Raw genomic sequence first — 282,374 nt, 5'->3', positions numbered from 1 at the left:
TATTGACAGATAAACAGAAATAGAGAGAATTTCTAACCAAGAGACCAGATTTTCAGGAAATTCTAAAGGGTGTGCTAGAGCCTGAAAAGAAAAGACAGGAGAGAGAGGTCTGGAAGAAAGTCTAGAAATGAAGATTATATCAATAATAGTAACCAAAAGTGGCAAGAGAGTGGTGAAAATAAAATGTGACAGATAAAACTCAAATAGTCAGGAATAAACTTTACCAACGATGTAAAGCACTTGTATTCAGAAAATTGCAACTCAATGTTTAAAAAAATCAAAAAGGCCTAAATAACTGGAAGAACATTCCATGCTCATGGATTGGAAGACTAACTATCATTAAGATGCCAATTCTATTCAAACTGATACTCAGACTCAATGCTATCCTGATAAAAATTCCACCAGCATTTTATATAAATTGAAAACATGCTTATCAAATTTATTTGGAAGGGTAAGCAGTCCTGAATAGCCAGAAGCATTTTAAAAAGGAAAAGTGAACCCTCATCTCCAGACTTTAAATCATATTACCTAGCTACAGTGGTAAAAACAGCATGGTACTGGCATAAAGACAGACACATAGACCAATGGAACCAAACTGATGGTTCAGAAACAGACCCTCACAGGTATGGTCAAGTGATTTTGGACAAGCCTGTCAAACCCACACAGCTCAGGCAGAACAGCCCATTCAACAAATAGTGCTGAAAGAACTGGATATCCATTTCCAAAAGAAGGAAAGAGGACCCTTATCTCACACCTTTTCCAAAAATTAACTCAAAATGGGTCAAAAACCTAAAAATAAAAGCAAGAACCATAAAACTTCTAAGAAATTGTATGAAAATACCTTCAAGACCTAATGGTAGGTGGTGGATTCTTAAAGGAGATAAGAGGACGACTGAAATGGACTACTAATGTTTAATATAGGTAAAAGTTTTACTTAGCTTTACCGTAAAAGTATGGAAATGTATAGAGGGGATTGGTAATAAATAATGAGTAACAGCTAGTTTGTAAATGGGGATGTGGCTGAAAATTGTAGTCCAGGGATGTAAACGCCAACTGACAGAGTGCTAGAGAATTATCTAGGAACTGAATAGCACAGTAAACCAAGTGGTGAATGAGAATTGTGTTTGATGGTACAGATGCAACAGTGTCCTTTGTGAGCTAGAGCAAATGTACATACATCACTACTGCAGGGTGTTGGAAATGTGGAGAAGCATGGGAAAAATACAGCTGGAATGACCTATGGACCATGGTTAGCAATAATAATATAATATTATTGCATCTATGTCAAAGAATACTGTGTTGATAATGGGGCAATATAAAAATTGTGTGCCAAATGTGTACAGTATGGACATGGTAACAGTCGGATGATATTATATCTTATCTGTAACAAACGTTCTACCACAGTGTGCTGTGTTGATAGAGGGATATTGCTTAGGAATTCTGTACATGTGCATGATTGTTTTATAAGTTTACAACTTCTGTCATAAAAAATATATATAAAGAATAATAATAGGGTGGGCTGGGGAAAAATAGAGCAAATTTAAGATAAGAACTATTATTAGTAGTAATATTTTGACAATATTCTTTCATAATTTGTAACAAACATCTCCTGACAAATCAAGGTGTTGATGCATGGGACCCCTGTATGATGTTATTCATGTTTGCTTTGTAAGTTCATAACTTTTACTGTATACTTATTGCTTATGTATGTTCATATATAATAGACATAAAGATAACAATAGGGTGGGTTGGAGGAAAAATACTTTGGTTAGTAGTAATATTTTGACAATGCCCTTTAATCATTGTTAAAAAGGTTTAACAACAGTGCAAGGTATTGGTGTTAGGGTGAGTTATGAGAGTCCTGCATGTTTGTTTTGTAAGTTCACAACTATTACTATATACTTATTGTTTATGTACATTTATGTATGAGTGATATGCTTCAATAAATTTTTTCAAATGGACAAAGGGGAACAGATGTAGCTCAGTAGTTGATTGCCTGATTCCCATGTATGAGAAGATCCCGGGTTCAATCCCTGGTATCTACTAAAAAAAGTTCTCATAAAAATAGGCAAAATAAAAATATACTTAAAAAATAATAATAGGGTGGGTTGGAGGGGAAATGCACCGAATGTAAGATATGCACTATAGTTAATAGTAATATTTTGACAATATTCTTTCATAATTTGTAACAATGTTTCATAACAATGCAAGGTGTTAGTGGTGGGGTAATGCATGGGACCCCTGTATGATATTATGTATGTTTGTTTTATAAGTTCACTTTTACTATACACTTATTGTTTATGTATGAATGACATACTTCAATAAAATTTTTTAATAAAATGGGCAAAAGTGTTGAATAGATATTTGTCCAAATAAGAAATAGAAATGGAAAAAAAAACACGAAAAAATGTTCAACATCATTAGGGATTAGGAAAATGCAAATCAAAGCTACAAAGAGATATCATTTCACACCTGTCAGAATGGTCACTATTAAAAAGACAGAACTACAAGTGTTGGAGTGGATGTAAAGAAAAAAGAACTCTTATTCACTGTTGGTGGGAGTGTAGATTGGTACAGCCACTGTGCAGGACTGTCTGGCAGCCCTAAAGAAGTTGGATATAGATTTGCCACATGACCCTGCAATACCATGCCTGGGTATATACCTAGAAGAACTGAGAGACAGCTGCACAATATTGTTCATAGCAGCATTATTCATGGTTGCCAAAATTTGGAAACAGTCCAGGTGTCCATCAACCAATGAATGGATAAATAAGCTGTGGTGGACACACAATGGAATATTATGCAGCTATAAAAAGTCATAAAGCATATGACAACACAGATGAACCTGGAGGACATTATGTTGAGTGAAGCAAGCCAGATACAAAAGGACAAATACTGTGTGATGTGCTACTATGAATTGAATATATTGTGCAATCTCATGGAGTTAATAACTTTATATGGGTCACAAGAAAATAGAAATCACAATAGAGAATGGAAAGCTGAGGGTTAACTTGTGCAGAATTGATAAAAAGAATGTGTATTAATCTTTGGAAATAAATAGAAAAGGTGAAAGCACAACATAATATTTGTCACTAGTAGTACTATTATATGAGTATGACAGTGGTTTAAAGGGAAAGTCCAAGGCCATGTATATTACTGAAAGGAAAGCTAAAAATGTAACATGGGACTGTATAGTATAGTAAAACCACATGTGAAATATTAATATAGGTAAAATTGCATATATAAGACCATTTTTCTTTGAGACTGAACTAATGTTTTTTAATACAAGATGTGAATATCAGTCCAAAAAATTATACTAAGTGAAAGAAACCAGAAACAAAATACTACATATTGTATGATCCCATTTATATAAAATGTAAATATAAATCAGTGTATAAAGATGAAATTAGATTAGTGGTTATACGGGGCTGAATAAGGACAGTGGGATTAAGAGGTGACTGCTAAGGGGTGTGGAGTTTTTCTTTTTGGAGTAACAAATTGTTCTAAACATTTTTGTGGTGATGAATGCACAACATTGTGATTATACTAAAAGCCATAGATTATACACTTTAGATAGATTATATAGTTTGTGAATATATCTCAATAAAACTTATTAAAATTAAATAAATTAATGTGCAAAAATAGCCAGAAATAGCACCTATGTATGGCACAGGAAGTGTGGAGAGATTGTGAGGTGAAGAATTTTCTTGTTTGTCTGCTTTTTGTTTATTATTATTATCAAAATAATGAAAATGCTTATTGAAGTGACGAATGCACAACTATGTGATTACACCAAATACTATTGATTATACACTTCGGATGAATTGTATGCTTTATTAATGTATCAATAAAATTGATTTGTTAAAAAAAGGCTATTGCATACTTAATAGACTACAGTATAGCATAAACATAACTTTTATATGCACTGGGAAACCAAAAGAATTGTGTGATTTGTTTTATTGCAATATCTACTTTATTGTGATGTTCTGGAACTGAATCTGCACTATCTCTGAAGTATGCTTATATGGCATTTAATTTGTATCTTGCTTTAGGAAGAATTGGCATTAGAACAGTATTGTCTTCCAACCTAAACACAGGATGTCTTTCCATTTATTTAGGGTTTCTTTAATTTCTTTCAAAACTATTTTGTAGTTTCAGTGTAAAATTCTTTCACCTCCTTGGTTAAATTACTCCTAGATATTTTATTTTTTTAGATGCTATTGTAAATGGAATTGTTTCCTTGATTTTTCAGATTGTTCATTACTCATATTTAGTAAGCCAACTGACTTCTGATTGTCTTTCTTATATCGTGCAACTTGCTACTGAATTTATTAGTTCTCATAGTTTTCTTGTGGATTCTTTGTGATTTTCTTTATATAGGATCATATCATCTGTGAATAGGGATAATTTGACTTCTTTCCCATTTAGACACCCTTATTTTTCTCTTGCCTCATTGCACTGGCTAGAAATTCCAGTACAATGTTGAATAACAGTGGTGACAGCAGGCATCCTTGTCTTGTTCATGATCTTAGAGGGAAAGCATTCAGTCTTTCACCATTGGACTGTGATGTTTGCTGTAGATTTTCCAAAAATGCCCTTTATTGTGTTGCGAAAGATATCTTCTATTCCTAGTTTTCTGAGTGTTTTTTTATTATGAAAAAAATGTTGCATTTTGTCAAATACCTTTTCTGCATTAATTGAGATGATCATGTGTTTTTTTTCCCCTTCATTTTAGGTTGTATTTATTGATTTTCTTATGTTGAACCATCCCTGAATTCCTGGAATAAATCTCACTTGGTCATGGTGTATAATCCTTTAAAAAAACATTTGGGGGAAACGGAATTGGCCCAGTGGTTAAGGCGTTTGTCTACCACATGGGAGGTCTGCAGTTCAAACCCCGGGCCTCCTTGACCCTTGTGGAGCTGGCCCATGCGCAGTGTTGATGCGTGCAAGGAGTGCTGCGCCATGCAGGGGCGCCCCCAGCGTAGGGGAGCCCCACGCGCAAGGAGTGCGCCCGTAAGGAGAGCCGCCCAGTGCGAAAGAAAGTGCAGCCTGCCCAGGAACGGCGCCGCCCACACTTCCCGTGCCGCTGACGACAACAGAAGCGAACAAAGAAACAAGATGCAGCAAATAGACACAGAACAGACAACCAGGGGAGGGGGGGAATTAAATAAATAAATAAATCTTTAAAAAAATAAAAAAATAAAAAATAAATAAAAAAACATTTGGACTTGGTTTGCCAGGATTTTATCGACTTTTGCATCTATACTGATGGTGACTTGGAGCTGTACCCCAAAAAACACGTTCTTAAACCTAATCCAGTCCTGAAGGTGTGAACCCTAAGTAGGACCTTGACAAGGTGACTTCAGTTAAAGTGTGGCCCCCTCTGTCAGGATGGGTCTTCATCCTTTTACTGGAGTCCTTTATAAGCAGAATGAAATTCAGAGAGAAGCAAGAAGCTGAAACTCAATGGAACCCAGAAAAGAATGGAAAGGCCAGGAGAGGCCACCATATACATTACCATGTCACAGAGAAGCCAAGGACGAGGGTTGCTGGCAGCCAGCCCCAGCGTGCCAGTCTTTGGGAAGAAAGCTTTGCCTTGATGATGCCTGGGATTATATTTTCTCTGAGTCTCAAAACTATGATCTGATAAATTCCCAGTATTAAGCCAAATCATTGCATGGTATTTGCTTGAGCAGCCAAGGCATAAGGAAACAATATTCATAAGGTATATTGGTCTGTAATTTTTTTTCTTGTGCTGTCTTTATCGAGCTTTGCTATCCGGGTTCCTGGCTTCATATAATGAGCTAGGAAGTTATCTCTCTTCTTTTATTTTTTATTAAATCTTTAATGTATGGTAGAATTCAGCGGTGAAACCAACCAGTCCTGGACTTTTCTTGCCGGGAGGCTTTTGTTGATTTAATCTCTTTACTTTTTTTTTTAAGATTTATTTATTTATTTATGCCCCCCTCGCCTTGAGGCTTGTTTTTATTGTCTGTTCTCTGTGTCCACTCACTGAGCGTTTTTTCTGTGTCTGCTTGTCTCCCTTCATTGCATCATCTTGCTGTGTCAGCTTTCCCTGGTGCAGGCGCAGGCCACAGCTCTCCACAGTGCGGGTCAGCTCTCTGCGGCGCACGGGCCAGCCTGCCTTCACAAGGAGGCCCCGGGACATGAACCCAGAGCCTCCCATATGTTAGACGGGAGCCCAACTGATTGAGCCACAGCTGCTTCCCAATCCCTTTACTTTTTAATGTCTGTTGAGATTTTCTATTTCCTTGTGCATCAAATTTGGTTATATTTGTATGTTTCTAAAAATTTGTAAACTTCATCTATATTTTCTAACTTATTGGCATGATTTTTCTTAGTACCCTCATAATTCTTTTGTCTTAGGTCAGTAGTAATGTCCCCAGTTTCATTTCTTATTTTAATTATTTTTGTCCTCTTTTTGTCAGCCTGACCAGAGGTTTGTCCATTTCATTGATCTATTTTTTCCCTTTTTTTTTTTAGGAGGTAGCGGGATTGAACCTAGGACTACTTGAGCTACGTCTGCTCCCTGATCTTTTTTTTTTTTTTCTGGGGTCCTGGAGGCCAGAGATTGAACCCAGGACCTCATATTTGGGAAGCTGTCCTCAACTGCTGAGCCACACTGGCTTCCCTGACTTGGTTTAATTGTTTTGCTCATTGTTTGTTTTTGGATTTTTGGGGAGACACCAGGAACCAAACCTGGGACCTCCCACAGGCGCCAAACTGCTTGAGCCACATCTGCTCCCCTGGTCTATTTCCATTGTTGTTGTTCACTCACCCACTTTTACTGAGTGCCTTCCATGTGTCAGGCACTGTTCTAGTTCCCAGGGGTGCCGCATTAAAAAAGGCAGAGTCTCTGTTCTTAAGTGCCTAAACGTATCAACTGTATCTGGAAATCGTTGCCCTGCAGGCCTCTGTTCTCCAAGGTGCCGGATGGCTTCCGAGGCCTCCGGCAGGACTGTCGTTCCCGGCACTCCCTGCACCCTGTTCCCTGGATTCCACCTCTTACTCATTCTTGATTTGCTTCCTGAGGCCCCCTGATCTTTTTTTTTTTTTTAACTTTTGGTTTTGTTGGCTCAATCATTTCTTATGCTCTATATCATTTATCTCTAATCTTTTTTTAAGACTTATTTTATTTATTTCTCTCCCCTTCCCCCCTGCCCTGCCCCAGTTGTCTGTTCTCTGTGTCCATTCGCTGTGTGTTCTTCTGTGTCCGCTTGTATTCTTGTCAGCCATACCGGGAATCTGTGTCTATTCTTGTTGCATCATCTTGTTGTGTCAGCTCTCCATGTGTGCCGCGCCATTCCTGGGCAGGCTGCACTTTCTTTCACACTGGGCGGCTCTCCTTACAGGGCGCACTCCTTGCACATGGGGCTCCCCTACAGGGGGGACACCCCTGCGTGGCAGGACACTCCTTGTGCGCATCAGCACTGTGCATGGACCAGCTCCACATGGGTCAAGGAGGCCCGGGGTTTGAACTGTGGACCTCCCATGTGGTAGATGGACGCCCTATCTGTTGGGCCAAGTCTGCTTCCCTACTCTAGTCTTTACTCTTTCCTTCCTTCTACTAACTTTGGGTTTAGTTTGCTCTTCTTGTTTCAGTTTATTTAGGTGTAAAGTTCAGTTATTGATTTGTTATCTTTTTTAATTCAGGCATGTAGACCTATAAATTTCCCTCTGAGTACCAATTTGGCTGCATCCCATAAGCTTTGGTATATTGTGTTTTTGTTTTCATTCCACACAAGATATTTCCTGATTTCCCTTGTGATTTCTTCTTTGACCCATTGATTGTTTAATAGTGTGTTTTTAAATTTCCACATATAGTTTTTTTTTCATTTTTCTTATTATAATTGATTTCTAGCTTTATTCCACAGTGACTGAGAAGATACTTTATATGGTTTCAATCTTTAAGATCTGATTTGTGGCCTAACACATGGTCTATCCTGAAAATCTTCCATGTGCACTTGAGAAGAATGTGTATTCTGCTGTTTTGGGGTGAGAGTTCTACTGGTTAATTGTATTGCTTAAGTCCTTCTTTCCTTATTGATCTGCTTAGATGTTCTATCAAATATTGAAAGTGGTGTATTGACATCTCCAACTATTACTGTAGAACTATCTGTTTCTCCCTTCAATTCTGTCAGTGCTTGCTTCATATAGTTTGGGGCTCTGCTGTGATGTGCATATATGTTTATAATCAACGTATCATCTTGCTGGATTAAACTTTTTATCAATATATAATATACTTGAAATCTTTTTTTGACATAAGGTCTATTTTGTCTGACAGTAATATAGTTACTCTGGCTTGCTTTTGATTGGCTTGCATGAAAGATACTTTTCCACCCTTTTACTTTCAACATCGTTGTGTATTATACCTAAAGAGAGCCTGTCCTACACTGCATACAGATGGGCATGCTTTTCACCCTGTCTGTTGATGTTTGCCTTTTAATAGGGCAGTTAAATCCATTGACAAGGCAATAACTGAGAAGAAAGAATTTTATTCTACTATTTAGTTGTTTTCTGTATGTCTTGTATATTTTTTCTCAATTATTCTATTACTTCCTTTTTATATATTTAATTCCTTTTTTGTAGTGTACCATTTTCATTCCCTTTTTCTTACCTTTTCTCTATATTTTTTAGATATAAATATAAAGCCTCTTCAAGAATCTCCTGCCACTTTTGCCTGAGGGATATTGGAACAATCATGGCCCTCACGACCACCCCCTCCTCCGAGAGCTGAAGTAGCTGATCAAACACAGAGTTTGATGACACAATAAAAAGAGACATAGATTCCCAGTGCTGCTGACAAGAATATAAGTGGACACAGAACACACAGCGAATGGACACAGAGAGCAGACAACGGGGGGAGGGGGGGATAAATAAATAAATCTTAAAAAAAAAAAAAAGGCAGTGATCAGCAATCAGATCACACTCCCCTAGATTTTGTAAGAGCAGGTCCTATGGCCCAGCCTGGCCCAGCACACTACGCGGGAAACCAGGGCAGGGAATGGCAGCCCCTGCACAGGGGTGGAGTTCACTGGTATTGGCCACAGTTTGCCAGCCTCCTCCTGCTCCTCCCTGGATGCTGCACAGTGTTCCTTCCACTCGACCCCAGAGTTCCTAAGTAATTGATTCAGACAGTCCCTGCCAGAGCATGGTAGCCTTGGAGGGGCCAGTTCCTGGAGCTTCCTAGTCCATCATCCCACAGTTCTCTCCTGAATGACATTTTTAATGGTATATTTTTAAACCCTTTCTAATCTCTTGCATGGTATTGTAGAAACTGCTAGTTACCTGCTTAATACCTTCTTTTCTCTTCTTCCTGATTTACAATACTCCAGTTTTGTCCAGTAAGCAATGATCCAAGCTGAAAAATATTCCCCACCTTGAGTGGAGGCCGTGTTCTAACCAATGAGACGAAACGGAAGTTACTAGTAGGGCTCCAAGGAAGGTCCTTTATTAGGGAGCGTATTTGACTGGTGTGTGTCCTTCGCTCTTTTCTTCTACTCATCTCCTTTTTCTGGAACATGCAGGAGGCTGGAGGTGGAGCATCCCTTGGGGATGGCTGAAAAGGGGATGGAGCCAGATGCCAGCTCTGAGCTCTGGATGTTGATTTCTGGATTTCTTTACTTGGGGGGTGGGGGTGGGGACAGGTATCTAAGGAATTGGTGGTGGTGGTTGTTGGCAAGGGGTTGTTACTCACTGCCAAGTGTAACCTAACTGATATAAATAGAAAATTCTTGCAAACTATTCTACTTGTTAGGTTAATTTTGCAATTCATGTTTTCCTAGGAAATCATCCATTTTTTCCAGGTTTTCAAATTTATTGTTACAGAGTTACACAGTGAAATCTCTCAAATTATTTTACTCTCTCCTACATTACTATCTTGTTTTCTCATTCTTAATTTTTAATACTTTTGCTTTTTTTCTTTCTTGACAAGTTCACTGGAGCATGTGTCTACTCCTGTCTTTTTTTATTGTTGTCAAAGCTATTGTATTTTTTTTATCCTTTCATAGCTAGCTTGTTCGTGCTTCTTTCTTTTAGTTTGATTTTTTCCATAATGTTGGTAGGATAAAAATATTTTCAATTTTTCATTAACAATGAAGTCATTTAAGGTTGTAGATTTTCCTCTGAACACAGCTTTTTTTTTCTTTTTTTTAAATTATTTATTACATTATTACATTAAAAAAAAATATATGAGGTCCCATTCAACCCCACTGCCCCCGCCCCCCACTTCCCCCACAGCAACACTCTCTCCCATCATCATGACACATCCATTGCACCTGGTAAGTTCATCTCTGAGCATCACTGCACCCCATAGTCAATGGTCCACATCATAGCCCAGACTCCCTCACGTTCCATCCAGTGGGCCCTGGGGGGATCTACAGTGTCCCGTAATTGTCCGTGAAGCACTATCCAGGACAACTCCACGTCCCGAAAACGCCTCCACATCTCATCTCTTCCTCCCGTTCCCCACACCCAGCAGCCCCCATGGCTACCGTTCCCACACCCATTCCACATTTTCTCTGTGGACATTGGATTGGTTGTGTCCATTGCACACCTATGTCAAGTGAGGGCTTAGATTCCACATGGGTACTGGATGCACTCTTCCTGCTTCTAGTTGTAGACACTCTAGGCTCCATGTTGTGGTGGTTGACCTTCTTCAACTCCATGTTAGCTGAGTGGAGTAAGTCCAATAAATCAAAGTGTAGGAGCTGAAGTCTGTTGAGGCTCTGGGCCTGGGTGTCATATTATCAGTCCAGAGATTCAAATCCCCTACCTATATCTTAAACCCAGCACCAACTACAATTCCAATAAAGTAGCATGCAAGTCTTGTGAAAAGAGATCCCCTCTGAGTCCAATTCCATCATGCAGAAACACCAGCTCCAAAGAAGGGCCATCTGTCATGGCAGTGAACCCCTTCTGCCATGACCATAGAACCCGTGGGTCTCTTTATCCCTCAAAAGAACCAATACCTGGGGTTGTATCTACCTTATCTGTCTCTTAGACTCTGTTCAGTTGTACATAGGGGTATTCCTTCTGACAACCTCCAGACTCTTTTTTAGAGACTCACAGCCTTATAATCTCATTTCTCCTTTCCATTTCCCCCTTACATTAGGTCAAACCGCTTCCCGAAGTCATGTTATTATATGTAGACAGGTATATTCTGCTGTTCCGCATTGAATCTTTAATTCAAGGTCATTTTCTAGTTGCTTCTTCAGCTGGTATGTGGTAGTGATCCCTCGGTGCCAGGGAGGCTCATCCCCGGGTGTCGTGTCCCACGCTGGGGGGAATGCATCACATCTACACGCTGAGTTTGGCTGTGAGAGTGGCCACATTTGAGTAACATGAAGGCTGTCAGGAGGAAACCCCCAGGCACAATGCTACTCTAGGCCTTCTTCTTATTGCAGGTGTACAGGCTCAAAAGTGTAGCCATTAGTATCAAGAGCCCACTGTTGGGCCCTCCTTGCTTCCTGGTTCTTGCCGTTGCACCTGGAGGATTGCCGCTGCTCTCCCAGGGCCCACAACAGTGACCCCCCGGCCAGGAGCCCAGTACCCCCCCAGCTGTTGTTTTTAATTGTTTCCACTATGAGTATATATAGACATTACCATATACCCTGGGCATATGCCCTGTATAACTCCCTGTCAACCATATATATCTTGTCAATAACATCCCATATCAGTATTCCTCCGCTGCCATTGTTGAACCACTCTGTGATCCAAAACTTCCCGTAAAGTGAATCCCAACATGATGTCAGCTTCAGAAGAGTCTTAGATCACCAAAATTCATATATACAATATACAGTATTTCCCCAGATCCACCATAAAACCTTTTCCCTTCCACAGCAATACTCTTTTAACTTATTCATATCATATTTCCTGAAACTGATGTACAGATTCCGAAACTATAGTTTTCGAACAAGGTGACATTTGTGCTTACTATGTGGTCCATACTTTAGGTTGTACAGTTTTCTAAATTTTTTAGTTATCCTATGTTTTGTCTTATGGTTTTCATTATTAGTCTGTCGTCCCCTATATGTTTTTGGTGTAATATTAGCTGTTTTATATTCATCCTCGTGTACTCTCACATAACTCCTCTTTTGTCCCCTTATTTACCTTTGTTCCATCCATTGCACATCCATTTTCCCCTCCCCTTAGGGCCCACAACGCCTGCCAATCTAATGCCCTGGGAGCCGTCCTTTCTCACAAGAGATACAGTTCTCTCTATTCGACGGCATTAGTCTTCCCCAGGATATAGGTCCACCCCACCCAATGGTAGAACCCACCTTGGCAAAATGAGCCTTCAGCTATTCTCTCTGGAGTCCGTCCCGCATCAGACCATACCCCCTGAGCGTCCTAACCAGGTAACCCTCCTACTTATACTTTGGTACGTTTTACTCAACATTTAGTTCTCAACGAACTTCTGACACGCTCCCATGTTCGTATGTTGCCCCTCCCTCCCACCTATTTCTTGGACCATATTACCCCTCTTCCCATCCCCAGCCCCCCTCAAACCCAGAAAACCCCACCCGAAGGTAACTCCTTGCCCCCATTTTGTCCCTTCTTTGTGCTCATACTTACCACCAGCTCATCACAGATTCCACCCCTGCAGACATTAACTCACATCCTTCCTCCACCCCCCGATTTCCTGTAAGCCACTTTTCCAGACTCTAGCTCTCTGAGGCAGTTAACTTATTTCATATCATTGAGGTCATATAGTATTTGTCCTTCAATGCCTGGGTTGCTTCACTCAACATAAGATTCTCAAGGTTCATCCATGTTATCACGTGCGATTGTAGTGTATTGGTTCTTACAGCTGAGTAGTATTCCATTGTGTGTATATACCACATTTTATTGATCCACTCATCTGTTGATGGACATTTGGATTGATTCCAACTTTTGGCGATAGTGAACAATGCTGCTATGAACATTGGTGTACATATATCGGTTTGTGTCCTTGTTTTCAGATCTGATGGGTATATACCCAGCAGTGGTATTGCTGGGTCATATGGCAAATCTATGGATAATTTTTTGAGAAACCGCCAAACTGTCCTCCAGAATGGTTGGATCCTTCTGCATTCCCACCAGCAATGGATGAGTGTTCCCCTTTCTTCACATCCTCTCCAGCATTTGTATTCTACTGTTTTTTTTCATGGCTGCCAATCTTATGGGAGTAAGATGGTATCTCATTGTAGTTTTGATTTGCATTTCCCTGATAGCTAGAGATTTGGAGCATTTTTTCATGTGCTTTTTAGTCATTTGTATTTCTTCTTTGGAGAAGTGTCTGTTTAAATCTTTTTCCCATTTTTTAAATGGGTTGTTTATCTTTTTGTTTTCGAGATATATGAGTTCTTTATATATGCAAGTTATAAGTCTCTTATCAGATATATGGTTGCCAAATATTTTCTCCCATTGTGTGGGTTCCCTTTTTACTTTCTTGACAAACTCCTTTGAGGTGCAGAAGGCTTTAATTTTGAGGAAGTCCCATTTATCTATTTGTTCTTTTGCTGCTCGTGCTTTTGGTGTGATATTCATGAAGCCATTTCCTATTACAAGGTCCTGTAGATGTTTCCCTACACTGCTTTCTAAGGTCTTTATGGTCTTGGCTCTTATATTTAGGTCTTTGATCCATCTTGAGTTGATCTTTGTTTAAGGTGTGAGATGGTAATCCTCTTTCATTCTTCTACATATGGCAATACAGTTCTCCAGGCACCATTTGTTGAATAGGCCATTCTCTCCCAGTTGAGAGGGTTTGGTGGCTTTATCGAATATTATATGGCTATATACATGAGGTTCTATATCTGAACTTTCAATTCGATTCCATTGGTCTGTGTGTCTCTCCTTATGCCAGTAACATGCTGTTTTCACTACTGTAGCTTTGTAGTATGTTTTGAAGTCAGGAAGTGTGATTCCTCCTATTTCGTTTTTCTTTTTCAATATGTCTTTGGCTATTCGGGGCCTCTTTTTATTCCAAATAAATTTCATAGTTAGTTTTTCTAGTTCCTTAAAGAAGGCTGTGTTGATTTTTATTGGGATTGCATTGAATGTGTAGATCAGTTTTGGTAGGATAGACATCTTAATAATATTCAGTCTTCCTATCCATGAACAGGGAATATTCTTCCATTTATTTAGGTCTTCTTTGATTTCCTTGAACAATCTTGTATAGTTCTCGATGTATAAGTTTTTTACCTCTTTAGTTAAATTTATTCCTAAGTAATAAAATGTTGACAAGACAGCAACAAAAATCTACAAACCAAACCAGCAATCAGGAAAACATGGCTGAATCCAATCAACAAACTAAAAATCAGGAAGGGGGCCAGGACTTCGCACAAGCAATGAAAGATCTCAGAACATTTATCACCGACAAATTTGATGAAGTAATGAAAGAGGTTAACAGTGTGAAGACAACACTTGGAGGGGAAATTGCAGACATGCGCAAAAAAATAACAGATATGATGGAAATGAACACCACAATTCAAGAAATCAAAAATACACTTGCAGCAAATATCAGCAGACTAGAAGAGGCAGAGCAGAGAATTAGTGATGTGGAAGACAGTGCATTGGAAATCAAACAGATAGTAGAAGTGGTCAATAAAAAGGTAGAAAAAATCCAGATAGGACTTAGGGACCTGAATGATAACGCAAAACGCTCAAACATACGTATTATAGGCATTCCAGAAGGAGAAGAGAAGGGAAAGTGGTCAGAAGGAGTGTTGCAGGAAATAATGAATGAAAAATTCCCAAATATACTGAAAGAGTCAGATGTACATATCCAAGAAGCACAGCACACTCCACTAGTCATAAACCCCAACAGGCCCACCCCAAGACATATACTTGTCAAATTATCCAATGCTCAAGACAAAGAAAAAATTCTAAAAGCAGCAAGAGAAAAGAAAACCATCACATACAAGGGAAACTCCATAAGATTAAGTCCTGATTTCTCATCTGAAACGATGGAGGCAAGAAGGCAGTGGTATGATATAGTCAAGGTACTAAAGGAAAAAAATGTCCAACCAAGAATACTCTATCCAGCTAAACTAGCATTCAAAAATGATGGAGAGTTCAAAATATTCACAGATAAACAGAAACTGAAAGAGTATATCAACAAGAAACCTCCCCTTCAAGAAATTCTTAAGGGAGTTCTGCAGGAAGAAAGGAAAAAACAGGACAGTCAGAGATGGAGGAGAGTGTAAAAGCAACAAGAAAGACAAAAATAGAAGGGGAAAATAAAATAATACAAACAAAATATAACAAACACAAATCCAACCAAAATATGGCTACCATAAATAACTCTCTAAATGTAATAACACTGAATGTCAACGGATTAAACTCACCTATCAAAAGATTCAGACTGGGACACTGGATAAGGAAATACGACCCATCTATATGCTGCCTACAAGAGACACATCTTAGACCCAGAGACTCATGGAGGTTGAAAGTGAATGGCTGGAAAACAATCATACAAGCAAACAACAACCAAAAAAAGGCAGGAGTAGTATATTAATATCAGACAAAATAGACTTTAAATGCGAAACAATTGTGAGAGACAAAGAAGGATACTATATTTTAGTGAAAGGGACAATCTGTCAAGAAGATCGAACAATCATAAATATTTATGCTCCTAACAAGGGCGCCTCTAAATATGTGAGGCAAATGCTGGAAAAACTAAGTGAAAGAATAGATGCATCTACAATTATAGTGGGGGATTTTAATACACCACTATCAACTCTGGACAGAACATCTCAAAAGAGAATCACTAAAGAAATAAAACATTTGAACAGTATATTAGAAGAGCTGGATCTAATAGACATATATAGATCATTACACCCAAACACAGCAGGATATACATTTTTCTCAAGCGCACATGGAACATTCTCCAAGATTGACCATATGCTAGGCCACAAAGAAAGGCTTAATGAATTCAGAAAGATCGAAACCATACAAAACAATATCTCTGACCACAGTGGAATCAAGCTGGAAATTTGCAAGGGACAGAGACCCAGACTTCACACGACAATTTGGAAATTAAACAGCACACTCTTAGAAAAACAGTGGGTCAAAGAGGAAATCTCAAAAGAAATCAATGACTACCTTGAAACAAATGATAATGATAACACAACACACCAAAATTTATGGGATGCAGCAAAAGCGGTACTGAGAGGGAAATTTATAGCCATAAATTCATATATCAAAAAAGAAGAAAGAGCAAAAATTGGAGAACTAACTGCACTTTTGACGGAATTAGAAAAACAACAACAAAGTAACCCAACAGGAAGAAGAAGGAAGGAAATAACAAAGATAAGAGCAGAACTAAATGAAATAGAAAATAAGAAAGCACTTGAAAAAATAAACAAGACCAAGAGCTGTTTTTTTGAGAAGATCAACAAAATTGACAAACCTTTAGCGAGACTAACAAAGAAAAAAAGAGAAAAGATGCAAATACACAAAATAAGAAATGAGAAAGGTGATATCACCACTGACCCCACAGAAATAAAAACTATCATAAGAGGATACTTTGAAAAACTATATTCCAACAAAAATGACAATTTAGAGGAAATGGACAAATTCCTAGAAATACATAAGCAGCACATACTGACGAAAGAAGAAAATTAATGATCTTAACAAACCAATCACAAGCAAAGAGATAGAATCAGTCATTAAAAATCTCCCAACTAAGAAGAGCCCAGGGCCAGACGGCTTCACAGGTGAATTCTACAAAACATTCCAGAAAGAACTAACACCAATCCTGTTGAAACTATTCCAAAAAATCGAAACAGAAGGAACACTGCCTAATTCCTTCTATGATGCCAACATTACCCTAGTACCAAAGCCAAACAAAGACACCACAAGAAAGGAAAATTACAGACCAATTTCTCTAATGAACCTAGACGCAAAAATACTTAACAAAATACTTGCTAATCGTATTCAACAACACATTAAACGAATTATACACCATGACCAAGTGGGATTTATCCCAGGCATGCAAGGATGGTTCAACATAAGAAAATCAATCAATGTAATACACCATATAAACAGATTGAGAGAAAAAAACCACATGATTATATCTATAGATGCAGAAAAGGCATTTGACAAAATACAGCACCCCTTCCTGATAAAAACACTCCAAAAGATCGGAATACAAGGAAACTTTTTGAACATGATAAAGAGTATATATGAAAAACCTAAAGCCAACATTGTTTACAATGGCGAAGTCCTGAAATCCTTCCCTCTAAAATCAGGAACAAGACAAGGATGCCCATTGTCTCCGCTCCTATTTAACATTGTCTTGGAAGTACTGGCTCGAGCACTGAGACAAGAACCAGATATAAAAGGCATTCAAATTGGAAGGGAAGAGAAGTCAAAATTTCATTATTTGCAGATGACATGATCCTATATATAGAAAACACTGAGAGATCTACAACAAAGCTCCTAGAACTCATAAATGAGTTTAGCAAAGTCGCAGGTTATAAGATTAATGCGCAAAAATCAGTAGCATTTCTGTACACCAATAATGAGCAAGATCAGGAGGAAATCAAGAAACAAATACCATTCACAATAGTAAACACAGCTTAACTGTACCCTGTAAGCATGAAGGTATCCACCTTTGCAATGTTTTATAGTTTGTAACTTGATTTGAGTTTCTCTTTGACTCCGTTTTTTAAAGAGAATTTGTTAGTTTCTAAGTATTAAGGGTTTTTATTACATTGTTTTAGAATTATATTGGATTGTGATAAAAATCACATCCTTTCATATCTCTCTATTCAACTTGTATGATTTGTGTGGATGTGTGGCTCAGTACCTGATTATTTTCTGCAAATATTCCATGGGCTTAAGCAGATGCAAAGTTCCTTCTCTACATACATCAATTAAGTTTAACTTGCTGATTATATTGACATAATTCAATTCCTTTTCGCCCATACTTGTTTTTTTCTCACTACAGATCTGTCCAGTTCAGGAACGGACGCGCTGACGCGCAGGGAAGGGCGAGGCCTGCGGCTGGCGGGGGTGCGGGGCAGGGCCAAGCCGGGGTGGGGGCTGTCCGGCCGGTTGCCAGGGGGCCGGACGGGGACACAATGGGTCTGGGAGCTGGCGGGGCGGGGGCGGGAGCCCAGCTTGGGGCCACTGCCCTCGGAGGCCCAGGACAGGTCAGTGCTTCAACCTCAAGGCCTTCCCTCCCCCGCGCGGGGTCCCCACGCCGACGCCCTCGCCAGACGCCCCCTGGTCTCCCAGCGGAGCCCCTGAAGCCGGGGTCCACACTGCGCGCGCACGTCCGTCCCTACGGGGCTCGAGAGGGGAGTAGGGGATGGCGTGGGAGCTCCGTCCCCGCCCCAGCCCCCCGCGGCCGGGAAGCTGCTGCTGTTTGTTTCCCGGCGCCCGGGATACCGGGTGGGCCCCGCCCCCGGGCCGGGCTGAGCGCGAGGCGCGCTCCCCGCGAATTCCGGTGGAGGGGCAGGGGCCGCCACCACTCTGTCCCCAGGTGCCGCCGGCCGCACGCCCGCCCCCCGCGCTATGGGCTCGGACGTCTGGGTCGGCCCCTGGCGGCCTCACCGGCCCCGAGGGCCCATCGCGGCGCTCTACAGAGGCCCGGGGCCCAAGTACCAGCTGCCACCGAACACCGGTACCGGCAAGGGAGGCGGGCCGGGAGGGGAGGGGCGGGTCCGGCCCAGGCGGGGCCCGTGTCCAGGAATGGGGGTCTCTGCGGGGGTAGGGGGGCGGTCAGTGCCAGGGGCGGGGGTCCGTACCCGTGGGCGGTCAGGTTCGGCCGGTGACGCGGGGACGCTACCGCAGGCTACATCCTCCACGACCCGTCGCGGCCCCGCGCCCCGGCCTACACCTTCGGCGCGCGCCTCCCCACGCAGCAGCTGTCGTGCAGCCCCGGACCCGGCCTGCTGGTGCCCGCGGGAATGACAGAGCGCGGCCCCGACGGCGCCCCCGCCTACTCCATCTACGGCCGCCCCCGCGGCGCGGCGCGCTTCCTCACGCCAGGACCTGGTCAGGCCCCCGGGACCCCCGCTTACCCAACACCAGGCCCCTCCAGGGAGGCTCGCCCTGGAGCCCCTCGACCCGAACCTCGAGCCCCGCCCCAGGGATCCTAACACCCCAGGTTCAGGGTCCCTGACCTGGAATCTCAAATTCCAGACTCGGAGCCCCCGACGTGCTTTGACAGCTCGTAACTCGAATCCCCCTAGTGCCAGAGGCCGGGTCGCCGCGAGGCCCACACCCTCGGTCCGCCCCCAGGCAGGTACTTCCCAGAGCGAGCAGGGCAGGTGGCGTACCCCAGCGCGCCTCGGCACACCATAGCTGCCCGAAACTGGGGCGTCCAAGCAGAACAGCAAACTCCAGGTGAGGCGGACCGCGCCCCCTCCCCGCCCCCACCCCGGCGGAGTCCTCACTCGCACTGGTGTCCACAAGAAGCCACCCCTAGACCCCCAAACCCACCCCAGAACCCGGCCCCTTGCCCGCTCCCCCCAGGCCCCGGGGCCTACACGGTGCCCTCGCTCTTGGGCTCCCACGTCATCGGCAAAGTCTCGGCTCCGACCTACTCCATCTACGGCCGCAGCGCAGTGGGCAGCTTCTTCGAGGACCTCAGCAAGGTGGGGAGGGGCCGCGGGGCTCAGCACAGCGAGGGTCAGGGGAGTGGACGCGAAGGGGGTGGGGTGGAGGTCGGACCAGCGCCCGTCTGCCCTCCCGCAGACCCCGGGCCCCTGCGCCTACCACGCGGTCAGTCCGGGGGTCTACAAGTCCCGGGCCCCGCAGTTCACGATGCTGGCGCGGACTTCGCTCCCCCAAGACAACACACCGAAGCCCGGGCCCGCGGCCTACGACGTGGACCAGGTGGTCTGGGCTCCAGGGCCAAGGGGCGGGGGCGGTGAGGAGGGACCGAGGACCTGGGGTTCGAGGCCTGGGGACGGGGTTCCCGGGCTGGGTCAGAAGCCCGCGAGATCAGCAGCGTCTCCCGGGCCCGCAGCACCGGAAGCCTCGCGGCTGGAGCTTCGGGATCCGGCACTCGGAGTTCGTGGCCCCGGTGACCCACGCGGAGAACTGACCCGCCTGGCGGGCGCGGCCGCGAGCTTCACTAAAGCGTCCTGCGCAGCTGCGTGTCCGCCTCTCTTTGTGTCCGCCTCTCTTTGTGTGCGCACGGCGCGCGATCCAGAGCGGAGCCGGGAGGGGCGGGCCACCGCGCGTCGGGGCGGGGCTGGGGCGGGTACCCCGGAGACCCGAATGGGGCCAGGACAGGGCGGCCCCCTCCGAAAACCCCGCCCCCGCCCCCTTCCGGGTCCGAGCTGCAAGAGCTGCGGCAGCGCTGACGCAGCGCTGGCCGGACCGACGGGCGCGCGGACACCTGGCCCAGACAGGCGACGCAGGCCCAGCGCCATGGCGGCCCCAGGGGCCCCGGACCCCCCTCCAGAGCCGAGAGGGCTCCCGGAGCTGATCCGCCTGAAGCGCGATGGAGGCCGCCTGGAGGAGGCGGGCATCAGGGCCTTCGTGCGCGCCGTCGTGGACAGGAGCGCGCAGGGCGCACAGATCGGTGCGTGGGGCGGGGGCTGGGCGCACGGCCTGGACACAGACGCCGGCCCCGAGGTAAACCCCAGAGGCTGCCCTCCCCCGGGGCCCTTGCGCTGCCCACAGCCCGCTCCCTCACCCAGGGGCCATGCTGATGGCCATCCGACTGCGGGGTATGGACACCGAGGAGACGGCGGCGCTGACCCGGGCCCTGGCCGAGTCCGGGCAGCAGCTCGAGTGGCCAGAGGCTTGGCAGGGGCAGCTCGTGGACAAACACTCCACAGGGGGCGTGGGGGACAAGGTCAGCCTGGTCCTGGCACCTGCCCTGGCCGCCTGTGGCTGCAAGGTTAGAGACCACCTCCTCTGCCGACCAGAACCTGATCCCAGAAAGCCCCAGCCCCGCACCTGGCTGCCCTCCCCCGGGCCAGGCGAGGTTGCTCCTGGACCCAAACTCTCACCTAGCCCCCAGGGCAGGCCCTGGGCCCCTCCCCCTCAGTCAGGGCCAAGCTCCCACAGACCCTCCTCCCTGGTACCCCAGGCTTGGCCCCCAGGACATGTACCAGCCTCCTCCCCCACTGGCCGCCCCACCCAGCAGCTGCTGTTCACTCCACCACCAGAGGGTTCCAAAACTGCCTCATAAATACTTTCTAAGTCCAGCTGAGGTCCTCTCCAGGGATGTGCGGGGGAGGGGACCTGTGTGGGTGTCCCAGCGTCTCTGCCCACCAGGTGCCCATGATTAGTGGACGTGGTCTGGGGCATACAGGGGGCACCTTGGACAAGCTGGAGTCCATCCCTGGATTCACTGTCACCCAGAGTCCAGAGCAGGTACGGGGGAGCCGCTGACTGGTCACTCATCAGGGTAATTGATGGAGCCACTGGCCAGGATGACTGAGGATCACTGATTAATCAGAGTCGATAACGAGGACAGTGGCCAAGGTTTTCATGGGCCACTGATGGTCACTGGACTTTGGTAGGGTCATCAATGGGCCTTTAATTTGGGTCATTATGGAGAATTGGTCAAATCACTGATGAGCCAGTAACCCATCATTAATGGGCCTTCCATTGGTCAGGATCACTGAGGGCTTGAAAGTCAGGGTAACTGACAAACGACTGGTCTGATTTATTCACGGGTCACTGATGGTCACTGGTCAAGGTTGCTGATGAATGCTGATCAGGGCCCATGGTGGGATCACTGATCCACAATCACCAGGGCTGGAAGTCCTGATGTTCAGCTGGGGGTGGGGGCCCTGACCAGATAAGAAGGCTGCTGGAGCAAGTGGGCTGCTGTATCGTGGGCCAAAGTGAGAAGCTGGTTCCTGCGGACGGAATCCTGTACGCTGCCAGAGATGTGACCGCCACCGTGGACAGCCTTCCCCTCATCACAGGTGACCTGACCTACAAGGTCAGCCAACCGCATACCAGACTTAGAGTGCCCTTGTCACATGTGATCTGACCCCAGAAGGAGCTTCCCCAAATACAGATGACATACCCCCACCGGGCGTCAGTGCCTGCACATCCTAAGTGACCACCAGCCTCCACAATGCACAGGCCCCAATCTGAGCCCCTGAGAGCCTGTGACCCCATGACAGACCCCTGACCCCAAAGTCAGCATCCCCTGCACACTGGGGGCTCTGACCTGCCTCCCAGGAGGCCCCAGCCCCATGCCCCCTCCCAGCCTCCATCCTCAGTAAGAAGGCCGTCGAGGGGCTCTCAGCTCTGGTGGTGGACGTGAAGTATGGAGAGGCGGCGATCCTCCCCAGCCAGGCGCAGGCGCGGGAGCTGGCAACGGCACTGGTGAGCACGCAGGCTGGCGGGGGCCCGTGGTGCGGCCCCTCTGTGCGAGGGCGCTCCTCCAACCTCCACCCCACCCTCCAGACCTCTGCTCCAGGAGGCGAGTCACCCACAAGGTCCTTCCCTCCGGCCCCCACGTCTCTCTGTGCGGTGGGGAGCCTGTCTGGCTGGGCCAGCCCCTTCCTTTTAAGCACCCCCCAGAAAGATCTTGCCGGGCAAGGCTGACCCCGCCTTGGGCCTCATAAACCCTCCCATGACCCCCTCGGGTCCCGGGTCAAGTCCGAGGTGCACCCCACCCCACGGCCACGGTCAGCCGCTCTGCTGCCTCAGACCTACCCCACCTTCCCTGACCCCTGAGACCTGGGAGAACTACCTCATGGGCGCAGCAGCGGCTGCAGGACACCACTTCCCTGCTAGCTGACTGAATCCGGACGCAGGAGGACCCGCGGGGCGCCTGGCTGGGTCCACACTGATCCGTGTCTCCGCAGGTGGAGACCGGGGCGGGCCTCGGGCTTCGGGTCGCGGCTGCCTTGACCGCCATGGACACACCCCTGGGCCGCAGCGTGGGCCACGCCCTGGAGGTGGAGGAGGCGCTGCTCTGCCTGGACGGCGCGGGCCCCGCGGACCTGCGGGACTTGGTCACCAAGCTCGGTGAGGGGACGCGGGAAAGGGAAGGATCGGGGGCACAGCGCCTCCCCCCCACCCCCGGGAGCCCCGGCGCCCACCGCCCCTAAGCCTTGCCCCCACTAGGGGGCGCCCTGCTCTGGCTCAACCGGCAGGCGCGGGCACAGGCCGAGGGCGCCGCCCGGGTGGCCGCGGCGCTGGACGACGGCTCCGCCCGCGGCCGCTTCGAGCGGATGCTCGCGACGCAGGGCGTAGACCCGGGCCTGGCGCGAGCCCTGTGCTCCGGGACCCCCGCGCGGCGCCGGGAGCTGCTGCCCCGCGCCCGGGAGCGGGAGGAGCTGCGCGCGCCCGCCGACGGTAAGCTCCGGAGGGTTCTCCGGCCCCGCGCCCCGCGGCCCCGCGCCCCGCGGCCCCGCGCCCCCGCGCCCCCGCGCCCCGCGCCCCCGCGCCCCGCGGGCCGCCTCTCCCCGCCCCGCGCCCCCGCGCCCCCGCGCCCCCGCGCCCCCGCGCCCCCGCGCCCCCGCGCCCCCGCGCCCCCGCGCCCCCGCGCCCCCGCGCCCCCGCGCCCCGCGGGCCGCCTCTCCCCGCCCCGCGCCTCTCCCCGCAGGCACCGTGGAGCTCGTCCGGGCGCTGCCGCTGGCGCTGGTGCTGCGCGAGCTGGGGGCCGGGCGCAGCCGCGCGGGGGAGGAGATCCGGCCGGGCGTGGGCGCCGAGCTGCTGGTGGGCGCGGGCCAGAGGCTGCGCCGCGGTGAGCGCCCCGGCGCGGACCCTGCGCCTCCTCCCTCTCCCCACCCCGGGCTCCGCGCCCGCCGCCCCGCCCCGGCGCTGACCCCGCACCCCCGCAGGCGCGCCCTGGCTCCGCGTGCACCTGGACGGCCCCGCGCTCAGCGGCGCTCAGCGCCGCGTCCTGCAGGGGGCGCTCGTGCTCTCCGACCGCGCGCCCTTCGCGGCCCCCTCGCCCTTCGCCGAGCTCGTCCTGCCGCCTGCCCGCGGACCGATGGACACGCAGAAATAAAGCCTGAGGGCTGGAAACTGTGTCCGTGCTGTTGCGCTGGGGACTTAATGGCGGAGCGCCGGGGACGGCGAGCGGCTGGGGTAACCCGCCCCGTCGGGACAACCTCGCCTTGCGCACGCGCACACCGAGTCCGACCCGCGCCCCGCCCTCTCGCCTGTACGCATGCGCGGCATCGCTGGCGCATGCGCCTCGGCTGCGAGCGTGGCGGCGGCGGGAAGACGGGCTCCGGCGTCGGAGGCTCCAGAAGGCTGGTCGGTTCCGCGGTGGGTCGAACGGGCAAGGGCGGGGGAGTTGGGGAGCGGCGCGGGGACGCCCCACGTTCTGGCCGGCCCGCGTCGCCCGCCTCTTGGAGCCCTCAGGGGCCGCCGCGACCCTGCCGGTCGGGAGGAACAGGAGGGGTCGGGTCGCAGAACGGGCCCCTCCTCATCGCGGGCGGAGACGCCCACAGGGCCAGGCGCGCGGGCGGACCGGGGCACGGGGGCGGGCGGAGGCGCGGGCAGGGCCGACCCTCCGGGGGCCCCGACTAGGCGTGCGGGCCTGGAGCCGCCCGCCGCCCCGCGCGCTGACCGCCGCGCTGATTCCAGGCGCGGTCCATGCTGCTGTCGGCGCGGGCGCCCTCGGCCTGGCGGGGGCTCTCGCGGCTCAGGACCCTGGCCCCCCCTGGAACTCGGCTGTCCTCGGGCCGCGCAGGAGCGGCTGGGCAAGGCCCCGCACTGCGGACCCGGCTGCTCGTCACAGCCCTGTTCGGGGTGGGGCTAGGTGGGGCCTGGCTGGCCCTGCGGGCCGAGAAGGAGCGACGACGACAGCAGCGGCGAATAGAAGCCTTGCGCCAGGCGGCGGTGGGCCAGGGCGACTTCAGCCTGCTGGACCATCGGGGCCAGGCCCGCTGCAAGGCCGACTTCCGGGGCCAGTGGGTGCTGATGTACTTTGGTTTCACTCACTGTCCTGACATCTGCCCGGACGAGCTGGAGAAGCTGGTGCAGGTGGTGCAGCAGCTAGAGGCCGAGCCAGGCCTTCCCCCCGTGCAGCCTGTGTTTGTCACCTTGGACCCTGAGCGGGACGATGTGGTGGCCATGGCCCGCTACGTGCAGGAATTCCACCCCCGGCTGCTGGGTCTGACGGGCTCAGCGGAGCAGGTGGCCCAAGCCAGCCGCAGCTACCGTGTGTACTACAGCGCCGGCCCCAAGGACGAGGACCAGGACTACATCGTGGACCACTCCGTCGCCATCTATCTGCTCAACCCCGACGGGCTCTTCACTGACTACTACGGCCCCAGCAAGTCGGCTGAGCACATTGCAAGCAGCGTGCGGAGCCACATGGCCGCCTTCCACAGCGTCCTGTGCTGAGCACAGACGGGCTGTGGCCTGCACATGCCATTAAACGGGGCACTGGAAGCGTGTGTGATCTGAGGTGCAGCGACTGCCACAGGCACCGGGCTGGGGAGGGAGCAGGACCCCTCCCACAGAGCAGGTTCAGGCGTCCAAAGGAGGGTAGGCTGGCAGGGCCGCTTTATTAGGTGGGACGAGCAGGCGTGCTGCTTCGCAGCATGTGTGGGGGAAGGGGCGCCTGGGTCTCTGCCGCCATCTGGTCAGGGCTGGGCCATGGATGGGGCGGCGTAGGTCTGGAAACGTGCATGGGCTCGCTGACGCGTGAGCAGTCTGAGGGACATGGTATCCACGGCCACCTCCAGCCCTGGCTGCTGGGCAATCTCCACTGTGTAGTCATTGGCCTGAAGGGGGAGACTGTCAGCCAGCGCCCTGTGCCCCCCTCCCCACCATGTCCCCAGGCCACTCACCAGCTGCAGGGAGGCCAGCATGGAGCGGCACACCTCAAAGGCAGGCTGGCCAGCCACCAGCCTGGCGAAGGGACACCACTCGTTAAGCTGGCTGAACCGTGAGACCAGCTGGTCCCCGTAGCTGTGGATGTCAAAGGGCACGTGCTGCTCCTGTACCAGGAGGAAGGGTCAGGCTGGCCACCTGGGGTGGGGCCTGGGGGGCCCAGGTGGGCGGCCAGTGGCTCGAGTGTGGCGTGCCAGTGGGGAAGGACCCAGGGCTCCCACCAAGCATCTAGGAGCTGGGTGCCGCCTGCCTCACCTGCTCCTGGAGCAGCGGCTGAATGGTGTCCTCCCAGTCTCGAATGCGCTGGCTCAGCTCTGTCTCCTGGACGAACTTCTGGGAGGTGGCTATGAAGAGCTCCTAGGGGCAGAGCCAGCAGGGGCTGCCGCCTTCCGGACAGAGGCCCAGGACACCCCCACCCCCCCACCAGGGCTTACCACATTTCTGCGAACAAGCTCCTCGTAGCTCAGGGACATTGGCCCGGCCTCTGCATCTAGGAAAGGGGCTGCCCTGAGCTGCTATGGCTGACACAAGGGCTCCCTTGCCCTGCCACCCACCCGGACCCAGGCCTACCCAGGCCAGCTGCTTCCTGGGCTTCTGCCCTCTCAGGCTCCAAGTACTCCTCAGGCTCCAGAAAATCATCTGCAGAGAGAAGGGAGAGGCTGTGTTGGTGGCCAGCAGTACCCAGCTCCCCTGTGGCCTCCTGAGCAGGTGCCCACCTGCAGCCCCCAGGTGCTCCAGGGAATCTTCCAGGTGCTCCTCTCCTGCAGGCCACAGCTCCTCCTCAGCCCTCGGCAGCCACTGCTCAGCCACCTGTGCAGCGGAAGCATGGGGAGGCGTGCCCCACTTCCCCCAGGGGCTCTCCCAGGGACTCCCCGGGGTTGGGGCAGTACTCACTTCCCTCCTCTGCAGCTTCCGGAGTGTCTCCAGCTGCTCCTTCACGTGCTTCCAGTACAGCACCTCCATGTCTGTGGACAGAGCCGTAGAAGGGGCTTCCTGCTGCTGCTAGCCCTCCCAAGCCCCCAGGGCAGAGCTGGCCTAATGACATCTTCAGAACCCCCACCTGCCAGACCCCCATCTCACCTGCGAAGGATGGGCCCTTTCGCCGTGGCCGCCTGCCCTCACCATCTGCAGAGCAACATGGTCAGCAGGTGCCCGTCCCCAGCAGGGCCCCCCAGCAGGGCTCCCGGGGTGCTGGCAGCCCTGCCCCACACTCACAGGCAGCCAGGCACCACTGGTGGAAGTCCTGCAGCTTGGCACCACCCTTCCTCTTGCGCTTCTGTCCTGGAGTTTCCTCCACACAGTGGGGCACAGAGTAGGGCCGGCCTGGAAGAGCAGCCTGTCCTGGGTCTGATCACAGGGCCTGGGCCACGCGAGACCTCCATGCACACCCCCCAGGAGGGAGTGGGGGACATTCTCCACCAGGAGCCCACCCCACCACCTGTGCCACAGCAAACGCAGCACGTCCCGCTGGTCACCTTTCTTGAAGGGCTTGGTGTCCAGGGAGTCAAACGGGTCCAGGCTCTGCCAGGGGTCCAGGGTCTCCTGAACACAGAGGGGATGCTGGGGGTGGGTGCCCCCTTCCTGCAAGCAAAGCCCAGGGCACCACAGCTGCAGAACTGGGCGAAGAATGTTCTTTGCCCCCAAAAAAGACCAAGTGCAAAGGATCAGGTGCTCGGGCTAGAAAGGGGATACAGCAACAGCACGGCCGGGGCCCCTCACCTTCGGCTGGGACGTGGGCTCGGGGGCTCCCTCTCGCTCTCGCAGCATGTACCTCCTGGGCTGGGCAGCACTCTGCCAGGAAACACACAGGTTCCCTGTTGCCCACCCCACAAGACCCATGCCCCCAGCTGCGCAGCTCTTTAAAACACGGGAGGCGGCCAGGGCGAGCACCACTGCGTGTCCACTCGCCAGCAGAACACAGCCGCAAGCTCGGCTGCAAGGAGCACAGAGCTTGCGCGCTTGGCCCTGGCGGCAGAGGCCCCCAGTCCAGTGCCTCTGGCCACAGAAGAGTCAGCCCTGGAGACCAGCGGCCATCCCTTGTGGGTGGCAGACGTTCTGGCTCAAATAGGGTGCAGCACACAGCGGCAGGGTCAGCGGCCAGAGGCCGAGGCTGGGCCGGAGGAGATGCCCACCCACGAGCACCACACCTGGGGTCCCTGCCAAGCACGAGCCTGCCCGGATCCGGGATGTGGGACGTGGGGGTACACACCCACGGTGTCAGCAGCACCCCTGCCCCGTCCTGACCCCACAGGCCTCAGCGCGCCTCACCTGCTGCAGGGTCCCAGGCAACTTGGGCTCCCCAGGGGACTCAGGGGCCACAGGCTCAGGGAGTTCCGCTGCCTCCTCCTCGTCACCCCTGCCTCCGAACGCCAGGTCTTCTGCAGGGTGGATCGTGCGTGGCGAGAGACATCAGCCCTGGGGCAGGGCCCAAAGGCTAGACACCAAGCCCCGTGCTCTCCCTGCCTGGCTCACTGGTCAGGCCCAGAACCCGGAGCAGCCCAGGCTCTCCTTGCAGGCCTGTGGGGCGCTTGGTTCGGTCTCCTGCTTCATGAATGCGCCTCTTTAAGTGGGGTGGGGGCTGGGCCTGAAGCCCAGAGGACCTCCGAGACCAGGCAGCTCGGGCCAGGGCACCTGCTGCCAGGGGAGCGGGGTGGGCACGGAGGAGCCCAGCCTCAAGGCCTGCGGCTGCACCCACCCCTGCACCCCACAGATTGTGAGGTGTTCAGGGACCTGTGCCGGCGGAGCTGGGGCAGCTCCCTTCTGACCCGTCCCGTCAGGCGCTCTCACCTGGCTCCTGGGGGCAGCTGAGCACAGCAGCAGGACTCCAGCAGGCAGAGGTGTCCATTGGCTGCTCCTCAGGCCGCTCAGTGTCTGAAGACAGACAGGCGTGACCAGGTCAGCCCAGGCCCCTCCTCGGGGCCCACCCTAGGTCTGCAGAGCTTGCCCAGACCGGGCGGGGGGCAGGCCAGGAGCAGCGCTGACCTCGCCAGCTGACAGCCACAGTCAGAAGACACTGGGCAGCCGAGCAGGGACAGGGCCTCAAAGACCCTGCCCGTCCTCCCACCAGGCCACGCCCAGCCCTCACCCTTCTGGCTCTTGGTCTCGGTGGGGGGCTCGGTGGGGGGCTTGCCCACAGGCTCCAGCATGAAGGCCCCTCGTGGGTGGGGCGTGCACGTGTTCATCCTGAAATCCTTCCTGCTGGCCAGGACCTCCCCCTGACGGCTGTGCCGGCAAAACACACCTGTTACAGGGACCCTGGCAGGCAGCAGCCCCCACCAGGGCCCCCGGTGCAGCCGCCATACCTGTAGAGGGGGGTGCTGCTCTTCTCCAGCTCGTCTGGGGCCACCAGGGCCATGGGCATGAGGGGAACAACAGGCACCTCCTGGGAGTCCACGAGGCCAGGGTGAGCTCTGGGCAGTGCGGGTTGGAGCCCACGCGGGGCATCTCCTCCCCACCAGCCTCCCACGGCCAGGGAAGCTCCCGACCCCCCCAGGAAGGCGCTGCTCACACTGGGCGCCTGGTCATTCTTCAGGTCCACGTTAGCCCGAGAGTCGGGAAAGTCCTCCAGCGACAAGAACTGCAGGACATGGTGAACTCAGCCTGGGCCCAGGGCTGAGAGCCCTGCCCAGGCGGGGGCAGGGGCAGGGGCACGGGCACGTGGCTGGCCAGCTCACCTCGTCCTCAGGCTCCCGGGGCACCCCGGAGCTGGTGTCCCCTTGGGCCCCATCTTCCTGCACGGAGGAGAGCTGCTTGGCCCGCCTGAGGGAGGGGCCAGTGTGAGGGCTTTGAGGGGGCCTCCAGGAGGGCCGCCGCCCCGGCCCCTGCCTGCCGTACTCACTTCTTGCCAGAGATGAAGTCGAGAGCCTGGTAGACCAGCGAGTACAGGTACTCCACCTGCTGACCAGAAGCACAGGTGAGGGCACAGCCCGAGTCCCCAGGGCCTCCGGAACGAGGGATGTCACCTGCCAAAGCTCCTGCGCCAGTCCTGCCAGCTCTGCCACTGACAGCAGCTCCGCTGTCGTGTCTCACCCACTTCACAGAGCCTAAGGCTGCCCCGGCCCCGCCCCGGCCAGCAAGCAGAGCCTTCTGATGTCTTCACCGGGAAGCAGAGCAGGCCTGTCTTGGCTTGCCCAGAGCCCTGCCTGGCTCTCCCTCTTACGTCCACCCCAAGCCAAGGGCTTATTCTGGCTACTCCTTGGCTCTTTCTCTCCCACCTGGTACCCCACACCAGGCCTTCCCCACTGTCGGCCCCATGGCCGCCACACCTACATTGCCCAAGGTTTTGAGCTGGGGCTCTCGTGGCAGAGCCTTTCCTGCCACCCACAGGAACACAAGTTCCCAAGAAGTCAGGGTGGGGGAGTCTTTGAGAAGCCAGCACCCAAACCCACCCCGTGAGTGGCAGGGTGCAGGGCACACTCATGGGACACAGTGACCAAACTGCCCTCTCAAGGCAACCTGACACCACTTTGAACCCAAGCTTATTTTTTGGCACTAAAGGTACAAGGAACGGGGTGGGGGGAGCACACCCAGAGGCGCTGGTGAGGCCCAGTCAGAGGTAGACAAGCCCCGGGAGGAGCACAGACCACAGCCCCACGTGGACACAGAGAGGATGCAGCCAGCCTGGCCCACCTTCTTGCTGTACACACAGGCAGACCCCTGAATCAGCAGGGCGGCAGCGGTAAAGTTCATCGTGGTTTTGCCTTCATCGAAGGAAATGCAGATCTGGTCCAGCTGCAAGACACAGAAGGGGGGCACTGAGTCCCCCTCCTGCAGCCACTGTGCGCCCCCAGCCAGCAGCCCCTGCCTCCTCCCTGAGCTGCCACGGCGGGGCCCACGGGGCAGCCCCAGCCCTCTGCTGACCGGCAGTGCTGGTTCCTTTGGGCTCCCTGCTTGGCCTCTTTTCAGGGAGGGGCACGTCTCCGTGGATCTCCCCCACTTCTGTAGTCTCTGGGACCCAGCGTGGTGGACGAGGGAGGCCCCAGAGCTACCTGTGGGACAGCGCTCCCCCAGGTGCTCCCCTTCCAGTGGGAAGGGGGGCACGGTCCAGCCGCATAGGAGAGACTGGGTGAGCCCCCAGCGTGTGCGTCCCAGGCTCTGCCCTCGCCCCCTTCTCACCACGCCACCTCCCGTGGGGGCCCACCCACACCCGCCACCACATGCCCTCCATGCCCACCTTCACCTCTGGACAGTTCTCTTCCCTAAGCACAAGGGCCTCTTTCACAATGACCCACGAGGTGTCTCAACCAAGACATACAATGCCGCTGATGTCACATGTCACGCTGATGTCACCTCGACTATAAAATTGGTTCCTTCTCCTGTACTCCCCTCGGCAAATGGCACGCTGAAGCCCACCCCAAGGACTTCCCCAGGCTTCCGCCCTTGCTTTGCCCTCTGCCTGCCTTCCCCAAGCTAACCCCTTGGGCCCCACTGAGGATCTGACCCCAGGGGAACCCCTGCAGTTGCCAACACAGTGCCTGGACCTCCGGGGTAGGTCATCTCTGCACACTGGGACTGTGTACGCCTCTCCTCACGGCACTGCCAGCTGCTTTAGAGTAATTCCAGCCCTGAGGTTAGTGCCTGACACTGAGGTCAACAAATACTTGAAGAACAAATGCAGTGACGGCATCAGAGCTGAACCGGAAGACGAGTATTTTAGAAAGGATGACCACCTGTGTAAAGGCACGTAGCTGAGAAAGGATACAGATGTCAGGAAAAGAAGTATCACTCACACCCAGTCAAGGCGTGGGTATGTGGGATGAGGCCAGCTGTCAGGTACCATGGCTGCAGAGGCGCCTCTGGAAGGACGTGGTCAAAGGGGACACAGCAGTGCCATCAGAAGCCCAGAGAAGTCTGCAGAGCCCATCCAGGATGTGGAGGGCTACCTGAGAGAAGGCTGCCCAAGGGGTAGGCTAGACCACCAAGAGCCCTGTGGGCTGGCCAGAAGAGCCCACCCACTCTCGGGGCACTCTGGCCTCTGACATCACCCAAGTGTCCCTCCTGCTCTCACCTCCCCCAGGTCAGCCCCTTGCCCCTTGCCCGCCAGCCAGTGTATCTCCTGGCTTGGGCCCCATGGCTCTGCTCCAGGCCTCCCCTGCTCTGCCCACCTCTGACCCTCCAACACCAGCTCCTTCTGCCTGGGACACTCTTAGCACACCATGACAAGGAATTTCCTATTCATCCCAAGCAAAGCAAATCCCAGCAAAACTCTTCAGACCACCCCAAGATTTTTTTTAGGAACTTCCAGTTTATGATTACTAAAAGGCACTGTGTAACCTCAGAACCGGGGTCTGCCCTGCCACCTACTAGCGAAGCCTTCAGGCATGCCAGTTACTGCCATGCACATCACCTTCCTCATCTATGAACGGGCTTGTCTTCGTGTGTAAAGGATGCAGGACCATGGTCAGCACAAGCAAGCGCCCAACACAAGGCATTTACTAACAGGCCATCCGCCCAAGAGCCTGAAGCCCTATCAGAGCAGAGACTGTTGTGTGTCTTGCTCCCTATTTAGTCTCTTAGGTTTTAACACAGTTTTCTTGACACACAGTAGACATTCAACAATTCTGAATAAGTAAAAGGACATATAACAGAAACAAGATAGCAACGTGATAAGATTAGGAAAAAAACGTTCTGGCAGATGTAGAAGATGAAAGGAAGAGAAAGGCAGTAAGCTCAGAACTTGGGGGTAAGGGATGCATGGAGGGCTTGGAAATACAACATAGGAAGCGGATTAGCCGGGTGTCACCAAGGACCCTGCTCGGTGTGGAACCAGAATCCACAGTACCCTACACCTGCACGTTGCTGCATCTTATCAGCAGACCATTTGTCAGAGCAGAGTAGATGGAACAAATACGTATTTTGCACTGGCCCCCTGTCAGGGCAGAGGAAGGTAAGCACGGATCTTGTCGCTACCCTCACAGAATTTACATTCTAGGGTGCAACAGACCATAAGCAAGTGAGCTAAAAAGCAGATTATGACAAATACTCTAAAATATACAAGGTACTATGCCATAAAGAACTACTTTAGATAGGCTGGCCAGCTGACATTTAAGCTAAGGCCTATAAGACAAAAAAGGAATTAGTCATAAAAAGAACTGAGGAAGGGAATCAGATGTGGTTCAAGCAATTAGGCTCCCATCTACCAGGAAGTCCAGGGTTTGATTCCTGGGGCCCTCCTGGTGCAAGCAAGCTAGCCCAAGCAGAGAGCTGGCCCATGCAGGAGTGCTGGCCTGCACAGAGAGGTGGCACAACAAGATGACAAAACAAAAAGAGACACAGAGGAGAGACAATAAGAGACACCGCAGACCAGAGAGCCGAGGTGGCGCAAGAGACTGAGCACTTCTCTCCACTCCAGAAGGTCCCAGGATCAGTTCCCATTGCAGCCTAAAGAGAAGACAAGCAAACACAGAAGAACACACAGCAAATGGACACAGAAAGCAGACCGCGATCGCAAAACAATGAGGGGCAGGGGGATAAATAAATATTTAAAAAAAAAACAAAACTGGGAAAGAACGTTCCTCAGTGGGAGCACAAAGTATAAAGACTCAGCTAGGAAGCTTGGGGTTTTGCAGGTTAACTGGTGGGAAAAACAAGGCAGAGAATAACCTGACATGAAGTTAAAAAGGTGAGCAGGGCCAGATCCAGAGGTCCCTGGAAGGCAGTGACAATTCTGTATTTTACTCTGAATGCAGTGGAAAGCCACAGATATGATGTGGCTTGATTTTAAGTTTCAGTTACACTTGCTGCTGGGTGGACAATGAATTGGAGGGAGCCACAAACAGCAAATGGAAGGCCAGGTAGAAATCTTTTCCATGAATCAGAGATGACAGTGGTCTGCAGCAGTGAACAGATAAAGCAGATGAATTCTAGCAATAACCCAGTAGTATAACTAACAAAATTCATGGATGAATTGGGTGTATAGTACAAGGCTTCACTAGAATAGCTCATAGCTTTAACTGTTCATAGCTAATTGAATGATAGTACCGTTTACTGAGATCAAAGCGACGGGTTTAAACAGAAAAAAAAAGTATTCCACTTTAAATACCTTAAATCTCAGATGCTTATGTGGCAACCAAGATGAATGTCAAGTGGGTAGTTGAATGCACAAAAATAGACTGAAAAACTATCTGATGGATTATATAAATGTGGGGGTTATTATACACACGTTATCTAAAATCATGGAGATAAATGAGATTGTTTGGGGGGAGTGTTGCAGACAGCCTAGGCCTCTGCCCTGAGAAACTCAAACTTAAGAGATCAGATAGGAGAGGAAAAGTAGACAGTGAGGTAAGAAAAAAAAATAGCTGTATCAGGGAAGCCAAGAAAAGACAGTTTCAAAAACGAGGGAGTGGTCGACTCCAACAAATGCAGCTGGGTTGACAAGATGACACTTTGTGTCTCTTGGATTTGCAGAGAGACTGCAGCTCTCTGCTGACAGAGACAGAGTAGTTTAAGCACAGGGGGCATAGGATGGCTAAGGAGTGCCAGGGAAGTGGTCTAGCCTGGCTGTCAAATATGGACACGGAAGGAACAGGGCAGTGGCTTGAAAGTGGATTGAAAACACACACACACAAAAACAAAAACATTTTACACCATGATCCAGATCTCTTACGCACACAAATATACACGCAGTAACAAAAGCGAAAATGGATCCCAAGGTTTTCTATATTTCTGTATTTCATTACAGAAAAATGCTGATCACATTCCACTAAATGGATTTTACAGCTCACTGATGGGTAGCGACCCGCAATGACGACTCGAGGCTAATTTAACAAGGAGAAATCTGGGGAGGCCGTAATGCAGCTGGGGAAGAGAGCCCCCGCTCCGGCGCCCCGGCGCCCCGGCCACGGCCCCACCCACGCGGCCCGCTCCACTCCGCTGCCGCCCTCACCTCCTCCAGATACTCGCCCAGTTGAGCCGCCACGTCCACCTCCCAATTCTTGGTGAGGTCGCGGATGGGCTGCAGGAGGTGGGCGAAGCGCGCCTCCACGTCCTCCATGTCCGGGGGGCGCCGGGCTCGCAGCAAGGGCGGCCCGGGGACCGCAGGGCCGGCTTCCGAGGAGGGCCGGTGTCCTCAGCCCGCCACTGGTTCTGGCGCCATTTTGCTGTTCCCGCCCAGGAAAGTACGCAGCGTGCGGCGCCGCGCGCATATCGATGACGTAAGAATCGAGCCGGCGAGGGGCGCCCTCCCATGCCGCGGGGCGGTGCTCACTAGAAGAATCACGGCGCGCTGGGGCGGGGCCTGCCGCGCTGGGGCGGAGCCCGGCGGGATCGGGGCGGGGCTGGCGCGCTGGGGCGGGGCCTGCCGCGCTGGGGCGGGGCCTGGCGGGATCTGGGCGGGGCCCGGCGGGATCGGGGCGGGGCTGGCGCGCTGGGGCGGGGCCTGCCGCGCTGGGGCGGGGCCCGGCGGGATCGGGGCGGGGCTGGCGCGCTGGGGCGGGGCTGGCGCGCTGGGGCGGGGCCTGGCGGGATCTGGGCGGGGCCCGGCGGGATCGGGGCGGGGCTGGCGCGCTGGGGCGGGGCCTGCCGCGCTGGGGCGGGGCCCGGCGGGATCGGGGCGGGGCCGGCGCGTGGGGCGGGGCTGGCGCGCGGGCGGGCCCTTCTCCAGCCCGCCGCGTAGAGGACATGGCGGGCTCCCGGCTCCCGCGGCAGCTCTTCCTCCAGGGCGTGGCCGCCGTGTTCATGTTCGCCTTCGCTTCCCTCTATATGCAGATCCCGGGTGAGGCGGCCGAGGACGGGAGGCCCCCGGCCCACGCTCGGACTCCTGTGTCCCTCGTCCCCCCATCCTCCACTCCCGCGGTCCGGGCCTCGATGCGTGGGGTGGGAGGCGGCGGCTAGTATCCGGAGGGCCGCGGCGGCCCGGGGGGTAGGGGTGTGCAGTGGTCCGTTTCCCGTAGGGGTAGCGTTCTGACCTGGGTCGGAGGGGCGGGTAGGGAGCAGAACCCTGACTGAGGAGGAAGAGAAGACCCCGCCCCGCCCCGGTGGAGCAGGTGGGAGAGGGAGGGCACCGACCTGGAGGGGGGTAGGCTAGCCTTGACCTCTGTGGGGGCGGGGTTTGCAGGCTCAGCCCTGGGCAGGGTCCGCAGACCCGAAGTGGGTGTGTGGAGGGGGTGGGGGGCCTACCTGCCAGGGCAGCGTCCGGGACCCTGGCTTGCCGTCCCACAGGCCTGTATGGCACTGACGGTATCCTACCTGCACGGAGGACGCTGCGGCCACAGGGCAAGACGCGCCTGCAGCAGCTGTGGGAGGTGCCGACGCTGCTGTGGGAGGCGCCGCGCCTGGGGCTGGACACGGCGCAGGGCCTGGAGCTGCTGAGCCTGCTGGGTGCGCTGCTGGGCCTGGGCGCGCTGCTGCTGCGCCCCCTGCGCCACCTTCTCGTCTACCTGCTGCTCTGGGTCGCCTACCTGTCAGTCTGCCAGGCAAGTGGGGCTGCCTCCCCCCTCCTGCCCCTGGCCCTGTTGGGACCCTGGTACCCACTTGCCCCAGTGCCCCCTTTCACCTTTGCCTTCCCAGCTCCCAACATACCCCTCCTGCTCCTGACAGCCCCTCTCCCTCTCCCTGCAGGTGGGCCAGGTGTTCCTTTATTTCCAGTGGTGAGTGGCTCAGGGCCCCGGAGCTGCAGGAGGCGGGGCGGGTGGCCCCTTGGAAGGCTGCGGCCAGACGGGGAGGGCCCTCCTACCACCACCTCTCCCCGCAGGGACTCCCTGCTGCTGGAGACTGGCTTCCTGGCCGTGCTGGTGGCCCCGCTGAGGCTGAGGCAGCCCCCCCACCGCAAGCAGGGCCCCCTGGGTGGGCTGGCTGGAGCCTGGCCCCACGAAGGCCTCCCCTTCTGGCTCGTGCGCTGGCTGCTGTTCCGCCTCATGTTCGCCTCGGGCGTGGTAAAGCTGACCAGCCGCTGCCCCACGTGGTGGGGGCTCACCGGTGAGGGTCCCGGCCTGGACCTGGGGCAGTCTGGGCTCCCCGCCCGGCCTGAACGCCCACCCATCCCCTCCCGCAGCCCTCACCTACCACTACGAGACGCAGTGCCTGCCCACGCCCGCCGCCTGGCTGGCCCACCACCTGCCCGTCTGGCTGCACAGGCTCAGCACAGTGGCCACTTTCCTCATTGAGATCGCAGTGCCGCCCCTGTTCTTTGCCCCCATCCGCCGCGTGCGCCTGGCAGCCTTCTACTCCCAGGTGGGGGCCTCGGCCACCAGGGCGTGGGGCACGGGCACGGGGCAGGTCCACAGGGCCTGTGGCAGGGCCTGCCAGGTGCGGCTGCAGCCACAGCCCCAGGAGAGCACACCGGGAGGCGGGAGCTGTCAGAGGCCCAGCAGGAGCAGAGGGGCCGCGGGGCGGCGAGGAGGGGGTGGGCTCCCAAGGTGCAGCTGGGGGTGTGTGCAGTGGAGACCGAAGGCGGGGGTGGGCTGGGGGTAGGAGGCCTGCCTCTGGAGGGCCCTGGAGCCGAGTGCAGACGCCACCCAGGTCTTGCTGCAAGTGCTGATTGCCGTCACCGGCAACTACAACTTCTTCAACCTGCTGACGCTGGTGCTCGCCACTGCCCTCCTGGACGACCAGCACCTGGCCGCTGAGCCCAGCCGGGGCCGCCGCAGGAAGGCGCCAGCCCGTGAGTGTCGGCCTGCCCAGTGTCTCCTGCCCTCCAGCCCCCTCCCCCCCGAATGGCCTCTGCTCCAGCCCCCCCGTGCAGCTGACCTCCTGACCTCAGACTTACATCTGTGGCCTCCACCCCCACCCCCAGTCAGCAGACTGTCGTGCCCCACAGCCTGGCCCCAGGCCCTGCTGGCCGTGCTGTCCCTGCTGCTGGAGCTGGCCATCTACGGGCTGCTCGCCTACGGCACCGCCCACTACTTTGGCTTGGAGGTTGACTGGGCGCAGCGTTCCATCCACTCCAGAACCAGTGAGTGGGGGCCTGGGCAGGGGGACTGGAGGGCAGGCCCTGGGACCACTCTCACACGGCTCCTCCCGCAGCCTTCACCTTCCACCAGTTCTCCCAGTGGCTGAAGACGGTGACCCTGCCCACCATGTGGCTGGGCGTGGCCTCCCTCGCCTGGGAGCTGCTGGCTGCCTTCTGGAGGTACCCAGGCCGGGGGGCGGGGGGACTGGGGCTGTGGGCCCGCCGGGCCTGACCGTCCTCTGGTTCCCCCAGGTGGACCCAGGTGCAAGGGTGCCTGCGGAAGCTCTGGGCTGCGGTCCAGCTGTCCGTCCTTGGCACTGCCACGGTGGCCATGTTCACCATCAGCCTGGTGGGTAGCCCTGGGGAGCGGGCGGGGGTGCTGGGGGGCCCCGCTGAGCTCTGCCCCCCGCCTGCAGGTGCCGTACTCCTACATGGAGCCGGGGACTCACGGGCGCCTCTGGGCAGGTGCCCATCGCCTCTTTGGCACCGTGGAGCACCTGCAGCTGGCCAGCTCCTACGGCCTCTTCCGCCGTATGACCGGCCTGGGCGGGCGGCCCGAGGTGGTGCTGGAGGGCAGCTACGACGGGCACCGCTGGATGGTGAGCCCTCCCCGGCCCTGCCCCAGCACCTCGCAGGCTCCGTGGCGGCCAGCACGGCCGAGCTGACCGCGCCCACCGCGGCGCCTGTGTGGCAGGAGATCGAGTTCATGTACAAGCCAGGGAACGTGAGCCGGCCGCCGCCGGTCGTGGCTCCCCACCAGCCGCGCCTCGACTGGCAGATGTGGTTCGCGGCGCTGGGGCCACATACGCACAGCCCCTGGTTCACGAGCCTGGTCCTCCGCCTGCTGCAGGGAAAGGAGCCAGGTGAGGACGGCCGGGGCGGGGCCTGGCGTGGGCGGGCACCCGGGGAGGGGCTGGGCCATCCTGAAGTCCCCTGCCCCACAGTGATCCGCCTCCTGCAGAGCAACCCCGCCAGGTACCCCTTCCATAAGCAGCCGCCCACCTACATCCGGGCCCAGCGCTACAAGTACTGGTTCTCGCAGCCTGGGGAGCAGGGGTAAGGCTGGGACGTGGGGTGGGGTGCTGGGGCCGGGGCCGGGGCAGTCGGCTGACCGCCACCCTGCTGCAGCCGCTGGTGGCGCCGCCAGTGGGTAGAGGAGTTCTTCCCACCCGTGTCCCTGGGGGACCCGAAGCTGGAGACGCTGCTGCAACAGTTTGGGCTTGAGGTAGGAGAGGTCGGCTGGGCTGGGGGAGGTGGCAGGGGTGACCCCCATGGAACTTCCTCGCTCATGCCCCCATAGGACAAGAGCCCACCCCGGCCACGTGGCTCCGGTGGCCTGCTGCCCCAGGCCTTGCTCTGGGCGCGGACACAGCTGGCCCCCCTGGAGGCGCCCACCCTCCTCTGGGGACTCGTGGTGGCTGCCGGCGCTGCCAGGGCCATGCAGGCCCTTTTGGCGCCCCTGGCTTCCCCGCCTGCCAGGGAAGAGAAGCTCAGGCCAGCCCCCAAGAAGGGCGAGCCAGCCACCCCAGCCCCCGACGGCTGCAGCAGCAGCGCCCAGGCGCCCCGGCGGAAGAAGTAGCTGCATTCCACCGGCCCCTGCGCAGCTCACGCACCCCTCCGGGGGCGGGCCCAGCCACCAGTGCCTTCACCCGCAGTCTCGCTGGGAACCTCGTCCCTCCGCCCCACCACAGCTCCCCCAAGGTCGCCTGGACTTGGTGAAGGCTCAGGACACAAGCTGGTGGTCCAGCGCTGGAGGTCCCCGCTGGCCAGCCCTGCCCAGCCCCTCTCTGCAGGGTGGCCCCGGCCGCCGTCTGGACCTGTGAATCAATAAAGTCACTTTCTGCTTTGCCACGAGTGCCCGGGTCTCCTTCTGGATGGACGCAGGCTCTGGGGCTGCCCGGCCGGCCACTGGACTGGACTCCTGAGAGCCCTCCCCACCCAGCCTCCGCCTTCCCAAGGGGCACGCCTGGGGCTGTGAGTCTGGCTGCACAATACCCAGAGCCCTCGAGGAAACTCGCCAGGAGCCGGCCCCTTCCTTCCCTGCTGCTCCTGCCTCCTTCTCTCGAGAAAGAGCTCAGTGTCCACAAAGAAATCAAGGGTCAGTGCTGGGTCCCAGCAGGCAAAGGACAAAGGGCGAAGGTGCAGGTGGGGGCAAGCAGGGGCTGGGCACTGGGGGAAGCGTGAGTCCAGGTCAGCAGGTAAAGACCACGGTGGGATGGGGATGGCCCCAGGGGGGGCTGTGCCAGTTTCTGGGAGAGGGCTCGGCGGGCAGGTGAGCAGGGGCACAGTTTGGGACTCCATGGCCAAGCACCCCTTCCCCACGGGAGCTGGCGCTACAGGCCCCCGCCCCTGGCACTCCCCACAAAAACACATAGTTGAGTGGGCCTGGGGCGTGAGTTTTCTGACAGCTTCAAGTCACTCTGGCTGCAGAAAGTCCAGCTGCAAGTGCTTTCGGTTGAGAGTATCAGTAATGCGCTTGAAATTTTTAAAACCAGTGCTTTTCTTTAGGCTGTTAAACTCAGCTAATGAATCTCTCCCTTCTAACTTTTTTCATTCACATGCCATACAGTTCATTATTTAAATCTAACATCTAATGGTTTTTAATATATTCAGAGTTGTGCAACCATCAGCATAATCAGTTGTAAAACATTTTCATCCCCACATCAAAAAGAAATCCCGATGTACCACACTAATGAAAGAAGTTGTTAATGTGGGAAAAGCGGGAGGTATGGGGAGTGGGGCATTGGGAATCCCCTATATTTTTTATTTAACAGTTTATGTAATCTATGTATCTTTTAAAAATAAAAAATCCTGGGCCCTCTAACTATCACCTTCCAATCTTCACACCCCCGGCACCAGAAAACCACTGAGACACATTTTGGGTCTATGGGTTTGCCTGTCCTGGACATTTCAGGAAAATGGAATCACGTAGGGGATTGTAGGAAGATGGAGGAAAGCGCCGGGAATCAGTGCCTCCATGAGAACAACTGTTACCCAAGCAGAATCTGTCTGACTCCACTATTTTGCAACTCTTGAATGAAAGTTTCAGACTTTCACCTTTAAGTATGATGTTAGCTGGAGGTTTCTATACATGCCCTTTATCATGTTGAGGAAGTTTCCTTCTATTCCTATTTTTAAGTGTTTTATCAAGAAGGGGCGCTAGAATTTTATCAAATGCCTTTTCTGCACCAGTTGAGATGATCGTGAGTTTTGTTTTTTAAAAAAAATTTTTTAGGAGGTACCAGGGATTGAACCCAGGACCACTGAGCTACATCTACTACTCAATGAGAGTTGGGTTTTTTGTTTGTTTGTTTTTGTTTTTAGGAGGTACCAGGGATCAAACCTAGGACCTCGTACATGAGAAGCGGGCACGCAACCACTTGAGCTACATCCACTCCCATTGTGTGGTTTTTCCTTCATTCTGTTGATGTGGTATAATTCACTAACTGATTTTCTTATGTTGAACCAACCTTCCACACCAGGGATAAGTCCCACTTGATCATGGTGTATAATTTTTTCATATGCTATTGCATTCAGTTTGCTAGTATAGGCATAACTCATTTTGTTGTACTTTGCTTTACTGAACTTTGCATATATTGCATTTTTTACAAATTGAAGTTTCGTGCAACCCTACATCAAGCATCTGTTGGGGCCATTTTTCCAACAGCATATGCTCACGCTGTGTCTCTGTGTCACATTTCGGCAATTCTCACAATATTTCAAACTTTTTCGTTATTGTATCTGTTATGGTGATCCGTGATCAGTCTTCTTTGATGTAGCTAGTGTAATTGCTTTTGGGCATCATGAACTGTTCCCATGTAAGACGGCAAATTTAACCAATAAATGCTGCGTGTGTTCTGACTGCTCCACCAGCCGGCTGTTCCCATCCTCGCACTCCCTTGGATCTCCCTATTTGAAGACATAATATTAAACTTAGGCCAATTAATAACAACACAATGGCCTCTTTTTTGTTTTTTTTAGGAGGTACTGGGGATTGAACCCCGGACTTTGTACATGGGAAGCAAGTGCTCAACCAATGAGCTGCATCCACACGGGTTTTTTCATTTGTTTTTGTTTTTAAGAGGTACCAGGAATTGAACTAGGACCTTGTGCATGGGAAGCAGGTGTTCATCTGCTCCCCTCTACAATGGCCTCTAAGTGTTCAAGTGAAAGGAAGAATCACGTGTCTCTCACTTTAAATCAAAAACTAGAAATGAGCAGCTTAGTGAGGAAAGATAAGTTCGAAAGTAGAGATAAGCTGAAAGCAAGGCCTCTTGGTCAAACGCTGAGCCAAGCTGGGAACACAGAGGAGACGTTCTTGAAGGAAACTAAACGTGCTGCTCCAGTATGCACACAGAAGGTAAGAAAGCAGAACAGCCTTATTGCTGGTGTGGAGAAAGTTCTAGTGGTCTGGAGAGACGGTCAACCAGCCACAAGCCAAGGGAGAACGAGGTCATGAAGAACTTCTCTTCAATTCGATGAAGGCTGAGAGGGGTGAGGAAGCTGCAGAAGGAAACGCCTGCAGCTCGCAGAGGTGAGTTCAAGAGGTTTAAGGAAAGGTGTCATCTCCATAACATGAAAGTGAGGTGAAGCAGCAAGTGCTGATGTAGAAGCTGCAGCAAGTCATCCAGAAGATCTGGCTGAGAGACTGACGAAGGTGGCTAACTCAGCAACACGTTCTCAATGTAGATGAAATGGCCTTCTACTGGAAGATGCCATCTGGGACTTTCATGGCTAGAGAGGAGAAGTCAGTATCTGGCTTCAAAGTTCAAAGGACAGGCTGGTGGTCCTGTTACGGGATAATGCAGCTCCCCTGTTAGGGGAGTCTTTAAGTGGAAGTCAGTGCTCACTTACCATTCAGAAAACCCTAGGTCACAAGACTTGCATGCTACTTTATTGGAATTGTAGTTGGTGCTGGGTTTAAGATATATGTAGGGGATTTGAATCTCTGGACTGATAATATGACACCCAGGCCCAAAGCCTCAACAGACTTCAGCTCCTACACTTTGACTTATTGGACTTACTCCACTCAGCTAACATGGAGTTGAAGAAGGTCAACCACCACAACATGGAGCCTAGAGTGTCTACAACTAGAAGCGGGAAGAGTGCATCCAGTACCCATGTGGAATCTAAGCCCTCACTTGACATAGGTGTGCAATGGACACAACCAATCCAATGTCCACAGAGAAAATGTGGAATGGGTGTGGGAACGGTAGCCATGGGGGCTGCTGGGTGTGGGGAACGGGAGGAAGAGATGAGATGTGGAGGCATTTTCGGGACATGGAGTTGTCCTGGATAGTGCTTCACGGACAATTACGGGACACTGTAGATCCCCCCAGGGCCCACTGGATGGAACGTGAGAGAGTCTGGGCTATGATGTGGACCATTGACTATGGGGTGCAGTGATGCTCAGAGATGAACTTACCAGGTGCAATGGATGTATCACGATGATGGGAGAGAGGCTGTTGGAGAAGTTCTGGGCACCCCTCCCAGTCCCCCCTACAAGTCTCTGACCCTGTTTTGTCTGGGAAAGACCAGACTGGGAAAGTCCTCCCTGGGGTGACCCTCCTCCCAGAATTTCTTCTTCAGGCAAAAGAAGAGGGAGACAAAGAAGCATGAGAAACTATAGAGCTGGAGAGTCTAGGACAAAGGGCACTGACTTCAAACACCCAGCAGAGGGAGGTCTGTCTCCTGGGAAAAAGAGGGGACAACCAAACTCCTGCAAAAAAGGGAACTCCACACAACTAACACGAAAAAGCCCAGGACATGTCAGAGGCCAAGGGGGACAGGAAACTCCCTGCACATGGCAATTGCCTTGGACAGAACTTCCCGGTAGAAAGTCAGAAGCTCAAGAAAATCTATCTTATCATCAGCTGTTAAAAAACCAGGAAACAGATATCTCAGGGAGTAACCCAGAGTTATCATTTTTAAATACTTAGAATACAGTGTGCAACAAAAGAGTGCAAGACAGACAAAGAGAAAGGATTAAAATAGAATTCCAAGAAAGATGATAAGAATATGGGCATACTAAACAAAACCTTTCTAAAATGATCTTACAAATGCTTAAAGAGATGAAGAAAAGTACAGAGTAGAACTACAGGATATCAGGAAAACAATGAATGAAAAATATGAAAGTCTAAGGAAAGAGATGGTAATTTTAAAAAAGGACCACACAGAACTCCTGGAGTTGAAGACCACGGTAATTGAAATGAAAAATGGCCAGGAGAATTTCAAGAGCAGAATAGAGCTGGCAGAAGAAAGAATCAGTGAATTTGAAGACAAGACACTTTAAATGAGTCAGGGGCTGAGGGCCAAAAGAAAAAAGAAATATTAAAAGTGAAAATAGCCTAACGCAGCTATACCAATATGCATATTATGCAAGTCCCAAAAGGAGAAGAAAGAGAGAAAGGGGCAGAAGGATGAATCAAAGAAATAATGGCAGGGCTTTCCAAATTTAGCAAAAGACATAAATATGCATATCCAAAAAGCTCAGAGAGCACCAAGAAGATAAACGTGAAGAAAAATATGCTCTGTCACATATTGATTACACTATCAAGGGCAAAAGACAAGAAGAGAGTTCCAAAAACTGCAAGAGAAAAGCAACGTGTTGCATACAAGGGAATACCAATAAGACTGAGTGCCAATTTCTCATTAGAAATCATGGTGGCAAGAAGGCAGTGGATTGAAATACTTAAAGTGCTGAAGGAAAACAACTGCCAGCCAAGAATTTTATATCCAGTGAGACTCTCAAAACTGAAGGCAAGATTAAAAAATTAACAAACAAAAGCTGAGGGAGTTCATCACCACTTGATCTGCCCAACGAGCAATGCTAAAAGGGAGTTCTTCACACTGAAAGTAAAGGACACTAGACAGTGGTTCAAAGCATCATAAAGAAATAAAGACCTCCTGGCCGGGGGGTCACTGTTGTGGGCCCTGGGAGAGCAGCGGCAATCCTCCAGGTGCAACGGCAAGAACCAGGAAGGAAGGAGGGCCCAACAGTGGGCTCGTGATACTAATGGTTACACTTTTGAGCCTATACACCTGCAATAAGAACAAGGCCTAGAGTAGCATTGTGCCTGGGGGTTTCCTCCTGACAGCCTGCATGTTACTCAAATGTGGCCACTCTCACAGCCAAACTCAGCGTGTAGATGCGATGCATTCCCCCCAGCGTGGGACATGACACCCGGGGATGAGCCTCCCTGGCACCGAGAGATCACTACCACATACCAGCTGAAGAAGCAACTAGAAAATGACCTTGAATTAAAGATTCAATGCGGAACAGCAGAATATACCTGTCTACATATAATGACATGACTTCGGGAAGCTGTTTGACCTAATGTAAGGGGGAAATGGAAAGGAGAAATGAGATTATAAGGCTGTGAGTCTCTAAAAAAGAGTCTGGAGGTTGTCAGAAGGAATACCCCTATGTACAACTAACTAAACAGAGTCTAAGAGACAGATAAGGTAGATACAACCCCAGGTATTGGTTCTTTTGAGGGATAAAGAGACCCACGGGTTCTATGGTCATGGCAGAAGGGGTTCACTGCCATGACAGATAGCCCTTCTTTGGACCTGGTGTTTCTGCGTGATGGAATTGGACTCAGAGGGGATCTCTTTTCACAAGACTTGCATGCTACTTTATTGGAATTGTAGTCGGTGCTGGGTTTAAGATATATGTAGGAGATTTGAATCTCTGGACTGATAATATGACACCCAGGCCCAGAGCCTCAACAGACTTCAGCTCCTACACTTTGATTTATTGGACTTACTCCACTCAGCTAACATGGAGTTGAAGAAGGTCAACCACCACAACATGGAGCCTAGAGTGTCTACAACTGGAAGCGGGAGGAGTGCATCCAGTACCCATATGGAATCTAAGCCCTCACTTGACATAGATGTGCAATGGACACAACCAATCCAATGTCCACAGAGAAAATGTGGAATGGGTGTGGGAACGGTAGCCATGGTGGCTGCTGGGTGTGGGGAACGGGAGGAAGAGATGAGATGTGGAGGCATTTTTGGGACGTGGAGTTGTCCTGGATAGTGCTTCACGGACAATTACGGGACATTATAGATCCCCCCAGGGCCCACTGGATGGAACGTGAGAGAGTCTGGGCTATGATGTGGACCATTGACTATGGGGTGCAGTGATGCTCAGAGATGAACTTACCAGGTGCAATGGATGTGTCATGATGATGGGAGAGAGTGTTGCTGTGGGGGGAGTGGGGGGCGGGGGCGGTGGGGTTGAATGGGACCTCATATATTTTTTTTAATGTAATTAAAAAAAATAATAAATAAACATTAAAAAAAAAAAAAAGAAAACCCTAGGTCCCTTAGGAAGGATGCTAAATCCTCTCTCCTGTGCTCTATGTGCTGTGCCTGAACAGCACATCTGCTTACAACATGGTTGACTGAGTATTTAAAGCCCACTGTTGAGACCCACTGCTCAGAAAAAAAGGTTCCTTTTAAAGTATGACTGCTCATTGACAATGTACCTGGTCACCCAAGAGCTCTGATGGAGATGTACAAGATGAACGTCATTTTCGTGCCTGATAACACAAAATCCATTCTGCAGCCCATGGTTCAAGGATTCATTTACACTTTCAAGTCTTCTTATTTAAGAAAGACATTTTGTAAGGCTATAGCTGCCATAGATAGTGATTCTCTGATGGATCTGGTCAATGTAAATTGAAAACCTTCTGAAAAGAATTCACCATTCTAGATGCCATTAAGAACATTTGTGATTTGTGGGAGGAAGTAAAAGTATCAGCATCAACAGGAATTTGGGAGAAGCTGATTCTGCAGATATGGTGGAAATCGCAAGAAAACTGGAATCTCAAGATACAGCATGAGCAGATGAGGAGTTGCTTCTTATGGGTGAACAAAGAATGTAAAATGAAATCTATTCCTGGTGAAGATGCTGTGGACATTGTTGAAACAACAACAAAGAGTTTAGAATATTACATAAACTTAGCTGATAAAGCAACAGCAGGGTTTGAGGGAATTGACTAATTTTGAAAGAAGTTCTGTGGGTAAAACGCTATCGAACAGTATTGTATGCTACAGGGAAATTGTTCATGAAAGGAAGAGTCAGGCAATGCAGCAAATTTCACTGTTGTCTTATTTTAAGAAATTGCCACAGCCACCCCAACCTTCAGCCACCACCCCCCTAATTAGTCAGCACTATCAACTTCAAGGCAAGACCTTCCACCAGCAAAAAGATGATAACTCACTGATGATGGTTAGCAGATGATGGTTAGCATTTTTTAGCAAAAAAAGTATTTTTTAATTAAGGTATTACACTGTTTTTTAGTCATAATGCTATTACATACTAAGTAGACTCAGTGTAGGGTTAACAAAACTTTTATATGCACTGGGAAAGAAAAAAAAAGTGTGTGATTCACTTTCTTGCCATCTTTGCTTTATTGCCGCCGTCTGGACCCAAACCCACAACATCCTGAGGTATACTTGTATACAAAACATAATATTTCTTATTTTAACCACTTTGAGTAGACAACTTAGTGCTGTTAATTAACTCAGTGTTGTGCTCCCATCACCACCATTCATTACTAAAACTTTTCCATCATCCCAAGCAGAAACTCTGTACCTATTAAGCAATAATTTCCCCAACATTTCTCTTGGATGTTCCTATACGATGCACAAACTTGGTCTGATTCCAGCTTGAAATCCTAGTCCAAATCTAGACCTCAATTACACATTTCAGAAGGGAGATGCAGGCTGCGTGCTAAAAGGCCTGTTGTGTGAAATCTCACAAGGCACAGACTCCGGCACGTGCGGCTTCCGTCTCAGCACCGTTTCACAGCCTAACCCCGCCCCATCTGCTAAGAAGACCATCACTGGGGACGCGGCGCCCAGGGCTCTTCTTCCCTGCAGGAAGAGGCTCCTTCCCACCACATCCATCTTAGGCCGTTGCACTCCATCCCAGGACCTGCAATGCCAGTGAAATCTGGTGTCATGGCGGGGACAGTGGAGCCAGTCCCGCCCCCAAATGACCTCGGCCGGCCGGCAGGTGTGTCTGAATCAACTGTTTGAACCTGGGGTCTAGGGGAGCCCTGGGCAGGAGGGGCCACTCTGAGGATGGGCGATCTGCAGGAATCTACACATCCTCCTTCGAAGATGCCTGGGAACCAACTCTTTAATTTGGAAATTGGTTAATTTAAAAAAAAGGGAAAGCCTCAAGTCTTTAGCCTGCCTCTCCTGTGCAAGCTGCTTTTTATTGGAAAGTTTCAGCAAATAGGCGAAGAAGGTCAACGCCGTTCTGCCACCCTAAACAGTTAAGGCCGACACTATTGTGAGCACCAGACACAGCTGACAACGCAGAAACTTGATAAAGGGGACAGCGGCACCTCCAACTTCCCTTCCCCAACCTGAATCAGAGCAAGACTCTAAACAAATTTACCAATTAGCAGGACATACATGTGCACCATGGGAACACAATCAGCAGGTTCCCGAGTAAAGAAACTCTGGGCCAAATGAACCACTTTCTTAAAATAAGTAAATCAAATAAGCAGCGGGGAGAAGAGTTTTGGGAGGGCAGCCATGGGCTGAGAGAAAGGTGGACAGAGCTGTGTTTCAGGGTGTCACACGGAAGGGGTGAACGGCGTAGGCCAGCTGGAGCTGCGCTGGGGTTCGGAGGACGCTGCAGGTGTTTGCTTTATTTATTTATTTATTTTCTCTCCCCTCCCCCCCCCACCCCAGTTGTCTGTTCTCTATGTCTATTTGCTGTGTCTTCTTTGTCCGCTTCTGTTGTTGTCAGCGGCACAGGAATCTGTGTTTTTTTTTTTCATTGCGTCATCTTGTTGTGTCAGCTTTCCTTGTGTGCGGCGACATTCCTGGGCAGGCTGCACTTTCTTTTGCGCTGGGTGGCTCTCCTTACGGGGCGCACTCCTTGCGCGTGGGGCTCCCCTATGCGGGGGACACCCCTGCATGGCAGGGCACTCTTTGCGTGCATCAGCACTGCGCATGGGCCAGCTGCACATGGGTCAAGGAGGCCCAGGGTTTGAACCTCGGACCTCCCATGTGGTAAACGGACACCTTCTACAGATGTGTGGTTTTTAAGGACACAGAGCCATAGGGCTCTGTGACTGTCTGGAGGTATGGGGGCAGCAAAAGGGAAGAGCCAGTGACCGCACTGCTGGCCCTGGGGCAGATGGGCACCTGGAGGAGAGGCTGCAGTGCCCCTGCCTGGCCACCCCTACTGCCCGTGCGGCTCCACCCCAGGCAGGGCCAGACACGGGACACCTGCTCAAGGCCTTTATTGCCACAAGGGGGAACACTGACGGTGGGGGAGTGTGGGGGTCCCCCAGAAATCCCTACAGTGGCCGCCTGCCCAGGGCCTGGGCTGGGTCGGGGGGCATCACCAACTCAGGACTCCAGGGCAGTACTTGTCGATGAGGCCCTGGTAGTAGCCCCGCAATGCGCCCACGTCCGGCAGGTCTGGGCACTTGGTGTAGAGGTCAAACTTGCTGCCGGGCGGGGAGGCAGCCGTGAGCCACAAGAGGAGACCCCAGCCCTTCCTCCGCCCCGACCCCCGCAGGCACACACTTGAACTCCTGCACCCAGGGCAGCATGGCCAGGTCCTGCTCGCTGCACAGCTGCCGGTAGTCACCGCCCGTGTGCCACGGGTAGAAGGAGTGGAACTGGACTATGTAGAAGGCCTGGGGGGACACCATGCCAGCACCCTGCCCTCTGGGGGGGACGCCGTGCCAGCACCCTTCCTTCCAGGGAAGACGCCGTGCCACCACCCTCCCCACAGGGGGGGGATGCCACACCAGCACCCTGCTCCCCAGGGGCAACGCTGACCAGCACCCTCCCCACGGGGCAGGGGAGCAACCCATGCCCAGCACCTCCCCACTAGGTGGCTAGCTGGGCTGGGCTGGGCTCCCACTCTTGCTCCCACCTACCTCGGGAGGGAGGGAGAACTTGTTGAACTTCATCATCTGGTACATGTACTCTGAGAGCAAGAGGGTCACATCGCTGGCCCCCGAGGCCGCTCCCCACCCCCAGGCCCACCCCCACTGGGTCCCGGCCTCACCATCATGACCCCAGGACATCAGGACGTTCTCGAGTCCACAGTGGGGCTGGTACATGCCCAGCTCTGTGCTGAGGAGAGAGAACAAGAGTGGGGGGCACTCAGGAGCATCGTGGGGGGCAGCTGGGAGGACACTCAGGAGCACTGTGGGGGGCAGCTGGGGCCCTCAGGAGCATCGTGGGAGGGGGCCAGCTGGGCAGGGGCACCTGTATCGAGGATCCTGGAGATCGGGGTTGTCCTGGAAAGTCGAGTCACGGAAGACCACAGACGCCTGGGGCCGGCAGCCAACGGGGAAGGTGTCTCCAACGACAGCCCACTGGGGGACAGGCAGCCACAGGGCTACACACCTGAGCGTGGCCGAGGCCGCCCAGGGCCCTCCCAGCCGCCCCGCGGCCCTCACCTGGGGCTCGCCTGCCAGAGCCAGGACCTTGCCCAGGTCGTGCAGCAGCCCCACAAGGTGGAACCAGTCTGCGGGGTAGAGACAAGGGGGACTGGGTGCTCGGCCAAGGTGGCCGTCCAGCAGAAGGACACGCGGCCGGGGCCTCCCGGAGCCCAGCAGGCAGAGGGCAGCGGGTGCGGGGAGAGAGCCAGGGGGTGGGGGGCTGCCGCAGCCTTGGGGGCAGCAGCGTCACCCCGGGTCAGGGAGGCGCACCCTTATCGGGGTGAGCTCTGCGGATGCCCTCTGCAACCTGGAAGGCGTGGAAGGAGTTGGGGAAGTCCACGTCGGGGTCCGACTCGTCCACCAGCCCGTCCAGCATGCTCACGGCCTCTAGGACAGTCATCCTCTTGTAGGAGAAGCCCCCAAACTGCGCGCGCTGGGCCAGGAAGGCAGCGGTCAGCCCACCGCGGGCGGCCAGCCTGGCCCACAGGAGCAGGGCAGTGCAGGGGGGGTGGGACTGTACCTTCCTCCTGACAAAGTCCACGGTCTGGTGTGTGTGCATGAGCTTGTAGGTGGCAAAGACGCGGTCCAGGAGCGGGCCAGACTGCAAGTCCAGTGGGTCAGCCTCGGCCGCGCACCTGCCCCCCATACTCTCCCTGGGTCTACGCCTGGAGGAGCCCCCACCTCTCCTCTCCCCTTCCCGGTGGTGCCCCCCGAGGGTGTGTCCCCCCCGCCCCCCGGGGACGGCTGGGGCAGGGTCCTCACGGTGAAGTTCCGGAAGCTGCTCTTATCTTTGGCTGTCTCTGGGTTCCACATCTGGTCGGTAAATGAGGGAAGGGTCTGGGCCCTGGTGGGAAGGAGGGGACTTGACCCATTTCATCCCCGTGCCTGCTCTGTGGGGGCATGCCAGCACCCCCAGGGAGCCTGAGACCCAGAGGTGAGGCAGCCCCAGCCCCAGCCTCGGAGGTGGGCTTGGCCAGCCCAGGGCACCCCCTCTCCTTGTCGTCCTTACCTGCAAAGCAGTGTTGCCACACCTGCTTCCAGGTGACATGTGGGTCTCGGAGATGCTGGTCACCCACTACTCAGGGGGCAGGAGGGGCAGCCCACAGGGACCCCCAGGGCCGGCACTGCCGACCCTTCGCCCAGCTGGTTGAGGCAGGCAGTAGGGAGTCCTGTGACAGGCACCTGAGTGGGACCAGCCGAAGACACCAGGTGGGGGCAGGGCGGCAGGGGCTGGGGACACTCACCGCCACCAACTTTGTCCTGAGAGGAGCGGGCTTCAGGAGGGTGAGAGCCCCCAGGCTGGGACTCCTATATATCCTGCAACTGTGGGGAGTTTTATAGGGGGGTAGGCTTAGCTGGTGTGGCCTGATAGGGTTCTTGCTAAGCAGGTGTATACAGAAGCAGAAGATTGCGGTTATCATGCAGCAGCAGAGGTTTTGGTTACTCCGGGGGAAGTTTATTTACTGCCTCTTTTTATCGGCTGTCAGCCACGCAGCTGGCTAGGTGGGCCGGGGTGTGTGGGGGAAAGGGGGGACCAGGGTGAGAGTTATACAGCCCCCAGCCTCTGCCCTTGGTAATGAATGACCACCTGCCCGGCTGCCTGGCCTCCGCGGGTTAATGTGTCAGCGCAGGAGTGGCCCCCAGTGGCCCCCACCCTCCCAAGCAACTGACCTGCCTAGAGTTGTCCCCGGGCCATGCCTGAGCCCACACTTCCTTGGCCCACCAGCTTTAGGCCCCTCCATGTGGGCCCTGCCTGGAGAGGAGGTGCGGCCCCCGGCCCCCACCATCACCTCAGGCACCTGTGGGTGCACGGAGGGGAACCTGCCTGGGATTCCGGGTGGGGGCTCCTGAGGAGAGGGGCCCCATCGCAAGCTGGGGCGCAGATGGCGCCAACACACGCAAGATGTGCACACGCTACCTCTGGGTCGGGTTCAGGCACTGACGCCGCGCGGGGACCAAACAGGACAGGACAGCCCTCAGGGCCTGGGTGAGCAGCTCTGCAGTGCAGACAGACAGACAGCTGCAGCCCCCTGCTGGTGTGTCTACAGAAGAACAGAAGGGAGGCACGCGGGGTCCCGCACGCTGGAGAGCATGGAGCATGGCTCACCATCGCCAAAAGGTGGATGCAACCCAGGTGTCCACCCACAGGTGGCCAGGTCCATCCACACATGGATCACAATCAGCAGCAACTGGGAAGCGGACTTGGTCCAATGGATAAGGTGTCCGCCTACCACACGGGAGGTCCAGGGTTCAAAACCAGGACCTCCTGACTCGTGGAGTGAGCTGGCCCACGCACTGCGCTGATGCACGCAAGGAGTGCTGTGCCACGCAGGGGTGTCCCCAGCGTAGGGAAGCCCCACTCTCAAGGAGTGCGCCCCTCTAGGTGAGTGACCAGTGTGAAAAAAGTGCAGCCTGCCCAGGAGTGGTGCTGCATACACAGAGAGCTGATGCAGAAAGATGATGCAACAAAAAGACACAGATTCCCAGTTCCACTAACAATGCAGGTGGACACAGAAGAACACACAGTGGATGGACACAGAGAGCAGACAATGGTGGACGGGGTAAGGGAATATGTGGGGAGCCGCCCGGAGCTCCGTGCATCTGCGGTCTCCAGCAACATGGCGGTTTTCATAAGCACGCCTACTCCACCCCTGTGCTTCCGCCTCCTTCTCCCCCTTTCCCCAGGTTCCCGGGCAAAAAGTGTCGCGCCTGCGCAACAAGATGTTGAAGCCATGAGCAGCATTGAAGACTCGCAACCTATAGCAAGTGGTGTAACAGCATTTTATTGCCTTGTATGGAAGAGCCGCTTCGTCAGCCTATCACCCCCGCTAATACCCTCCCCTTAGTATATATTCTGATGCTCTACCCTCAATAAACGGAGACTTGATCAGAATCCTGTCTTGTCTCCGTTTCTCTCGCCTCTTGTCCCCCAATTCCCACTCCCTCTTTCAGGTGCTGGTTGGTTTGACCTGCGGGCCGGGTCAATTGGCGCCCGAACACAGGGACCTGAAAACGAGGGATCCAGTGAGGAACGCCGACAGACAGTCCGGCCGGACCAAGTATAATGCCCAGAAATCAAAAAGGAGAATCAGAGAGTAATAAGAGGACGCCGTGAGGGAACCTGCCTCCCGGTTGCGAAGCCTCGGTAAGTGATCGGCGAATATGGGACAAGCAATGAGTGAGCACGCACTTTTTATTACAAGCCTCGGAGAGGCATTAAAGGTGAGAGGAATAAAGGTTAAATTTAAGGAGCTAATAGAATTCTTTAGATTTTTGAGAGAAGTCTGTCCGTGGCTTCCTCAGGAAGGGACCATAAATGAAAGGTGGTGGAGTAGAGTTGGGGACACTCTCTAAACCCCCTCCCTGGCAAAAAGTCCTGCTAAATACCCCCCCATTCAGACTCGGTGTCTATTAAAATAGATAGCGATGATGAGAGTGCCCCTTCCCCTTGCAAAAATAATATCTCTAAGGGAAGAGCTGGCCCTAATCAGAGGAGGAGAGTTATTAGTAATCCAAACCCTAACGCCCAGTGTACAGATTCCGATAACTCCAACCCTGAGGCTGAAGAACGCTCTGTTGGTTTCCGCCCACCCCCATATGCACCCCCCGCTTCTGCCCCCACTAGCCTGGACCCCAATGCAGATCTAAAGTTATGGCTCTCTCTTTTAAAAGAGAGAAAGGATTTACAATCTCAATGCGCAACTCTGCAGCATCAGCTCAACTTAACCCCTCCTCTGAAAAATTCCCTAACTGCCAACTTCCGCAAACCACCCCCTTTTCATTCCCTGTTATCGAGAGGCCTGGGAGCCCTAATGAGGCTGGTGAGGGGAGCGAGGTTGCTGTTGAACCTGAGCCTGAGCGCATCTATAACCCTTTCCCTTTCAAAACCTTGAAGGAGCTTAAGTCCGCGGTCACCACCTGTGGCCCTACTGCTCCATACACCCTCTCTCTGTTAGAACACATTGCTGATGGGTGGCTCACCCCCCATGACTGGCACACCCTTGCCCGCTCCGCCCTCAGTGCAGGAGATTATCTCCTCTGGAAGTCAGAATATTGTGAGTTTTGCAAGGAAACCACACAGCGGAATCTCAGAACTGAGAATGGGTGGACCGAGTGATGTGGGCTATGGGTGGCAGGCTCTTTGTCTCTTCAGAGGTAACCTAAACTATCTGTGACTTGTGGGTGTGGGATGGTGAAAGGTTGCAGTCCTGCCCTTGGTGAGCAGGAGACAGTTTAACAATGCAAGGTCTATAAACTTTAAATATTCAGGGGAAATGCAAAGCAAATATGCTAAAAGCTTATCGAATGCCTCAGGTCCATGCTAAAAGCTTACTAAGATGTGAAAATATATGCTAATTCAAGCCTATTGAGAACTGAAACAAAAGAACCATTTGGCCTTTCCTCTCTGTATAAAAGGGACTAAAAAATCTTGTTCGGGGCTTGGGATTCAAACAGAAAGTTCCCGAGTCCGGCCGTCAATAAACCATTTTTCCTTCTCAAAATCATTCCTGAGTCCTGGCCTCTCTATACTCAAGTAATTGAACTTCTCTCAAATTCTACAACACGAGGACATGCTTCTCGGTGCAGGAGATTTTAAGCAGAACTCAAATCAGTTGCACTATGGTGCCGGACTTTTCAAACAAGTCCATGCTGCAGCCCTTAAGGCCTGGAAAAGACTGCCTACCAAGGGACAATCCCTTACCTCCTTTACTTCTATCTGTCAGGGCCCCGAGGAACTATTCTCCGACTTTGTAGGTAGACTTTGCACCGCGCTGAGAGAATGTTTGGTAATGCAAATACTGATGCTGACTATGTAAAACAACTTGCCTTTGAAAATGCTAATGCAGCCTGCCAAGCGGCTATCTGGCCCTATAGAAAAAGGGAAAATCTCTCTGGCTACATTAAGCTTTCCTCAGACATAGGCCCCACAAAGCAGCAGGGCCTGGCTATAGCTGCCGCCATAAGGGAGACCACCTCTGAACAGGCCCAAGCCTTCACCGCGGCCTTGAGAGAAGTGCTTCCATCCCCGGTGTCCCGTGCACCTAGGGCCTGTTTCTCTTGCAGCAACCCTGGCCATCTAGCCAGAGATTGTCGTTGCGGCCCCCCTGCTAGCCAAAAGCCACGCCCCCTTCCCAACTCCTGCCCCGTTGCCACAGGGGCAGACACTGGGCTAATGAATGCAAATCAAGAACCGATTCTTCAGGTCGCCCACTCCCTCCTTATCAGGGAAACGGGAGGAGGGGCCAGCCCCAGGCTCCAACAAACAATCAGACTTATGGGGCAATCAGCTTTGTTCCCGCCAGTGGCAATCTATTCCGACCTCTGTAGAGCCACCTCAGGGAGCGCAGGATTGGACCTCCGCGCCTCCTCCCACACAGTACTAACACCGCCTATGGGAATTCAAGCCCTGCCTACAGCGTGTTTGGCCCACTACCAAAAGGCACTTTTGGCCTCATCATTGGGTGAGGCAGCTCCCTTATTAGTGGCCTCCACATTTCCCCTGGAGTTGTGGATAGTGATTTCACCGGAGAAATAAAAATTATGGCTTCTGCTCCAAAAGGCATTATTTCCTTCCCTGCTGGACAGCGGGTCGCTCAACTACTAATACTCCCCCTAATACCCACCAACAACACTGCCATTGATAGTGACCGCAGGGATAGAGCATTCGGCTCCTCTGATGCATACTGGGTACACCCCACCACCACCCACAAACCTACTATGTCTCTTTGGCTTGACAGTAAACAGTTCAAAGGCCTAATAGATACAGGAGCAGACGTTACCATCTTAAAAAAGGCTGATTGGCCATCCACCTGGCCCCTCTCTCCCTCCTTAACCAACTTACAAGGCATTGGGCAAACCCAAAACCCCAAAAGAAGTTCCAAGCTCTTGACTTGGAAAGATAGGGAGGGAAATCAAGGAACTATACAGCCCTATGTCCTCCAAGGGCTCCCTGTCAATCTGTGGGGACGAGACTTACTTGCCCAAATGGGGCTCTGTATGGGTAGCCCCAACAATATAGTCACAGCTCAAATGCTTTCTCAGGGATTTAAGCCAGGAAAAGGCTTAGGAAAGCTTGAGACAGGCATTACTCAACCGCCACAGGACACACCCACAAAAAAGGCCTGGGAAATTTAGCTTAGGGGTCATTGATCTTCCTGTACCCCATGCAGACCAAATCACCTGGCTTTCAGATGAACCTGTATGGGTCGATCAATGGCCTTTATCCTCAGACAAGCTACAGGCCGCCCAGCGGTTAGTGCAGGAACAGCTAGTGGCAGGACATATTACAGAAAGTGATTCTCCCTGGAATACTCCTATTTTTGTCATTAAAAAGAAATCTGGAAAATGGCAATTATTGCAAGACTTAAGAGCAGTAAATAAAACAATGATACCTATGGGAGCCTTGCAGCCTGGTCTTCCAACCCCTGTAGCCATCCCCTTTGGATATTATAAAATTATCATAGATCTAAAAGATTGTTTCTTTACTATCCCATTACACCCGGCTGATCAAAAATGCTTTGCATTTAGCCTTCCCTCTGTGAATTTCAAAGAACCTATGAGGAGGTATCACTGGAAGGTTTTACCCCAAGGCATGACAAACAGCCCTACCTTATGTCAAAAATTTGTGGCTGCCGCCATAAGAGAAGTAAGGGCAATGTGGAAAGACCTTTATGTTATTCACTACATGGATGACATTTTAATGGCTGGTATTGTTAAAGGATGCCCTTCCTGTGTAACCCTTTTACCTACACCTCATTTAGGAGTGAATCCTCGAGGTCTCATATCCAATGCCCTCTGGCAAATGGACATAACTCATATTCCTGAATTTGGTAATCTAAAATATGTGCATGTTACTGTTGATACCTTTAGCGGCTTTATTTTCGCCACCCCACAAACAGGGGAAGCAGGAAAAAACGTTATTGCACATGTGTTAACTGCCATGTCAGTATTAGGAATCCCACAACAAATAAAAACAGATAATGGCCCCGGTTATACCAGTCACATGTTTGCCACCTTCTGCCAATATCTGGGCATAAAACACATCACAGGCATTCCATTTAACCCCCAAGGCCAAGGTATAGTTGAAAGAGTGCATCTGTCTCTAAAAAACATCATAGAAAAAATAAAAAAGGGGGAGTGGTACCCCATTAAAGGATCCCCCAAAAATCTATTATCCCATTCTCTCTTTATTCTAAATTTTTTAAGCTTAGATCAAAAAGGACATTCTGCGGCTGACCGCTTCTGGCACCCTAATACCAGCACAAACTATGCCACCGTCCTATGGAAAGACCCAATGGATAATACCTGGCATGGACCCGATCCCGTCCTAATATGGGGCAGAGGATCAGTTTGCATCTATTCCAAAGAACTAGATGCAGCCAGGTGGCTGCCGGAACAATTGGTAAAACAAATAGATAATAACAACCTATCCAGGGTAGAGAACTCTCCCTGAGATGAACTCTGCTTTCTTGCAGGACAGCAACCAACGCTAAAACCCATGCGGCTGTACAGCCCCCCTGGAATCCTTCTGTGACGCCGGCACTCCGAGTCTTTAGTACAACCTAAGAGAGTATCCGCCAACGCTGCATACCACATCCGCCAGCGCCAGCTGCTTGCGACTGAAGAGCCCATCCTTGCTACAGCTCCCTCATGTTTCTCTCTCCCCCTCTTGCTTTCACCTCCCCAAACCTCCATTATGAAACCGCAGTAAGAGAACGCGGTGCGTACCGCACCTTCCTCTGGCCTCCACACATTATAACCAAAATGGGAGCACCCTGACTGCTGGCAGCGGTTCTCAAATACATATGAACCCTGTCAGGTTCTGAGGTGATGAACTGGATAGCCAATGACGGGCAACTGGGCGTGATCGGTTCCAAGGCAGAGCCACCTAAGACAGAGACACAGCCTTTTGCCGCTGTTGCATTCTCCATGACGGGTAAGGCAATCCGCCTAACCGTTTGCAAGCCCCGACCTAAGACAGGCACAGTTCCCCCCGAACTCAGGGTGCTTCATAAAATATAATAAAGAAGGGGGACCTGTGGGGAGCCGCCCGGAGCTCCGTGCATCTGCGGTCTCCAGCAACATGGCGGTTTTCATAAGCACGCCTACTCCACCCCTGTGCTTCCGCCTCCTTCTCCCCCTTTCCCCAGGTTCCTGGGCAAAAAGTGTCGTGCCTGCGCAACAAGATGTTGAAGCCATGACCGGCATTGAAGACTCGCAACCTATAGCAAGTGGTGTAACAGCATTTTATTGCCTTGTATGGAAGAGCCGCTTCATCAGCCTATCACCCCCTGCTAATACCCTCCCCTTAGTATATATTCTGATGCTCTACCCTCAATAAACGGAGACTTGATCAGAATCCTGTCTTGTCTCCGTTTCTCTCGCCTCTTGTCCCCCAATTCCCACTCCCTCTTTCAGGTGCCGGTTCGTTTGACCTGTGGGCCGGGTCGGGGAGAGAGATAAATAAATAAATCTTAGAAAAAAAAAAAAGAGAGAGAGACGCAATGAGGAAACAATGATAGATGCAACAAAGTAGGGAGTAGAAATCGGTCAGGGGATTGGGCGCCTCCCTCCCACATGTGAGGTCCTGGGTTTGGTTCCCGATGCCTTCCGAAAAAAAAGAGAAGACCAGCACACAATAAAGCCTTTATGTCAAGTTATATTTACTGGGAAACGGACTTGGCCCAGTGGTTATGATGTGGGCTATGGGTGGAAGGCTCTTTGTCTCTTCAGAGATAACTAAGTTGTTTGACTTGTGGGTGTGGAACGGTGGGGGGCTGCAGTCCTGCCCTTGGGGACTAGCAGCAGCTCCAGTCCCAGAAAATGTTTAACAATGCGGGGGCTATAAACTTTAAGTATTTAAGAGAAATGCAAAAACCAAATGTGCTAAAGGCTTATCTAGAATGTCTGGAGTCCATGCTAAAAGCTTACCTAAGATGTAGAAGATATATGCTAATTGAAGCCTATTGAGAACTGAAACAAAAGGACCATTTGGCCTTTCCTCTCTGTATAAAAGACGTTTGAAAATCTTGTTCAGGGCTCGAGATTCAAACTGAAAGCTCCCGAGTCCGGCCGGCCGTCAATAAACCATTTTTCCTTCTCAAAATCATTCCTGAGTCCTGGCCTCTCTATACTCAAATAATTAAACTTCTCTTAAATTCCACAACATTTTTGGTGACTCTGGTGGGATAATAAATGAAGGCCAGAGACGGTAGCATTTTGCTGCCCCTTCCAAATCCCCGAAGAAGCCGGGAGGACTCGGGTGAACCCCAAATCTGGGCGCCCCTGGATTAAATTTAATCCAGAAAAGATGTGGGCTCCACCAGAATCTTCCCGACAAAAATCGAGGGCAATGGAAGGTCTGAAGAGAAAGATTCTGGGAACAAAAAAGAACTCCGAACATGGAAGAAGGTAAGACTCCCCGGGTGAGCACAGTCTGGAAGGCCCTAGTTTAATTGCTAGGAAGGGGAGGCTGATCACCTCCCGAGAGAACCCTAGTAGCCCCAGAAGGCTGGGGGGAAGCCGTTCTCTCTAGGCTTGGGAAAAGGAGGAAAACCGGGGAAAAGCCCTGGTGTTTTGGGTTTGTCTAACTGCATGTTAGAATCTAGTACAGGTCTTATATCCACTAAAGGAGTGGAGTCTCGATTTTAATAGGAAGGGTATTTATAGGTTCAAGTCCTAATATCCTGGAAATTGGTCTAGATTAAGGAAAACAAAACTTGGTTACAAGAAAATAGATCGGCTTTTCTGGTGGAGCTTGGTCTAGATGTAAAGTTTAAATAGTGGAAAAGTCTAGCTGAAATCTTTTGTTATGGTGCTAATTTGTGAATGAATTCGCTTTATACCAAATGTTAAGTGTTCTGAGGTTTGTGATGGCTGTGGGGGCAGCCGTGGTGAAAATAAATATATAAACTTGTGAGTCAGATTAGTGACCTTTGTGCTTCTGTCTGTGTCAGCTCAATGTTAGTGTTGGAGTTGTGTCCTTACATAAAGTAGAATTACAGCTGAGCTAGAGCCCTCCCTTGCCATTGGCAAGGGGGTGAAATGATTCTGGGGCAAAAGCTGAGGAGTCTAGATGTTTGTGCATGTTCTGCTGTCTTGTCTCTGGTCTGGCCCTTTGCCGGGGCTTGGATGCCATCTGTGTCCGCGCCAAGCACCCAAGTTTGTTGGGAATGTCCCAGTCGGGGCGGCTGAGTTCCTGGGAGAGTTGCCAAATTTGAGTAGGTTCTGTCTGCCCATTTTGGCTGAAAGCTGGAAATCGGGGAGCGGCTTGCCCCTTTCCAGTGAGTCCACCCTCCTATTCATAAGCCGCATTCCTGTTTGTTGTGCACCCGACTGCCTGAAAGGGGGGGGAATTAAAAGAGGTGAAAAGCAAAATCAGAATAAATGCAGTAAATTTCCCTCCTTAAGGTGTCAAAGCCAAAATACGTTTGCATTCTGCTCAGGTTCTTAGAAGGTATTGTAGTAACCTTAAGTGAGAGAATGTGTTCTGTGAAAGTAAAATCTGTCTTAAAAGTATAAATAATTATAAAAGTTTTACAAAGCATTGTTTAAAGTATTTAAGTGGCTAATTGCAGAAAGTCATTATTTAACAAAACTGAATTGATAATAATAATAATAAAAGGCAATTTTATAACAAACTTTTTCGGCAGCCAATCTCCCCTGCCAACTTGCTTCCAAAAAAACTGTTTCTGGTATTACATGCTACTAAGTATTTAAAGAGAAAAAAAGTTCATTATTTTAACAAACTTGTTTAGTATTAATGGCAATTATATGTTGTAAGAAGTTTGCCTGGTAACTTAGCATGTAGAATATATGGAGTGTGTTTTTATTGTTAAGGCAACAGAAGATGATTTTGTCCTAAGATAAAATGATTGATTATTAGAAAGAGTAGAGTGTAAGACAAAACCTGAATGAATACTGAAAGTGTAGAAGGTTTGTGGAAGGGAAATTTTTATGATTAAATTGAGTAAAATCAATATACAAAGAAAATATTTTATCAATAGCTTCTTGTGCTTTAACCTCATCATATCCTCAATGTTTGAAGAAGAGTCTTACCTCTTTTAAAAGAACATTTTATGTTCTAGAAATCAAATCCTGAAAAGTAGCCTTTTATTTCAAACTAACTGCAAGAGATTTATTCTTTTACTTTAAAAGAAAAATTAAAGTAATGGTTAAGTTCATTTAATAAGTTATAAGTTGAATGAAAGGTATTTAAAAATGTTATAAAATTAATAAGTTTTTAAAAAAATTAATAAAAACTGTAACTAAGTTAAAATCATTTATAAATGCATTTATATTATAAAACAGTAAAAAGACAATAACTGAGATTATAGCTGGGTGAATTTAGCCTGAAACTATTATTTAAGTATAAATTCTACACTAACCTTTCCTTTGTTTATAGTTACTTCAAGCCTAACCTCACCCTTTGCCTTTGCCTATAGTTATTTCATAATTGAGAAGAGCTGAGACATCACTGTCTCCTCTTCTAGTATTAGTAACCCTTTCTCTCATGAATTCAAGTGTAAACTAAATAAATTGCTGCCTGATAGAATAAGGTTAAATGGCCACTAGAGTTTTATTATCTCCAAAACCAAAAGGGGGGTGGAAGGGGAGAAGTCTCCTGCCTTGACGGTCAGTGTTCCTAAGAGTGGCAATTCATGAGAGAAAGCAGTCTGTCTCCCTGAGGCTTCAAATAGCCTCAGTAAATATATATAAAATTAATCTTGTTGCTTATCCAAAATTCTGCTAATTTCAAGGTAAAATATAAAGTTCTAAAACAAAATGGTGCTAAAGCATTGAGAACATTTTAGTTATTACAATCCATTAAGTAAGAAAGAAAATTCTTGTAGTAAACTGCATGGTCATAGTGCAAATTAAGAAAAGTTTCAAAAGTCTTTAAAAAGTTTAAAGTAACTAAAGTCATGTTGTTGTGTCAAACTATTCATGTCTGCCTATTTGCTCAAATTGTTGAAGTTAAATATGCAGTTATATAAGTAATATGTATTTCTGGACCCCTAATTAATTAAGCTAAACAGTATATAAAATAATGCAAATTACAAGTAATATCAATGAGTTGTGTTTGTGTCTAACTCTTTGTGTCTGCCCATTTTTTAAAAAAAATGCTCAATGTATGTCTTCATACATCAAGATAATATCAAATTAACAAATAAAAATTCTTAAAAGAAGTCTATTCAAATTGTTAAAAATTAAATATGCAGTTATATTTATAAATATTCTTAAAGCCCAAATTAAACTAAGCAAGATGAAAAAGTCATAGAAATCTGATTATAGAAACAATTGGGAAAGGGCCTCCTCTTTGCAAGAGCTTTTAAGGCAAGACTAAGTGTGGCAGATTAAACCTATCTACTAAGCTAGAGAATTAAAAATCAGTTTGCCTAGTAATCTCCCAGTTTAAACCTTTGTCAGCCATAAATTGCAAAAAAAAAAAAAAAAAAAAAACACACAAAAATTAAGTTAATTTTCACATTAAAAAAATGTTGATGTAACCTGGCAGCCTGCTGCCTCAGTCTCCCACTCCCGGGTTAGACAGCAGTAGAGACCAGTTTAAGCCAGTCCTATGAGCAGTAAAAAGATGCCCAAAAAAGAGCTAACTAAGTCAGTGCCATTTCAGCACTAAATTCTATTCCTTATTTAAAAAAGGGGGGAGCAAGTAAAAACTAAAATAGTTAAAATGTGATAGAAGAAGCAGTTAAATCAAACTTTTGCGTGGAAAAGTTAAATCTCAGATAAGCTGTAACTTCTGAAGTATCCAATCTATAAAAAAACAGAAGAAAAGCTTGCATGCTAGGCTTAAGGGTATAAATTGTGTCATTTTTCTTTGTTCGGGGCACCAGCCATATCTGGCTCTGCGCCCCTTCTTGCAAAATTGAAAATAAATTATTTTCTTCTCCACAATCTGGTGAGCCTTATTTTCTTCCAGAAAATTTCTTTCCAACAAAATAAAGTAATTAGTAGCTCTATTAACAAATTTCAGTAAGTAAAAGAAAGTCCATAAAAACTATAAAGAAATCTTTCCTGAGTTATAATTTTTAAAAAATTAAGTAATTGTGTAATGTGTTTTAAAACCTAGTAGTCAGTATGCATGTGTTTTAAAACCTGGTAGTCAGTTATGCTTTTAAATTAATAATTTTCATAACGTAAAGAAAAAAAGTTTTTAGCTTCCTGTAAAGAAAAAAAAAAACATTCCTTGCATAAACTATTATGGTTTCAATTTTATTTAACTTGAGTGTAATCTCCCATAGTTAATTTATAAACTAAATTAACATATGTACAAAATCTTTACAGTAATAAAAATTGTAAGTTCACATTGGTGAAATTAAGCTAAAAGAAAAAAATTGTAGATATGCTCTCTTAAATAAAGAGTAAATTTCTTTCATTAGTAATTATAATTTAGTAAGTTTATTTAAACATGAAGTGTCTAGTCAATGCAGTTATAGTCAATTATAAAGAGTTTGTAAAACATCTTCCAAACTGAAAATGTTTAAATAGTTCTAATTGTAAAAGTCATTGTTAACTAAAGACACTTAGATTAGTATTAGTAGCAGAAATAACTTCATGATAATAAACCTGTCTGAAAGCCACTGCAAAATACACATTTAAGTAAATAGTAATAAAAAGTTGTCTTGATTCTATTAGAAATATTCTGTTTTCATTCTAACAATGAAAAATAATATTTTTCCTCTATTACTAAAGTAAAGTACCTACTGTTATCTTCATAGTAAAATTGTGTAAGTAAATAGTCATTTGATATATGTATTGCGTTAAGTTGTTTAAAATATATATAAAACAAAAAATAAACTTTAACATTGTCAAACTCTTGTGCATTCGAACCAGGCCTTGTATACATTACAAGTGGCCTCTCCATGTGAGTTATTGGCTAAGCTGGTCACTGACCCCTCAATTAAAAATATGTGCTATATCAGTCTCTAGTTCTGCTCCTGAAGTCGATGGAAACTATATTGCAGTTTCAAGCTCCTGCAGCCAATAATGACTCAGTACAGCCAAGTGTACAATAGATATCGCCTCCAGACTAGCACTGTTCCATGGTGCCAGAGAGCACTATGCACCAGGCTAGTAGAATACTAGAAAATCTCTAGAATACTAAAAAGATGCTGCAACTTGCTCACTGCGTTGAAAAACATGCTAAGTAGAGCCATGATACCAAGAGACTGTAAGTAAAACTTAAACACAATTAGCATTATGGCCTGCTCTCATGGAGAAATAACATGTAAAGTATTACAAACCTAAAACTCAAAACTAATAATGGCAACTCTGAATCCTTATGCATTAAGTAATACATTAGTTAATATTAAGTGCTGTACTTTTATCCTGTACTAAATATATGCCTAATAATTGTAATGTTATCTTTTCTATTTTAGATCAAGTGCAGAAGTATATTAGACATGTTAAATTCCTAGTAAAATCATTTTCTAAACAGTTAATAACATGTCTATAGAATAAAGTAGCAGTCTCAGCCAGTCTCAGTTAGCAAAAGTAAAGCTTGCTTGCTGATGGTGAGTCACCTATTGAACAAGTCAAAATTGCTAAAAATTGTACAATAAAAACCAAGGTGTAAAAATCTTTATTCTGTAGTTCTGATCACTCCCACAGGTAAAAACTAAGAGTATTTCCAAATTAGTGTTCTAATCCTGAGTAAAGCCAGTTGCCCAAAGAGTACCAGTTCACCAAGAGCATCTAACAAAGCAAATGAGTGTCAATCATTAAACAGCTTAAAATGTGTCTTCAGACAAAGCTAAGTGTCTGTTGCAATTTCTCTCTAAAGATAGATAACTTAAAAATATATATATATGCTGTTCCCACCAGCTTTTAAAGAATGCCATCTTTATAAGCACCTAACCTTGTCTACCTCTGTAATCCAATGTGTCCTCTTTTAAAAACAGGTATTCCAAAATTTTAATTAAGTTTGTTTCTTTCAGAGTGAACATCTTATTAACCATATAAAAACTTCATCCAACTTCGTACAAAATGCCAGATCCATCTTCCTCCAATTAAAATAAATTAAAGAGTTTTACACCTTATTAGGCAATAACTACAGCCCATAGCCAGCAGGAAGCAGTTACAAAAAAGAGATCGTCTCCCTTCAGCATCCCTTTTAAATTAAAGGTGTAAACTCTTTAAAAGTAAAATAAAAGTAATAGATGGATCTAGAACCTGACTAAAAATCCACGTGAGTGCCAGTGGCAGCAGAATAACTGCGAAAAGCCCCTGCCCAAGATTCTGCTGTCCAGAATGAAAAGTTCTAAACTTCTAAAAACAGTCCTAGATGCTGTACTAAAGACTGATAATCAGTCAAGACAACAAACAGCCATCCACTTCATAGCTCCAACAATAATTATGCCAAAGCTTAGCAAGTAAACTTTGACAAAAGGGGGGAATGATGTGGGCTATGGGTGGAAGGCTCTTTGTCTCTTCAGAGATAACTAAGTTGTTTGACTTGTGGGTGTGGAACGGTGGGGGGCTGCAGTCCTGCCCTTGGGGACTAGCAGCAGCTCCAGTCCCAGAAAATGTTTAACAATGCGGGGGCTATAAACTTTAAGTATTTAAGAGAAATGCAAAAACCAAATGTGCTAAAGGCTTATCTAGAATGTCTGGAGTCCATGCTAAAAGCTTACCTAAGATGTAGAAGATATATGCTAATTGAAGCCTATTGAGAACTGAAACAAAAGGACCATTTGGCCTTTCCTCTCTGTATAAAAGACGTTTGAAAATCTTGTTCAGAGCTCGAAATTCAAACTGAAAGCTCCCGAGTCCGGCCGGCCGTCAATAAACCATTTTTCCTTCTCAAAATCATTCCTGAGTCCTAGCCTCTCTATACTCAAATAATTAAACTTCTCTTAAATTCCACAACAGTTAGGGCGTCTGTCTACCACATGGGAGGTCCGCGGTTCAAACCCCGGGCCTCCTTGACCCGTGTGGAGCTGGCCCATGCGCAGTGCTGATGCGCACAAGGAGTGCCGTGCCACGCAGGGGTGTCCCCGTGTAGGAGAGCCCCACGCGCAAGGAGTGCACCTGTGAGGAGAGCCTCCCAGCGTGAAAAGAAAGTGCAGCCTGCCCAGGAACGGCACCGCCCACACTTTCCGTGCTGCTGACAACAACAGAAGCAGACAAAGAAACAAGGAGCAGCAAATAGACACCGAGAACAGACAACCCGGGGGGAGGGATTAAATAAATAAATAAATCTTAAAAAAAAAAAAAAAGTTATATTTACTGATATTTACCACATTAGAAATTAAACTGAGAAATTTTAAAATATTTACTCATTAATTTTATTTAAACAAAAAGCAAACTCCTTACATGTCACCATAACACATTTTTTAAATGAAAAAAATAACTGTCTCTAAAACAAAAAGAAATTGAGTGAGAAGCATGGTGTCGTTTTATATTTTTGCCAATCTCTTTAATATTTAATAGAAGATAGCTAGACCCTCACTTCTGTTTCGGGTCAATTCGTTTTCATATGTTTGGGTTGAAATGTATGTAGAAAACCGGGCCTCGCATAGCTATGTTGTTGGAAAGGGGAACGAGTGTTTGGAAAGCCTTCTCAGAGCATCGTGGTACCTTCTCTGACCCCTATCAGAATTTCAGCGTGATCTGGAGCCTGAAAGCCCAGCCGCGAACCTTCCCGTCCTCAGTCACGTTACAATCCACTGGTGGATCTTGTACACATACGTAATTTGGGCACGTCATTGCCAAGGCGCGAACTGTGTTCCCCCAAAAGATCTGTTAAAGTCCAAAGCCCCGGTACCTCAGGAGGGGACCTTGTTTGGAACTAGTGTCCTTAAGTTAAAACGAGGTCACACCAGGGATGAGGGAGCCTGCGGGGAGGGGGGTGGGGAGCGCCTGCGGGAAGCGCAGCGGGGGAACGCGGGGAGGGGAGCGCGGGGGAGCGCGGAGGAGAGCGCGGGGAGGGGAGCGCACGGGGGAGAGCGCGGGGAGGGGAGCGCACGGGGGAGAGCGCGGGGAGGGGAGCGCACGGGGGAGAGCGCGGGGAGGGGAGCGCACGGGGGAGAGCGCGGGGAGGGGGGCTTGGGCGGGGGGAACGCCTGCGGGGAGCGCGCGGGGGAACGCAGGGAAGGGAGCGCCGGGCAGCGCCGAGGAGGCAGAGAACCAGAGAACGCCCGGGCCACCCACAAGCTGCCAGATGCCAGGGAGCAGACTGTTCTGCGCAGACTTCCAGGGACGCAGGCGCTGCCAGCACCTGGATCTGGCTGTCTGGCCTCAGCACTGAGCGCAGGTGCCTGCAGCTCTGCGCCTCCCAGTTTGGGGCTTTGTTTCCATAACCCTAGCAAAGACCATCGTATTGGTCATATGGAAAATACTGGCTCATTGCGTTACGCAGATATGCCAGTGTTGACACTTATTTATTGAGATCAGCAACCACGTTGGTGATTACCTGCCCTGATCGCATCAGAAAGATGGCCGTGTGTCTGCACAATCCCTAGGAGACAGCTTGTGCCGCCCTGTGGCCAAACCGAGCCTTACTCCCTTCCCTGACCCCCACCCAGGCCTCGGGGGTGCAACCATGGGGAAAGGGTCCCTGGAGGAAGGAACAGTGAAGGGGGCAGGGCCAGCCAGGAGGGCAGCTGGGTCCTGCACCAGTGCCAAGACCGGGTCGGAGGTGAGGACACGGTAAGACGTGAGCTAGTCCCATCCCCAAACGTGGACTGGAAATACCACTCCCCGCCAAAAGAAGCCAGGGCTCCTTGGAGCAATGGCCAACTCCAGACCTGGGCCGGAAGGGGTGCCCCCAGCACGCATCCACCGCAGATCCCCGGTCGCAGCTGGAGATGAGACCCCCTGGGCTCTCTGGGTGGGCCACAGAGTCCTTACCCGAGGAGCGCAGCAGAGGGGCCCATCCCCACCCTAGGGCCCACCCCCAGATTTCAGAGGGTTTCTTGCTGCAGATCTGAGAATAAACTCCGGCTGAGTGTCCTGTCAGTCGGCCGGGCTCCCTGGGCAGGAGCGGCCACTCTGAGGGCGGGCGATCCGCAGGAATCTACACACCCTCCTTCGAAGATGCTTGGGAACCAACTCTTTAATTTGGAAATTGGTTAATAAAAAAAAAAAGGGAAAGCCTCAAGTCTTTAGCCTGCCTCTCCTGTGCAAGCTGCTTTTTATTGGAAAGTTTCAGCAAATAGGCGAAGAAGGTCAACGCCGTTCTGCCACCCTAAACAGTTAAGGCCGACACTATTGTGACCACCAGACACAGCTGACAACGCAGAAACTTGATAAAGGGGACAGCGGCACCTCCAACTTCCCTTCCCCAACCTGAATCAGAGCAAGACTCTAAACAAATTTACCAATTAGCAGGACATACATGTGCACCATGGGAACACAATCAGCAGGTTCCCGAGTAAAGAAACTCTGGGCCAAATGAACCACTTTCTTAAAATAAGTAAATCAAATAAGCAGCGGGGAGAAAAGTTTTGGGAGGCAGCCATGGGCTGAGAGAAAGGTGGACAGAGCTGTGTTTCAGGGTGTCACGCGGCAGGGGTGAACGGCGTAGGCAGGCTGGAGCTGCGCTGGGGCTCGGAGGGCGCTGCAGGTGTTTGCTTCCTATCACTTAATCCATGCGCTTGTTTCAAAGAGCCTTCTACAGATGTGTATTTTATTATTATTATTATTTCAACAGATTTATTTATAGATGTGTGGTTTTTAAGGACACAGAGCCATAGGGCTCTGCGACTGTCTGCACGTGTGGGGGCAGCAAAAGGGAAGAGCCAGTGACCACACTGCTGGCCCTGGGGCAGATGGGCGCCTGGAGGAGAGGCTGCAGTGCCCCTGCCTGGCCACCCCTACTGCCCGTGCGGCTCCACCCCAGGCAGGGCCAGACACGGGACACCTGCTCAAGGCCTTTATTGCCACAAGGGGGAACACTGACGGTGGGGGAGTGTGGGGGTCCCCCAGAAATCCCTACAGTGGCCGCCTGCCCAGGGCCTGGGCTGGGTCGGGGGGCATCACCAACTCAGGACTCCAGGGCAGTACTTGTCGATGAGGCCCTGGTAGTAGCCCCGCAACGCGCCCACGTCCGGCAGGTCTGGGCACTTGGTGTAGAGGTCAAACTTGCTGCCGGGCGGGGAGGGAGCCGTGAGCCACAAGAGGAGACCCCAGCCCTTCCTCCGCCCCGACCCCCGCAGGCACACACTTGAACTCCTGCACCCAGGGCAGCATGGCCAGGTCCTGCTCGCTGCACAGCTGCCGGTAGTCACCGCCCGTGTGCCACGGGTAGAAGGAGTGGAACCGGACTATGTAGAAGGCCTGGGGGGACACCACGCTAGCACCCTGCCCTCTGGGGGGGACGCCGTGCCAGCACCCTTCCTTCCAGGGAAGACGCCGTGCCAGCACCCTCCCCACAGGGGGAGGATGCCACGCCAGCACCCTGCTCCCCAGGGACGACGCCGTGCCAGCACCCTTCCTTCCAGGGGAGATGCCGTGCCAGCACCCTCCCCACGGGGCAGGGGAGCAACCCATGCCCAGCACCTCCCCACTAGGCGGCTGGCTGGGCTGGGCTGGGCTCCCACTCTTGCTCCCACCTACCTCGGGAGGGAGGGAGAACTTGTTGAACTTCATCATCTGGTACATGTACTCTGAGAGCAAGAGGGTCACATCGCTGGCCCCCGAGGCTGCTCCCCACTCCCAGGCCCACCCCCACTGGGTGCCAGCCTCACCATCATGACCCCAGGACATCAAGACGTTCTCAAGTCCACAGTGGGGCTGGTACATGCCCAGCTCTGTGCTGAGGAGAGAGAACAAGAGTGGGGGGCACTCAGGAGCATCACGGGGGGCAGCTGGGGGCCCCTCAGGAGCACTGTGGGGGGCAGCTGGAGGCCCCAGGAGCATTGTGGGAGGGGGCCACCTGGGCAGGGGCACCTGTATCGAGGATCCTGGAGATCGGGGTTGTCCTGGAAAGTCGAGTCACGGAAGACCACAGATGCCTGGGGCCGGCAGCCAACGGGGAAGGTGTCTCCAACGACAGCCCACTGGGGGACAGGCAGCCACAGGGCTACACACCTGAGCGCGGCCGAGGCCGCCCAGGGCCCTCCCAGCCGCCCCGCGGCCCTCACCTGGGGCTCGCCTGCCAGAGCCAGGACCTTGCCCAGGTCGTGCAGCAGCCCCACAAGGTGGAACCAGTCTGCGGGGTAGAGACAAGGGGGACTGGGTGCTCGGCCAAGGTGGCCGTCCAGCAGAAGGACACGCGGCCGGGGCCTCCCGGAGCCCAGCAGGCAGAGGGCAGCGGGTGCGGGGAGAGAGCCAGGGGGTGGGGGGCTGCCGCAGCCTTGGGGGCAGCAGCGTCACCCCGGGTCGGGGAGGCGCACCCTTATCGGGGTGAGCTCTGCGGATGCCCTCCGCAGTCTGGAAGGCATGGAAGGAGTTGGGGAAGTCCACGTCGGGGTCCGACTCGTCCACCAGCCCGTCCAGCATGCTCACGGCCTCTAGGACAGTCATCCTCTTGTAGGAGAAGCCCCCAAACTGTGCGCGCTGGGCCAGGAAGGCAGCGGTCAGCCCACCGCGGGCGGCCAGCCTGGCCCACAGGAGCAGGGCAGTGCAGGGGGGGTGGGACTGTACCTTCCTCCTGACAAAGTCCACGGTCTGGTGCGTGTGCATGAGCTTGTAGGTGGCAAAGACGCGGTCCAGGAGCGGGCCGGACTGCAAGTCCAGTGGGTCAGCCTCGGCCGCGCACCTGCCCCCCACACTCTCCCTGGGTCTACGCCTGGAGGAGCCCCCACCTCCCTTCTCCCCTTCCCGGTGGTGCCCCCTGAGGGTGTGTCCCCTCTCCTCCGGGGATGGCTGGGGCAGGGTCCTCACAGCGTAGTTCCGGAAGCTGCTCTCATCTTTGGCTGTCTCTGGGTCCACATCTGGTCGGTAAATGAGGGAAGGGTCTGGGCCCTGGTGGGAAGGAGGGGACTTGACCCATTTCATCCCCGTGCCTGCTCTGTGGGTACATGCCGGTACCCCAGGGAGCTTGAGACCCAGAGGTGGGGCAGCCCCAGCCCCGGAGGTGGGCTTGGCCAGCCCAGGGCACCCCCTCTCCTCATCGTCCTTATCTGCAAAGCGGTGTTGCCACACCTGCTTCCAGGTGACATGTGGGTCTCGGAGATGCTGGTCACCCACTACTCAGGGAGCAGGAGGGGCAGCCCACAGGGACCCCCAGGGCCGGCACTGCCGACCCTTCGCCCAGCTGGTTGAGGCAGGCAGTAGGGAGTCCTGTGACGGGCACCTGAGTGGGACCAGCCGAAGACACCAGGTGGGGGCAGGGCGGCAGGGGCTGGGGACACTCACCGCCACCACCTTCATCCTGAGCGGAGCGGGCTTCAGGAGGGTGAGAGCCCCCAGGCTGGGACCCCTATATATCCTGCAGGTTACATAAGCCGCCAGGCGCCACCCAGCCCCCAGCCTCGGCCCTCGGTAATGAATGACCACCTGCCCGGCTGCCTGGCCTCCGCGGGTTAATGTGTCAGTGCAGGAGTGGCCCCCAGTGGCCCTCACCCTCCCAAGCAACTGACCTGCCTAGAGTTGTCCCCGGGCCATGCCTGAGCCCACACTTCCTTGGCCCACCAGCTTTAGGCCCCTCCATGTGGGCCCTGCCTGGAGAGGAGGTGCGGCCCCCGGCCCCCACCATCACCTCAGGCACCTGTGGGTGCACGGAGGGGAACCTGCCTGGGATTCCGGGTGGGGGCTCCTGAGGAGAGGGGCCCCATCGCAAGCTGGGGCGCAGATGGCGCCAACACACGCAAGATGTGCACACGCTACCTCTGGGTCTGGTTCAGGCACTGACACCACGCGGGACCAAACAGGACAGGCCAGCCCTCAGGGCCTGGGTGAGCAGCTCTGCAGTGCAGACAGACAGACAGCTGCAGCCCCCTGCTGGTGTGTCTACAGAAGAACAGAAAGGAGGCACGTGGGGTCCCGCACGCTGGAGAGCATGGAGCATGGCTCACCACCGCCAAAAGGTGGATGCAACCCAGGTGTCCACCCACAGGTGGCCAGGTCCATCCACACATGGATCACAATCAGCAGCAACTGGGAAGCGGACTTGGGCCAGCAGACAGGGTGCCCTCCTACCACACGGAAGGTCCAGGGTTCAAACCCTCCTGACCCTTGTGGAGCTGGCCCACACACAGTGCTGATGCACGCAAGGAGTGCCGTGCGACGCAGGGGTGTCCCCCTGCGTAGGGGAGCCCCACGCGCAAGGAGTGCCCCGTAATGAGAGTAACTAGTGCGAAAAAAGTGCAGCCTACCCAGGAGTGGTGCCGCACACACAGAGAGCTGATGCAGTAGGATGATGCAACAAAAAGACACAGATTCCCACTGCCACTGACAAGAACGCAGGTGGACCCAGAAGAACATACAGCGAATGGACACAGAGAGCAGATAACTGGGAGGGCAGGGAAGGGGAGAGAAATAAATAAAAAATAAATCTTTAAAAAATAGTAATAGTAACCAGCGGCAGCCCAGCAAGTGCAGGTGAGCCCCACGCCGGGCGTGAACCTTCAGGACGCCATGCGTGAAGTAAGCCAGACAGAAAGACGGACCTCCCAAGGCACCACTTAAATGGAATATCCAGAATGGGCAGCTCGTGAAGCTGGGGCGGAGCTTAGAGGGCTGCAGGGGCGAGGGAGCTCTGGCTGGGTGCGCAGGCTTCCCGCTGGCAAGGTGGAGAGGCATGCCCGCAAACCAAGGCCTGCCGGGAGCCGAGCGGAGCCGAGCGGAGCCGAGCCCGCCTTCCTCCCCGCACCGGTTCGCGGCCGGGCGGGTGTCGTGGGGAGTGGACGCTTCCGAGTGGCTAATTGGATGTTCTGTGATTTTCGCCTCTATAAAAATAGAAAGAATTAAAGGACTGGGAAAAAGGAGAGCGGCAGGCGCTGTAGAGAAAGAGGCGGCCGGGCGGGCGCCGCGCGGGCAGGGACGGCTCCAGCAGGAAGCGCGGCGGGGCAGGGCCGGGGCGCCGGGCGGTGCGTCCCGGGGCGCTGCGGGACCGTGTCCGCCGCTCGGGCGGCTGTCCGCTGGCGGCCACGTGCAAGCTGAATCAGCACTCGGCCACCTTCTCCGACTCCCGGGGCGCTCACTGCCTTCCCACTTGCCGGGTGGCTGCCCCATGTCGTTTTGACGTTTTATTTCCGTCTCCTCCCGCCAGAACGCGGCCTCTGCGCTGGGACTGCTGTGCGTCTGCCCCGGGTCCACACAGCCAAGCTTGCTGGGTGAGTGTGCGCAGTGGCAGCTGGGCCTGGAAACCTCTGTGTTTTCAGACGCTCAAAGGACTTAGGGTGAGAGAGTGAGGAGGTTTTTGGCCAGCGCAGCTAGGAGGACGGCTTTGGGGACAGCTGCGGGTGGGGTAGCTCTGGGGGTCAGGAGTTGCCAGTTAAGACTTCCAAACGGGGGCACTGGGGGAGGGCGGTGACGCGCAGCCTGGAAGGCAGGTGGGTCCTCCCTGGGGCAGTGCTGTAGGGTTAGGGAGGCTCCCCCGGGTTGGGGCTGCGGCTTGGAGGACGTGAGCGCGCAGGACGCGGAGGCTGGCAGCCTGCGGAGCCTGGCAGCCTGCCTCTTGAGCCTGTGTGTGTTAACACGTGTACACGTACCATGAGGTTTGCCATTTCAACCACGTGTGAGTGCAAAACTAAGTGATGTAAACTCCGTTTGCAAAGCTGTGCTACCATCCACCACAGAGACTCTCATCACTCCAAACACTGCCCGGTAAGCACAAGTCCCCTTCCTTCTTCCCGCTCTGACCCACTTTCTGTCTGTGGATTTGCAAATCCCAGGTATTTCCTGTAAATGGAGACACACGATGTCCGACCCCCTGCGCCTGGCTTATTTCCCTCAGCGCCGCGTTTTCAGGCCCTGCCCGTGGCGGCCTGGACCCGAGCTCCGTTCCTTGCTAGGGCCGAAGGGTGCCCCCCTGCAGGCAGACCCAGCGCGTGTCCGCTCCTGGCTGTTGGGCCTCGGAGGCTGCTGCTGTGAACGTGGGTGAGCGAGTCTGCCGAGCCCGTTTTCAGTTCCTGTGGCACCTCCCTAGGCGGGCATTGCGAGCCACAGGCCGCGCGCTTTAAGCCCTTCCCTGACCCACTCCAGACCTGGAGGGCGCCACCCAAGGAGCGGGTGTGCGTGGGCGCGTGTGGAAGGTGTCCCTGGAGAAGGGGTCAGCTCGTGCTGAGGAGCAGACTGCACGGCGCACCAAGGCCAGTCCCGGAGGTGGTGCCAGGTTGGACTTTATCCCAGGACTGGGGGACCCTGGGGGCAGGGTCTTGGCAGAGCAGTGCTGTGGACACTGAGTTGCTAACTCTCCACTTTGCCCCTTGCCCCTCCTGGACCCCTCCTCGCTCTGTCTGCACTGCTTCCAGTGGCCACAGGCCACGTACCTCCACCACGGGGCCAGGCACCTCCCAGCCCTCACCCCAGCCACACCCTGGGGCCCTGGCCTGGCACTCTCAGCTCCTTCCCCTGGCCAAGCCCACTGCTCCTCTGACCTCAGCTGGGTCTTTCAGGGACGCAGCACAGCTGCCCCGCGGCTGCCGTTCCTGGGGAGTCTTCCCTGCCCCCTGAGGTGGGACCAGGCTTGACCTATCCTCACTGGGCCTAAAGAAGAAGGTGAGTCACCTGGACCTGGTGACCCCTGAGCTGGGAGAGCTGAATTTGGCAGGAAGGTCTTGCTAGCCCTGGGGCCTGGAGGGAGTCTGAGGGGTAGGCCTGCCAAGCCAGTGTGCACATCCTGGCCACTGCCTCTAGAGTGGGGGTGACAGCAGTGCCCCCCCAGGCTGCTTCCGACGCGATGCACAGGGTCGGAGACAAGGCGGCAATGACCCCAGCGTTTCGAGTGGACACGAACCAAGAACTGCACGTTGGCTGCAGTCATTGCTTGCTATTAGAACTCGAGACCCGCCACCCAGAGGGCCACGGGACGGCTTTATTGCAGCCGGGGTCTGCCTCCCACTGCGGCCCCTGCCCAGCCCCACCCTGGGGGAGGGAGGGTTAGTTCCTGGCCCCTGCTCCCCGCCTGGCTGCCCGCACGGTTCCAGCAAGGGCCTGCCCAGCGCCCTTCCCCGGGAGCTCCAGGCCGGTGTTCCCGCCCCCGCCCGCCCCCGCCCGCCCCCTGAACCGTCCCAGGCTGGGCCCCGAAGCCCTTCCTGGCCCCAAAGGGAGGGAGGAGGCTGCGGCTCGCGGGCAGGCAGGCGCACGCAGCAGGCACGCGCACCGTGCACGCGCACGGGGAGCAGCAGCAGCCCAAAGCCCCGCCTTACTCCTTTGAAGGGCAGACTCGCACTCTCCTTTGCCTGGAGGTGGCCTGGGTGCCCAGGACCCTGACTTGCGCTCCCCCTTCCCCTGAAGTCCGATGGTGCGTCTGGATGCTGCCTCCACTGACCCTTTGAATGTGACATGTGCGTGGGTTTACGTGTCCAGAACCACACATTGGAGCGTGGGGGGGGGGGGGCGGCAGCAGGATCTGGTGGAGTGGGGGCAGGGACGCCTCTGGGGCCTGCACCCCTGCTGGAGTTGCTGCTGTCTGCAGGAGCTCTGGGGTCTGGCAGGGTGAGGGGCTGGGGGCCTGGGCCTTCAGCCGTAGCTGTGGGGGCTGCCGGGGTCCCCAGGGGCCAAGTCCAGCCGGCTGGCCTGCCCCACGAACTGCCACAGGCGGTGGCTGAGGCTGTGCACCTGGCAGGTGCCCAGCACGCACCCCACCCGCAGGAGGCGGGCCTGGGGCCGGTGGGGGCCTGAGTGTCGTCGGCTGTGGCCCTGGCGAGGCCGGCCCGTGGTGGGGGCCAGGCCGGCACTCCTCTGTGGCGGGGGAGCCTGGCGCAGCTTCCAGGTTGCAGGCTGGGATGCGGGGTGCCGGGGCTGCAGGCCGCTGGAGGGGGTCCTGGCTGGCAGCTCCCTGTAGGGGCGATGGAGGAATAAAGGTGACGGCCCAGCTGTTGTCACTGCCACACAGGCCAGCGTCACTAGCAGGGGAAGCCCACATCTCCCCAGCAGCCTGGAGCACTGCCAGGGGAAGCCCACAGCCCCTGCCCCCGCGCAGCCTGGAGCACGGCCAGGGGAAACCCACCTTCCCTCTGGAGCTCCGGACCCCGCCGGCCCCTCGGCCGACTTGGTGGCCCAGCTCACATGGCCCACTACCCTGTGCCTCCCGGGCAAAGGGCACCCCTGGCCTCTGTGGGTCGCTCCCCTGACCCCCTCGGGAATGTGGCAGGAAGGCAGGTCTGCGGTCCCCCGGGCCCCCTCCCTTGGGGCTTGTGGCAGGAAGGCAGGTCTGGGGTCCCCCTGCCTCCCCTCCCCCGCAGACCCCAGCTGTCGAGGAGGCTGCTCTGCCAATGGCCTGGCGGCAGGCGGGGAGGCAGGGAACGACCCCCCGGGGTTGTCCAGGGGCCAGCAGACGGTGGGGGGCTGGTCCCAGCCGTGCACTCACCTGGGGCGGGCGGGCAGCGGGCGGCGGCCCAGGCGGCGGGGCAGCGCGCCGGGAAGCTGCAGGTAGAGGCTGATGCAACCGAGGGTGACCATCAGGAGGCGAGCCATGGGCAGGCCGGAGGGGGGCGGGGAGCCGGGCAGCCGGGTGCCTGCGTGCGTCCGGGCGTGGGTCCGGGTCGCGGCGCCGCTCGGGAGGGCCGGGGTCCCTGCGCGCGCCAGGAACGCGGGGCGGGCGGGGGGTCGCTCGGTCACTTCGCGGTCCGGAGTCCTGCCTGGGACGCAGCCTCGAATACTCGGCACCTCTAGACCTAAATAGTCTTTCCAGAAGGAGGCGGAGCCTGATTTACCGGCAGGGCGGGGCGCCCGGACCCCGCCCGGGCCGGGAGAGTGGGCTGTGGCCACCGCCGCCCGCCCTCCCCAGCCCGGGGCGGAGTGACAAGTCTCAGCTCCACGTGCCGCCTCCTGGGGCGCGGGCGGAGGGGCCCCCCACGCCAGCGGAACACTGGCCGCGCCGGCCTGGCCAGGGAGCCTTCGGCGGTGGGGGTGGGGGAGCTGCGGGCGGGGACAGCCCCGGCCGAGGGGGCGGCACTGGGGGCTGCAGCCCGCTGGGCTCGGGGCCGGATTCGGCGCCCCGAGGGAGCCCAGCTCGCGCACCCCCTGGGGTCTCGGAGACTGACCTGCGGAGCCTGCTCGGGCCTCAGAGGAATTTGTCACTCGCCTTCAAGATCCCGCGGTGCTGTTATTTCCAAAACTCTGCATGCTTCCCTCCCTGCCTCCTTACTAAAGGATTAAGTGGTTTTCACCAGAAATTCAAGTACAATGTGAGCCACCCGGGTTGCCACCCACTGTGGATTCCTATCCAGGGGCCTTGCCCCCTGACCTTGGGTTCAGGGCGCGTTGAGAGTACGTGTAGTGTGCGCTTGTACCAGTAAAAACATACATGTGTGCAGGGACGTCTGTTTGTCTTATGGCCGGTCCTATTCCAGTGTGCGGGCCTGACTTGCTAATCAGTCCCTTATTAGTGGTCACTTAGGCAGCTTCCCAGTTTTCCACCCTCAGGAACCTTGCAATCCTGAGCTCACAAATGTGTCTCCACGGATCCCTTCCCAGGCTGGCAGCACAGGGCTGAAGGCTGAGTGTGTGTCCAGCTTCACAGATAGAGCCAAATTGTCTTGCACAAAGCTCATGCCCACTCCCCTCCCCCCACCCCTTGTAGAATGGCTCTCAGCTTCTTTGTCAAGCTGGGAGGTGACGATGACCGCACCGTCCCTTTAATAGACATTTCTTTGATTGCCTGGGCATCTCTTTGTGTCCTTTGTGTCTTCCTCTGCCTGACCCTGGCCCTCCCCTTGTTGCCTCTGCCCGGCTCATTGGTGACCTGGTCACTTGCCGTCCCTCCTGCGGAGCACACCGCGGGAGCTCAGTAAACATTTGCTGGATGACTAGATCAAGGAGTGCAGAGCACATTATTGCCCTTACACCCCCAGGGAGGAAGGGGACTTGGCAGATAGGCACGTTTCTTTATTTGTTTATTTTTACCAGTGGGGTAGTAACCCATAGCCAGCAAGGCAGGTGAGGCTGGAGGGGTTGAAGCTGATCCAGGGTAGTGGCCATGAGGACAGAGGTGAGAGGAACTGCACAGCAGCTTACGCCGGGCCTGGACAGGGCAGGGGAAAGACAAGGCGGTTCCTGTCTGGTCATGAGAGGTCACCTGTGCTCTGTGCTGGAGCAGGAGGAACAGCCCAGGCATGGGACATCCAGAGGTGTCTGGGGTTGAAGAGACGGCAGCTCTGAGACACAGCTTTGGGGTTTTCAGAGATGGTGGGGCTCTGGGAAATAAGGGGGTGGCAAGCACCCCCCACAGAGAATGCAGAGAGAGGCAGGTGAGCTGAGGACAGACGCGGCAGGCAGGGATGGCGGTGGACAGAGGACACAGAGCTGGGCCCAATCTGCAGCCAATTCTCCCTTTCAGCCTCCCCTCTTCCTTCAGTCTATCTTCCATGCTGCTGCTGGCACCAGCTGTCTAAAATGCAAATGTGATCATATTATTCACCACTGCCAAATAAAAAATAAAAACATGAAAATTCCCTGACCTCACGGGCTTTAATCTGGGACAGGTGGAGGGAGGGCTCCATGAGGCTCCCAGGCCGGGCCCACTGCATGCTGCCTTTCAGACCCTCAAGAGGGGAGACTGAGAAATCCTCCTTTTGCCTGTCAAGTCGTTTCTGTCGCTTGCACCCAGAAAGCTTGCCACCACGTTAAGTCATTGAGCTTGTGTTTGGACCAGGGCCCCCACAGTCCCCACGGCCTGTCATCTGGCCTTCCTTGGCCAGCGAAGTTGGGGAATGCTTTAGATAAGTTCATATGGGTCGAGGAAAGCTAGAATGGCAGGTCAGGTTAAGGGAGGCCCTGCTCGTTTGGGTGTTTCAAGGTAGAAGTTGAGTTTGATTGGCGATAGCAAGTATCTCATGGAGAAGGAAAGAGAGAGTGTGGGGAGGAGAACGGTAGGGACAATGTCCGTGGTAAGCCCTGGGGAGGGGCAGGAGGCATGTGTGTGAGGGAAGCAGGCTTGGGGGTTGGTGGAGCAACGCAAACCTCCCAAATGATGGCTTCTCTTTTCTCTGTGAAGAAGGGGAGCCTCTGAGCCATGAGAGGTAGAGGTTGCAGGAGGTGCAGAGCAAAGAGAGCTGACCGGAACATCAGCAGGCTGGGTCAGAGTGCCCCCTACATGGGGCAGGAGATGTAGGTCAGGACTGTGCATGGCCGGGGGTCTGCCAGGTGGGAACAGTGGGAAAAAAAGGCAGAGAGGCGAGTTGAGGGACCAGGGAGCTAAACGGGGTAGAGAGGAAAGGAAGGAGAGCTGAGGGCTTGTGAGGCTGAGGAAAGACTCGGATGACCATCCCTCGCAAAGGGGAGCTGGGGAGGAGCCAGGAGCAAGCTCCTTGGGGCCTGACGTGAGCAGTGCGGTGGCAGGTGGCTTGGATCATCGGCAAGGAACTCAACGGGGGCAGCATCATGGCCTGGAAGGGACCCCCAAACTCTCCTTGACACCAGGTCACCCGTGAGAGGGCTGAAACGGATGTGGGTTCCTTTAGGACTCAGGTGGCAGCTCCCGAGGGCCTGGTGGAAGGGCGTGAGGATGGGGGAGATTGGAGGCCTGAAGACAGGCCAGGGGCCTGCGGGGCCCCAGTGGTCCAAGCACAAGCTCGATGGTGGATACGGTGGTGGCAAGCAACTTTCTGGGAGCAAGCCACAAAAATTACTCAAGACAGGCAAAAGGAGGGTTCCTCGGCTTCTGCTGCCCAAGCAAGGAGGAGGAGGGGTGTGGCTGGGCCTGGAGCCTTGGGGCCAGGGCTGGGAGCCTGGCGGGGTTCTCTGCCTCGGCGCTTGTCTCTCAGGTTTGGCTTCATCCCTTCTTTTGGGCTGGCTTCTTCAAGAAGATGGTGACTGTCCCTCTGATCTGTTCTCCTGGCAGCAGCCAAACCCATCGAAAAGCAAACCCAGCCCTGTGGCTTTCGCCTCCCCCATGTGCCTGGGGCAACCCCGGGCTCCCCTCCCAGCCTGTCCCGGCCCTGGCTCCCGTGCTCCTGCCATCTCTAACCCTCGTCTGGGGGTTCCCGTGGGCGGGCTCGGGCTCTCTCCCCGGCCTGTTCCCAGGCTGGCTGTCCCCGAGGCGACGGCCCTGGGTCCCCCTCTTCAGTCACCCAGCCTGGGAGCCCCGGTGGGCAGGGCCCGGGCCCCTCCAGCTTCTACCAGACTGACAGCGACAGAGGAGAGAGCCTAGGGACCCCAACGCGCGCCCCAGGCTGGGAGCACCGACGTCAAGTCAGCTCCGACGCGAGCCCGCGCCTGTCGCCGACCCCGCGGCCGCGCCTCGCGCGAGCAAATGACCCGCCCGAGCCGCCGTCGCTGTCACCCACGCGAAGGGCGGGGCCTCGAGGTGACTGGACCAACGGGGGCGCGCCGCTTCGGGCCCCGCCCATGAGGGGCCGGAGCTCGGGCGCGCAGGCGCACGGCGCGGCCGGGCGGGCCGGCTGGCTGGGAAGATGGCGGCGGGAGCCCTGACCGCCGCTGCTGCCGCCGCGGAGCGGGCCCGGGCTGTCCGGGGTGCTCCGGCCGGGGCCGGGGCCGGGCCATGAGCGCGCCGCCCTCGAGTCCCCGAGGCACGGAGCCCGCCCGCGCCCCTCGCCATGGCCCGGCTCGCGGATTACTTCGTGCTGGTGGCGTTCGGGCCGCACCCGCGCGGTGAGTGCGGAGCCCGCCGGGCCGGGAGCGAAGGCAGCCGGGGACCTCGCGCCGGGAACGGGCGGCAGGCACGGGGCAGCCGGGCCAGCGCGAGGGGCGTCCCGGGCACCTGCCGGCCGGAGTCGAGGCTGGAAGGCTCCGAGATGGGCAGGGGGCGATGTGACAGGCCGGGCGGAGTCCGCTGTTGCAGGGGCAGGACCCGGGCAAGCAGGGCTTGGGCCTCGGCCCTGGGGGTGAGGGCCCTGTGGCGGCTCAGTCTCCCTCAGGTTCCACGGTGGGATGGGCGCTCCGCCTTGGCCGGCTGCCGGGTGCCTTTGCCTCCAAGCCCCTCCTCTGACCCCCCCAGCGCTGTGGCCTGAAGCCTCCGGCCCCAGGTGTACGATGTCTCTGCCCTCAAGGAGGCTGGGTGGGATGCAGAAGAGGGATGTGGGTTTCAGGGACCACTTCGTGGAGAGGAGGTGGTGTTTGAGCTGGGCCTTGGAGGATTTCAAAATGAAACGTCGAAAGAAGGGAAGAGCATGCTTGGCCGCTGGCCCAGCCCCCTCCCCACCCCCAACGCCTGCAAGCCGAGCCTGGGTGGGTGATCGGTGTGGTGATTGGTGCTGACGTCCGGAAGTTCTGAGTCTAGGGTCAGTGCCTCTGAGAGCCCTTCAACCCAGGGCTGGGAGGAAACGGAGCCTGACAGTGACATCAGCTGCAGCCGTGGCGAGCGCTTGGCGTCTTTGCGTGCCAGGCCCTGCTCACAGCCCTTTGTACGCGTGAATTCACGTCTTCCTCACAGTGGCTATTTACAGTGGTCTTGCTCTTACCCCGCTTGGAGAGTGGAAACAGGCACCTGCTGGGAACTCACAGAGGGGCCAGGACCTGAACTTGGGTTGTCCTTCCAAGAGCCCCGCTGTGGACCTGTGGGCTCTGCAGGGGAGGGCAGTGTGCCCAGGGAGGGCCTGCCTGAGCCCAAGGAGCCCTCTCTGCCACTCCCCTCCTCTCCACTAGCCCTGCTGCTTGTCTGTCCCGCCTCTCACTGTCACCATCGAGGACTTGGATTTTCCCTCCTGTTTTCTTTGCCATTCTTCTTGCTGACCCTTCCACCTGGACATCCCTTTATCCAGGGTCCACTTGCTGAAGCTCTGCATGCAATATGAGGCTCTCTCGGAGTCCTCTCATTCGGAGCTGCTCTCTCCTTGCTCTGCTGGTAGAGGTCCTGTGGTACCCTCAGTCTTGAACATCGGTTTTTTCTTCCAGAGAGGGAGCGCTTGTGGGCAAGGGCCACCTCGTCTTCGTTCTCCTGCCCTCCGTGCAGCGGGCTCTCTATCAGCGTCAGGCAGGCCTGCAGAGGGAAAGCAGCCTGTCCAGAGGCGCCTGTGGGGACTGTGAGGGTGTGCAGGGGGTCCAGGAACACGAGGCTGCCTGACAGACTGTAGCCAGTGTGGGGTGGGGGCTTGGACTGCGTGCCAGGGCAGGGGCGGTGTGCCAAGGGTGCGTGGTTGGAGGCCAGTGATGCTGCGGGTGGTGCGGAGCAGGGCCTGGGGTGGCGATGGGGGTGGAGCAGGGGCCTGATGCGGCCAGCTGCGGCGTGTGCTCACTGCTGGAAGCCCGGCTTGTGGTGGCATCCTTGGTGTGTACAGCCTCTGAGCTTGATGGGTGGGATGGGGTGGTTCTCAAGCCCCCTCCCTACTGCCTTCCAGGGGTGTAGCTGGTCAGCTGCTGGTGGCCACCCAGCCTCAGGGCGTCCTTTGGGAGGACTCGTCCAGCTGAGCAAGGAGCAAGCCCACAGGCTGGGGCCCTGGCTGAGCAGCTGAGGACAGGCCATGTGTTGAAGGCCGGAGTACCAGAAGTAGGGGGTCTGGCGTGGGGGTCCAGGGTCCCTGCTCTGCGACTCAAAAGCTCTGTGAGCTCAGCCAGCCGTTCTGCTCTCTTGTGCCTTGGTTTCCCCGTGGAAGATGGGGTGAGTCAAGCAACCCCGCAGGCTGTGTGAAGAGCGGGTGAGCACACATGCGGGAAGCCGCAGCACAGGGGGCGCTACTGTGCGCAGGGTGTCACATCGACTGAGGGGCGGGGTGCCAGTGCACCAGCACTGGCGTGACAGCGCCTTCTGTGGAAGGCGAAGGACGGGGGTCTTGGGTTGGGGCAGAAGCAGTGGAGGTCTGGTTTTGGCCAGGATCTGGACATCTGTCTGCGCGCTGGAGGGCAGGGCCTGGGCGCTGTCTGGAGTGTGGCAGCCAGGCGGCCACCACCGGGGACCTCTCTGGCTGGGGTCCTGTCTCTGCCTGGAGGAAGCAGGCAGCCGCCATGGACCGGGGGTGCTCCTTCCCTCGGCAGACGTGGGTTCAGTACCTCTGGGCCCAGGCACCCAGCGTGTTCCTTGCTGAGACGTGCCCTAGTCTATCTAGACTCCTGCTAGCCTGCTGGCGAGGAAGCACTGGGGTCGTTGGGCGCTGGGGGCAGCCCACCCGGCCTCCGTGGAGAAGGCTTCGGGGCGGAGCTGTCCTCACCCATGGTCCTGCCCTCTCGGGAGCAGGTCGGGGCTGTTTGGGACGCCTCAGCCCCCACCCTGGGAGCCCAGAGGCTCTCAGGCCCTGGGACAAGCTGGTCAGGCCTGACTCTGGGATGGACCCGTGGTGGGGGTGGCAGCTGGGTAGAGCAGGGGGTGCTGCAGGCCCCTTCCCGTCCCTGTTGCGTAGATGGCCTGGAGGTGGAGGAGCAGCTAGGGACAGCCCCTCCTTCCTCTCCAGAGCCGGGCTGGTAGGGTGGCGTGTGTGAGACGGGGAAGGCTCAGGCAGGGGGCACAGTGAGGGGCCGTGGTCCTCTCCTGGCCCCCAGGCAGCGCGTGCAGAGAGCCTGGCCCTGGCCATGGTTCCTGCCAGCAGGCTGACATACCGTTGTGGCTCATTCTTCCACTCTGTGTTCAGGCAGCCCCCACACCTGCAGGAGGATGCTCTCCTCGTGGGGTTTGAGGGCAGGAGCCCGATGTTGTGCCGGGTGGGCCTCCCTCCGGCTCATGGCTCGAGGGTGGGGGAGAGGGGACTTCCCATCTGCGTTGGGGGCCTTGGCACCCCTCCTGGAGCCCCATAAAAAGCACTGCCTGGTCTTGGCCTTGGAGTAGGAGGGGACGCCCCTTCCCGCTCCCAGCCCCCTGGGGGGCTTTGCTGGTCTAGAAGCACAGGGGCTGCAGGTCAGCTGCTGCAGCCACAGGGCCGGAGGGCTGGGGGGCGCTGGCTGGACCCAGCCCACTTCCGCCCCTTGGGGTGAGGCCAGCAGCCTGCCGGCCGGCTCACACAGTGAGGCAGAGGCTCGGGTGAGGGACTGGGGAGGCACCAGGAGCGGGGCTGCTGGGCTGGGTCTGGCTGGCCCGGCTCAGGCACACCCCGTGTGGGGGCCTTGCTTGGCGGGGTGTGAGTGGCTGGCGCGGCCAGGGCGGTGGTGCTGGCACTGCAGGTGCAACCAGGGCGGTGGGTGCGGCGTCCTGCCCCCGGCCGGCAGCTCAGCAGTAATGCCGGAGGAATGTGGTGGTGCTGGAGGCCCCGGGGCAGGGACACTTCCGGGGAGATGCGCGTTCGAGTGCCCAGCTGCCCACCGCCCACCCGTGCCCTCGGCGGGTCCAGGGAGAGCACATGCCGCTCGGGAGCCCCACGCGGTCCTCCGGGCGTAGGTCTCCACGCAGGTGGAACTTTGACTTGGCGGGTGGTGGGGGTGACCCGCCCCTGCCCGCTGTCCTCGCGGGGTGGGGGAAGCGGTGGGAGCTGCGGGGCAGAGGCAGAGGCTGCGCCCTGGTGCCCACAGCCCCTCATCCTTCCTCTCCCTGCTCGCCTCGTGGCAAGGCCTGGGTGGGGCCTGGGTGCCAGCCAGGGTGGCCCAGGTGGTGGCCTGGGCCATGCAGAGGAGGCTCGTGGGGGGCCAGGGGTGGCTGTGCCAGGGCGGGGGAGTGCACAAGCTGCGAGGGGCTGACGGGCTGGCCTGGGGGTGGGACTGGAGGGGCTCTTGGCTCCGAATCCTTGGGCAGAGGGGTGTGGGTGGTGGCCCCAGCAGCTGCCTGTCTCAGCGGGGGCAGGGAGCAGGAAGCTGAGGTTTGTGAGGCAGAGCGCGTGCCCTCCCCCCCTCCGCCCAGCAGCACCCTGCCCCCTGCTCGGCAATGCTGGCGAGGCGGGCGGTGCCCTGGGTCCCTGGGGTCTGCTCGCTCGGGTACCTGGTCTGGAGGACGGGGCTGCCTGGAGACGGTGTGGCCCCCAGGGGCCCGGGGCCTGTGCTGCGGCTTTGTGGCCTCGGCCTGGGCCCGCAGAGGGCGTGGCTGCCACGCCCTCCTCCCCGGCCTGCCCCTCTGCCTTCCACGGTGTGGGCAGCCACAGCTGAGGCGGTCCACGCGGGTCAGGGCTGTGCCGGGGGCTGTGCTGGCGCTGGGAGAGGGCGAGGAGGCCTCGTCGCTCCTCCTTCCCACGGCCCCAGGAGGGCGGGAGCCGCAGAAAGAATGGAACCAGGTCTCCCGAGCACCAGGTGGCACATCATGTGGCTGGAGCTGACCCCGCTCCCCCCTGCTTCCTGCCTTGGTGCTGTAGGGGCTGGGTAATCCTCAGGGCAGCCTGGGCCGGGAGCGGGGACCCTGGGCAGGGCAGTGGGGTGCAGGGGTGCGGGGGCGGGGCAGGGTCCAGGGCAGCCAGGCAGGGGGCGGCCTCTCGGCCCTGGCCAGAGCCTGCAGCAGCGGGTGCGGCAGCCTCCGTCCTTGGCACCCTGAAGCCTGCTGGTCAGCAGCCGCCCCTCTCCTCCCCTGGGTCTGAGCGTGCACCTGCCCATCTCCGGGGCAGGAGGCCAGGGGATGCGGTGGGGCCGGGGCTTCTGGGAAGTCCTCATCCGCTCAGGACAGGCGCTACAGACAGATGTGTTCCCTGCTCCCGGCTCCTGGCATGGGCTGGCAGGCGCCTCACCTGGGGCTGGAGGCCGGGCATGGTGGCTGGCAGTGGAGGTGGCCCTGCCAGCGCTGTTGCCGTGGGGGCGGGAGCAGGGTGCACCTGGGGCCTGGGGCTGCCCGGTTGTTTCTAGGGAAATGGGAGTTTGGGAGCCGGTGTGGGTATGGGGTGAGAGGAGTCTGGTGGACGTGTCCATCTGTCCTGGTGGGTGGGAGGTGGGCGCTGACCACCTGCTCCCGCCTCCAGGCAGTGGGGAAGGCCAGGGCCAGATCCTGCAGCGCTTCCCGGAGAAGGACTGGGAGGACAACCCCTTTCCCCAGGGCATTGAGCTGGTGAGCGGGGCGAGGGCAGGGCCTGGAGGCTGCTCGTGCCTGAGGAGGCACTGCTGGGTGGGGGGCTGCGTGCGGCTCGCGCCTGAACCAGCCTGAGCCCTGGCGGCCCCGTGCTGGCCGGGGCAGGGGTCGGGGCCGTGGAGCAGGGCTGACCGCCCCGACGCGGCTCACACTGCCCTCGGGCTGCTGGGGTCGCGCTTGTCTGGTGGAGTCTGCACTGTGGACTGCAAGGCCCGCGGAGGGCTCGGGCGGGAGGAGCAGTGCACCCAGGCTCATCTCAGGGAGGCGCTGCCCGCGTGGGGCCGGGCCTGGGTCACGGCGGCGCGGGTACGGCACGGGTGGTGGGGCGGACGGCGGCTGGATGGTGGAGGATCCAGCGCCGGCGCCCCACAGTTCTGCCAGCCCAGCGGGTGGCAGCTGTGTCCCGAGAGGAGCCCGCCCACCTTCTTCGTTGCCGTGCTCACTGACATCAACTCTGAGCGGCACTACTGCGCCTGCTTGACCTTCTGGGAGCCGGCGGAGCCCACCCAGGTCAGCCTGGGGCCTGGGGGTGCAGCGTGGCCTGGGGCCCGTCCCGGCTGCCTAGGCCCCTGGCAGTGGGGTTCCCTGGAGGCCTGGGCGCTGGGGCGGCTGGTGGCAACAGGCAAATGGGGCCCCGTCTGCAGGAAGCGGCGAGCGCCGAGGATGCAGCAGACGGGGAGGAGGAGCTGGAGGACGGGGGCCGCATGCGGCTGTCGCCCTCTGCCCCGGCCCCCGCCAGCCAGCTGTTTGCTCCCAAGACCCTGGTGCTGGTGTCCCGGCTGGACCACACGGAGGTGTTCAGGGTGAGGCGGGCGGCGGGGTGGGCCGAGGCCGGGGCTGGGGTCTCCCTGCCTCGCGTGCCCCACTCCCCGCCCTGTGGTCCCTGCAGAACAGCCTGGGGCTCATCTACACGGTCCACGTGGAGGGCCTGGACGTGTCCCTGGAGAGCGTCATCGGGAACCTGCTCACGTGCACCATTCCCCTCGCCGGGGGCTCGCAGGTGCGTCCTGGGGGGCTGCTGTCGGCCCCCAGGCCTGCAGGGCAGTGCCAGCGGCCCCAGTGGGGGCTGCATCGCTCTCGGCCTGCCTGTGTGCCCCTGCCCTTGTGTCTCGGCGGCTCGCTGACCCCAGCCTGGGTGTCCTGGAGTCTGTCTGTCCTTGTGGCGGCCCTCAGCCGCAGTCTTTGTTTCCTGGCGTCGGCGTCAGCGTCCTTGTCCCCTCGCTCCCTGGTCCTCTGGCCTCTGCCCGCCCCTGTGGGCTGCTGTGTGTCTAACCGTCTCTCCGCCTGTCTGTCCTGTGCAGCTGGACTCTGTTGAGGAAGGAGCGGTAGGGATCCTTTTCTTCTCCTGCCCCAGGCCCTTCCCGTACCTGCCCCTGCCCTGGAGCTTCCTCTCTGCACCGCGCAGGGCTGGCCGGGAGCGGGCAGGAGTGGGCCGCGCCTCCCCCACGCTGTTCCATCCTACCTGGTCCCCAGTCCTGCCTGCGGGCCTGCCTGGGCCGCTGTGCCCGGTGCCGCTGAGCCCTGCGTGCTCTCCCTGCAGAGGACCATCTCTCTGGGCGCGGGCGACCGGCAGGTGATCCAGACCCCGCTCACCGACTCGCTGCCAGTCAGCTGCTGCAGTGTGGCCCTCCTCTTCCGCCAGCTGGGTGAGCCCCGCCTGGCACACGGCCCCCGCGCACCCGCACGCCCCACGCCGGCTCTCTGCTCTGGTGCCTGGGGCAGCCCTGCAAGCCCGTCCTCTGCCCACAGGCATCACCAACGTGCTGTGCCTGTTCTGTGCCGCACTCACCGAGCACAAGATCCTCTTCCTGTCCCGGAGCTACCAGCGGCTCGCGGATGCCTGCCGCGGCCTCCTGGCGCTGCTCTTCCCTCTCCGATATAGGTGCCCGTGCCCTCCACACTGCCCCGCTGCCCCCTGCCCCGCTCCCTCCACGCTGTTGCCCCTGCCCTGCTGCCCCTGCCCCACTCCCTCCACTCTGCTGCCCCCCCTGCCCCCCCTCTGCCCCCCGCCCCGCTCCCTCCACGCTGCTGACCCCTGCCCCACTCCCTCTACACTGCTGCCCCCCGCCCCGCTGCCCCCTGCCTTCCTCCCGCCATGCCGCTGTCCCCCGCCCTGCTGCTGTCCCCCCCCCGCTCCCTCCACCCTGCTGACCCCTACCCCACTCCCTCCACGCTGCGGCCCCCCCCTGCCCCACTGCCCCCCAGGCCCTGCCCCCCAGCTGAGCCCCGGCCTGTTGCGCCTGTTGCAGCTTCACCTACGTGCCCATCCTGCCGGCACAGCTGCTGGAGGTCCTCAGCACGCCCACACCCTTCGTCATCGGGGTCCACGCGGCGTTCCAGGCAGAGACCCAGGAGCTGGTGAGGCCAGCGCGCAGCCCACAGCCCGCCTCTTCACCTGGATACCCAGGCCCTGACCCTTGCTCCCTTCGGTCCACAGCTGGACGTGATCATCGCTGATCTCGATGGAGGGACGGTGACCGTCCCGGAGTGTGTGCACATCCCGCCCCTGCCGGAGCCCCTGCAGAGCCAGACTCACAGCGTGCTGAGCACGGTGAGGGCTGGGCGAGCCACTGGCTGCCAGGGGCCAGGGGCGCGGTGAGTGCTGCCGGGCCCTGCTGAGCCCTGCCCTGCCCTGCCCTGCAGGTCCTGGACCCGGAGCTGGAGCTGGCCGACCTCGCCTTCCCTCCGCCCACCGTCCCTGCCTCCTCCCTGAAGATGCAGGTGGGCGTCCTCGCTGCCGCGGGGTGGGGCGGTCCTCCTGCGCACACTGGCGTCAGGCCTGGCGCTGTGCCCCGTGTGCAGGGCCAGGGGCACGGGCCGGCTCTGGGTGAGGTCTGATCTGCCGGGGGGGGTGAGGAGGAAGGGAAGAGTGCTGGGGCCGGACGGCGGGGCGGACTGGGTGGCTGGACGGCGGGGCGGGCTGGGGGGTGGACGGTGGGGCGGACTGGGTGGCTGGACGGCGGGGCGGGCTGGGGGGTGGACGGTGGGGCGGACTGGGTGGCTGGACGGCGGGGCGGGCTGGGGGGTGGACGGTGGGGCCGGCGCCCAGCAGCCTGCCCCGCCCCAGGACAAGGAGCTGCGCGCCGTCTTCCTGCGGCTCTTCGCTCAGCTACTGCAGGGCTATCGCTGGTGCCTCCACATCGTCCGCATTCACCCGGAGCCGGTCATCCGCTTTCACAAGGTGCTGGGGCTGCTCCCAGGGGCGGGAGGGGCAGCGCCCAGGCCTGGGGCTGACCCCTGTGTGCCCCCAGGCCGCCTTCCTGGGCCAGCGGGGGCTGGTGGAGGATGACTTCCTGATGAAAGTGCTGGAGGGCATGGCCTTCGCAGGCTTCGTGTCGGAGCGGGGCGTTCCTTACCGCGCCACGGACTTGTTTGATGAGGTGCACCCCCACTGCCTGGCCTGCCTCTGCGCTGAGCTGGAGGGTCCCTGCCCCACCCCGCAGCCAACCTGCCCTTCGGACCCTACCTTCCCCACCCTCAGATGGGAGGAGACCCCCGCCCACCCAGCCAACCTGACTCTGCCTCTCCCACCCCTAGCTGGTGGCCCATGAGGTGGCGCGGATGCGGGCGGATGAGAGCCACCCCCAGCGGGTCCTGCGTCACGTCAAGGAGCTGGCGGAGCAGCTCTATAAGAATGTAGGGCGGTGGCCCTGCTGGGGTGGGGGCTGCTGCGGGCCCAGGCCTCTGCCCTTCATGGTGCCCCCTCCTCAGGAGAACCCCTATCCGGCTGTGGCGATGCACAAGGTGCAGAGGCCAGCGGAGGCCAGTCACCTGCGGCGGGCGCCCCGGCCCTTCCCCCGGCTGGACGAGGGCACCGTGCAGTGGATCGTGGACCAGGCCATGGCCAAGATGCAGGGCGCACCCCCCGCCGTGAGGGCTGAGAGGAGGTCCACAGTGCCCTCAGGGCCGCCCATGAGTGCGTGACGGGAGGGGTGGTCTCGGGGCCCCCAGGTGCGGCCCAGGATGGGCGAGGGCCGGGGTGACGTGCGGTTTGCCTCCCTTAGCTGCCATCTTGGAGCGCAGCAGTGGCCTCCACGCCAACAGTGCCCGCCGGCTGGAGGTGGTCCGCAACTGCATCTCCTACGTGTTCGAGGGGAAGATGCTGGAGGCCAAGAAGGTGAGGGGGGGCTCGGGGAGAGGGCGCTCTGGGGAGCACGCCGCCCCTGGGCCGCCTTGGTGTCCGTGCTGCCCTCACCCCGTGCCCCGGCCCGTGTCCCAGCTGCTCCCGGCCGTGCTCAGGGCCCTGAAAGGGCGAGCTGCCCGCCGCTGCCTCACGCAGGAGCTGCACCTGCACGTGCAGCAGAACCGGGCAGTTCTGGACCACCAGCAGTTCGACTTCGTCGTCCGCATGATGAACTGCTGCCTGCAGGTGCGGCGCTGAGCCAGGGGCAGCAGGTGGGGGAGGGCGGCTCCTGGTCTCGGCGATGGTGCCGGCTCAAGGGGGCCCCAATCTGCAGGTGGAGCCAAGAGAGGCAGGTACAGCTGGACAGGGAGGCCTGACTTTGGCCCTGTGCGGGTGCTGGGGCTGGTGGGGGTTGGTGGGAGGGGAAGGGTTTCCGTCAGGGGCTCCTGCCTGCACCCTCAGGACTGCACCTCCGCGGACGAACACGGCATTGCGGCCGCCCTGCTGCCACTGGTCACCGCCTTCTGCCGGGTGAGTGCCGGGCCCCCTGCCCTCCCCCTAGCAGGGGCAGTCGCTGACCTCCCACCTGGCTTCTGCAGAAGCTGAGCCCGGGGGTGACGCAGTTTGCGTACAGCTGCGTACAGGAACACGTGGTGTGGAGCACGCCGCAGTTTTGGGAGGCCATGTTCTACGGTGACGTGCAGACCCACGTCCGGGCCCTCTACCTGGAGCCCCCTGAGGACCGGCCCCCCACCCAGGTGCCTGGGGCTGGGGGCTGAGGAGCTGAGGATGAGCCCCTCCCACGGTTGGGGGCCACAGGCCTGGGGTGCTGGCGCTGTGTGGCCCTGCTCATGGCCCGTGTGCTGCGCGGTAGCAGGTTGGGGAGGCCCTGGCGCAGGAGGAGCCGCCGTCTGCCCTGGACGTGGCCTCGGAGCAGCGGCGCCTGTGGCCGACGCTGAGCCGGGCGAAGCAGCAGGAGCTGGTGCAGAAGGAGGAGAGCACGGTGTTCAGCCAGGCCATCCACTATGCCAGCCGCATGAGCTACCTGCTGCTGCCCCTGGACGCCAGCAAGAGCCGCCTGCTGCGGGAGCGCGCCGGGCTGGGTGACCCCGAGAGTGCCAGCAACAGCCTGGTCACCAACAGGTGGGCCGCCCCGCCGGGGCGCCCGCCCCCTGCCTGGTTGCCCAGTCCCGCCCCTGCCCGAGCCCACCTGGCGCTCTCCCTGCAGCATGGCGGGAAGCGTGGCTGAGAGCTACGACACGGAGAGTGGCTTTGAGGATGCCGAGACCTCAGACGTGGCCGGGGCCGTGGTCCGGTTCATCAACCGCTTCGTGGACAAGGTCTGCACGGAGAGCGGGGTCACCAGCGATCACCTCAAGGGGCTGCACGTTATGGTGCCAGGTACGGGGTCTGGGGTGCGGGAGCTCCCGCTGGCAGGCGAAGCCACAAGGGTGTGAGCTCTGCCCAACCCCGCAGACATCGTGCAGATGCACATCGAGACCCTGGAGGCCGTGCACCGGGAGAGCAGGCGGCTGCCCCCCATCCAGAAGGTGTGCGGGCAGGGCGGCGCGGGCGGCGCGGGCGGCACAGCCAGGCCCGGTGCTGAGGCCCTTGCCTCTCCCAAGCAGCCCAAACTGCTGCGGCCCCGCCTGCTGCCTGGCGAAGAGTGCGTGCTGGACGGCCTGCGCGTCTACCTGCTCCCAGACGGGCGCGAGGAGGGCGCGGGCGGCAGTGCGGGGGGCCCTGCCCTGCTGCCGGCGGAGGGCGCCGTCTTCCTCACCACGTACCGGGTCATCTTCACGGGGATGCCCACTGACCCCTTGGGTGAGCCTTGCCCCTCTGCCCCTGCCCTGTGGGAGGTGGGCCCAGGGGACCCCGTAATCCTGGCGCCCCCGAGGCCCTGCGGCCCCCACACCTGTCCACCCCCTGACTCTGCCCGGCCGTCCAGTGGGGGAGCAGGTGGTGGTGCGCGCCTTCCCCGTGGCCGCCCTGACCAAGGAGAAGCGCATCAGCGTGCAGACCCACGTGGACCAGTTCCTGCAGGACGGGCTGCAGCTGCGCGCCTGCACATTCCAGGTGGGGCCGTGGGGCGGGGCCATGGGGCGGAGTGGAGGGGGCGGGGCCCTGGGGTGGAAGAGCGGAGCAGAGGAGGTGGCAGGGGCCTTGGGGCGGAGTGGAGGGGGTTGGGGCCGAGGGGGAGGCGGGGGCCGCGGGGGAGGGGGCCACGTGCTTTGAGGAGGGCTCTCTGGCCCTGGGCCGGCAGCCCTAACTGGGGCAGTGTGTTCTCCTGCGGGTGGTCTCTGAGCCGGTACTTGTCCCCGTGAGTCTGTTTCCGGGTTTGCGGGTGGGGTGTTCCCTTCCTCCTGGGCCTGGGCTGCTTGGGGTCCCCCTGCCCCAGAGCCTCCAGGGGCCGCGGCCTGGGTGCTGCCAGCCCACTGAGGCCTTCCCGGGTGGCAGCCTGGACTCGTGGTTGGGGGCCACGTCCTCAAGGTGGGCTGTGCGCAGCCCTCCGTGCTCCACGCCCCAAGGCCTGGGGTCCACACCCACGCTGCGGAGCCCCTGACTCCTTGGACCCCTTCCCGGGGGACAGGGCCTCCTGGGAACTGAGTGCTCGGTGTCTGGGAGGCACGCCCAGGCCTGGGAGCCCTGCAGCTCCTCCCATGGCCCCCCGCCCGTGGGTCGCTCTGCGCTGGGCAGTCCTGGGCTGCGAGGGCTGCACAGGGCCCTGAGGCGTCCCTGTCGGCGCAGCTGCTAAGGATGGCGTTCGATGAGGAGGTGGGCTCCGAGGGTGCCGAGCTCTTCCGCAAGCAGCTGCACCGGCTGCGGTACCCGCCCGACATCAAGGGCACCTTCGCCTTCGCCTCCGGCGCCACGCACACCCCTGGCCGTCCGGGCCGGGCTGCCAAGGACAAGGGCCCCTCCCTCAGGTACGGGCCCCCAGGACCGGGCACCTGGGTGGGCCGCTCACCCACTGCCCGCTGACTCCAGTGCCCCCAGGACCCTGTCCCGGAACCTGATGAAGAATGCCAAGAGGACCATCGGGCGGCAGCACATCACCCGGAAGAAGTACAGCCCCCCCAGCTGGGAGCACCGGGGCCAGCCCCCCGCCGAGGACCAGGAGGACGAGATCGCTGGTGAGGCAGGCCGGGGACGGCGGCCGCGGGGTGGTGTCGGGGCCAGGGGGTCTTGGGACGACGCCCCACCGGCCTGCCCGCCCTAGTGTCGGAGGAGGCGGAGCCCAGCACGCTGACGCCCAGCGCGGGCCTGAAGCCCGCCGACCGCCTGACCCTGAGCAGCCTGGTGGAGCGCGCCTGCTGCCGCGACTACCAGCGCCTCGGGCTGGGCACGCTGGGCAGCAGCCTGAGCCGCGCCAAGTCGGAGCCGTTCCGCGTCTCCCCGGTCAACCGCATGTACGCCATCTGCCGCAGGTGAGCGGGGGCCGCGGTGGGTCCCCGGGGCGGGTGGGGGCGCGCTGTGCTCGCCTATGGCCTGCCCCTCCTGCTGCGGATGGAGCCCCGAGGGGCGTGGGGCCATGGACGCCTCACGGCCCTCCTTGCCACCAGCTACCCAGGGCTGCTGATCGTTCCCCAGAGCGTCCAGGACAACGCCCTGCAGCGCGTCTCCCGCTGCTACCGCCAGAACCGCTTCCCCGTGGTGTGCTGGCGCAGCGGACGCTCCAAGGCCGTGCTGCTGCGCTCGGGGGGGCTGCACGGCAAGGGCGTCGTTGGCCTTTTCAAGGCCCAGAACGCACCGTCGCCAGGTGCGTCCTCCCCAGCCGGGCAGGTGCTACCTTAGGGCCGGGCAGCTGTGCCCTGTGCCCTCCCCGCCCGCTCAGCTCCCGCCTCTGCCAGGTCAGTCCCAGGCCGACTCGAGCAGCCTGGAGCAGGAGAAGTACCTGCAGGCTGTGGTCAGCGCCATGCCCCGCTACGCCGATGCTTCGGGGCGCAACACCCTCAGTGGCTTCTCCTCGGCCCACCTGGGCAGTCATGGTGAGGCTTCAGGAGGGCGGGGTGGCTGGTTTGGTATTTGGGGCGTAGCACGAGGTGAGTGTCCCATGGACCGGCGCCCAGGCCCTGCCCGGCCCCTCGCCTGGCTCTGGGAACGTGGCCCATACCGTCCCCACCTCCCGAGCCTCCCGCCGGCTTCCAGGGCCCCCGTGTTGCGTGTCCAGTCTTGCTGGGCGGCTCTTTGGCTGCAGCCCTCGGCACGGCCCTGGTGTGGGAGCAGGTGTGCTGGGCTCCCCGTTTTCTCCTGGGGTTCCGGGCCTGCCCTCTGCAGCGTCACAGGGCGGATGGCACAGGCCCTGTGGTCACGTGTGGCCCTGCGAGATCACTCAGTGTGTTGCCTGCCTCAGTGGTGCTGGGCAGGAGGCCGCGGGTGGGAGCGGGCCCACGAGGGCCTGGAGGGCCTGGGGTGGGACGAGGTGAGGAGTGAGAAGGGGTGCTCTGGTCGCCCGTGCACCCGTGCTGACACTCTCTCGCGTCCCCCCACTCGACCGCCGCCTCCTGGCCTGGCTCCTCAGCCGCTCTGTAGGCCCGCCCCCACACGGTGTCCCCGTACCCCCACCTGTCCTGCGCCCATCGGGCTGGAGCTCCTTGGGGCTCAGGCCGCTGCCCAGCACCCTGGTCCTGAGGTCACATCCTCACTGGTGCCACATCTCCTGAGCGCCGGCGTTGCTTCCGGCTGCCTTACGACATGTAGCTTCTGGGTGGGGCCCCACCCCACGCCTGTGCCCACGCCTCTGGGAGATCGGGAGGGTCCGTCTCCCAGTGCAGCTGCCCCAGTGGAGCTGCTCGGGGCGGCGGGCTTCGCCGTCAGCGCGCACACCGCGTGCTGAGCTGCACGCACATGTCACCCTGCACCTAGGAGCCTGAAGGGGTGTTGGGTGTGGGGCTGCAGCTGCATCCATGCGCAGCCCCAAGTGCCCAGGGCTGGCCACCAGGACCACCCGCTCTGCTCAGTCACGCGCAGGCCCCGCCCCCCCCAAGGCTCCTCCGTCTCTCCAGCCTCGGGGTCCGGACAAGGTGCTGTGGCCTGAGGGCCCCTCCCCAAGCTGGGCTCCTCGTGGGGGTCATGGCAGCCCCAGCCCAGCGCCTCTGGCCCCGGGGAGCTGTGTCCCAGGAGCATGCCCAGGCCCCTGCGGCATCCCATTCTGCCGCCCGTGGACGTGAGGCTGTGCTCCTTCCTGCCAGCCCTCGAACCCATGCCTGTCTTCGAAAAGCGGCTTCTGCTTCCTGACAGGAGACTGAGCCGACCGTTACAGGGGCCGTCTGCCTGCCCGCTCCCCCCGTCCCCGACGGGCGTCAGGCGGCGCCTCTCACGGCTGTGGCTGCTTCCCCAGGTCCCTGGGGGGCGGGGGCGGGGGCGGGGGCGGTGCCTGTCACGCCTGCCCCCACCAGGATACACGTCTCGCTTCCGAAGGCGTTCTTCTCCCAGTCGCCGCCCTGTCTGAGGCCCGCGGGGGGCACGTCCCAGCTGCTCGGGCTGCCACTCTCGTGCGGCGCGGGCAGAGGGAGGGCTGTGCATCTCCGGCCCCTGCTGGCAGGTGACGACACCCGCTCCTGCAGTCGGGGGTCCTGGAGCCCTGGCCTCGGCCTGGACCGCACGTGCCCCTGACCACCCTGCTCTCCCGTCCTGGGCGGCGGTTTCCAGGCCCCAGGCCTTGCCCTTCTCTGCTGCTGGAGGCTCCGGCCTTTCCTCCACCCCTTCTTGCCCAGCTAAGGCTGCGAGCGCCCCAGGCCCTGCTCCTGGCACTGGCCACTGGGGAGGGGGCGCGGGTCTCAGGGAGATGGCCGCGAGGCAGCGGAGAGGCTGTGCAGAGGGCTCAGGAGGGCCCGGGAGGGCCGCGTTGCTCCAGGAGGGCTGAGCCGGGGACGGGCTTTCCAAGGAGTCGGACCCCCCTGCCACCGGCCCCTCACTCAGGCCACGGCCTCTTCCTGCTCTGCCCAGAGCCAGGCTTGGCGCCACCAGGGCAGCGTGTGTGGGAATCTGCCACAGCCTGGCCCGGCCTGAGCCTCCTCTCTGCTGTGCCCCCAGCGCCCAGAGCCAGGGTCACCACGCTGTCCAACCCCATGGCGGCCTCGGCCTCCAGATGGACCGCGCCCCGAGGTACCGTGCAGGCTGCAGCCGGCTCCTCGCCGCCCGGGCACTAACCGCCCCGCCCCGGTGCGCAGCCGTGGGCCCCAGGCCCCCAGCACCCGGGCACTAACCGCCCCTGCGCAGACCCCAGCGACCCAGGCACTCCGCCTGCCCCGCGGCACTAGCCCCCCGGGCTGCCGGGTCCTCGCCTGCCCAGCGCCCGTCTGCAGGGCCGCCCCGTGTGTCCCAGCCCCGCCCGAGTCCCAGCGTGCCCGCCTTGCCCGGGTGCTCACGGCTCGTCTCCCGCAGGGAAGTGGGGCAGCATCCGGGTCAGCGGGCGCAGCGGGGGCCCTGGCGTGGGAGTGGACGTGGGCTCCCGCTTGGCAGGAAGAGACGTGCTGGGGCCACCCCAGCCCAACGGGGCCCCCCCTGACTCGGGCTTCCTGCGGCCCCAGCGCGCGGCCCTCTACATCATCGGGGACAAAGCCCAGCTCAAGGTGACCAGGGCCCGGGAACGGGGAGGGGCGCGGCGGGCGCGGGCGGGCGGGCGAGTCTCACCGGCAGTGTCTCCAGGGCGTGCGGCCGGACCCGCTGCAGCAGTGGGAGCTGGTGCCCATTGAGGTCTTTGAGGCGCGGCAGGTGAAGGCCAGCTTCAAGAAGCTGCTGAAGGCCTGCGTCCCCGGCTGCCCAGCCGCCGAGCCCGGCCCCGCCTCCTATCTGCGCTCACTGGAGGACTCAGAGTGGCTGACCCAGGTTTGCGCGGCCCCTGGGGGGCTCCATGGGGAGGAGAGGCGGTTCAGAGGAGGGACAGGGAACCGACCGCAGACCCTGAGGCGGGCGCAGCTCTCTGCCTCGTGCCCGGGGCCGCGGGCAGGCCTTGCTGGTTTCCTGACAATGTCAGCCCCCAGGAGGAAGGGGTGGCGGCCTACCCCCGCCTGCGCGGGGCCACCCGGGAGCTGTGGCACCTAAGAGGTGGCAGGGAGGGTGGCCAATGAAGAGGGGTCTCGGGCAGCTGGTGAGGAGAGAGCAGGCCGGTAGGGGTGGGAAGAGGAAGTGCCAGGCATCTGGTGAGTTCTGGTGCTAAGGGCTGTAGGTGGGCACAGGCAGGCGCAGGCCTGGGGCGGGGGGTGGGAGGGGGGCACAGGCTGCGAGCCACGTGCTCTGGGGCCGCTGGGGTAGGTGGGTCTGGGCAGGCCCTGGCCGCGGTGGGGAGGGTGTGGCCGTGGTCAGGTCTGAGGGTGGGCTGGGCTGGGTGGGCAGGCCTGCGTCCCGTGGCCTCGTGGGGTCCTGTGGCTCCTGCCCCATGGGCTTTCGGTGGCCTGGCTGGGGTGGGTCGGAGGTCACCGGGGTTGTGGGCCCTGTGGCGGCTGGGTGGTGCTCGAGGCCCCCTGCGCTGGGTGAGGGCCAAGGGCTGCCCAGGTGCTGAGGCTGCAGCCCGCCCGCAGATCCACAAGCTGCTGCAGGTGTCGGTGCTGGTGGTGGAGCTCCTGGACTCGGGCTCCTCGGTCCTCGTGAGCCTGGAGGACGGCTGGGACATCACCACCCAGGTGGGTGCGGGCGGGCGGGCGGGCGGGGCCCCGGGCCGCCGGGGACTGACCGGCTGGGCGCACAGGTGGTGTCCCTGGTGCAGCTGCTCTCGGACCCCTTCTACCGCACCCTGGAGGGCTTCCGGCTGCTGGTGGAGAAGGAGTGGCTGTCCTTTGGCCACCGCTTCAGCCACCGTGGGGCGCACATGCTGGCCGGGCAGAGCAGCGGCGTCGTACCCATCTTCCTGCAGTTCCTGGATTGCGTGCACCAGGTGGGGCTGGGGGCCGTGGGGGCAGGCCCGGGGCGGCGGTGCTGGGGGCCGTGCGCAGGGGCAGGCCCCGGCCGCCCCGTGACCGAGGGTGGGCGCCGGCAGGTGCACCTGCAGTTCCCCATGGAGTTCGAGTTTAGCCAGTTCTACCTCAAGTTCCTCAGCTACCACCACGCGTCGCGCCGGTTCCGGACCTTTCTGCTGGACTCGGACTACGAGCGCATCGAGCTGGGTATGGGGCCCACGGGGGGCAAGGGCTGCGGGGCCCGGGGCGGGGTCCAGGGGCTCAGCGCTGCCCCCGCAGGGCTGCTGTACGAGGAGAAGGGGGAGCGCAGGGGCCAGCAGGCGTGCAGGTCCGTGTGGGAGCACGTGGACCGGCTGAGCAAGAAGACGCCCGTGTTCTACAACTACATGTACGCGCCCGAGGATGCCGAGGTGAGCGAGCGGGCCGGCCGGCCAGGGTCGCCGGGGCAGCTTCGCCCGCCTGGACCTTCACCGCCCACTGCCCCCCAGGTCCTGCGTCCCTACAGCAACGTGTCCAACCTGAAGGTGTGGGACTTCTACACAGAGGAGACGCTGGCCGAGGGCCCCCCGTACGACTGGGAGCTGGCCCGGGGGCCCCCCGAGCCCCCCGAGGAGGAGCGGCCTGACAGCAGCGCGCCCCAGAGCCGGCGCCGCGTGGTGTGGCCGTGTTACGACAGCCGTCCCCGGGCCCAGCCTGACGCCATCTCGCGCCTGCTGGAGGTGCGTGGGGCACAGGGTGGGCTGCGGGCGAGGGCGAGTGCCCGCGCTCCCTCTCGGGCCCCACTGTGCTGAAGGGGCTCCAGGTCCACCCTGCCCGCGGGCCCACAAGGCCCACAGCGGCTCCAGCTCCGTCGGCCCCACCGGCTGCCCCTGGGCTCTTCCTGCCTTGCGCCCCCTTTCAGGGGACGTGCGCTGCCGGCCTCGCTCTGCCGGCCCTGGGGGCAGCGCCCACCCCACGCTCGCCTGCCAGGGCCCACGGCTGGAGCCCCCCACGGCTGGCGGAGGGGCATGGGCCTCCGAGCTGGACCGTCATTGCCTAGGCGGCCCTGAGGGGTACGAAGCATCCTGGGACTTCCGTGTCCTCCTGTGGAAAGTGGCCGCACGGACTCGCGCCTCAGGGACCCAGGCTAGGCCTGGCGCGGCAGGATCGCGGGGCCACTGCAGAGGCCCCCTCTTCTGGCCACGCCGGCCGGCTTGACACCAGCTAGATCAGACTCCCGGTGCGGTGCGTGCAGGTGTGAGAGTTTGTTTCTCTTCTCAGGGTGTGTGGAAACAGGCTGATTCGGCAGCTACTGAATTCCCGCCCCCTTCCTGTCCAACACAGGCTGTTCTGTACGCTTTTTAGTACCTTGATATTTTCAGTTCACATCATGCCTTGGAGATGTTTTCATACCAATCTGTAGAGACCTTTGTCATTTTTTGTAGTCAGATATTGTTATTTTTGTATTAAGTTGTTGTTGTTGTTTTTTTTAAATAACACATTTTTAGTTGTGGCAAAATACAACAAAAATAATTTTAAGCACTTTAATTCTTTGACATTAAGTACATTGACAGTATTTGTAATTTTCACTTTATCTTCAGATTATTTTCACCACCCCAAACCAAAACTCACTCTTTCAGCAATAACTCCCCACTTCCCCTTCACCCCACCCTGGTAACAACCACCCTGCTTCTGTCTTTAAGAGTTTAAGTACTTCATATAAGAGAACTCATGCAGTGTTTGTCCTTTGGTTTCTCGTTTATTTTTCTTAACATGCGTCTTCAAGGTTCCCCGTGTGGTGGGTGCCAATGCTTCTTACTGCAGACTAACCTCCCATCGTGTGCGTAGATCATATCTGATCTGTTCATCTGTGGGTGGACACTTGGCTCATTTCCACCCATTGGCAATTGTGTCTAATTTTGAGTCCCTGCTCTCAGTTTCCTGGGGTCTGTGCGCAGGAGAGGGATTGCGGGGTCATGGGACGGGCTGTGTGTGAAGCTCTGGGGAGCTGCCAGCTGGCTGGGAACCTGGCGAATAGGTCTTGCCGAAGCTTGGTGGGCCCTTAAGACCGAAAAAATGGAGCAGGCCCTTCACGTAGCGAAATAGTGGCAGCTTATTAGGAAACTTGCAGGTGGGGAAGCTGGTCCTGGGTGGGTTTTTTTTTTTTTGCTTTATATAGCAATTTATGGCTTCTCTGGTTTATGGCTTCATAGTTGCCAAGCTGTTTTTCATAGTAGCTGTACCATTTTACATGGCTAGCGCAGTGTACTAAATTCTGCTATTTGTCCACAACCTCCACAACACTTGTTGTTTTCACATTTTTAATAATAGCCACCTAATGGGTGTGAGGTGGACTCTCAGTATATTTCATGTTTCTTTAATGTCCAGTAATGTCGAGCATCTTTTCATGTGCTTTCTGGCCCCTTGTCTGTCTTAGGGGAGGTGACTCTTCCAGTCTGGCCTGTTCTTTACCTGTGCCTTGGGGAGGGGATCAGGAGGGGTGCCTCGAGCTTCCCCAGTGGCCCCCACAGCCGAGCTCTCCTGCCTGCCCAGCAGACGCAGCTGACAGCTCTCTGTCCCCTGTGGCCCCAGGGAGCGCTGGGTCTGTAAGTCCACGGCCCCAGCGGGCGGAAACAACGGCTGCCCTCAGCGCCGGGCCCTGGTCAAAGGCTGTGACCAGTGATCAGCCGTGCCCATTTGGTCTTGGGGAAGAGGATTTTTATGTCCCTTTCTGTCATCAGCGGGGGCCACCGCAGAGAGCAGCTGACTGGTCTTTACGGGAGTTGCCAGCCTCTCCTCCCGCTCTTCCCTCTGGCCTCAGGGACTCAGTCGTTTCAGACCGTTGCTGCCTGTTTACTAGCTGTCCTGGTGGAGCACTGAGCCTCCGCTGCCCTCCCGCAGTCCCCCAAAATTATTTGATTTCGATGAAGTCCATTTTACCTGTTTTATTGTTGTAGTTACTTGTGCTTTTGGTGGAAAACCTAAAAATCCATTGCCTACTGGAAGGTCCTAAGGATGTTCCACTCTGTTTTCTTGTAAGAGTTTTATGTCTTAATTAGGGCACGGAGGCATTTTGAGTTAATTTCTATATGTGGTGAGAGGTTGGGATCCACATTCTTTTTTTTTTTAAGATTTGTTTTATTTATTCTTCTTTTCAGGAGGCACCAGGAGCCGAACCTGGGACCTCCCGTGTGGGAGGGAGGCGCTCAATTGCTTGAGCCCCCTCAGCCCCCTGGTTTGTTGTCTCTCTCATTGTCTTTCCTGTGTCTCTTTTTTGTTGCATCAGCTCGAGGTGTGGGCCAGCTCACCTTCACCAGGAGGCCCCAGGAACCAAACCCAGAACCCCCCATATGGTAGACAGGAGCCCAATTGCTTGAGCCACATCCGCGTCCCCACATTCATTCTTTGGCGTTTGGATTTCCAGCTGTCCAGCACCATTTGTTGAAGAGACTGTTCTTACCCCGCTGAACGGAAGTGCTCCCTTGTCGACAGTCAGCTGGTCGTAGATGCATGGACTTACCTCTGGACTCCCAGTTCTGTTCCACTGGTCTGAATGTCTATCCTGAAGCAGGTCCACACGGTTTAAATCACTGTAGCTTTGTAGTAAGTTTTCAAATCAGAAAATGTGAGTTCTCCCACTTTGCTTTCTTTTTTAAGGTTGTTTTGGCTATTCAGGACCCCTTGCAATTCCATATGAATTTGAAGATCAGCTTTTCCATTTCTGCAGAAAAGCCTGCTGGAATGTTAATAGAAATAGCACTGAATTTATAGATCACTTTAGGCAGTTTTGACATCTTAACAATATTTAGTCTTCTAATCCATGAATATAGCATATCTTTCCATTTATTTGAGCCTTCTTTAATTTCTCTCAGCAATGTTTTGCAGTTTTCACTGTACAAATCTTTCAACTCATTGGTTAAATATATTCCTAGATATTTTATTTTTCTAGACGCTATGTAAATGGAATTTTTTCTTGATTTCCTTTTCTTATTGTTCATTACTGAGGTATAGAAACCCAGTTGACCTCTATATGTTTATTTTGTATTCTGCAACTCAGCTGAATTTATTAGTTTTAGTATATTTCTTGTGAATTCTTTGGGATTTTCTCTATATAGAATGCCATCTCTGAATAGAGATAATTTGACTTCTTCCTCTCTGCTTTGGATGCCTTTACTTCTTTCTCTTGCCTTATCCCTCTGGCTAGAACTTCCAGGACAGTGTTGAAAGCAGTTGTGACAGCGGGCATCCTTGTCACCTCCTTGATCTGAAGAGGAAAGACTTCAACCTTTGACCATTGAGTGTCATATTTGCTGTGGGTTTTTCATAAATGCCCTTTATCATGTTGAGACAGTTCCCCTCTATTCCTAGTTTTATGAATCTTTTCATCAGAAAAGATGTTGGGTTTTGTCAAGTGATTTTTCTGCATTAGTTGATACCATCATGAGTGTTATTTTCTTCTTTCTTCTGTTAATGTGGGGTATTACACTGATGGATTTTCTTACGCTGAAGCATCTTTGCATTCCTGAAATAAATCCCACTATGTCATGGTGTGAATCCTCTTTATGTTCTGTGGGTTCTATGTGCCATTCTTTTGTTAAGGACCTCTGTGTCAGTAAGGGATATTGGTCTACACTGGCTGCCATATCAGGGCAGTGCTGGGTGAATCCCAGAATAGGTCACGGTCTTGTAGCTAATCCATTTCTGTAGGTGTGGGGTCCTTTGATTTTGGTGTGTTGTGTTTTTGTTTTCATTTGTATAAAGATAACCCCTAATTTCCCTTGTGAGTTCTTCTTTGACCTATTTGTTGTTAATTTCTATATATTTGTAAATTTTTAGTTTTCCTTCTGTTACTGAATTCTAGCTTTATTCCATGTGGTGGAGGAGATACTTTGTATGATTTTAGTATTTTAAATTTTAAGATTTGATTTGTGTTCTGCTGCCACTAGGTGGAGTGTTGTGTGTGTCTGTTAGGTTGAGTTGGCTAGTAAGGTTCAAGTCCTCTATTTCCTTAATATTTTATCTTCTGTGTAGAGGTTCTAGGAATTCCTGAAAATGGTGTGTTGAAGTCTCCTTATTGTACTATTCCTATTGTACACCTTACTGTATTACAATATCTTATTTTGAACTATTATTGTAGAAGTATCTCTTCCTTTAATTCTGCAATTTTTTTCTTCATCTATTTTGGGGCACATTGGTGAGGTGTGTAATCATCTTCTTGCTGGCACTACGTAATATCCTTCTTTGTTATAATCTTTTTCACTTAATGTATACTTTGTCTAAAAATTATATAGCCAGTGTGGATCTCTTGTGATTACTGTCTGTGTGGAGTATCTTCCTACACCTTTTTACTCTCAGTCTCACCGTGCCTCTGGCCCTAAAGCGAGTCTCTTAGAGACAGCACATGGACAGATCGATGCTTTTTCGTCCCATCTGGCAATCACTGCATTTTGTTTGTTTTTTTATTTTTTGTTCTCTTTCGTTTGTTTTTTTTTTTTTTCCTTGTCATTTTATTTTATTTTTTTAAATATTTATTTATTATTATTATTTTTAATTACATTAAAAAATATATATGAGGTCCCATTCAACCCCACCGCCCCATCCTTTCGTTTGTTTTATCTCTCCATTTTAATAGGGGAATATAATCGTTTGACATTTAAGGTAATAACTGAAGAGAAAGAATTATTTACTTCTGCCATTCAGCCATTTATTTTCTTGTATGTTTTTTGTTTTACAATTACTCCATTACTGCCTTTTTCTGTAATGTTTAGTTACTTTTTTGTAGTATACCATGTTGATTCCTTTCTGCTTTCCTTTTGTCCGTATTTTTTAAGTTACTGTATTTTCTTATGGCATGTTTTTTTACTAGTAGTCTTAAACAGTGGGTATGAAATGGTATCTCGTTTTGATTTGCATTTCTCTAATAGCTAATGACACTGAGCATCTTTTCATGTGCATTTTAGCTATTTGTATATCCTCTTTGGAGAAATGTCTATTCAAGACTTTTGCCCATTTTTCAATTGAGTTCTTTGTCTTTTTATTGTTAAGTTGTAGGATTTCTTTATATACTCTCGAGAGTAGATCCTTATTTGCATATGGTTTCCAAATGTTTTCTCCCATTAATTAGTTTGTCTTTTCACTTTTGTGATAAAGCCCTTTTGAGGCACAAAAGTTAAAATTTTTTTTTAAAGATTTACTTTTATTTATCCCGCCCCCCCCCCCCATTGTCTGCTCTCTGTGTCCTTTCACTGTTTGTTCTTCTGTGTCTGCTTGTATTTTCATTAGGTGGCTTCGGGAACCAATCCTGGGACCTTCCAGAGTGGGAGAGAGGCGATTACTCATGCCACATCTGCCCCTTTGCTGCTACGTCTTCTTATTTTCTCTCCTCTGTGCCTCTTGTTGGGTCATGTTGCTGTGCCAGCTCTCCGCATCTGCCAGCACTACTGTGCGGAGTGGCTTTCTTGTGTGGGACGACATTCCCACGCAGGGCGGCACTTCTGCGTGGGGTGGCATTCCGTGTGCGCCAGCACTCCGTGTGGGCCAGCAGTCCGTGTGGGCCAGCTTGCTGCATGGGCCAGCTTGCTGCGTGGGCCAGCTCGCCCTCACCAGGAGGCCCTGGGCATCAAACCCTGGACCTCCTATATGGTAGACGGGAGCCCAGTTGGTTGAGCCACATCCATTTCCCAAAAGTTTTAAAATTTGATGAGGTCCCTTTTTTTTTCTGCTCATGTTTTTGGTGTGAGGTCTAAGAAACCATTGTCTAACACAAGATCCTGAAGCTGCTTGCAGGGTCACATGGTAGATCTTTTTCTAACTTCCTTAGAAACTGCCACACAGACTTCCCCAGTGGCTGTGCTGTTCCATGCACACACCTCCACTGAGTAAGTGTTCCCGTCTCTCCATATCCTCTCCAACATATGTAGTTTTCTGGTTTTTTAAATAGTGGCCATTCTAGGTGTGAAACGATATCTCATTGTATCTTTGATTTGCGTTTCCCTAATAGCCACTGATGCTGAGCATTTTTTTCATGTGTTTTTTGCCATTTTTATTTCTTCTTTAGAAAAATGTCTATTCAGGTCTTTTGCCCATTTTTTAGTCTGATTGTCCTTTTATTGTTGAGTTGTAGGATCTCTATGTGTCATGGATATTAGACCCTTTCAGATGTGGGATTTCCAAATATTTTCTCCCATTGAGTAGGCTGCCTTTTTACCCTCTTCACAAAAAGTCCTTTGAGGTATCGAAGTGTTTGATTTTAAGGAGGTCCAGTTTATCTCTTTTTTCTTTTGAAGCTTGTGCATTGGGTGTAGGGTTTAAGAGACCTCCACCTACTATTAAGGTCTTATAGATGTTTCCTTATGTTATCTTCTAGGAGTTTTATAGTCCTGGCTGTTATGTTTAGGTCTTTGATCCATTTTGAGTTGATTCTTGTATAGGGAGTGAGATAGGGTTCCTCTTTCATTCTTTTGGTTATAGATACCCAGTTCTCCCACCACCATTTATTGAAGAGACTGTTCTGTCCCAGAAAGTGGACTTGGTAAGCTTATCAGAAATCAGTTGACCATAGAAGTGAGGATCTATTTCTGAACTCACAGTTCGATTCCATTGATCAGTGTGTCTTTCTTTATGCTAATAACATGCTGGGGTTTTTTATCTTTTTTTTTTTTTAAAGATACATATGTCACACAAAATGTTACATTAAAAAATACAAGAGGTTCCCATATACCCCTACACCCCACTCCTCCCACATCAGTAACTTCTTTCATTAGTGTAGTAATTCATTGCATTTGATGAGTACGTTTTGGAGTGCTGCTACACAGCATGGATTATAGTTTATGTTGTACTTTATACTCTCTCCCAGTTCATTCAGTGGGTTATGGCAGGATATATAATGTCCTGCATCTGTCCCTGCAATATCATTGAGGACAGCTCCAAGTCCCGAAAATGCCCCAATATCATACCTATTTTTCCCTCTCCCTGCCTTCAGCAACTCGCACGGCCACTATCTCCACATATGTGATAAAATTTCTTCCATTGCTACAGTCACAATAATTCTATAGTAGAATACCAGTAAGTCCAGTCTAATCCATATTTTATTGGATTTGACCATTGTAGCTTTATAGTATACTTCAAGGTCAGGAAGTCTGAGTCCTCTGGCTTCGTTCTTCTTTTTTAGGATGTTTGTGTTTTTTCCTTTGATTCGTTAATGTGATGTGTTACATTAATGGATTTTCTTATGTTGAACCACCGTTGCATAACAGAAATAAAACCTACCTGATTGTGTATAATTCTTTTAATAAGCTGTTGGATTTGATTTGTAAGTATTTTTTTTAGTGTATTTGCATCTGTGTTCATTAGAAAGATTGGTCTGTAATTTTCCTTTCTTGTAGTGTCTTTATTTGGCTTTGGTGTTAGGGTGATGTTGGCTTCATAAAATATGTTGGGTAATTTGTCCTCCTTTTCAATTTTTTGAAAGAATTTAAACAGGATTTGTGTTAATTATTCTTGAAATGTGTGGTAGAATTCAAGTGTGAAGCCATCTGGTCTTGGACCTTTCTTTGTTGGAAGATTTTTGATGACTGATTCAATCTCTTTACATGTGATTGGTTTGTTGAGTTCTTGTATTTCTTGTAGAGTCAATGTGGGTTGTTTGTGCATGTCTAGGTATTTGTTTCACCTAGGTTGTCTAGTCTGTTGGCATAGAGTTTCTTTCTCATAACATCCTCTTATCCTTTTTATTTCTGTGGGGTAAGTTATAATGTCCCCCCTTTCATTCTTGATTTTATTTATTTGCATCTTCTCTCTTTTTTTCTTTGTTAGTTTAGCTAAAGTTTTATCAAATTTATTGATCTTTTCAAAGACCCAGCTTTTGGTTTTATTGATTTCCTCTATTGTTTTTTGTTCTCAAATTCATTTATTTCTGCTCTACTCTTTGTTCTTTCTTTTTGCTTGCTTTGGGATTGGTTTGCTGTCTTGTTCTAGTTTCTCCAGGTTTTCAGTTAGGTTTTTGATTTTAGCTCTTTCTTCTTTATTGATATAGGCAGTTCAGGCTATAAAGTTCCCTCTCAGCACTGCCTCTGCTATATCCCGTAAGTGTTGGTAAGTGGTGTTCACATTTTCATTTGTCTCGTGATACCTACTAATTTCTTCCGCACTTTCTTCTTTGACCCACTGATAGTTTAGGAGTGTGTTGTTTAGCTCCATATATTTGCAGATTTTCCCCTTTACCACCTATTATTGACTTCCAGCTTCATTCCAGTATGATCACAGAAGGTGCTTTGTGTAATTTCAATCTTAAATTTTTTGAGTGCTGTTTTGTGGCCCAACATTTGGTCTATACTGGAGAAAGATCCATGAGCACTTGAAGAGAATATACAACCCACTGATTTGGGATACAGTGTTCTGTATGTGTGTGTTAGGTCTGGCTTATTTATCCTACTGTCTAAGTTCTCTGTTTCCTTGTTGATCTTCGTTGAATAGTTCTATCTATTGATGTGAGTGGCATGTTGAAATCTCCAACTTTTAATGTAGAGATATCTGTTTTTCCTTTCAGTTTTGCCAGAGTTTGCCTATGTATTTTGTGGCACCCTGGTTAAGTGAGTAGCTATTTATGACTGTTATTCCTTTCTGGTGGATTGTCCCTTTTATTAATATATAATGACCTTCTGCATCTCTTACCAGGTTTTTGCATTTAAAGTCTGTTTTGTCTGATAGTAGTATAGCTACCCCTGCTCTCCTTTGGTTACTATTTGTGTGAAATATCTTTTTCTAACCTTTCACTTTCAGTCTCTGCCTCCTTGGGTCTAAGGTGAGTCTCTTGCAGACAGCATGTGAATGGCTCATGCCTTTTTTTTTTTTTTAAGATTTATTTTTTTATTTATTTCCCCTCCCTCCACCCTGTTGTCTGCTCTCTGTGTCCATTCGTTGTGCATTCTTCTGTGACCGCTTCTATCCTTATTACTGGCACCAGGAATCTGTGTTTCTTTTTGTTGCATCATCTTGCTCTGTCAGCTCTCCATGTGGGCGGCGCCATTCCTGGGCAGGCTGCACTTTCTTTCGTGCTGGGCGGCTCTCCTTATGGGGCGCACTCCTTGTGCGTGGGGCTCCCCTATGCGGGGACACCCCTGCATGGCAGGGCACTCCTTGAGCGCATCAGCATTGCGCATGGGCCAGCTCCACACGTGTCAAGGAGGCCCAGGGTTTGAACCATGGACCTCCCATGTGGTAGACAGACGCCCTATCCATTGGGCCAAGTCTGCTCCCCGGCTCGTGCTTTTTTATCCATTCTGTTAGCCTGTATCTTTTTTTTCCCCTTAAGGTACTAGGGACCAGAAATTGAACCAGGGGCCTCATATGTGGGAAGCCAGTGCTTGACCTCTGAGCGACATTGGCCTCCCTGATTTGGTTTTTCCATTTGTTTTGCTTGTTGTTTGCTTTTGTTTTTTCAGAAGGCACTGGGAACCCAATCTGGGACCTCCCACATGGGAGGTGGGTGCTCAACTGCTTGAGCCACAGCCATTCCCCAGCCTAAATCTTCTGTTTGGGGAGTTTAGTCCATTAACTTTCAATGTTACTATTGTAAAGGTATTACTTCAGCCATGTCATATCTTATTTTTGTCCATCTTTTTACCTTTTTTACTATCCTTCTACACTCTCTTTTGAGCCTCTCTCTTTTTTCTTTTCTGGTTACAGGACTCTTTTTAGTGTTTTCTGCAGAACTGGATTCTTGTTATGAACTTTCTTAGTTTCTGGTTTATTTGTGACTATTTTAAACTCACCACCATATTTGAAGGACAGTTTTACCATATAAAAAATTCTTGGCTGGCAGTTTTTCTCTTTCAGTACCTTAATTATATCATAATATGTAGTCTGCATATTATGTGTCTTATGGTATGTCTGTTTGGATTTATTCTAACTGGAGTATGCTCTACTTCCTGGACATGTATATCCATGTCTTTCATGAGAGTTGGGAAATTTTCAGCCATTATTTCCTCAAATATTCTTTCTGTCCCTTTTTCCTTCTTATCTCTTTCTGGGACACCCATGACATGTATGTTGTGTGCTTCATGCTGTCACTCAAATCGCTGACATACTGCTCAATTTTTTCTGTTCTTTATCTGTTCTGATTGTATGATTTCGATTGTCCTGTCTTCTAGTTTGCCGATTCTTTTTTCTTCCTGTTCAAATCTGCTATTGTATGCCTATAATGTATTTTAAATTTCCATTATTGTCCCTTTCATTCCCATAATTTCTGTTACATTTCTTTTTTAACCTTTCAAATTCTTTTGCTCACACATTGTCTTTTTTTTTTCCTTTGTTTTTAAAGAAGCTTTAGATTACATAAATGTTGTATTGAAAATATGGGGAATTCCCATGTACCCCTTCCTTCTCCCTCCCACACCCCCCTCACATTGTTTTCTTTAGCTGTATATTCATATTTTCCTTCATCTCCTTGAATTGTTTTAGGAAATTTGTTTTTCTTTGATTGGTTCCAAATTCTGCATCTCTTCTGAAGATTAATTTGTTCTTTTGACAGGGCCGTATCTTCCTGTTTCTTAGTATAGCTTGTAATTTTTTGCTTATGTCTAGGCTTCTGATTACTTTAATATGTTAACCCTGAAGGCCATTTTCTCCCTCTTGTCTAGGGTTTTCTTGTAGATTTGCTGTGTTTAGACTGTCTTTGATGCTTGGTTCACCTTATACTTGCCTTTAGAGTAGCACGTGTTTAGCTCTTCACGTCTTCTCAGCTCTTCTGCACTTGATTCCTGCCCCAGAATGTGGTACAGCTGCTAAGACTGCACTTGTATGTGCAGTTGTTTCACCTCCAGGAGAAACCTTCCTCTCCTCTGTTCTTTCTGGAGGAATCCTGACCTGCTGTTCTTTTTTGTGCAGAACTTTCTTCCCACTCCTGTGATTTATTTAACCCCTGTCCCTCACTTTCCGTTACACTTTCCAGTTCTGGGACCCATCCTGCCTTAAAGCAGTTCAGTTTCCCGCCAGTTTTCCCTGTGACCTTTTGTCTCTTGTACCTTCCACTGGGCTGTCCTGTCCTGGGGAGCGGATGGGGTCAGTCCAGAAAGTCCTGCGAGGCCTGGGCTGAGGGTGGTCAGCTGCTGCCAGTGTTTCTGCCACGGCCCCTGCCCCCTGTGGTCCCTTTTGTTCGCAGTGATTAAGATTTATTATTTCTCTCCCCTTCCCCCCATCCCAGTTGTCTGTTCTCTGTGTCTATTTGCTGTATCTTCTTTGTCCACTTCTGTTGTTGTCAGCGGCATAGCAATCTGTGTTTCTTTTTGTTGCGTCATCTTGCTGTGTCAGCTCTCCGTGTGTGCTCTCCTTACGGGGTGCACTCCTTGCGCGTGGGGCTCCCCTACGCGGGGGACACCCTTGTGTGGCAGGGCACTCCTTGCGCACATCAGCACAGCCCATGGGCCAGCTCCACACGGGTCAAGGAGGCTGGGCGTTTGAACCACGTACCTCCCATGTGGTAGATGGACGCCCTAACCACTGGGTCAAGTCTGCTTCCCGACAAAGTCCTCTGAAGTACAAAAGCATTTAGTTTTGAGAAGGTCCCATTTATCTGTTTATTCTTTTTGAGTGTAAAGTCTGGTTAAGAAACCACCTCCTATCACAAGATGTTGAATATGTTTTCCTACATTTTCCTCTAGGAGTTTCATGGTCCTGGCTTTTATATTTAGCTCTTTGGTCCATGTAGAGTTAAGTTTTGCATAAGGTGTGAGATAGGGGTCCTCTTTCATTCTTTTGGATATGGGTGTCCAGGTCTCCCAGCACCTCTCTCTGTGGGGCCCTTTAGCTGCACTGGACTGAGTGAGGGGGAGGGATCTGGACTGGTGGGTGTGGGATATAAATCTCCTACCTGATTTCTGTTTCTTTTTTCTTCAATTCAGCATTCTCCAGCTCTCTTGTACTCCAAGTTTCAAGCAAGTGGGATTTGTTCTTTTATTAGTTGAATCTGCAGGGAGCCTTTTTTGGGGGATATCTTGTGTTGCCTGGTTGTTGATGTCACTCGGTTGAGGATTTTTGAATTTCTATTCATAAGGGATATTGGCCTATAGTTTCTTGTAGTGCCTTTGGCTGTCTTTGGTACATGTTCCCTTCTCTTTGTTATTTTGGAGGAGTTTAAGAGAATTGGTATTAATTTGTTTTTAAATGTTTGGTAGAATTCCCCAGTGAAGCCTTCTATCCTGGGCTTTTGTTTATTGGTAGTTATTTTTTAAAATTTTGATGGTTTTATATATATATATATATATATATATATATATATATAATATATACACAAAACAGTTTTCCAATTTATCCACTTTTATTTATACAATTCTGTGATGTTACATTCACAATACTGTGTTACCATCACCACCATCCATTATCTAAACATTTATCATATTCAAAACAGAATTTTTCTACCCATTAAGCAATAACTCCCCATCTTCCCCACATCCTCAACCTCTAGTAACCTGTCATCTGCTTTCAGTCTCTATGAATTTGCTTATTCTAAGTATTTCATATAAGAGAAATCCTACAATATTTCCTTCTGTATTTGGTTCATTTCATTCAACGTGATGTCTTCACGGTTCGTCTGTGTTGTAGCATGGACCAGCACTACTTTTTAGCTGAATAATATTCCACTCTGTATACTACATTTCGTTTATCCGTTCATCTGTCAGTGAACACTTGGGTTGTTTCTACCCTTCAGCTGTTGAGAACATTGATGTACCAATAACTGCTTGTATCCCTTTCAGTTCTTTTGGGTGTGTACTTAGGAGTTGAATTGTGTTGTTATAGGATAATTCTACATTGAACTTCCTGAGGATACCCCAAACTACTTTCCACATGTTGGAAGGTTTTAGCTACTGATTCAGTTTCCTCGTTAGCTGTTTATTCAGGTTTTCTGTTTCTTCTTGAGTCAGTTTTGGTAGTTTGTGTCTTTCTAGAAATTTGTACATTTCCACTAGGTTATTTGATTTGGTGGTGTATACTTTTTCATAGTATTCTCTTATAATACTTTTTGTTTCTGTAAATTTTGCATTAATTCCCTGTACTCATTTTTTATTTTAGTTAAATGCATATTCTGCTTTTTGTCAGTCTAGCCAAAGATTTGTTAATTTTATTGATCCTTTCAAAGAGCCATTTTTGCTTTTGTTGATGTTTTTCTATCCTATGTTGCTTATCTCTACCTTACTTTATCATTTCTTTCCTTCTGCTAACTTTGGGTTTAGTTTATTCTTTCTTTTTCCTCCAAAGATTTATTTATTTATTTATTTCCTCCCCTTCCCCTCCCCCTCCCCATTCCCAGCTGTTTTTGCTTCTGTATCCATTTGCTGTGTGATTTTTCTGTATCTATTTCTTTTTGGTCTTCTCTTCTTGTTTTTTTTTTCTTTTTCCCCCTCTAGTATTCACCAGGATTCAGTCCTGGAGACCTCTGATATGAAGAGAGGTTCCCTCTTAGCTGTGCCGCCTCAGTTCTTGGTCTCTATTGTGCTTTACCTTGACTCTCCCCTTCGTCTTTCGTTGCGTCATCATCTTGCTGTGTGACTCACTTGGATGGGCACTGGCTTACCGCGTGGGCACTGTCACCATGTGGGCACTCAGCTCGCCACACGGGCACTGGCTTGCCATGAAGGCACTGGCTCACTGCGCGGGCACGCTTTCTCTTCTTCTTTTTCACCAGGAGGCCCCAGGGATCAAACCCAGGTGCTCTCACATGGCAGGCAGAAGCCCTATCACTTGAGCCACGTCTGCTTCCCTAGTTTGCTCGTCTTTTCTAGTTTCTAAAAATGTGAAGTTAAATTATTTGAGATCTCTCTTCTTTTTTAATGTAGACACTTACAAATATAAATTTCCTTCTGAGCACCACGTTCTTTGCATCCCATAATGTTTGGCATGTTGTGTTTTTCACTTTTGTTAGTCTGCTTGTATTTTTTCCAATGTGATTTCTTTTTTGACTTATTAGTTGTTTAAAAGGGTGTTAATTTCCATTTTTCATTTTATTGATTTCCAGTTTCACTACATTGTGATCAGAGAACTTACTTGATTTCAGTACTTAAAAATTGGCTGGTAATTGTTTTGTGATCTAACTTATACACTGTCCTGGAGAATAATCTGTGTGCACTTCATAAGAATGTGTATTCTGTACCATTGTATCTTGGGTCTAGTTGGTTTATAGTATTACTTATTGATCTTCTATCTAGATGTTCTAGATATAGTGAAGTTTCCACCTGTTATTTGTAGAACTCTTTTCTCCCTTCAATACTGTCATGTATTTTGAGGCTCATTTGTTAGATGTATATGTGCTTATGTTTATAATTGATATATCTTCTTTTTCAATTGACCATTTTATTAGAATATAATATCCTTCTTTTTCTTATAACAGTTTTTGCTTAAAGTCTACTTCGATATTATTATATGAACCCCAGCTCTCTTTTGCTTACTATTTGTATGGAATAATTTTCCATCTTTTTACTTTCAACCTATTTGTGCTTTTGGATCTAAATTGAATCTTATAGACAGCATATAGTAGGCTCATGAGTTTTTAAAATTCCATTCCACCGATCTCAGCCTTTTGATTGGAGAGTTTAATCTATTTAACAATCTATTTTGAATTAATGTCAACTTAGTTTCAGTAACATACATGGTCTGGCTTCCTATATTCCCCAGCACTTTTTGTTCTTCACAAATTATACCTTCATACATTGTGTGCCAAGTAACATAGATTTATAACTCTTTTTTATGCATGTGTATCTTAGATTATGTAAGAAATACATAGTAGGATTATAATCCAAGAATATAGTTAAAACCACATTTCTGTTACACACCCATGTAGTTACCTTTACTGTGCATGTTTCTTTCTTTAGATGCTTCAAGTTACTGTCTAGTGTCCTACCCCCTTAGCATTCACTGTTTGGCAGATTTAGTGCTAAGGAACTCCAGCTTTTGTTTATCTGGGGTGTCTTAATTTCACTCTCTCTCTTTTTTTAAAAAAGATTTATTTACTTATTTATTTCTCTTCCCTTCCCCTCCCTTCCACCCCGGTTGTCTGTTCTCCGTGTCTATTTGCTGTGTCTTCTTTGTCCGCTTCTGTTGTTGTCAGCGGCACGGAAATCTGTATTTCTTTTTGTTGCTTCGTCCTGTTGTGTCAGCTCTCCGTGTGTGAGGCACCATTCCTGGGCAGGCTGCACTTTCTTTCGCGCTGGGCGGCTCTCCTTAAGGGGCACACTCCTTGCGCGTGGGGCTCCCTATGCAGGGACACCCCTTCGTGGCACAGCACTCCTTGCGTGCGCATCAGCACTGTGCATGGGCCAGCTCCACACCGGTGAAGGAGGCCCGGGGTTTGAACCGCGGACCTCCCATGTGGTAGACGGATACCCTAACCACTGGGCCAAGTCTGCCGCCCTCGCTCTCATTTTTGAAAGATGTTTTTACTGGATATAGAATTCTTGGTTGACGGTTTTTGTTTTTTCTTTCAGCACTTTAAATATGTCCTCCCATTGCTTTCTGAATTGCAGACTTTCTGATGAGAAATTAGCACTTGGCTGTCTGTGATGAGCTGCTTGCAGGATTCTCTTTGGCATTTCACAGTTGGATTATAGAAAGCATGGCCCTCTCTCAGTGTTGATTGTAATTGGAGGTGTTGACATTCTTGAATGGGTACTTCATGTCTTCTCATCAGACTTGGAAAGTTGTTGGCCACATGAGCAGTGACGAGGCGGGAGCAGGTGCATGTGGCCAGTTCTCTGTCTGCCGCCGGCTCGGCTGCCTGGGGCACCAGCGCCTCCCGTCCTGGGCATTCTGCTCTCGCTGGGAAAGGCTCCACCACACCTGCACCACCGGACAACTTGGGGTCATTGTCTCGCTGATGGAACCGGTCCCCAGTGAGCTCTGGCTCTTCAGCGAATTGCCTTTTGTTTCTGCTTTTGTTTTCTTGGTGGTAATGCATATTTAACATAAATTTTGCCACTTTAACCATTTTTATGGTTACTCTGGCTGTGTTGTGCTTCATCACCAACTTCCTCAGAAACTGAGACTTCCACCCAGACAGAAACTCTGCCCCCATTGGACTGTGCCCCCTGCCTGCACCACTCCCGTACCCTCGTCCCTTTCTGCCTCTGGATTTACTTATTTTCCCTTTCACGGAAGGGGAATAGTACAGTACTGTTCTTTTTTGCTCTATAGTATCTGAAAAGTTGTTCAAACGAAGCTGTTCAAGCGAAACGCTGGGGTTTTTCCTGTGGGGAGGGAGTTGCGGAGCGCCAGCCCCGGCCTCCCCCGGGTGTGGCTTGTGGGCCTGGCCCTGGCAGAGGGTCCGCAGACCCCCAGCCGACCTTTGCCCCGCGTGTCCATTTGACCAAGCATGTCCATTGCCCCCAGGAGCTGCAGCGGCTGGAGACTGAGCTGGGCCGGCCCCCCGAGCGCTGGAAGGACACCTGGGACCGGGTGAAGGCTGCCCAGCGCCTAGAAGGCCGGCCCGACGGGCGTGTGAGCGGGGGCGGCGCAGGGGCCTGGGAGGGGGGGGGCGGCGCAGGGGCCTGGGAGGGGGGGGCGGCGCAGGGGCCTGGGAGGGGGGGGGCGGCGCAGGGGCCTGGGAGGGGGGGGGCGGCGCAGGGGCCTGGGAGGGGGGGGCGGCGCAGGGGCCTGGGAGGGGGGGGGCGGCGCAGGGGCCTGGGAGGGGGGGGGCGGCGCAGGGGCCTGGGAGGGGGGGGGGCGGCGCAGGGGCCTGGGAGGGGGCGGGCGTGTGAGCGGGGGCGGCGCAGGGGCCTGGGAGGGGGGGGCGGCGCAGGGGCCTGGGAGGGGGGGGGCGGCGCAGGAGCCTGGGAGGGGGGGGCGGCGCAGGGGCCTGGGAGGGGGGGGGCGGCGCAGGGGCCTGGGAGGGGGCGGGCGTGTGAGCGGGGGCGGCGCAGGGGCCTGGGAGGGGGCGGGCGTGTGAGCGGGGGCGGCGCAGGGGCCTGGGAGGGGGGGGCGGCGCAGGGGCCTGGGGGGGGGCGGCGCAGGGGCCTGGGAGGGGGCGGGCGTGTGAGCGGGGGCGGCGCAGGGGCCTGGGAGGGGGGGCGGCGCAGGGGCCTGGGAGGGGGCGGGCGCCCCGCGGCTGCTGCGGCCTGACGCGGCCCCCCGCAGGGCACCCCCGGCTCCCTGCTGGCGTCCACCGTGCCGCACCACCGCCGCTCGCTGGGCGTGTACCTGCAGGAGGGGCCCGCGGGCTCCACGCTCAGCCTCAGCCTGGACAGCGACCAGAGCGGCGGCTCCTCGGCGTCCAGCTCCCGCCAGGCGGCGCGGCGCAGCACCAGCGCGCTCTACAGCCAGTTCCAGACGGCGGAGAGCGAGAACAGGTGGGCGGGGCCGAGCCGGAGGGGCGGGGCTGAGCCGGAGGAGGGGGCGGGGCTGAGCCGGGGGCGGGGCTGAGCCGGGGGGGCGGGGCTGAGCCGGAGGAGGGGGCGGGGCTGAGCCGGGGCGGGAGGGGGTGGGGCTGAGCCTGAGGGGGCGGGGCTGAGCCGGGGGCGGGGCCGAGCCGGAGGGGCGGGGCCGAGCCGGGGGCGGGGAGGGGGCGGGGCTGAGCCGGAGGGGGCGGGACGGGGGCGGGGCTGACCGGAGGGGGCGGGGCTGAGCCGGGGGCGGGGAGGGGGCGGGGCTGAGCCGGAGGAGGGGGCGTGGGACTGAGCCGGGGGCGGGGAGCGGCCGGCGGGCGTGGCGCCGCGCTGACCGCCCGCAGGTCCTACGAGGGCACGCTCTACAAGAAGGGGGCCTTCATGAAGCCCTGGAAGGCGCGCTGGTTCGTGCTGGACAAGACCAAGCACCAGGTAAGCCGGCGCCGAGGGGCGGGCAGGGGCGGGCAGGGGCGGGGGGCTTCCTTGCCTGACGCCCTCCCACGCGCAGCTGCGCTACTACGACCACCGGGTGGACACGGAGTGCAAGGGCGTCATCGACCTGGCCGAGGTGGAGGCCGTCGCACCCGGCGCCCCCACCATGGGCGCCCCCAAGACCGTGGGCGAGAAGGCCTTCTTCGACGTGAAGACCACGCGCCGCGTCTACAACTTCTGCGCGCAGGACGCGGCGTCGGCGCAGCAGTGGGTGGACCGCATCCAGGGCTGCCTGTCGGACGCCTGAAGGGCCGCGGCGCAGTCGCCACAGACCACTAGGGGGTGCGCAGCCCCCTGCCATGTTTACAGGCCCCGCCCCTCGACAGTATTGAGGCTCCGCCCCTGCCCTGGCGCCCGGACCCCCGGACCCCCGGATCCCCGGACCCCCAGACCCCCAGACCCCCAGACCCCTGACCCCGGCCCGGCTTCCACTGCTGCACGGCGTCCTGTGCGCGGCCCCACTGCCCCGCGACGGGTCTATAAAGAGCTGACCGCGCCTGCTGCCTCGTGTCCAGACCGCAGCCCCCAGCTGCGGAGGCGCGGGGGCCGCTTCTGTCCCAGGAGGGGCTTCGTCAGGCCCCTGCTTTGATTCTGGGGGCTCCTGGGGCCAGCACCGCCTGGGAGGAAGCCCCCTCCCTCCTGCCGAGCCCCAGGACGGGCGGCTGCTACCAAGGAGGCTCCCAGACGCGCCATCGAGGCGGGTCAGGTGGGTGGGCCGGGGAGCAGGTGTGGGCCACAGGGGGTCCTGGGCTACGAGGGCGTTGGGGCTGGGGGAAGGGTCGGCATCCGGCGCCAGTGCGGGGAACGTGCCGTGCAGGGTCAGCGGAGCCACCTTGGCTGCTCCTGCACCGTCTGCAGTTTAGGTGCAAGTCGCCTGGCGGCCGGGCCGGTGTGAGTGGGTGGTCCAGTCGGGCGGCGCCAAGGGGGAGGACAGGCCAGCAGGCTGCGGTTGGAGCCACGGTCCACCTAGTGCACGTGTCCAGCCTCGGGCCCCTCCCCCATGCCTGATGTTTGGACATGGGGTGGGGGGTGCTGGACGGTGGAGCCAGGGGCCAGACTTGCCCGGCAGCCCTGGTCACCAGACAGGGCCAAGGCCGGGGGACTTGATGGGGTCTTTCCTGGGGGTGGACCCTCCCCGGAAGACCCTGCCTCTGGCTGCATGGGGCGGGGAGATGGTGCTGCGGGTGGAGGGGGCGGGCAGGGGCGGGATCCGCGCTCAGCCTCGCTTCTCCCGGTCAAGTTTGACCCCGTCATGTCCCAGGGGCCCCACATAGGACACGCGTTTTCAGGAAAACGACCACCGTTTTATTGGGAGTTGGGCCAATGCCCTGGCAGGACATCAGAATGTTAAAAATGGACTCCACGTAAAACCATTTTTCGGGCTCCCCAGGACGGCGCAGGGATGGGCAGGGCTCGCGCCCCTAGCGCCGCCGTGCCAGGTGTGAGCCCACCGGGCCGAGGGCTGTTCCTGTCTTAAGGCAGTTGTGCCAGGCTGGGGTCAGTCTCAGCCTCCGAGGTGCGTGGGGCTGGTGGTGTCCGCAGCCTGACCTGCCCGGCTCCAGGGCCTCCGTCCTAGTCCACAGGATGGGAGGCCTATTGCCCTGGCACCATACAAAGTGCAAAGCGCGCGGTTCTTCCTGCGTTCATTAAAAAGTAAAAGCAGGGCCTGAGCCCACAGACGTCCACGTCCACGCGAGTCGGCCAAGTCTCGTGGCTCTCGGGCCGCCCGCCCGCTGTGGGGTTTATTGCTGTGTGTGGAGCGGCTCCCGCCAGGGCGCGAGTGCAGCCGACGGGCCACCGTCCCCCCGCGGAGCCCCCGGGGCGGGCCGGGTGCAGGACCGGGCGCCTGCCCAGCTGCCTGCGTTACCAATGCAGCATTTATTTGAAAATAAAATTTAAAAAGACGAATTGCATTGCCAGGTAGTTTTCTTGATTGGGGGACACAGCTGGCCCGCGGTGCGCTGTGGTCTGCGGCATCAGACGGAACCGTTGACGGCGGCTCCTGTCGGCCTGCGGAAGGGGCGCCGGCGGCTCCTGTGACGGCGGGGGGCAGCGCTCCCCTCGCCCTGGCCGGACCGCCTGCTCACCTGTCCGGGGTCGCTGTCCCTAGGGGGGCTGCTGTGGGGGCCACCACGGCCGGGAGCGCGGTGCCTTCCGCAGGTGCAGGAGCTGCGCGGGCAGACCTGTGTGGCAGGCGTGGGCGCCGTTGCGGGCCAGGTCCTGGTCAGTGCGGCCCCGGCCCCTGCGCCCGCGCCCCCGCTGGGGCTGCTCTGCGAGCGCGGGGGACCGGAAGGTCTCGGCCAGCCGCGGCTCTTCTGGCCACGGCCCCGCCCTCCGTGGGCCCCGCGCGCACCCACCTGCCTGTCTCGCGAGGGCCCCGCTGACCCCAGCTCTCCTCAGCAGCACCTTCGCCTGTCCCTGGAGCGCGCCTGGGCCTGTGCCCCACGCGAGGGCGGCCCGCGAGCCGCAGACTCTTCCCGCACCCCCGCCTCCCGCCGCGGGTTTGCTCATCTCCGGGCCTGTGAGCCCGTGGGGGGTGCGGGGAGCCCCTGACTTCACCCGCCGCCCCCGGGGGCAGGTCGGGGGGCTCTCGGCCCCAGCTGATGGGGCGGGCGCCGGGAGAATGCCGTTCTGGGCGGTTTTACGCCGGGTCACGGCCTCAGCGCAACACGCAGACAAGAAGAAATCGGGGGGCCTTGGGGACTTCCGGTGCGCCCCAGGGGCGCCGTGGACGCCAGGCCCGGAAGTGGGACGCAGGAGATAAAAATCTTCTCAGCAAAGGGAACAGTAAGAGAAGGAAAGGGCAAGCTGATGGAAGTATTCGGGCCCTGTATCCAAAATATGCGAAGAACTCTAAACCACACTAGGAAAAGGACCCGATAAAAAACGCGCGAAAGAGCTGGAGGCTCCGGTCGCCGAGGCCCGGCCCCAGCAGCGAGGAACCCAGACCAGCCCGGCCCCCCGGGCAGCGCCCGCCGCGGACAAACGCCGCTTCCCTGCCTGCGCGACGCCGGGCGACCCGGGCCCCTAACAGCCCCTCCCCAAAGGCCTCGAGGCGGCAGGGGAGTAGCCCGCGGCCCCTGCCCGCCCGGAGCAGCGGGAGTGAGAGCGCCGGAGGCGGGGAGAGCGGGCGTGTGGCCCGGGGCGGAGCGCAGCCCCTCGCCCTGCGCGCCTGCGAAGCCGGCTCCGGGAAGGCGGCTCGTCCTGGAGGAGACCCCTGTCCTTTGAAGACCACGCCCCGTGCGGGCTGCCCAGGGCCCGGGAGTGGCTGGGGTGGGGCCGGAGCCGCAGGGGAGTGGGCGTCAGGGGCGCCTGCCCCGGCTGCTCTGGGGGGGGCTGCTCTGGGGGGCCTGCGGAGCCCCCGGGGTCACTGAGCGACAGGCGCCGTGAGCACCGGGCAGCTGCCAGCGCGGGGCGCCCCCGCGGGCCCCGCAGCCCCTTCTGGGGCGGGAGCAAGCGGCGCTCCCCGCAGAGCGGCCTCACTGCGCCCGGAGCAGCAGGCCGTCGTGGCGCCTTTCTGAAAAGAGGACTAAGGCTCTGAACCTTGAGAAGCATTAAGCGACCTTCAGAACCGACTCGGGCCTTACGTCGTCTTTAGCCGGAGAGCGGCCACTTGGACACAGACCCAAGGAGCCGTGGGCCCGGGCCTGCCGGGCCCCGACGGGCCCTGACCCTGCCTTGGCCTCCCTGCGGCCGCAGAGGGGACGTCCGCGCTGCTCTGCTCGCCCTTGCTTCTGTTCATGGAATGAAACCATGTCCAGCGTCACCTGGACCTGAGACCTGGGGCCACCAGGCTGGAGCTGCTACGAGGTGCAGCAACGCCAAGCGCCCCAGCGGAGCCTGCGTGCGACCTGCCCCAGCCCCCGGCCCACACGTGTCCCCCTGTGCCCAGCGGCCGTGTCAGCCCCCCGCGTGCCCTGCACACCTGTACACGAGGGTCCCCTCTGTGCTGGCCCCTGGGGTCGGCATGGGGGTTGCCTCCGGGACGACCCCCGCCCTCTCCTGCGCATCATCCTTGCTGTCCGAGCCCCCCGAGGAGCTGCTGTCCGAGGCCACCAGGGGCGCCTTCCTGGGGACACGCGTGCTCCAGGCACAGGGGGCAGCCGGGCTGACTGAAACACAAGGGAAGCCGTGAGGGCCCGGGCGGGGGCCGGGCCCAGGGGCTCCCTGGGAAGGCGCCGCCGCGCCCACGCCCTTCTGCAGCCTCTGTAGCCCAAGCCCGCCTGCGGCGCTTGGGGCTGGCTGAGTGGGGGCGCCTTCAGGCCCAGAAGCGGGGAGCCCGAGGGCTGGATGGCACGGCCTGTGGTCAGTCCAGGGCAGGCCACTGCCCCGCCCGCTTGTGCCTCTCCACCAGGGCTCCAAGTGCGCACGCTGCTGCGTTCCACCGCGACACGTGGCCCCAGCGCCCCCACCCTGCCCTCGCTTGCGTGCACCCTCCACGTACAGGCCTCGGGGCACTGGCTCCCACTGCCCTCGGCGTCCACGTGGTGTGTGTCCACAGGAGAGCTGCACCTGGGGCCCGCCTCAGAGCTGGGGACAAGGACCGACCTGAGAAGTGCAGACGGCCTGGGGACACCCCCACCTGCCCCCTGCGCGCCCCACGTTACCAGCAGCACGGCGGGAAGTCAGTGAGCACTGCCCAGCCTTGCTCCTCTGGTGCTGAAGCGCTGGGGGCACTGGCCGGGCAGGCGCCAGAGCCCACGTCCACTGCAGCAGTGGGCGCTGGTGGCACTGGGCTTGTCAGCTCACCAAGTACTGCTGTCCTCCGGGCCCCTGGGGGAAAGAGGGTGCATCCTGGGGGCTGTGGGTAAAGTGGGGTGCCTCTTGGTCCCCCAAAGCATTGCCACACAGCCGTAGGGTGTCTGCGGCCACTCAGAAGAGGTGGCGCGTGGTTTCTGAGCAACAGCGACACCCACAGGACACTGCCCCCTCCCTTGAGGGGCCGGGGCCTCTGCCTGCTGGGCTGGGGGGCACACGGGGTCCTCGGGGCTGGTGGCAGAGGCACAGGCGAGGCCCTGGGAGGAGGCGCCTGTGCAGTTTGCTCAGAGGGGCTGGCAGGCAGAGGGGGTGGCTGGGCCAGACCCTGACCCAGGGCCAGACTTGAGCAAGGCGGCTCGGCTGGACACACCTGGCCTGGCCTCGCATCTGGCACTTCTGCGTCCTGAGCCGGACACGGGGCCTCGGTCAGCTGTGCTTCCAGCTGCACCTGTGGGCGGCTCCTCCCCAGGGCCCCCCTTGGGCTGCCTCACCCTGAAGGGGCGCTCCACGTCAGTGGGTGCCGGCGGGTGCTGGGGGAGCCCTTGGCCTGCAGCCACCTGCACCTGTGCTCAGAGCCCTGCGGCCCAGACAAAGCCGGCCCTGAGGTCCTGCAGGAAATGGGGGGGGGGGCGCTTCCTGACAGCGGCCTGGTGGGATGCTGACTGCCAGCCAGCCGGGAGGACATGGCTGAGCGCGTGACAGGGCAGGCACAGGAAACCCGTGTGCGCAGGGCCGAAGCGTCTGCCTCCAGCACCTGGAGTCGCCCACGGAGCTGGGGGTGGCCAGAACGTGGAAAGCCCTGCCCTGCACCCCAACACCTACCTTCTTTCTGCGTCGTGGCCGGTGGGCAGGGGCTGCTACACTCCCTGCCTGGAGAGGCGCCTCCTCCCGGAGCAGCCCTGGTGGCTTCTGCGTGCCCAGTGCCGTCCTGGCCACGCTCCGGGCTGATCTTTGAGCAGCTCTTGGGGGCCTGGGGAGCTCCGAACCTGAGGGGCAGCACGGTTGGGGCCGCACGCGCCTGGCCTTCCCACCCAGACCCGGCACGCACGGCCCACGCGGGAGCTGCCTGGGGCTCCTTTGGCTGGGGCGGCACACGGCACGGGCAGAGCCCAACGGGCCAGGCAGCGGGCGGGCCCACACCACACACCTGGCTCTGGCCACGGCCCGGGCCAGGCCATCCGGCCCCCTGTCCTCCCAGAGGTCGTCGTCGTCCTCGGGGTCATCAAAGGGCTGGATGTGGTCACCGCAGCAGGCCTCAAACAGAGACGCGTGGGGCTGCGGCGGGCCGTGGCGTGAGGGGCCTGGACAGGCCCGGGGCAGGTGCGGGCGGACGAGAAGGCGCAGGCTCCGCAGGGCACCCCCCGCCTGCCACACGCACCCGGGACAGGCCGAGTCCCTGACCTCCTCCTTCCTCCCCCTCCCCAGCCCCCCACTTGCGCCTGTCCCCTGGCGGGCAAAGACTCTGCTCTGGGCACAGGTGTCCTGCCAAGGGGGAGCAGTGCCGCGACGCCCAGGCCACTTACGCCGTCGTCCTCGGCATCCGTGTGGAAGTTGATCTCCGCCACCCTGTCGAAGGGCATGCTGCGAGGGAAAGGGCGGGCACTGGGCCACTCAGCGGGAGTGGCGTGGACTTGCCGGGGGCTGAGTCAGTGGGGCTGTGGCCCAAGGGCCCGCGCAGGGACGGTCGGTGTTCAGTGTGCAGATGCCGGGAGGCACAGCTGCAGCCCCTCACAAGGTCACGGCCAGTGGCCGGGGGCATGCTGGGGTGAACGGAGGACTGGGGTCCTGGGGGCAGGGGGCCTGGAGCTCCGTGCAGGGACGGGAAGGCTGAGGCCGGTGAGGAGCAAGGCCGGAGCAAGAGCAGGCGCCTGTGGCCATGCCCAGGACCTGCCCGTCCCCCAGGGCGCGCTGGGGGTGGGCAGGGCCAGACACCGAGGCAGAGGGGAGAGTGGGGGTGGCCAGAGGCTTCCGCCCGCTCACCTCCATCCCTGCCCTTGTGCCGTTTGGTTTCTGGGGGCCTTGGGGTTGTGCAGCCTGGAGAAGCTGCCCCAGGCTCAGCAACCCCCCCCCCACCCCCCTCCGCGAGGCTGCTGCAGGGACCCACCAGGTGCCACAGGCAGAAAGTGATTTAAAGTTTACCTTTATCTTAGGTAAGACAGACATAACTGGAAAAACCACTTCATCCACTTTAAAGTGGACACTTCTTGGCCATTAAGTACTTTGACAGTATTGCAACTTTTACCTTATCTATTTCCAGACTGTTTTTATCATCCCAAACCAAAACTCACCCTCATCTAGAGGAACTCCCACCCCCCTCCCTGAACCCTAGTAAGCACCATCCTTGCTCTGTCTCTAGGAATTTGCTTATTCTGAGTATTCGTACAAAAGCAGTCACCCTTATTTCTCTCGCGCGAGCTCCTCCGGGCTCACCCCGTGGTGGCAGGGGCCTGCCCTTCACTTCGTCCTGCGGCTGAATAACACGCCACTGTATGGACAGCCCATCTGTCGATGGACACCAGGGCTGCTGGCAATTGTGAGTGATGGACATTGGTGTAATAAAGTGCTTTTGTTGTAAAATCTAAAAACCCACTGCCTGCTACGAGATCCTCAAGGTACTTCCCTATGTTTTCTTGTAAAGGTTTTATAGTATTTGCTCTTATACTTAGGTTGTTATCCAATTTGAGTTAACTATTGTATGTGGTAAGACGTCGGGTCCACCTTCATTCTTTGGCATGTGGATGCCAATTGTCCAGCACCATTTGCTGAAGACTGTTCTTTCCCCTTCGACTGGACTTGACCCCTTGTTGGAAATCCGTTGGCTACAGCTGTGTCTTCTGTCCAGTTTGGGTGCCTTTTCTTTCTTCCTCTTGCCTACTTGCTCTGGTTGGAAATTCCAGCACAGGGTGAGTTCCAGTGGTGGCAGGCAGCCTTGTCCTCTGTCTTAGGGGGAAGCTTTCAGTCTTTCATTGTTGAGAATGACGTTTGCTGTGGGTTTTTCATAAATGCTCTTTATTTTGAGAAAGTTCTCTTTAATTCCCAGTTTTCTAAGTGTTTTTTATCAGGAAAGGATGTTGGATTTTTTTGTGGAGGATTTTACTCTTTGTTTGAGTTTTGCTGAAGTCCTCAACTTTAAACTAACCCAAAAGGAATTTTTATTCTATTAAAATAACCCTAACAGATTTTGGAAGAATTTAACTTGACAACTGACATTGTCAAATGGCAATACTCCCTGACTGGTCTACTGATTCATATAACCTCAATTAAAAACCCAGCTGTCTTCTTTGCAGAAATGGACATGCTAATTCTAAAATGCATATAGATTTGCAAGAGACCTAGAATAACCAAAATAATACTGGAAAAGGAGAACAAAGTTGGAGGACCCATACTTTCTGATTTCAAAACTTATATAAAGCTACAGCAATTAAAACAGTGTGGTGCTGGCATTAGGATAGGCACATAGACCAATGGAATAGAGTTGAGAGTTTGAAAATAAACCCTCACACTTGTCATCAAATGATTTTCGACAGGGGAGCCAAGTACTCTCTCTGGAAAATGGGGAAAAATACTCTCTTCAACAAATGGTGCTGGAATGTGGAAATCCACATGCAAAAGAAAAGTTGGACCTTCTACTGCACACCATATACAAAGATGAACTCAAAATGGATTAACAATCTAAATGTAACAAGAGCCGAAACTATAAAACCTCTTAGAAGAAAACCTAGGGGTAAATTGTCATGACTTTGGAGTTGGCAAAGGATTCTTAGATATTACACCAAAAGTATGAGCAACAAAAGCAAAAATAGATAAATTAGACTTCATACAAATCAAAAACATTTGTATTTCAAAGGATACCATCAAGAAAGTGAATAGACAAGCTACAGAAATGGAGAAAATACTGGCAAAGCACATATCTGATCAAGGACTTGTATCCAGAATACATAAAGAACTCGCAATAATAAAAGGACACTCCAATTAGAAAATAGGCAAAGGATCTGAAGAGACATTACTCCAAGGAGGACAAATGTCCAATAAATGCAACCTCATTACCATCACGGAAATGCAAATGAAAACCAGAGCTCCCAGTACATGCACACGGATGGCTGGAGTCAGAAAGGCGATAAGCGTAGCAGTGTAAAACGGTGTGGCGAGTTTGGGAAAGAGCCCAGCAGTTCCTCAAGTGGCTAAACACAGGCTCGCATAACCCATAACTTCCCCTCCTAAGCCTGTAACCAAGAGAAATGGAGCACAGGTCCACATAACACGTGTGGGTCAGCGCTCCCAGCAGCACTGCGACAGCCCAAGGGCAGACACCGATGTCTGTGAGTGAGCGATGGGTAAATGAAATGGGCTGTATTCCTACAATGGTTTATTCAGCCACAAAAAGGAATGAAGTTCTGATAAATACTAGTGAAAGAAGCTAGTCCTCAAAGTCCACACATTATATAACTCTACAAACTGTCCAGAGTAGAGACAGTAGATGAGTGGTGCTTAGGGCTGGGGGGCGGGAAGTGGACAGATACAGGCTTCTTTTTGAGGGGAATAAAATGTCCTAAAATTGTGGTGGTTGCACATATCTGTGAATTTACTAAAAATCACTGAATTGTACACTTTAATGGGTGAATTGTACAGCACATGAATATCTCAATGAATTTGGTTTTTAAAAATCATGGACTCAGAGATGTATTCACCAAATGCAATGAATGTCTCATGATGATGGAGGAGATTGTTGTTATGGGGGGAGGAGTGGGGTGAGGAGGGTGGAGGGTATATGGGGACCTCATATTTTTTTAATGTAATATTAAAAAATTTTAATGTAATATTAAAAAAATAAAGACAAAAAAAATGTAAAAAATTTTTAAAAAAGCAAAAATCATGGAGCAGATGTAGCTCAGTGGTTGAGTGCTCGCCTCCCATGTACGAGGTCCCAGGTTCAATCCCTGGTACCTCCTTAAAAAAAAAAAACACAGACAATAAGCACCCTGACAGTAAGGAGCTGAGAGGCGTATGCAGTCCCCCCAGAGCGCCGGGTGGGGGCGGGGCCGGCCGGGCGCAGCTTCGGCAGGCGTGTGGTGTCACGGGGCTCAGGCTCAGCACACGAAGCCAGGCTGGCTGCGGCCACAGGCCTGAGGACTCTGCTTGTTTTAGTCAAACCCACCTCCTTCCAAAAGGGGTAACTGGGAGGGAAGCGTTGATGCTGGAAGGAGGACAGGGCGTGGGTGCAGGCTCCCACCCAGATGTGACGTGCTGATGGCCACACGCCCCACCGGCCGGGAGGCACCCTGGTCAGGCCCCCGTGTCCACCGTGCTGCCCAGGGCTGCACTCACCGCTGGGCAGCTTCTGGGCCTCTGCACCTGGCATCCTGCCAGGGCTCTCACCTAAGTGTCCAAGACTGGGGCGACCCGGGCTGACAGCCAGGGGGAACTCACTTGACGCTGTCGTCTTGGTCAGCGAACTCCTCATCGTTGAAGCCAAACTGGTCCACAAAGCTGGCCGTCATCCGCTGGACCTGGTACTCGGAGAAGGCCTGCAGCAGGAGGGGCTGAGCACCGTGAGGCGGAGGCTGCGCTGTCCAGGCACGGGCCCTGCCGCAGCGAGGCCGCCTTCTGACCCAGCCTGCGGGTCGTGTCGCACGGCCCCTCGCTCCCCGAGGGGCCAGTCCCCCTTGGCCTCGGCCCCGCCCTCACAGGCTCCTCCCCCGGGGGGCAAGCCACCTCTCTCTGTTGCTGTCCCCCTGGGTCTCCCCAAGCCCCGGGCAAGAGGCTTTGCAGTGGCTGGGAGGGCCCAGGTGCGTGGCCACCACTGCACCCTCACCTGCTGCAGGGACAGCTCCTGGGGGAAGGCACCGTCAATGTCCTCATCCTCGCTGGAGGAGTGGAGGTGGGTGCTCACCTGTAACAGGCCAGGGGAGGTGAGGGGGCTGGGGGTGGGCCTGGGGCTTGCTGCCCCGTGCCGCTGTGGGTCTCGACGGTCCTGGGAGGCAGGGGGTGTTGGAAGGGCAGGGTGCATGTCTGGGCTGTGAGAAGCTGCCGCGAGGGTGAAGGCACCCACCACAGGCCACACCCTCCCTGCCCTCGGAGGCCTGGGCGCACAGGCACCCCAAGCCTCGAGAGGCGCAGGGAGCACTCTCCCCCGGACGCCTGCCTTGAGGTCACAGCAAAGCGCCTGTCCTCGGTGGCTTTGGGCACATCCCAGAGAGCACGCGGGGCCCCCGGAGGCTGCAGTCCCAGAACAGTGTGCCCCACACGGGCCGCCCCCGCCTCCGTCCCCCACAGGACGCCGCGCCCAGGGGTTGCAGGCAGCCCCTCCGACGCCGGGGGAGAGCGGCGCGGGCCGGGCGGTCCGCACCAGGTCCACGGCGTTCCTCCGGTTGGCCTCGGGCAGGGTGTCCTCCACGAAGCTGTCCCAGCGCCTGCGGCAGTCCTCGGGGAGCCCTGCGAGCGAGCGGAGCGAGCGCCCTTCAGCCCCAGGGCAGGGCTGGCACCCAGGGCAGGGTGGGGAGCAGAGGGCTGGGAGGGGCGGGTGCTGCTCTGGAAGGCGCCCCAAAGGAACCCACGGCAGCCCACATGAGCTGGATGGCAAGACCGACCACCCACCCAAGCACCCAAACCATTCTGCAGACCACGGGCACCGCGTCCACTCAGAGGCCCTGGCCCTCGCCCCACCGTGCAGAGGAGCGGGTGGCGGCAGCTGTGGCGAGGGGGAAGACGCGGCCGGCGTCCTGGCCCCGTCCGGAGGCCCCTCGCTGCCAGGGTCTCTCTTGCCGGCGGGCGCAGCCCCGGTGTCCGCCGCCAGGCCCACCCGCACTCACGCACCCAGCCAGCCTGGAGAGCTTCGGGGCTGACGGCGCACCTTGGATGGCCTCAGCGGCGCAGGCCTGCGCAGGGCCCCTCTCCAGGCTCTGCACCACCGCGTTGGCGATGCGGGTAAGGTGGCCCATGTTCCCGCGCCGCCTTCCTCCTGCGGCCCTGGAAGGACCTTCGCGTCAGCCCCAGCGCCGCCTGCTTCCCGAAGCCCCTCCCGGCAGCCCCCCGCGGTTGTGTGGGGCAGCGGCGGTAAGTCCAGGGACGCCCTCCATGGCGCCCTGTGCAACACAACGTGCCAGCCGTGGCTTTGCTCGCTGTTCCTCCGCCCTGGGTCAGGCCTCCTCAGCCCTGCCTGGACCCCGGCCCGGGCCCCTCCCCACGGCACCACCCGCCCCCCGGCCTTGCCTCCTGGACTCTCAGGAGCGTCCTGAGTGCGAGAGGCTCCAGCCCACCCTTCAGCCACGAAGCCCTACGAGATGGCGCTCCACGCGCCCGTTTCAGATGAGCAGACACCCAGAGGCGAGGGGTCTGCCCAGGGGAGCAGCTGCGGAGACCACCCCACGGCCTTATGGGCCCCGCAGGGCCCATGCCCAAGACCTGCTGCCTGGGGTCCCCAGCCCATGCCAGCGCTGGACGCTACGTTTAGGCAAGGAGGCCACCGCTGGCAAGTCTGGAGGGGGTCACTGCCGAGCAGGTGCGGGCCCTGCCCCCTGGCTGCGCGTGGAGAGCCCAGGAGGGCCAGGAAGGAAGTGGGGGGGCCAGGAAAGAAATGTCTTCTGGGGTGGGGCACTCTGCCCCAAGACCTGCCACTGGCCCTCCCCGGCTGCCCCCCAGCAGAGCTTCTACAGCAGCCCTTGGGCACAGGGCTGTGCGCCCTCCCTTGCCCCCTCCCAGCTGCGTCCTGGGCACACAAAGCCAGGAGCCTCCCAATTCCACACAGCCTGGACCCCACCCGCACTGCTGGGCACACCCCGCCCCCGCACGGCCCCGTGGGTGCTCACGGTGCAGCGCCCAGAGCGGCTCTTACTGTGTGCGGTCGTTGGCTTCCCAGGCTTCCAGAATTCTCTGCACCAGGCAGCACTTCTGGAACAGCTGGGGGGACAGTGGTGCGAGCTGGCTGGGCCGCGGGCCTGCAGCCAGCAAGGTGCCCCGGGGCCTCTGAAAGTCCAGAGGCAGGAGCTGCCCCACAGCTCCGAGGACACCCCGGCCGCCTCCTGGCCCACCCTGCACCCTCCTCTCGGCCTGCAGCCCACGGCCGCTGGCCACCTCTGGTCACTCCCCATCCGCCGGGTCCTGAGCACTTTCTCTGGTCTCCAAGCCCGGGACAGGCTACTTCCAATCCACTTTCCAGAGGCCCCAGTCCCAGGAAGTGCTCTCGAGACTGCTGAGCTGCTCCTCCACTGCCTCTTCCTCTGTGCCTCCACACGGTGGGGACCAAGCCCGGGACACAGCACCAGATTCCAAAGCGGGCGGCTGCCCCCACCGCAGCTGGAGGCCCAGCCGGGATGCCGCTCGCGTGCAGCTTGGGGCATGCCCAGGGCCCCTCCCCGCCGGGGCTGCAGCGCAGCAGAATGACCAACTGGGCACCAGCGCCGCCCGCCTCCTGCCACTCCGTGGCCCTGGCAAGCTCTGTTTGCAATTCAGAGCCCCCGCAGGTAAAAGGCGATCCAGCCCACTGCCTGGGTGGGCTGGAGGAGGCAGGGCGCTGCCGCGCCACTGCTGCCATCCCTCCCCCTCCTCACGGTGGGCTGCACCAGGGGCCAGCAGGGCCCGGCGTCCACTTACGTGGGTCACCATCGTGCCCTCGGGGCGGCCGGCAGCAGGCTGGGGGGTCTTGGCACCCCCGCTCGCGGCCTCTCCGGCCTCTGCTCGCTCTTCCTGGGCCGCGGGGGAGAGAACAGCTGCTATGCAGAGTTCCACTTGCAAGTGCAGGAAGTTGTTCCAGGCATACTTGAAAAACAAGTCCTGGGGTGCAACGGGGAGAGGAGGGCCCGCTCAGGCTGCTCCCCGACAGGGTGCCGCCGGGTGCCTCGCACATGTCCGGAATGCGGTCTCCAAGCCTCCCCAGCCGCCAGTCTCTGGACAGGCCGGGCTGGGTTTTCGGATGTCTCCTTGAGAGCTGCCTTTCCTGAGAACCGGCTGGGCCTTCGCTAGCTTCCCTCCCACAGGCCGTTTCTTATCTCATTAACTCCTGCTCTCATCTTTCTACTGCTTCTTCTTACTTTCTTTGGGTTTATTTGTCCTTAGAAGCTTAACTCATCCATTTCTAGCCTTTCTTCTCTTCCAGTGTAAGTATTTAAAAGTGTAAAGTCCACTCCAGCTGCGCGCTATGCATGTTGATGCGGAGTCACTCTTACTACTGTTCAGTCCTAAGGATTTTTCATCTTTGCTGTGACTGACTTGGACCCTGACTTACTGGGAGTATCTTAAGTTCTTTATCGCATGGGAATCACGTTCCTGCCGAGTCCACACCTGCACTTTCCACCACACAAACCATGACGCGCAAGGGTTGGCCCCACGTGGGGACAGCCCAGGTCACCAACAGCGGACTTTCCCAAGAGTCGTGGGGACCCAGGTCAGGCAGCACGGGCTGGAGCCCAAGAGGAGCCTCTGGGACGCGAAGGCCGAGCCGGGGGCACTGCGCTCATGCACCCCCTCTTCCAGACCAAGGTGGGGAGGCGCCGCCTCTCTGTGAGCATCCACCAAGTGCTCCGTCCAGGCTGGCTTGCTTGGAAGCCCCAAGGCCAGTGTGCACGGCACGCTCTGGCCTCCCGAAGGCCCCGGCTGTGGACACACTTCATGCATCCTGCTGGGCGGGCAAGGCCTGGCTTCCTGCATATCCCCGCGGGAACAGCACATACATACACCGTCAGAGCGGGCATTCCTCTCCTCTACTCCTTTTTCACAAGAACAGAAGCATGGCACCCAAACGCTCTGCCACAGGGACCACTCCTGCCCCTCCCTCCTCATGCAAATCCCAGGCAGTGCAGCCCACCCCCCATGCCCTGGCAGGCACCTGGGCCACCCCCGTCACTGTCCATCCAAGGCAGCGCTCCAGACTGTCTGGCTACAGTGGACACTACAGGGGCAGCTGCAGCCAGCACGAAGAGCTTTCGGAGTCCACAGATGACACACTGCCCTGCTGGCCTGACTCCCCTGGCTGACCATCCACAGGGCTCTCCATGTATGAGTCACTCCTTGGTCCTCACAAAGTGGCAATAAAGACCTGCTGCGCACCTGTGGGGGGGGTGCGCACGTCCGCAGCACGCATCAGTGCAGGTGGAATGGCTAGACCAAGGAACATCCATTTGTGGGTCACGAGACTTTTCCACAGGGCCTTCCAGTTTGGCAGTGTAACCTCCACCTTATCCATTTTCAGATTATTTTCATCATCTCAAACCAAAACTCAGACTAAAAATAACGCCCCACTCTCCCTTCCCCCAGCCTGGTACCCACTATTCTACTTTCTGTGAATTTGCCTAAAGTGTTTCATATGAGAGAAATCAGACAATACTTGTCCTTTTTGTCTGGCGCATGTGACTCAACGTGAGGTCTCCAAGGGCCATCAATGTTGTAGCGCCTCCAGCACTTCACTTGTTCCTCTGGTTGGATAACACTCCATTGTGTGGAGAGACCACATCTTGTTTCTCCATTTATCGGCTGATGCACACCTGGGCTGCTTCTGGCTTCTGGCAATTTTGAATAACGCTGCAGTGAACACTGGTATCCAAATACTTGTCTGAGACCCTGCTTTCCATTCTTTGGAGTACACCGAATTGCCAGGTCACATGGTGATTCTGTTTAATATTCAGGATGTGGCAGTTTGAAATTATTTATGAATCCCCAGAAGAGAAAGATGATGTTTTTCAACTAGTCTATTCCTCCGGGCATGATACCCTTCGGTTGCATTAAATTCAGATGAGGGCCTTTGGTTAGATCATTCAGTACGATCGATTCAGGGCTTCTGACTGGACCACGGCAGTGAGGCGGGCTCAGGCGGGGTCTCTGCCCCCTTCCTGGGTCTGAAATAAACCCAGAGACCCAGACAGAGGAGGAGGAAGCTGCCACAGCCAAGCTGCAGAGAGAAGCCCCAAGAGGCCAAAGCGCTGAGGTCCAGAGAGAGGGAGAGGCAGCGGGGAGGGCTGAGCCCTGGGCCAGGCGTGCCTGCAGCTGCGGAGAGCCAGGCCTCAGCAGAGCCCGGCGGCTGCCACTTCGCCACGTCCCGGCGACAGCATCAGCAGTAGCTGACCTGGGTGAGAAGTACCTCTTATGATGCCTCGATCTGAACTTTTCACAGCCTTGAAACTGTCTTTTACTCCAAATAAATCCCCTTTATATAAGCCAATCCATTTCTGGTACTTTGCTTCGGCAGCCCTTTGGCAGACTAAATCACCAAGAAAACACCAAACTGTTTTCCACATTCCCAACAAGTGAACAAGGGTTCCTATTTCCCCTCATCCTCGCCAACACTTATTCTCCATTTTATTAAATAATCGTCATCCTAGCAGGTGTGAAGTGGTATCTCGTCGTAGTTTTAATTTGCATTTCTCTAATACCTAATGATATTGCGTTCATCTTTTCATGAACATACTGGCCATTTGAATATCTTCATTAGAGAAATGTCTATTCAAGTCCCCGGCCCATTGAAAGGGCTCCCTTGCTGACAACCAACTGGCCAGAGATGTGCGGACTTAACTCTGGACTCTCATTTCTATACCAATGGTCTATATGAAAGTTTTAGTTTTCCACCATTGAGTATGATATTTGCTGTGGGTTTTTTTATAAATGCCCCTTATCGTGTTGAGTAGTTCCTTTCTATTCCTAGTGTTTGGAGTGTTTATCATGAAAGTGCGTTGGATTTTGAGAAACTGCCTTTTCTACATCGAGATGATGTATTTTTTCCTTCATGAATTAATGTGGTATATTACATTGATTGGTTTCCTTATGTTGCTCCATCCTTGCATTCCTGGAATAAATCCCACTAGGTCATGGTGTAAATCCTTTCAGTACACTGGGATACTTGAAGCTTTTTGTGGACCCCAGAAAAGACCATGCTTCTGGAGCAATCCATTCCTGTGGGTGTGACCATCTGATTGGACTGGATTTGGATTTGGTTGGGGGCCTTTGACGGGACGGCTCAGTGAGACAGGGCCCAGAGTGGGTCCTGGTCCTCTTGCTGGAGTCCTTCCTAAACGCGACAAACATGCAGAGACACACAGAGGAGAAGCAGAGACAGAGAGGAGGAGCCCAGGAGCTGCAGCAGAGCCCGGGAGAGAGGAAGCCCTGGAGAGAGCAAACGAAGCTGAAGCAACCAGACCTGGAGGAGAAGCAGAGGCCTGTGTGCCTCGCCACGTGGGAGGAGCCCAGGATCGCCTGCAATTGGCCTTCAGTGGGACAGCGTCTCTGATGATGCCTGGAGTTTGGACATTTTTACAGCCTCAGAACTGTAAGCTTTTAACCTAATAAATTCCCATTATAAGAGCCAACACATAGGAGCAGATGAGGCTCAAGCAGTTCAGCACCTGCTTCCTACATTGGAGGTGTCTGAATTCAGTTCCTAGTGCCTCCTAAAAACAAAACAAACAAACAACAAGCAAACAAACGAAAAAAACAACTCAAGGGAGATGTGGCTCAGTGGTTGAGACCAGCTTCCCACATATGAGGTCCTGGGTTCAATCCCCAGCCCTGGTACCTCAAAACAAAAACAAAAACAAAAACAAAAACAAAAACAAAAACAGCCAACACTTTTTCCGGTATATCTTAATAGCTTTTAGCAAACAAAATCATATACCGTTGGATTCAGTTTGGCAATATTCTGTGGGGGATTTGTGCATCTATTTATAAGGGATATCGATCTGTAATTTTCTTCTCTTGTGCTGTCTTTTTTTTTTTTTTTTAAGATTTATTTTTATTTATTTAATTCCCCTCCCCTCCCCCGGGGGTCTGTTTTCTGTGTCTTTTTGCTGCGTCTTGTTTCTTTGTCCGCTTCTGTTGTCGTCAGCGGCATGGGAAGTGTGGGCGGCGCCATTCCTCGGTAGGCTGCTCCTTCGCGCTGGGTGGCTCTCCTTATGGGTGCACTCCTTGCGCGTGGGGCTCCCCTATGCGGGGGACACCCCTGTGTAGCAGGGCACTCCTTGCGCGCATCAGCACTGAGCACGGGCCAGCTCCACACGGGTCAAGGAGGCCCGGGGCTTGAACCACGGACCTCCCATGTGGGGGACGGACGCCCTAACCACTGGGCCAAAGTCCGTTTCCCTCTTGTGCTGTCTTTATCTGGCCTTGCTATCAGGGTAATGCTGGCCTTGTAGAATGAGTTAGGAAGTCATCCCTCCTCTTACATTTTTTGAAAGAATTTGAGGATTGGTGTTAAATCCTCTTTACAGAATTCAGCATTGAAACTATGTTGGTTTAGAGCTATGTACCCTAGGAAAACGTGTTCTTAATCTTAACCCATTCCTATGGGTGTGGACCCAATGTAAGCGGGACCTTTTGGTGAGGCTACTTCCATGAAAGCTGGGCCCACCTGAATCAGGATGGGTCTTAATCCTATTATTGCAGTCCTTTTTAAGCAAAATGAAATTCAGATGCAGAGAAAGGGCAAGCCACAGGAAGAAGAAAAGGCAGTAGAACCCAGAGAGGCAACAAGAGGTCGCCATGTGCGCTGCCCTGTGGCAGGAGAGCCACGGCCTCGGAGTAGCTGGCAGCCCCGGAACGCCTCAGTCTTCTGGGTGAAAGCAGCACTTGGACGATATCGTGAATTTAGACTTCTCCAAGCCGCAAAACAGTGAACCAATAAGTTCCTGCTGTTTAAGGCAACACACTGCATGGTATTTGTTTTAGCAGCCAGGAAACTAAAACAGAAACCATCTGCTCCTGGATTTTCCTTTGTTGGGAGGTTTTTGATTACTGATTCGATTTCATTACTTATAACAGGTATGTTGAGATTTTCTGTTTCTTCTTGAGTCAGATTAGGTAACTTGTATGTTTCTAGAAATCTGTCCATTTAATCTATGTTTTCTAAATTGTTGGCATATAACTGTTCATAGTACCCTCTTATAATCCTTTTAATTTTTGTAAAGTCAGTAGTAATGCCCCACTTTCAATTGTGTCCTCTGTCAGTCTGACTAAAGGTTTGTTGGTTTTACTGATCTTTTTGAAAACCAATATTTGATTTTGTTGAGTCTGTTTTCTTTTCTCTATTTCATTTATCTCTGTTCTACTTTTTATTTTCCTTCTACTAACAATTGAATTTGATTTTCTCTTCTTGTTCTTTTTCTTTAGGTGTGAAAAAACTATTGATTTGTGATATTTCTTCTTTTTTGATGAGGGCATTTAGAGCTATAAATTTCCCTGGGCACTGACTTAGCTTCATCTCATAGCTTTTGGTATATTGTGTTATTGTTTTCATTTGTCTCAAGATATTTCCTAATTTCCCTTGTGATTTCTTCTTCGACCGACTGGTTGTTTAATAGTGTGTTGTTTAATTTCCACATATTTGTACATTTTCCAATTTGTGTGTTAATTTCCACATATTTATACATTTTCTAGTTTTCCTTGTTATTTTTTTTTTAAAGACTTATTTATTTCTCTCCCCTTCCCCCCCGACCCCAGTTGTCTGTTCTCTGTGTCTATTTGCTGTGTCTTCTTTGCCCACTTCTGTTGTTGTCAGTGGCACGGGAATCTGTGTTTCTTTTTGTTACATCATCTTGTTGTGTCAGCTCTCCGTGTGTGCGGCACCATTCCTGGGCAGGCTGCACTTTCTTTCGCGCTGGGCAGCTCTCCTTACGGGGCGCACTCCTTGCGTGTGGGGCTCCCCTACGCGGGGACACCCCTGCGTGGCACGGCACTCCTTGCACGCATCAGCACTGCACATGGGCCAGCTGCATACGGGTCAAGGAGGCCCGGGGTTTGAACTGCAGACCTCCCATGTGGTAGACGGACGCCCTAACCACTGGGCCAAGTCCTCCACCTTTCCTTGCTATTGATATCTAGCTTTATTCCATTGCGGTCTGAGAAGTTACTCTGTATGATTTCAATATTTTAAAATTTTTTAAGATTTGATTTGTAGCCTAACGTAAGTTTGTTCCATGTGCACTTGAGAAGAAAGTGAATTCTGCTGTTGTTGGCTGAAGTGTTCCATGTATGTCCACTAGGTCTAATTGTTTGACGGTGTTGTTCAGGTCCTCTATTTCCTTACTGACCTGAATAGAGGTTCCATCAATTATTGAAAATGGTGTATTGAAATCTTCAACTATTATCATGGAATCTCCTTTCAATTCCATCAAGTTTTGCTTCAAATATTTTGGGGCTTTCTCACGAAGGGCACGCAAGTTTATAATCATTATATTGTCTTGCTGGGTAAAACCTTTCATCAATATGTAGCATCCTTCTTTGTCTCTTGTAATCTTGATTGAGTTGACATATATTTTGTCTGACAATAATACAGTCACTGGCTCTCTTTTGATTACTGTTTGCATGGAATATCTTTTCCTACCCTTTTACTTTCAACCTTTTTGTGTCTCTGTATCTAAAGCATGTCTGTTGTAAAAAGCATATGGATGGATGATGCTTTCTCATCCAATCAGTCTGTCCTTGCTTTAACAGGGATGTTTAGTCAGGGAAGCCTTTTTAAAAACACAGATTTGTGGCCTGTAACCTGGAGATTATTGTGCTTACCGTTTTGTTTGATAGTGAAAAATCAGAACTGGCCTAACTATCTTACAAGAGGGATTGGTTTAAATAAATAGTGGCCCAGAAATACCCTGAAATAGAATACAGACATGAAAAATGGTGTCATGGACAAATATATGAAGATGTGGAGGTGTTCATGATGTACTAACTGAAAAAGTCAGACTATAAACAGCAAATAAGTCCTACATTCACTAAACCTCTCTTCCCCATGTGTCTCTTGAGAAAGCTGTGCAGAGACTTGCTCATTTACAGGCTGTGGGGGCTGCTCTGGGCTGTGCTTCAGGATTTCTACAGGGAGCTTGTGTTATGTTTTCATGATAAGAAATCTTTTATTGAAAGACAGTTCTTTTTGGGTAAGGAAAAGGAATGTAGGTTTTTATAATCATTCCCACCCCCAACACCCTCTCCTTGTCCTGGGATTTTACAGTCGCAGCACTGTCCTGGAGGAACTTTGGAGGGAGGGGCTTGCCCAGGTTGGAGGCAGGTGGTTCTGGGACTCTGGCAGCAGCAGGGTTCCGGTTTTCTGTGAGCAGAGGCGCAGGGGAGGAGAGAGGCCTAGGGGCAGCCAGGAGGTGCCCTGTGCTCGAGTGTAGGCACCCCAGCCCAGGCACGCGAGCGCTCACCAGCAATCGGGAAGCTCCTGAGAGTGAAGGGGCACCTCTGCACTGTGAGCAAGAGCTGTCGGGGTGACTCTCCTTCACAGAAGACCAGGGCCTGCTGTCTTAGGGCATTTCACCCCCAAGAGCTCCAAGTTAAGCTCTGTCTTGCAATAGGCCACGTGACCGCACCCCTCTGCCCTCTGCTCTCCTAGAGCTCTGGCCAAGGCATGTCCTTCCCGGGATGAGTGGTGAGCTCTGGGGACTTTGATGTGGGGGGAGGTGATCCCCCCACAGACCGGCGTGGGCTCCAGGCCAAGCGCAGCGGGCTGGCGGCAGCACTCACCAGCAGCAGGTCCAAGGTGCTGAGCCGGCACAGCTCCTGGTTGATGCTGGGGGTGCTGGTATGCAGCAGGGCAGCCACGAGGCGGGCACTGTGCAGGCGGGCGTTGCCCAGAGGCTCCTCCAGCACGCCGATGGTGGTCAGGATCGCTTGTTTCTACAGACACAGGGAGGACCAGCACTGCCAACCCCTCCACTTGCAGGGCCCTTAGTTCCTGCGCTGCGGGTGCCTGACTCTGGGGAGGTGTGGGCTGAGAGGTGTGCCCACCGACCCCGCCATGCCCTCAGGGCCTCAGGGAGGGCGAGCGAGCAAGGGCGGTAGGCCTGTCCTGGGCCTGCGTTCTGGGGAAGCCCAGGGCACTCTATTCTGACCCTGCCAGGCCAAGGAGATGTCTCCTCAGTGCATGAGGGTGTGCTACTCTGGGACCAGAATGGAGGCCCCTTCATCTGCTGCAGGACACCACTGTCCAGTGCCTGGATGCCTGTCCTGTACTAGGTACTGCTCTAGGTGACAAGCTGAACAGAATCTGCCTTCTGAAGCTACTTTTTAGCGGGGGAAACAATGGGCTGGGGCTGGGTGACACTGGGTGGACAAGGCAGGCAGCCCTGAGGGAGCTGGGTGTGGGCACCGGGTTTACCACACTGTACCCTCCCCACAGGGCCCCGTGCCACCCAGAGCTGTGGAGCCGAGCAGGCGGTCCGCCCTGGGCCCATGAGCCTGCCCCCAGCTCAAAGGCTAGACCTATGGTGATTAGCCCTCTAATTCAGAAGGGGAAGGAGGACTGAGAACAGCAGTGGACGGAGGCACATCCCCCCACCACATACTGCCAAACCCTGGCTAGAGAGACGTCTCTGCAGCTCTTGCGAGGTGGTCCACATCTGTGCAAGCCATTTACCTTTGGTGGACTGAGCAGAAGTTGGTGAAAATCCTTGAGTCGTGGCACAATGCCATGCAATACGCTGCTGTTGACAGGGTGTGCCCTTTCGAGTCCTTGAGAAAAGGCGTCCGCCAAGCCCTCTGTCCTGTGGAAGTGAGAGCACGTGTAGACACGGGAGCGTGATGGGCCTTCACCCTGCCCAAAGTTTCAACCCCGCACCTTCTTCCAAAAGCAGCTATTTTTCTCTTTCCAAAAAGAAATCTTGAAAATGAAACTACTCATGGCCTCCAAATTTTTTGGTGATTGGTGTGATGGAAAGAGGCAGTTAGGGAAGCAGCCGGGTAATTCTACATGGGCTTCTGAAGAAAGAAAAATCACACTCTGGCTGCCTCACTAGCAGAAATTATCATAACTTTGTAATTCTACTTTCAGGTAGTAAACTAATAAATATGTATTAGGTACCAAACCCTCCCATCTTCCAGGGTGGCTGGCTCTGTCTGCCTGCCGTAAGGGGTCAGCCCTGCACAGGGCCCCTCAGGGAGCACCTCCCTCACCATCCACACTCTGCACCCCTGCACCCCTTACCTGCGAGCACCTCTGCTGAGGCCCCTTCACGCTGTGCACACACCAACCAGCCCCATTTGCACACACTTGCTAATGCCTGTACATGCCCACATCAAGGAAAGCCTCCCTGCTAACCAGCTCCTGCCCACTAGCCAGTGCCCATGCCATTCTCTTCTGCCCACAGCACTGGACATGTGCATCACGTTTGTGTGCTGACCCCCATTCCAAATGGAACAGGCAGAGCAGGGGCTGTGCCTCGGTTCCTTTGTCTGCCACATCCCACTGTTTGTCTCATGGAAGGTGTTCGAGTAAATACTTAATGGGTGAGAAAGCGTGCTGGAGCACAGCTGCCTTGAGATAGAGCCCTGAACACAACACTCAGCGGGTGGTGCTTCGTATGTGTGTACACATGTGCATCTGTGTACACATGCATGCATATATGTGTGCATGTGAATGTGTGTGTGCATGTAGCTGTGTGTCTGCATTGTTTGTACATGTGTATATGGTACGCAGAAGACAAAATTAAATAAAACATACTCCCTGTGGCAGTCTGAGATTATTTATGAATCCCAAAAGAGAAAGACTGTCTGTAAACTAATGTATTCCTCCGGTGTGATATCCTTTGACTGCATTAAATTCCTTTGATTAGATTACATGATAAGGCTGCTGCAGGCTTTTGACCGGACCACCCCTGCAGGCTGGCTCAGGTGGGTCCCCGCCCCCTCGCTGGGTCTGATATAAATGGAAACACAGAGATGACTCGCTCAGACACAGGAAAAGGAAGCCACCAGGTTTGATCCCACCACCTCAAAGAGAGGCTTGCTTAAACACAAACCCCACGAGGCTGGGCCCACAGAGCTGCTCAAGAGGAGACGGTGAGCCCGGAGGGGAAGGCTGAAGCCTCGGCAGTGACTGGGAGCCGTCTGGCTTTGCCACATGGCAGCTGACTTTGATGAGAAAATACCTCTGATGGTGCCTCAATTTGGACTTTTCATGGCCTTGAAACTCTAAGCTCTTACCCAAATATATCCCCTTTATAAAAGCTAGGGGAGCAGATATAGCTCAGTGGTTGAGTACCTGCTTGCCATGTATGAGGTTCTGGGGGTTCAATCCCCAGTACCTCCTTAGGAAAAAAAAAAGCCAACCCATCTCTGGTACTCTGCATCAGCAGCCCTTTAGCAAACTACAGCACTCCCTGACTTTTAAGTGACTGTATGTCAAGGTAAAGATTACTATACTAGAACACATCCGTGTGCACAGTGCAGTCCCTGGGGGAACCCCCTACCGACTCCACACCTCCCCGTGTAACGCCCTGGCCAGCTGCTCACGGCGGCTGCCTCTGGGGTGGGGCCCAGGATGGACTGTGATGCTCAAAGGGCCCTTATCCTTAATCGTGAAGTTACATTTTTTACAAGGAGAATATATTCATGTTAATTTACATAATTAAAAATTAATTAAAAATACAAACAAGCATCAATACAGACCACTGAACCAGGCAGTCATGTAACTGAAGCATCAAATTCAGCTTTCATGAAAGGATTTTTCCTCATGAAAGAAAGAGGCTCACCCAGCCCGCCCGGTTTCCAACAAGGTGAGTAAAACCTGTGTCCCACTGACGAGGCAGCTCTCTGTCCAGTCCCCATCAAACATGTTCTTCAGAAGCTGTTCCACACAGCCCTGCCTGTGGGAGACACCCGTGTCAGGGCTGCCAAGGGCTCTCCGCCTCGCGCTCGTTCGGGGCAGTCTCCTCCCCCTCTGCAGGACGCTGGCAGCACCCTTCAAGCCAGGAGGAGCTTTGCTCAGGAGACGGGAACAGCCAGGCTCAAGGTCGCCCCGGCTGCAGCTGAGCTGACTCCCTGGACCCACCGCAGACCCACAGAGGGTCCCGTCCATCGCATTAACCAGACCCAACTGGGGAGCGGACTTCAAAGTTGGCTCGTCAAAACGGGTTCGGCAGAGGAGCCACTGTCTCCAGGGCCCCGCGGGACTCAGGGAACTCACGATTCCAGCACCGCGAGGAGTGGGTCAGGCTCTGAAGGCCCCTGCAACTGACCGCTCTGGTCTCTGCCCAGCCTGACGATGTCGCACAATGTCTGGGAAGCGTTGGACTGCCTCTGAGGAAGGATGACACCGCGAAGCCCGTCAGCACTGAGGGGACGCGACTGGGAGCGCCTCCTGGGGGTTATCTCGAGAAGCTGGACAGACGGAGGTACCCGTGCTACTACTTAGTTCTCGGAAAGATATTTTCTACTCTCTAAACCAGTCTTCCGCAAAGGCCATCTAGCTCATGTTAAAAATGTTTGATTTTGCCTTCTCCATTATGAAAATGAAGATCTATGTAGACTGATTTTTGCTGTAGTATTTAGCAATCCCCAAGAATAAAAATGGTCAGAAAAGCTATATAGATATTTCTCTGTACCACATTTTGAGATATACTGTATATGTGACCATGTTGATACTGTATTTTAAATTTAATAAAAATAGCTACTGGCATTCAGGATGAATCGTGTGCTCACGAAAAGAAGGAAGTTGTTACAGAGGAAATAAAGGACCCAACTTTCCTAGGAAAATGTTAAACCCCATGGGAGTTTGGAGATAGCTGGGGAACACTGCCTCCTGCCCTGTCCTGCGGAGCGAACAGTAACAGGAGCCAGGAGCTGAGTAGAGACAAGCATCACCACTGCGTCTTCCCACATCCGTGCAGTGAGAGCGTGTTCATGCACATGCGCGGACACCGAGCTGAAGGAAGTGTCCGCACAACCATTTTCAGGGAGAAGAGAAAGCAGCTGGGCTGGTCACGGGGCACGGTGCAGCCTTGGGGTGATGGAGGCCGGCTGAGGGGGCTGCTTGGTCCTGGCACTCTCCTCATCATGGGGCAGCTCAGGCCACTTCAGGACACTCCGTGCTCACCTCAGACTCACGAGGGACGCCCCTGTCAGGGTGAGTGGAGAACCTTCCCCCACTCACAGGCCTGGCCCGTGGAGAACACGCAAGACCGACATGGAACAGCTTCAGCGCTCCAGCAACGAGCAGCACAGGCGGAGTCCTCTGAGGACAGCGCGCAGGCGCACGTGGGCATGTGTGCACAAGGGTATTTGTAATGCTAGGGAAAGGTCCATCAATGCTGATTCCATTGGGAGAGAGGTTTGGTCGCTGGGGGAGAGAAAGCTGTGTCTGCCCCCATGAGGATGCCCCTCATCCTCGTGGGGCAGCATCTCACACCAACGATTCACACCTCGGGCGACCCCTCCTGGGGTATGGGCTGAACCCAGTGACTCCCTTCTAACAAAGAGGGTATAGCAAACACGATGGGATGTGGATTCGAAGATCTGGTCACAGAAAGACCCTGGCATGCGCCTTCCTTGTCCTCTGGCTCCCCCTCACCTGCACAGAGGGAAGCCAGCCACCTGTGGAGGGCCATGTGGCCAGGAGTGGACCCTCTGCCTGCTGAGCCCCGAGACACCCGCAGCCCGTGAGAGGAAGCCTGTGCTGGGCTCCAGCTAAGCCGCACCCAGATCCCTGGTCCACAGACACTTTAAGGTAAGACACGTAGGTTGCTGTAAGCTGCCTCTTTGGGGGCAATTTGTTGCTTAGCTATAGGTAACAATAATACTGTCTGAAATGTATTTATATAATATGCACTTCCTAATTTTCAGTTAAAAAACAGCCTGGAAGTCAGCCCTCGATCAACGGAAGACAAGTATGCTCACAGTCCTGGCCTAAGGGGAGGCAAGTGGTGACCCTGCCTCACACCTCCAACCGCATCAGGGAGCTGGCATGATTGGCCGAGCCAGGAGGCCTGAGCAAGAACACGGTTCTGGAAGCATCGTACTCACATCTTCATCCTGACCTGGGTGGACCAGTTCCACGAGCCTCTGAATGATCATTTCTTCATTAAGCCACTGAAAGAAGAAATATGGCCTTGTATCAGAGGAAGAACCTGCTACTTTCCACCATCCTGTTCACGTTAAACTAAAAGGAAGCAAAGCCCTGAGGGCGGCAGGGATCCACACACCCAGTTTCCCCAGATGCTCCTTGCTCACCTCCCTTTGTCTGCCCAGACCTGCCACCAAGCACTGGTGACCATTTGGCGTGTGCTCACGTGTGCCCACATCCGAAGCAGCATCCTACAGCTTTCTGGGGAAGCCTCAGGCCCTGAAGGGCGAGCCGAGGAGGCCCCAGTCCCTCCCACAGGGACAGTGCCCTGCCAGCCCCTTGGATATGGTGCCTCAGCCTGCACGCTGCTTTGCCCGCAGCTTGGCTCCTGCACAGGAGGAGACGCGCCAGCACAGGGCTGCAGGCCCGTCTACTTGCTCAACTCTGCATAAGGAGGCTGCACTGAGAGCGGCCAGCAGCCGGGCCTGCCACACCACCTGCCCTGGGAGGCTCACGCCACTTTTGGTCTTCCAGCTGCCAGGCGGAGACTGTGCTGCCGTACCACATTTGCAGAGTGACTGAAACGTCAGTCTCTTCACTTTGCACGGGAATTACAATTCAGCTTGGTAACACCAGTTACCTTCTGGTTAATCGAAAGTTCTGATTGGTAGTTATATCTTTGCTTAATAAAACTATGAAAGTGAATTTATTATTACTCAGCACAAGTGGCTTGACTATAGATTAGATTATCCAATGGGATCCATGAAAGAGAAAAATAATAGAGTGCTATTTGACAAAAGAGGGAAGAAACCATGCCCAAACCATGCCATATAAAGTGTGTGCTATGTGACGGGGGGAATCATGCCACATTTACTAAATCTTTTGGCAAAAATGCTGGGAAACTTTCTATGTTGTTTTAAATTTCCTATTTGCAAACTCTGGCTCTACCACTCCAAGTCAGAGAAAAACAACTTCCACCCAGTGGCAGTGATGCCTCACCAAGGCTCCGCTCCTCTTGTCTGCCCCAGTCTTGCCACAGAAGCAAGGCTGCCTTAAGCACAGCAGTGACGGACCCTGCCTGCTCACTTTGCTTTCTGGTTAGAGCAGACCACTGGTATCTCAGAGGCCCCTGCTGTCGTGGACGGCGCTCCAGGAGCCGGGGAGGGGGAAGCCACAGGAGTACAGCTGCGGGCCCGGCCCGGTCCCACTCGGCTAGGCGGCTTCTTCACATCCCCTGCTTCTGATTCTGTTTCTTCAGATAAGACTGCACAGGCCGAAGTCGGGCCTGCTCCAGCCCCAGGGGTGTCTGCTGAGTCTCTGCCCACTCGATACTGTCTGCCCTCCCTCCAGGTACCTTGTAGGGATCCAGGACACCACTGTGCCTCTACAGCTCCCCCCTCCCTGAACTGGGTGCTGCAAAGGTCAGAGTTCTAGGACTTCCTTCCGCATACCCTAATCCTTGCCCTTCCTGAAGCTACCTCAAGACGTGGGGCTCCGGGGCCTGATGCAGAGGCCACCGTGCTGGGGCGTCCTGCCCCATCTCTGCAAGTCTTCACTGCGGCTTCCTGTCCAAAGTCTTCTTCCAGCATTGTCACCCGCATCTGCACACTCTTGGCCTTTCCTATAAGATTCTATGAGCAAAACCAGAGGGGATGCACCTGCAGGGGAATGTAAAAAGACCACCAACCAACACACCCTCCAGCAGGTGACCTGGACACCCACTGGCCCTCCTTCCTCTTTACCAGGGCTTTTTCCCTGAAGCAAAGTGGGGGGAAGGGGCCCTCTGGCTGGTAAGGCACCACTGATGGCTCTGTTGCTGATCTGGGACCTGCCCAGAGCTCACCGGGAGAGGAGGGCTCTGTGTGTGGCTCCAGGCCACGAGGGACCAGTAGTGCCTTGGGGAGCTGGGTAAGAGCTTACACAGAACTCTGAGCCAGTGTTCCCAGGCTTCTAAGGATGCCTCATCCTACTGGATATTAAGACGGGGGCTGACAAGCGAGGGCCCAGTGGGCCAAATCCGGCCAGCTGACTGCGTTAGTAAACAGAGCTTTACTGGAACACAGCCATGGCCACTCAATGACATATTCTCTCTGGCTGCTTGACCCACAAAGCCTAAAATATTTATCATCTGGCCTTTTACAGGAGAAGTTTATCTACCTGGTCCCATGCTAGAAGATTGCTTTTCTTGACACCTGTCTGCCGTCAGGCCTGATCTTAATTCCAGGTAGACAGTTTGCAAAATCATCAACCAGATAAAACCCTCAGAGAGGTCTTAAAAAGGGCTGAGAAGCCCGCCTTCACCAGGGGCCCACCTCCCGTCAGACACGGAGGCTCCCTTGTCACTACTGTGATGGGATACTGTCAAATAACCAGACCACCACCACTGACGAGCAGCTCTTCTAGGAGGCCGGAGCAGTGGGTGTGTGGCTGCAGCAACCAAGTATCTTTACACAGAACTTAAACTACTCTTAAATTCTACAGTCCCATAGCACATAAATGGTTTTGACCAACAAAACACGGGCAGCAGTGGTGCAGGCAGTCTTGAGACTCACCTTCCTCAACCCCCTTCTGAACCCGCCATGGCCCTGAGCACTGGAGGGGCCTTGCCATCACCTGGGCTCCCGACTCAGGTGCTGCAGACCCCCCAGTGGGCCTGTGACCTGCTCACCAGGAAGAAACAACCTGGTTGTTACAAGCACCAGGATCTGGGGTTATTTGTTACTGTGGCATAACCTGAGTCATCCTGACTGATACAGCCCTGGCGGCCCTGTTGTCTGGATTTGACCAACCCAGAAAGTACAGTCAGTAATTAAACTGAGGAAGTGACCTAAAAGTTTATAAAAGGGGGAAATCACCATCAATACAGCCTAGTGGCACAGACACCCTGACACACATTAAGACTCTTCAGGGTGCAAACAAGACAGGAGCTGGAGTCCCGGGCCCACCCGAGCCCCACCTGGGTGGCCATTTGCCGGCGGCTCTCTCAGCGTAAGCCCTGAGCAGAAGCAGAGGCCCAGACAAGCCTCTACTCTGCAGCTTCTGGGGCTTTTCCAGGACCGGGAGGAGCACAACTCACCCCATAAAGACTGAAGTCTAAGGGGCAACACAGACCTAGGGGCAAGGGCTCATGGCCCTGAGGGAGATGTAGGTCAGACCCGGCGCCCACCACGCGTACCTCGATGCCCTATGCCTGGAGCTCCTTTTCCAAAAATCAGGATAGCACCACCCCTTAAGGCAGCTTTGAGAACTGAATGAAATAATGTGGTGAACTGCCTGGCACAGGACTTGGTGTGCAAAGCACAGCTCCCCATGGAGGGCCGCGGCTGACACACAGGAACGCTGGCGACTACTACCAACTCAGCGGAGGAAACGTGGCACCGGCCGAAGAGGGACACTGCTGCCAGGCAAGAGGCTGGAAACAGGGCAGGAAGAACTGACAAGCTGCTGGTTTAGTTTTGACTGGATTACAAATAAAAGTTCTGCCAAACAGTGAACATGAGTTTGTCCAGCATTGACTCCCTGCAGTTCCTGGGGTTGGGGCTCTGAGCTGCAGACGGGCCACGCTCTAGCTGACTGATGTCCTGTTGGGACAGACACATCCAAACCCTCCAGAATAAACAGGATACAACTCTGCTCATTTCTTTTCTGTAACTTTTCTTTTCATGGAATGATTTCTAACAAGAGCTTTCCTTGTAGACATATGTCTGGGCATAGAGCCCTCACTGAGACCTGCTCTAAGGGGGGTGCTGCTGGGGAGGTGTGGGCGGTGAGAGGGCGAGGCGAGGGGCGCCCATCCACCTCCTCACGGAGCAGGAGGCGGGGCTGCGTTGGCTTCTGCTCAGGGAGCAGCACAGGGAGAGGGCAGACACCAGACTCCGCCCCAACCCTCAACCCTCGACAGGAACCCTGGGCCGGGCCAGAGCAGGGGAGCATCTCGGGTGAGAAGGGAGTGCCGTTGCACCCAGTCGCCAGCCTCCTGGGCCGGACGCCCAAGACAAGGCCCTTCCCTCAGGGTGCCGGGAGGACAGCGAGCTGTCCCCCCCGAGGCTGCCAACACTTCGCAAGGGGGCTCCGGCGTGCGCAGGCCTGGCACACTCACGTGCAGGACCTCTTGCCGGAGACTGGCTGGCTCCACGCAGCTGGCCAAGCGCAGCAGCAGGTCCATCGTGGCGGAGGTGCTGAGGTGCCGCAGCACCAGGCTGATGAACTGGTCCTTCTTCTTCAGAAACCCGATCACCTGGAACCCAAGCACACAGGTGAGCAGGCAGGGCAAGCGCTCGACCATCGCCAGCCAGACCCTCCAGGAACTGAGATTGCGTTTCAGCCCTGCTAAGCAGAAACGATGGGAAGACACTTAAAGAGTTAAGTGCACTTGAGTGCTGCAAGAATGACCTCCCCCAGGACAGGCAGACATGGGCCAGGCAAGTCCTGTGGGCCCAGCTCACTGGCCACCAGGGCAGGGAGGGGCCCTGGGTGGGCTGACACTGTCCTGCGGCAGAGACTGCGAGCTGGCAGCACGCTGACCCGACGCGGAGCACAGCTGCACGCTCATCCACCACCGGGCTTTTTCAGCAGAGGAGAACCGCACAGACTGAGCTGTACCAGGAAGGGACAGTAACCATCTGCAGACCCAGGTCGGGGGTACAAACCAAGGAGAGCGCAGAGCAAACGAGACGGTCAGTCAGCTGAAAGGAAAACGTGTGGCACAGGGACAAAGCGGGCTGAGATTTGAGAAAAGAGAAAGCGTCCTGCAGCAGGCCAGTGACCAGCCAACAAGGCGTGGACGGTGCAGTGTGAAGCCACAGGGTGGGGCGATGCCATTGTCCTGCCATCGGTGCCCCAAGGCTGCTCCTGCACAAAGGTGGGCGCGTGGCGATGAGGTGCAGAAACCTGCGTGCGACGCCTAGTCTGCCACTAGGTGCAAAAGCAGTTTGGCGTCACCTGCTCTATCCAGGCCACTGGCTGGGGGCTGGGAGCATGCCCAGTTACACAAATTTTGACAAGTGAAATATTTCCTTGAAAAACATATTTATCTAAACTGACAAGAAGAAAATCTTAACAGTTCTGTACTTCAAAAGAAACAAAATCCATAATTTAAAAACTTCCCATACAGAAAACCCCAGGCTCAACAGACCTTGCCAGTGAATTCTACCAAACACTGAAAGAAAAATGACCAATCTTATACAGATTTTTCCAGGGAACAATAAAAGAAGAGACATAAAATCTTGATCCTAAAAACCAGGTAAGGTTATTGTAAGAAAAGATTATAGGTCAATCTCACTGTGAACACAGATGTAAAAATAAAGCAATATAAAAGAAAGCATAATATTTTACGATCAAGCTGAGTGTACTCTGGAATGTGAGGCTGGTTTAACATTAGAAAATCAATATGTGTAATCTGCCTCTTTAACAGAATAGAGAAAAAAAATCATGATCAACTTCATAGAGATAAAAGCATTCCATAAAATTCAACAGTGATTCATGTTATAAACTTTCCAAAAACTAGGCACAAAGAATATTTCCTTAATCTGAGTTAAAAAAAGAAAAATATCTATAGAAACCCCACAGTAGACATCATAATTAATTGTAAAATATTGAAGACTTTTCTTCTAAGGTAATAAACAAAACAAAGAAAACTATCGCTACTTTTTTTTTTTTTTTAAGATTTATTTATTTATTTAATTTCCCCCCAGATTGTCTGTTCTGTGTCCATTTGCTGGGTCTTGTTTCTTTGTCCGCTTCTGTTGTTGTCAGCGGCACGGGAAGCGTGGGCGGCGCCATTCCTGGGCAGGCTGCACTTTCTTTTGCGCTAGGCAGCTCTTCTTATGGGGCGCACTCCTTGCGTGTGGGGCTCCCCTACGCGGGGGACACCCCTGCGTGGCAGGGCACTCCTCGCGCACATCAGCACTGCGCATGGGCCAGCTCCACACAGGTCAAGGAGGCCCGGGGTTTGAACCGCGGACCTCCCATGTGGTAGACGGACGCCCTAACCACTGGGCCAAGTCCGTTTCCCATCACTACTTCTATTCAACATTATACTGCAGTTCCAGCCAAGGCAAGAAAAGGAGATAAAGGTATAAAAATGATTAGGGATGAAATAAAATGGTCATTACAGATTACATGACCATGTACATAGACAAAACAATATAAAGATAAATTACTTAGAATTAATGTACTTTTATCAAGATAGACACAAGGCTACTATTACAAAATCAACTACATTTAAAAATTACAGTTGGAAATTAAACTTTAAAATAGTGACAACACAAAATGCTGACCAGCTGGCAGAGAAACTAGATCATTCACACACATGGATGGATGACGGGGATGAAAACGGCACAGCCAGTCTGGAGAAGAGCCTGACAGTTTCTTAAAAATCTAAACATGAAACTACTGTAGGATGTAGCAACTGCACCTCTAGGTATGTATCCCAAAGACATAAAAACTTACGTTCACACAAAAACCTGTACGTGAAAACTCAAAGCAGCTCTATTCATTATACAGCCTTCTCGCTCGTCAGGCCGGCACACGCGGCCCCCTCGGGAGCTCTCCCAGGAAACCGCTTCCCAGCCCTTCTCAGCAAGTCCAGCCATGGCCAAGGCCAGCACCCAGCCAGGAGGCCCGCGCCCTGCCCCCTCGGGCTTCTCCGAGCCCCTGCAGGCGTTCCTCTCCGGTGCCCACCCCCTGACACCCCGAGAGAGTCCAGGGGGCCTGGGGCACCCTCCCTAGAGCACAAGCCCAGCCCAGAGGCCGGGGCTGACTGATGGGCCCTGGAGAGGAACAAGGGCCCCCGCCTGGCCGCACAGGCACGCCACGCGAGCTGAGGCGGGACGGGGTGGCTCAGGGCGGGCGCGTGCGACCCCAGCCCCAGCCCTGGGAAACGCAGCAGCAGTGCCCGCCACCCCCCCCCCCCGGGCTATCCCTGCAGGCAGAGCCTCAAGGTGGGCGCGCGGGAGGAAGGACCCTGGGAGCAGGTTCCGGGGAGCTCTCAGCAACCCAAACCCAGCGGGGCTCCAGAGTGGGGAGCTCTGCGTGCAGGGGAGGCACCGCTGGGGGCCGGGTCACGGCACACATCCGCCAGCACGCCTCACCGCTGGTGCGTGCCCGCCGGGCGCCCGCGCGTGCCCCGCGTTCATCAGGTGGACGTGCGAGTGGCGCGAGCTGCCAAGGCCAGGGCTGGGCCAAGGTGCCCCGGTCGGGCCAGGGCTCCCCGGGTGGACCCGCGCACACGTGGACGGCCAGGAGCAGGTGGCAGGCGGCCCTTCTGCCTCAGGGAGCCCCGCTCCAGCGCGCACCGCACCCCTCGCCCTCTCTGTGGGCGCCGACCCTCCCTCCTGACCCACCGGCCCGTCATGGCCCCGGGCTGCTCCCGGGCCTGGCCCCGAGCAGTGAGGCGGGGGACTCAGGGGCAGGCACTGAGAGGCCGTGGCCGCCCAAAGGCCCCGTGCGCAGCCCGCCCCGGCCTTCAGCGTCCGCTCCCGGGAGCCTCTGATTCACTGGAGGGCAGGGATTTTCTGAGGCCCTTGGCGCGCTGACAAGAAAACAAGTCCACTCTCCCAGCCCCCAGGGCTGGCCTCATGGGGCTCCCCCTGGCAGGTGCTGGCCTCGCGGACTTGCTCCCAGGGCCACAAAATGCCTGTGAGGGAGTTAATATTACCACCCCAGTTTTCAGGTGAAGAAACTGAGGCACAGAGAGGTGAAAGGAGCTGCCCAAGGTCACACCACTGGCGCAGGCAGTGCCAGGACTCAGAGCTGGCTGTGGGCTCCTGGCTGGGACCCCAACTCCCAGCAGTAGCACAGCCTCTCGCTCTGACGGCTGTGTTTCTTCACCCCTCCAAAGCCCCCACCACTGCCTTAGCCCCCCTTTTCCTCCTGGACAGCAGACAGGTGTCTGCTCTGCTTTAATTTTTAGGGACCCTGTGACTCTTGCACCAAGCCCGCTTCCTTCTTTGCTCTGGCCACTGGGAAGCTCCTGGCTAGGTCTGTGGCACCTCGTTGTCCTCCTTCCCTGGCCCTCAGTCCTGACTCTGGAACCAAGCACGCAAAGGGGCAAAAAGCCCTGACCAAGCCCCATCACCCGTCACCTCTGGTGAGATGTGGGGGTGGCTGGCCTCCCTGCTCCCCTAGGGAAGGTGCCCCTCAGCCAGGCACCCTCCACCTCTGCACGGGCCCCACCCAGCTTGCCAGCACCCCTGCTGGGGAGGTGGAGACCACTCAGTTCTTGCCCAGCCCTGGGGATCCCACACGTCCACACGCCCACACAACCTCCCACCAGCCACTGGGAGAGTGGCTGCCAAAAGGATAGCCGGGGGCGCCTGGGGGCAGGGGGTCACCTGGAGGGAGGCAGCGGGCAGCAAAGCCCTGGGAGGAGGGCTGGGCTGGGGTCAGGGTAGGAAGAAATTTGGTGGTTTCATGGGAAGGTTTGAGGAGCCCCTCATGACGGGGCAAAGGGTGAGATCCTGGGGGCTCCCACCAGACGTGGGCCCCGTGCCGGCCCTCCTCCTCCAAGCCTTAGCTTCCTTCCAGGCGAGAGGAAGAGGCAAGAGGCTGAGAAAGGAGCTGGGACGCCCAGGACCCAGGGGGCCTGGACACACACTTGGCACATGCTGGGGCACACCTGGGCATAGGCAGGACACACCTGAGCACATACTGGGCACACCTGGGCACACACAGGTACACCTGGGCACAGGCAGGGCACACCTGGGCAGCAGGGCACACCTGGACACATGCTGGGGCACATCTGGACACATGCTTGGGCACACCTGGGCACATGCAGGACATCTGGGCACACATTGGGCACATGCTGGGGCACACCTGGGCACATGCTGGGACACACCTGGGCACATGCTGGGCACATGCTGGGCACACCTGGGCACATGCAGGGCATACCTGAGCACATGCAAGGCACACCTGGACACATGCTGGGGCACACCTGGGCACACGTGGGCACACGCAGGGCATACCTGGGCATATGCAAGGCACACCTGGGCACACTTGAGCACATGCTGGGGCACACTTGGACACATGCTGGGGCACACCTGGGCACACCTGGGCACACGCAGGGCATACCTGGGCACATGCAAGGCACACCTGGACACATGCTGGGGCACACCTGGGCACACGTGGGCACACGCAGGGCATACCTGGGCATATGCAAGGCACACCTGGGCACACTTGAGCACATGCTGGGACACACCTGGGCACATGCTGGGCACATCTGGGCACATGCTGGGGCACACCTGGGCACCTCAGGGAGGAAGCGCATGCCTCCCCCCTCCACCTCCACCCTATCTGTCCCTTGCTTGGCCGCTGAGCTGCCCCGCCCTGCGGCCCCGCTCACCTTAGGCCCTGCATGGCTGCTCGGTGGCCCCCTCCTCCCATGCCTGGCCTCAGGCAGACCTGCTCTTCCTCAGTGGAATACTACTCAGCCATTGAAAAGACTACTGATACACAAAGCAGCAGGGACAAATGTACAAGTAATTCAGCTGACTGAAAAAGCAAATCCCAAAGGTTATGTACTGTATTAGTCGAACTACATAACATTTTTTTAAATGACAAAATTTTGGAAATGGAGGACCAATTAGCAGCTGCCAGATGTTAGGGACAGAGAAGGTGAAGGGGGCAGGAGGGAGGAGGAGCTGGTTATAAAAGGGCAAGGAGGGGGGTGTCTGGAGTGTGAACCGTGCAGTTTTGACACAGGAACCTACAGGGGAAAAACAAAACAGAACTTACACACATGCACACAGGCACATGCCACCAACACATGAGCAAAACTGGAGAAATCTGAATAAGATCAGTGGGTGATACCAATGTCAACATCCTGGTTGTAATATTCCTACTACAGCTCTACAAAATATCACCATTGGAGGAAAGAGTAAAATACACAAGGGCTCTCTTTGGATTATTTCTTAGCACTCCATATAAATATACAATTATCTCAATTAAAATTTTCAATTAAAAAGATGTCATCTAGGGAAGCAAATGTGGCTCAAGTGATTGAGCTCCTGCCTACCACAGGGGAAGTCCCAGATTTGGTTCCCAGTGCCTCCTGGAGAAGATGAGCAAGACAGTGAGCTGGCGCAATAAGCTGATGCAACAAGATGACACAAGGAAATAAAAGAGGAAAGACAATGAGAGACACAACAAAGCAGGGAGCTGAGGTGGCTCAATCAATTGAGCGCCTCTATTCCACTCAGGAGGTCCCAGGTTTGGTTCCTGGTGCCTCCTAAAGAGAAGACGAGCACACATCAAATGGACACAGAAAGCAGACAGCAAGTGCAAGCAATGAGGGAAGGGGAATAAATAAATAAATCTTTTTTTAAAAAGTCATTTGGACTAACATGAAAATATAAATATCTAAAAATAAATCTGGGAAGCGGATTTGGCTCAACTGATAGAGCGTCCGCCTACCACATGGGAGGTCCAGGGTTCAAACCAGGGCCTCCTTGACCCGTGTGCAGCTGGCCCACGCACAGTGCTGATGCGCAAGGAGTGCTGTGCCACGCAGGGGCGTCCCCCGCGTAGGGGAGCCCCATGCGCAAGGAGTGCGCCCCTCAAGGAGAGTCGCCCTGAGTGAAAAAAGTGCAGCCTGCCCAGGAGTGGCACCGCACACACGCAGCAAGATGATGTAACAAAAAGAGACACAGATTCCCAGTGCCACTGACAAGAATGCAAGTGGACACAGAAGAACACACAGCAAATGGACAGAGAGAGCAGACAACGGGGGGAAGGGGCAGGAAGGGGAGAGAAATAAAAAATAAATCTTTAAAAAACATATAAAAAGAAATAAAGTTTAATGAAAGATGTATCGGATCACTACACAGGAAAAATATGACATATTGAAAGAAATTAAAGAAACCTTAAGTTCTCACCTTTGCCACAGTAGCATGGAAGCAGCTAGATACCATATAGGGTGAGGAAAGGAGCCTCGGGAGCAGCGCTTAGCAGCAGCAGCAGCAGCAGGGGGACCCGCCCCCACCCCGGCCATCAGCGGTCTGTGGACCTCAGGGCGTGGATAGCAGCAGCCACAGGGTTGCAGGGGTCCCTTCCCCCAGAGAGGGGAGAGGGCGGGACAAAGCCTACAGCAAATTCAGGCTTTGGCCAGTGATCTTGGTCTGCTGCACTGGAAGGGCCACAGGTAGCTAAAGGTAATTTTCCTCCTTAAGAGGGAGGGATGGTGTGGAAGGTGGAGAGCAGCCTGAGGCTTGTAGGTGAGGCTTGGCCAGCCCTGAGGACACCGCCCCTACACAGCCCACCTGCTGCAGAGTCACCTGAATGCAATGCCCCCAGCACCTGGGGGCGGAGCCGAGCGCGCTGCCCAGGAGCGCCATCTGCTGACCAAACCGGAAAAGTGCGTGAAAAGGGAAAAATGTTAAGTAAATAAGAGGCAAGCAGGTGCCTTCACTGCCACCTTCTCCAAGGCCCTGGAAGCTGGCCTGCACCCCACTGCTGGGTCCTTAGCCCTGGTCTGAGCAGTTACACAGGGCTAATGCTAAAGATCTAGAGCAAGGTGAGCCAAGGGTCCAAGAACAGTGGAGGCACACAGCCACTTACCTGTGAATCCCTAGGCAAGGGAGAGAAACCAAACAGCAGAGTAAATGCAGCATCAGAATCAGATGCCTAGACATCAGGAGAAGTTACAAGCGATACAAAGGAAAAGGAAGACATGACTCAGGCAAAGGAACAAATCAAAGCTCCAGACGAGACCCAGGACTTGACACAGCTGATCAGTGAGGTTCCTACAAATCTCCTAAGTCAGATCATGGAGATGAAGGACAATATAGCTAAGGAAGTAAAGCCATTAAGGTTGTTTTTTTTTTTTTCATTTAAATGCCTTTTTTAATAATTTCTTCATGTTCACAGAAGTTTCACTGACCATTTTTATATGTTTAAGGTAGTAAAAGCCATTAAGATACTGGGTGAGCACAAAGAAAATTTGAAATCTTGGATAGAGAAATAACACAGCTTATGTGAATGAAAGACACAAGAGGTGAGATAAAAAAATACAACAGAAGCACACAATAGCAGATTAGAAATCATAGAAGAAATAATCAACAACATAGAAGAAAAGAAAACTGAAATTGAGGAGAAAGAAGAACACAGAGAGAAAAGAACAGAAAAAATTGAGCAGGGAGTTGAATGATAACACAAAGTGCACCAACATACCTGTTGTGGGAGTTCTAGAAGGAGATGAGAAGGGAAAAGGGGCAGAAAGAGTATCTCAGGAAATAATGGCCAAAAATTTCCCAACTCTCATGAAAAACATGAATATATGTGAGCAGGAAGCACAGCGTACTCCAATTAGAATAAATCCAAATAAATCTACCCCAAGTTACATAATAAGCAGAAAAATAAATGCCAAAAATAAAGAGAAAATTCTGAAAACAGCAAGGGAAATGAAACAGCACATACAAGGGATGTCCAATAAGGCTTCGTGCAGATTTCTCTTCAGAAACCATGGAGGCAAGAAGGCATTGGTGTGATATAACTAAGGTGCTGAAAGAGAAAAACTGCCAGCCAAGAACTCCTTATCTGGCAAAACTGTCCTTCAAATATGATGCTGAGCTTAAAATAGTCACAGATAAACAGGAACTAGGAGAGTTCATAAACAAGAGTTCAGCTCTGTAGGAAACACTAAAGGGAGTCGACAGCCAGAAAAGAAGTCAAGAGAGCGAGGCTTGGAGGAGAGTGGGAAGTGAAGACTATCAGAAAGGGTAAGCAAACAGGTGAAAAGATGGACAAAAATAAAATGACATGAAAGTCAAAGGATAAAATGGCTGAAGTAAGTAATACCTTAAAAGCAATAACACTGACTATTAATGGACTAAACTCCCCAGTCAAGACACGAGGGCTGGGCCCCGGAGCAGCTCAAGGCCACAGAGATGAGCCACATGTCTGACTGCCCCGCGGCAGGAGCCCAGGTCCCCAGCAGCTGATCCTGGGGGGAAAGCACCTCTGACGGTGCCTTGATGTGGACAGCCCACACACAGCCTTGGAACCGGGAGCTTTTACCCCAAATGAAATTCCCATAATAAACGAAAAAAAAAAAAAGACATGGGCTGACAGAACAGATGGGAAAACATGAGCCATTGACATGCTCTCTGCAAGAGACTCATCCTGGACCCAAGGATGAAACAGACTGAAAGTGAAAGGCTGGAAAAGATATTTCATGTAAAGGGTAACCAAAAGAGAGCAGGATTAGCTATACTGGGGTCAAACAAAACAGACTCTAAATGCAAAAATTTGATAAGAGATGTACAAGGCCATTATATATTAATAAAAGGGACAATCCACCAGGAAGGAGTGATGGTCATCAATATCTACGCACCTAACCAGGGTGCCACAAATACATGAGGCAAACTCTGATAAAACTGAAAGAAGAAACAGAGCCTCCACAATAATAGTTAGATACTTCAACATGCCACTCAAGTCAACAGAGAGAACAACAAAACAGAAGATCAACAAGGAAACAGAGAACTTGGAACAATATGAAAAACAAGCTGGACATGACAGACACATACAGAACATTGCACCCAAATCAGCAGATTATACATTCTTCTCTAGTGCTCATGGACCTTTCTCCATGAAAGACCATAAGTTGGGCCACAACGCAACTCTCAATAAATTCAAGAAGATTGAAATTATACAAAGCACCTTCTCTGATCACAATGGAATGAAGCTGGAAATCAATAATATGTGGGAAAGGGGAAAATTTGCAAATATATGGAGGCTAAACAACACACTCCTAAGCGATCAGTGAGTCAAAGAAGAAATTGCAAGAGAAATTAGTAGATATCTTGAGATGAAAGAAAATGAGAACACATATCAACACTTATGGGATACAATGAAGACAATCCTGACAGTAAAATGTATAGCCCTAAATGCCTATATTAAAAAATAAGAAAGAGCTAAAACCAAAGAACTAACTGAAGAACTGAAGAAACTAGAAAAAGAGCAGCAAACAATTCCCAAAGCAAGCAGAAGGAAAGAAATGATAAAGATTAGAGCAGAAATAAATGAAATTGAGATAAAAAAAAAACTATAGAGAAAATCAACAAAAACAAAAGTTGGTTCTTTGAGAAAATCAATAAAATCGACAAACATTTAGCAAAATGAACAAAGGAAAAAAAAGAGAAAATGCAAATAAATAAGATCAGGAATGAAAGGGGGGACATTATGACTGACCCCACAGAAATGAAAAGGATCGTAAGAGTTACCGACAAATTAGATAACCTAGATGAAATGGACAAGTTGCTAGAAATGCACACAAATAACCTACATTGACCCTACAAGACATACAGGAACTCAAAAAGCCAATCGCAAGCAAAGAGATTCAATCAGTCATCAAAAATCTCCCAACAGGGGAGCAGATGTAACTCAAGTGGTTGAGTGCCTGCTTCCCATGTATGAGGTCCCGGGTTTGGGCCCCAGCATCTCTTTAAAATAAATAAATAAATAAAAATCTCCCAACAAAGAAAAGTCCAGGACCAGATGGCTTTATAGGAGAATTCAACCAAGCATTTCAAGAGGAATTAATACCTATCCTGTTTAAATTCTTCCAAAAAAAATTGAAAAGGAGAGAAAATTACCCAATACATTTTATGATGGCAACATCACCCTAATACCAAAGCCAGATAAAGACACCACAAGAAAAGAAAATGACAGACTGTGGCAGTTTGAGATTATTTATGAATGCCCAAAAGAGAAAGATTGTTTGTAAACTAATCTACTCTGGGTGCGTGATACCCTTTGACTATATTGGATTCAGTTGAGGGGCCCTTGATTAAATTACCTGTTAAGATTAGGGCTTTGGGGAAACAGGTTTGGCTCAACTGGTAGAGTGTCCGTCTACCACATGGGAGGTCCAGGGTTCAAACCCAGGGCCTCCTGACCCATGTGGTGAACTGGCCCACATGCAGTGCTGATGAGCACAAGGAATGCCATGCCACACAGGGGTGCCCCGGCATAGGGGATCCCCACGTGCAACGAGTGCACCCCGTAAGGAGAGCCACCCCATGTGAAAAAAGCGCAGCATGCCCAGGAGTGGCGCCACACACACGGAGAGCTGACGCAACAAAAAGAGACAGATTCCTGGTGTCGTTGACAAGAATACAAGCAGACACAGAGGAACACACAGTGAATGGACAGAGAGAGCCGACAAGGAGGGGAGAAATAAAATAAATCTTTGAAAGATTAGGGCTTTGGTTCAACCACTATAAGGTGTGACTCAAATTGAGTCCCCACCCTCTTGGTGGGCCTATACAAACAGACACACAAGAAGATACACAGAAGAGGAGAGAACTTGGTTGTTTCAGTCCTGCCATGTGACAAAAAGAAGGCTCAAGCAGCTAAAACTCCAGGAAGAGAGATGAGCCATTTGCCTGATAGTTTTCAGCTGAAGAGAAAAGAGCAGCTGAGCAGCTAAGAAGGCCCGAGAGGAGACAGAGATGAGCAACCATCTTGCCTCAACATGTGGCAACTGACTTTGGTAAGAAAGCAACCTTGGGTTGGACTCTAGGGCCTTGTAACTGTATAATCTTACCCCAAATAAATACCTTTTATAAAAGGCAACAGATTTCTGGTACTTTGCATCAGCACCCATTTGACAGATTAGTATACAAACCAGTATCTCTAATGAACATAGATGCAAAAATTCTCAACATAATGCTTGCAAATAGAATCCAACAGTATATCAAAAGAATTATACACCATGACTAGGTGGGATTTATTCCTGATATGAAAGGGTGGTTCAGCATAAGAAAATCAACTAATGAAATAGAACACATTAACAAATTGAATGGAAAAAAAAAGCACATTTCATCTCGATTGATGCAGAAAAGGCATTTGACAAAATCCAGCATCCTTTCTTGATAAAAACACTTCAGAAGATTGGTATAAAAAGAAAGTTCATCAACATAATAAAGGGCATATATGAAAATCCCACAGCCAACACTGTACTCAGTGGGAAGAGGTTGCAAGCTTTCCCTCTAAGATCAGGAACAAGACAAGCATGTAATGTCCACTGTCACCACTGTTATTCATCATTGTGCTAGTAGTTCTAGCTAGAACAATTAGGTAAGAAAAAGAAATAAAAGGCATCCAAATTGGATAAAAGGAAGTAAAACCCTCACTATTCATAAATGACATGATCCTAAATCTAGAAAATCCCGAAGTATCTATGACTAAGCTACTTGAGCTAATAAAACAGTTCGGCAAAGTCACAGGATACAGGATCAACACACAAAAATCAGTAATGAGCAAACCGAGGAGGAAATCAAGAAAAAAATTCCACTTATTAATACAATAGCAACAAAAAGACTCAAATATCTAAGAATTACTTTAACCAAAGAAGTACAGGACCTACATGCAGAAAACTAATAAACAATGCTAAAAGAAATCAAGGAAGACCTAAACAAGTAGAAGGACATTCCATGTTCAGGGAATGAAAGACTAAATATCATGAAGATGTCAATCCTACCCAAACTGATTTACAGATCCAATGAAATACCAATCAAAATTCCAAAGTCTACTTTACAGAAACAGAAAAGTCAATTACCAAATTTATTTGGAAGGGAAAGGGGCCCTGAATAGCCAAAAATATCCTAAAAAAAGAAGAACAAAGTTGAGGACTCATGCTCCCTGACCTTGATGTGTATTATAAAGTTACAGTGGTCAAAATAGCATGGTATTGGCATAAAGATGGACACATTGATCAATGGAATCGAACTGAGAGTTCAGAAATATACCCTCACCTCTATGGTCAACTGATTTCTGATAAGCCTACCCAGTCCACTTTTCTGGGACAAAATAGTCTCTTCAATAAATGGTGCTGGGAGAACAGGATATCTATAACCAAAAGAAAGAAAGAGGACCTTTAGCTCACTTCCTATACAAGAATCAACTCAAAATGGATCAAAGACCTAAACATAAAAGCCAGGACTATAAAACTACTGGAGGATAACATAAGGAAACAGCCACAAGACCTTATAGTAGGTGTGAGTCTCTTAAACCTTACACCCAAAGCATGAGCAACAAAAGAAAAAATAGATCTGATCTTCACAAAATTAAACACTTCTGTACCTCAAAGGACTTTGTGAAAAGGGTAAAAAGGCAGCCTGCTCAATGGGAGAAAGTATTTGGAAATTACACATCCGACAAGGGTCTAATATCCATGATATATAAAGAGTTCCTACAACTCAACAATAAAAAGACAAATGACCTGATTTTAATATAGGCAAAAGACCTAAATAAACATTTTTCTAAAGAAGAAATAAAAATGGCTAAAAAACAGAAGAAAAAATGCTCAGCATCACAGGCTATTAGGGAAATGCAAATCAAAGCTACAACTAGATATTGTTTCACATCTACTAGAATGGCCACTGCCACAGTTTGATATTATTTACGAATTCCAAAAGGAGATATTATATTTGTAAACTGGTCTGTTTCTTTGGGTGTAATACCCTTTGACTGTGTTAAATTCAAAAGCTTTACGTTTACTTGATTAAATCAAGATTAGGGCTTTGATTCAAATACATCATTAGGGTGTGCAGGTTTGAGTCCTTGCCCCCTTGGTGGGCTATATAAATGGATGCCCAAATAAGAACACAGAAGTAGATACACAGAGAAGATAAACGGAGGAAGAAAGACAGCTCCATAGAGAGGGCAGAAGCCCTGGGAAGAGGGATAAGCCATTCACCTGAGAGTTTACAGCTGACTTTGTGAAGAGAACTGAGCAGCTGAACCTGGAAAGAACCTCTCGCCCTGGGAAGAGAGCCCTATTCCAGCCTACAGCTGAGAATGGAAGAAGCTGAGCCCACAGAGCCTTCAGAGGGAAGACGGCTGAGCCCCTGAAGACATCACCTGCCATCTCGTTACAACACATGGCAACAAAATTTAGTAAGGAAGTAATGCTGAGCTGGATTCTTAGGGCCTTGTAACTATAAAGTTTTACCCCACATAAACACCCTTCATAAAAACCAACATGTTTCTGGTACTTTGCATCAGCACCCCTTTGGCTGACTAAAACAGCCACTATTAAAAAAAACAGAAAACTGCAAGTATTGGAGAGGAAGTGGAGAGATAGGAATGCTTATTCCCTACCGGTGGGAACATAGAATGGTACAGCCACTGTGGATGTCTGTTTGGCAGTTCCTAAGGAAATTAGATTTGGCTCTACCATGTGACACAGCATTACACTACTAGGTATATACCCCAAAGAACTGAGAGCAGTGACATGAACATACATCTGTACACCGATATTCAAAGTGACATTATTCACAATTGCCATAAAATGGAAACAACCCAGGTGTCTACAAATGGTGGTATATATACACAATGGAACACTATTCAGCTATAAGAAGAAATGAAGTAATGAAGCAGATGACAATGTGGTTGAACCTGGAGGACCTTATGTTGAGTGAAGCAAGCCAGGCACAAAAGGGCAAATATTGTATGACTTCACTATTATGAACTAAATACAATGAGTAAACTCATGGAGTTAATAGCTAGAATATAGTCACCAAAGAAAAGAATGTGGTTAGAGAATGGAGAGCCAAGGTTTAATCTGTGCAGAATTGGTAAAAAGTTGTTTGGAAATGTTTGGAAATGAATAAAAATGGTTAAAGCACATCATAGTATTTGCAATAAGTAGCACTAAAGCATGGTATGATAGTGTTTTTTTTTTTTTTGAATAATGAAAATGCTCTAATATTGATTAAAATGATAATGTACAACTTGGTAATTATACCAAATACCACTGACTGTACACTTCAGATAAACTGTATGGTTTATGAACAATAACAAAATATTAGGATGGGTTGGGGGGAAAATGAACTGAATGTAAGATATGGACTGTAGCAGTTTGATATGGTTATGAATTCCAAAAATAGATATTGGATTATGTTTGTGATCTGATTTGTACCTGGGCCTGACTGAGTTATGATTAGGGCTTTAATTGGGCCACATCATTAGGGCGTTGAGTTTCCACCCCTTGGTGGGTGGGGACTCACAGATAAAAGGCATGGCAGAGGACTGTGTTGAGGGTTTCAGATGTTGGAGTTTTGATGTTGGAGTTTGATGCTGAAGCCTTAAGCTGGAGCCCCAGGGAAAGAGACAAAGCCATTCACCTGATAGTCCACAGCTGACCTTGAGGAGGAAACAGGAGCTGAGCCCAGAGGAACCCAGGAAGCCTGACCCTCACAGATGTCAGCAGCCGTCTTGCTCCAACATGTGGAAAGAGACTTTGGTGAGGGAAGTGACTTATGCTTTATGCCTGGTAACTGTAAGCTTCTATCCCAAATAAATACCCTTTACAGCCCCAAGCAGATTTCTGGTATTTTGCATCAGCATCCCTTTGGCTGACTAATACATGGACTATAGTTAATAGTAATACTTTGATGATGCTCTTTCATAATTTGTTACAAATATTTCACATCAGTGCAAGGTATTTGTGGTGGGGTGATGTATAGGAGACTTGTTTCATATTATGCATGCTTGTCTTGTAAGTTTACAACCTTTACTATGCACTTGTTTATGTACGTTCATATATGAATAATATACTTCAAAAAATTGTTTTAAAAATGAAAAATAAATAAATGGTGCTAGGTCAACTGAATATCCATATAAGAACATAGCAACAACTTCAACTTCTTACAATTCATAAGAATCAATTCCAGGGGGATTGCAGATAGAAACAGGAAAAGTAAAGCATACTATTTATAAAAGATAATACAGAAAAATATCTTCATGACTTTGAGGTGGGGAAGAGTTTGTTAACAGAACACACACACACAAATAACCATAAATGAAAAAAAAGGGATAAATTGGACCACATTAAAATTAGACGTTCTGCTCAATTGGCAAGCCACACAGTGGGAAAAGATGTTTGCAATATAAAATCAACAAATGACTTATATCCAGGAAATACAAAGAATTTCTGCAAATCAAAAAGAAAAATAAAGCCTGATAGAAAATGGGCAAGAAACTTCACAAAAGAATATTCTCAAATGGCCATAAAAACATGAATAGGTACTCAACCTTGTTAGTCACCAGGGAGGAAAACTGAAACCACAATTCTTCATTATATACCTACCTGAGCGGTTACACTAAAAGGAACAGAAACAATAGGAATGTCCTGCATGGCTGGTGGGCTGTAAATCAGTTCAACCCCTTTAATTTTATCTACTAAAGTTAACTACATACATAGCCTAGTTTTGACTATCTGATGTAATACATAGAAAAAATACTAAAAAAAAATCTATACAAAGAGATATATATTCAAAAACACCACAGACAGAATAATGGAATTTTTAAAATATTCAACTACAGAAGGCTGTGGGAGCTGATAGAGTAGGAAGGTCCAGGAATCAGGCCCTCCACCAAAACAACTACTCAACAGGCAGGACTCAATTAGTCTGGAACTCTGGAATCTAGAACACTGCACAGCATCCAGGGAAGAGTGGAGGAAGAAGCTACAAGCTGCTGTAAACACGAGTGAAACTGATGCTCCCTGCAGTGGCGAACACCCTCCACCCCTAATGCATCTGGGCTCCTGGCACAGCTCGCGGGGACAGGGTGGGCTATAAGGACCCAGAACTCCAAAATCCAGGTGTGTGTGGTCTAATCTCTGCCTTTCATCAGGTCCTTCAGCTGGGGGGATGGCTCTGGGAATGGCCACTGTTCCAAATACCCACAGGGAAAGGTGGCAGAGGAATCTTACGTAGTGCCTATTCTCTCTCTCTCTCTCTCTCTCCATTCCCCTTTTAGGAGCATATATAGTTTGGAAAGTCACAAACTGACAGCTCTAGCCCTCAAAAAAAAAAAAAAAAAAAAAAAGAACAATTCCAGAGGAGTAGGAGAACCAGATTTCCATAGATGTAACAACATAAGAATATTCAGTTTCCAACAAAAAATTACAACACACAAAGAAACAGGAAAGTAGGGCCCAGTCATAGGAAAAATAGAATTTTCAGACGCCACCCTTGGGGAAGCTCAGACATTGAAACTATTATCAGAAACTTGAAATCAACTGTCTCAAAATATGTTCAATAGTCCATAAGCTAAAGGAATCCATAAACAAAGAACTAAAGGAAACTAGGAGAATGTTGTTTGAAGAAAATAAAGAGAAAGTATAAAATGAACCTAAGAGAGATTTTTGGAGCTGCAAAGTACAGTAATTGAAACGAAAAACTCATTAGATGGATTCAACAGCAGATCTGAACAGGGAGAAGAAAGGATCAGTGAACTTGAAGACAACTGAAATTATTCAATTTGAGGAAATAAAAATGAAGAAAAATAAAGCCCAAGGGACCTGTGGGATGCCATTAAGCATACCAACATACACATCATGGGAGTCTTGGAAGGACAAGACAGAGAAAAAGGGGCAGAAAAAGTAATTGAGCAAATAATGGCCGAAAACATCCCAAATATGATGTAAGACATGAGTATAACATGCAATGAACTGCAAGCAGCATAGACTCTAAGAAATCAAAACCAAGAAACATTATAGCAAAACTGTTGAAATACCAAGAGCAAGAGAGAAGTCAGTCATCACATACAAAGAATTCCCAATAGGATTAACAGCAAATTTCTGATAAGAAACCATGTAGTCTAGAAGACAGTGGGATGGCATATTTAATATCCTCAAAGAAAAATCTGTCAAGCAAAACTTCTATATCCAGCAAAATTATCATTCAAAAATGAAGGTGTTAAAAAATGAACAAGTGAGAAGTGGATGTGGCTCAAGCAATTAAGCTCCCACCTACCACATGGGAGGTCCCAGGTTTGGTTCCCGATACCTCCCAGAGAAGACGAATAAGACAGCAAGCTGGCATGATGGGCAGGCGCAGCAAGCTGACACAACAAGATGACGCAACATGGGAGTGGATTTGGCCCAATGGATAGGGCATCCGCCTACCACATGAGAGGTCCAAGGTTCAAACCCAGGGCCTCCTGACCCATGTGATGAGTTGGCCCACGTGCAGTGCTGATGTGTGCAAGGAATGCCATGCCACGCAGGGGTTTCCCCCGCACAAGGAATGCACCCTGTAAGGAGAGCCGCCCAGTGCAAAAAAAGTGCAGCCTGCCCAGGAAAGGTGCCACACACACGGAGAGCTGACACAGCAAGATGATGCAACACAGATTCCAGGTACCACTGACACAAATGGACACAGAAGAACACATAGTGAATGGACACAGAGAGCAGACAACTGGGGGGGCGGAGCAGGGAAGGGGAGAGAAATAAATAAAAAATAAATCTTTAAAAAAAAAAGATGACACAACAAGGAAACACAGAGAGGAAAGACAATGAGAGACACAACAAAGCTGGGAGCTGAAGTGGCTCAAGTGATTGAGTACCTCTCTCCCCGCAGGAGGTCCCAGGTTGAGTTCCTGGTGCCTCCTAAGGAGAAGACGAGCAGACACAGACAGAATACAGCAAATGAACACAGAGAGTAGACAGTGAGAGCAAACAACAAGGGAGTGGAGAATAAATAAAATAAATCTTTTTAAAAAATGAACAAGTATTGGAGAAGATGTACAGAAATAGGAAAACTCATTCATTGTTGGTAGGAATGAAAAGTGGAACAACCACTGTGGAAGACAGTTTGGCAGTTCCTCAGGAAGCTATGTCTAGAACTGCCATATGAACTGGCAATTCCACCACTAGGAATATACCCGAAAGAACTGAAAACAGGGACTTGAACAGATTTTAGCACACTGATGTTCACAGAGGCATTATTTATAACTGCCAAAAGATGGAAGCAATCCGAGTGTCCATCAATTGATGAAAGGATAAACAAAATATGGTATATACATACAATGGAATATTATTCAGCTGTAAAAAACAATGAAGTTTGGATATATTTGACAACATGGCTGAACCCTGAAGACATCACGTAGAGTGAAATAAGCCACACAACAGGACAAATATTTTATGATCTCACTCATTTTAAATGATTAAAATAAGCAAATTCATAGAGTCAGAAACTAGAACACAGTTTACCAAGGGCTGGGATGAGGGTAGGGAATGTCTAAATTGCACTAAGGGGAGTTAATGCCTAAACTGAACAAGTTTCTATTTGGGTGATAGAAAAGTTTTGATAATTGATGGTGGTGATGGTGGCACAACATGGTGAATGTAATAACAATGAATTATATCTCTGAATGTGGCCAAAAGGGAAATTTTAGGCAGTATACATGTTGCTAGAATAAAATTTAAAACAACCAACCAATCATAAGGCTGGTACAACAGTGAACCTTAATGTAAACTATGGTCTATACTTAATAGTACAAATATAACATTCTTTCAATTGTATCGAAGTTACCACACTAATATAAAACATTAAAAATGGTGATGGGTATATGGGAACTCTGTATTTTCTAAATGATCTTTATGTAAACATAAATTTCTCTAATAATTAAAAAAGTAGAAATTAAGACATTTACAGATAAATAAAAGCTGAAAAATCTCATTACCAGAAGACCTGCCAACAAGAAATGCTAAAGGTAGTTCTTCAGTCTGAAATAAAAGGACACTAGACAGTAACTCAAAGCCATAAGAAGAAATAAAGAACAGTAATAAAGATAACTTCTTAGGCAAATTTAAAATCCTGTATTGTTATACTTTTGGTTTGTAAATGTTTTTCTACCCCAAATGACTTTACGTAAATATGTAAAAAAAAATATTTAAAATCTGTGTTAATGGGCATACAGTGTATAAAGATGTAATCTGAACCAATAACAACATAAAGGGGAGGGATGAAGACATACAGGAGACAGTTACATGCTACTGAAGCTAAGTTGGTACTAGTCAAGTTAGGTGCAATTAGTTAAAAATGTTTATTATAAATGCAAAGGTAACCAGTAAGAAAATAACTAAAAAATACAGGAAAAAAAAAGGAAAGCAGAAGGGAATCAAAACGATATACTACAAAAAAGACAACTAATTTTTTAAAAAATGGCAATAATAGTTGAAGAACAGAAAAATTATGACATACAGAAAATAAACAGTCCAATGGCAGAAGCTAATCCTTCATTCTCGGTTATTACCTTAAATGTCAATGGATTAAACTCCTCTATTAAAAGACAGAGACTGGCAGATAGGATGAAAAAGCATGACCAATCTATATGCTGTCTACAAGAGATTCACTTTAGGTACAAAGACAAAGAGAATGAAAGTAAAAGGGTGGGAAAAGATATTCCATGCAAAAAGTAATCAGAAGAGAGCCAGAGTGGCTGTATTATCATCAGCAAAATATAAGTCAAGTCAATAAAGATTAAAAGGGAAGAAAGGAAGGAATTATATATTGATGAAAGGTTCAACCCAGCAAAATGATATAACAATTATAAACATATATGCACTTCACAGCAGAGCCCCAAAATATACGAAGCAGAAACTGACAGACTCAAAGGGAGAAATAGATAATTCAACAATAATAGATGGAGATTTCAAGATACCACTTTCAATAATAGATACAAAATCTGACCAGAAGGTCAATAAGATAATAAAGCACTTGAACAATACTATTAGCCAATTAGACCTAATGGATATATAGAGAGTTACTCCACTCAATAAGAGCAGAATATAAATTATTCTCAAATGTACCTGGAATATTTCCCTGGATAAATCACATGTCAAGGTCTCAAATCAATTCTTAATAAATTTTAAAGTAAAAATGTTCAAGTAATCCACAGGAAACAGGAAAAAGAAAATATAGAAATGAAAAACAAAGAGTCTGAACATAAAACTAAAAAGAGAAGAGCAGATGTAATCTCTAATCTATCAATAATACATTAAATTACTAACATACACCAAAATAAAAGACAGAAATTGGCAGAGTGGTTCAAAAAATGAACCAATAATATGTTGTCTACAAGACACTCATTCTGAATATGACATCCACACAAAAACCTATACATAAATGTTCATAGCAACTTTATGTATAACAGCCCCAAACTGGAAACAACGAAAATGTTCTTCAATAGGTGAATGGTTAAACAAACTATGGCACATCCATAGCAGACTACTACTCAGCAATAAAAAGGACCAAACTGTTATACATGCAAAAACTTGGATGGATCTCAAGGGCATCATGCTGGCTGGAAAAAAAAAGCCAATTTCAAAATGTCACACACTGTGATCCCATTTATATAGTAGTCTCAAAATGACAAAATTATAATGATAGAGAACAGATTAATAGTTGCCAGGAGTTATGATGGTAAGGAAAGGGGAAGACATCACTGTGATAGAGTAGCTTAACAGAAATCTTTGTGGTACATCTTGATTGTGGTGGTGGTTGCAAGAATCTATCCATGTGATAAAATGACACAGAACTCTATGCTCACATGTGCACACACATACACAGAGTACAAATGCCAATTCCAGGTTTTGAAACTATACAAAGTAATATGTAAAAATAGTGGGAAACTGAGTGAAGGGTATATGGGAACTCTGGACTGTCTATACTGTTTTATGCATTTATAATTATCCAAAAATAAAAGTTTTTTAAAATTTCAAAAATATAAAAACGAAATTACATTGTTAGGATAGTGCCTCTAAAGAGGAGAAAGGAGACAGCGGTTTGCAGAGGGCACGAGGGCAGTTTCTGGGTTTTATTTCTGTGCCTGAGGGATGGCTCCACAGCTGTTAAGTCTAACATGTTGGGCTGCACTTCAGGTGTTGTGAACTTTTCTGCATATGTTTTAAGTTTTGAAATAAAAAGCAAAAAGCAATGTATACAAAGCAACACAAGTATTAATTAATATAACTCTCGAGGATCCATACAGAAAAGATACAGTCAAAGTTGTAATATTATTGCCAAAAAATCCAACCTACATCCAGTCAAGCCTCTGAATCTCACTGCTGGTTTACTGGAATTATAAGGATGAAGGAACATGTCGGAGCAAAGATTGGCAACCCAAGGTTTGCAAGTCAAGACTAGTCTGCAGCCTCCTTTTGCACACCTGTGAGCTAAGAATGGTTCTTTACATGTTTCAAGGGTTGTAAAAAACAAAACCAAAGGAGAAAGAAGAATATAAGACAGAGATACATGTGGCCCAAAAAGCCTATCTGGCCATTTATAGAAAAAGTTTCCTGAGTCCTCTGTTAAATGATACCATAGGGATGTAAACAGTAAAATTGAGAAGGTTGGACATTCCTCAGAATAAGGGTTTGATATTCATTTCTATAAAAATATCATACAACTCAATGATAAAAAGACAAGCAACCCAATAGGCAAAAGACCTCAACAGGCATTTTTCCGTAAAGGAAATACAAATGGCCAAAAAGCACATGAAAAAAATGCTATTAGGGAAATGCAGATCAAAACTACAATGAGATACCATTTCACACCTTATAGAATGGTCATTATTTTAAAAAACCAGAAAACTGCAAGTGCTGGAGAGGATGTGGAAAAATAGAAGCACTCCTTCACTGCTGGTAGGAATGTAGAGTGGAGCAGCCTCTGTGGAAGACAGTTTGGTGGTTCCTCAGAAAGCTAAATATAGAACTACCATATGCTCCAGCAACCCCGTTTCTAGGGGTATATTCAGAAGAACTGAAAGCAAGATGAGAGCTGACACTTGCATACTGATGTTTATAGCAATGGCTAAAATATGGAACCTGTCCAAGTGTCCATTAACCGATGAATACAAATGCAATACTATTCAGTTGTAAAAAGAGATGAAATTGGGATGCACACGACAACATGGAACATTGAGGACATTCTGTTGAGTGAAATAAGCCAGACACAAAGGACAAATATTGTATGGTCTCACTAATATGAACTAAATAAAATGAGTAGACTCACAGAGGTAAACTCTAGAGTATATGGTTCTAGGGGATGGAACGTGGGGTGACAATGGGAGCTCACGCTTAAGGTATATAGAATTTTTAGTAAGCTTTAGAGTAAAAGTGTGGAAATGAATAGAGTTGGTAACACATTATAGTTAATATATCCAACACAGCTGATTCATAAAAGTGATAGTGGCTGAAGGGGTAGTCTGTGGAAGTAAATATCAATTGAAAGGAAGCTAGAGAATAATCTAGGGTATATAAAACATAGTGATTCCAGCGGTGGATGAAGGTTTTGGATAACAATATAAACATAAGAATGTTCTTCTTTTACAAAGTGTTAAGAATATGGTGATACATGGGAAAATTATAACTAATGTAACTTATGGATGATAGTTAGAAATATTGTAATATTTTTTCAGCAATGACAAGGAAAATCTACCAATTCTAAGGGACAAGAATAGGGGAGTATAAGAGTGTATAGGATTTTTCCTTTTGGAGTAATGAAAACGTTCTAAAGTTGACTGAGGTGATGACAGCATGACTTCGTGATGAAAGTGAGAGCCATTGAGTGTATGTTTTGAGTGGATTATATAAAGCATGGGACTATATAACACAGGGAATCCAGTGGTGGAAGATGTACTGTGGTTAAAAAAACAAATATGGGAAAGTTCCCTCATGAATTAGAACAAATGTATAAAACTAATTGAGGATGTTAACTGGGTGGTTTCATTAGCATGGTGTGTTGGTAAAGGGGTGTTGTGTGGGAATTCCACACATGTGAATAATTGTTTTGTAAGTTCACAATTTCTATAATAAAAATATATTCAAAAGGGGGGAGCAGATGTGGCTCAAGTGGTTGAGCACCTGCTTCCCACACGGGAGGTCCTGGGTTCAGTCCCTGGTGCCTCCCCAAATGCAACAACAACAAAACAACAAACAACAAGCAAGCACATGAAAAAACCAACTCAGGAAGCCAATGTGGTTCAGTGGTTGAGTGCAGGCTTCCCACATACAAGGCCCGGAATGACTCAGTACCTTAAAAAAAATATGTATGTGTGTGTGTGTATGTATGTATGTATGTTTGTGTGTGTGTGTGTGTGCGTAAGTGCTCTGTTGTGGTGGGTTCAAATGTGCAGGCCCAGGTTTCAGAGCCTGAAGAAACCTCAGAGATTCCGGGTACCCCAGCAGACGAGAGCGCGAGGGGCTCTGGGCAGTGGCAGCAGCTGGTGCCTGAGGGAGAGGATGGCGCTCTCAACCTCAGTCCCTTAGAGGAAGCAGATGACATGGAGAGCTCCCATGGCTTCCTAAAGCACGTCTTCAAGCGACAAAAGCCTCAGCTTTGTCTAGAGACCAGTGGCAACTTACTGGTACATCTGAACCATTTTCTCTTTGCTCATCGATTAGCAGAAGAGTCCAGGAAAAATGCTTGTGGGAACAGATGTGGAACCATTAAAATGGAGCATGTCCTGGCTGTAGCCAAGGTAATTCTAAAGAAAAGCAGAGGTTAGAAGTAAATGAAAACTATATGACGCATTACTTTAGGTGGTGATAGGTGTAAAAGCACTTTTTACATATATGTCAATTCTGCAGATTATTAAAATATTGGCTAATTGAGGGATGTATTTGTATAATTTTTACTTGTTTTGAAATATCTCCAGTAAACATATGTGACTATTTAACCGTTATTTGAGGAATTATGTTTTATTCATTTTAAGTGGCCTCTATTTCACTTTTGCTTCCATTTTGTTGCTACTGCAAATGTTTTCTATATCAAAAATGAAAGCTAGCAATATTAAGTAGCTTAAAGAGATGTACTTCCTAGAATTAAGTTTGTATATAATTAAATTTAGTCATAATTAGCTATGGAATTAATTTAATCTCTGAAGAAAGACAGCATGTAATCAAATCTAGATGCATTTTTCATAGTTTTTAGCTTTTTAATGACTTTGCATGAGGAATCCAATCTACATTGTGCTGGTAGTAAAAACAATTTCTCAACTGGAAGATTGTAAACATCAGTAAGTTTCTTTCAAAATGTGGTTTTAAAAGTAAGTCTTTTCTCCATTCTAAAACCAAAAGATAGAGATTACAGAGCAAAGGAACTTATTTTCTTCAAGGCACCATATTAGCACTTCATTGCATATCATATCCAATTACTTTTTAACTTTTATTTTATAATATTTATAGATTTACATGAAGTTGCAAAAGTAAATGTATGGAGGCCCTAGATACCCTACACCCAGTTTTCTCTAATGGTTACATTCTATATAATTTTGAAATTGGCTTTTTTATTCAGCATAATGCCTCTGCAATCCATCCAATTTGTTACATGTATAATACTTTCTTCCTTTTAGTTACTGAGTATTATACCATGGTACAGACATGCTACAGTCTATATAGTCATTTGCCTTTTGAGGGTCAATTTGGTTATTTCCAATTTTTGGCTATTGCAAATAAAGTCACAATGAACAGTCAGGTAAAAATATATATAGGGAAGCGGACTTGGCCCAATGGATAGGGCATCCGCCTAGCACATGGGAGGTCCGCGGTTCAAACCCTGGGCCTCCTTGACCCATGTGGAGCTTGCCCATGTGCAGTGCTGATGTGTGCAAGGAGTGCCGTGCCATGCAGAGGTGTCCCCCACGTAGGGGAGCCCCACGCACAGGGTATGCATCCCGTAAGGAGGCCGCCCGGCACAAAAAGAGTGCAGCCTGCCCAAGAATGGTGCCACATACACGGAGAGCTGACAAAACAAGATGACGCACCAAAAAGAAACACAGATTCCCGGTGCCACTGATAAGGATAGAAGCGTAGAAGCGGTCACAGAAGAACAAACTGCAAATGGACAGAGAGAGCAGACAACTGGGGGGGAGGGGAAGGGGAGAGAAATAAAAATAAATCTTTAAAAATATATATATATAAGTTTTATATATATATATATATATAATCAGTTGGTTTGGGGAAAGCTGCATCAAATGTAAGATATAGGTTATAGTTAGTAGTAATTTTTTTTTTTTTTTAGGTACTGGGGCCAGGATTGAGTCCAGGACCTCAGATGTGGGAAGTTAGTGCTCAACCACTGAGCCATTGGTTTCCCTGAATTGGTTTTTTGTTAGCTTGTTGCTGTTTTTTTTCTTTTTTTAGGAGGCATGAGGGATTGAATGTGGGACCTCCCGTGTAGGAAGCAGAAGTTCAACCACTTGAGCCATGTCCACTCTGCTGTTAGTTAAGGGTAGGGCCACATTAGGAACTTAAGAATAAGGGCCACATTGGGAAAATAGAAATTGCAAGTGCCTTCAGATAAAATTTTTAAAGCTTCCCACTTGATAAGAAGGGAGGAAGCAGCTGTAGAGGAACCAGCAGATAAAATGGGAACTGCCCACCCAATAAGAAGGGAGGGAGCAGCTGCAGAGGAACCGGTAGATAAGACGGGACCTTTGCACAGCACAGGAGGGGGTTTTTCCAAAGGCAGATATGCGCTTTTCAGCTAACTGCAGTGTTCCGTTTCTGTGCCTGCTGGTTTGCTCTTACCAGTAAACCCCCCTCCTAAAGGATTATATAAACACCCCTTCCCCTAGACTCGGGGCTGCTCTCTCCTATGCGCAGGTAGAGGCAGTCACCGTGGGGCTAATAAAGGCTCTCTAAGTGGCTTCAAATCCTGAGTCTGAGTGTGATCGATATCGGTAGACTACAACATTAGTAGTAATATTTTGGCATGCTCTTTCATAATTTCTAATAAATGTTTCACAACAATGCAAGGTATTGGTGGTGGGGTAATGTATGGGACCCCTGTATGATGTTACGCATATTTTTTTGTTAAGTTCAGAATTTTTACTTTATACTTATGGTTTATTCATATATGAATTCTGTACTTGAATAAAATTTTATTTTTAAATACCTTGGAAATAATAAAACTCCCTGGATTATTGTAGTAGTTTGATATTTTTTATGAATTCCAAAAATAGATATTGGATTATGTTTGTAAATTAGTCTGTTCCTCTGGGTACATTAGATTGTATTGGATTCAGAGGTTTCACTATTATTTGATTCAATTATGATTAGGGGAGGGGACTCAGAGAAAACAACAAGGCAAAGGAGTTGGTTGGAGTTTTAATGCTGGAGCCCCAGGAAGTAAATACATGTAGCAGATACATGAGGACAGACAGGAGGCTCCATTAGACACAGCAGAGGCCCTGGGAAGAGAGGTGAGGGTTAGCCTGATAGTCTACAGCTGGCCTTGTGGGTAGAGCAGAGCAGCTGAGCCTGGAGAGAGACGAGCCTTATCCCAGCCTACAGCTGATACTGGAAGAAGCTGGTACCACGGAGCCTTTAGAGGAAGAGGGAGGCTGGACCCTTCAGACGTCAGCAGCCATCTTGCTCCACACGTGGCAACAGACTTTGGTGAGGGAAGTAATTTACACTTTATGGCCTTGTGAATGTAAGCTTCTACCCCAAATAAATAACCTTTATAAACGCCAAAAGATTTCTGATACTTTGCATCAGCACCCCTTTGGCTGACTGATACAATTATGGATACAAAACTCTGGTTAGTGATACAATGAAACACTATATCTGCTAAAAAGAACAAGACAGATCTCTAAGATCTTTTCCTCGGTGAAAAAAGCAATTTAACAGTATTAAAATATGATACTACTATGTAAAAATAAATAAGAATTTTAAGTTGGTGAAGCTACTGGAAAAACTTAATAGGAACATGCATACTAAATAATCAATAGTGACCATCTCTAATAAATACTATATTTCTGCCTTGTTTGAATTTCACATAAACGTGTTACACATTTGTCAATAGTGGAAATACTTTTTAAGAGTGCAGTTTACACTATTTTAAATGCACTAAGCACTAGGCAGAGGAAGGAGACAGAAATTATTACATATGGCAGTAAAATTATTAAGAAAACATCTGAAAGTGGTAGAGATGTATGATTAAGCTCCAGTAAATTACAAGACACATGCATCCAGTCACTGGGCTGTCAGGGTCAGGCAGGAAAGGCCTTTACAATTTCTAGAACACCAGGACCGCTCTTGTACCTCAGTACCACTGTTACATTTTCACCACAACTCACACTACCCTACAGTGACAACTACCACCAGACCACTAGTTACCCCAGCACCACTGGCCTACTACCCAACAGCTACAACAACATTGTAACCCCAGTACCACCTACTACCCTACAGCTCCGACAACCACCAGGATCACTGTTACCCCAGCACCACTTTCCGGTACCACCTATTACCCTACAGCTATGACAACCACCAGGATCACTGTTACCCTAGTACCACTGTTCCTGCTACTCTACAGTTACGACTGCCACCAGACCATGTTGCCCCAGCACCACTGTTCCTGCTAGTACGACTAGTACTCATGTTTCCCTACAGCTAAAGACCACTGCCACCTACCACCCCTGCTACTATTTTTCATTTATACCCTGCCTGGATCAAAATAAGATTTGAGGGGAGTGGACGCGGCTCCAGCGATTACACGCCTGCTTCCCACATGGAAGGTCCTAGGTTCAGTCCCCAGTGCTCCTAAGAATAAAAGCAAAGTAAACAAATGAAACAACCAACCCTGGCGCGCCAGTGTGGCTCAGCGGTTGAGCGCCAGCTTCCCACATATGAGGCCCCGGGTTTAATCCCCAGCCCCAGAACCCAAAAAAAAAAAAAAGATTCGAGGTGAGAGTCCTCTAAGGTCCCTTGCAAATCAAAGATTTAAGGTTCTATGAAAGATAAAAGTCAAAAAAACATTTACAATATGCCAAGTGAAATTCTTTTAAGTGGAGCAATGATGTGCCCCAAGGATTGCACCTTCTCATATCTCCAGAAACTATAAAATATTGGCTTGTTCTCTGACTGAATACTGATGATATCAAACAATTATTGTTAATAAATGTGTCATGTGGTAATGTAATTCTAGTCATATTTAAAAGGAAAAAGTCCTTTTAGTTTAGAGATATGTACTGAAATATATACAAAAGAAATGTGATGGCATCTGGAATTTGTTTCAAAATAATCCAATGGTTATGTTGGGAAAGGTAAAAGATGAAAAAGACTGGCCAAAAGTGATGGACTGCTGAGGCTGGGTAACAGTACACAATACTTTTGACCTTGTTATATTAATACATAGGTCTGGAGGTTTTTTAAACACATATCAGGTTAAGTGTTAAGACAGGAACACATAAGTATTACAGAGGGACAACGCTGTAACTGATTAAAACCAATTCACTCTTTACTTTTGCTACAAGTCGTCGCTCACACGCTGGAGCCATGGACACCCTGGGCACCTGTCACCCAGCCCTAGGTCCCGCGGCAGTGAAGGCTTGGGCTGCCAGCCTGCCGCCCTCGCTGCGCAGCACCTCCATGCGCAGCACCTGGGGGATGGCAGGAAACACTGCTTGTTCCAGAGCTGGCAGAAGCATCCCATGGGAAGCTCTTTCCCAACAGACCACACTGCTCCCTGGGTGTCCCCACCACAGTGAACATGCTGCACGCCAGCCTGATGGTACCACACGGAGACGCTCACGGCAGGACGTGCCGTGCTGACAGTGCCTGCCTGCCACAGACACGCAGGCTGAGCCACTTTACCTGCTCGGTTTTCCTTGCAATGAGGTTGCCGATGGTCTTGCTGATAAAGCTGGCGAGCAGAGGATTGAGAGGAGGCTCATGGTTCAAGAAGTCATAGAGAAGGTTCAGCAAAGTTTCGTCCCCTCCTAATTTATCGTTGATCTGAGGCACATCAGAAGTCAGAAGTTCACAGGCAGTGTTTGGATATCTAAAAGGGCATAATCCAAGCAACCAAAGGTGAAATTAGACTTCTGCAACTCTTAGGAAGCTGCCTAAAAAATTTGCTTCTTAGGAATGCCTGTTATTAAACAAAACACTTAGCAGACCTTGGAAGAACAAAGATGTGACTATTCTGTGACTAACTAGTATTTTTGACTACTAGGAGCTCAAATTTTTAACATCCCTTTGTGTGGCTCCTCATACCCTACACTCTGATTTCACCCATATTCTGACTCTTTTCTTCTGGCTTCTTCTTCTAGACCATGGCTCTGGGTACTCAATGGCCAAGGCCCTCCCCCAATGCCTAACACACTCTCCAAGAGGCTGAGTTCATGATCACGTTCACCACCTTTTCTCTGCAGGAAGCTTGCCCCTTTCCTCTCCTTTCTATGCCTTTCTTATCCCTTCACATAAACAAACAATGACAGATCTGACTTGTCCCTAGACTAGACAAATGCCACATCAACTGTTTATAAGGCAGTATCAGTTGTGAGGTGTAATGCAAGTAATTTATTCATTGGATACCAATATCTGTGAATGACATACTATTGATAAAAAATGACAGATACGAAGTAGCTCTCGCGCATTACATGGCATCACCATGACTGCATGACAGTGTGCCCAGCTTTCCTTTGGGGCAGACGCAGCGGGGGTCACTGCTGTCACTTCTGGAGGGCACCCATAACCAACAACTCCCTGCATCCAGGACAAAGTACCCAGAAAACCAATGTCTGTGGCAATGCATGGGCTCGCCTCGCCCACCTGAGCATGACAGTGAGAGTGCCTGGGGTCAGGACAGTTCATTCATGGGGAGGGCAGCTGGGACAGGACACAGCAGTGGCTAGGACAGCCGCACACACCTGCCCATACCGTTCAAGCTGTGCATGCTTGGGCAAGTTGATCAGCCTCTCTGTGTCTGGTTTTCTCAAGGCTTTTGTGAGGATGACATGGACTGATGTGACGCGGAGCATGTGCTCAGTCAGTGCTGCTAGGAGCGCCCTTCTCTTGGGAGCTGGCAAGTGCTAGAGCTGGGCAGGGAGGAGGCACCCCACACAGGCTCCAGCAAAGGCAGTCACTCTGGGGAGAAGAGGCCTGGGCCCGAGAGGCTCTAGAGGACATGGGCGGGTGGAGCGTGGCAGCGCGTCAGCGTGTGTGGAAGACACGGCGGGGGGAGGGTGCCACTCATCAGCACGCAGAAGAGAGCACGTTTTGAGCCCAGAGGAAGTGCCGCGTGGGGCGTTGGAGGGGCAAGCAGGTTCAGAAGGGGTGGCGCAGGAAGTTCAGTCAGCAGCCTGCCGCCAGGACTGTGGCCTGGTGGGGGTCCCACATGGAGATAAGGCCAGCGCTGGCGGGAAACACCGAATGGGTGTGCCGGTCACCAGAGGCTGGGCCAGGACACCCAGCAAGGCCGAGGGCCCAGATCGGAGGCCGGCCCTCGCCTGCACCGACCAGCTGCTCGGCCTAAAACAGGGCGGCCCAGCGCCCACTGCCATGGGGCTGCAGGATGCGAGGAGGGGCCTCACAGCATGTGCCCAGCTCAGTGACTGTGCTGCGGCTGCCAGCAGAGGGGCACCTGGGCAGGAGGACGGACAGAGCCCACCGAGGCCAGGGAAGGGGGGTGGTCAGTCACACTCAAGGCCACGGCAAGTCCACGAGGCCCACAGACACAAACGTGTCTGCTCACTTCTACAGCAACAAGAAACAATTCACCCGGAAAATGGGGGCAGAGCCAAGCCAGGGCTGAGGACGGGAAGAAGAGCTTTCACGAGAACAGGATGACCATAACTTGTCCGCATGCAGCAGACACACATGAGAAAACAGAACCTGATCCTCCACGGCCATAGCAGGGTAGAGCAATTAACATCATTTTCCTTTTTCTTCACCAGTATTTTTAAATCATTCTTCAAAGCATATACAGTGCTTTAGTAATTTTTTAAATTTATACAAGGAACAGGACTTCCAGTTAAATATGGATGATCAAACACACAGACTTGCCAACACTCCCTCTCAAAATCCTACTAAAATAATTAGTAAAAAATGAAAAAGGCAAGAATCAAGAAAACAGAAGTACAATATACAGGACAGGCCTGGGAGGTTGAAAGTAGCTGACTGAGTACTGATACAAGGCCCCAGAGAGAGCTGAGCCCCATATGCAGCAGCCTGGCAGCACGGCAGCCTGGTGGCGTGGTGGCCTGGTGGCCTGGTGTTGTTGTGGCCTGGCGGCATGGTGGCCTGGAGATGTCATGGCCTAGCAGCATGGCAGCCTGGCAGCGTGGTAGCCTAATGACCTGGAGATGTGGCGGCCTGGCGGCCTGGAGATGTGGTGGCATGGTGGCATGGAGGTGTGATGGCCTGGAGATGTGGCGGCCTGGCGGCATGGTGACCTGGCAGTCTGGAGATGTGGTGGCCTGGCGGCCTGACGGCATGGCAGTGTGATGGCCTGGAGATGTGGTGGCATGGCGGTGTTGCAGCCTGGAGATGTGGTGGCCTGACAGCGTGGTGGCCTGGCGACCTGGAGATGTGGTGGCATGGTGGTATGGCGGCCTAGTGGCCTGGTGTTGTTGTGGCCTGGCGGCATGGTGGCCTGGAGATGTCGTGGCCTAGCAGCATGGCGGCCTGGCGGCGTGGTGGCCTGGAGATGAGGTGGCTTGGCAGCGTGGAGGCCTGGCGACCTGGAGATGTGGTGGCATGGTGGCATGGCGACCTGGTGGCCTGGAGATGTCGTGGCCTGGCAGCATGGCAGCCTGGAGGCGTGGTGGCCTAGTGGCCTGGAGATGTGGCAGCCTGGCAGCATGGTGACCTGGCAGTCTGGAGATGTGGTGGCATGGTGGTATGGCGGCTTGGTGGCCTGGTGTTGTGGCATGGCAGCATGGTGGCCTGGCGGCATGGTGGCCTGGTGGTCTGGAGATGTGGTGGCCTGGTAGTCTGGAGATGTGGCGGCCTGGTGGCCTGGCGGCGTGGTGGCCTGGTGGTGTGACAGCAGTACCAACTAGAGATAAGAGGACTCGACATAGCACCTCCGGTGAGATGGCAGGTTCTGGAGGGCAGATGGAGGCCTCCAGCCCTCCCTGGCTGCCATTCCTTGGGAAAGAGGAGGCTGCTTCACCAGAAAACCTGGACCAAGGGGGTCCTGACTCGGGGAGCAAGACATAGTGGGGGGCTTAGTAAGCATACAGAGGGGTGCACCCTGGCCCCTCCTCCAACTCACCCCAACTGTGCTGATGGGTCTGCATCCCACAGGGACGAGGCAAAGGACAGGAAGGCCAAACGGCCACCAAGTCAACCCGGACTGAGGTTCCTGACTTCACGGCCCCATTAAGATACCAAAACTGGGTGGGTTTTCAGAGCCTTACTTTTGAAGGGAACACAATGACCAAACAAACAACAAACAGAAAAAGAGGAACTCAGGGGAAAGAGAGAGAACGCAGAGAAGAGAACTTAAAAGGAAAACCTAAAGTTAATATTTTCAGAGATATTATGATATACTAAGATGGTACATTTATAACAGAACGAGAAACTATTACAAAACTTTGAGAGTAAGAGCTATTAAAATTTTTAAAATATGACAGTACAATTCTTAAAAATCTAGATGCAAGAAAAAGTACCTAGGTCCAGCAGGTTTCACTGCTGGATTCTACATACATATAAAGATGAGTTAACACCAATTCTTCTGAAACCATTAGAAGGTGAAGAGGAGGAAATACTTCCTTACTCTTTTATAATATAATGCCAACATTACCCTGATACCAAAACCAGTCAAAGACACTGCCAAAAAAGAAAACTGCAGACCAATATCTCTTAAGAATAGAGCAGCGGTAAGTGGACTTGGCCCAGGGTGGTTAGGTCATCCGTCTACCACATGGGAGGTCTGTGGTTCAAACCCCGGGCCTCCTTGACCCATGTGGAGCTGGCCCATGAGCAGTGCTGATGCGCGCAAAGAGTGCCCTGCCACGCAGGAGTGTCCCCTGCATAGGAGAGCCCCACGCACAAGGAGTGCGCCCCATAAGGAGAGCCACCCAGCGCGAAAGAAAGTGCAGCCTGCCCAGGAATGGCGCTGCCCACACAGAGAGCTGACACAAGATGATGCAACAAAAAGAAACACAGATTCCCGTGCTGCTGACAACAGAAGTGGACAAAGAAGAACACGCAGCAAATAGACACAGAGAACAAACAACTGGGGCAGGGGGAGGGGAGAGAAATAAATAAATAAATCTTAAAAAAAAAAAAAGAATAGAGCAGCAAAAATCCTCAAAAAAAATTCTAGAAAACAAAATTCAGCATGACATTACAAGGAATATACATGATCACCAAGTGGGATTTATCCCAGGAATGCAAGGGTGGTTCAACATAAGAAAATCAATCAATGTAATAAACCATATTGACAGAATGAAGGGGAATCTCCACCAACACAGAAAAGGCCTTTGAAAAAATCCAGCATCCTTTCATGATAAAAACACTCTACACTGGGAAAAGGGAGGAACTTCTCCACACAGTAAGGGGCACATGTGAAAAGCCCACAGCTAACATCTACTCAACAGTGAAAGACTGAACACTTTTCCCAAAGATCAGGAACAAGACAGGGGATGCCTGCTTTCACCAATGCTATTCAACATTGTACTAGAGTTCTAGCCAGAGCAATTAGGCAAGAAAAAAAAAGGGGGAGGGTGTGGTTCAGTGGTTGAGCACCTGCTTCTCATGTGTGAGGTCCTGGGTTCAATCCCTGGTACCTCCTAGGGAAAAAAAAAGAAGAAGTAAAATTATCTTTAATTGCAGATGGCATGGCATGATCAAAAATGTAGAAAACCCTAGAGAATCCACCAAAAAACTACCAAAACTAATAAATGAATTCAGCAAAATTGCAGGATACAAAATTGACACATAAAACAAGTTGCATTTCTATACACTAGCAATGAGCAATTGAAAAAGCAATTTCATTTACAATAACATCAAAAAGAATAAAATACTACAAATAAGTTTAACCAAGACCTGTACCCCGAAAATTACAAAGCATTGCTGAAATTAATGACCTAAATAAATGGAAAGACATCCATGTTTACGGACTTACTATGTTAAGATGACAATACCCCCAAAGTGATCTACAGATGCAATGCAATCCCTATCAAAATGCCATTGGGAGAAAACGTGTGGTGGAAGATGGTGGAGAAGGGAGCTCCAGGACTCAGTCCTCCACCAGAACAACTACTAAACAGGCAGAAACAATCTGAAACAACTATTTTGAAACTCCAGAAAAACACTGTACCGTATCCAGGAAAGAACAGTAAATAGCTCTCTCCATTGGCATTCTCGGCACACAGTCCCTACTCTCATGGCAGCCACTGAGGGTCCAGCTCCTGGCTAGATAGAGTGTGCAACAAAAGGTAAAATGTAGAGTGTGCAACAAAACAGCACAAGACAACAAAACAGGAAATGATGGCCCATCCAAAGGAAGATAAAAATCCAGAAAACACCAAAGAAGAAAAGAATGTGGGCATTCCAAATAAAGCCTTAAAAAGTTATCTTAAAATTACTCAAAGAGATGAGATAAAGGAAAATACAGAGAAATAACTATAGGATATGAGGAAAATAATGAATGAGCAATATGAGAATCTCAGTAGAGATAGAAATTATTTTAAAAAGCAACCAAACATGTGGAGAAAGTGGCCATGGTCACTGCTGGGGGTAGGGAATGGGAGGAAGAGATGAGATGTGGGGGCATTTTCGGGACTTGGAGTTGTCCTGGGTGGTGCAGCAAGGACAGTTACTGGACATTGTATGTCCTCCCATGGCCCACTGGGTGGAATGTGGGAGAGCATGGGCTATGGTGTGGACCATTGACCATGAAGTGCAGCGGTGCTCAGAGATGTATTCACCAAATGCAATGAATGTCTCATGATGATGGAGGAGATTGTTGTTATGGGGGGAGGAGTGGGGAGAGGCGGGTGGGGGGTATATGGGCACCTAATATTTTTTAAATGTAATATTAAAAAAATAAATAAAGACAAAAAAAAAAAAAAAGCAACCAAACAGAACTACTGGAGTTGAAGACCATAATAAATGAAATGAAAAATCACCAGGAGGGTTTCAAGGGCAGACTGGAAACGGCAGAAGAAAGAATCACTGAACTCAAAAACAAGACACTTGAAATGAGTAAGGCTGAGAAGCAGAAAGCAAAATATATATAAAATATATATAAAAAGCAAAAATAGCCTAAGACAGCTCTGGAACACCATCAAGCGTACCAATGTACACATTATGGGACTTCCAAAAAGAGAAGAAAGAGAGAAAAGGGCAGAAGGAATATTCAAAGAAATAATGAGAGAGAGCTTTACAAACTTAGCAAAAGACAAGAATAAGTATATCCCCAAAAGTCCAAAAAATATCAGATAAACATAAAGAAAAATACACCTCATCATATACTGATCACACTCTTAAATGCAAAGGACAAGGAGAGAGTTCTAAGAGCTTCAAGACAGAAGCAATATGATATGCACAAGGGAGTCCCAATTAGATTGAGTGCTGATTTCTCATCAGAAACCATGGAGGCAAGAAGGATAAATACCAGAGATAAGAAGAGGTTTCTGAAAGCAGCAAGAGAAAAGCAATGCGTCACCTACAAGGGAATCTCAGTAAGACTGCATGCTGACTTCTCATCAGAAACTATGGAGGTGAGAAGAAAGTGATATGATGCATTAAAGGTACTGAGAGAGAAAAAACTGCCAGTGATGAATTCTTTAACCAGTAAAACTGAGGGTAAACTTAAAGTCCTCATAGACAAAACTGAAAGGGTATACTACCAAAAGATTGGATTTACTAAAGGGAGTGCTTCAGCATGAAAGGAAAAGACAAGAGTGACAGACTTGGAGAAGAGTATAGAAATAAAAGATTATTAGTAAGGGTAACTTAAATGGTTAAAAGACAGACAACAGCATAAAGGAAAGTCAAAGGATAAAATGCACGAAATAAGTACTGCCTTTACAGTAATAACAGAGTATGTTAATGGATTAAATTTCCCAAACAAAAGACAAAGACTGAGAGAATGGATTAAAAAATATGTATAAGCCATCTGTATGTTATCTACAAGAGACTCACCTCAGATATAAGGACACAACCAGGTTGAAAGTGAAAGGTTGGAAAAAAGATATCCACACAAATATTTTTAAAAAAGAGCTATAGGGGAGTGGATATGGCTCAAGCAATTGGGTGCCCACCTTCCACATGGGAGATTGTAGGTTCAGGTACCAGTGCCTCCTAAAGAAGAGGAAGTGACACAACAAGCTGATGCAATGAGTTGACACAACCAGCAGGAACTGGATGTGACTCAAGTGGATGGGCAACCATCTCCCACATGGGAGGTCCCAGGTTTGGTTCCCAGTGCCTCCTAAAGAAGATGAGCAGACACAATGAGCAGAGATAATAAGCAGACACAGCGAGCAGACAATGAGCTGACAGACAAGGGAGCCATCTTGGGGAGGGGGATTTTTAAAAAAAGAGCTAGAGTAGTGATAATTATATTGGACAAAATAGATTTTAAATGCAAAACGGTTATAAGAAATGAAGAAGGTTCATTATAGAGTAATAAAAGGGACAATTCCAAGAAGAAATAACTGTAATAAATATTTATTTACCTACCCTGGGTGCTCCGAGACACATGAGGCACATACTGGCAAAACTGAAGGGAGAAATAGATGTCTCTACAATAATAGTTGGAGAGTTCAATATACCACCCTCAGCACTGGAGAGAACATCTGGATAGAAGGTAAAGAAGGAAATAGAGAGCTTGAATAATATGATAAATGAACTAGACCTAACAGACATTTACAAAGCCTTATACCCCAAAACAGCAGGATATGCATTCTTCTCAAGTGCTCATGGATACTTCTCTAGGATGGACCATATATTGGGTCAAAATACAGGTTTCAAATTTACAAAGACTGAAATTATAAAAAGCACTTTCTCTGATCATAAAGGAATGAAGCTGGAAATCAATACCAGACAGAAAAAGGGAAAATTCACAAATATATGTACATTAAACACTACACTCTTAACTAACCAGCAGATCAAAAGAGAAATTGCAAGAGAATTCAGTAAATATCTTGAAATAAATGAAAATCAGAACCAAGATATAAAATCTATATTCAGCAAAGGCAGTGCTGAGAGGGAAATTTATAGCCCTCAATGTGTACCAAAAAAAGAGAAGAGCGAGCTAAAATTGAAGACCCTAAGTGCACATCTGTAGGAACTAGAAAAAGAACAGCAAAGTAATCCCCAAACCAAGCTGCAGGAAAGAAATAATAAAGATCAGAGCAGAAATAAATGAAATTGAGAACAAAAAATAAGAGGAAAGTGGATGTGACTCAAGAGATTGGGCTTCCACCTACCACATGAGAGGTCCCTAGAGAAGGCGAGCTGCTGCGGCGGGCAGGTGTGGCGACCTGATGCAACAAGATGACACAATAAAAGAGACACAAAGAGGAAAGACAATGAAAAATAAAACAAGCAGGGAGCTGAGGTGGCTCAGGTGATTGAGCACCTCTCTTCTACATGGGAGGTTCAGGGTTCAGTTCCTGGTGCCTCTTAAAGAGAAGATGAGCAGACAAAGCACACAGCAAATGGCCACAGAGAGCAGGGAGCAACAACAAACAATGGGGGGGGGTAGATGAATAAAGTCGTTAAAAAATAATAGTAATAATAAAGAAAATCAACAAATACAAAAGTTGGTTCTTTAAAGAAGATCAACAAATCTGACAAACCCTTAGCTAGACTGACAAAAAAGAGAGAAGATGCAAATAAATAAAATCAGAAATAAGGGGGGGGGGCATTACCACCAATCCTATAGAAACAAGTAAAATCATACGAGGATACTAGGAACTATGTACCAACAAACTAGAAAACATCGACCAAATGGATAAATTCCTAGAAACACATGAACCCCATATACTGACTCTAGAAGAAATAGATCTCAATAAACCAAATACAAGTAAAGAGATTGAAATAGTTACAAAAAACCTACCAAAGATGAAAGCCTGATCATATGGCTTTACAGGTGACCTCTACCAATCATTCAAAGATGATCTAATACCAATCTGGCTCAAGCTCTAGCAAAAAACTGAACAGGAAGGGACACTACCAAATTCATTTTATGAAGCCAACATCACCCTAATATCTATCACCAAAATACCAAGTATTTTCAGATAAAGATACTTCAAAAAAAGAAAATTACAGACCAATTTCTTAATGAATATAGATGCAAAAATCCTCAACAAAATAAATTGCAACAGCAGATTAAAAGAATTATACACCACAATCAAGTAGTTTTTATCTCAAGGATGCAAGGGTGGTTTTCAACACAAGAAAATCCTACACGTAATAAACCACATTAATAGATTGAAGAAGGAAAACTCACATGATCCTCTCTAATGCAGAAAAGGCATTTGACAAAATACAGCTTCTTTTCTTGATAAAATACTCCAAAAGTTAGGAATAGAAGAAAGCTTTCTCAACACAGTAGAGTACATATATGATAAACTCACAGTTAGCATTGTACCCAACCTTAAGACTGAAAGCTTTACCACTAAGATTAGGAACAAGGTAAGGGCGTCCACTGTCTCCACTGTTATTCAATATTGTGCTAGTAATTCTAGCTAGAGCAACTAGCCAAGAAAAAGGAAAAAAGGGTACCCAATTAGAAAAGGATGAATGAAAACATTCTCCATTCTCTGATGATATGATCCTATAGCTAGAAAACCCCAAAAAAATCTACAAGAAAGTTACTAGAACTAATAGACAAGTTCAGCAAAGTAGGAGGATACAAAATTAACATCCAAAAATCAGTAGCATTTCTATACAGTACTGATGAGCAACCTGTGAAGTACATTAGGAAAAAAAACCTCCATTTATAATAATGATTAAAAGAATCAAATATTTAGGAATAAACTCAACCAAGGACATAAAGGACCTATATTCAAAAAGCTACAAAACATTGCTAAAGGAAATGAAAGAAAACTTAAATAAATGGAATGACATTCTAAGTTCATGGGCTGGAAGACTAAATATCGTTAAGATGTTAATTGTATCCAAACTGATTTACAAATTCAACACAATCCCAATATAAATCCCAAAAGCCTTTTTTGCAGACATGGAAAAGCCAATTATCAACTTTATTTGGAAGGGTAAGGGGCCCTGAATAGCCAAAAAAATATCTTTAAAAAGAAGAATGAAGTTGATGACTCTCACTTTTCTGACTTTAAAGCTTATTACTTAGCTGTAGTGGTAAAAACAGTACAGTAATGGCATAAAGGCAGACATATTGACCAATGGAACTGAATCGATAACTCGGAAATAGACCCTCACATCTACATTCAAGTGACTTTTGACAAGGCTGTCAAGTCCACCCAGCTGGACCAGAACAGTCTGTTCAATAAAAGATGCTGGGAGAACTGGATATCCATATCAAAAGAAACAAAGAGGATCCCTATATCATACTTTATATAAAAAGTAACTCAAAATGGATCAAGGACCTAAATATAAAAGCTACAACCATAAAGCTCCTAGAAGAAAATGCAGGAAAACATCTTCAAGATCTTGTGGTAGGCAGTAGTTTCTCCAATCTTATACCCAAAGCACAAGCAAAGAAAGAAAGAAAAAAACTGGTAAATGGGGACCTCCTCAAAATTAAACACTTTTGTTTTTCAAAAAACTTTGTCAAGTAAGTAAAATGGCAGCCTACTCGATGGGAGAAAATATTTAGAAACCACATATCCAATAAGGGTGTGATATCCCTGTCATATAAGGAGATTATACAACTCAACAATAACAAGACAAGCAACCCAATTAAAAAATGGGCAGAAGACTTGAATTGATATTTTTCCAAAGAGGAAATATGAATGGCCAAAAAGCACACGAGAAATGTTCAACATCTCTAGTCATTAAGGACATGCAGATCAAAACCACAATATACTATTTCATACTTTATAGAATGGCCATTACTCAAACAACAAACAAACCAGAAAACTACAAGTGCTGGAGAGGATGTGGAGAAATAGGAATACTTCTTCACTTTTGGTGGGAATGTAGAATGGAGCAGCCTCTGTGGAAGACAGTTTGGCATTATTTTAAGAAGCTGAATATAGAACTGCCATATGAGCCAGGAATCCCATTACTAGGGATATATTAAGAACTGAAAAAAAGACACAACATTTGCACACATTTGTTCATAGCAGCATTATTCACAACTGCTAAAATATGGAACCAGCCCAAGTGTCCATCAAAACCAAAGAAAGGATAGACAAATAGTCTATCATACAATGCAATACTATTCAGATGTAAGAAAAAATGAAATTGGGATGCTTGTGACAACACGGATGAACCTTGAGGATATTACGTTGAGTGAAATAAGACAGACACAAAAGGACAAATATTGTATGGTCTCTATGGTAAAGTCATAGAGGTAAACTCTATAGAGTGACGGGAAGTGGACTTGGCCCAGTGGATAGGGAGTCTGCCTACCACATGGGAGGTCCGCGGTTCAAACCCTGGGTCTCCTTGACCCGTGTGGAGCTGGCCCATGAGCAGTGCTGATGCGCACAAGGAGTGCGCCCCATAAGGAGAGCCGCCCAGCACGAAAGAAAGTGCAGCCTGCCTAAGAATGACACTGCCCACATGGAGAGATGACACAACAAGATGACGCAACAAAAAGAAACACAGCCCTTTAACAGCTGGCGGCGGTTGGGAGCACGCCCCACGGACCTGCTGCATGCTTCCGCGGCACCCCTGTGACCCCGCGGGCAGGAGGGGGGCTGCGGGGAGCGCTCGCCCACCCTTGGGACCCCCGTGTCCCGCCCACGCAGCGGAGGCACTGGGAATCATACTGGGACCTTCCATGTGGAGAGCAGGCATTCAAACATTTAAGCCACATCTGCTCTCATTCCCTATATTTTTGATGTGCCATTTCTGTAACCTAAAGCTTCTTTGAAGATAAAGTGAAAAAAAATAAGACATTGGGGGAAGATACAGATGAAAATGGTTTCTTCAAAGTGAAGACTTTGATTGGAAAAGAGTGGAATTCAGAGAATTGGGATGGAGACATATGGAATGATGATATTGATGAAGACATTGAAACCCTGAATTCTGCTGAGACTTGACCACATAAGCCTGCCATGGCCTGCCCTATCCAGATCATACCTTGCCAACCTTGTATCATCCAACCTCCAGCCTGCTCCAGGGACTCTGAAACAACTTCCAGCCCTGAGGTGGGGACCAGCCAAACTGAAGCCTGCCCTGCCCAGCCTCCAGCCTGCCCCAAGGAGTCTGGACCTCCTCCCAGCCCTGAGGTATGTACCAGCCAAACTCCAGCATGCACTGCCTAGCCTCCAGTCTGCCCTGAGGAAACTACCTTCCAACCCCTGCCTAAAGAGATTAATTCCTTCTCACCAGAAGAAAATGCAAGAGAATGCCCTGAGGTGTCCTTGTTTCCAGCTTCTTGCTTCTCTCTATCTGAATTTCATTCTCTTCTCACTCCAGTAAGAGGATTAGCACCCACCCTGGGTGAGGTGCTTTAAAAGGTGGTTACGTGTGGAGCTGGCCCATGTGCAGCACTGATGCGCGCAAGGAGTGCACCCTGTAAGGAGAGCCGCCCAGCACAAAAGAAAGTGCAGCCTGCCCAGGAATAGTGCCGCACACATGGAGAGCTGACACGGCAAGATGATGCAACAAAAAGAAACACAGATTCCTGTGACGCTGACAACAACAGAAGTGGACAAAGAAGACGCAGCAAATAGACAGAGAAAATAGACAACTGGCGCAGAGGGGGGCGGGAAGGGGAGAGAAATAAATAAATAAATAAACCTTAAAAAAAAAAAGTGGTTAAAAATTAAAAACAAGAATTCCTAAAAAAAAAGAAAGAAAGAAACACAGATTCCTGTGCTGCTGACAACAACAAAAGCGGATGAAGAAGACACAGCAAATAGACATAGAGAACCGACAACCAGGGCAGGGGTGGGGGTAGGGGTGGGGGGGAGGAGAGAGAAATAAATAAAATAAATCTTAAAAAAAAAACTCTATAGACTGTAGGTTCTAGATGATAGAACATGGGGTGAGAATGGGAGCTGATACTTAAGGTATGTAGAATTTTTAGTAAGATTTAGTGTAAAAGTGTGGAAATGAATAGAGTTGATGGTAACACATTATAGTGAGAATAACCAACACAGGTGATTCATAAATGCTATTGTGCCTGCAGGGGGTAGTCTGTGGACATAAATGTCAATTGAAAGAAAGCTAGAAAATAATCCAGGGAATGTATAACAGTGATTTCAGTGGTGGATGAAGGTTTTGGTTAACAGTATAAATACAAGAATGTTCTTTTACAAAGTGTTAAGGCTATGGTGATACACTGGAAATTACAACTAATTTAACTTATAGATGACAGTTAACAGTAATATTGTACTATTTTTGCAGCAGTGGCAAAAAAATATATATCAATTCTAAGAAACAACTATAGGGACATGTAAGGGGGTATGGGATTTTTTCCTGTTGGAGTAATGAAAATGTTCTAAAATTGACAGGTGATGATAGCACAACTTTGTGATGAAAATGAGCCCCACTGAGTGTACACTTTGAATGGACTATACAAAGCATGGAACTATGTAACACAGGGAATTCAGTGGTGGAAGATGGACTGTGGTTAACAGAACAAATATGAGAACATTCCTTCATGAACTATAACCAATGTATAATACTAATATGGTGTTAATAATCAGGTGGGTTGAGGGAAAAATACACGAAATGTAAGATATGGGCTATAGATAGTAGTAATATGTTGAGGATGCTCTTTCACAGTTTGTAACAAAGGTTTCACAACAATGCAAGGTGTTGATGGTGGGTGATGTATGGGAATTATGCATATTATACATAATTGTTTTGTAAGCTCACAACTCTCTAATAAAAAAGTATATGTATTATTTTTTTAAGTTATATACGGAATAACTTTCTGACCCAGCAATTCCACTCCAAGGCATATATCCAAAAGAATTTAAAGCAGGGACTCAGACAGACACTTGTGCAACAAAGTTCAGAGCAGTATTATATATAAGAGCCAAAAGGCGGAAACAACCTAAGTGTCGTTCCAACCGATGAGTGGATAAAACACATAAAAGGGCAGAGTGAGTCACAAAAAGGAATGGAGTCCAGGTCCAGGCTACAACATGGATGAACACTGAAAATATTATGCTAAGTGACAAAAGCCAAACACAAAAGGACACATATAATAAAATGAAATATCTAAAACGGATGAAAGCAGAAAGACAAAAAGTATATTAGGGGTTACCAAGGCTGGGAGCAGAAGAGGATGTGAAGTTCTTGCTTAATAGGTATAGAATTTCTATTTTGGATAATGAAAAAGTTCTAGAAATAGAGAGTGGTAATGGTTATACACATTGTGAATATATTTAATGCCATTGAATTGTACATTTAAAAACAGTTAAAAAGGTAAATTTTATGTCATGTGTATTTTACCACAATAAAACCATTTTTAAAAAACCAATAGAAGGATGAGAAAATAAAAGTTGAAGAAGTCTCTCAGGTATAGAACTAAAAGGCAAAGACAAAGTAAGAAAAATAAGAGTAAAGTATTAATTCAGGAGGCATAAAACCCAATTAGAAATTCCAGGAATACAGAATAAAGGAAAAACTGGAGGGAAGAATTTTATTTAAGAAATAATACAGAAAATTTCCTTGTGTTGAAGGCCATGAATTTACAGAATGAAAGAGTCACAAGTGCCCAGCACAACAAAGCGGGGGGGGGGGGGGACGGGACCCATACATACACACAAATTTCACATTTTGGAAACTTCAACACAATAGTGGTTTAGAAAAGGACCTAATTGCTCCCAGGGAAGAAAAAGAACCAGTGACATGCAGAGCCACAGGGAGGCTTCCAGGCCTCAGACTTCTCAGCTGCAATGCTGGGAACCAGAAGGCCACAGCGGCGCGCCCATACCAGGGAAATGGCATCTGATCTAGAATTCTATGACAGAGAGTCCCAGGCAAGATCTGGAAGGAAAACAAAGCTTCATCCTCCACACCACTGCAACCCATGTGCTACTTCTCAGGAAGCTTCTAGAGGACGAGAAAGAGCAAAGAGCAAGGCGGGGGCCTCAGAACACAGGTGCTGTAGGCTGCCAGCGTGGGGGAAGAGGCTCCAGGGGGTGCTAAGGGGAAGTTCCTCTCCACTCCTGATGTTCCCTTCCGTGGAGGGAAAGCGTTGCCGGCATCACATCAGCCTCCCTGGCCTCCCTGTGCTCCCGGCCTGCTGGTCCCCAGCAGAGGTCACTGGGCCATCTGGGAAGAGTCAGGGGCAAGCTTGGCTCAGCCTTCCTCCCTTCTGCTGTCTTAGCACAGAAAGTTTTCCCAGGGGAGTCTTTTGTATGGGGGCCTGTGCTGACCCAGCACAGCTTACACTGGTCAGCTGTTCTAATTCTGTGATTTGGATAATGAAATATACTGGTCCAGAACTAAAAACTACATTCTCCTATACCAGTTGTAGCAGTTTGATATTATTGATGTATTCCAAAAAGAAATATTTGACTATGTTTGTAAAATGCTCTTTTCCTCTGGGCATATGAGATTATACTGGATTCAGAAGTTTACTTGATTACTTAATCTAGTAAACTTCTTGATCAGTAGGGCATTGAGTACCCGTACCTTGGTGGGTGAGGACTCGCAGATAAAAGGCATGGCAAGGGACAGGATTGAGGGGTTTTGATGTTGGAGTTTTGATGTTGGAGTTTGAACTGAAGACTTAAGCTGGAGCCTCAGGAAGTCAGCACACAGAGGAAAGAGAAGCAAGCCCCAGGAAGAAAGGAACCCTGAACCCAGAGAGAAGCAAGACCCTGGAAGGGAGGAACCCCGGAAGCCTGAACCCTCGCAGACGTCGGCAGCCATCTTGCTCCAAATACACTTTGGTGAGGGAAGTAATTATGCCTTATGGCCTGGTATCTGTGAGCTCCTACCCCAAATAAACACCCCTTATAAAAGCAAGCAGGCTCCTGGTATTTTACATCAGCACCCCTTTGGCTGTCTAATATACAGTTAAAGCTAATAACAAAATGCCATCTTATTTCTCAAATGATCCAGAGCTGGGTAAGCATACTGGTCAGGAGCCTCAAGAACAAGGCCGACGGGCCCGCCCAGGGCTGGTGTGGGGCCACATGGCTGCTGCATTCAACGCTGGACGGCACCTCCACCCGTGGCAGTGGCGCTGACTCAGACAAGGCTGCTGGACAGAGGTGGGCTGGCAGCACCTTTGGACCTGGGGAAAGGAACAGCTGCTGCCTAGCTGTGAACCACACAGGTACACTTCCCTTGAGGAGACCTGGGTTGGCAAATCCTCCACTTTTAGGTAAAAAGGTTCTCCATAACCTCACTTTAGGCACAAGAGTGAAACAAAACTTGACCATACTGCTCAGCAGTTCCATAGGTAGAGCTTTCACAAAAGCACACAGAGGGGGAAGCAGATGTGGTCAAGCATTTAAAGGGTACTTGTCTATCACATGGGTGGTCCCACGTTTTGTTCCCAGTGCCTCCTAAAGAAGATGAGCAAGACAGCTAGCTGACACAATGGGCTGGTGCGGCAAGCTGACACAAGATGATAAAAAGATGACACAACGAGGATACACAAAGAGAGACCAAACAAGCAGGGAGCAGTGGTGGCTCAAGTGATTGGGCACCTCCCTCCTCTATGGGAGGTCCCAGATTTGGTTCACAGTGCTTCCTAAAAAAAAGAAGACAAGCAGACACAGAGAGCTCACAATGAACATACATAGAGAGCAGAAAGCAGGTGCAAACAACGAGGGGGAGAGAAATAAAAAAATAAATCTTAGAAAAAAACACATGGAGGGGGAGCGGATGTAGCTCAAGTGAGCAGTTGAGCACCTGCTTCCCATGTACAAGGTCCCGGGTTCAATCCCCAGTACCTGAATAAATAAATAAGCAAGCACACGGGTTGCAGAGTGCTGCCAGAGCCTGAGAAGCAAGCAGACTGGTCCATGTAAATAAAGTTTTATTGGAACACGGCCACAGTTATTCATTTGCTGATGTCTGTGGCTGCTTCCAGGCTACAACAGCACAGTTGAGTCGGTGCGACAGAAACTGTATGGCCCACAAAGCCTAAAAGGCTCACATCTGACCTCTATGGAAGCAGGCTGCTGACCCTGGCCCACCCACATACATGCATCTTTCCCATCTTTGAAAAAAATCCTGAACTTACATCACATCCATCCATCTGTCCTATTTCTTTTCTGAAAAGAGCTGTTTAAATTTTTTAAAGTCAAGTAATATGTACACATGGCGTTAGAAGTGAGGCAGCGTGACAGGGCTCGGATGGAAAGCAGCAACCCGAGTCCTCCTGCGGCACTGACCACCAAGTGCGGCTCCACGTTTCTCAACAGTGAGCATGTGCACTTCTTGATTTAGCAGCTATAGGCACTACAGACTGAACTTCCTAGGATGGAAGAGGAAGACAAACCCTCCCATCACCTGGCCCTCCGCATGTCCCTCATCCTTCCCGTACAGCTGTATCAGTTGTTTACCTTGGCGCAGATATGGGAACGCTGCTTGCAGCCGAGCTGCTGGCTGCCCCTGATTATACTGGCTTACCATCCAGAGACAATGATCCTCACTGTTCTGACTCCTCTACTACTAAATTCTCCCAAACTCTCTGGCTGTGAACCCCCCAGGGTTACTTTTGCCTCTGGGGGTTCCTTGGTCCTGACCTGGAGCTGTCTGCACCCCCAGCCTCCCCCTGGACACCTGTCACTGGAGTCCCCTGAACAGGTGACCACAGCATTTGTCACCAAACTGGGCATGAATGGGATGGGGGTTATTAGGGGTGATACTGGGAGAAGAGGTGCTAGCAGGCAGCTAGGCCACAGTGAGCCTACTGCGCAGGCATCGCCCATCTCTAAAGCCCCAGCTCAACACTGTCAGCGCCTGCTTCAGAGCTCTCTTTCCCAGCAAGGGGGCCGCCTCAGTAAGCCATCAGTGACCCCGCCACAGGCACAGCCCCTCTCCCTCGTCCTGCTTTTTTCCTTCTAAGACAGGGGTTGGCAATGTTTTCCTGAAACAGGTCAGAGGATAAACATTTCAGACAGTCTCTGCTGCAAACACAATTCTTGCCATTGTATAAGTAAACAAATGGGCACAGCCATGCCCCAACAAAACTTTCTTCACAGAATTTCATACCATTTTCATGTTCAACAAAATATTATTCTCTCCTGATTTTTTCCCAACTATGTAAAAATGCAAAAACCATTCTTAGCTCACAGGCCACAAAGGCAGTGGCAGGCTGGACCTGACCTGGGGGCTGCAGTGTGCTGACCTATTCCAGGACTCGCTGGCTACATGTCTGTCCTGACCCCTGCCAGGTCCCTGGCCCCTGCCCTCGATGGGGCACTGCACACCACGGGGCCTCTTGGCAGGTCCCCTTCTGCTTCTCACTCCTCTGTCCTCATCTGAAGCTCAGGCCCCTGCAACCAAACCATCTACCACACTATCCCTTCCCTTTCTGTCACCTCCAAACATCTTGGCCAACTGCCAAATTCAACATTTTAGGAAAAGATCTGAGAATTGTCAGTACCATGAATGACAATGCTGTATTTCCTTGCCTATCAAACAAAGCATTTCCTGTAGCCAGACTGCCCTACAGCACAGGTTCCCTCCAGCTGTTTTTTCCCCGGTTGACACCTGACCTGGCTGCAGTCACGCCTCACACTGAAATCCCTTTCTCTCTCTGCCATAGAATTCGTCTTTTTCTTTCAGCACGTTTTCATTCAAAACGTCCCAACACATACCAAGTATAAACTTACTCTAATTCAGAATGAGGAAACATATACAAGGGATTCCAAAATATTAAACACCACGAAAACCAAACACTACACAAGTGGCTTCTTCGCTTTTCAGTTGGGGTGGAATGTTTAAGGTCGCTTCTCAATCCAAAACCCTTGGTGGCCGGCTGTCCTTGCCAGTCTGCCCCCGTGGCTCTCACTGCCCAGCGAGGTGAGGTCTGGTCACGTGCAGTACATACTTGAAGCGGACCTTCTCCTCCATGTCCAGGGGCGGGTCCTGGCTGATGAGGTGCACCAGCTCCTCCATGCACTGCTGCCTACAGAGGAAGTCCAGCAGCTTCTGGTTCTGGGCCTTGCACTCCTGCAAGATGTCATCTTGATCCATCAGCTCATGCAGCGTCACGCCCTCCTTCTCCAGCAGCTTGTCAACGTGGGAGGTGGCGTTCAAGTCAAACTTCCAAAACATGGTGGCGGCTCACGGGCTGCAAGCAAAGACAAGCAGCGTCATTTCCTAGCCCTCTGTCAATCCACCCTTGGCAACTCGACACCCAAGTGCCAAAAGCTTACATGGTCAGTGCGCCCAAAGACGATGGCATGCAGTGCCTCCCAGGCTGGGTGGCCACAGCTCCACAGCAGCACTCAACGGGCCCAGGATGCTGCTTTCTCGAGGCCTGTGCTCTCTGCTCACCCAGTTTTCTCAGTCTCCTTCCCTGGCCCACCCTGCCCCTTCTTGTCCAACATGCCCTCCCAGGTACCCTTGTCCCTCACTGGCTCTGTTCAGTAGGCACATCCCAAGTGTCTCCCACGGGCAGCACCACAGAGGCCGCCTCCACCATGAGAAAGTCAACGACTCCCAAACCCACTGGCCCAGCACCCAGTACCTCCAGGCAGACACTGGACGTCTCCCCAGATGTCTCTTGAACTCAACCTCGACAACTCAAACTCATGCCATCTCACTGTGCTGGACCGTCACTCCTCCTCCAAACCTGACTGTCCTCCTCGTCTTGCTGCATGGCACGGGTTACCCCTGCAGCCCCCAGTGCATCACATGCCTCGAGGCCACATCCTGAGAAGAGCCTTCCTCCCCTATCTTAGACCTGGGCAGGCTCTTGCTGCCTTTGCCTGGACAATACCAGCTGGTCTAGAGGCCAGTGATGCTTAAAAGGTCAGTCTGTGGACCAGGGCTGGTGCACAGCAGTTTTCACTGCTCTGAGGCAAAAACAAAAAGACTACCTCCTTAACAGTTAAAATTTTCAGTTGAGTTGATGCCCTCCCTACCTTGTCAATGTTATATGAATTGTTATGTGTAAGATTATGGCAATAGTAGACAGTATCTATCTTTTCTAGTATTTTTAACTTGGAAAATTAAACACTGTCTATGCTGTGTAAAGCCTCCCATCTTGTCCATTAGGAAGCTGCTGGTGTCTGAAACCCAACGCACGCCTCCCAGCAGCCATGCCTTGACGGTGCACCTTGGCCGGGTCGATCTCACTTTCAGGACGCAGACACCTTCAGGCCGGCCCTGCTCTCCTCTGCTTCAAAACCCCTGCTGCCCAATGCCCCACCACATCTCCAGGCTATGAGTCCTTCTGAACACACCCCACCACTCTCCCTTGTTCCCACCCTCCAGTCACAGGGATACTTTGTTTTTCTTCAAATACAAAATATACTTTTATACTTTTATGTGCCTCTGACATGCTTTCTTCTGCTTAGATAGTTCCTCCTCTGACAAAAATCCTCTCACCCATCAGGCTGAGCCAGCACAGCTTGGTCTCTGCCACCCCTTGCCTCTACCTCCGCCCCTCACCTGGCACACCTCTGTCTCCCTGTTGAAACTCAGCAGGTTCTCAACAACCACTGGCTGGCTGGCCACTTTCCACACAAACTATAAAGTTCTTGCTATCTGCACAAAACCCCCTCACCCTCTTCTACAAACCCAAGACAAAAGGCATGGGCCAGGAGGGCTGCCGGCCCGCACCACAACCTTCAACAGCAGCAGCTCCTCCTGGCAGCCCAGCAGTGCTCCAAAACCAGCTGCTGCTCCTCAAGGCCCTTCTGATTGCCCTCTGACTATATTTTAACCACAGCTCACCCAGATTAAGAAGCTGGGAGAAGACAGGTCAGGTCGAGTGCAAGAAGACCCCACACGGCCCAGGCCTGTGCGTGCCTCTGCAGCATAGCCGCGCAGCTTGCCCGCCCACAGCCAGCTTCTCTCTCAGGCCCATGAATCTGGTCTTGGCCACTGGGGCAGCTGCAGAAAGGACCAGCAGAAACTTGACCCTCTCGCTCCATGCAGAGCACTCTCTCTTGCTGCTTGGGGACCCTGTGGCCACCAGCACGAGAAGGAGCCCAGGCTGACTGCGGACCACCTGGTAACGACATGTGTGCGCAAGGGCACACCACCACGTGGAGCAGAGGAGCCGTTCCAGCTGGGCCCAGCCACCAACCCACAGCACTCTGAGTAAACAGCTGTGCTTGTCTTAAGCCTCCAGGTTCTGGGTGGTTGGTTACGCAGCAAACATGAACTGATAGAAGAAATGACAGGAGCAACGTGAGGGCGAGAGGGGCCTGGGCCAAGCATTTCATCCTTTCTGAACCACTGCCTCCTCACCTTTTATGGGTCCACTCATAAAGATTAAACAAGATGTCACCTGTAAAACGCTCAGCACTAGAGCAAGTCCACTGTTACCCAGGAGATGCCGGCAGCCCCTCTCCTTACGCCAGCACCACTACCTCATCGTCCTCTGCCCCTGCCCCACTATGACCACTGCCAGCACCAACATCCAGCAAGCCGCTGCCGCCACGCCAACCAGGAAGCTTCAGCTTCTGCTCTTCTGCAGCCCTCCAGCACTGCTTTCATGTGCAGCAGGGGCTTTGCCTCTATGCCCACCACTCACCACACGATCAAGCGCCTTCCTAGGTGAAGGGCTGCTGTGTGGGTTCACAAGAATCCTGCAGGGACCACAGGGCTGGGGCACAGGAGGAAGTAAACCCAGGCAATCGGATGCCAGGCCCCTGGCATGCTGGCTCCCCAACCTCCCAGAACAGAAGCCCTCAAGAATGGGATGGCTCCAGCATCCAGGTGGAATCTGAGCCTCCTCTTGACATAGAGGTGCAATGGACACAACCAATCCAAGGTCCACATAGAAGAGGTGGCACTGGATTGGGAAAAGTGGACATGGTGGCTGATGGGTATGGGGAAAGGCAGGAAGAGATGAGAGGTGGAGGCGTCTTTGGGACATGGAGCTGCCCTGGATGGTGCTTCAGAGGCAATCACCAGACATTGTATATCCTCACAGGGCCCACTGGATGGAATGGGGGAGAGTATGGACCATGATGTGGACCATTGACTATGAGGTGCAGAGATGCCCAAAGATGTACTTACCAAATCCAATGGATGTGTCATGATGATGGGAGGGAGTGTTGCTGGGGGGGGGGGGGGGGAAGAGGTGGGGTGGGGGGGTGGGGTTGAATGGGACCTCACATATATATTTTTAATGTAATATTATTACAAAGTCAATAAAATAAAATAAAATAAAATAAAAAGAATGGGATGGCTGAGGAGTTAACTGGGAAGAAAGGGTTTTTGCAGTGGGGTCCACTACCTCCCTGGCCTAGTCCTCATGCACCACAAATATCTGCATTCCCTTCATGAGGGACATGGGCGAAAGGGCCAGGGATGCCTCAGCCCAGACAATCTGGTACCCCAAGGTGGACGTATGCATCGCTGCCCCAGGCCTGTGCACTGAGTAGGGACCGCTCAGCATCTCCATGAGAAGAACTGGGCTGCCTCAAGAGCAGCTGCTGGGCGAGACAGAAGCACAAGTCAGGAGGCAGGTCACAAGACCTTACCTGGAGGAGCACACCTAACCACTTGGAAATCTGACGTTGCTCCCTGGGATGCCCAAGCCTCCTGTTCTGACATGGGTACTGCTCACACGTCAGACACGAGGTGCCCAAGAGGCTGAACTCTGAGGGCCCAGAAGTTGAGCTACTCAACTTGCATACTAGGGACTCAGTATGCAGGCTGCCATCACCCTTGGTGTTTCTTCTGGGTCCTTGGATCTTCTGATGTCTCTTGGGAGGAGTGCAGGTAGACATTTGTGAATGGACCAGAGAATATGATCACTGGAAGTACTTTCAGAACAGACAGCAGCCTTCACACACAATCCTGATATCCTCCTCTCCTCAAGGCCCTACAGGATGACTCAAATTCTTGGGTAACATACAATACAAGAAAAGAAGGGTCCAGAGGAGACTCCCACCTTGCCAAGGCTTGTTTTCCAAATAAGAACTTGCAAGATGGGGAAGCTAGACACGGTTTCCATGCAGTCCTATTTCCAACAGGATATTCCAATAGCAATAGTGTGTGTGCTGGATCTCAAGATCCCATCAACTAAATGGGACAAGCATTTCTAGGAGGACCTATGGCACAGCTCTCCAATCTCACAGCTGCCTCATAGAGACCAGCCAGAAGGGCTGGGAAAAGAACAAATACAGGTATATAATACATGATAGAAGTAGCATTTCAGTACAGTGGAGAAAGGGTGATTGTTTTACTAACACACGCTGACATGATTAGCTATCCATCAGAGGAAATAAGTCAGACAACCTCCCTACCTCACAATCTATAGAAACACAAATTACAGACTTCAGTATCTGACCTTGATGGAGTAGTTTTCCCTCCTGCCATAAGCAACTACCCAACTGCTTGGCACCACATCGTAACATCTTCAGGCCCTGAGCAACAGGGCCAAGGGCAGTGGTCCCTGAGGAAAGGGGCTCGACACTGACCCTAACTTCCTAACTGGGGCTACTTTCTAAATACAGAAAAGTGGAGTCTGCACAAAAAGTAACTTGCTCACTGGAAAGAGGAAAAAGGTTAGAATTTGAGACTGCTAAAATAGTTCATATTTGTAGGGCAGGGTAAATATGTTTAGTACAAAAGATATACTTTAAAAAACCCAGAAAGGTAAAAATATAAAGATTTTAAAACATACAACAGGCAAACAAGAACCAAAAAAAAGACACTCGCACATCAATGTTCAGAGCGGCATTATTCACAATTGCCAAAAGATGGAAGCAACCCACTGCCCATTGACTGATAAATGGATAAGTAAAATGTGGTATATACATACAAGGGAATATTATTCAGCTACAAAAAGGAATGAAATCCTGATATATACAACATGGATAAACCTTAAAGACGACTTGTTGAGTAAAATAAGCCAGACACAAAAGGACAAATATTATATGATCTCACTGATTTGAAATAATTAGAATAAGTAAACTCACAGAGTCAGACTCTAGCATCTAGGTTGCCAGGGGCCAGGGTAGGGAGAGGGAATGGAAAGTTAAGGCTTAAAATGTACAGGGTTTATATTTTGGAATGATGGGAATGTTTTGGTGATGGAAGATAGTGAGGGTAGGACATCATTGAGAATGCAACTGATAGCAGTGAAATATATATCTGAATATGATTAAAAGGGGAAATGTTAGATTGCATATATAGTAATAGAACAAAAATGTTTTTAAAAAATCCATGGAACTACACTACACAGTGAACCCTAAGTTAAACCATGGATTATAGTTACTAGAATAATTATAAATCTATACTATCATCAATTGTAAACAAATGTTCCACACCAACGAAAGGTGTTAATAATAGGGTGGTGCATGGGAATCCTATATTTTATGCATGATTGTTCTATAAATCCACAACTTCTCTAATAAAGAAAAAAATTTTTGGAAAAACTGCCTTGGCTCAGGGTATTTTCAAAGAGAAATAAAAACTTAGGTTTATATATAAACCTGCACACAAATGTTCATAGCAGCTTTATTTGCAATAGTCAAAACTGGAATCTGCCCAGATGTCCTTCAACATGTGAACAGTTAATCAAAAATGTGGGACATCCATCCCAGAAAGCACTCAGCAGTAAAAAGGAAGGAACTACCACTACTCACGCAACCCAGCCGAGTCCCTATGGAACCATGCTGAGTGAAAAAGCCATTCTCAAAATGGAATACTGTGTGATTCCATCTATAACCTTTTTTATATGTAAATTTTTTAAGATTTATTTTATTTTTATTTATCCCCCCCACTTGCTGGCTGTGCTTGCCGTCTGCTCTCTGCATCCATTCACTGAGTGTTCTTCTGAGTCTCCTTGTCTTCTTTTCTTGTCTTCTCTTTAGGAGGCACCGGGAACTGATCCTGGGACCTCTGACGTAGGAGAGAGGCACCTAATCACTTAAGCCACCTCAGCTCCCTGGTCTGCTGCATCTCTCACTGTCTCTCCTCTGTTGAGTCACCTTTGTTGTGTCATCTTGCTTCACCAGCTCAGCTCTCCGCAGCATGGGCCATCAGCTCTCTATGGCACAGGCCAGCTTGCCTTCACCAGGAGGCCCTAGGAATCGAACCTGGGGCCTCCCATTATGGGAGCCCAATCACTTAAGCCACATCTGCTTCCCTGCATAACATATTAAAATGAAAATTTTTAGAAATGGAGGACAGACTAGGGGTTGCCAAGGATTAAGAATAAGGAAGGGGGAAACGGACTTGGCCCAGTGGTTAGGGCGTCCGTCTACAACATGGGAGGTCCGCGGTTCAAACCCCGGGCCTCCTTGACCCGTGTGGAGCTGGCCCATGCGCAGTGCTGATGCGCGCAAGGAGTGCCCTGCCACGCAGGGGTGTCCCCGGCGTAGGGGAGCCCCACGCGCAAAGAGTGCACCCCGTAAGGAGAGCCGCACAGCGCGAAAGAAAGTGCAGCCTGCCCAGGAATGGCACCGCCCACACTTCCCGTGCTGCTGACGACAACAGAAGCGGACAAAGAAACAAGACGTAGCAAATAGACACAGAGAACAGACAACCGGGGGAGGGGGGGAATTAAATAAATAAATCTTTAAAAAAAAAAAAAAGAATGAGGAAGGGGTAGAGGGTAAGAGGGAGGTATGTTTATGAAGTTTTGGAACTGTTCAGTACATTGACCGTGAGGTGGATACTAACGAAGGTGATAAACTGTACAACATGTGCACAAAGAATACAAGTAAACCTGGGGAAATCTGAATAAGAGCTGTGGATTGAATCAATGCCAATTCTTGCTTGTCATGTTTAACTATATTTTGACAATGTTACCATTGGGGGAACTGGACAAAGCACCCAACCCCTGTGGGTGAGAACCCATTTGTAAATAGGACCGTTGAAGATGTTATTAGTTGAGATTTGTCCAAACTGAAAGAGGGTGGACTTTAAACCAATATGGCTGAAGTCATAAGCAAAAGAAATTGGACATGGGAAAAAAAAAATAGGGGAAGAAGAAGCTGGAAGTCAACTGAACCCAGAAGAGATAGGAGAAGATGCCGCCTGCTGCAATCAGCTCACAATATGTTGGCTCAAAGGGAAGGCAAGGTAAAACTTTACAAAATAAAGTCCAGAGAGAGAGACACAAGAGAGGAGATAAAGGTGGGACCAGGGGACTCACGGCTTCTGGAACTGAGAGCCTCGACCCTAGTTTCCACATCATATTTATTGGAAACTACCAAGCAGCTGTTTGCTATTAGAACGGCAACATCTATAATAGGGAACTACTGCAACATCTAACAACTGCAACGTCTACAATAGAACAGGTGTAACATTAAAAATAAGGAATAGGTAAGCCAGTTTCCCACAACAGCCACCATGCGCATTCCATGTGACAGAAAAGCCAAGGAACCCCAAAGATTGTCAGCTAGCCAGAAGATAAGAGCCCAGGAAGAAGTGAGCCTTCAGCTTCTGAAACCGTGAGCCAATATCCTCCTGTTGTAAGCCAATCCATTGTATGGTGTAGCTGAGCGAGAGGGTTTCGTCCTCGCTCAGGCCCAAGAGTCGGGGGGGCTTGCTCCTGCCGAACCACCGGCGGGGGGTGCCCCAAGAGGGAGCACCAGTTCTCCAGGCGTGGGGGATGCGCGGTTGGGGAAAAACCACGGAGACCGCTTGAGCGCAAGAACGGGTCTGCTTTATTGCGGAAGTACACTTGGTTATATAGGCAGGGAAGGGGGTGGAGTATGAAGGGGAGAGCAGGGCGGAGGGGTGGCTGCGGATTGGCTAAAACTGGGGGGGGGGGGCAGACCTCTGGTAATACGCCGTAAGCAGTTACTGGGGAAGAGGGCAGATTGTAGGTTGGTAATATGGGCGGGACTGGCGGGAAGGGTGGCGGGGGCTGGAAGGGGAGGAGGGGCGGAGAAAGGCGGCAACAATTGTTCCTTTTGTTTTAAAAAGAAATTGAAGCAACAAGTTTTGGTGCGCACGGTGGCTCGGCGTGCGCAGCAACAAAAGACAAGGATTAGGAGGAAGAGTAGGAGGAAAAGGAGGTTATAGGGACGGGCACGGGGATAAGACGAGGGGTGGGGGGAGACCACGAGGACCGGCCGGTCGTGAGCGGACAACATAGCATCTGGCCAGGATGCATGTGCCCGCCATTAGGGTCGGCGCACGCCGGCGCCTGGTGCGCGCCGAGCCTTGCCAGCGAAACGGGCCTGTGATGCCCCTGTACCCCTCGCCCGAGGGGGAGGAGTAGTTGGGGAGAAGTAAGGAGAGGAAGACAAGAAGCTATAGGCGTGCGGTCTGGAGTAGGTGGCGCGGACGGAAGGGGCATGGTGGACAGCTGGGGGGGGGACTCAGCGGTGGCGAGGCGTTGGTAGTGGACTTGTACAAAGGAGCTGAACACTGCATTGGCTTGGTCTTTGGCAAGGCAGACTATCCTCCTGATGGCCCAGGGGCCCACGGTGAAGGCTAAAAGGATAATGATAAGGGGGCTTAGGAATGGGAGCAGGTACGGGAGAAGAGAGTGAAAGAGTGTAGAGGAGTAGCTCGTGTTGTCGCGTTCTCTTTGGCGTCGCTCCAGGCCTTCGGGGACTTTTTGTAGGCTATCTTCTGCGAGGCCGGTGGTATTGGCGTATACACAACATTCTTCTCCAAGGGCGGCGCAGAGCCCCCCTTCTTTGAGCAGGAGTAGGTCAAGGTCGCGACGGTTCTGGAGAACGACCTCAGAGAGAGAGTTAAGGGAGTTTTTTAGATGCTCAACAGCTTCTTGGAGATAGGTAATATCTTGATCGACCGCCTGCCGGAGGGAGGAGAGAGAGGCGGATTGCGTAGCAAGGGCGGCGATCCCTGTGCCTGCTCCAGCGAGACCTAAAAGGGTGGCGACGGTAAGGACAGCAGTAACAGGCTCCCTTTTTTGAAAGTGGGAAGAGAGGTGGCGGGTGTGAAGAGAGAGAAAGAATTCATCATCTCCATGGAAAAGGACTCGTGGGGCGAGGAAAATAAGCAGACAGGTTTCATTAGTGGCGTTGAGGGTGGCGACGTTGAGACAGGGGGTTAATCCCGTGGAGGTACAAAGCCACTGGGAGGTGTTATGGGGGATTAAGAATTTGGCGGAAGCGCTAGGAGAGGAGTAGTTAGAGCAGGCGTGCATAAGGGGATGGGAACCTTGGCGGGCATGAACGCAGCGCCCTGGGGAGGAAACAGATTGGAAGGTTAGGGAAACAGAGGAAGTGTTCCAGTTGCATCCGGTAGGAGAATTTTCGGAGGATTCGCTGAAGGTGAGGTTTGTGGCGACGGGTTCATATATAGGAAGAGAGGGGGACAGGCAGAGCCAACAGCTTTTGGTGAGGTTGGGGTGAGAGGAGTTTAGATGGGTCTTTGTTAGGGGCGCTGGACCATCCGTGGGCGATGGTTTCGCACCCCCAGGAAGGACAGTAATAGTGCGCTGGGTCATGGCATCCTCTGGCGGAGGATGGGCACATGTAGAAACCTGTGGCAGCGGGGTTGTGTCCCCCCCACTCATAAGACGGAAGGTTCGTGAGTCCAGTGAGGTTGGCGACATCAGTAGTGAAAGAGGGGGCGGAGGCGGTTACGTTCGAGGCGAGGAGCCTTTTTTGTTGCCAGAGGGAGAGGGTCCAATTGAAGGGCTGGTGACTCGGGTTGGCAGCGGCTGGGAGAGCGAGGGAAGCCAGGACGAAGAGAACGGCTGCGAGGCTGTGTAGAGGCATCATCTGACGGTGCGGCATCTTGATGATGGCTGGTGCTGGATCCGGGTGAACGGGGCGACCTCCGGGCCGTATCCACTGTCAATGTTATCTCTCACCGAAGGCGTAGGGTGCTGATCGTTCGGTGGAACTAGTGGTTCAGTGGCGGGCCGAATGCAACGCCCAGGAACCCAGAGCGGCTGCGGCTCAGAATCTGGAAAGACGCAAGCAAAGCCCCTCCCCTGTGCTAGGAGGGGAGCTGGATCTTGCCAACGATTTGTGGCAGGGTCTTTCCAATGGACGAGGGGAACTTGCGAGGGCTGCCACATGGGTCCCCAGTGTTTATGGGTGGGGGAGAGTCCATGGTCATTGAAGGTTAGGAGATTGTGATGAATGAGGCAGGCAGTCACGACGTCGGCGGGGGCCTTGTGGGGAGAGGAGGCCCTTTCTTTTTGAATGAGTAGCTTGAGCTGTTGGTGAGTGCGCTCAACGATTCCTTGCCCCTGTGGATTGTATGGAATGCCAAAATGATGCGTGATGTGATACATCTGCACGAAGCTGGCGAAGGCGGCACTGTGATATGCTGGTCCGTTGTCTGTCTTGAGATCCCATGGAATTCCCATGAACAAAATAGCTTGGCGAAGCACCTGGACGCAGTGTTTAGCAATTTCCCCCGTAAGAGGGACTGCATAGCACAGATGTGAAAGGGTGTCAATTGCCACATGAAGATATTTGAGGCGGCCAAATGCACTGACATGAGTGACATCTAATTGCCACCTTGAGTTTGGGCGGAGGCTGCGGGGGTTAACACCCTGAGGCTGCAAAGGCCCAAGTGGCAACAATGGCGCGCAAGTCCTGCACGCGCGCACAAGGTGTTTGCAAGTTTCAATGGGTAGGTCGGGGAAGAGCTTCCGGATGGACCGCGCAGAGAAGTGGAATTGGGAATGCAGGAGCTTGGCTTGATTAACAAAGTCTCCAAGTCGCGGCCCGTCGGCAGGGCTTTCATGGAGGAGGACTGGATTTACCTGGCGGCTGGACACAGAAGCATCAGCGAGGTCATTCCCTAGAGCCAGCGGTCCTGGTAGGCCAGAGTGGCTTCTGATATGAGCAATGAACCAAGGCTGCTGCCTCGCCTCAAGCAGTCGCTGTACGAAGGCGAGCGCTCGGTCAATGTTTGAGTCACTCGGTAAGAAAGTGGCAAGCGTGAGGCTGCGGCACACTTGAAGGGTGTATAGGCTGTCAGTAAAGATGTTGAGAGGCTGGTCTGGGTGGAGATTGAGGACTGCAGTGACAGCTAGAAGCTCACCTACTTGAACAGAGAAGTCATTTGCGAACAGCAGTTGCTGTGGCTCAGGATTTCCAGGAGTGTATATAATGGCTGCAAATGCCGTTTTTGAGGCATCTGTGAAGGCAGTGATGGCTGAGGGGATTGGGTTCCGCGCGGGCAGTGGATGGAACGGGTTGGAAAACGCCAATTGAGACATTCCCTGCAGCAATCGGTGATGAGGATAGTGGTTGTCAAAGGAGCTGCGAAAGAGCTCTACCAGGCTCTGCATTTGGGCATTGTTCATGATGAGGGAGGTAATTTCCTTGGCATCTAAAGGCCAGACAATGGTGTGTGGCGGGATGCCATACGTTTGTATGGAGAGAAGTACTAAGTCAGTGGCCAACGCGATCCAGGCCCTTGTAAAAGGGCAGATTTTTGGGAGTTTGCTCTTTGACGTATGCAGAAAAAGGAGAGGGCCATCTTGCCACAAGAGACCTGTGGGAGTGATTGGCATTGGCAGAACTAAAGCCAAAATTGGAAGGTTAGGGGAGAACCGCTCCAGGCGGCACTGCTGCAGAGCGGCGCTAACTTGCTGGACGACTTCTCGAGCAGCAGGAGTGATGGTGATGCTGCGGGTGGCTGCAGTTGGTGGGCTGTCTTTGGTCTGCAAGAGCTCGAAGAGGGGTTGCATCTGCGCTGTTGTGATGGGCAGCGCCGAGCGAAGCCAATTGATTTGTCCGCAAAGTTGTTGGAGTTCAGTCAGCGTCATCTTGTGAGAGACATGAATTTGTGGGCTTGTGGGCTGAATGAAGTGATGAAAATGAAAGCCCAGGAATTGAAAAGGAGGTTGGAGGTTTATTTTGTCTGATTGCACGGTAAGTCCGAGGCTTGAAAGGTTTGTCATCACTGAAGAGAGCAGGTCATTGAGGAGCGCGCTGGAGCTCGCTGCTAAGAGAAGGTCATCCATATAGTGGAGGATGTATGTTTGCTCTGGATGGAATTTAGAGCGTAGCGGCTCAATGGCATGGTTAACGTAGAGCTGACATATGGTTGGGCTGTTCCGCATACCTTGCGGTAGCACTCGCCATTGGAATCGAAGCGCTGCGCCCTGGTTGTTGGTGCGTGGGACTGTAAACGCAAATCGCGGACAGTCTCGCGGGTGAAGAGGAACAGAGAAAAAGCAGTCCTTGATGTCAATGGTTGCTGCATGAAAATGTTGGGGGACTGCAGTGGGGTGCGGGCATCCTGGCTGAGGTGACCCCATTGGTTTGATATGCTTGTTGATCTCGCGGAGATCGTGGAGAAGGCGGTATTTGCCAGTGCTCTTTTTGCTGATGACAAAGACTGGTGAATTGTAGGGACTAGTGGATGACTCTATGTGCCCTGCCTGTAGCTGCTCTTGGACGAGGGCGGAGAGAGCTTGTAATTTGTGAGCTGGCAAGGGCCACTGCTCGACCCAGATGGGCTCCTCTGTGTCCCACTCCAGAGGAATAGGGTCAGGTCTTAAGATGTGAGCAGTGGCCCCTAGTAGGGGGGGGGCAGCGCAGTTGAGAAGGCCTCTGTGGTAATTCGGGCTTTTAACTGGCTGAGGACATCTCTCCCCCACAAGATGGTCTGGACAGACGAAAGGACGAGTGGGCGAATTTGGCCTTCGTGGCCTTCCCGGTTGCTCCAATGCAGAGGCTGGGACGTTTTCCAGGAGGTAGCGGCTCCCGTGGCGCCGATGACTTGAGGGCCAGTCTCTAGGGGCCAGTGATTGAACGCAGCGACTTCGAAGGGAACACAGGAGACTTCAGCGCCGGAATCCAGGAGCCCATCGAGCCATTGCCCATCGATTTTAAGCTCCAATGAGGGTCTCTGGCGGTGCGTGATGGGCATCGTCCACATTATGGCTTGGGAACTCTTCTGGAGGCCTCTTGGGGGAGGGGCTGAGGCCTGCCCCGCTGGGAGTTTAAAGGCTGCTGAGGACTTTGGACAGAACGGCAGTCACGGGCCCAGTGATATCCTTTCCCACAACGTGGACATGGCGTAGAAGGGCCCCTTGGTCGCCGAGACGGCGGGTCGGAGCGAGGCGCTGGGCCTGGCTGAGAGCACTCGCGGACAAAATGGCCGGGCTGGCCGCATCGAAAGCAGACGGAAGTGGAGGTGGATGAAACAGCCATGGCAGACGCAAAGGCAGCGGTGAGCGTTTTGACTTGCGGGTCGACGTCGCGGCAAGCAAGGACCCACTCGTGCAGAGCTTTATCACGTATGGGAAGGACTACGGCTCGGAATGGCGCAAGGCATCCGTCTATGATAAGTTCTTTGGCCAGCGCAAACTGGGCATCCTTGCTGGAAATCTTCCGCTGACAGGCTTCCAGGACGCGGGCGACAAATGCTGGGAAAGTCTCATTAGAGTCTTGAAGCAGTTGCGCGAGCTTGGTGGGCTGCTTGGTAGAGACTAGAGAGAAAGACCGCTGGACGAGGACTTTTACCCGGTGCCAAAACCCTGGGTCAATTTGGAGGTAAGAACGAGGGTCTGCATAATTGTTGGTCCCCGTGTATGCATCGGAGGGATCGAGGACGCCAGCTTGGGCATTCTCCACGATTTGCCGGTCAACAGCTGCTTGGTAATGGGCGCGCCATTCAATAAATTGACCCGGTGTCAGGATGGCATGGGCTAGTGCAATCCAGTCATATGGGAGAACGAGTTGGGTCCCCAACTCCTCAAGTAGTTGCTGTGCATAAGGGCTGCCAATTCCGTCTTCCTTTACAGCTTTGCGGAGGGTCCTGACCTCTTCCGCTGTAAAGGGTAGCCAAGTTTGGGGTCGCTGCGGCGTGGGCTGCGGATTCAGCGGATACAGCTGGGGGGTTTGAGAAGATGTGGCACCGGGGACTGATGGAGCAGCCAAGGCAGGTGAAGGGCTATTGCCGTACGGCGGCGGCAAGGGATAAGCAGAACACGGGTGAGAAAATGGAGGCTTAGCGGCTTCCGGGCGACAACAAGATGGCGGCGGGACCCTTCCGGGCGCCGGCCAAGATGGCGGAGCAGCCACATCCGGCAGCGGACAAAATGGCGTGAGGGGCGTTTCCGGTTTAGCGGAAGATGGCGACCATGCAGTTTCCGGGCCCGAACCGGATGCTAACTGGGCAGGAAGAGGCGGGTAGAGGTGGGAGGAGGAGGACACTGGTGGAGAAGAAGTCGGATGTGCGCCATCTTGGGCAGAAGTGGGGGAAGAAGGCGGAAGTCCGCCATCTTGGGGAGCGGCAGGGGTGGTTTCTGTCTGCTGCGGGGAGCTCAGGCGGGGAGGTTCGCGCTCGAGAGCAGCAGCAAGTTGGTTAGACAGAGAGTCAGTGTCGACGGACTCATCAGGATCACAGTCTAGAGGCCGTTTAGGAGAAGCTTCATAAACGGCCTCGGTCGGGGCGCCAAGGAGACAAGCGCGAATGGCAACGAGAACGGGTAAGAGGCCTGCTGGGAAGGTGCGTTTCTCGTGCTCCATGGCGGAGGTGACTTGATCTATGAGTCACGAGTATGTGTCCGGGCTCCAGAGTTGGCAGGTGGCGAGCCACGGATTAAAAGGGAGCAAGAGATCCCAGTACTTTTGGAGCTGCCGCAAGGAGACGCGGACTCCATTGGCATCGAGCAGGGCAGCGAGGGCTCTGACTTGCGGCGCCTGACGCAATGACAAAGAGGCGCCCATGACGGGATAGGGACGGGACAATGGCGAGGGGTCCCTTGGGGCTCGTCTGGGCGAGGGGTCCCTACCTGGAGAGGAGGACGATCGCAGCAGCAGCAGCAGCAGCAGCAGAGAGGGGCCGGGGGAGGAGGCGCCACGTTGGGCGCCAGTTGTAGCTGAGCGAGAGGGTTTCGTCCTCGCTCAGGCCCAAGAGTCGGGGGGGCTTGCTCCTGCCGAACCACCGGCGGGGGGTGCCCCAAGAGGGAGCACCGGTTCTCCAGGTGTGGGGGACGCGCGGTTGGGGAAAAACCACGGAGACCGCTTGAGCGCAAGAACGGGTCTGCTTTATTGCGGAAGTACACTTGGTTATATAGGCAGGGAAGGGGGTGGAGTATGAAGGGGAGAGCAGGGCGGAGGGGTGGCTGCGGATTGGCTAAAACTGGGGGGGGCAGACCTCTGGTAATACGCCGTAAGCAGTTACTGGGGAAGAGGGCAGATTGTAGGTTGGTAATATGGGCAGGACTGGCGGGAAGGGTGCCGGGGGCTGGAAGGGGAGGAGGGGCGGAGAAAGGCGGCAACAGTATGGTATTTCTTTTAGCAGCCTGGAAACTAAAACAGGATCTCTCTGTATTTTTTCTTACAAATGCAATGTTTAAAATATGAATATTATTAATAAGCTGAAACTTTTTTGAAGAGATAAAAGTTTACACCCAAAAACAAAGAATACAAATTCTTTTTAAACATTTACATACATAAACCATGTGTTAAATCAATAAAGAAAGCCTCAGTAAACTCCAAAAGACCATTCTACTACAGACTGTGTGCTCCAAACACAATATATTAAAGTTAGAAATTAATATCTAAAGGAAAGTTTTAAAAAATCCTGTGAGTAAACTGAAAAGCTGATCCTAAAATTCATGAGAAAATGAAATGGAACCAGAATAGCCAAAACAATCTTTAAAAAGAACAAAGTCAGAGAACTCACAGTTCCCAATTTCAAAACTTACTAAAAACTTATACTAATCAAGGCAGTGTGATATTGGCCTGAGGCTAATACACAAGTCACTGAAACAGAATTGAGAATGGAGAAAAAAAGTCTTCACAGTTACAGACAACTGATTTTCAACAAGGCTTCCAAAACAATTCTATGGGGTAAGAACTGTCATTTCAACAAATGGTGCTGAGAAAACTGCATATCCACGTGCAAAAGAATAAAGCTAGACCCAGACCTCACACCACATACAAAAATTAAGTGAAAATGGATCAAAGAGCTTAGTGTAGGAACTAAAACCATATAAATCTTAGAAGACATGGAATAAATCTTTGTGACCCTGGATTCAGCAAAGGATTCTTACATACCAAAAGCATGAGCAACATGCAGGGACAATTGCCAGACATTGTATGTCCTCCCATGGTCCACTGGATGGAAGGTGGGAGAGTGTGGGCTATGGTGTGGACCACAGGCCATGGGGTGCAGCGATGCCCGGAGATGTACTCACCAGACACAATGGCTGTGTCATGATGATGGGGAGAGTGTTGCTGTGGGGGGAGTGGTGGGGTGGGGGCGGTGGGGGTGAATGGGGACCTCTTATTTTTTTAATGTAATATTTTTTTTAAAAATGAATAAACTGAGTAGAATTTGAAAAAAAAAGAAAGAAAAGAAAAACTGAAAGAAAAAAAAAAGCATGAGCAACAAAAGAACACGTAAAAGCATGACTACTATGGGGAGCAAACGTGGCTCACGCCGTTGAGCGCCTGCTTCCCTCAGGGGAAGTCCTGGGTTTGATCCCTGGTGCCTCCTAAAAACAAAACAAAAACAAACAAACAACAAGCAAACAAATGAAAAAAAACAAACTCGGGGGAGCCGATGAGTCTCAGTTGAGCACTGGCTTCTCACATACAAGGTCCCAGGTTCAATCCCCAGGCCCGGGCCTAAAAAAAAAAAATTACTGCTTCAAAGGACACCAACAAGAAAGTGAAAAGACAGCTCACAGAATGCAGAAAATATCTGCACAGCATATATCTAACAAGGGTTTTGTTTCCAGAATACAGTATATACCGAAATCTTACAGCTCAATATTAAAAAGACAAATAATCCAATTAAAAATGGGCAAAGGATGTGAATTGACATTTCTCCAATGAAGATATAAAAATGGCCAATAAGTACATGAAAAGATGCTCAAAAAATGCAAATGAAAACCACGAGCTAATTCACACACATAAGGATGGCAAGAATCAAAAAGTCAGATGAGGGAAGTGGACTTGGCTCAATGGATAGAGCGTTCGCCTACCACATGGGAGGTCCAGGGTTCAAACCCAGGGCCCCCTTGACCCATGTGGAGCTGGCCCACAGGCAGTGCTGATGTGCCCAAGGAATGCCGTGACATGCAGGGGTGTCCCCTGCATAGGGGAGCCCCACGTGCAAGGAGTGCACCCTGTAAGGAGAGCCGCCCAGTGCGAAAAAAGTGCAGCCTACCCGGGAATGGCGTCGCACACACGGAGAGCTGACACACAAGATGATGCAACAAAAAGAAACACAGATTCCCGGTGCTGCTGACAAGAATAGAAGCGGACACAGAAGAACATACAGCAAATGGACACAGAGAACAGACAACTGGGGCGGGGAAGGGGAGAGAAATAAATAAAAATAAATCTTAAAAAAAAAAAGTCAGATGATAACAAATGTCAGCATGGATATGGGGAAATGTCCCTCATACAGGGCTGGCAGGGCTGTAAAATGGTGCAGCTGCTTGGAAAAGTCTGGAAGTTCCTCAAATGGTTAAATACAGAGTTACCATAACTTTCAGTCTTATGGGTCCACATAAAAAATAAACTTGTACATGAATGTTCATAGCAGTATTAGTGATAGCCCTTAAGTGGAAATAAACCAAATGTCCTTCAACTGATAAATGGAGAAACAAAAGGGGCCTGTCCATATCAAGTGTATTGGTTTGGGTCTTTCATGTGGACCCCAGAAAATTATGTTCTTAAATTGAACCTATTATGAACCTTTGATAAGATTGGGTTGAGGGAACTTCCTTCTGATCACTTCAGTAGGACAGGACCCAGGGGGTCTTAATCCTCTTACTGGAGTTATTTATAAAGGAGGAATCAAGAGCTGCCAACAAAGAAAAAAGCCACAGCAACACAGAGAAGCCTCTAGAAGTTGAAGTTAATGAACCTGGGAGAGAAAAAAGCCACAGATGGAGCAGCCTGAAGCAGAACGAGCAAGAAGGCAGAGAGGGGAGAGGGGAGCTGATGCCACCAGTGTGCCTGCCATGTGCCTGATCACCCACAGCTGAGCTCGGGGAGAAAGCAAGCCCAGAGAAGGCAGAGAGCAGCAGAGCCGCCACCGTGCCCGGCCATGCGGCAAGAGGCCAGGATCGCAGGCAGCCATCCTTCAAAGAGAGAATTTCACCCGATGCCTTGATTTGAACATTTTTACAACCTCAGAACTGTAAACTTTTAATCTAATGAATTCCCATTGTAAAAGCCAACCCATTTCTAGTATCTTGCTCCCAGCAGCCTTCAGCAAACTAAAACACCAAGGAACATTATTCAGCAATATCAAGGAATGAATATTGATACATGCTAAACCTGGATGAACCTGGAATGCTAAGTGAAAGAAGCCAGTTACAGAAGACCACATATCGTATGAGGCCATTTATATGAAATGATCAGAATAGGCAAATCCATAGAGATAGAAAGGAAGTTAGTGGTTGCCTACAATGGGCAGACGGGGAATATAAGGAAGGGCACTGCTTACATAAGGTTTCTTTTGGGGGCAATAAAAATGTTATGAAATTGGCTTCTGATTATGTTTGTAAACGAGTCTGTTTTTCTGGGCGTAATGCCTTTGATTGTGTTAAATTCAAAGGCTTCGTGTTTACTTGATTAAATCAAGATTAGGGCTTTGATTCGACCATGTCATTAGAGCGTGCAGGGTTGAGTCCCTGCCCCCTTGGTGGACTATATACATGGACACTCAATCAAGAACACAGAAGCAGTTACACAGAGTAAGATACATACAGAGGAAAAGAGAGAGCAGCACAGACACAGAAGAGGAATGAACTTTAATCCTGTGGCCCCGGAAGAGAGATGAGCCTGATAGTCTAGGGCTGACCTTGTGAAGAGAAAAGAGCAGCTGAGCTTGGAAAGAAACGAGCCCTCCAGCCTGCAGCTGAGATCAGAAGAAGCTGGGCCCATGGGGCCTCAAGAGGAAGAGGAAGAGGAAGGCTGAGCCCTCGCAGACATGCCTGTCATCTTGCTTCAACACGTGGCAACTGTTTGGTAGGAAGTAACATTGAATTGGACTCTTTAGGGTCTTGTAACTGTAAGCTTCCACGCCAAATAAATACTCTTTATAAAAGCCAATATATTTCTGATACTTTGCATCAGCACCCTTTTGGGCTAATATAACTGTGGTGATGGTTACACATATCTGCAAATAAACTAAAAATCATTGAACTGTATACTTAAAATGGGCGAATTCTATGGTTCTGAATAATATCTCAAAAAAGCTGTTAGAAATACAATCCTGTGTGTCTGAAACTAAATAATGTATCCCTAAAACCCCATAGGTTAAAAGGATAATTTTTTAAATTTAGAATTGAATAACAAAAATATTACATGTCAAAATTTGTTAGCACAGTTAAAAGCAGCATTTTAAAGAAAAGTATGTAGCTTTAAACACATTTACCAGGAAATAAGAAAGGTAAGGGAAGTGGATTTGGCCCAACGGATAGGACATTGGCCTACCACATGGGAGGTCCAAGGTTCAAACCCAGGGCCTCCTTGACCCGAATGGAGCTGGCCCATGCGCAGTGCTGATGCACACAAGGAGTATCGTGCCACTTAGGGGTGTCCCCCATGTAGGGGAGCCCCATGGGCAAGGAGTGTACCCCGTAAGGAGAGCTGCCCAGTGCAGAAAAAAAAAAGTGCAGCCTACCCAAGAATGGCACCGCACACACGGAGAGCTGACACAGCAAGATGATGCAACAAAACAAGATACAGATTCCACATGCCACTGACAAGAATACAAGCAGACACAGAAGAACACACAGCGAATGGACACAGAAAGCAGACAACTGGGGGTGGGGGGCAGGGAAGGGGAGAGAAATAAATAACAAATAAATCTTAAAAAAAAAACCTTTAAGTAACAAAGAAAAAAAGAAGGAAATAAATATAACATGATTCATGAAATAGGAAATTTTAAAAGTGTGATTACTAAAAACTGATTCTTTAAAAGCAATTAAATACAAGATGCAAATAAAATGCAGATGCAAATAAAATGCAAGATGCAAATAAAATGCAGAATAACATGGGAAGTGACTACAGAGAAAACAGATTAAGAAAACGATGGCAAGATATCACAAAAAACTCTAGTCACACATTTGAAACTCTAGATAAAAACGGCCATGTGGTAGGCAGATGCTCTGTCTGTTGAACCAAGTCTGCTTCCCGAAATATATAAAATCAAAGCTGCACAAGTATTAAGAGTACGTCAACTAAGACTCTGAGGAACTCTAAGAGTACTCAACCACCTGCACCCTCTCCCCAAAAATAACCCTCAGACCTAGATGGTCTACAGGTGATCCTTCCAGTTATACACAGAATTACCATATGACATGATAATTCCACTCCTAGATATATACCGCAGAGAACTGGAAGCAGGGACTCAATATTAGCACATCAATGTTCATCACAGCATTATTCAAAGTAGCCACAAGGTGGAATCAACCCAAGTGCCCATTAACCAATGAATATATAAACAAAACATTGTATACCCTTTACAACAGACTATCATTCAGCCGTAAAAAAGGAGTGATGGTCTGGTACCTGCTACAACATGTACCATCTCTTTTATAAAAACAGCAGAGTAGAAACAGAAGATGTCCAAAGCAGCTGCTTGGGGTTCTGCAGACCAGAAGAACGTATGCATCATCCAGGAGGGAGGAGGATAGAGAGACAAAGAAACCGAAGCTAAAACCATTAGCCAATCACCAAAGCAATAGAAAATGAATCCTACCTGTGCTAGTCAGCCAAAGGGGTGTTAACACAAAATACCAAAAATCGGTTGGTTTATATAAAGGGTATTTATTTGGGGTAGGCACTTACAAATACCAGGTCATAAAGCATAAGTTACTTCCCTCACCAAAGTCTATTTCCACATGTTGGGGCAAGATGGCTGCCGACATCTGCGAGGGTTCAGGCTTCCTGGGTTCCTCTGGGCTCAGCTCCGCTGTTTTCTCCACAAGGTCAGCTGTAGACTATGAGGCTCTCTAGGCTTTGCCTCTCTCCACAAGGTCAGCCGTAGACTATTGGGCAAACAGCTCTGTCTCTCTCTCCCTGGGGCTCCAGCTTCAGCATCAAACTCCAACATCAAAAGCCCTCAACTCTGTCCTTTACCATGCCTTTTATCTGTTTGTCCCCACCCACCAAAGGGTGGGGATTCAATGCCTTTACTGGCACAAGGGGTTTGTTACATGATTACTTAATCAAGGAAACCTATGAATCCAATATAATCTAATATGCCCAGAGGAAAAGATCAGTTTACAAACATAATCCAATATTTCTTTTTGGAATTCATCAATAATATCAAACTGCTACACCACCCACCCACCCCCTGAGGCAAAGAGCGTTAGCATACCCCTGGCTGCAGACTAAGAGAGGAGCAGTGGTTTCACCCCAGGGAAGAGAGAAGGTGCAGCGGAGGGCCGAGCATGGCTTCTGACCAGAGAATTTGAACAGCAGGACCCAACTCTGAATAGCGGCTCTATCCAGCCCAGAAACAACAGCAGGAGGAGGGTGGAGGAGACATCTCCATGGAAAGCTTCACCAAAGGGCACTGTCTGCTGGCTAGCTAGGAACGTGAAGGGGGGAAAAAAGGCTTTTGGGCATTTCTCCTGTCCCTATCCATAGCATCCTTTTGGATCTGGTCTGCACAGTATTATGGGGTTTCTAGCCCCATTTTGAGAACATAAACATGGATAACTTTAAAGATATAGAATAAGTTGAACTAAGAATCAGAAAAGAAGCATAAAACAAAACTAACAAACAATAAAAGCCTAGGCAAGAAAGAGAAATTGACCATCAGAGTAAACTCGCTGTATTAGCCAAAGGGGTGCTGGTGCAAAATACCAAAAATCAGTTGGTTTTTATAAAGGGTATTTATTTTGGGTAGGAGCTTACAGATACCAGGCCATAAAGCATAAGTTACTTCCCTCACCAAACTCTTTTGCCACATGTTGGAGCAAGATGGCTGCCGACATCTGCCAGGGTTCAGACTTCCTGTGTTCTTCCCTTCCCAGGACTTGTTTCTCTCTTAGCTCAGGGTTCCCCTCTTCCTAGAGCTTGCTTCTCTTTCCTCTGTGTGCTTACTTCCCGGGGCTCCAGGTCAAGACTCCAGCATCAAAACTCCAACATCAAAGCTCCAACTCTGTCTTCTGCCATGTCTTTTATCTGTGAGTCCCCACAGGTAAACAAAAACTACAAGAGGGTGTTGACAAGAGACCGACCGTACAAGAAATACTAAAGGGAGTTCTGCAGGCTAAAAGGAAAAGACAGGAGAGAGAGGCTTGGAGGAGAATGTAAAAGTGAAGATTATCACTAAGGGTAAATAAAAAAGTAAAAAGAGAGACAAAATTAAGATATGACATATAAAAGTTAAAGTATAAAATGGTTAAAGCAAGTACTGCCTTTACAGTGATAACACTGAATGTTATTAGACACCCCAATCAAAAGAAGCAGATGGGCAGAACAGATTTTAAAAAAAAAAGATCCATTGCCATGCTGTCTACAAGAGACTAACCTTAGATCCAAGGACACAAACAGGTTGTAAGTGAAAAGCCAGAAAAAGATATAGCACAAAAAAGAGCTGGGGTAGCTATATTAATATCAGACTAAATAAACTTTAAATGCAAAAATGTTGTAAGAGACATAGGACATTACATATATTTTTGTATTAATTTTTAACTTTACTCTGCACATTTAATCATTGAAAATATAAACAATTAAAAAATAAAAGAAAGCACAGTTGAATAGAAGTGTCCATTTCTCAAATGTACTGGATACATATAAAAAATGTTTGTTGATCATACAGTATGTTTCATAATACATTTCATTCATAGCAACACAATCATACACTACTTATCCTTTTGTGTCTGCTTGCTTTGCTCAAGATAATGTCTTCCAGGTTCATCCATGATTTCATATGCTTTATGACTTCATTTCTTCTTACAGTTGCATAATACTCCATTATGTTAATATACCACAATTTCTTTATCCATTCATCCTTGATGGACACCTGGATTGATTCCAACTTTTTGCAATTGTGAATAATGCCGCTACAGACATCAGAACAGACATCATTAGATAGAACAACTACAAAGAAGAGCAACAAGAGCACAGAGAATATGACAATATGATAAACAAGTTAGACCTAACAGACATATACAGAATGCTACATCCAAACTCAGCGGGTTATACATTCTTCTCAAGTGCCCATGGATCTTTCCCCAAGATAGACCACATTTTAGATCACAAGGCAGCTCTCAATAAATACAAAAAGATTGAAATTATACAAAGCACCTTCTCAGATCATAATGGAATGAAACTGGAAATCAATAATAGACAGGAAAAAAAGTAAATTCACGAATGTGTGGAGGCTGAACAACACACTCCTAAATAATCAGGGGATCAGAGAAGAAACTGCAAGTGAAATCAGTAAACATATTGAGACAAATGAAAACGAGAACACAACTTATCAAAACTTATGGGATACAGGGAAGGTAGTCTTGAGAGGAAAATTTATAGGCCTAAATGCCTATATTAAAAAAGAAGAAAGACAGGGCGGCAGACTTGGCCCAGTGGTTAGGGCGTCCGTCTACCACATGGGAGGTCCACGGTTCAAACCCCGGGCCTCCTTGACCCGTGTGGAGCTGGCCCACGCGCAGTGCTGATGCGTGCAAGGAGTGCTGTGCCACGCAGGGGTGTCCCCTGCGTAGGAGAGCCCCACGTACAAGGAGTGTGCCCCATAAGGAAAGCTGCCCAGTGCAAAAGAAAGTGCAGCCTGCTCAGGAATGGCACTGTACACACGGAGAGCTGACACAACAAGATGACGCAACCAAAAGAAACACAGATTCCTGTGCCACTGACAACAACAGAAGTGGACAAAGAAGACGCAGCAAATAGACACAGAGAACAGACAACTGGGGTGGGGGTGGGGGGAAGGGGAGAGAAATAAATAAATAAATCTTTTTTTTTTAATTATAAAAAAAATTTTAATTTAAAAAAAAAGAAGAAAGAGCTATCCTCAAAGATTTAACTAAACAACTAGAGAAACTAGAAAAAAACAGCAAATCAATCCCAAAGCAGCAGAAGAATTAAGAAAGATTAGAGCAGAAATAAATCAAATTGAGAACAAAAAATAAAATAAAACAGAGAAAATCAACAAAATCAAAAGCTGGTTCTTTGAGAAGATCAATAAAATTGACAAACCCCTAGCTAGATTAGCAAAGAAAAAAGAGAGAAGATGCAAACAAATACAATCAGAAATGAAAGGGGGAAGTTACAACTGACCCCACAGAAATGAAAAGAATCTTAAAAGGATATTATGAGAAATGGTATATCAGCAAACTAGACAACCTAGAGGAAATGGACAAATTCCTAGAAAAGCAAAACCAACCTACACTGACACTACAAGAAATACAAGAACCAATCAAAATTAAGGAGATTGAATCTGTCATCAAAAATCTCCCAGCAGGAAAGCGGATTTGGCTCATTGGATAGAGTGTTTGCCTACCACATGGGAGGTCCAGGGTTCAAACCCAGGGCCTCCTGACCCGTGTGATGAGCTGGCCCACATACACTGCTGATGCGTGCAAGGAGTGCCCTGCCATGCAGGGGTGTCCCCATGTAGGGGAGCCCCACGCACAAGGAGTGTGCCCCATAAGGAGAGCCACCCAGCATGAAAAAAGTGCAGCCTGCCCAGGAATGGTGCTGCACACACGGAGAGCTGATGCAGCAAGATGACACAACAAAAAGAGACACAGATTCCCAGTGTCACTGAAAAGAATACAAGTGGACACAGAAGAACACACAGCGAACGGACAGAGAGAGCAGACAAGGGAGGGGGGAGGGGGGGAGGGGTCGGGGGGAAGGCGGGGAAAGGGAGAGGAGAAAAAATCTCCCAGCAAAAAAAAGTCCAGGTCCAGATGGCTTCACAGGTGAATTCTACCAAGCATTTCAAAAAGAATTAACACCAATCCTGTTTAAACTCTTCCAAACAATGAAAGAGGAGTGTAGGGGTAGCTAGAACCCAATAGTTATGAAGCCTAAGCATCCTGGATACTTCTTTGCTATATCCAGGATACAGTGACAGAGCATAAGTGCACTCTGCTTCCAACGGATGAACTTGATCCATCTGACCCATGCACCAGCTAATCAGTATATGTAACATGATAGGTATGCCACTGTAAGAGCCAATTACATATTCTGATAGTGTAACATAAAAGCGGCTCCCATGTAAACAGAGGAATGGAGAGAACCAAGGAAGCTTAAAGGAACAGGAGCACACAGAGAGAGAGAGACAGAGAGCAGAGGAAGGTGGAAAAAAGCATGGAATAAACTCAGTATGCATAAACTCCCCATGGCTCCACGTGCCTTCTTCTTTGCTAACAGTCCTGACTTCCCCACTCTGGCAGAGAATCTCAGACCCAACATAGGAGGGAAAATTACCAACACATTTTATGAAGTCAACATCACCCTAATAGCAAAACCAGATAAAGATACTACAAGAAAAGAAAATTAGAGACCAATCTCTCTAATGAACCTAGATGCCAAAATTCTCAACAAAATACTTACAGATTGAACCCAACAGTATACCAAAAGACTTATATGTCACAACCAAGTGGGATTTATTCCTGGTATGCAACATAAGAAAATCAACATAAGAAAATCAAACAACATAATACATCACATTAACTAACTAAAGGAAAAAAAAACTACATGATCATCTCAATCAATGAAGAAAAGGCATTTGACAAAATCCGGCATCCTTTTTTGATAAAAATATTTCAAAGACAGGAAGAGAAGGAAAATTCATCAATCTGATAAAAGGCATATATGAAAAACCCACAGCCAACATCATACTCAATGGGTAAAAGTTGAAAGCTTTCCCTCTGAGATTGGGAACAAGACAAGGATGCCCCCAGTCACCACTGTTATTCAGTATTGTATTACAAGTTCTGGCTAGGGCAATTACACAAGAAAAAAAAAATTAAAGGCACCCAAACAGGAAAAAAGGAAGTAAAACTCTCACTGTTTACAGATGACATGATCCTATACTTAAAAAATTCTTTGAGTATCCACAACAAAGCTACTTGAGCTAATGAAAGAGTTTAACAAAGTGGCAGGATACAAAATCAACATGCAAAAATCAGTAATGTTTTTGTATACTAGTACTGAACAATCTGAGGAGGAAATAAGAGGGAAAATTCCATTTAAAATAGACAAGAAGACTCAAATACCTAGGAATAAATTTAACCAAAGTAGTACAGGACCTATATGCAGAAAACTACAAAACAATGTTAAAAGAAATTAATGAGGACCTAAACAAATGGAAAGACATTCTGTGCTCATGGCTTGGAAAAATAAATATCGTGAAGATGTTAATCTTACCCAAACTGATTTATGGATTCAATGCAATGCCAATCAAAATTCCAACAGCCTACTTTACAGACTTAGAAGAGGTAATTACTAAATTCATTTGGAAGGGAAAGTGCACCCAAATAGTCAAAAGCATTCTAAAAAATGAAGAGCGATGTGGAAGGAATTTCACTGCCTGACCTTGAAACATATTACAAAGCTACAGTGGTCAAAAGAGCAGGGTACTGGCATAAAGATAGACACATTGATTAGTGGAATAGAACTGAGAATCCAGAAATAAACCCTCACCTATATGATCAATTTGTTTTTTACAAACCTACCAAGCCTATATTAGTGGAACAAAACAGTCCTTCAACAAATGGGGCTAGGAAAACTGGGTATCTATAACCAAAAGAATGAAAGGGGACACTATCTCACTCCCTATACAAGAATCAACTCAAAATGGATCAGAGACCTAAATATAAAAGACAGAACCATAAAACTACTAGAAGAAAATGTAGGGAAACATCTTCAAGACCTTGTAGTAGGTGGTGGTTTCTTGGATGTTTAAAGCATGTCCAATAAAAGGAAAAATAGATAAATGGGATTGCCTCAAAATTAAACACTTTTGCACCTCCCAGGACTTTGTCAAAAGGGTGAAAAGGCAGCCTACTCAATCGGAGAAACCATCTGGAAATCACATGTCAGATAAGGGTTTAATATCCAGGATATATAAAGAGATGCTGGGAAGTGGATTTGGCTCAACAGATAGAGTGTCCACCTACCACATGGGAGGTCCAGGGTTCAAGCCCAGGGCCTCCTGACTCTTGTGGTGAGCTGGCCCACGCACAGTGCTGATACGTGCAAGGAGTGCCGTGCCACACAGGGGTGTCCTTGCATAGGGGAGTTTCACGTGCAAGGAGTGCACGCCGTAAGGAGAACCACCCTATACAAAGAAAGCACAGCCTGCCCAGGTGTGGCAATGTACACATGAAGAGCTGAAGCAGCAAGATGATGCAACAAAAAGAGACACAGATTCCCCGTGCTGCTGACAAGAATGCAAGCAGACACAGAAGAACACACAGCAAATGGACACAGAGAGCAGACAACTGGGGGTGCAGGGCGGGGAAGGGGAGAGAAATAAATAAATTTTTAAAAGAGATGTTACACTTCAACAATAAAAAGACAAAGACCCAATTTAAAAATGGGTGAAAGACTTAAAAAGACGTTTGTCCAAAGAAGAAATACAAATGGCAAAAAAAACACATGAAGACATGCTCATCATCACTAATGATTAGGGCAATGCACATCAAAACTACAATAAGGTATCATTTCACACCTATCAGAATGGCCACTATTAAAAAGACAGAGAGCTACAAGTGGTGGAGAGGACGTGGAAAGATAGGAACACTTTTTCACTGTTGGTGGGAATGCAGAATGGTACAGCCATTGTGGAGGACTGTTTGGCTGTTCCTAAAGAAGTTGAATATAGATTTTCCATGTGATCCTGTGATACCACTACTGGGTATATACCCAGGAGAACTGACAGCAGAGACACAAACAGACATCTGCACACTGATGTTCACAGCATGATTAATCATGACTGCCAAAAGCTGGAAACAACCCAGGTGTCCATCAAAGGATGAATGGATAAACAAACTGTGGTGTATTCGCACAATGGAATAGTATGCAGCTGTAAGAAGAAATGAAGTTGTGAAGCATATGACAACATGGATGAATCTGGAGGACATTATGTTGAGTGAAGCAAGCCAAACACAAAAAGACAAATACTGTATGACTGCATTACTATGAAACATATATTGTGTAACATGTTGTATGATTCAAAAAAAATTTGTATGTATTGGCGGCAGACTTGGCCCAGTGGATAGGGCATCTGTCTACCACATGGGAGGTCCATGGTTCAAACCCCGGGCCTCCTTGACCTGTGTGGAGCTGGCCCATGCTCAGTGCTGATGCGCACAAGGAGTGCCCTGCCACACAGGGGTGTCCCCCGCATAGGGGAAGCCCATGCACAAGGAGTGCGCCCCATAAGGAGAGACGCCCAGCGCAAAAGAAAGTGCAGCCTGCCCAGGAATGGTGCCGCACACATGGAGAGCTGACACAAGATGACGCAATGAAAAGAAACACAGATTCCTGTGCCGTTGACAACAACAGAAGTGGACAAAGACGGAGCAAAATAGACACAGAGAACAGACAACCGGGGCGGGGGGAAGGGAGAGAAATAAATAAATCTTTTTAAAAAATTTGTATGCATACAATACACTTAAGAAACACATGCTTTTATTCAACTGTTTTCTCTTTCTTTTTTAATTATCATTTACATTTTCAGTTATTGAATGTACAGAATAAAGCTTAAATGTGTAGGGATTTTTTCCTATCTTAGGATGAAAATAACTTCTTCAGGAGAGGTTTTATATTTGCTCCTGCAGAGTGCCTGAGGGTATTATCAATCCAGAAACACAAACTAAATTCATGCTTGACTTCTTTGAACCACTTGGGCAATGCAGACCTGGGCTACAAATCCTCACAAAGACCAATCAGTAGCTGCAATTCTCAGGGACAGAATTCTTCCTCCTTTCTTTTTTTCCCCTCTTGCATTTAGCAAAGAGAAAACGAGGTGGGGACAGGGAATGGAGTTGGGCACGTCTGATTCTGCTTCACCTTATCCTGAGGTGCAGCCCTTCAGCATCCCCATACACAGGGAGACTTTCTTTCATGGTCCCTACCTTGAGTGGGCTGTCAACCCTTTTTTTTTTTTTGGTGAGGTACCATGGCCAGGGATTGAACCCAGAACCTCAAATGTGGGTAATTGGCATTTAACCTCTGAGCCACACTGGCTCCCCTGAGTTGGTTTTTTCATTTGTTTGCTTGTTGTCTGTGTTTTTGTTTTTAGGAGGCACCAGAGATCAAACTCGGGACCTCCCATTTGGGAAGCAGGTGCTCAACTGCTTAAAACACATCTGCTTTCCTGTCAAACTTAACTACTGTTCTTCTAACCCAATAAGGCCTCAAATTCAAAGCCCCAGTTTGTCCAGATCAGCAAATGCCCTCACAGGAAAAAGCAGAGTCCATCCTATAATGCTCAAATTATCTTTCTGGACTCCTTTTCATTAGAGTTTGATTTAGTAGTTCCTTTCTAAGTTGTCAGTTGTTTGATGTGTGTGTGTCTGTGTGTGTGTGTGTTTTCTCCAACAATTTTATTGATTTTCCATGGGATCCAAATAAACTAGCCCAACATTATCAGTAACAAAGACCCTGCTGTTTTTCTTGCAGAATAGTTTTCCTTTTTTTTTTTGAGAATAGTTTTCCTTGATACCCAATTCTAGTTTGAAGTTTATTTTCTCTCTGTGCTTTGAGGAATTATTCTGCTCTCTGCTGACTTCTACTCATGCTGATGAGATATCTTTTGTCACCATAATTGATGTTCCTTTGTAAGGAATCTATCTTTTATCTTTGGCTTAAGATCTTTTTGTCTTTAGTGCTATGCAATTTCAATGTATGGGTATGGGTTTCTTTTTATTCATACCACTGGATACCTATTGTGCTTCCTAAATCTATGGAATTATGTCTTTTATCAGTGTCTGAAAAGTTCAAAGCTAGTAATATTGTCAAAAATGCCTTTCTTCCATTTTTCCCATTTTTTTCCATCTGGGTTTCCAACTACACATTTACTAGATCTTTTTATTCTATCTTCCATTTTCTCTCAATCTCATTTTTCATCTTCTGTCTTGCAGTGCTGCACTCAAGATAATTTCTTCAGAAATATGTTCCAGTTCACTAATTCTCCCTTCAATTGAGTTTAATGTTTAATCCACACATTGTTTTGAATTTCAACAGTTTGTTCATTTCTGAGAATTCTATTTTGATACTTTCCTATTTGTTACTAATTTTTATTCTATCTTGTGTCTCTTTAAACATTTTACATATAATTATTACATATATTGCATCTAGTCATTCAATATCTGCACCTCAAACCAGACATAGGAAAATCAAAAACAATCAAAAGTCAACCGACCATATGCTTACCTTAAAAAACAAAGTTTTGGCTGTCGCCCAGCTTTGAACTTCCATCTCTGTATTGTGGTTGCAAAAATTATATAATAAAGTAAAAGCAAATGGAAAAGGAAAATTATTTTACCTTCAGTGGAAACTTATTTAAATCTTGTATTTAGGAAGTGGACTTGGCCCAATGGATAGGGCATCCGCCTACCACATGGGAGGTCCGTGGTTCAAACCCCGGGCCTCCTTGACCCGTGTGTTGAACTGGCCTACGCACAGTACAGTGCCACGCGGGGTATCCCATGCAGAGGAGCTCCACACGCAAGAAGTGCACCCCATAAGGAGAGCTGCCCAGCACGAAAGAAAGTGCAGCCTACCCAAGAATGGCACCGCACACACGGAGAGCTGACACAACAAGATGACGCAACAAAAGAAACACAGATTCCCAGTGCCGCTGATAAGGATAGAAGCAGTCACAGCAAGTGGACACAGAGCAGACAACTGTGGGGGGGAAGGGGAGATAAATAAATAAAATTTAATTTGATTTAAAAATCTTTTAAAAAATGAATAAATCAATCTTGTATTTAGGCAAAACATAAAAACATTTTGGGGGTTTTCTCAAGAGTATATGCAACTTCAAGAAAAACTTTTTTCAATCAGTGGAAGGCTTCTATATCATCTCTTTGCCTGAAAAAGAAGAAACAAACTTATTTTAAGTTCTGCCTCTGTAAATTTAACTTACCAAAAGGGCAGGCAAAGGAAAAGCAAAACATCAATGAATAAAGAAACTTTAATAATTCTACTGAAATCAGTATTTTTACTTAAGATTCAAATTATCAGAAAAGTTCATGATTTATAAACTAAAACTTCCCTGTCTTTGCTCTTCTAGAGAGATTAGTGCTGATCATAATCACCCATTCCATGTCTGGTTAACTGGTTCAGTGACTGGAATGTCACACTAAAAAATCCACAGATAGGAGGAAGATTTTTTATGGAGATGTCTATAGTGTCACAACTACAAACTACCACCATGTAGAAAAGCATATCCTTGGTCACAAGAATGACTAGCAAGCCTGCTGATGATCCATCACAACATATATTTAAAAAGCCCTCAAAAGTGCTCCAATTGTGTTTTCTAAGTACCATTTCCAAATAATGTGTCCAAAATTCCTTGGAGAAATGATCAACTCCGAGGTCTGGGGCAGAGACATGGACACATGGAGGCTGGGACATATTGTTGTGCTAGGAGCTAAGAATACCAAAAAACAGTGATGGGGTCCCATCTAAAAGCTAAAAAGCCAACCTAAGAGGCTCCTACTGGCCAAAAATGAGACAATTTCAGCATCCAAAAGAATGACTCGCAACAGTCTAAATCAAGGGTTAGCAAACTACTTCTTGTGGGCCAAATCCAGCCATGACCAAATGTTTACATATTGTATTTGACTGCATTTGCACTGTCCATGGCAGAAATGAGTAGTTTCCTCAAAACTAAAAATATATACTATGTGACCATTTACAGAAAAAGTATACCAACTCTTGGTCTTAAAACATATCAAGGGGGAAATGGATGTGACTAAACCAATTGGGCTCCATCTACCACACAGGAGGCCCAGGGCCTCCTGGTGAAAGCACGCTGACCAACATGGCAAGCTGGCCCATGCGGAGTGCAGGCCCATGTGGGAATGTGGTCCCACGACGGAGTGCCATCCTGCGTGGGAATGCCATCCTGTGCGGGAAAGCCACCCCATACAGGAATGCCAGCTGACGCAGAGACCTGGTGCAGCAAGATGACACAATAAGAGACACAGAGGAGAGAAAATAAGAAGACATAGCAGAACAGGGCCCTGAGGTGGCACAAGAGAGGAATCACCTCTCTCCCACTCCAGAAGGTCCCAAGATAGGTTCCCAGAGCCACCTAATGAGAATACAAGCAGACACAGAAGAACACGTGGCAAATGGACACTGAGAGCAGACAACAGGGGGAACGGGGGTGGGGAGAAATAAAATAAAAAATGAATATTAGAGAAAAAAACATATCAAGGGAAACATGTGACTCAAGTGATTGGGTTCCCATCTACCACATGGGAGGTCCAGGGCTCGATTCCTGGGGCCTCCTGGTAAAGGCAAGCTGGCCCACATGGCAAGCTGGCCTAAGTGGAGTGCTGGCCTACGCAGGAGTGCTGGCCCATGCAGCAAGCTGGTTTGAGTGGAGAGCTGCCGCAGCAAGATGATGCAACGAGGAGAGACAATATGAGACACAGCAGACCAGGGAGCTGAGGTGGCGCAAGAAATTGAGCGCCTCTCTCCTACTCTGGAAGGTCCCAGGATTGGTTCCCAGTACCACCTAAAGAGAAGATAAGAAGAACGCACAGCGAATTGACACAGAGAGCAGACAACAAGGTGGGGGAAGAAATAAATTTTTAAAAAATCATATCAAATATGTAAAAATCCACAAGAATATAATAACAGGAAAAAAAAAAAACAAACCTCATTGGTCATCAGCGGAGGCTTCTAGGGAACCAAGTCATTACTCCAAAAATCAAAGGGAGGGAAACAGATGTAGCTCAAGTGAATCAGTTCCTGCCTACTACATGTGAGGTCCTGGGTTCAGTTTCTGGGTTCAGTTCCCAGGGCCTCCTGAAGAAGGCAAGCTGGCATGACGGGCAGGTGCAGCAAGCTAACACAACAAGATGACACAACAAAAGAGACACAATGAGGAAAGACAATGAGAGACACAACAAACTAGGGAGCTGAGGCGGCTCAAGCATTTGAGAGCTTCTCTCCCACATGGGAGGTCCCAGGTTCAGTTCCCGGTGCCTCCTAAAGAGAAGATGAACAGACAGCAAGCACAGACAAGCGGGAGCAGGGAGTGATAGATAAATAAAATAAATCTTTAAAAAAAAAAGTAAAGGGAAAAAATCAAACTTTATCCTGCTTTTCCTGTAGAACTGTGTATTAAGGCTACCATAGTTGAAAAAGTCTTTATAGAGGAACACCAGGATATAAATATAAACGGAAAGTTAGAAATAGAAAATAATCACTTTACAATGCCTTATAAAATAATGGTAACCGTTATTAGTATAGGAGAAAAACATTCACTAGGTGAAAAATTGATGAGGAAATTTATAATGGAGGTATCAAGCCGACATCTCCTGAACCCACTACTGATCCTACAATTTAGCATCACTAAAAGCAGAACAGCTATATTATGTGCTACATGATATAATACACGAGGAATGACAAAGTACAATCTATGGTCTATTCTTGCCTTTAAAAAAAATGTTCTAAATGTAAACAAGTCTCTAAACCTAACTACCAGTTTATAGGAACCAAAAGTGATAGAACAAGTTATAGGACCAAGGAATTCAACCAGCCAAATCCAGCATTCTTACAGGATAGATGAACTGATTTCTCCAACAAATCAATGACATAAGAAGGGCATGGGATGTCAAGAAATTTTGTCCAAGGCTTGGAAATGTGCAAAAGAGATTACTGGGGTCCTTTGAGTGCAAGGCTGTAGCATTATTGTAGCAAAGTCTCTGTGGGTTATCTGATTATACAGAGATGTGTGTCTTCGACTAGTGTTAAGTAAAATAAAACGGCCACTTGCACTGGTGTTGCTGGAAGGGATCCCTTTCCGAGAAAGGATTTTCCAGAAGACAAAAACAATGGACCTGCAGCGGCTTTCCAAGAATATGGAACATGCCTTACATAATTGCAGACAAGCAACACCTGGTGACAAATCAGTTTTGGTCCAGTAAAGAGTGGTTTTTTTTTTAAAGATTTATGTTTATTTCTCCCCTCCCCCCCAGTTGTCTGCTTTCTGTGTCCATTTGCTGTGTGTTCTTCTATGACTGCGTCTACCTTATCAGTGGCACTGGGAATCTGTGTTTCTTTTTGTTGCCTCATCTTGTGTCAGCTCTCCATGTGTGTGGCGCCATTCTTGGGCAGGCTGCACTTTCTTTTGCACTGGGCACTCCTTGCGCATGGGGCTCCCCTATGCGGGGAACACCCCTGCATGGCACAGCACTCCTTGCGCGCATCAGCACTGCACGTGGGCCAGTTCACCACAGGGGTGAAGGAGGCCTGGGGTTTGAACCGCGGACCTCCCATGTGGTAGGCGGACACCTTATCCATTGGGCCAAGTCCGCTTCCCCCAGTAAAGACTGTTTATCACCATGAATAAGTATATCATACTCATCAATGTATGTCTGCTCACCACTTTGCAAGACCCCCCCGATGTAAAATGGAAATGTCAGCCTATCAGAACATTTCCTCACTTGCTCTAGCTTGCTCCCCTTTCCCACCCCCTTGGCAGAGCTCCTTTCCACTTTCTGAATGGGATACTGCTCGATTCATGATCATCCAATAAAACTGTGAGATCCTAAATTGCATGAAAATTTTTTTTTTAAGATTTGTTATTAACTAGGCTATTTTACAACACTGTAGGGATAGAAGTTAAGCTGTGGAAAACGGAGAGTAATACGAATAGTTCTTGTCTGTAGCAATGCAAATTAATTTTGTAGTTAAAAAACATATTTCTGATGGAAAATTCTCATTTGAACTGGTTTTAACATCTTACTGATGCCTCAATCAATTCATGTGCTGAACAAAATGCTTCACTAGTGTTTATTTTGCATTTGCATAAGAGGCATGATTTTACCTTTTGAAAATTTTACTTAAGCAGTAAGGAGGGATAACTGTTCTAGAATATCATAAATGATAATGTTGTATTTTACTCAATTCTGCAATCCTGGAACTGTGTAGGTTAAGAAATCCCACCCTTTGTGTACCAACCAAGACGGCCTTAGCTTCTCCTTGGGCAGGGGCTCTTCACCTTTCCTGCTCCATGGACCCCTGGGCCAGTCAGGTGGAACCACAGACCCCTGACCAAGTCCACACTGCACTGGGCATTATTTAATAAATATGTCACACCCGCACCAACGCGCCCCCACATTCTTTTTTTTATTTAAATTTTTTAAAAAATTTAAATTCAAGATCATTGACCCCTTGTTATTAATGAGAACCTCTGCCTTAGACTGACCAATGGTCAGACAGGCTTCTCCTTGTCTCCAGGCTCCTGACTGCCCTCACCTTCTCTCTTCCATAAGCCAGAGAGAGCATGTCCCACATGGCCCACAGTAAACACAGGTGAAAATGCCATATAGTCAACATACTTTATTGCTTGACCTCCGCACTCCAGTACTTTCCCACTAGCTCACCCTCATCCTTAAAAACCCTCCTGGAAAAAAAAAATTCCTGCCAGAGATACTCCCAGGGAAGATGACAGATCAGGAAGATCCAGGACTCAGTCATGCCACCAAAACAACTAGTAAACAGACAGGAACTCTCTGAAACAATTATTTATTTTCAAACTCCAGAGAGCAGAGAACACTATACAGCATCCAAGGAAGAGCTGGAGGAAGGAGATGATAAATTCCAGTAAAAAAAAATATCAATTGCTCTCTTCCCAAGCCAGCTACCAGCACCTATTCCGCATTCTCGCAGCAGGAGCCTGCAGGGTCCAGCCCTGGGCTAGCTGCTGGTGACAGAGAGGGCCATAAAAATCCTCTTTCCCAAGAACAGCAGTCGATCACTGATCAGGGCTTTTGATTAGCAAATTTGGACTGCTGTGTCCCGGCTCTGAGGGCACCTACAGTTTCAATCTACCCAGACAAAGGTGGCGGCAGCCAGTTTCACCCCCACCCTGGAGAAAGGCAGTGGCAGCCACTGTTGTTGTTGTTGTTTTAAAGATTTATTTATTTATTTTTATTTCTTTCCCCTTCCCCACCCCCCACCCCCAGTTGTCTGCTCTCTGTGTTCATTCGCTGCCTGTTATTCTTTATCCGCTTGTATTCTTGTCAGTGGCACCCAGAATCCATGTCTCTTTTTGTTGTGTCATCTTGTTGCGCCAGCTCTCCACGTGTGCAGTGCCATTCCTGGGCAGGCTGCACTTATCTTTTTTTTTCGTGCTGGATGGCTCTCCTTACAGGGCACACTCCTTGCTCATGGGGCTCCCCTATGTGGGGGACACCTCTACGGGGGAGGGCACTCCTTGCACGCATCAGCACTGCGTGTGGGCCAGATCATCACCAGGGTCAGGGGCCCTGGGTTTGAACCTTGGACCTCATGTGGTAGGCGGATGCCCTATCTGTTGGGCCAAATCCGCTTCCCGCAGCCACTGTTTTAATCTCCCCAGGATGGGGCAGAGGCAGTGGAGATTTAACCTGCAGCACTTCCTCAGAGCTGTGGGTGACAGTGGAGGGCTGCATTTGCTGGGCAGCCCACGAAAGCTCAGCTTTGGGGTGCCAGTGAAGAAGTTTCTGGTGCTCTTCCTAACCCTCTCCACAGGACACTTGGGAACCAGACTGTGCACCCATCGTGGGTCCCTGGCCCTGTGTTGGATCTTAAAACCGACTTTGGAAAGAACTCTCCAGTGTGCTCCTCCTCCCAGAATTTGCCCTCCAGGCAAAAGTAACCTGAGACAATAAAGGGCTGTAAAAATCTACAGAGGCAGGCAGTCTGAGACAAAGGCCTACCAACTTCAAATAACCAGGAGAGGAAGGTTTGTCCCCTGGAAAAGAGGGCACAACCAAACGCCTCTAAACAAGGGAACTCCAAAACAACTAACAAGCAAAAGCCCAGAATAAAACTAAGGCCTAGAAAGAAAGGGAAAGCCCTGTATACTGCATTCACCTTGGACAACCATTCCTGATAGGAGGGCTGGCGCTCAAGACAGCGCTGTTTTATCAACAGCTGGTTACAAAACCAGGAAACAGACATCCCAGGAAGTAAATCCCTGATTTAACATTTTAAAATGTTTAAATATACAGTGTGTAACACAAAACCACAAGACAAAGAAACATGAAATGATGGCCCATTCCAAAGAACAGGATAAAAATAGAGGGAACACTAACAAGACAAGAATATGGACATACCAAACAAAACCTTTCAACAAACGAGCTTAAAAATACTCAAGGAGATGAAGGAAAGCACAGAGTAAGAACTAAAGGATATCAGGAATACAATGAATGAGCAATATGAGAATCTTGGTAAAGAGAAATTATTTTAAAAAGGAACCAAACAAAACTACTGGAGTTGAAGACCACAATAACTGAAATGAAAAACACCCAGAAGGGTTTCAAGAGCAGACTGCAGCCAGCAGAAAAAAAAATTAGTGAACAAGACACTTGAAATGAATCAGGCTGAAGAGCAGAAAGAAAAAACAACTATAAAAAGCAAAAATGGCCTAAGACACTCTGGGATGCCATCAAGTGCAGAAGGAGAAGAAAGCGGGAAGCGGATTTGGCTCAACTGATAGTGTCCGCCTACCACATGGGAGGTCCAGAGTTCAAACCCAGGGCCTCATGGCCCGAATGGTGAGCTGGCCCACGTGCAGTGCTGATGCGTGCAAGGAGTGCCATGCCACGCAGGGGTGTCCCCTGCGTAGGGGAGCCCCACGTGCAAGGAGTACGCCCCACAAGGAGAGCTGCCCCGTGCGAAAAAAAGCGCAGCCTGCCTAGGAGTGGCGCCACACACACAGAGAGCTGACATAGCAAGATGACACAACAAAACAGACACAGATTCCCAGTGCTGCTGCGAATGCAAGTGGAAACAGAACACACAGTGATTAGACACAAAAGAGCAGACAACGGGGGTGAGGGGGAAAGGGGAGAGAAATAAATAAAAATAAATCTTTTAAAAAAAAAGGAGAAGAAAGAGAGAAAGGGGCAGATGGAATATTAAAAGAAATAATGGCAGAGAACTTCCCAAATTAGCAAAAGATATAAATATGCACATCCAAAAAGTTCAGAAAACACCGAACAGGAGACATATGAAGAAAAATATACCCCAACATATATTGATAACACTATCAAATGCAAGGGGCCAGGAGGGAAGTGGATTTGGCTCAATGGATAGAGCATCCGCCTACCACATGGAAGGTCGAAGGTTCAAACCCAGATCCTCCTGACCTGTGTGGTGAAGCTGGCCCACACACAGTGCTGAGGCTCAAGGAATACCATGCCATACAGGGGTGTCCCCCACATAGGGGAGCCCCATGCACAAGGAGTGTGCCCCTCTAGGGGAGCTGCCCCATGTGAAGAAAGTGCAGCCTGCCCAGGAATGAGGCCACACACATGGAGAGCTGACGCAGCATGATGACGCAACAAAAAGAGACACAGATTCCCAGTGCCGCTGACAAGAAAGCAAGTGGACACAGGAGGACACACAGTGAACGGACACAGAGAGCAGACAACTGGGGGGGGAGGGGAGAGAAATAAATAAAAAATAAATCTTTAAAAAAAAAAGGGGGACAAGGAGAGAGTTCTGAAAGCTGCAAGAGAAAAGCAATGTGTTAAGTACAAGAGAGTCCCAATTAAACTGAGTGCGGACTTTCATCAGAACCATGGAAGCAAGAAGGCAATAGGTTGAAATACTTAAAGTACTGAAGGAAAACACTGCCAGCTAAGAATTTTTATATCCAGGGAGGCTCTCTTTCAAAACTGAGGGTGAGATTAAGACATTCTCAGATGGGGGTGGGGGGGAAGCTCATGGAGTTCATCACCACTAGACCTGCCCTACAAACAATGCTAAAGACAGTTCTTCAGACTGAAATGAAAAGGCACTGCACAATGTTTTTAAGCAGCATAAAGATCTGGAGTTCAGTATCTTGTCAGTGGGCCCTACTTTGGAATTTGTGCTCCTGAATATGATGGAGTTGGACTCAGATGTGACGTCTCTACACATGCATCTTCTGTCACTTTTACTGAACCTGTGACTGGAGCTGGGGTTGGTGTATGCTCAGGAGACCTAAATCTCTGAACTATTCATGTGCCAGCTGGGCCCTGAGCCTCAGCAGAGTTGTAACACCTACTCTCCGGGTCATTGGACTTACCCAGGTCAGCTGATGGGGAGGTGAGGATGGCCAACCACCATATCAGGGAACCAAGAGTGTCTACAACTGAAAGCAGGAGAGCCCCATCCATCAGGCATGTGGGATCTAAGCCTCCTCTTGATTTAGAGGTGGAGTGGACATCACCATCCCAGGGTCCACAGGATGGAAAATAAAATAGGGATTGGAGTGGACTTGCTGGTATTCTACTATAGAACTGTTGTGACTCTTTCTAGCAATGGAAGAAATTGTATCATTGATATAGAGACAGTGGCCACAGGAGTTGCTGAGGGCAGGGAAAGGGAGGGAAAGATGTGATATGGGGCATTTTCGGAGTTTTCCTGAATGATATCGCAGGGACAGATGCAGAATATTGTTTATCCTGTCATAACCCACTGGTTGAACCGGGGAAGAGTGTGAACTACAGTGTAAACTATGGTCCATGTGGTGTGGCAGGGCTCCAGGGTGTGCTCACCAAATGCAATGAATGTGCCTCACTGATGAAAGGGGATTTCGATGTGGGAGGAATGGGAGCGGGTAGGCAGTGGAGTATATGGGAACCTCTTATGTTTTTTAACATAACGTTTTGTGCGATCTATTTATCTTTTTTAAAAAAGATAAATTTAAAAAATAATCATATTAATAATTTTTTAAAAGCAGCATAAAGAAATAAAAACCTGCAGTAAAGGTAACCTTTTGGGTAATTATAAATGCCACTATTATTGGAGTGTATTGTTTGGTATATTACTCCACTTCTTCCTACAGGTACTAAAATGCAAATGCATAAAAAGTAATGATAAATCTATGGTTTTGGACACACAATGAACAAAGATATAAGTGGTAACAAGCACAAAAAAATGGTGGGGGGCCACAGGGGTAGAGGAAAAGTACATGCGCATGCTTTTGAAATTAAGTTGGTATTAAATCAAATAAGATTTTATACATTTAGGATGTTAAATTTTAACCTGATGGTAACCACAAGAAAACAGATGAAAAAATACATCCACATGGAAATGAGAAGGCACTTAATATGGTGCAACACAAGAAAGCAAATAAATATAAAAAGAAGGCTCTAATGGAAGTGAGGGATAAGATGTATAAAGGCTAAATAGCAAAATGACAGAAGAAAGTTCTACATTATCAGCACACACTTTAGATGTAAATGGATTAAACTTTCCAGGCAAAAGGCAGAAATTGGCAAAATGGATAAAAAAGCATGACACAACTATATGCTGTCTGCAAGAGACTCATCTTAAAGTCAGACACATGTAGGTTGAGAGAGAAAGGATGGAAAAAATATCCCATGCTAGCAGTAATCAAAAGAGAGATGGGATGGCTATACTAATATCAGATAAAATAGATTTTACATCAAAGATCAAAGATCAAAGATGGTCACTCCATATTGACAATTCAATGCCTAACAGCAGAGCCCCAAAATAAATGAAGCAAATACTGACAGATTTGACAGTTCTTCATTAATAGTAGAAAACGCTCAAATAATGGATAGAACATCTAGTCAGAAGATCAATAAGGAAATACAAGACGAATGACACACTAAACCAACTATACCTAATAGACATACACAGAACCCTGCACCCAAAGAAACAGAAACACATTCTTCTCAAGTGCACATAGATCATTATCAAAGAAAGACCATATGTTGGGTTGCAAAACAAGTCTCAATAAGTTCAAAAATATTGAAATCATACAATGTATATTCTCCAACCACAAAAGAATTAAGCTAGAAATCAATAAGAGAAAGGGAAAAATCATAAATATGTGAAATTTAAACAATGTACTTTTTAAAAAAAAGATTTATTTTGTTTCTTTCTCACACACCCCATGTTGTTTGCACTTGCTGTGTCTGTTCATTGTGTGCTTCCTTTTAGGAGGTACCAGGAACTGAACACAGGACCTCCCATGTGGGAGGGAGGCATCTAATCACATGAGGCATCTCCCTTCCCTGCTTTGTTGTCTCTCATTGTTTTCCTCCTTGTGTCTCTTGTTGCGTCATCTTGTTGCATCATCTTGCCATGCTAGCCTGTCATGTCAGCTCACTGTCTTGTCTTCTCTAGGAGACACTAGGAACCAAATCCAGGACCTCCCATGCAGAAGGCAGGAGCTCAATCACTTGAGCCATATGCACTTCCCTAAACAATATACTCTTAAATAACTAATGAGTAAAAGAGGAAATCAGAAGCAACATTAGGAAATATCATGAGGTGAATGAAAACGAATATACAATATAACAAAACTTATGAGACACAGTTAAGGCAGTGCTGGAAGGGAATTTTATAACTCTAATGCTTACATTAAAAAAAGAACAAAGGCTTGGGGAGTGGATGTAGCTCAGTGGTTGAGCACCTGCTTCCCATGAACAAGATCTTGGGTTCAATTTCTGGTATGTACTAAAAAAATAAAGACTTCAAATCAGAGACCAAACCTCAAAACTGGAAGAACTAGGGGAATGGATGTGGCTCAAGCAATTGAGTGCCTGCTTCCCACATGGGAGGTCCCGGGTTCAGTCCCCAGTGCCTCCTAAAAACAAATAACAACAACAACAAATGAAAAAACCAACTCAAGGAAGCCAATGTGGCTCATGGTTCAGTGCTAGCTTCCTACATATGAGGTCCAGGGTTCAATCCTTGGCCCCATTACATTAAAAAAAAAAAAAAAGGAAGAGCTAGAAAAAGAAAAGCAAACTAAACTCAAAGCATGCAGAAGGAAGGAAATAAAGAGTAGGAAGAAAAAAAATAGAATCAATAAAACCAAAAGTTAGTTCTCTGAAAAGGTCAAGAAAAGCAACAGAGCTTTAGCCAGACTGACAAAGAAAAAACAGAAGACACAAATAACAAAAATTAGAAATGAAAAGGGAGACATAACTATCAACCCCACCGAAATAAAAAAGCCTATAGAGGATACTTTAAACAAGTGTTTGCCAATATATTAGACAACCTAGATGAAATGGACAAATTCTTAGAAACACACAAAATACCTACGTTGAAGCAAAAAGAAATACAAGATCTCAAAAAACTATTACTAGTAAAGAGACTGAATCAAAAACCAAAAACCTCCCAACAAAGAAAAGCCCAGAACCAGATGGCTTCACATGGGAATTCTACCAAACATTCCAAGAAGATTTAATACAAGTTCTATTCAAACTCTTACAAAAAAAAAAAAACTGAAGGGGAAAGAACAATCCCAAACTCACTCGACAAGGCCAACATCACCCTCATTCCAAAACTGAATAAAGATATTACAAGAAGAGAAAACTACAGACGAATACTATAGACTACTGATGCAAAAATCCTCAACAAAACACTAGCAAACCAAATCAAATAGCATATTAAAAAGAATAATACATCGTGATCAAGTGGGATTTACCCCTACTGTGGAAGGTTGAGCCAACAAACGAAAATCAATTAACGTAATACAACAAATTAACAGAAGGAAAGAGAAAAAAATCACATGATCATCTCAATTGATGCAGAAAAGGCATTTGACAAAACACAACACCCTTTCTTTTATTCTTTTTTTAAAATTTTATTTTATTTATTCATTTATTTTTAAATATTACAACACCCTTTCTTGATTTAAAAAAAAGAAGACATTTAGAACACTAGGAATAGAAGGAAACTTCCTCAACGTAATAAACGCATGCATGTAAAGGCCACAGCAAACAGCCAACTTAATGGTGACAGACCAAAAGCTTTCTCTCTAAAATCAGAAATAAGGGAAACGGACTTTGGCCCAGTGGTTAGGGCGTCCGTCTACCATATGGGAGGTCCGCGGTTCAAACCCCGGGCCTCCTTGACCCGTGTGGAGCTGGCCATGCGCAGTGCTGATGCGCGCAAGGAGTGCCGTGCCACGCAAGGGTGTCCCCCGCGTGGGGGAGCCCCACGTGCAAGGAGTGCACCCGTGAGGAAAGCCGCCCAGCGTGAAAAGAGCAGCCTGCCCAGGAATGGCGCCGCCCAAACTTACCGTGCCGCTGACGACAACAGAAGCGGACAAAGAAACAAGACGCAGCAAACAGACACCAAGAACAGACAACCAGGGGAGGGGGGGAAATTAAATAAATAAATAAATCTTTAAAAAAAAAAAAGACACAGAACAGCCTCCTCCCTCCAAAAAACTCCCTTTTGCTACTTTGTGGTCGATCCCATCACTCATCTCCAATCCCTGGCAACCACTGATGAGAGGGTTTTGTCCTATATAATTTTACATTTTCCAAAATGTCACATAATTTATACATAGAATTACATTTTTTTAACTTACCATTCATATTTGAGAGCCATCTCTTTTGTTAGGTGTATCAGTAGTCATTCCTTTTTGTTGTTGAGTAGTATTTCATTGTATGAATAGATGCCACAGTTTGTTTGCTCATTCCCCAGATGAGGGAAATTTGGGTTGGTTCCAGTTTGGGGCAGTTATGAATAAAGTCACTACAGATTTTCGTGTTTAGATTTTTGTGTAAACCTAAGTTCTTGTTTCACTTGGTAAATCTCTAGGAACTCTGTTGATGGGCATATTGTGAGTTTGTGTTTAACTTTGTAAGAAACAGCCAAATTATTTTCTAAGGTGGCTGTGCTGTTTTGCTTTCCCACCAGCAGTGTATAGATGTTCTAGTTGCTTCAAATCTTTGTCAGCACTTAGTGTTGCCAGTTCTATCTATCTATCTATCTATCTATCTATCTATCTATCTATCTATCTATATCTAAGCCATTCCAGGAGGTGTGTAATGGATCTATTGTGGATTTTTTTGTTTGTTTGTTTTTGGAGGCACCAGGCATTGAACCCAGGACTTCATGCATGTGAAACAGGTGCTCAACTACTAAGCCACACCCCTCCAGCTCTACTGTGGTTTTAATTTACATTTTCCTAATGACTAATGATGCTGAGCATCTTTACCTGTGCTTATTTTATGAACAGACATTTTCCAGAAATATACACACATATACACATAAACACACACGAACTCACAGCTATGATTATATACAGTGCAGCCACAGGAAGAATTTGCAGTAGCTGGGGGATAAAAGGAGATTTTTATATTTCATCTATGCTTTATGTACTGTTTAAATTTTGTTATATTTACTTTAAATTTCAAAAAGCAAGTTAATTTTTAAAATTCCCTCCTGTGTATAAAATAATCTCTGTCCTCTATGAATTCTCTTACAGGGCTTCATATGTAAAATGAAGATACAAGATTATCCAAACAACTATAGGGTAATACAAGATACCAAGTGACTTATGACAAGATATATAAAACAATCTCTCCTATTAATCCTTTCTTTTCAAGTCCCCTATTCAAACCTTAACATAAGGTAAAAATTGATGTTGTTTATTTCATATATTTTGAAAATAAGTAAACTATCACTTTGATTACTTTAATAAGAAAAATAAGAAATCAATGTCACAATGTGAAAACATGCTGTTCATATGAAGAAATAAAGCTTAGAAGGGGATAAATATGAAATTTTTGCTTCAAAGTTAAAGTGTAAAGTTGTGCAAGTAGTTTGGAAGGCATTTGGGCAGTTTCTTAGAAAGTTTCAAAATATCCCTATCTATGACCCAGTCATTCTACTCAAGAGAAAGCAAAGCATATGTCCATACAAAGACTTGCACACAAATGTTCATAGCAGCTTTGTTTGTAATGGCCCCAAGCTGAAAGCCAGCAAATTGTCTGTCAGCATGTGGATGGATAAGCAAATTAAGCTAAATCCATACAATGGGATACTGCATGTAAATACACAAGAAATGAACACAGATGAATCCCAAATAATTATATTGACTAAAAGAAGCCAGACAGGGGGAGCAGATGTGGCTCAAGCAGTTGAGCGCCCACCTCCCACATGGGAGGTCCCGGATTCATTTCCCAGCGCCTCCTGAAAAAAATAAAACAAAAAACAAGGAAAACTAAAGATAAAACCAACTCAGGGAAGCTGATGTGGCTCAGTGGCTGAGTGCCAGCTTCCTAACATATGATTCAATCCCTGGCCCCTAGTACCTAAAAAAAAAAAAAAGTAAATAAGAAAGAGAGGCTTTTCCTGGCCTTTACAGCCTCCCTCCCTAAAGCCCTTAGAAGTGGGTCTGCAGCTCATAATTGGGTCCAGGGTTCAGATTAGAGCAACTAACAGGGACTATCCTAAAGACCTAGTATAGGCTGAACCAAGAATCAAAGAATACCAATAATACAGTCTTTTACCACTCAATCCCTATAAAAGAGAAAGAAATTGAGCAACTGAGTAAACTCACCACCCTAATCAGATGCTCAGACATCAGCAAAAATTACAATCCATACTAAGAGAATGGAAGAAATGGTCCAAGAAAAGGAAATATACCAAAGACCCAGATGAGACACAGGACTTGAGACAACTAATCAACAAGATTCATACAAATTTCTAAATTCAAAGTAAGGCATTGAAAGACAATATAGGGAAGCGGACTTGGCCCAATGGATAGGGTGTCCACCTACCATGAGAGGTCTGCGGTTCAAACCCCAGGCCTCCTTGGCCCGTGTGCAGCTGGCCCATGCACAGTGCTGATGCACGCAAGGAGTGCAGTGCCACGCAGGGGTGTCCCCGCGTAGGGGAGCCCCACGTGCAAGGAGTGAACCCTGTAAGGAGAGCCGCCTAGTGCAAAAGAAAGTGCAGCCTGTGCAGGAGTGGCCGCTGCACACACGGAGAGCTGACACAACAAGAACAAACAGATTCCTGGTGCTGCGGACAACAATACAACAATGGAAGTGGACACAGAAGAACACACAGCAAATAGACACAAAGAGCAGACAACTGGGGTGGGGGGGGGAAGGGGAGAGAAATAAATTTAAAAAATACATCTTTAAAAAAAATTTTAAAAGAAAAGAAGGCACTGAGGACAAAGAATTTGAACACCTGAACAGGGGGAAAGCAGATGTGGCTCAAGCAGTCGGGTGCACACCTCCCATATGGGAGGTCCCAGGTTCGGTTCCTGGTGCCTCCTAAAGAAAATGAAAAGATAACAAGCAAATTTTAAAAAAGCTAGAAAATACTGAACTGTACACTTTTTAAATTGTGGATTATAAGGTTTGTGAACTATATGTCAAAAAAATTATTTTTAAAAGAGAAAAAAATTCAGCTTATGGGAATGAAAGACAAAATAGATGAAATCAAAATCAAAAGAAACTTCTGGGAAAATGGTGGACTAGAAAGACACAAGACTCTTCACTCCCAGAAAAATACCTAGAGGACAGGCAGAAAAAGCCTGGGAAAAATGCTTCTAGGGTTTAGGATACAAGGGGAAGGCTGGACACTGCTCAGAGGAGAGAGGAGCAAAGGAAAAGAATCACAATGGCAAAACTGAGTCAAAAGCGGCCGCTGCACATGCCAGCACCCTCCCCTACACTGTAGACGCTTGAATTCTCAGGCCTCTGCGTCGGTGGCTTCAGACAAAGGGGCCCCAAGGAAGGGGAAAGAGAGGGACACAACCTAAGGCGGACTCAGCTTTTTTCTTTTTTTAAGATTTATTTATTTTATTTCTCTCCCCTTCCCCCCCCACACCACAGTTGTCTGTTCTCTGTGTCTATTTGCTGTATGTTCTTCTTTGTCCACTTCTGTTGTTGTCAGTGGCATGGGAATCTGTTTCTTTTTGTTGCATCATCTTGTTGTGTCAGCTCTCCGTGTGTGCGGCGCCACTTTCTTTCGCGCTGGGCGGCTCTCCTTATGGAGCACACTCCTTGCGCGTGGGGCTCCCCTACACAGGGACACCCCTGTGTGGTATGGCACTCCTTGCGTACATCAGCACTGCGTGTGGGCCAGCTCCACATGGGTCAAGGAGGCCTGGGGTTTGAACCGCAGACCTCCCATGTGGTAGAGGGACGCCCTAACCACTGGGCCAAGTCCGCTTCCCCGAACTCAGCTTCTGACCCACAAATTTAGTCTGCTGTGTCCCACCAGCCCTTCCAGACCGGGTAGAGCTGTGCTATTTTTGCCTTGGGAGCCAGCAAGTGACTAAAGAGATCTGAATTCCCAATCTCCCTCTCTGCTGACCAGGACTGATTTTGGAGGTTGCAGAGGGGAGCAGAATTACTTCCTACCCAAGAAAAGGGAGGGGTCTGACAGCAAAGGCTGGAGAACTACCTCAGAGAAAGTTTGAATTGCCAGGCTTTTGGCTTCCAGGCAAGATCTTTTATCACATTGTTCTGGTCTTAACTGCAGCAAACACAACCATCCTGCATTGAACTGAGAGGGCTGTCAAACATCACCATCTGCTGGCCCACCAAGGAAGTGCATGTGGGGAAATTAAATAATGAGGCTTTTTTTTAAGGAGGTACTAGGTTGAACCCAGGACCTCATACATGAGAAGCAGGTGCTCAACCACTGGGCTACATCCACTCCCCATTTAGGGTTGGTTTTTTCATTTGTTTGTTTTTATGAGGTTCTAGATCAAACCAGAGGCCTCGTACATGGGAAGCATGCACTCAACAACTTGAGCTACATCCACTGCCAGCCAGAGAGGCTTTTTCTGGCCTTTACAGCCTCCCTCCCTAGGAAGTTGGTCTGCACCCGGAACTGGGTCCAAGGCCCAGATTTGAGCAACTAACAGGGATCAAGAATCAAAGAACAGCAGTAACAGAAGACTCCTTCCACTAAAACCCACGGGGGAATTACATTTTCAATAGCAACAAAAAAACTCAAATATCTAGGAATTAATTTAACCAAAGAAGTACAGGATCTACAAAACAATGCTAAAGATAATTTTAAGATACATGCTCTGCCTATCTTCGGCCAACTGCCCTTGCCCTGGGTCCCAGCAGTGCTAGGGCTGAAGGGGACGTAGTGAGAAGAGGTTGGTGAAGGGGTGCCACCTCCAAGGTGGTGAAAGGAGGTGCAGGACCACCTGCTCTGGATTTATCCCTCCAGGTGTGTCTGGGTGTGGAGAAAGGTCACTAACACGACTAGATTCTAGCGGACACAGCTACTGATCAGGAGACACACCCAGCAAAGGCCTCCTGTCTGACACAGGGATTGTGATGTCCACTCCACCTCTAAATCAAGAGGGAACTTAGATCCCATAAGGCTGATGGGTGTGATTCGTCTACCAGAAGATGCAGACACTCTCAACTCTCTGATATGGTGGTGGATAAATTTTGCCTCCCTATTAGCAGAACTTGGACAATGCAAAACAAAACAATACAACCAGTTTGAAGATAATGGAAGCTTCATACCCTGTAAATCATACACTTAACAAATGGTCCTGTAACCCCACTTGTACATATTTATTCAAGTGAACATAAATTATTTCCACAAAAAATCCTGTCCCCAAATATTTAAGCAGCTTTGGTTTTGTTCACCAAGAACTGGAAATTATAAAGAAGGTCATTAATTGGTGAGAATAATGAGTGGGCACAGGAGAAAAGCCAGACACTTTAGTACAAATAATAATGGGTCTGGGGAAGCGACTTGGCCCAGTGGATAGGGCATTCATCTACCACATGGGAGGTCTGTGGTTCAAACCCCGGGCCTCCTGACCCGTGTGGAGCTGGCCCATGCACAGTGCTGATGCACACAAGGAGTGCCGTGCCATGCAGGGGTGCCCCTCACGTAGGGGAGCCTCACACGCAATGAGTGAGCCATGTAAGGAGAGCCGCCCAGTGTGAAAGAAAGTGCAGCCTGCCCAGGAATGGTGCCACACACATGGAGAGCTGAAGCAGCAAGATGATGCAACAAAAAGAAACATAGGTCCCATGCCACTGACAACAACAGAAGCAGACAAAAAGAAGAACACACATCAAATGGACACAGAGAACAGACAACTGGGGCGGGGCGGGGGGGAAGGGAAGAGAGAGAGAGAGAGAGAAAGAAAATTTTAAAATACCTAAAGAAATGGAAAGACATTCTGTGTTCACTGACTGGAAGAATAAATATCATGAAGATGTCATTCTTATCCAAACTGATTCATAGATTCAATGCAATCAAAATCCCAATAGCTTACTTTAAAGAATTAGAAAAGGCAATTACCAAATTCATTTGTTTAAGGGAAAGTGCACCCAAATAGCCAAAAGCATTCGAATAAAGAAGAGCCATGTGGGAGGATTTACACAGCCTGATCATGAAACATTACAAAGCTACAGTGGTCAAAATGGCATAGTGGGAAGAGGATGTGGCTCAAGCAGTTGGGCACCCGCCTGGGGGTCTGGGTTCAGTTGCCAGTGCCCCCCTAAAGAAGATGAGCAAGACAGAGAGCTGACGCAATGGGCTGGCACAGCAAGCTGATGCAACAAGGACACACAATGAGGAAACACAATGGAAAACACAGAAAGCAAGAAGCAGAGGTGGCTCAAGCAATTGGGTGCCTCCCTCCCACATGCGAGATCCTGAGTTCAGTTCCAGGTGCCTCCTAAAAAGAAGATGAGCAGACAGAGAGAGTACACAATAGTCACAGAGAGCAGACAGTGAGCACAAACAATTAGGGTGGGAATAAATAAAATTAAATTTAAAAAATACAAGCATGGTACTGGTATAAAAATAGACACATCGGGCAGTGGATGTGGCTCAAGTGATAGAGCTTCTGCCCACCAAAAGCGAGGACCTGGGTTCAATTTTTGAGGCCTCCTTCTGAAAAAGCCAGTGCCCGCATGAGTACCCACATTGTGAGCCAGTGCCCCGCACAAGTGAGTCATGCAGCAAGATGATGATGCATCAAAAGAGAGACAAGGGGAGAGTCAAGGTGAAGGGCAGCAGAAACCAGGAACTGAGGTGGCACAATTGACAGGGAACCTCTCTCCCCATCAGAGGTCTCCAGGATGGAATCCCGGTGAATCCTAGAGGAAAGAAAATAAGAAGACAACACAGACAGCAAAAACCACAAGATAGGAGGAGGGGAAGGGGGGAAAATAAATAAATAAGTCTTAAAAAAAAAAAAAAAAAAAAATCGATCAGTGGAGTAGAATTCAGAGTCCAGAAATAAATCTTCACCTCTACAGCAAAGTAGTGGTTTTTTTAATAAACCTATCAAGCCCATGTTAATGAGATAAACAGTCTCTTCAACAAATGGTACTGGGAGAACAGGTTATCTATAACCTAAAGAATGAAATAGGATCCCTATCTCACTCCCTATACAAGAATCAACTCAAAATGGATCAAAGACCTAAATATAAAAGCCAGGACCATAAAACAACATGAGGTAAATGTAGGGAAATATCTTCAAGACCTTGTGGTAGGTGATGGTTTCTTGGACCTTACACCCAAATCACACGCAACAAAAGAAAAAATAAATAAATGGGACCTCCTCAAAATTAAATATTTCTGCACCTCACAGGACTTTTTCAAAAGGGTGAAAAGGCAGCTGACTCAATGGGAGAAAATATTTGGAAATTACATTTCTGATAAGGGCCCTTGATATATGAAGAGATGTTACAACTCAACAATAAACAGACAAAATGACCTGATTAGAAAATAGGCAAAAGACTTGCATAGACATTTGTCCAAAGAAGAATACAAATGGCAAAATATCACTTGAAAGAATGTTCAACATCATAATGATTAGGGAAATGCACATCAAAACTACAATGAGATATCATTTCACACTTATCAGACTGGCCACTATTAAAAGAGAATTACAAGTGTTGGAGAGGATGTGGAGAGACAGGAAAATTTATTCACTGTTGGTGGGAATGTAGAATGGCACAGCCACTATGGAAGATTGTTTGGTAGTTCCTAAGGAAGTTGAATATAGATTTGCCACACGACCCGGGAATACTGCCAATTGGGTATATACCCAGAACTGAAAGCAGTGACACGAACAGACATCTGCACGCAGATGGTCATAGCGGCGTTATTCACGACTGCCGAAAGATGGAGACAACCCAGGTGAATATCAACCAATGAATGGATAAACAAACTGTGGTGTGTTCACATGATGGACTATTACGCAGCTGTAAGAAGGAATGAAGTCGTGAAGCATATGACAGCATGATGAACCTGGAGGACATTATGTTGAGTGAAGCCAGCCAGACATGGACAAATACTGTATGACTGTACTACTTGAACTAAATACATTGTGCAATCTCACGGAATTACTAACTTTAATATGGGTCACCAGAAAATAGAATGAGTTTAGAGAACGGAAAGCTAAGGGTTAACTGGTGCTTAATTGGGAAAAAGGACGTATATCAATCTTTGGAAATGAATAGAAAAGGTCTGGAGCTGGCTGAGGCACGTGTTTGGGCTCCAGGAGGCCAGAAGAGCATCCTGCAACATACTTGAAGGAATGAAGGAGGAGACTGCCCATCTGCAGAGGAGATTTGTAAGTAGAGCACTCCACGCCATGGAGGCTGGTGCCTATCCTCCACTGGAGGCACAAGCCACCTTGGGAGCTGTTAAACAGCTGGAATTGAAAGCTGACTTCCCAAAAATGGGAGAGGAAGAGACGATTGGGTACCTTTGGCTACTGATGAGTAATTCAGTGGGCTAAAGTATAATCCTGAGAACAGCTAAAGTTTGAGCCTGTCCAAGTCAGAAAGAGGCCAGGAGCCGCCATCTTAACTCTGCACCTGGCATGAGGGGCAGGCTGAAAATCACAGTGCTGGAGGGGACTGGTTTCTTTCCATCCAGATCAGATTGCAGCTCTAGTCTAGGCCCCAGTGTCACCTCCAGCAGGGAGGAAGCTGCAAGGACCTGCACCAGCCTCTCTGGGCAATTATCAGCCAAGATGCAGAAGCCGGTCTTTATCCTACTCTGGTGGCACAAGCTGCCCCAGGAGCTATTCTATGCCTGGAATTGGAAGCTCCATTTCCCAAAATCAGGGGAGAAGATAGTTGGCTGCCAATTTCGGCTACTGATTGGTACTCTTGGCTGGCTAAGATATAACCCTGGGAACAGCTGGGGTGTGAATCTGCCCAAGTCAGAAAGAGGCCAGTGGCCTCCACTTTGACTCCGCCCCCACCCTGAGGGGAAGCCAGGCTGACAGAAAATAACAGTGGTGGTAGGAACCAGTTTCTTTCACCCAGACTGGCCTGCAGTCCTAGATTAGGCTTCAGAACAGCCTCTGGCAAGGAGGAGGCTGGCAGGCCCCGTACCAGCCTATCCAGGTAACTGCAGGAACCTTTGGCCAGCATAGACTGAATAATCAGAAGTCTACTGGGGCAACTGCAGTCATCTTGGACCCGCACTGCATAATTGCTGCCCACAGCTGCAGCTCCATCCCTGCCCCAGGCAGGGGAGAAAGAGGTGTGACACTTCATCAGTCTCTCTGGGCAACTATAGTCTATGCCTGCACAACTTGGATTATCCCACACAGCTGTGACTGCCCTACTTCTGTCAAAGGAAAAAGTTGGGAGAAGCTTCTTTGGTCCCTGGTGCAATGAGGGCAGCTTGAGCCTCCACAGTTTATATCACCAGTTACAACCTTGGCTCCTACTGCACAACTAGCAAGGGAGAAAAGGCAGGAAGCCCTAAACTAAAGAGAAAAACTGCATCCAGAATAAATACTTTAGTAAGCCAGATGTCAAGACACCAACAAAAAATTACAATCCACACCAAGAAACAGGAAGCTATGGCCCAGTTAAAGGAACAAGATAAGCCTCCAGCTGACTTAAAGAGTTAAGACAACTAATCACAGCTGTTCAAAAATATCTCCTTAATAAATTCAATGAAATAGCTAAAGAGATTAAGGATATTAAGACACTGGATGAGCACAAAGAAGAATTTGAAAGCATACATGGAAGAACAGCAGATCGTATGGTAATGAAAGGTACAATAAATGAAATTTAAAAAACATTGGAATCATATAATAGCAGATTTGAAGAAGCAGAAGAAAGGACTAGTGAGCTTTAAGAAATGGCCTCTGAAAGTGAACATACAAAAGAATAGCTGAAGAAAAGAATGGAAAAAATTGAACAAGGTCTCAGGGAACTAAATGACAGCAAAAGGCATGCAGACATATGTGTCATGAGTGTCCCAGAAGGAGAAGAGAAAGGAAAAGGAATATTTAAAGAAATAATGGTAGAAAATTTCCCAACCCTGTTGAAGGACGTAGATATCCATGTCCAAGAAGCACAACATACTCCCACCTGAAAAAATCCAAATAGACCAACTCCAAGATACATACTAATCAGAATATCAAATGCGAAAAACAAAGAGAGAATTCTGAGAGCAGCAAGAGAAAAGCAATGCATAACATATAAGGGATAGCCATAAGATTAAGTGCTGATTTCTCACCAGAAACCATGGAGGCAAAAAGACAGTGATATGATATATTTAAGATACTACAAGAGAAAAACTTACAGCCAAGAATCTTATATCCTGCAAGACTATCTTTCAAAATTGAGGGCGAGATTAGAATATTCACAGATAAACAGAAACTGAGAGAATTTCTAACCAAGAGACCAGATTTCCAGGAAATGCTAAAGGATGTGCTAGAGCCTAAAAAGTAAAGACAGGAGAGAAAGACCTGGAGAAGAGTCTAGAAATGAAGATTATATCAATAAAAGTAAACAAAAATGTCAAAAGAGTGGTGAAAATAAAATGATAGATAAAACACAAATAGTCAGGAATAAACTTAACCAACGATGTACAGCACTTGTATTCAGAAAACTGTAACTCAGTGTTAAAAGAAATCAAAAAAGGACTAAATAACTGCAAGAACATTCCATGCTCATGAATTGGAAGACTAAATATCATTAAGATGTCAATTCTACTCAAACTGATATACAGATTCAATGCAATCCCAATAAAAATTTCATCAGCATTAAACAAGGTCATCAAATTTATCTGGAAGGGTAAGATGTCCTGAACAGCCAGAAACATCATAAAAAGGAAAAGCAAGCCCTCATCTCCAGACTTTAAATTACCTAGCTATAGTGGTAAAAACAGCATGGTACTGGCATAAAGACAGACACACAGACCAATGGAACCAAACTGATGGTTCAGAAACAGACCCTCACATGTATGGTCAAGTGATTTTTGACTAGCCTGTCTAACCCAAACAGCTTGGGCAGAACAGTCCATTCAACAAATGGTGCTAAGAGAATTGGATATCCATAGCTGAAAGTCGGAAAGACGACCCCTATCTTACATCGTGTCCAAAAATTAATTCAAAATGGATCAAAAACCTAAAAAAAAAAAGGCAAGAACCATAAAGCTTCCAGAAGAAATTGTAGGAAAATTTCTTCAAGACCTGGTGGTAGGTGGTAGATTCTTAAAGGAGATAAGAGGAGGACTGAGATGGACTACTGATGTTTAATATATGTAGAAGTTTTAATTAGCTTTACTGTAAAAGTGTGGAAATGTATAGAGTGGATGGTAACACATAGTGAGTAATAGCTAGTTTATAAATGGGGATGTGGTTGAAAATGGTAATCTAGATATGTAAATGCCAACTGACAGAATGCTAGAGAATAATCTAGGAACTGAATAGCACAGTAAACCAAGAGGTGGATGAGAATTGTGTATGATGGTACAGATCCAAGACTGTCCTTTGTGAGCTAGAGCAAATGTACATCACTACTGCAGGGTGTTGGGAATGTGGAGAAGCATGGGAAAGAAACAGCTGGAGTGACCTGTGGACTGTGGTTAGCAATAATAATATAATATTCTAGCATCTATGCAAAAGATACACTGTGTTGATAAAGAGGCAGCATGATAAATGTGAGCTAAATGTACACTATGGGCACAGTAACAATCACATGATATTACCTTATCTGGAGCAAATGTTCCACCACAGTGTGGTGTATATATGGAGGGGTGTTGTTTGGGAATTCCGTACATGTGAATGATTGTTTTATAAGTTTACAACTTCAGTCATAAAAAATATATTTAAAAAATAATAATAGGGTGGGTTGGGGGAAAAACACACCAAATGTTAGATAAGGACTATGGGGAAGTGGATGTGGCTCAAGCGATAGGGCTTCCACCTAACATATGGGAGGACTAGGGTTCAATCCCTGGGGCCTCCTGGTGAAAATGAAGAAGAGAAAGTGTGCCTGCATGATGTGCCAGTGCCCGTGTGGCAAGCCAGTGCCTGCATGGCGAGCTGAATGTTCACATGGCGAGAGTGCCCATGCAGTAAGCCAGTGCCTATGCAAGTGAATTGTGCAGCAAAATGATGACACAACAAAAGAGAGACAAAGGGTAGAGTCAAGGTGAAGCACAGCAGAAACCAGGAACTGAGATGGCACAGCTAACAGGGAACCTCTCTCCACATCAGGGTCCCCAAGATCAAATCCTGGTGAATCCTAGAGGAGAAATAATGAGAAGACTAAAAAGAGAAACAGACACAGAAGGTCACATAGCGAATGGATACAGACAGCAAAAACAGCAAGGTGGGGGGGGAGGGGAAGGGAAAGGGAAGGAAATAAAATAAATAAATCTTTTTTTAAAAAGATAAGGACTATGATTAGTAGTAAGATTTTGACTATATTCTTTCATAATTTGTAACAAACGTCTCACGACAAGGCAAGGTGTTGGTGGAGGATTGATGTATGGGACCCTGTATGATGTTATGCATGCTTGCTTTTCAAGTTCACAACTTTTACTATACACTTGTTTATGTATGTTCATATATAAATTATATAAAGATAATAACATTAGGGTTGGTTGGGGGAAAATACTTTGGTTAGTAGTAATATTTTGACAATGCTCTTTAATCATTAAAAAGGTTTAACAACAATGCAAGTTATTGGTGGTAGGGTAAGTTATGAGGGTCTGTATGATGTTATATATGTTTTGTAATTTCACAACTATTAATATATACTTATTATTTATGTATGTTTATGTGTGAGTGATACACTTCAATAAATTTTTTTTTAAAAGTCCCAATTTCTCATCGGAAACCACAGAGGTAAGAAGGCTGTGGTATGACATATTTAAAATGCTAAAAGGAAAAAATTGCCACCCAGGAATTCTGTATGTGGCAATATTGTCTTTTAAAACAGAGAGAGATGAAGACATTCCCAGATAAACAAAAACTGAGAGAGTCCATCACCACCAAACCAGCCCTACAAGAACTGGTAAAGGAAATTCTGCAGGTTGAAAGGAAAGGAAAGGACACTAGACAGTTGACCAAAGCCACATGAATAAAGATATCCAGTGAGGGTAATGACATGGGTAAATAGAAATGCCAGTACTATTGTATTTTTCATTTGTAACTCCACTATTTACTTCCTACAGGATCTAAAAGGTGAATGCATAAAATGTCATGATAAATCAATGGTTTCAGACTCATACTGTATGAAGATTTAACTTGTGACAAGAACTACACAAAAGTGGGGGGATAGAGAAAAATAGGAACATAGTTTGTGTATGCTATTGAAGTTAAGTTGGTATCAAACCAAATGAGACTGTTACAGATTTAGGATGTTAAATATAAGCCCCATGATAACCACAAAGAAAGTATCAGAGAATATGAAAGCTCATAGAGACAAAAAGTAAAGTACAGGTTCCTGGGGGGGCGGGTGGGGAGGGGGAGGGGGGCAAAGGCAACAGGATTTAAAGCAAAATGGGTGTAGGATTCCTGTTTGGAGTGAAGGGAAAGTACTAGTAATAAGAAGGTGGTGAGGGTACTGCAACATTGTGAATGTTATTAATCCCACTGAATGGTCTGCTTGGGAGGGACTGGAATAGGAAGTTTTTTGTTTTATATATGTCTTCACCGGGGCGGGGAGGGGGGAATGAACAGCAACTAAGGAGACAATGACAATTAAATGCAATACTGGGATTTAAGAATGGTAGAGAAAAGGCTCAAAGTGGCATTACTGGGACGTATGAAAAAACTGAAACACAGAATGAAAGCTCTATATCAATGTTAAATTTCTTCAACTTGATAACTACACTTAAGGTGATTACATAGTGAACAGTCTTGTTTGTAGGAAGTGTACATGGAAGTATTATGTCTTCATGTATATGGAAGTATTCAAGAAATATGATGTGTGCAACCTGCCTCAAATGTTCAGAAAGCAGAAAGAAGCAGAGACATGATGGATGGAGAGATTAATTGATAGAATGATATGACAAATGTGGCAAAATGTTAAAACTGGTGAATGTGGGGACTGGATGTGGCTCAAGCCTCCCACATGGGAGATCCCAGGTTCTGTTCCCAGTGCCTCCCAGAGTGGGGGGAAAAAAACACAACAAACAAAAAGCAAAACAAACAAAAAACTAACTCAGGGAAGCCGATGTGGCTCACTGAGTAAGTGCCAGCTTCCCACATATGAGGTCTGGGTTCAATCCCCAGACCGCAGTACCTCAAAAATAAATAAATAAAATTGGTAAATCCAGGTATCTGGGAGGGTGGGGGTATGTTGGAGTTCTTTGTATGGGGTTTGTAATATTTTTTAAATTGTCTTGTAAATTGAAATTATTTCAAAATAAAAATTTAAAAGAAAAAAAAATTATGATAGGTACTTGTGGCAGTTGAGATTATTTATGAATCCCAAAAAGAGAACGATTATGTTTATAAACAAATCTGTTCCTCTGGGTATGATACCATTTGATTGTATTAGATTCACCCAAGATGTTTTTGATTAAATTACCTGTTAGGATTAGGGCTTGATTCTACCATGTCAAAAGGTGTGACTCAGGTTGATATAAATGGACAAGCCCTTCCTGGGGCCCCGGGGGGAGAGAAGTCATTCACCTGACAGTTTGCAGCTGAAGAGAACAGAGGAGCTGAGCAACTGAGAAGGCCTGGAAAGAAACCAGCCAAGCCAAGCAGAGCCGAGCCCCATGCCAGAGACTGACACAGGAAGCCCTGAGGCACCAGGCAGAGGTCACCCGCTTTAACACACGGCAACTGACTTTGGTGAGAAAGCAACTTTGAACTGGGCTCTTGAGGCTCCTGTAACTGTAAGCTTCTACCCCAAATAAATACCCTTTATAAAAGCCAACAGATTTCTGGAACTTTGCACCAGCACCCCTTTGGCTGACTAATACAGTAGTGAAGAATGTATAGCATATGCTACTCCTTTCTATTTTTAAAATACATCTATATCTTACACATACACACACACAATTGGCTGTTATCTCCAGCAGTATACAAAAGAAAATGGCAAGACTGGTTGCCTTGGAGAGGAAGTGGGTAGCTGAAAACAGAGAGAGAAAAACTGACCTCATTATACACAATTTGGTACTCTTTGAATTGTTTCTGAGTTCTTTTTACCATGTGCTTAAGCCATCCGTAAGAGGCAACCAAACACAAGTTCTGTGTGAGTTGAGTCCTGGCTCTCTCATTTATTCCCCATGACCTTGGGTATGTTAATTTGTTTGTACCTGAGTGTTCTCATATGAAAAACGGGAATATTAAGAGTATCTATGTTGTTGTAGTTTTAAGAATTAAATGAGATAGTGTAAGTAAAACACTTTAAAAGTACCTGGCACATAATCAGCTATCATTATTATTCAAAAATTTAAAACAATAAAATACTTTAAAAGTCTTTTCCCTAATGTAAAAAAAAAAAAAAAAAGGCAGGGGTGGGGGGGTGGCAGTGCTTGATTTAAACCTAGATCTGAGATCTATTATTTAGTTGTACACCTCGATTTCTTCATCTGTAAAAAAGAGAAATACTAGTTCTTATACCCTAGGGTTCTTGTAAGGATTAAATGAAATAACTCATATAAAGCATTTAATACAGTAGCACACAATAAATGCTCAATATGGGAAGCAGATTTGGCTCAACTGATAAAGAGTGTCTGCCTATCACATGGGAGGTCCAGGGTTCAAACCCCGGGCCTTCTGACCCGTGTGGTGAGCTGGCCCATGCGCAGTGCTGATGCGTGCAAGGAGTGCCGTGCCACACAGGGGTGTCCCCCACGTAGGGGAGTCCCATGTGCAAGGAGCACGCCCCTCCAGGAGAGCTGCCCAGCACAAAAAAAGTGCAGCCTGCCCAGGAATGGCGCTGCACACACAGAGAGCTGATGCAAGATGATGCAACAAAAAGAGACACAGATTCCCAGTGCTGCTGACAAGAATGTAAGTGGAACAGAAGACAACACAGCAAATGGACACAGAGAGCAGACAACGGGGGGGGGGGGAAGGGAAAAATAAATAAAATACATAAATGCTCAATAAATTCTGCCCTGTGTGTGTTCAATAGCTACACAGCCCCAAGCCTCGAGTGCTGTCCTGTGCTAATGGTCCTGTGCCTGCAGCCTGACCACTCTCTGGGCTCGACTCCCCCGCAAGCCTTCTTCCTATCAACTCCGGGACTTCTCAGGCGCCTCACACTACTCTCAGCCGGGAGAAGGACTTGCTTTCTACCTCTAGCCTGTAACAACTCCCCACACCTCGCCAACCACACGAAGCAAGCTTCCACATCTCAGTAAACAGTGCTGCTGTGCACCCATTTGTTTCATCAAGAGCGTATAAATCACTCCTCTCATCTATCAGCAAGTTCTCTGCCTACCTCCAAAATCTCTCTCCAGGTTGACCAGAGGTCTAAACCACCAGAACTACACCCACTGCCAACTGTCCTCCTTCACCCTTCTGTCCAGCTGACCAAAGCATCCCCAACGCAGTGTCCAGACTCAGGTTCCCACGACTCCCACCATGGCAAGTTCAGTGTGTGGACACAATGAGGACACGGATGGGTCAGTAAGGGGGCAGATAGGTGTAAGGGGGGGAACAGATGGGTCAGTAAGGGGGTACAATGGGTCAGTAAGGGAGTACAAATGGGTCAGGAAGGGGGTACAGATGGGTCAGGAAGGGGGACACAGAAGGGATCAGTAAGGATGTACAGATGGCTCAGTAAGGGGGTACAGATGGATCAGGAAAGGGGGACAGATGAGGGTCAATAAGGGGGGTACAGATGGGTAAAGGGGGCACAGATGGGGTCAGTAAAGGGGTACAGATGGGTCAGGAAGGGGGTCACAGATGGGGTCAGTAAAGGGTATGGGGGAAGGTGACAGGTGTAAGGAAGAAATAAATGGTGGTGATGGAGGAAGAAACGGGGCAGTGAGGGTAGACAGGCCGGGGAAGGTGACAGAACAGGGTAAGGGGACTTGTGACATTTGGAGAAGCAGTAATGGGGGTGGAGGAGAGAGGGGGCAGAGAGCAGATGAGGGGAGAGATGATGGGGTGCTGACAGGATGGGAGACGGGTGGCGGAGGGGAGTGCCACCCCGACAGGCAGGAGCAGGGCAGAGGGGGACACTGACAAAGGGTGGAAGGTGAGCTGACCTGAGGGGTAGCCTGACAGCTGGGGGCACTGAGACAGCACTGACGGGGTGTCACCGACAGCGGGGGTCCTTGACAGCCGGAGAATCATGCATGTGGGAGACAATGACAGGCAGGGAGAACGGGACACTGACAGGGAGTGCACAGACAGGTGGGGGCTGACAAGGGGTCTGACAGGAGGGGGGTGTGACAGGAAAAGGGGTCTGACAGGCGGGGGCTGACAGGACTAGGGTGACAGGTGGGGCCTGACAGGATGGGGGTGAAAGGATTGGGGTGACAGGCAGGGGTTGACAGGTGGTGGGGTGACAGGAGGGGGTTGACAGGATGGGGTGACAGGTGGGTAGGGTGGCAGGTGAGTGGGCTGACAGGCGGGAGCTGACAGGTCGGGCGCTGACAGGTCGGGAGCTGACAGGTGGGTGGGCTGACAGGCGGGAGCTGACAGGCGGGGGCTGACAGGTGGGTGGGCTGACAGGCGGGAGCTGACAGGATGGGGCTGACAGGTCGGGGGCTGACAGGTGGGGGGCTGACAGGTGGGGGCTGACAGGTGGGGGGTGACGGGTGGGGGCTGACAGGTGGGTGGGCTGACAGGCGGGAGCTGACAGGCGGGGGCTGACAGGTCGGGGGGGGGTGACAGGTGGGGACTGACAGGATGGGGCTGACAGGCAGGGGTTGACAGGCGGGAGCTGACAGGTGGGGGGCTGACAGGTCGGGGGCTGACAGGTGGGGGCTGACAGGCAGGGGTTGACAGGATGGGGGAGACAGGTGGGGGTTGACAGGCGGGAGCTGACAGGATGGGGCTGACAGGTCGGGGGCTGACAGGTGGGGGCTGACAGGATGGGGCTGACAGGTGGGGGGCTGACAGGTGGGGGGTGACAGGTGGGGGGCTGACAGGTGGGGGGTGACGGGTGGGGGCTGACAGGTGGGGGGTGACAGGTGGGTGGGCTGACAGGCGGGAGCTGACAGGCGGGGGCTGACAGGTGGGGGGGGGTGACAGGTGGGGACTGACAGGCGGGAGCTGACAGGATGGGGCTGACAGGCGGGGGCTGACAGGCGGGGGCTGACAGGTGGGGGGTGACGGGTGGGGGCTGACAGACGGGGGCTGACAGGTAGATGGGCTGACAGGCGGGGGCTGACAGGTCGGGGGCTGACAGGCGAGGGGCTGACAGGTCGGGGGTGACAGGTGGGGGCTGACAGGCGGGGGCTGACAGGCGGGGGCTGACAGGTCGGGGGGGTGACGGGTGGGGGCTGACAGGTGGGGGGTGACAGGTGGGTGGGCTGACAGGATGGGGCTGACAGGCGGGGGCTGACAGGCGAGGGGCTGACAGGTCGGGGGTGACAGGTGGGGGCTGACAGGCGGGGGCTGACAGGCGGGGGGCTGACAGGTCGGGGGTGACAGGTGGGGGCTGACGGGGGGGCAGCTCCGGCCTGAGGGAGCCCCGCGGCGGCCGCACTCACCGGCCCCCGGCCCTGGTCGCGGCGGCTCCAGGAGCTGGGCTGAGGCCGGGACGCTGGCGGAGGCGTCCCCGGCGGCCTCGCGCCGCCGCACGCACATGGGCGCGGGCCGGCCGGCGCTGGGGGGAACCGGCTCCAGGCCCCGGGAGGCGTTCGCGTCGCCCCAAAATGGCGGCGGCGGCGGCGGGCGCGCGCCCCGGGGGCGGGGTCAGGCCGGGTCTGCGCCTGCGCGGCCGGAGCGCCGGCGCGGTGGGAGCAGGCGCGGGAGCGTGGGAGGTGCTGGCGGCGGGGTTCAAGGGCAGCGTGGAGTTCCCGGGGAGGCCTCACTACGAAGACGTCCGGGCGCCGGGGGTGCGGCCTCCTCTGTCCTCTTCGCCCTCTGCGGCGTCGGCTGTGTTGTACGAGCGTGGTTACCTGTCGTCGTGAGACACCTGCGCCACCATGTGTCCTAAGGCAACAGCCGCGGAGCAGGCCCTGCGGCGGGCGGCCGCGTTCCGAGGGCCGCGCGCCTGGTGTGGGTGAGGTAAGTGGGCGGGGGGGGGCGCCGGAGGACAGGGCTCCGGGCGAGTTCCGGGGCTCTCGGGGCTCTCGGGGACCCCGCCCGCCCCCTTCGCCTATTTTACACTCTTTCTCCACTGCAGCGCGGGGAACCTGCGCCGCTGCCAGCGCAGCCCGGGCAGCTCTGTTCCCTGGGGGCAGCTGGGGCGGGGTCCGCACAGCTGGAGCCAGAGTGAACCTGCCCCACCGCCGCCCCCACGCGTGCACAGGACCCTTCCTGCCTTCAGACTGGACTGGGCGCACCTGACGGGCAGCCCCCGGACTTACTGCTCTTTTCCAGCATAACCCCATTGAGTCTTGCACAGTGTTTAAATACGAGCCGCTTAACATGTGTTGGAATTGTTTGATTTAATCAAACTAATCTCTAAAATGAGAGTTATTATTTCAGATGACAAAACTGTGGGGAATGTTGGAAAAAGAAAAGGAACACCTAAAGAATATTTAAACACTTGTGCCAGTTATCAGTGCCTGTGGACTCTGAATTCTCCAGTGGTAGTTGGATGCTCTGTACAAATGGATTGGGGCAGGAAGCAGAAGTAGCTCAGTGGTTGAGCACCTGCTTCTCATGTACTGGGTTCAATCCCCAGGACCTCCGTTTAAAAAAAAAAAAAAAAAGGAAGAAGACCTGGGCCCTTCAGGTATTTTTCTTTTGCCAACTGGTGCTATGTATGTTAAGCTTTGTCAGAGAGCACTGAAGAAATAGGGCGTGGGAAAAGGTTTCTCTTCCCATCCCACTCTGCAGTGGGTAGGGCGCGGCTGCTCCAGTGCCAAGCTCTGTGGTCTGGGCCATTTCTCTGGCACCCCCTCAGCTGGTTTTGTAGCTCCCCCTGAACAGCTTTCCCTAGAGCTGTCCTAAAGGGCCAATTTCCAGCAGGTCCCAGCAAGCGGGGGAAACGGCTGGACCTTACAACCCAGAGGAGACTCCTTGCCTGCATACCCATGTGCTCACTCACGGCCCCTCCCTGGCCAAGTTGGAGATGCAGCGGGGTTGACAGAGAGCTGCGGAATATGGGCTAGGGTGGCTGCTCCAGATGCAGAGCTGCTCTTGGGCTGTGAACGGTGCAGCCACCTGCCTGGATTGGCCATCCTGTGCTCGGGCTGAAGTGCGTGGCGTCAACCTGGACCCCACACTGGAGGCATCAGCAAGTATTTTCCCTCCGCTTTCAAAGTATACCCAGCTCTCCACCAACACGTAGGTCCAAGGCCAGGTTCTCACACCTGACTCCCACCCTGGCCTACCACAGCCTGGGTAAAGCTTAGCGGGGTCCCTACCCTCCTGTGCACAGACCTCTTCAGGGCCCCCTCTCAGAGCGAAAGCCAAGTTCTCTACACACGGTGACTCTCAGAGCCTCACAGGAGCCAGCTCATCTCCCCCTTGCCCACTTGGTTTTTTTGTTTTGTTTTTGCTTTTGTTTTTAACAATTTTTTTATCCCCTCCCCTTGTGGTTTTTTGCATGCTATCTGCTCTCTGTGTCCATTCGCTATGTGTTCCTCTGTGTCTGTATTTATTTTATTTCCCCTCTCCCCAGCGGCTTGCTTGCTGTCTGCTCTCTGTGTCCATTTGCCATGTGCTCTTCTGTGTTTTTGCTTGTCTCCCTTTTCTGTTGCGTCACCTGCTGAGTTCACTCTCCCCAGTGCTTGTGGGCCAGCGGCACTCCACAGCATGCGGGCGCGCGGCCTTCACAAGGAGGCCCAGGGACGTTAGCCCGGGCCTGCCATGCGGTAGACGGGAGCCCAGCTGACTGAGCCACGGCCGCTGCCCACCCACTTGGCTTTGACTTACCTGCCACCTGGCACACTCTCCCCTAGCTGCTGGTACTCCACCGCCCCCTTCTCTGTCAGCACTCCCCAGATTTCCCTACTTAAAATCTCAAGGGCACAAGTGCACTCCTAGCCCCGTCCCAGCCTCATTCTCCCTCCACAATTGTATCAGTAACTGTCTAATAAAGGGACTGGAATCACACAAAAATTTGGACAAGAAAAGTTTGATGCAAAAATTACTAACAATAACAGGGATTCATTATAAAGAAATAAAGAGAAATCTACTCAAGAAAGAACAAAACTTGGAAGGGGCCCTTCTCCCCCAAGGTGGTAACTCGTAGCGGCCAGAGCCCCAGTGGCTGCCAGAGACCCTCACTGGGTTGCCCAGGAACGGCTGATCACTACTCACCGGGCAGGTGGACAGGCGGCTGAAGGTGGAAAACCAGCCGCTGAGGTGCCTGTGAGAGTGTGGGTGCCACCAAAGCTGGATGGGGCTGAGCACCCCTCCAAATGCCCCCATGTGCTGTGGGCAGCCGTGCAGTAGGAGCAAGAAGAAAGAGAAGGCACCTCGGAGCCAGGAGGGAAAGCCCTTCCTTCTGCAGCACCATCAAGCACCCTCCACAGACAGAGCCCAACATCGTGCCACCTGCAAAGGAGACCCCGCGCACACTGGCCGGACCCCACGTGTGGCAGACCCCGTGCACCCTGGCAGACCCCACGCGCACTGGCCGGACGCCGCACGCACTGGCCAGACCCCGCGCGCACTGGCCGGACCCCGCGTGTGGCAGACCCTGTGCACCCTGGCCGGACCCCGCGTGTGGCAGACCCCGTGCACCCTGGCCGGACCCCACGCACACTGGCCGGACCCCGCATGTGGCAGACCCTGTGCACCCTGGCCGGACCCCGCGTGCACTGGCTGGACCCCGTGTGTGGCAGACCCCGTGCACGCTGGCTGGACCCCACACGCACTGGCAAGACCCTGCGTGCACTGGCCAGACCCCGCGTGTGGCAGACCCCATGCACCCTGGCAGACCCCGCACATACTGGCTGGATCCTGCACACACTGGCAGGACCACCCGCTCACTGGCCGGACCACCTGTGTACTGACCAGACCCCGTGCACACTAGCAAGACCCCACACAGCCTGGCTGGGCCCCGCACACCCTGGCCAGACCCCCCGCACACTGGCGGACCCTGCCCCATCTCAGGATCCCATTCTTCCCGTTTCAGTGCCCCTCTTCTCCAGGAGAAAGTTGGTGCAACCATGAATTCAGCAGTGATTGAACCGCTGTCACCACACCTAGACTTTCTAATTTTCAGCAATGTCACCCCCGTGGCTATAAGAAATGAGTTTCTTTCAGGGCCATCCTGGGAGCTTTCTCCTTCAAGGATAGTAGCTTATCATTTTTCTCTGCACATGCTCAAGTGCTCTCAGAACACCCTTCTCTTAGTCCCTTGCACCCTGATGGTTATGCAAATGGTTACTGCCCTGGGTGGATGTTTGAGTCACTTGAGAAGCTCTTTAAACATGCCAAGTCCTAAGAGTTGGCCAGATCAGTTAAATCAGAAGCTTTTGGTGGAGGGGGGTGGGGGGTGGCCAGTGGTATTATACTTTGTAGGTTTCATTAGAGACTGAGAGGCACCCAGAGTTGAAACCACTTGGTTAGACCAAAGTAAAAGTTCCTCAACCCAGGAATATACTTCTAAGGTGTCCAGGGGAGAGGCACTCCTGTTGAGGAAAGCAGGTGCCCAGGTGCTCAGGTAAGCATGAAACATAAAACCAGGAGCCAGAAGAAGCAGTGGAAGAGAAGTGAGACAACATGTGGAAGGAAAACCAGTGCAATGGTGCCTTGATGCTCATCGTTAATTGGTTCCGGGAGGTACAGTACTGGGACAAAATTTTCATGTTAAAATGCATCGAGTACCAAATTCGATGAGTTTCAAAGCATTTGAGTACCAAGGTATGACTGTAAGGGAAAAGGAGAAACCATCCTACACAAGAAAATAACCTTGAAGGTCTGATCCAGAGGTCTGGAAAATGCCCACTGACTCGTTTCACACCTGGAGTGTAAACACCAATGGCCAGTAAATGCTGGGACCAGAGTTCGAGAGGAAAGAGTGAAAGCGCTCAGTTCAAAACAGCCCTTCCACACCTTCCCTCCACAGGCCTGGGACCCTGCTCTCAACCACAGCACTCTCAGACCCTAAGGACCATTTCAAGATGCAGATCTGGGCATGCCACTTTATAACTTAAAATCCTGCAATAGCTCCTCGTTACCAAGTGTCAAACTTAAATATGGAAATATTACTTGTGTAACAGAGGCATCCACAAGGTATTCAGAACTGGGCTTACAAAGCAGGAATGACTCCAGGAAGCTTAGGTGTTCAGGGGTGACACCAAAAGCCTGCGGTAAACAGCACCCTTGAATGCCGAGGCCAGTGATTTGCAAGACTTGTGCTTTGTTGACAAGAAAAGGCTTGTGAGAATGAGGCACAGTGCCCTAACGCTGGACTGCCTGACTGCCTCACCCAAGCCTGCACCGCTGCCAGCATGGCAATCAGAGGACAGCACTGAGCACCGTCCCACTCAAACGGGGGTCTGTGACCTGGACAGGTGAACCCCTGCACAAAAAGGTGCCGATTTTGATGGCCGGGGAGCAGTGGGTATGGGGTGGAGGAAACTCAGACCAGCTGACCCTGGTGAGATGGGCCAGCGGTGAAGGTCAGCCCTGGCACCAGTCTCATTCCAGCTTCCCAGGCTTGGCAAATCACCCCCGCCCCATCATTTCCCCAGCTTAGCTCCCCTCTTTCTGGCCTGAACTTCCTTATATGGAATTGTCCTTTCCAGAAACTGCTTTTGAAAGTCCAGAGTCTGAAAAGGAGTCAGTAGGCTTAGATTGTTAAAAGGAGGTTCATTTCCCCAAAAACTATACAATATTAAGTCCATAACAGGTTTTGTGCATGCAATTCATTACTTTCTCTAGACTTTAAAATTTTCAATAGAGCTTAAAATTTTTTAACTCCTCCACTGGATTTGCCTTATGCCTTTCTCCACATTTTTCCAAGAGCTTATCGGAATATCTGTCAAATCCTTTTCCCTGGAGCGCTCCTTCCAGGGTTGTGACGACGTTGCTCTTCTCTGCGTGCTGCTCCCCACACTGGCTGCTCAGCTGTCATCTGGGGGCTGCACACCCCGACATTGCACATCTCCATTCTTCTCGAGGATGCGTGGGCTCCCTCTTTCTCGCTGCTACTGCAACAAGGCTGTGGGCAAGATCCTCAGGCACGCACTTTTTCTGACCAATGAATGGGTTTCTCTGGGACATCTACCCAGGAGTGGGTCTCTCCGTCGCTGGGTGTTGGAATACTTCTTCTCACCCACCAAGGACCCCTCAGGAAGGCTTCATCCATCAACACACCTGCACCCGGCCAGCGCTGCCTATTATCAGGCATGCAACCATGTGCCCTCTGCTGGTGGGAGGAGGTGGTATTGCGTCGCCGTTTCAATTAGTATTTTCCTTACTTACAGTGAAATTAAGCTGGTCTTCCTTCCGTGAATAGTACCTACCCATTCACGTTTCTCCTGAAAGACTAGATAAGCACTCCCACTGGAATAATATATGCACGTGCAGGAGACTCCCAGGAGGTGGACTGGAAAGTAGAAGCAGAGAGACCGGGCGTGGCTGAACTTGGATGTGCTACCAGACTACACACAGCTCTTCCGGCAGGAAATGGAAGTCTCACTAGAGCGAGGTGCTTGAGCACACGCTGTGCCCAAACGATGGTGAAGCATAACCGTGAAGACGCAGGGACAGTGCCAGGAATGGGGCTGTGCCAGCTGTAGGAATGAGTGAGTGAGTGAATATAATACAGAATGCCCAGTAAAATTTGAAATTCACAATGAACAATGAATAATATTTTAGTAGGCTAGCCCATGCAAAGAAGATTATTCTTTGTGGTGTTTTTGTTTTTGCTTTTGTTTAAAATTCAAATTTAACTGGGAATCCAGTATTTTATATGGCACCCTCCAAAACTAAAAAATTAAAAGGCTGAGCTTATCTCTCTGCCTAGAGAAGCATTAAATTTCTATGTGTATTTCTGTTGGAGATTTGGACCCGAAGGGTTTCGGGAATGAAAGAAAGAGAAAAGGGAGAGTGAAAGAAAGAAAGAGAGAGAGGGAGAGAAAGCGAGCACTGGAAGGGGGTCTGTAAGTAGAGACTCATCAGACAACTTTGTTCACAAGGGGCTCTATTTATACTCCAGTCCATGTGGGTAGAAGCAACAACATGCAGTTAACCATCAACATTACTCATAGTCTAAGGAATTCAAAAAATCTTATCTCAAAGTACAAAGTTTAAGTGTTCTATTTACACAAATGTTATCTGCTCATCTTTTCTTTCAGCCTTTCACAGCTTTATCCTGTTTGCCGGGAACTCTTAATTACCACATTCCTTAGGTTGCAAGTGTAGCCATGGAAACAGCAAATCTCTCCTTGTGACATCACTGTGCCTCAGTTTCCAACGTATTTCCATTCTTCTCTCCCATTTCTTAGCAAACTCTGTTCTTTTCCCCCATTTCCCAATAACTTCTTTATACTGACCTAAAAAAAAAAAAAAAGCTGAACAGTTATCAGTGGCTACACAATGAAGAAAGATTCTGCAGTTTGAGTCCAGGCAATATTAAAAAAAAAAAAAAATAGAACCCACAGCTGCTAAAATGTATTAACTAAAATGTCCAATTTTCAAAATAAAAATTATAAAACATGAATGCAAAGAAACAGTAAAATGTTACCCATACTCAGAAAGAAAGAAAAAGCAGAGAAAAGCAATTGACTCTAAGTGGGCTAAGATGTTAGTTTTAGCTTATAAAGATTTCAATGCCGCTATTATAAGTATGTTCAAACAATTAAAACTGTTCAGAGAATTAAAGGGAAATATGAAGACAGTGAGACTCAAAAGGAGTATAAACAAATAGGACAAAATAGGAATTTTATGGTTGAAAAGCACAAGAACAAAAATGAAAAATTTTCAAGATAACCTCAGCAGCAGATTTGAGATAATAGAATAATGAATCTTTGAATTCAAAGAGATAACAATAGAAATTACCCAGTCTGAAAAATAGTAAAAATTTGAAGAAAAAATGAAAGAGGCTCAGGGACCTGAATGTGTGCTTCACATGTACAAGGTCCCAATTTCAATCCCCAGTATCCCCTGGAAAAAAATAAGGGTGCCAGGAGAAAAAGAAAGAGAGACAAAAAGGTACCAAAAAAATTGAAGGAACAATTACCAAAAACAATGAAGAAAATAAATCTACAGAACCAAGAAGCTCCATAAACCCCAAGAAGGATAAAACAAGGAGCCCTGTGCCCCTACATGTCATAGTCAAACTGCTCCACGCCAAGAAGAGAAATCATGAAAGCTGCTAGAGAAAAAAGGACTCTTACAGAGAGCAGAGCAACTCAATAAACATAGCTGACTTAGAAGAGGAAATGAAAGCCAGGGGACAATAAACTGACAGTCTAAGTGCTGAAAGAAAAAAAAATATGTCAATGAGAAGTCTTCAGCAAAACTGTTCTTCAAAAACCAAGGTGAGGGAAGTGGGCATGGCTCAGCTGATAAGCGTCTTCCTACCATATGGAGGGTCCAGAGTTCAACCCCCAGGGCCTCCTGAGCTATGTGGTGAGCTGGCCCACACATAGTGCTGCCGCACGCAAGGAGTGCTGTGCCATGCAGGGGCGCCCCACGCACAAGGAGCGCACCCTGCAAGGAGAGCCACCCACGTGAAAAAAGGGCATCCAGCCCAGGAGTGGCGCTGCATACAGAGTGACTCAGCAAGATGACACAACAATAAGGAGATGCAGTTTCCCAGTGCTGGATAATGCAAGTGGACATAGAAGAATGCATAGTGAATGGACACAGAGAGCAGACAATGGGGGGGAAGGGGAGCGAAATAAAAAATAATTCTTTAAAAAAAAAAAAACCAAGGTGAGGGAAGCAGATGTGGATCAAGCATTTGAGCTCCCATCTACCACACGGGAGGTCCCAGGTTCAGTTCCCAGTGCCTCGTAATGAAGACAAGTAAGAGAGCAAGCTGACATGACAGGCTGGCGCAGTGAGCTGAGAGGAAGAAAACTTAACGAGAGACACAACAAAGCAGGGAGTGGAGGTGACTCAGGTGATTAAGCACCTCCTTCCCACATGGGTGGTCCGAGGTTCAGGTCCTGGTGCCTGCTAAAAGGAAGATGAGCACACAACAGACAGAAAGTGACTGCAAACAATGATATGCAGGAGAAATAAGTAAATATTTAAAAAAAAAAAAAAAGCCAAGGTGAAAATATATATATATCAATGTAGAAAAAAGAACTAAACGGACATTTGGAATTAACAAGTAAGTAACTGAAATAAAAATTTTACTAGAGGGGCTCAAAAACAGATGTGAGCAGGCAGAAGAATCCACAAACTTGAAGATAGGTCAGTCAAGACTATCCAGTATGAGGAACAGAAAGAAAAAAGGATGAATAAAAATTAACAGGTTGGTCAGTCACAGGGTTCAAGAATAGAATTTTCAGCAATACTTTGTATTTTTAAAATTTGGTATGTTTTCTGAGATGATGTTGCAAATGGATTATTTTAAATATCAAACCAATAAGTTTGCATTCATTTTATTAATGTTAATAAAATGTGATTTCTTTGAGAAAATATTAACAGGGCAGGGGAATGGGGAGTTATTGCTTAATGGGTGCAGAGTTTCTGTTTGGGATGATGAAAGTTCTGGAAATGGTGAAGGGTACACAATGTCATGATTATACTTCATGCTACTGAATTGTAACTGAAAAATAGTTAAACTGATACATTTTGGTAATGCATATTTTACCATTGGGGGGGTGTAGTCAACAAACAAAAAACCACAGAGGTACAGCACCCTCCAGACACCCTCAAACATACCCGCATATGACCCCCAGAAAGAAGGAAACAGGAGGGCGGTGGGGGGAAGGAATATTTGAAGAAATAATGGCTGAAAATTACCAAATTTGATGAAAAACATTCATCTGTCTGCACGTCCAAGTAACTCAACAAACTCCAAGTAAGATACACTCAGCTTTATGCCTCCACACATCAGAGTTGTTATGGTTTGAACTGCACCCCCCAAAAAGATACGTTCAAGTCCCAACTCCCCCATTCGGGGATGAGATCCTGTTAGGAAACCGCAGACGGTGGAGCCGAAACCCAGGCTGCAGGCCTGGGCATGGAGACGCGAGGCTCGAGCCTGCATCCCCTTCTGGGGGCCCTGACCGGGAGACCCTGCCAGCAGAAGGGTGGTCTGCCAGCCTGCAGAGCAGAGCATGGAAGGGAGTCTGCGGCGGGGGACTGTACCTTAGTGACTCTTTTTATGGGAACGACCTTGCCGGGCTTGGACCCCCAAATCCCCAGCGGCTTCTCACTGCGGGGTGGCCTCCTTCGCTGGCCAAGCCTCGGGGGCCGTGGTGGTGGTGGGAAAGATGTCCAGGAGGCACGTGGGTTTGTGTCACTAGAGAAGGGGCAGTTCACAGAAAAACCATGCAGAAAACACAGAGCGGAAGATACTATATCCCCAGTTTCCCTGTTATTAACCTTGGCCTTGGTGTGCACCTCTTACAACTGGTGAAAGAAAATATATCGGTAACGGTATGGGTAACATAGTTCATAATATAATAAATATTATATGAAGCGTAATATATTATGCTTCTAAGGTCCTGGCTGGCTCTTGAGAACTTGGTTTGGGGAGGGTTCCCACCTTTCAGAGCTGGGAAGAGTGGCTCACTGGCACCAGGGGTGCCAACTCCACCAACAGGGAAAGAACAATCTCTTCAACAAATAGTGTTGGGACAACTGGATAGCCACTTATAAAATAATGCATTTGGACCATTATCTCACCCCATATACAAATATTAACTCAATATGGATCAAAGACATAAATTAAGGGGCTAAAACTATAAGACTCAGAAGAAAATAAAGCAGGAAATGTTCATGACCATGCATTTGACAATGGTTTCTTATATATGATACTAAAACCACAAGGAACAAAAGAAAAAAAATAGATAAAATAGACTTCATCAACATGAATAACTTTTGTGCATCAAAGGACATTGACAGGAACCAGATGTGGTTCAACCAGTTGGGCTCCTTCTACCATGTAAGAGGTCCAGGGCTGGATGCCCAGGACCTCCTGGTGAGGACAAGCTGGTCTGTGCAGCCAGTTGGCCCGTGCAGAGTGCCAGCCCATGCAGGAGTGCTGGCTGACCTAGAGAGCCACCCTGCGTGGGAATGCTGCCTCATGCAGGAAAAGCCGCCCCATGCAGGAGTGCTGGCTGACCTGGAGAGCTGGTGCAGCAAGATGACACAACAAGAGATACAGAGGAAAGAAAACACAAAGACATAGCAGAATGGGAGCTGAGGTGGCGCAAGAGAGTAATCGCCTCTCTCCCACTCCGGAAGGTCCAAGGATTGGTTCCCAGAGCTGCCTACTGAGAATACAAGCAGACACAAAAGGACACACAGGTGGAGGCGGGGCAAGATGGCATCTGAGTAAGTACACCATCGTCATCTCTCCTGCAAAGGACCGGCTGAGTGGTGGCGGAATCCTGCCAGAGCGGGCTGTTTCAAGAACCTACAAAGCAGGAGGTGTCTGGACATTGATATGGAGAGACTGCAACAAAATTAGTGCTTGCTCAAGGTAAAACTGTGGGTTTCTAACACCGAACTTGGAAGCCTTGGTAAGGTAAATCCCTTCCCCCAGGGCTAAGGGCCGCAGCATTCCTTGAGCACTGCCGGTCACGTGGTAGCGTTCCCAAGCCCCGTGTTCCCCAAACGCGTGAACCCCAAACCCGTGCCCTGAACCCCAGCAACCCACATTTCACAGACCTACATACCCTGAGTTCACATTCTCCCCACCCAGCACTCCTGGAAATCCGGCATTGCCCTAGCCCTCTGGTCTTGGACTAACTCCAGGACAGGAAGGGTTTAGGTCGGAGGTGCAGAGGGCCCCAAGGAGTTAAGGTTCAATTTTTTGGTCCCCGCCCCCTTTATTGAGTTTGGAGGAGCATACCAGCTGACTTGGGGAGAGCCTAGGAAGAGAGGAGAGGCGAATCTGCTGAGAGAGCCTGATTTACCTAAATGCCCTGGGATAGGAAACTTGGTCTGGGAGAAGGTAGAGTCAGAAAGTTAACCAGCCTCCCTCCAGTACACCTAAGGGAGAGGGACAATAGGCAGTGCTTTCTAGGGGTGCTCTCTCTCAAGAAATTGAGACATTATTTTCTGAGGTGAGTTGGGTACACCAGGGACTGATTTGAGTCTCCTCCGGGAGCCCTCATTCTGCCTTCCTGCTGCCCTGGGAGAGAGGGAAGGGAGGAAGGGGGAAGATCAGACTCCTAAGCAGTCTATTCAATTGTAAAGCAGATTCTTTGCCTGAGGCCTTGTCTGGTCTTTTTTGTTGGTTTGTGTTCTTATTTTTCCTTCGGCTTTATCCCCCCATTGCCCCCCTTTCTCTTGCTTTTTTTCTCTTTTTCCCTTTTCCCCCCCCCCCCTTCTTTTTTCTTTTTTTGTATTAGGTGCTGCAGGCAACATTTCTAATTGTCTGTGCTTCCTCATCTTCAATTTCCTCTTTTCTGTGTGTACTGAATTTAGCTACCAATGCTATCCCCTTTCCTTTACAACTTTTTATCCTCCATCATTTATTGTTTCTCTTACATTCCACCTCTCTTTGTTTAGCCCCCAATTTTTCTGACTTTTTATCTCTAATATCTCTGTGCTGTTTTCTATCTTTTATTCACTCTATATTTTTGTCATTTCTTTTCTTTTTCCCTCTCTCCTGACTACACTGGCCTTTTAGTTCATACTATATTCCCCCCCCCCATATTCAGTTTACTATCATTATAGGTACTCTGCTTTCTTACTGTTATAACTCTACACATGAGTTCAATATCCATTCTCCTAGATCTTACATGATTCTTCTGCTAACATTCACTATCAATACTACTATTATATTTTTCTTTTCTTATCCCTTTTGTTTCTCTAGCTCTAATATTTTCCTTCAAGGGAACTTAGTGAACAATAAGGAAATAGAATAAGAAGAACAAAGTGACAAAGAGAAGACATAACATGCACACAAAAACAACAACTAAACCCCAAGACAAAGGAGCTAATCAACTTAATAAACCAAACAAGATAAAATGATGACCAGACAGCACCAAAAAACTACAGACCATGCTGATAATCAGGAAACCATGGCCCAATTCAATGAACAAACTAAAAACCAGGAAGAGGAGTGGAATATTGAACAACTTATTAAAACTCGCAAAATGTGTCAAGGGCCAATTTAATGAAGTGAAGGAAGAGATTAAACATATTAAGAAAACAGTTGGAGCACACAGAAGAAATTGTAATCATACACAAAAAGATAACGGATATGAAGGGATCAACAGCACAATCCAAGAAATCAAAAATACATTCTCAGCAAATAACAGCAGATTTGAAGAGGCAGAGGAAAGAATTAGTGATGTGGAAGACAGTACATCTGAAATTTAAAAAATAGTAGAATTGATCGATAAAAAGATAGAAAAAATCCAGCAGGGACTTAGGGACCTGAATGACAACGTAAAATGCACAAACATATGCATTATAGGCATCCCAGAAGAAGAGAAGGGAAAGGGGACAGAAGGGGTGTTGGAGGAAATAATGGCTGAAAACTTCCCAAACCTGCTGAGGGAGATGCATGCACATGTCCAGGAAGCACAATGCACCCCAAACACCATAAATCCCAACAGACCTACCCCAAGACATATACTTGTCAAATTATCCAATGTGCATGACAAAGAGAAAATACTAAAAGTAGCAAGAGAAAAGAGAACCATCACAAAGGAGGCTCCATAAGGTTAAGTGCTGATTTCTCACCTGAACCCATGGAGGCAAGAAGGCAGGGGTGTGATATGGTCAAGGTACTAAAAGAAAAGAACTTACAACCAAGAATACTCTATCCAGCAAAGCTAGCACTCAAAAATGATAGAGAGTTCAAAATATTCACAGATAAGCAGAAACTAAGAGTATGCCAAAAGAAACCTGCCCTTCAAGAGATACTAAAGGGAGTTCTGCAGGAGGAAAGAAAAAAACAGAAAGAGTTGGAGGGGACTGTAAGAACAACTAAAATGACAAAAAGAAAAAAATCAAACAACATAAGATAAACACAAATCCAAAGAAAATATGGCTAATATAAGTAATTGCTTGAAAGTAATAAAACTGAATGTCAATGAATTAAACACACCTGTTAAGAGACACAGATTGGAAGATTGGATAAGGAGATATGACCCACCTATATGCTGTCTACAAGAAACACACCTTAGACCCAGGGATTCAAGGAGCTTGAAAGTGAATGATGGGAAGCAGGCATGGCTCAACTGCTAGAACATCCATCTACCATATGGAGGGCCCAGGGTTCAATATCCGGGGCCTCCCAAGCCATGTGGTAAGCTGGCCCAAACACAATGGTCCCTCATGCAAGGAGTGCCCTGCAATGCAGGGGCACTCCCACTTGAGGGTGCCCCATGCACAAGGAGTGCACCCTGCAAGGAGAACCACCCTGTGTGGAAAAAGTGCAACCTGCCCAGAAGTGGTGCTGCACACATGAAGAGATGACATAGCAAGATGATGCAACAAAAAAGAGACACAGTTTCACAGTGCTGCCAGATAATGCAAGAGGATGCAGAAGAACACACAGCAAATGGACACAGACAGCAAACAGTGGGGGGGAAGGGGAGAGAAATAAATAAAATAACTCTTTTTTTAAGGAAGTGAATGGCAGGGAAATAATCTTACAGGCAAACAATAACCAAAAAAGGGCAGGAGTAGCTATATTAATATCAGACAAGTAGACTTTAAATGAAAAATGATTGTGAGAGACAAAGATGAACACTACATATTAGTGAAAGGGATAATCTTTCAAGAAGAAAGAACAATCATAAATATTTATGCCCCTAACAAGGGTGCCTCCAAATATGTGAGGCAAACACTGGAGAAAATAAGGGAAGGAATAGATGCCTCTACAATTATAGTGGGAGACTTTAACACACCACTATCACCATTGGACAGAACATTTCAAAAGAGAATCAATAAAGAAACAAAGACTTTGAACAATATGTTAGAGGATCTGGACATCATAGACATATAGAGAACATTACACCCAAATACAGGAGGATATACATTCTTCTCAAGTGCACATGATTCATTCTCCAAGATAGACCACATGCTAGGCCACAGGGAAAGTCTCAATTAATTCAGAAAGATTGAAATCATACAAAACAATTTCTCTGACCACAGTGGAATGAAGCTGGAAATCTGCAAGGGCCAAAGACCCAGATTTGGCACCAAGATACGGAAGTTAAACAACACACTCTTAGAAAAACAGTGGATCAAGGAGGAAATCTCAACAGAAATCAATAACTACCTTGAAACTAATGAAAATGATAACATCAAAACTTATGAGACACAGCAAAAACTGTACTGTGAGGAAAATTCATGGTCATAAATTCCTACCTCAAAAAAGAAAGAGACCTAAAATTGAAGACCTAACTGCACAATTGGAGGAATTAGTAAAAAAGCAACAAACTAACCCCAAAGAAAGAAGAAAGAAAGAAATAATAATAAAGATCAGAGCAGGGAAGTGGACTTGGCCCAGTGGATAGGGTGTCCGTCTACCACATGGGAGGCCCACAGTTCAAACCCTGGGCCTCCTTGACCTGTGTGGAGCTGGTCCACGTGCAGTGCTGATGCGCGCAAGGAGTGCCGTGCCACACAGGCATGTCCCCTGCATAGGGGAGCCCCATGCACAAGGACTGTGCCCCGTAAGGAGAGCCACCCAGTACAAAAGAAAGTGCAGCCTGCCAGGAATGGCGCCGCACACAGAGAGCTGACGCAGCAAGATGACGCAACGACAACAACAAACACAGATTCCCGTGCCGCTGACAACAGAAGCAGACAAAAAGAAGAACACACAGCAAAATGGACACAGAGAATGGACAACAGGGGCGTGGGGGGAGGGAAGAGAAATAAATAAAATTTTTAAAAAGGATCAGAGCAGAACTAAATGAAATAGAAAATAAGAAAGTGCTTGAAAAAAATTAAACAGCTGGTTCTTTGAGAAGATCAATAAAATTGACAAAGAGCTAGACTAACAAAGGAAAAAAGAGAAGATGCAAATACACAAAATAAGAACTGAGAAAGGGGATATCAAAACTGACCCCACTGAAATAAAGACTATCATAAGAAGATACTTTGAAAAACTATATTCCAACAAGAAAGACAATTTAGAGGAAATGGACAAATTCCTAGAAACACATAAGCAGCCTACATTAATGAAAGAAGAAAACAATGATCTCAACAAACCAATCACAAGTAAAGAGATAGAATCAGTCATTAAAAACCTCCCAACTAAGAAGAACCCTGGGCCAGATGGTTTCACAGGTGGATTCTACCAAACATTCCAGAGAGAACTAACACCAGTCTTGCTTAAACTTTTCCAAAAAATCGAAATAGAGGGAACATTGCCTAACTCATTCTATGATGCCAACATTACCCTAATACAAAAGCCAAACAAAGACACCACAAGAAAGAAAAACTATAGACCAATCTCTAATGAACCTAGATGTGAAAATCCTCAATAAAATACTTCCTAATTGCATTCAACAACACATTTAACAAATTATACACCATGACCAGGTGGGTTTCATTCCTGGTATGCAAGGATGGTTCAACATAAGAAAATCAATTAATGTAATATGCCACATAAACAGACTGAAGGGAAAAAAAACATGAACGTTTCTATCAATGCAGAAAAAGCATTCAATAAAATACAGCACCCTTTCTTTACACTGCAAAAGATAGGAATAGAAGGAAACTTTCTGAACATGATAAAGGGTATATATGAAAAACCCACAGCTAATATCATTTACAATGGTGAAATCCTAGACTCTTTCCCTCTAAGATGAGAAACAAGGCAAGGATGCCCACTATCACCCCTTCTATTTGACATTGTGTTAGAAGGACTTGTTAAAGCACTGAGGCAAGAACCAGATGTAAAAGGGATCCAAATAGGAAGAAGTAAAAATTTCACTATTTGCAGATGACACAATCCTATATATAGAAAGCCCTGAGAAATCTACAACAAAGCTTCTAGAACTTATAAATGAGTTCAGTACAGTCACAGGTTATAAGATCAATGCACAAAAATCAGTAGTATTTCTGTACACTGATGATAAGTAATCTGAGGAGGAAATCAAGAAACAAATACCATTTACACTAGTAAATAAAAAACCAAATATCTTGGAATAAATTTAAAGATGTAAAAGACTTATACACAGAAAACTACACAACACTGTTCAAGGAAATCAAAGAAGACCCAAATAATTGGAAGAATATTCCCTGTTCATGGATAAAAAGACTAAATATTATTAAGATGTACCAAAAGTGATCTACAGATTCAATGCAATTCCAATAAAAATCAACACAACATTTTTTAATGACCTAGAATAACTATGAAATTTATTTGGAAAGGAAAGAGGCCCCAAATAGCCACAGACATACTGATAAAGAACAATGAAATTGGAGGAATCACACTACCTGACTTCAAAACATATTACAAAGCTACAGTAGTGAAAATGGCACGGTATTGGCACAAGAATAGACACACTGACCAATGGAACCAAACTGAGAGTTCTGAAATAGATCCTCATATATACAGTCATCTGATATTCAACAAGGCCATCAAACCCACTCAACTGGGAGAGAATGGCCTCTTCAACAAATGGTGCCTAGAGAATTGGATATCCATATACAAAAGAAGGAAAGAGGATTACCATCTCACACCTTATACAAAAATCAACTCAAGATGGATCAAAGACCTAAATATAAGAGCCAAGACCATAAAGACCTTAGAAAATAATGTAGGGAAGCATCTACAAGACCTTGTAATAGGAAATGGCTTCATGAACTTCACACCCAAAGCCCGAACAGCAAAAGAACAAATAGATAAATGGGACTGCCTCAAAATTAAAGCCTTTTGCACCTCAAAGGAGTTTGTCAAGAAAGTGAAGAGAGAGCCTAACCAATGGGAGAAAATATTTGGTAACCATATATCTAATAGGAGACATATCCTGAAAAATATAGAGCTCCTATATCTCGAAAATAAAAAGACAACCCATTTTAAAAATGGGCAAAAGACCTGAACAGACGCTTCTCCAAAGAAATACAAATGGCTAAAAAGCACATGAAAAAATGCTCAAAATCACTAGCTATTAGGGAAATGCAAATCAAAACTACAACGAGATACCATTTTACTCCCATAAGACTGGCAACTATCAAAAAAAAAACAAAAAAAAACAAAACAAAACAGGAGACTACAAGTGCTGGAGAGGATGTGGAGGAATGTCCACTGCTGGTGGGAATGCAAAAGGACCCAGCCATTCTGGAGGACAGTTGGGTGATTTCTCAAAAAGTTAGCTATCAATTTGCCATATGACCCAGCAATTCCACTGCTCAGTATATACCCAGAAGAACTGAAAAGAAGGACATAAACCAATATATGCACACCAATGTTCATAACAGCATTATTCACTATTGCCAAAAGTTGGAATCATCCCAAATGCCCATCAACAGATGAATGAATAAATAAAATGTGGTATATACATACAATGGACTACTACTCAGCTATGAGAAGGAATACAGTACAAACACATGTGATAACATGGATGAATCTTAAGGACCTTATGTTGAGTGAAGCAAGCCAGGCCTTGAAGGACAAATACTACATGATCTCTCTGATGTGAAACAAGCAAACCAAGCTGTCTCAGAGAACTAGAGACTGGAAGATAGGCTTAAAGGAATTGTGGGGGGGGGGGGGAGAAAGGTTGTGAGCTAACACCAACATGGGTGAAGTCTATGATAAGCTGGAGGTACGTATTTGTACAGGGAAGAGATAAGATGGCATAGGGATACCATTGGGTAGAGCTTTGAGGGTTTGAAGGGGTCTAGAGTTGGGAGGATGGGTCTGATGGCCCAAGGAATTGAGGGGAGGGCTGGGGAGAACAGTTGCATATGGGAGAATCTCAGGTATATGGTTGAAACTATAAGGTTGAGAAAACTCTTTAGAAAATATAATAAGGAAGGATTACGTGTTTAAGGTGCTTAAGGGGGGGCATCTGGCACAGGTCAGGCTGCTAGGGAATGTGTGAGTGCTCAATTTGTCATAGTGTGTTAAATCATTGGGTGGAGACCATACAATGAGTGTGAAGGTGTACCCACATCCTGGGAAGACCTGATGTTCTCAAACAGAGAGAACTGTGTCCCTCGAGAGAATCAGTGGCTCCCAATGGGTTAAGGCAGTCTAGTATGTCAAGCTCTCAGCATCATTGCAAGTATCTATGTATCTGGTCCCTCAAGTAGGGAAGATTGATTGTCACTGTGGGCCCCAAGGGGAGAGGGAGAGAGGTAAAGAATATATGGGGAAGTGGACTTGGCCCAATGGATAGGGCGTCTGCCTACCACATGGGATGTCCGCAGTTCAAACCCCGGGCCTCCTTGACCCGTGTGGAGCTGGCCCATGAGTAGTGCTGATGTGCGCAAGGAGTGCCCTGCCAAGCAGGGGTGTCCCCCGCATAGGGGAGCCCCATGCGCAAAGAGTGCACCCCGTAAGGAGAGCCGCCCAGCGCAAAAGAAAGTGCAGCCTGCCCAGGAGTCGTGCTGCACACACGGAGAGCTGACACAGATGACACAACAAAAAGAAACACAGATTCCTTGTGCCGCTGATAAGGATAGAAGGTGTCACAGAAGAACACACAGCGAATGAACACAGAGAGCAGACAACTGGGGGCAGGGGGAGAGAAGAGAAATAAATAAATCTTAAAAAAAAAAACAAAGAATATATGGAAGCAGGGCAACTCGGGGGCAGTGGAAGTGCTCCACAAGATCATGTAATGATGGATATAGGACATGTTAACATACACCAAAAATGTATATACAAGTTTATAAGCTAAAATGTAAACCATAATGGAAAACATCAGGAAACTAAAAATTTAGAAATTTGTACAGTCTAAAATACCATAATGTAAACCAAAATGGAACCATGTTTGAAAACCATGTTTCAAAATCTGTACCTAAGCTGCAGCAAATGTAACAAGGACATGTAAAAAGATCATTGCTGGGGAAGGGGGAAAGGGTTTGATATTGGATATTTGGAAGTCCCCTATATTGTATACGAATTACTGTGATCTAAAACTTTTTTGAAGACAAAAATTAGAAAAAAAATTTTTTTTTTAAGGAATGGATGTATGACCACAAGTCTGCTAGTTGCACTTGAATGCTCTAACAGCGTTGTTTATTGCCCTTCCTACATTCTGGACTCCGTGCTGAGACTGTTTAACTTGAAGATTAAAGAAACTATTGCAAATGCCAGTGCATCAGAACCTAAGAGTTGTCAAATGTTATGTGCAATTTTTTTGTAAAGAAATTTTAATTTGTAATAAAGTTTAACAATTTTAAGAGCAGTTAATATTTGAAGTGCTTTGTATTGAAATACTACTTTGTTAGTATTAAAATTGTTTATACGTAAAATAATTTGAATATAAGTAAACTTTTTTTAAAAAGGAATGGATGTAGACCCTGAGGAAGAAATGAAAGAAAGTGCCTTTCCATTCTACATACAGGACAATACCTATTACAGTTGATGAAAGGCAAAACATTAAAAACAAAGCTTTATAATATTGTTCATTTTTATTAATACACCAATTTATTTTTACTTTATCTTAGTATTTCTAAATTAGTATGTATACTTCTAATCTTTAAACCCATCACTATATTTCATTTTCCTATTGAATTTGGCAATATATTAGGCTTCATTGTTGAAGAAGTTTTGGACCACAGAGAGGTTCAACTATGGCAGGGGAGGAACATTGGCATGGGGTGTTACTGATGGGGACACATGGTTGGGAGGGCGTTCTCCAGGGCATGTATATAGGAGACATAAAAATGTTTAAATAACAGTTACAAACGACAACTAAGTTTGTCAAGTGCTAAGTTCCTAGCCAGGGGAGCCCTATCACATTCCCCAATGGAGCAGCAACCATCCCCCAAGTACAACAGCAAAGACCAACAAAGAAGGATTTTCCAGCAATGAGCTCTTGATACTGATGACTATGCTTATGAGTCTGTGTGCCTGAAATATGAACTAGGTCTAGAGCTGCAGGGTGCCTAAGAGTTACCTCCTGAGAACCTCCATGTTGCTCAAATATGGCCACTCTCTAAGCCAAACTCAGCATGTAAATGCATTATCTTCACCCCAGCATGGGACATGACTCCCAGGGATGAGCCTCCCTGGCACCAAGGGGGATTACTAGCAAGTACCAGCTGGTGATGTAAATAGAAAAAGACCTTGAATAAAAGGGTCAAGTCAGACCAGCAGAATATCTCAGCCTATATGTAAGATCATGTGTTAAAAACTGCTTTTTGACCTTGAATAAAAGGGGGAAATGGCAAAGCCAAATGAGTTTATAGGGCTAAGAGTCTTCCAAAGGAAAAGAGTCAGGAGGTCATCAGAGGGGTAACACTTACACACTCCTCAGAGGACCCCCAAAACAGCCAAACTGGATACAACCCTAGGTACTGGTTCTCCTGAGGGCTACGGAGACCCACAGAGATATGGTCATGGCAGATAGTTCTGGAGCTCAGTACCATGCCAGTGGGCACTACTTTGGAATTTGTGCCCCTGAATATGATGGAGTTGGACTCAGATGTGACCTTTCTACACATGCCTCTTTTGTCACTTTTAATGAACCTTTGGTTGGTGCTAGCATTGGTGTATACTCAGGAGTCTTGAATCTATGGACTGTCCATGTGCCAGCTGGGTCCTGAACCTTAGTAGAGTTGCAACTCCTACTCCCTGGTTCATTGGACTTACACAGGTCAGCTAACAGGGAGGTGAAGAAGGTCAACCACCACACCAGGGAACTGAGAGTGCCTACAACAATCCATCATCCATGTGGAATCTAAGCCCCCTCTTGCTATAGAGGTGGAGTGGACATCACCATCCAAGGACCCACAGAATGGAGGAATAAAATATGGGTTAGAGTGGATTTACTGATATTCTACTATAAAACGCTTGTGACTACTCATGAAGAAATTGTATCATTGACGGGGAGAAAGTGGCCACAGTAGTTGCTGAGGGCAAGGAGAGGGAAAAAGAGATGTGATGTGGGGGCATTTTTGGGACTTTGGAATTGTCCTAAATGATATTGCAGGGTCTGATGCTGGACATTATATATCCTGCCATAACCCACTGAATGTACCAGGGGAGAGTGTGATCTACAGAGTAAACTACTATCCATGTGGTGCAGCAGTGCCCCAAAATGTGTTTGCCAAGTGTGATGAGTGTGCCATAATGATGGGGAAGACTGTTGGTATGGGAGGAGTGGGGTGGTGGAATGAGGGGTATACAGGAACCTCTTACGTTTTTTATAGTGTAACCTTTTTTGTGATGTATATATCTTCCAAAAAATACAATTTACAAAAATGATAGGGGTGGGGGAGTGGGGTGTGTGTTATATGGGAACCTCTTATGTTTTTTTAACGTAACCTTCTATGTGACCTATTAACTTTAATTTTTAAAGTTTGATTAAAAGTTATATTAGGCGGTGGACCTGGCCCAGTGGTTAGGGTGTCCGTCTACTACATGGGAGGTCTGCAGTTCAAACCCCGGGCCTCCTTGACCCATGTGGAGCTGGCCCATGCACAGTGCTGATGCGTGCAAGGAATGCCGTGTCACAAAGGGGTGTCCCCTGCATAGGGGAGTCCCATGCACAAGGAGTGCGCCCCGTAAGGAGAGCTGCCCAGTGCGAAAGAAAGTGCAGCCTGCCCAGGAATGGTGCTGCACACACGGAGAACTGACACAACAAAAAAACACAGATTCCTGTGCCACTGACAACAACAGGGGGGAAGGGGAGATAAATAAATAAATCTTTTTAAAAATTTATATTAAATTAAATTTAAAAAAATTTTAAATACAATTTACAAAAATGATGGGGGTGGGGGGTGGAGAGTGGGTTATATGGCAACCTTTTATGTTTTTTTTGTTGTTGTTTTTTAAATATTTATTTTATTTATTTCTCTCCCTTTCCCACCCCCAGTTGTCTGCTCTCTGTGTCCATTCACTGTGTGTTCTTCTGTGTCCACTTACATTCTTGTCAGTGGCACTGGGAAACTGCATCTCTTTTGTTGCATCATCTTGCTGTGTCAGCTCTCCATGTGTGCAGTGCTACTCCTGGGCAGGCTGCACTTTTTTCATGAAGGGCGGTTCTCCTTATAGGGCACACTCCTCGCGCATGGGGCTCCTTTATGCAGGGGACATCCCTCTGTGGCAGGGCACTCCTTGCATGCATCAGCACTGCACATGGGCCAGCTCCACACAGGTCAGGAGGCCCTGGGTTTGAACCCTGGACCTCCCATGTGGTAGGCGGGCACTCTATCAGGTGAGCCAAATCCGCTTCCCCTATGTTTTTTAATGTAACGTTCTTTGTGATCTATTAACTTTAATTTTAAAAAAGTGTAAAAAAAAAAAAAAAAAAAAGAAGAACAACATACAATGAGTGGACACAGAAAGTAGACAATGGGGGGGATAAATATAAATATTTAAAAAGGAAAAAAAAAGGACATTAGCAAGAAAGTGAAAAAACAACCCACAAAATGGGAAATATACTGGGAAATCATATATCTAATAAGGTTTAATATCCAGAATATATAAAGAACTCCTGTAACTCAATTATAAAAAAAGACAGGTAAACCAATTAAAAAATGGGCAAAAGGGGGAGAGGGCATAGCTTAGTGATTGAGAGTCTGCTTCCCATGTACAAAGTCCCAGGTTCAATCTCCGGCACCTCCCAATAAATAAATAAATAAATAAATAAAATTTTTGGCCAAAGGATTTGAATAAACATTTCTACAAATGGCCAATAAGCATATGAAAATATGCTCAATATCATTAGCTATTAAAGAAATGAAAATCATAACCGCTCAAATGGTTGAGTGCCTGCTTCCCATGAACAAGGTCCCAGGTTCAATCCCAGTGCCTTCTTTTTTTTAAAATTAAGTATGAGCTACACATCTCATCTCATTTACTTATTTTTTATTTATTTCTCTTCCTTTCCCACCTCCCCCCCCACCCAGTTGTCTGCTCTCTGTGTCCATTTGCTATGTGTTCTTCTGTGTCCACTTGTATTCTTGTCAGTGGCACTGGAAATCTGTCTTTTTTTTTGTTGCATCAGTTCTCTGTGTGGGGGGTGCCATTCCTGGGCAGGCTGTACTTTTTTCATGTGGGGCGGCTCTCCTTACAGGGTGCACTCCTTGTGCATTGGGCTCCCCTATGTTGAGGAACTCCCCTGCGTGGCACAGCACTCTTTGTGCACATCAGCACTGAGCATGAGCCAGCTCACCACACGGGTCAGGAGGCCCTGGGTTTGAGCCCTGGACCTCCCACATGGTAGGCAGATGCTCTATCTGTTGAACCAATCCACTTCCCATTGAGCCAAATCTGCTTCCCCCAGTGCCTTCTAAAAACAAAACAAAAGACAAACAAAATCATCGGGAGCAGATGTAGTTCAGTGGTTTAGTGCCTGCTTCCCATGTGCAAATTCTTGGGTTCAATCCCTGGTACCTCTTTTAAAAAAAAACAAACAGAAAATAACAAGTGTTGGAGAGAATGCAGAGAGAAAGTGGAACCCTTATATATTACTGATGGAAATGTAAAATGGTGCATCTGCCTTAGAAAACAATTTGGTGGCTCCTCAGTAAGTTAAACATAGAATTACCATGTGACCCAGCAAATTCCTATTTTAGGTATATCCTCAAAAGAAATGAAAACAGGTGTTCAAATAAAAATTTGTACATTAGTATTCATAGCAGCTCTATATACAATAGCAAAAATTAAAAACAACCCAGACAACCAGCAAGATGGCCGCAGAGTAAGGTGCTCCTAGAGTCAGCTCATGCTACAGGGCAGTTAGTAATCACCCAGAGCTATCTAAACCACCTGTTTGGGGGCTCTGGGAGACCAGA

General features: G+C 50.1%; 8 protein-coding genes and 1 long non-coding RNA gene across 59 annotated transcripts; 4 read left to right on the top strand and 5 right to left on the bottom strand.

Moving 5' to 3' along the window:
• Window positions 1-18,432: 18,432 nt before the first annotated feature.
• On the top strand, window positions 18,433-25,347 carry TYMP (thymidine phosphorylase). The gene is made up of 14 exons (XM_058309072.2): window positions 18,433-18,637; window positions 18,879-19,011; window positions 19,258-19,362; window positions 19,492-19,613; window positions 19,714-19,854; window positions 19,988-20,548; window positions 20,667-20,869; window positions 21,250-21,348; window positions 21,779-21,908; window positions 22,199-22,317; window positions 22,803-22,965; window positions 23,065-23,295; window positions 23,546-24,216; window positions 24,538-25,347. Exons 1-14 carry the CDS (start codon window positions 18,529-18,531, stop codon window positions 25,297-25,299), a joined length of 3,549 nt encoding a protein of 1,182 aa, XP_058165055.1. The 5' UTR covers window positions 18,433-18,528; the 3' UTR covers window positions 25,300-25,347.
• Window positions 25,348-25,444: 97 nt separating this feature from the next.
• Window positions 25,445-34,995, bottom strand: NCAPH2 (non-SMC condensin II complex subunit H2). Of its 7 annotated transcripts, none has more exons than XM_058309056.2 (20): window positions 34,696-34,995; window positions 30,421-30,522; window positions 29,630-29,685; window positions 29,466-29,550; window positions 29,300-29,368; window positions 29,094-29,173; window positions 28,877-29,013; window positions 28,579-28,662; window positions 28,060-28,169; window positions 27,511-27,582; window positions 27,267-27,372; window positions 27,007-27,114; window positions 26,872-26,916; window positions 26,686-26,756; window positions 26,508-26,601; window positions 26,362-26,430; window positions 26,226-26,281; window positions 26,047-26,148; window positions 25,749-25,898; window positions 25,445-25,682 (listed from the first exon to the last, which is right to left on the bottom strand). In XM_058309056.2, exons 1-20 carry the CDS (start codon window positions 34,978-34,980, stop codon window positions 25,542-25,544), a joined length of 2,022 nt encoding a protein of 673 aa, XP_058165039.1. In that variant the 5' UTR covers window positions 34,981-34,995; the 3' UTR covers window positions 25,445-25,541. The 7 variants fall into 7 exon arrangements, with proteins under 7 accessions (XP_058165039.1, XP_058165040.1, XP_058165041.1 ...); XM_058309057.2 differs by having other exon boundaries at window positions 26,226-26,275; XM_058309058.2 differs by having other exon boundaries at window positions 27,267-27,333.
• A 356-nt stretch (window positions 34,996-35,351) lies between these two features.
• On the top strand, window positions 35,352-41,553 carry LMF2 (lipase maturation factor 2). The gene is made up of 14 exons (XM_004460370.5): window positions 35,352-35,506; window positions 35,953-36,206; window positions 36,352-36,380; window positions 36,485-36,708; window positions 36,785-36,963; window positions 37,252-37,393; window positions 37,550-37,684; window positions 37,756-37,861; window positions 37,934-38,030; window positions 38,098-38,280; window positions 38,376-38,544; window positions 38,626-38,737; window positions 38,810-38,906; window positions 38,982-41,553. The coding sequence occupies exons 1-14, from the start codon at window positions 35,413-35,415 to the stop codon at window positions 39,258-39,260; spliced, it is 2,100 nt and encodes a 699-aa protein (XP_004460427.2). The 5' UTR covers window positions 35,352-35,412; the 3' UTR covers window positions 39,261-41,553.
• Window positions 41,554-47,879: 6,326 nt separating this feature from the next.
• LOC101444110 (inositol oxygenase-like) lies at window positions 47,880-51,511 on the bottom strand. 5 transcript variants are annotated; one of them, XM_058309067.2, is made up of 11 exons: window positions 51,360-51,413; window positions 51,125-51,284; window positions 50,878-50,928; window positions 50,636-50,716; window positions 50,386-50,548; window positions 50,134-50,201; window positions 49,940-50,049; window positions 49,737-49,804; window positions 49,606-49,655; window positions 49,247-49,359; window positions 47,880-49,167 (listed from the first exon to the last, which is right to left on the bottom strand). In XM_058309067.2, exons 2-11 carry the CDS (start codon window positions 51,161-51,163, stop codon window positions 49,059-49,061), a joined length of 852 nt encoding a protein of 283 aa, XP_058165050.1. In that variant the 5' UTR covers window positions 51,164-51,284; window positions 51,360-51,413; the 3' UTR covers window positions 47,880-49,058. The 5 variants fall into 5 exon arrangements, 4 of the variants coding, with proteins under 4 accessions (XP_058165050.1, XP_071075223.1, XP_058165052.1 ...); XR_009188407.2 differs by having other exon boundaries at window positions 49,247-49,390; window positions 51,125-51,466; XM_071219122.1 differs by lacking the exon at window positions 51,125-51,284 and having other exon boundaries at window positions 51,360-51,511.
• Window positions 51,512-68,237: 16,726 nt separating this feature from the next.
• Window positions 68,238-71,544, bottom strand: MIOX (myo-inositol oxygenase). Its single transcript, XM_004460362.4, has 10 exons — window positions 71,440-71,544; window positions 70,966-71,046; window positions 70,726-70,806; window positions 70,476-70,638; window positions 70,224-70,291; window positions 70,030-70,139; window positions 69,828-69,895; window positions 69,697-69,746; window positions 69,305-69,417; window positions 68,238-69,225 (listed from the first exon to the last, which is right to left on the bottom strand). Exons 1-10 carry the CDS (start codon window positions 71,452-71,454, stop codon window positions 69,117-69,119), a joined length of 858 nt encoding a protein of 285 aa, XP_004460419.1. The 5' UTR covers window positions 71,455-71,544; the 3' UTR covers window positions 68,238-69,116.
• Window positions 71,545-75,013: 3,469 nt separating this feature from the next.
• On the bottom strand, window positions 75,014-76,925 carry ADM2 (adrenomedullin 2). Its single transcript, XM_004460364.5, has 2 exons — window positions 76,559-76,925; window positions 75,014-76,027 (listed from the first exon to the last, which is right to left on the bottom strand). Exons 1-2 carry the CDS (start codon window positions 76,663-76,665, stop codon window positions 75,709-75,711), a joined length of 426 nt encoding a protein of 141 aa, XP_004460421.1. The 5' UTR covers window positions 76,666-76,925; the 3' UTR covers window positions 75,014-75,708.
• Window positions 76,926-80,580: 3,655 nt separating this feature from the next.
• Window positions 80,581-118,821, top strand: SBF1 (SET binding factor 1). 26 transcript variants are annotated; one of them, XM_058309018.2, is made up of 41 exons: window positions 80,590-80,802; window positions 85,947-86,032; window positions 86,426-86,563; window positions 86,698-86,856; window positions 86,943-87,053; window positions 87,355-87,378; window positions 87,594-87,699; window positions 87,803-87,935; window positions 88,303-88,411; window positions 88,491-88,604; window positions 88,697-88,774; window positions 89,121-89,234; window positions 89,305-89,433; window positions 89,591-89,689; window positions 89,765-89,969; window positions 90,058-90,170; window positions 90,273-90,422; window positions 90,639-90,707; window positions 90,776-90,934; window positions 91,054-91,319; window positions 91,405-91,577; window positions 91,653-91,726; window positions 91,805-92,000; window positions 92,125-92,252; window positions 92,925-93,103; window positions 93,174-93,310; window positions 93,397-93,604; window positions 93,740-93,936; window positions 94,028-94,165; window positions 96,213-96,284; window positions 96,564-96,751; window positions 96,828-97,007; window positions 97,700-97,801; window positions 97,867-98,052; window positions 98,155-98,281; window positions 98,354-98,484; window positions 98,563-98,793; window positions 115,430-115,537; window positions 116,174-116,385; window positions 116,766-116,853; window positions 116,930-118,821. In XM_058309018.2, the coding sequence occupies exons 1-41, from the start codon at window positions 80,748-80,750 to the stop codon at window positions 117,158-117,160; spliced, it is 5,703 nt and encodes a 1,900-aa protein (XP_058165001.1). In that variant the 5' UTR covers window positions 80,590-80,747; the 3' UTR covers window positions 117,161-118,821. The 26 variants fall into 26 exon arrangements, with proteins under 26 accessions (XP_058165006.1, XP_071075228.1, XP_058165021.1 ...); XM_071219123.1 differs by having other exon boundaries at window positions 93,165-93,310; XM_058309015.2 differs by having other exon boundaries at window positions 91,802-92,000; window positions 93,165-93,310.
• PPP6R2 (protein phosphatase 6 regulatory subunit 2) lies at window positions 118,196-258,139 on the bottom strand. 16 transcript variants are annotated; one of them, XM_071219129.1, is made up of 24 exons: window positions 257,936-258,130; window positions 196,087-196,329; window positions 176,814-177,000; window positions 147,522-147,659; window positions 144,901-145,053; window positions 143,383-143,448; window positions 141,548-141,660; window positions 141,114-141,227; window positions 139,001-139,127; window positions 138,109-138,261; window positions 130,261-130,440; window positions 129,503-129,567; window positions 128,522-128,637; window positions 128,018-128,103; window positions 127,484-127,561; window positions 127,099-127,196; window positions 123,195-123,252; window positions 122,819-122,946; window positions 122,494-122,657; window positions 121,521-121,686; window positions 121,358-121,443; window positions 120,839-121,025; window positions 119,001-119,096; window positions 118,196-118,923 (listed from the first exon to the last, which is right to left on the bottom strand). In XM_071219129.1, the coding sequence occupies exons 2-24, from the start codon at window positions 196,311-196,313 to the stop codon at window positions 118,890-118,892; spliced, it is 2,820 nt and encodes a 939-aa protein (XP_071075230.1). In that variant the 5' UTR covers window positions 196,314-196,329; window positions 257,936-258,130; the 3' UTR covers window positions 118,196-118,889. The 16 variants fall into 16 exon arrangements, 15 of the variants coding, with proteins under 15 accessions (XP_071075230.1, XP_071075235.1, XP_071075238.1 ...); XM_071219134.1 differs by lacking the exon at window positions 144,901-145,053 and having other exon boundaries at window positions 257,936-258,139; XM_071219137.1 differs by lacking the exon at window positions 144,901-145,053 and having other exon boundaries at window positions 195,869-196,329.
• A 56-nt stretch (window positions 258,140-258,195) lies between these two features.
• On the top strand, window positions 258,196-258,951 carry LOC111764606 (uncharacterized). The gene is made up of 2 exons (XR_002797182.3): window positions 258,196-258,455; window positions 258,574-258,951. It is a non-coding gene; the product is annotated as an uncharacterized lncRNA (long non-coding RNA).
• The last annotated feature ends 23,423 nt before the right edge of the window (window positions 258,952-282,374 follow it).

The sequence above is a fragment of the Dasypus novemcinctus genome, chromosome 12 (genome assembly GCF_030445035.2).
Source record: "Dasypus novemcinctus isolate mDasNov1 chromosome 12, mDasNov1.1.hap2, whole genome shotgun sequence".
NCBI classification, from domain to species: Eukaryota; Metazoa; Chordata; class Mammalia; order Cingulata; family Dasypodidae; genus Dasypus; species Dasypus novemcinctus.
This window is presented reverse-complemented; position numbering and strand designations above follow the sequence as displayed.

What these genes read in the sequence shown, in the direction of transcription:
- LMF2 (XM_004460370.5), top strand. Translation starts at nt 35,413, where the DNA reads ATGGCGGGCTCCCGGCTCCCGCGGCAGCTCTTCCTCCAGGGCGTGGCC. An exon ending in CCGCAGGAAGGCGCCAGCCC is followed by an intron (nt 37,394 to 37,549) that starts GTGAGTGTCGGC and finishes CGTGCCCCACAG; the next exon opens with CCTGGCCCCAGGCCCTGCTG. An exon ending in CTGCTGGCTGCCTTCTGGAG is followed by an intron (nt 37,862 to 37,933) that starts GTACCCAGGCCG and finishes TGGTTCCCCCAG; the next exon opens with GTGGACCCAGGTGCAAGGGT.
- ADM2 (XM_004460364.5), bottom strand. Translation starts at nt 76,665, where the DNA reads ATGGCTCGCCTCCTGATGGTCACCCTCGGTTGCATCAGCCTCTACCTG. An exon ending in CCGCTGCCCGCCCGCCCCAG is followed by an intron (nt 76,028 to 76,558) that starts GTGAGTGCACGG and finishes TCGCCCCTACAG; the next exon opens with GGAGCTGCCAGCCAGGACCC.
- SBF1 (XM_058309013.2), top strand. Translation starts at nt 80,748, where the DNA reads ATGGCCCGGCTCGCGGATTACTTCGTGCTGGTGGCGTTCGGGCCGCAC. An exon ending in TGATGAACTGCTGCCTGCAG is followed by an intron (nt 90,423 to 90,638) that starts GTGCGGCGCTGA and finishes CTGCACCCTCAG; the next exon opens with GACTGCACCTCCGCGGACGA. An exon ending in GGCTGCCCCCCATCCAGAAG is followed by an intron (nt 91,727 to 91,801) that starts GTGTGCGGGCAG and finishes GCCTCTCCCAAG; the next exon opens with CAGCCCAAACTGCTGCGGCC.
- LOC101444110 (XM_058309067.2), bottom strand. Translation starts at nt 51,163, where the DNA reads ATGTCACCTGGAAGCAGGTGTGGCAACACTGCTTTGCAG. An exon ending in GATGTCCTGGGGTCATGATG is followed by an intron (nt 49,656 to 49,736) that starts GTGAGGCCGGGA and finishes TCTTGCTCTCAG; the next exon opens with AGTACATGTACCAGATGATG. An exon ending in AGTTCTCCCTCCCTCCCGAG is followed by an intron (nt 49,360 to 49,605) that starts GTAGGTGGGAGC and finishes GTGTCCCCCCAG; the next exon opens with GCCTTCTACATAGTCCAGTT.
- TYMP (XM_058309072.2), top strand. Translation starts at nt 18,529, where the DNA reads ATGGGCTCGGACGTCTGGGTCGGCCCCTGGCGGCCTCACCGGCCCCGA. An exon ending in CTTCCTCACGCCAGGACCTG is followed by an intron (nt 19,012 to 19,257) that starts GTCAGGCCCCCG and finishes GTCCGCCCCCAG; the next exon opens with GCAGGTACTTCCCAGAGCGA. An exon ending in TCACCCAGAGTCCAGAGCAG is followed by an intron (nt 21,349 to 21,778) that starts GTACGGGGGAGC and finishes GGCCCTGACCAG; the next exon opens with ATAAGAAGGCTGCTGGAGCA.
- PPP6R2 (XM_071219128.1), bottom strand. Translation starts at nt 196,313, where the DNA reads ATGTTTTGGAAGTTTGACTTGAACGCCACCTCCCACGTTGACAAGCTG. An exon ending in GAGGAGAAGGTCCGCTTCAA is followed by an intron (nt 177,001 to 196,086) that starts GTATGTACTGCA and finishes ATGCCCTTTTAG; the next exon opens with ATATCCAAACACTGCCTGTG. An exon ending in GAAGCCAACGACCGCACACA is followed by an intron (nt 128,638 to 129,502) that starts GTAAGAGCCGCT and finishes AGGTCCTTCCAG; the next exon opens with GGCCGCAGGAGGAAGGCGGC.
- NCAPH2 (XM_058309056.2), bottom strand. Translation starts at nt 34,980, where the DNA reads ATGGGAGGGCGCCCCTCGCCGGCTCGATTCTTACGTCATCGATATGCG. An exon ending in TGCCTGGGACCCTGCAGCAG is followed by an intron (nt 27,583 to 28,059) that starts GTGAGGCGCGCT and finishes GTTTCCTGGCAG; the next exon opens with AGTGCTGCCCAGCCCAGGAG. An exon ending in TGCTGGCCTCCCTGCAGCTG is followed by an intron (nt 25,683 to 25,748) that starts GTGAGTGGCCTG and finishes CTCCCCCTTCAG; the next exon opens with GCCAATGACTACACAGTGGA.
- MIOX (XM_004460362.4), bottom strand. An exon ending in GATGTCCTGGGGTCATGATG is followed by an intron (nt 69,747 to 69,827) that starts GTGAGGCTGGCA and finishes TCTTGCTCTCAG; the next exon opens with AGTACATGTACCAGATGATG. An exon ending in AGTTCTCCCTCCCTCCCGAG is followed by an intron (nt 69,418 to 69,696) that starts GTAGGTGGGAGC and finishes GTGTCCCCCCAG; the next exon opens with GCCTTCTACATAGTCCGGTT.